General features: G+C 34.8%; 2 protein-coding genes across 2 annotated transcripts; one reads left to right on the top strand and one right to left on the bottom strand.

Annotated features, from left to right (window-relative positions):
- Positions 1-25,787: 25,787 nt before the first annotated feature.
- Positions 25,788-122,307, bottom strand: LOC129228598 (protein PRRC1-B-like). Its single transcript, XM_054863316.1, has 6 exons — positions 122,278-122,307; positions 121,900-121,985; positions 90,977-91,265; positions 39,213-39,414; positions 28,509-28,563; positions 25,788-25,792 (listed from the first exon to the last, which is right to left on the bottom strand). The coding sequence occupies exons 2-6, from the start codon at positions 121,979-121,981 to the stop codon at positions 25,788-25,790; spliced, it is 633 nt and encodes a 210-aa protein (XP_054719291.1). The 5' UTR covers positions 121,982-121,985; positions 122,278-122,307.
- A 254-nt stretch (positions 122,308-122,561) lies between these two features.
- On the top strand, positions 122,562-171,075 carry LOC129228501 (SOSS complex subunit B2-like). The gene is made up of 5 exons (XM_054863213.1): positions 122,562-122,874; positions 157,532-157,670; positions 167,630-167,701; positions 170,928-170,997; positions 171,058-171,075. Exons 1-5 carry the CDS (start codon positions 122,793-122,795, stop codon positions 171,073-171,075), a joined length of 381 nt encoding a protein of 126 aa, XP_054719188.1. The 5' UTR covers positions 122,562-122,792.
- The last annotated feature ends 35,560 nt before the right edge of the window (positions 171,076-206,635 follow it).

Below are 206,635 nucleotides of genomic sequence, written 5' to 3'. Positions count from 1 at the left end.
TCTAGCATGCTTCGCATTGAAGAATTATCAACGGTCACAGTTTCTCCGATTTCATCCAACAAATTACGATAAATGGTAAAAATATAAAGTGAGATAGTTATCGCATTATCTGTGATCTAAACGATTTCGATAAAAGCTTTTTTCCTCAGCTATCTGAAAAGAATTTGGCGATTCACAAACAAGTGATACTGCACTCATCTTCTTGTTTTAAGCTAAAATATATTATTTAAATAGTGTTTGAAGCTCGCAGCAAAGTCAAAAATTCTTACTACATTTTTGATTTCAAAAAAAAAAGAAAAAGGCTGGAGAAATTTCTCTATTGAAATTCAATCTCCCTAATTGAAGGGGGAACGCCCTCAAGGGGGATGGGAGCATGGAGCTGACTGAGCTACAAAATATTTTAATGGAGGGGGAGGAATAGTTTTAAAGGGAATTTGAACTCCTTTTTAACCGACTTCAAAAAGGAGGCGGTTATCAGTTCATACCGTATGTATGTTTTTTTTTGTTTGTTTGTCCACTCATAGCGTCTCACCTAGTGAACCGATTTTGATGATTATTTTTTTAATGGATAGAGGATGGCTCAACTTAGGTTCCATTACTTTGTTTGACCATATTTGTTCTTTAGAAAAAAATTATGGGCAAAAAACAGTAAATTTCCCTATTAAATGATTAAAATGATATTGTAGCGAAGCTCGCACTTTGCATCCGTGGATAACGGTAGCCCAGTGGTAGAATTCTCGTCTCCCACACGAGCGACCCGGGTTCAAATCCCGACTAGGACAAAGTGAATTTTACTAAAATTTCGTTTCTACTGTTTCCCGTATTTTCTTGAATGTTCTATTAATTTCTGTATCTTTTCAAGTCTGGAAAGTTCCAGCACTTTTTCAAGTTGTATATAAGGAGATGTAACGTTCATTCGTGGTTCTGAATAAAGATCTCGAGTTGAGACTAACGAGTATTCGCTTCATTTGGCTTTCACATTGTCTTCGCTATCTTCATCTACGCGACAATATGAAACTCATTGTCATAAAAGTTTGGTGCCATATAACTAAAACATTAATAGTAATTGTAATGATAATTTTGAATAAAGGCTTTTCTAAAGAAATACAGTGATATAGAGTCGCACTTCTTACTAGGTAACTTCTTACTTTTACTGAAATATCTACATTTACACTAAAAAGAATGAAATAAAAAAATTTTGAAAAAAAAATAGAACCGACTTCAAAATTGCTCTAAAGAGTGAAAAATAATTTTATTCTTTTAACACCATCGATAATACTTTTAAACATAATTTTTGAAGTTGGCGCAAAAACAAAAAGTAAAATCCATTGTAACCATGCTTCGTTCATATTTTTATCAAAAAATCATCCAAAGTTAGGAACGAAACATTTATTTCGTTACTCAAATATGCTGTCATCAATGCGTAATGCATGTGGTGGTGAAGAAACTGGACGTGGTTAAATTTATACTTGTAGTTGAGTTATGGCTGTGAATGATTCTATCGATCGTTTTTTGCGCCAACTTCAAAAATTATGTTTAAAAGTATTATCGATGGTGTTAAAAGAATAAAATTATTTTTCACTTTTTAGAGCAATTTTGAAGTCGGTTCTATTTTTTTTTTCAAAATTTTTTTATACGGAAATATCTTTCGTGATCTGTAGAAATTCAGAGATACGTCATCCTCCTTAGGGAGGATTGGCATCCCTGTTTTTTCAGAACTTTCTTCTAAACGAATGGAATGTTACTTGTTTTGATAAAAGCACCTGCTCATGACCTTGAACAACAAAAGAGTGTTTACAATGAGAAACTACAAAGGGGGCTGTGGGAAAAAAGGGGAGAATTCATTCATGCAAAATGGGTGAAGACGATTTCTACTGGGCATGACTTGCTCTGCTAATCAGAACACGTCAAGTCTCCCATTTTGGGACTTCAGTAAATAAAGTCCTCTAAAACTACTTTAAATTATTTTTCTTGGCCCCTGTTTGTTTTGATTTGAAAAAAGGTCTATTGAGCTTCATATTCCATGTTCCTAATTTTCTGCATTTGCATTTATTATTTTTAGGGAATTTTTTCCCCGTGTAATGCAAAAACAAGAAATTTTCACAAAATTTAAAAATTTTTCAAAAAAGAATTTACATTTCAAATCTTTTTGAAAAAATTACCAGTAAAGTTTGGTTCTCTATCATTCATTTTAAAAAATTTCAAAATGATATCTTAATTACTTGATGAAGAAAAAAATCTTAATTGAAGGTTCCCAAAATGGGAGACTTGGCGCTTAATGGGAAGTACTTGTATTTTATTGATTCATTTGTTTCGATCAGATATCCAATTGTTTATGCCACCAAAACTGCATTGCAAGGCTGTTGATGGTAATTGAACTAATTCACAGAACATATGAGTTTTGAAAAATGGCACAAAGCCACTTTCGAGGTCTCAGAAAAAAAGTGAAGCGTTTACAAAAATCAATAAACACTTTCGGGATTAAAAAAAAAAAAACGCAGTTTTGCTTTTAAAAAAAGTCGATTAATTTCTGCTTTAAAGATTTATCATGTAATCTACAAAAACATCATTCCTGTTTGTATTCATACCTGTCAAAAATACTTCTCATTTTTCAAAGATTCCAATCATCACTAGAATGATTATGGTATCGAAAACGTAATAATTGTCTGATTAGGTTTTCTGCTTATATGACAAGTAAAGCATTTTCTAAACATTCACTTGAAAGTATTGCTAATTATACGAAGAAAAAGAATTAAATGATTGTACCATTGCTTAACGTTAAAGAAAGTAAATCATCTCTCTGACTTCAGATGAGTAAACATTATTTTAAAATACCCTTACCTTTTGCATCCAGATTTTTGAGAAGATTTTAAAGAATAAACCTAATTTGTTCAATAAACCGCTTGCACTCCTAGTGTCTTACAAGTTTTTCATTATTTATTATAATTAGCTGTTTTAATTTTGTTCATTTTTGCTGCATTCACCTTATTGTTTTTGATCCGTTTCAAATAATCATTAGCCCCACATTCAGTTAGCCTCCAGTTTCTTCAGAAAAATATTCTGTAAAATTATTTCAAAAATTATCTGAGCACTACTCCAAAAGTGTGTTTCAAAGTGTTTTAGAAAATGGGGATTTTAAAAGACAATTTTAAACTGGTTAGAAAAGATGAAAAACTAATCTTAATTGTTTCTTTTATCTAGTTTAAAAACTCTGAAAATAATTATTTAAATAAAATCAAGCCTTGTGCAACTGCTGCTGCATATTGAAAAACTGAATTGAAGTTGAATATGTAAAAAAGTAATGAAATGAAGAAAGACAATTTCATTTGAAATTATGCATGTTTGCTTTTTTGCAAAAAGCCTTTGTATATCATATTCTTTTTTTTTTTTTTTTGTTCATGGTTGACAAAAATTCGTGAACTTTATATTTTGATGAAAGGGTTCACTTTATGATATTATTATTGTTATTATGTTTAGTACTGTTTTTTCCTTTTTTTTGCAGTTTGAATTATTAATATAGTATTTTTGTTCATTGTTATTTTACACCAAATGAGACGATTTATTTTATATTGTGATTTTTTTTGCATAAAGGTTTGTCGTCAAAAAAAAAAGGGGGGGGGGGCTAGTATATATACTAACTCATTTGCAATACAATTTACCATGTAATATATATTTATAAATATTCGAACACACTTAGTTAAAAAGAATTTTTATTATACATACATTGGTGGAAAATATTAAGTATCTATAAAGAAAGAAAGCCTAAAGTTAATTAGAAATAATGTTAGATATGCATATTTTTTAACAATACTGATGTCTTTGTCAAAGGTTCTTATAATGAAAAATGATTGTCCTTAAGTAATATTAAAATAAAAAAAAAGCTAATTTTCTGCATTTTTAGAATGCCGTTTGTGCATCACAAGGTGATAAGCACAATAATAATAACCAGTCTAGTGTGAATGGAAAAAGCGTGTGAATTTATTAGCTTATTTCATTTCATGCTTTCATTACAAACAAATGTGGATTTAGTGAAAATGCATCTCTATCCTTATGAGGCATTAAATGAAAAAGTACATGCAATCATCAATCTAACCCATTGTACTGTATTACCCCGCATTATCCGGCATGCCGCAAAATTCGGGGGTCACCAGATTTTGAATAACACTTGCCTGGTCTTTTCCGGCATGCCGGAAAAATCGAGGTTAGGAAAAAAAAATAATACTATAAAAAATATATGTACATCTGAAAAATGAATATAAGTTCTTTTCATGTCTTATTAGTATTAATAAAAAGTTTAATTTTGTAAAAATATTTACTAACATTTTCATTTGTAATTTTAACAAGAAAAATATTGTTTAATAACAAATAATTTTATAAAAGTTAAATTAAAACTAAGTAAGCAAACACTTAAACAGTAAGTTACCGTCCCTAAAGCAGTGCTAAAGAATTTACCACGGCTATTCAATTAAATAAAAATCAAACTTACCTCTCTAGAAGAAACCTAAAATAGTTTGTTAAAAAAATTAAGAACGAACGATGATTGCTTCTGAATTGATTCTTTATTGGCATATAATTAAATCGTTTAAAAATGACCTACCATAAATAACAAGCACGTATTATATGCAATACACATTTGTTTTGAAAGAAAGTTACTTTCGCGATTTATTTATTTTTTCCTTACAGCGGTTTGCTTTCTGATTGGAACTGAATGGGGAAATAAACTTTCGTTTTGTTGCAAAATAAACCTCGAATTATCCGGCATGCCGGAAAATTTGAATTTCCCGGCATGCTGGTCAACTTCGCTTTTCTGCAGCATGACGGATAATGCGGGGTAATACGGTATGCATATACAAAAGTAATCTAATTACTTATGCTTATGCATAAAATGAATGCATGTTGAATTTATTGTATGTTAGAGTTTTAATAAAATCACATCTTGAGTCTTAACCATAACATAACAGTTTATCATTGCAGACATTCGAAACATTAAACTAATCATTGAATGCCCAGCAGTTACACTACATGTAACTACACGAAATTGGTAAAATTTCAATTAAATAAATCATTGTTATTTGAACAATATTTTAAACTTTTTTGCAGTTTGCATTTACTATTTAATTACTTACATTATGATGAATAAATCACCCTTCTTTTAAAAATGTTAACCCTGTCACTGTTTTCTGAAAGAAAATGCAGTTATAATTGAATTAATATAATTTAAATAATAGCTAAGATCATTAATTCGGAGAAATATGTAATTGACATTAAGGAAGTTAATTAGATGCATGACGCGTCTCTACATAGTATAAAATGAAGTCTCCAAAGAGCGTCCGTGTGTTTGAACTCGCAAAACTCGAGAACTACCTGGCCGATTTTTCTGAAATTTTCAGTTTGTTCCTTTATGTCCTGAGAAGGTTTGCAGACCAGTTCGAAAACAATTCGAGAAACAGTTCTTTTTTTATTCCAATTTAGATCCAATTTTCACATAAATTCCCGAATATGGGGGGCGAAAAATTACTCGCAAATAGTAATATTATACATCGTTGGAAAGGGAAAAGTTTTCCGCGTTCTATGCAATTCGTTTCAATGCTCTAACTTCATTGCGGCGGGAGTTTTTTTACGTTTTTTGCTCGATTTTTTTTTTAGGCTTAGCTGAAATTTAGGCACTACTTTCTTCATTAAATCCATAAATAAAAAGTGAAGGAATTGTCCCACAGTTTTCGTTTAACAGCATTGGAAAGAGCTGCTTTTTTTACTTCAGATCTAACTCGACCTAAGGTCGCAAAATTCAACCCTCTATCTCCATTAGAAAAAAAATAATCAAGCGTAATAAATGAAGTTCATAAATCTGCTCTCTATTCAAGTTTTTAACCATTTTATTTTGCGTGAATCCATTGTTTATTTCCATCTTTCTCATTTTCAATTCTTAAACTTATTTTATTTTGTGTTTCCATGGTAACGCCTTTTAAATCCATCTTTCTCATTTTATTTTAATTTCTTAAAAGTATTTTAGTATCGGTCGTCATTGTTTGGCGAGAAAAATTTTCATGATTTTTTTTTCTTTCTTTTAATCCTGGTTATTGAAGATACTTCACTTGACGCAATGGTTTTTTTCAAGGATGACCGGGCAAAGCCGGACAACGCAGCTAGTAACTTATAAATGGTTATTAGTACCTTTTATAAACATCTACATTTCTGAAAGCTTTAAATCAAATTTTCCTAATTGGTACATTAGAAGAGTTAGGCACTTGATAAGATAGCAGTAAGAAATTCTTTACTCCTTTGAACACCAGCAATCGTAAGTAACTATTCAAACTAAGTAATGAGTTTTCATGCAATTGTCTTTCACAACTGATATATAGCGAAATAATGATGTCAGAATACAATAGCTACATGAAAATGCACTCAAATCAATTGCTCGTGATATTACGATTAGAAATGCATGTTCCGTAACTAAACACTTAGGTGCACTTGTGGTGCAATGTCTGGGACTTGATTCTGAATTGTTAAAATGTTTATTGTTATTGGATTTTTTGCAGTTTCAATAACGTATCTTGGAATTGAGCCTAGGTTTTCGGTCTCTTTTTAAAAAAAAAAAAAAAAAAAAATAAGACCACCATTGTTTTCTTAATGTATCTCGAAAATTAAAATGCATTTAGAAGAAGAAATAAATATATCATGTTTAAAAGAAAATATTTACATATTCTAAAACGCAGCCTGCGCATTATAAAGTATCTCCACAAATAAATACACTCTACGCCTATAAGTGCATATTTTGTACTTACATTTCGTTGAATATAAAGTTTCATGAATACATGTTTAGCTATGGAATACCGGGAGCCAAAGGCTACTCAAACTCTTTGTATAATAATGTTCACTATTGAATGATAAATAAAGTTAATACCATTTTTAATCTGATAGAGAAACTAACTGATGTAAAAGTTTTGTAAACAGCGATGTTTATTTTCACAATCACTCATAAACAGATTGTATCGCAAAATGCTGAATGAAAATGATGCGGATTCAATTTCTCTGCAGTTCTCGCGTACGTGCTGTACCACTTGTATTTATAAATGATAACTAAATTTGCTGTATATAGGGCTCCAGTTTTCCCGAATGCTATTTTTGAGACGCCCTGTAAGTTTCATCATGTATGGGAAAAAATCTTTTGATAGCAGTCCATTTTTGCTCTTAATGCATCTTGATTTTGATCTCATTTTTTATTTGGTATTCTCCATAATCAAACAAGAATCATCCACCAGCTATTTAAATCTTCAGTTTTCTATGTTTTGTTGTATGGAAAGCTGGTTCCGCCAATTGAGTAAACGGCACGATTGCAAAAGGTGAAAAGCCTGTTGATTCGTTTTTGGAGAAACATCAAGCGAAAAAAAAAATGTTTTTAGAATTTGAATTTTGCGAACAAAAATCTGTAGAGCATTAGAACATCTAAGCATAAAATGTCAACTTTAATACATCAAAAGTAACAGGCAGTAGTTAAATGCAAAAAAAAAAAATTCATAAGGGTTTACTGTTTTAGCGTAAACTTAATGCCCTTTTTCAGACTTATATATATATACACTCAAGAGCCAAAACATTATGACCGCCTCTAACTTTTTCAAAGAATTCGTCTGGATGACGTGGAGACTACATGATGAAGTGGGGTTAGTATATAACTGAGGCTGGAAAAGGTCATGCTTCACTCCAGCACTTTCTTTTGCGAATTATGGGAAAGGGTAACTACCTCAGCGAATTTGATAGAAGGCAGATTGTGATGCCCCAAAGACTCGAAACGAGTATCTCAGAAACTGCAAGACTGGTAGGTTGTTCATGATCTGTCGTTGTTAGTATTTATGCGAAGTGGAAAAAAGATGGTGAGACCAACAGTATTCGTAAAAGTGCTGGATGGCCACGCGTCCTCAAAGATAAGGGACGTCGGAAATTAGGCCGCTTGGTAAAGCAAAATCGGAGGCAGACTGTAGTGTCTTAATGCTATTAACTTTAACTGTGACTGTATGAGAAAAAACTGGATCGAGATCTAACTGTAACTGAGAGGAAAAAAAGTGCTTTCACCGTTTGTTAAGATGTATGTAAATTTTGTGTGCTTGTGCCAGTAAAGTATGTGTTGTTCGTAAGCGGTTTCGATGTTCGTTACTTAAGTAAACCCACGCACCACCTTCCAACTAAGATGAATAAGGAAGGATACAACATCTGGCGACGATGTTTGAGAGTATAAAGAGTGCGAAATCAAGTAAGGATTAGGTTTATTAAACTGAAGACAGCTCAAGGTAGGAATTATTAATTCTGATATATTTCTAATTGAGAAAAATCTGTCATAGAGCAACTAGTTCAGCAATTAATTGAGCAAAATAAAATGCTTATGGAAGCTTTACAAACGAAAGAACAACCAGATTCAAAATCGAAAGTAACTGGTGTTCAGTTTGATAAATATGACGAAACGTCAGAATCATTTGATTCATTTATTGAGCGCTTTAAAGCATTTTTAGATATTCAGAATGTTGCGGAAATTAAAAGAGGTAAAACCTTGATTTCTAGCCTATCGGCTAAGTTGTATAATTTGCTAAAAAATTTGCTTGCTCCAGAAAATCCTGCTGAAAAAGATTTCGATACTCTTATTGATATTCTTAAGGAACATCTAAATCCTAAACCGCTCATAATTCCAAGCAGACATATGTTCTTGAACAAAAAACAACAGGAAGGGGAAAGCATAAGTGCTTACATAGCGGAATTAAGATCGCTAGCGGTACCTTGTAATTATGATAAAAACATGTTAAATACAATGCTCCGAGACGTTTTCGTAAGTGGGTTACGGGATAGAACAACCTTAGATAGACTGTTCGAAGAAGATGATTTGGAATTATCTAAAACATTAGCTATTGCTTCGGCTATGGAAAAAGCTTCTCAAAGCTCAAATGCTATTATTGGTACGAAATTGAACGTAATACATTCAATTAAAAGTTATACGAAACAGCCCGTAAACAAAACGAAAGTTCAAAACTCGGCAGTGAAAATTGAAAAACCGTGCTATAGATGCCTTTCGAAGGATCATTCTCCGAATTTATGCAAATTTAAGACTGCAAAATGTCTTTTTTGTGGGAAAATAGGGCATATTAAAATAGCTTGTTTTGCTGCCCAGAGAACACCCAAAACCAAAAAGAATTTTGTAAAACAGAAGCAAGTGGGGGAAAACAATATAAATAGCGTACCCATGTACGAAGTGACACTAAAGTCAAACTTAAAGGAGGAACCAAAACAACCTCCAATAATGATTTCGGTTTCCATTGATGATACACCAGTGCAGATGGAACTGGACACAGGGGGAACTGTATCAGTCATGAGCATAAAAAAATTCCGGAAAATTTCTGGAAAGGAACTTTCTCCTACTAATTTAGTTTTTAAGACGTACAATGGAAATTCTCTTGTACCTCTGGGATACGTAACAGTAGATGTTAAATATCATAATCAGCAACAGGAATTAAATCTTTACCTAGTAGAACAAGATTTAGACACGATCTTTGGTCGAGAATGGTTACACAAAATTAATATTGACTGGGCAGGCATCAAACATGTCAAAACAACTGGAGCTGAAAATGATTGTTTAAAATTACTTTTTAACAAGTATGCAGATATTTTTGATAATTCGAGTGTTGGGAAAATAAAGAATTATAAATGCAAATTAGAGCTGCAGCCGGATGCAAAACCTATTTTTTGCAGACAACGCGTTGTACCTTTCGCTCTTAAGAATAAAGTTGAAGAAGAAATCGATAGACTTGAGAGGGAAGGCATTATAGAAAAAACAGAAACGAGTGACTGGGCGACCCCAATAGTACCAATTGTTAAGGCAGATGGCAGCATACGATTATGTGCTGATTATTCAGTCACGCTGAATAAAAATCTTAAAGTCCAGCAATACCCCTTGCCGCGAGTAGAGGAAATTTTTTCATCACTCAGTGGGGGTAGAGTTTTTTCTAAAATTGACTTTAGTCAAGCTTATCTGCAGATGGAAATGCACGAAGATAGTCAAAAACTCCTCACAATAAGCACTCACAAAGGCCTCTACATTTGTAAACGTTTAATGTATGGGGTGAATGCCGCACCAGCGGTATGGCAGCGCTACATTGAATCTGTATTTAAGGATTTAGATGGGGTAGAAGTATTTTTTGATGATGCTCGCATTGCTACGCCCAATATAGAAACCCATTGCCAAAAGTTAGAAAAATTCTTTGAAAGATGTCGGCTTCATGGCCTAAAGTTAAATAATAAAAAAAGCAAATTTTTTCAAAGTGAAATACAATTCCTCGGGTTCAAAATCAAGGCTCAGGGCTTGTCAAAAACAGATGACAAAATTTTAGCTATTATGAAGGCAAAAACTCCCCAAAATGTTCAAGAGATTCAGTCGTTTATGGGACTTGTAAATTTTTATGGTCGATTCTCGAAAGATATTGCAACATTGGCATATCCGTTGCATCAATTGACCCGTAAGGGGGTTCAATGGAATTGGGATGCGGAATGTTCTGAAGCATTCGATAAAATCAAGAAAGAAATATGTTCGGACAGAGTCCTTGCTCATTACGATCCTAGCTTACCAGTTATCTTGTCAACAGATGCTTCACCTGTTGGCTTAGGCGCCGTCCTTGTGCACCAATTTCCCGACGGATCTGAACATCCTATTGCATTTGCATCTCGAACATTGACCCCAACAGAGCAGCGATATTCTCAAATAGATAAGGAAGCCTTGGGAATTATTTGGGGAATAAAAAAATTTTATTTATACTTAAAAGGTAGAAGATTTACTCTGGTCACTGATCATAAACCTCTTGTTGCCATATTTAGTTGCAAAAAAGGTCTTCCTGTATTGTCAGCAACAAGATTATTGCATTATGCATTATTTTTACAAGCGTACCAATTTGACATTATATATCGGAACACTGCTGAGCATGGTAATGCAGACTTCTTATCACGACTTCCTTTAAAATCTGAAGATTTAGATCTGAGAGATGAAATATCTATGTTTCAAATGTGCCAAATTGAGACTTTGCCAATTACTTCAAAGGATCTTGCTAGAGAATCCAAGCTTGATGAAGAGCTAAAGCCCATCTATCATGCCTTAAAATCAGGGAAACATGTAAGAGGGAAGGGAGATGACACTGCCCAGTTTGCTGTAGAAGATGAATGCATCTTACGTGGATCCAGGGTGTGCATTCCAAAATGCTACCAAAGAAGAGTACTTGAAGATCTCCACACAGGCCATCTGGGCATGGTGAAAATGAAGGGTATAGCCCGCTCATACATCTATTGGAAGAATATTGATAAGGATATTGAAGAGATGGTAAGAAGCTGCACAGAATGTGCAAAGCATAAAGCTGATCCCCCAAAAGTTAAAACACACTACTAGGAATATCCAAGTGCACCCTGGGAGAGAATTCATGTACATTTTGCGGGGCCAATCTTCGAACACATGTTATTTATCGTAGTGGACGCGTACTCCAAATGGCTTGAAGTATTTCCAATGAAGAAAATTACTTCTGCAAACACCAACGAATGCCTAAGAGAGTGTTTTTCGAGATATGGGTTACCCATTACCCTTGTCAGTGATAATGGACCGCAGCTTAAATCAGAAGAGTTTGAAAAATTCCTGAAATGCAATGGTATTGTACATAAAACTTGGGCTCCTTATAAGCCATCTAGTAATGGTCAGGCAGAGAGGTATGTATATACCGTTAAACAATCGCTAAGGGCGATGTCTGACTTCCCAGGTTCCCTTCGTCAAAAAATAAACACGTTTTTAATGCAATATTGCAAAGCTCCAAACATGACTACCCAACAAAGCCCATCATTCATGTTTATGAAGAGAGAGATAAGGACATTAATTGATCTGCTCATACCCGATGTTCGACACCAGATAGATCTAAGACGAAAAAAAGATATTTGTTTCAGAGATCGATTTTTCAATACCGGTGATCAAGTCGCTGTACGGAATTATCGCCAAGGAGATAGAAGGTGGAAATTCGGTACAGTCGTCAGTAGAGATGGTCACCTGTATTACACCATAGATGTTAACGGACAGTTATGGAAGAGACACATCGACCAGATACGCAACACTGCAGTATCCGAGTCCGAGACGTCACAGAGTACAGTCCCTAGATACAGGGTACAGGAATCGTCCACGGTTCAATCCGAGCCAAATAGGGAGTCCGTTTGCGAGGCTTCCCGAGATTCTGATGAACCCGCTAGCTCCAATGTTTGTCCAAACTCACCTGTGGTGTACCCCGATCCAAAAAGTCCATCCAGAAAGACAATAATGCCTACAGCTGCTCCAGATCCCAAGCCCTTGCCAGCTGCTGAACTAACTCCAGTGCTTCGACGGTCAACTCGAATCAGAAAGCCTCCAAAGAGACTTGATCTGTAGTTATAAGGACTTTGGGGGGAGGGATGTAGTGTCTTAATGCTATTAACTTTAACTGTGACTGTATGAGAATGTAAACTGGATCGGGATCTAACTGTAACTGGGAAGGAAAAGTGCTTTCACCGTTTGTTAAGATGTATGTAATTTTGTGTGCTTGTGCCAGTAAAGCATGTGTTGTTCATAAGCGGTTTCGATGTTTGTTACTTAAGTAAACCCACGCACCACCTTCCAACTAAGATGAATAAGGAAGGATACAACAACATTCTCCTACATTTTAAGTATTTCCAAATGGTACATACTGTATGTACCCATCAGTTTGAATTAAAAAAGAAAAGTACAGCTTCAATGCTATGATTTTTAAAAAGGAATTTTCACGTAACTTTTTCAAGGAAAAATTTACTGCAATTGTTCAAGTATCAGAATGGGGTGGTTTCCTCCAGTCAAAAGTAGTACTTTTATCACTGAAATTGATAGAATAAGCAAAAAAAAAATAACTTGGACCCAAAAATACTTTCATTTTCCCAAACGTTATTTTTTAAATAATTTTTTTAAATGTCCGATTTTTCAAACAAGGCGTGGTCTTGATGACGTCACAAATACACGTGAATAAAGATGCGAATTAAATATTTTGCTCTGTGAATGTCAACACGAATGGCATTTCATCATTCGTGACGTCACACGACAGAAATGTAAACAATAAAAACGCCACGATTTAAGTAATATTTTAAAAATATTAAACAAAAACAAATTATTTAAAAAATGGTCAGATCCTATGTTTTCAACCATGCTCTTTCAGAAAAAAATACGTTTAAAATTTTGGAAACGACCCCACTGTAACATTTGTGCAAAACAATTTTCAAAAACCTAATGAAACGAAAAACATCAATATAAATTAAGAAATGCATAAAATTCGCACTGATGTTAACTAACATATAAGTAGCAATTTAAATTCAAAATCAGATGCAAAACCAAAGATTAAATGTCGCTCATCCGTTTTTTAAAGTGTAACTGAAAATTTTTGAAACATAAAATGAATAGAACAATAAAAAGGAATCCCCACATTTCTGTCGCCACAATTGTAAATGCATTTTACAGTGACGCTGCCTGACGTCACGAAATCCCAGCGCCCTGATTGGTTCCTTCGTAACTTGACCAGAATTAAAGGCAAATTTTTTCTAGTGGAGGAAAAAGTTTGCCCCTATACGAGCAACTGCGAATTTCCATAGCACACGAGAATTTTGGAGCAATCGTTTGTGGAAGTGAGTAGAAAAACCAGTTCCAGATAGCGTTACGGTTGCTATTGCGGTTGCGATGTCCTGTAATTTCTCTCGTGTGATAACCCCTTAATGCTAGCGGTGTTAAGATAGAAATAGGGGTGCTCGAGGGTTTCAACCCTGAAGAGTTTAAAAATTATTTTTCTAAAAATGAAACTTTAGAAAATTTTTGACAATGGGGAGAGCAGGCTCGGAAATTTTTTTTAAACTGGAGACTTAGAAAGGCGATTGTAAGTCATGTCTGCTCCCACTGAGGAAGAAATGGGCAATTTTGTGAAATTAAAGTTCCAGAAAGGCAATCATAGATCACTGTTAGTGATATCAAGGAAAGGAGAGTGGAATGACATTTTTATTGTTGTGGAAAAGAGTGGGGTTCATAGACCCGCCCCGAAAATTTTCTGAAAAAAGCGTATTTTAACACGATTTGCGATGATGCTCGGGGGCTGTTCCCCGTAAAATTTTAAGAGCGTTAGTCTTGAAAAAGGAGTTTTGTAGGCAACTTTGATGGATTTGGGTAGTTGCTTAGCCAGGGGAGGAGCCCCCAAATGCTTGGACAATTGAAGTCTGGTGTTTAACAGCGCATAACCTTTTTGGGGACAAAAACGAGCTTATAATTTTGTTTTTCGGCTTTCAATTTCGGAAGTATTTCGAGGGCAAGCCCATTTTGAACAGTTCAGTAATGGCAAAGAGAAGTTCATCAAGTGGGATAATGGTAAACAGATTTTCAAAATCAAATGTTTCTAAATGATCAAAATAGTTAACTCTTCACTCCAAATAAATGAGGATTTTTTTATCGAACTTTTCAAGTTTGGCATCTTTAACAATTTTTTCAAAAATGGTAATTTATGCTTTCAACAAATCAATGGTATTGCAATGGGTGCTAAATTTAATTCTACCCCTATTTTATGAAAGGAAATTTTCTATTGATAATCCTGATATTGCTTTATTTTGTTGCAGATATATTAATGATTTATTGTGTATCAACTACCCCAATTTTTATGAATGCAGCAAAAAAGTCTATCATAACTCCCTTACATTAAAAAAGACTAGTTCTAATTGTAAAATTTTAAATTTTCTAGACAGTAAAATTAATATTGAATCTGACTGTGAAACCACCATTTATAATAAAAAACGTGAGTTTCGTTTCAAAGTTAACTGTCTGCAAAGTTTTTCTACTTGCCTCAGTAAAAATTTTTTTATCGGCATCATAGTTTCACAAGCCATCAGAATTAAAAGAATTTGCAACACCATTACAGCTTTCAACCATGAAATTTTTCTACTTAAAAATAAATTACTTGAAAACAATTTCCCAAATAATCTCGTCAACAACATTTTCGCAAGTATAGCCTGATCAACACTTTGCCTTTATGTAAACTGTTTAACTGCTTCTAATGAAATGACTTTTCTTTAGCAATCTTTAGCAAACCACAACACGTGAACTTTAGTTAATGATACTTTAAGATATTAGTTTTTCGGTCGACTTTGCTCGTTTTATGGAACTGTTTTTATGGATAAATATCTTTTTATTTGAATGGATCTACATTTTATCAACTGGAATGAACACTGACTTGCGGAATACAGTACTAAACTCTCACCTGGAATATTATGTAAGACCTTTGAATTTCTGCTGGTGGTACGGTAGAGAACTATTATTGATAGCCATTGGCTATCAATAATAGTCCTCCACCGTATTCTAATAGTCGAGACGAAACCCCAGTGTTTAGTTTTAGGTCCTAGTTCCAAGAAATCTGTGCTCATTTTTCGCATACGGTGCGTTTAGCCCTATGTATTCCTGAATGCTAGCTTTTTTGAAGCTGGGCATCCTCGCTTTAGTTTTTAGTTTAAAATTTTGGGTCTGTTGGCCTTAGGATGAAGGTTCCACACATTATATATATATATATATATATATATATATATATATATATATATATATATATATATATATATATATATATATATATATATATATATATATATATATATATATATATATTAGGGTGGTCCTTATTTATATGGGAAAAACTTTTTTTCGGAATTCAACAAGTGACGCTCCCTAGTTTTGTGACACTATAATAAAAAGTAATTGGTGCAAAATTTGAACTCGATCGGTCAATAATAACACGTGCCCCTAGGATATTGAACTTTAAGACTTTTGATAATTTTCCCTCAGATCTTCGAGTTTTTACTTCAGACCCCGTACATCGTTCCTCCTATGTTTGCAAAATATTTTTACAGCCAGGTAGCACTAAAATTAATCTTTTTAATTACTTCATATCGTCTAAAGATTTTAAATTGAATAAGAATGAAATAGTGCTTTAGAAACTTTACCTTAATCGTACACTTTTCTCAATGTATCTCAATCGTGTGCATTTTTTTTCCCGATAGTCTTGAACTGTCTGTAAAATACTAAATTGCTTTTGTGACTCATATTTGGTAAATTGATTGTGAAGTTCTTCGATTAATTGTGCTCCTCCTTCAGTTGCATCATTCACAACTTTCAGCATTTTAACGATATCTCTTCCCTTTAAATAGCTTCTTTCATTTTGCCATGAATCAGGATCAAATAGGAAAACATCTTTTGGTGTTTGTAACTTATCAAACAGTTTTAATGACTTGTAATTGATTCTATAAAGGGGAAGATCATTACTAAGAAAGTATTCCAAATCATCTACTGTTACCTAAAAATTTTTATACAGTCATCAGACACGTCTTCCTATTCAGCAAGCATTTTTTTGAAGTAGACTTTTCCTATCTTCAAAGTTAATTCCTTCATCCAATACGGACAAAGCTACTAGTTCATCCCCTAAGTACCATAAGTGATTTATGAATTTTTCAATCACTGCTTCTGCTGCATGTTTGTCATCATTTTGTACGCTGCAGGTTTTTTAGACACTAGACTTTAAATTAATTTAAACGGCCTAGAATGGGTTGCTGCGAAAAACTATATTTTCATACAACATTTAACTGTAAAACAGCATTTACGGGCGTTCTCCTCAAGTAAGGTCAATTTAAATTGTTTCCTAAATATGTAAATATTCAAACAATAAATTGCTTTTGCCACCCATCTGACTCACAGATAAGCTCCAGGTTGCCGAAAACATATTCCTGAAGGAGGGAGGACTTCACCAAGAAATATTATTACACGTTATGAAAATTATCCGTAATATTTCTTAATTCCTCTTTTTACGAACAATAATGTGTCATCAAATTCTTCTTTTAGAATTTAAGTGGTATATGTACTCTTTGAATTTTGAAGCGCTTAAATAATGGAATATCAAGTCTAGAACTTAGAAAGGCAAGAACTTCTTTAAAGACACTCTGCAGTACGATTTCAAGTGCATGATGATAACAATACAAATGCAATATATCACTGTTCAGCTTTTGCTCTAAAAAACTACATGCACAATTTATACGGCCGGTATTGTAAGTTGCTGTATAAAACACTACAGATTGAACAGTTAGCAATAACGGGCAACCATTTAAGATATCATATACAACTGAAGAAATATCTCAGAAATTCTGAGTAGCTGTTTAACATTGGGATCTGACGCTATCATGATAAGTCTATTGGCGTTTTTTTCCAGTTACAACTGGATGTAGCTTTGTATCCCAGGGAATAACTAAAAAATCTAAATTTAAATTCATGAGATCTGATTTTACTTCTCAAAGATTTTCTCTTGCTCTCTTAAGGGATGTACGATTGATCTTAAGGTTATTTGGATTTAAATTTACTGCATCTACATAGGCTGTTAATAATTGAGCAGCATCTTTGTCCCTAATATGGCATTTGTCTAACATTGATGAAATGCTAGCAGATATCAATAGTTGTCAAGCTCTTTTGCGTTGTAGATAGACCAGATATAGAAAAAAGGTTCAACAGGTTAGGATAGATACCCATTTCGGTTTCTAAATCTTATGAATTGCAAGAGCAATTTGATGATAATAAAGGACTATGTACTGAAATAGAAGACAGTTAAAAGTATAGATTTTTACATTACTCTGATCTGGAATTTTTTTTAAATTTATATTTTAGATATGGAAAATAGAGTTTATTTTTATGGTAGGGTAATCGAGGATTTTTTAAAATTTAAATTATAAGAATGCATGAACATTTAAGTATATAACTAAAGAACAGCGAATTAAAATATAATTGTCATTACTTATATTTAAAGCATGGAAACCTAGTGACCCTATTCGCCACACCTATTACATACACAGAAAGTTTTCTAAATCAACACCCCCAAAGCCTGGAGGAGGCAATTCGTTGTTGTCAAAAATCATTCATTAATGGCCTAGGCCTTTAATTAATGGCCTTTAGAATCCCTTGCATCCATTTTGGTGGAAAGAAATGTTTTCATACCGCTTGGTTTGAAACGAGCGCGAATAGCAGTATGCCTGTCCCAAGGCCATTGGTGTACATGTACCCTATGTTATATGTAAAATTTTATAGAATGAAAGTGAGAGAATGGTTGGTCTGGAAGTAGCAACATCTATTGAGGTTCAAAATTACTTTAAATATGAAACCTAGGAATATTTTTGTATAAAAATAAGAAAATCAGCAATTTTTTCATCGAAACTCAAAAAAGGGTGCCCTAGGGGCAGGTGTTAATATTTATGGATTGACTTAAAATTTTGCATGGATCATTTATTTGTATAATGGAACAAATTGAGGGGGCGTTGTGTCAAATATCTACAACTTCAAAAATACGGACCACCCTAATATATATATATATATATATATATATTAGCTTACTACCCGGCATTGCCCGGGTGCTTCTCAATGCAACATGCCTTTTAGATAATTAAATGGACGAACTCTATCTAAATGACAGTAAAAAACTACATTCACACCACTCTAGACTCAAATTTTTAAAAGACTAAATAGCACAGAAAGTTGAACATTTGCAGAAAAAATAGCATCAAGTAAAAACGAAAAAGCATGAGGCATGTTATCCGGGTTTTTCAACGATATTCTTTGGTTCTGTTGTGTCCATGGTACGTTGTCTGCGGTTGAATCAGGAGGGAGGTACATCCAATATCTTAATGCAGAGACAAATGATTGTCTTGCATATCTTGTGAGACAACCTTTTACGTGGTGCTTCGAATACGAGAACCGTCGAACCTTTGAAGGTTTTGTACCTCAAGACATTAAAGCATGCTATAGTACTCTTCACATACATTTTATTCTGGAAAAAAAAAATCTTGGAGTGTTTTCCTAGAAAGAGTCGTTAATAAATTCAATGGCTTTTATCAGTTACAAACATATGCAAAATATGCAACCTTTACAATATTTTCAGATATGAAAATCATCTTCAATGGCCCAAAAACTAAACAGATAATCCACTGTACAGAAAATAAGGAATTCGGTCATTGTTATTAATAGCCGTTAACATTCAGTTTTACGGATTTTCTGGCGGTGTTTTTACTTTCAAGGTTTCACGTGTTAGGTAGACTCATTTTATAAGTTCTTGTAAGTGTTCAGGTATGCAAGCACATTCCTTAAAAAACGTTCATTTAGTATAAATAACTTTACAAAATGTGTCTGTTTGAACTTTCCGTGTCGATTTAGTAGCATACCATGGAGTAAAATTAGATAAGTGTAAGTTGCATAAAAAGACGTATGTCAACTACATTTTATTTTCTTATATTTATGTCAAATTTTTATTTTCTTAGGTAAAAATGACAGTTAGACATTTATATTGGTGTCTTGCAACGATTCAAAATTTGTCTAGATTAAAATTTTATTTCAAATTTTTAAAACCTCACACTTGCCGTAAATGTTGTACATGATAACTGAAACTGATGCAGGTAGTAAGAGCACTTATTTAAGTTTGCTGCCCTAAAGTATTCCTTTGAGAATATCGAAATTTTAATTTAAAGAGGCACAGTCGTCATGAGGGGTAGGAATGGTTTCACTGAATAGTTGTCATAGATATAGTTACAGTTATTATCTTAAGTTACATAAAGCATTAAAAATGAAGTACGGGGACGCGAACTTTTGGAACAAACTATATAAAAACCGTCAATCGAACTGCCCTATAGAAAAAGAAATAGCCGTGCACATTTTGGTCACTATCCGCGTCATTTCTTTTTATTTATTTATTTTTTTTAATTTGTAAACCATGAAATTAAAAGAAAGAAAAAAACTGTCTTGTTTCTACTTACAACTGTATAATAGACAATTCTTTTGTTTATGTTTTACAAAGCTTTTTGCACATTCTTTTCCCCATATTTGCAGCTTCAAAATGAAGGAAATGTATTTCCACGTTTAGAAATGTAATCCAAATGCTAAAAAGTTAAATTATTTAAAATTTTCTAATTCTTAAATTTAACTCAAATCTTGCTCCTAAATACAATTCTTATTCCCTCTTCCAGCAGCAAAATGAAATACATTTTTGAATGAACCCAACCTTAAGCATGCAACATAAAGCTATCTATATGGGAAATAGGTAAACTAATCGCCTGCCCTTCTGACTTATTGATCGCGATACATAACATAAGTCTCACTGGAGATTTTAATTTCTTGAAATTTAGAGAATTATGTATTGCGATTACTGGTTATACGTGAGATACAAATTGTTTCATCTTATCCCTCCACTGTAAACAGAGTTGCTTCTATTACACCTGATACGTATCCATCTTTATCTTGCAGCATTTTTTCAATGACGGTTGAATTACTTAGTGGTAGTAACAAACTTCTCATATTTTTCGATTGTTTACAATTAAAGTTATCGAACTAAGAGTCTTGTAACTGGAAATGGAGCTTTGCTCAACTAATTTCACGATGAAAACTAAAAAGAAAAAACTTTATAATGTGGCATAATATTTCATCATGACCATTTCAGAAGCAATCTCTTCGTGTCAAAAGTTGTCTCATACACACTAACTGGTTTAAAATTATTGCTAGTCAGCGAAGATGCTCCATCAGGTGTACTATGGCTTCGAGCGTTAAAGTAATGTAAAATTTAAAACGATTAAGAAATTTGTTTACATAAAAATAAAAATATTTTCTATATTTTAAAATTTTAATTTAAATTAATATTTATTTGCATTTTTTCAAACTTTAAACTTTTACCCTTCAAAAACTATGAATTCCGCCATATTAAATTTCCGTGTGGTTTCGGGTTTAAAGGTGCACAGCCTTTTACTTTACCACACATTAGCAATCCTAGTATGGTAGTTTATGCACATGTAATGAACACCATGACTATCCACCCCCCCCCCCCTGAAAGATAAATTCAATCTACTCTACTATGCACAAAAATGATGATTTTTCAATTCATTAGCCATATTAGTATTTTTACCCCTGATGTTTGATGACTTGGAGCGATTTCTGTTGAATTTAGGTGAACCGAATAAGGTAAATCATGGAATAGTATAAATATCATATACATATTCATTTGTTTACAGATAATACAAAATTAAATTAAATTTCCGTTGCAAGGATGTCATTTTGATATAAATTTAGTATTCTAATGCTAAAACTTTTGAAAATTGCACTTCGATAATGAATTCATTTTTAATACCTATCTCATTTTGGTATTTTCTGTGCTATTTATGTAGAAAATACGGATCAAAATTTCGTTTATTGTTACGGTATCATTACTTGAAAACTTATTAGCGAAATGCGCAAGCAAGTTGAAGAAGAACCAACGGTAATTGCGATTTAAAAACCACTGAAAGACAGCATTTCTTTTTTGTTCGGCTTTCTTGCCAAACATGCTCTATGGTTGTCGCTAATCGGCATTGCCGGCCATTGTTGAGGATATTTTTTGTGTTGATTGCATCTAAAATATCTCCTGGTGGTTATATGTTGCTAACCATTTTCATTTGCTTTGAACCAAGGTTCACAAATTTAACGATCACAGTTAAACTTTAAAGGAACTTCATTTCGTTCATTTTTTACAGGCTTTTCATTCAGACCAAATTCATAACTTTACGACAAATGGTTCGTGTCGAAAAGAGCAATTTTATGATTAAAAATATGAACTTGAACCTCTTTGGATCTTCCTTAAATTTCAAAACCCTGTCTATATGAATTTCTGAGCAACAATTTAACTCTGCGCCAAATTTGGAAGAAATCCGACTAAAACTGTACATTTGTATAAGGAACATACACACACACAACACACACACCCACAAACATACATCCATTTATATATATATAGATGCATGTAAGGAAAGCCTTGACCACATCCCTCCACTTTGAAAGATAAATTCCGAATGTGCTATTGTGCATTACTGTGATTATTTTGCAATTTATTTGCTTTATTAGTACCTTTACCGCTGCTCTTGGACAGCGTGGAGCGACTTCTATTAAACCGAATTGGGTTATTGGTTATAGTTGAACTGAATAACTTAAAGATTGGACGTAAATCAAAGAATAGTATAAAGAAAATTTATATATTGCAAATTGGTTTCATAAGGATCATAGAACATTAAATTAAATTTCTGTTGCAAGGATGAAATAAATGTGGCTTTAATAAAAATAGTCTAATGCTGAAACAGTCGAAGATTGTACGTTAATTTTGAATGCAATATTATTACCTTACTCATGTTTGTGATCAAAAATTACAAGCAACCTTACTGTTGTGGCTTTTATAACTAAACAATGTTTAAAAATTATAATTTACCGGTAGCATTCAAATTAAGTAGAACCATGAGTAGCATCAATGGATCCCTTGGCTTTGTAGGTCGCAGTTCAAGAAACGATGGACAACATCATTTCTTATATCTACCACTTTCTCGCCAAACATGCTTTAACGCTCACCGCTAAACAGCATTGACGGCCGTCGTTCAGGATACGTTTTGTGTTGATTGCATTTAAAATAGCTCCTGGTGGTTATATGTTGATAACCGTTTTCATTTGCTTTGAACCAAGGTCCACAAAATTAACGATTAAAGTTAATCTTTGAAGAAACTTCATCTAGGTCAGTTTTTTACGGACTTTTCATTTAGACTAAATTCATAACTATACAAAAATTCGTTTGTGCAGAAAAGAGCAATTTTATGACTCAAAATATGAAATTAGACCTCTTTGGGTCTTTTTAAAAATTCCAAAAACCCGCCTATATGAATTCCTGAGCAACAATTTACCTTTGTGCCAAATTTGGAAGAAATCCGACGAAAACTGTGGATTTGTATAAGGAACATACACACAAACATACATCCATTTATATATATATATAGATATACACACACACACAAACATATATATATATATATATATATATTAGAGTGCTCCTTATTTATATGGGAAAAAAAATTTCGGAATTCAACAAGTGACGCCCCCTAATTTTGTGACACTATAATAAAAAGTAACGTGTGCAAAATTTGAACTCAATCGGTCAATAATAACACGTGCTCCTAGGCTGTTGAACTTTAACACTTTTGATAATTTTCCCACAAATCTTCCAAGTTTTTACTTCAGACCCAGTACATCGTTTCTCCTAGGTTTCCAAAATATTTTTACAGTGAGGTAGCACTAAAATTAATCTTTTTAATTACTTTATATCATATAAAGATTATACGTTGAATAAGAATGAAATAATGCTTTAGAAACTTTCCTTAATTGTACGCTTTTCTCAATGTATCTCGATAGTGTGCATTTTTTTCTGATAGTCATGGACGGTCTGTAAAATAAAAAGCTTTGTGACTTATATTTAATAAATTAGTTGTGAAATTCTTCAATTAATTGTGCTCCTCTTTCAGTTGTATCATTCACAATTTTCAATATTTTAACAATCTCTCTTCCCTTTAAATAGCTTCCTTCATTTTGCCGCGAATCAGGATCAAATAGGAAAAAATCCTTTAGTATTTGTAACTTATCAAACAGTTTTATTGACTGATAATTGATTCTATAAAGAGGAAGATTTTTACTAAGAAAGTATTCCAAATCATCTACTGTTATCTGAAATTTGTTAAACAGTCATCAGACACGTCTTCCTTATCACAAGCATTTTTTGGACAGGTCTTTTCCTATCTTCAAAGTTAATTCCTTCATCCAATACGGACAAAGCTACTAGTTTATCCCCTAAATACCATAAGTGATTTATGAATTTTCCAATCACTGCTTCTGCTGCATGTTTGTCGTCATTTTGAACGCTGTTAGTTTTTCAGACATATTATATTATTCAAAAGAGCCTCGATTGGGTTGCTGCAAAAAACCATATCTTCATACAGCATTCAATTGTAAAACAGCATTGAAGGGCTTTCTTTTCATGTAAGGTCAATTTAAATTGTTTTCTAAAAATAAAAATTTTCAAACAAAAATTCCTTTTGCCATCCATGTGGCTCAGGGATAAGCTCCAAGTTGCCAAAAACATATCCCTGTAGAAGAAAATTCACCAGGAAATATTATTACAAGTTAGGAGAATTCTCTGTAATCTTTCTCAATTTTGCTTTTTACGAAAATAATGTCATCAACTTCGTCTTTTAGAATTTAAGTGGTATGTGTACTTGATTAAAATGTTATAAGTTCTGAACGATAGAGATCTTTCAACAAAATTTTGAAGCACTTAAATAATTGACTGTCTGATCTAGAACTAAGAAAGGCAAGAACTTCTTTAAGGACACACTCTGCAGTATGATTTCAAGTGCATGATGATGGCAATCCAAATGTAATACATCACCGTTCAGTTTTTGCTCTAAAAAATTGCATGCACAATTATACGGTTGGTATTGCAAGTTGTTGTATCAAACACTACAGCTAGAACAGTTAGTAATAAAGAGCTATCATCTAAGATATCATATACAACTGAAGAAATATCTAAGGAATTCCGAGTAGCTGTTCAATATTAGGACCTAAAGCTATCACGGTAATCCTGTCGGCGTTCTTTTTCCAGTGACATTGGGATGTATAAAGCGTTAGAATATTTTTACATAAAAATGAGAAAATCCGTAACTTTTTCTTCAAACTTTTTCTCTTTCTTGTTCAACTGCAATGACCTATGCGAGTCCAGTTGATGTAAACCACCCAATAATGCAAGATTGTATCATTTTACAAACCTCAATGTATTGCCTTGTAGTACTTTGGGATTTTGAAAGTGTGTGGTGAGCTGGCTTTGTTGTTTTCATACTTCTTTGGATTCCGAGGCAGCGAAAGGATCATCATTTTGCTAAGGTTTTTCTTTTAAACACGATTCCCAAAAGTATTCAAAACTATCACGCCTCCCATTTAATATACAGATCAAACCCTCATATATTTTTTCCAGATCAGCAACACTTAGAAGAGCACGCCACAGCGCTGCCCACCGGCAACAGACTTGACCCGTAAGTTCGCGCACTGGGACAAATTCTTAGAGTGCTTGCAGCACCGTAACACCATCATTATTCACACCACTCATTTTCAGTTAACCTGCTTACTACCATAATAATTATTTAACTCATTACTGAATGTATTTTACAAGGTAAACTACCTTCAAACAAGGAAAATAAAAGATAAATTTATGAGTTTAGAAAGCATAATATAACTAATAATTTTCTTAATTTATTGCAGGGGGGGGGGACTCTGCCCCCTCAAAAATATTTCCGAGGGGGCTTGATCTCCCTCATTCCCCATGGAGTCGGCACCACTGACATGAATTATTGCTCACTCACATGTGAATAAAGTTTAAAACTTTAACTAGTCTTTTTTTTTTTTGTGCAATGCATAATGGACAAAATAACTCTACGTAGGATAGTCACTCAAGCCTTCTGCCAAACTTCATGCAACTTGAATCTCATCAAGGCCCTAACACCAATAACAATTTTCTCCTTCAGGCGGAAAGTTCATACAGCAGGGGTCCGAACAGATCATCCTAAGCACACAACTATAGTTGATCCAAAACTTCTCTAATTTTCCCTCAAGCTCCTAGTCCCCGATTCCAGAGAAAGGTTTTAAACAGAAAAGAGACCCTGATGGTTTGACGTTTCTAATGTCACCCCTTATCGAACTATGCCTTGCGGTCTCCACGACGGCATTTCTGAGTGCTACAATTGATGGACAAATCAAGTTCTGTGGACTTGTCAAATGTCTTGCTTTAGTTCTACAATACACTTGTATGGTCGACAAATAGGCAGGAGTAGAATACTATTTTGGTTTTTTCCCATCAGCCTAGAAAAAGTGGAAATGGTGCTGAATGTGCATTCAGAAGTTCAATTTAAATTCAAACACTTATAACTACGAATAAGACTTTGGGTTGCGATAAAATCTCTTCCTCCTTATTTCAATATTTTTATCGTTTTCGGCGCTTCATGTATTTTTTCCACTTTGCTGGGTTTTTTTTTTTAATTGATGATACAATTTTATAGATGTGACAACCCCCCAAAGCTAGCATGTTTATTAAAACAGAGACTTTCCGTGGAATTGAATAGCCATTTTATAAAAATATTTGAATCGTACATCTCGGCTGCTCACAGGTAATCTTAATGTGTGATACTGATTCCCGGATATTTCTGAATATTATTTTTAAATTGCATTTTTTTTTTCAAAATTTCATAGAATAAACACTTATTATATTTCATGCTTTGCATTGTAAGTTTGTTAAAATGAGGCAAATGTAAATATGTGCACACTCCCATTTAACAATGCAAACTTTTATCAAAGATTTAGTGAATTCAGAATTAACTCTAAAGGAAAAATTACTGATTGTACCTGAAATTGCTGACTTAGTAGGGTGCCCATTGGGAGGTCTCCGTGACCTCAATAAAAACAATCTGTGTACACGTGTACTATGTTTTTTTTTTAATATCAAATATTTCCTGAATGCTGAAATTAATGAGTCAAAAATGCTGATTCTGGTGAATTTGACAATTGGGTGACACTGTGTTTATGCACAGGCATACTCTGTCGAAGCACCATGAAGATGTTCCCTAAAGGGGGGGGGGAAGTCAGTAAAAGAATCAAAGAATGCCGAAAGATTGGGAGCCGGATTCTGAACAATTATGTGTTTGCTGTACGTAGTGTGAGCAAAATAAAAATGAATGTAAACGGAGATCACATTCATTATTTTCTCTTTCGCAAAATATCAAAAAGTTAGATGTATAACTGTGTATGAATATGCTAACTTAAAACTCACCTCCCCTATGGCAATGGTTCTGGTGTCAGGCGGCAGAAATTTCTGACTAATAAATGAACTAGAGCCAGTATAAGTTAGCACTTTTAATTTCATTCAGTTATTACCAAACACATTTGTATTAATTAAAAAATTTACAAAATATCTTCTTTTGTTATATGCTATCTTTATATTAAAACATTTACCCATTGAAATTTTGTATGCTTTTGTAGAGTATCAAAGAACTCTTAATTTCTTCTTAGCATTACTAATAGCAAATATGTGATTTACTTTTTACTATGATTATACACATTTTTAAAAATGGCTTCCAAATGTGAAAAAGCGGCTATCATTTTTTAAAATTTTGGTAGCCAGTGGCTACTATTCAAAATTTCTAGTCTAGAACTTTATACACAGGGTAGTTAAAAAAAGAGGCAGGTGTAACAACATCCCCTGTTCTAGACAAGAAGTATATAATTAAAAGTTTACAATTTTATATTTCAAGTATGATAATTGGCATCCAACACTGACAAAGAAATTACTGGATGATGCCTGCGGAATGCATTCCACTTTTTTGCTTCAATGCCTGTCTTGAGGGTGTGCATGCATTTATGTATTCATCCTTACACAGAGAGAGAGAGAAAGTTCAGCCAAACAGTATGACTTCACACATGCTCTATAGCAACTCTAGTGGAAAAGCTTTGAATATGCAAGAAATTATATGCTCCACGAAGTTAGGTTGCATAACGCTAGCAACAGGATTTATAATTGGGATTTCCATAATTGCGTAATGGAGCTTTCTGCAATTGCCTACTGCGCAGATTTAAGAAAGTGCCTGCGGTCATAAGGCTAGAGACAGTCGTCTAAAGATGATGATACAATCCTGACCAAATAGCGAGATAACTTTTCATGAAATTGGAATATTTCTTGACCTCTATTCGGGAGGAAAGGAAAATTGGCTGCCCATCCTGTAAAAATATGTCATTGAGTAGAACAATAACATATTTTGTATGTTGTGAATATGATCCATTGATGTCCTAGTACTTGATTGATAACAAGTGTGAACAAGATAAGTGTGAATTCCCTTCAGAATATTCAAGGAGTATAAGCAGATTTGATTGACTGACTAGATTCAGATTATCCAAATAATCATTTAAAAACAGATGCATCAGGTTCTTTTCCCTTCTATTAAAAAAAAAAAAAGTAACACATTTCTTCAGAACAGTAGAACCTTGTTTATCCATCTCCGGTAAGATGAAATTTGTACAGCTTTAAAGTAGTTTTATGTTTACAAAGATAATTTTAAACTATGATGGCTGAACTAGAAACACGCCAAAAATTTGCTTTTTTATTTTGGCTTTAAGTACAAATTCTGAAAAGAATGTGCAATAATGAAAGACATCATGGAGCACTTGGAGCATCAATCCAACAACATTGTAGCAGAACTATAACTGATAAAGAGCTTGCACATAACAATCCTATGTAATTTTGTTACAAAGCATTGCTTTTTGCTGCAACAAAAGGTACGTCTGCTTATTTAAGAAGCTATTTTATTTATTAGCAATATTATCCAGATTTTTGTTTATCTGGATCACCTTTGGTTTCAGTTAGGGTTTTAATAAACAAGGTTTTACTGTATTTTTAATGTTTAATTCTATTAAATATTATATTTTGGTTCACATCATTTAAAATTTTTGATTGGTGGTACCAATGGTTATTTGTTTTAATTTATTGTCAAATACAAGGTAAAAAAAATAAAAGTAACATTCATCTTACTGATAATCTCTTTCATTCCTGGATCCAGTGTTGTGATAACAGAATCCACAGAGCTCTACAAGTGATGAAAACCATTTAAATATTATAACAGAAACATAAAATAAATTCAACTATTATTCATTTTCTTTCCCGAGTGCCAATCATTTGACTATAAAATCAACAAAAATTCACTGGATTTTCATTAGATAAAAAACTGAATTTTGATGACAGGTAAGATGCTGAACTTACTGAATGTCCCAGCAAACACTTTCACTGTGTTCAGAAAGAGAATACATGTAAAAAACTATGGAGCTTTTATGTGTTTGAAAATAGACTATATCTGTCAAATTTATGATTGTGTTAAAAGCATTTTTCGGAAGTTTTGAATCCGAATCGTAATTAGGATCATAGTTTCTACTGATATGATAGGTTGCATTGAAATAACCTGAAATGGAGAAATGAGGGGGGGGGGGAGGTTTCGTAATTCAGGTCTCCTGCAGGATTTATGATTTTCATGCTCTCTAGGAACTTCTTTTTCACAAAAAATGCTTTTCCATGAACTAAAGAAACCCCTGCATCTTATAGGGAGAGTTGGGAGGAATGGGATGGTGGAAGGAATAGGACAGCGTTGCATTTATGTTGAAAATTGTTCCAAGATTTTTTTCTTTGGAATAAATGCAGGGCTATCCCACTCTTCCTGCTGTCGCATCCTTAAGTAGTGAAACAACAAGAAAATGCAACAGACTGCTAAGTTCTCTCTTTTTAATTTAAGGGTTTACTTGATAAAACATTTTTGTTGGAATATGGGTGTTCAATTCTTGTTATAATAAAAGCCTGAAGTTTTATTAGCTAAGGAGCATATATATAAATTCATTTTTGGATGGTCCAAAGCCTAATACTATGAGAGCTTCGCAAAATTTAATCTTGAAAATGTTAAAATCCTCATTCACAATGTTTAGTTATAAATTTATTTTGGGGGGAGACAGCTTCTTTAGCACCCCCCATAAATACAAATACAAATACAAATACAAATGTGACGACCAGCAACAGGCTCTGGGCCCAGCTAGGCTGGTCCTAGTCAATTAATTAGTCCCCAATGAAGATCAATGGCCCTCTTAAAGCTATCCACTCCCTTGCTCATTACCGCCTCTTCCGGTAAGCTATTCCAAGTGCCCACGACCCTGCTAAAGTAGTAGTTTTTCCTGATTTCCAAGTTAGCCTGAGATTTAAATAGCTTAAAACAATGACCCCTTGTCTTGCTTTCCCCGCTAAAATTTAATCCATTTACATCTTTCATTTTGATAAATTTAAATAACTGAATCATGTCCCCTCTGACTCTCCTTTGCTCCAGGCTATACATGTTAAGCCTATTAAGTCTGGTATCATAATCTAAATCTGAGAGTCCCCTTACTAATTTAGTTACCCTTCTTTGAACCCTTTCCAATACAAAAATATCTTTCTTCAGATAAGGCGACCAAAACTGAACAGCATACTCCAAATGAGGTCTTACTAAACTCCTATATAAAGGCAGAAGAACTTTCTTAGATTTGTTTGAAATAGACCTATTGATGAACCCAAGCATTTTGTTAGCTTTGTTACTAGCAATACTGCACTGTTGACTAAACTTGAAGTCCTGATTTATAAAGACACCCAGATCCATAACATTTTCTGCCTGATTTATGACTGAACCCTGTAAACGATATCTCATACGCTTATTTCCATGACCTAAGTGTAGCACTTGACATTTCCCTACATTAACTGCCATACCCCATTTATCTGCCCACTTAGTAATATGATCTAAATCCTCTTGCAGCTGTTTTACTTGTTCTTCATTTTCGACAATCCCCATAACTTTTACATCGTCAGCAAAACAATTCATGCTTCCAGAAATATTTTCATTGATGTCATTCATAAATATAATAAACAAAAGAGGCCCTAAAACTGATCCCTGAGGAACCCCACTTAAAACATCACTCCAATTAGAATGATTTCCTCTCACAACTACTCTTTGCTTCCTACCAGTAAGCCAATTTCTAACCCAAAGTAAAGTTTTTCCTCCTATTCCAATGTCAGCTAACTTGCTGAGAAGAGCAACATGCGGTACCTTGTCAAAAGCTTTTTGAAAATCAATATAAACAACATCCACACATTTTTTGTTATCTAAAGCTGAGGTAACCTTGTCGTAGAAATGCAATAAATTAGTAGTACAGGATTTACCTTTCCTGAAACCATACTGCAAACTACGTTCTTGTTGGGGAAGGGGGAAGGCTCCCTTCAACAGGGTTGTAGGCACTTATAGTATAGTTTACGAGAAACAGCTGTTACTTGCAGTAGGGTGCACAGTAGAGCTCATCCGATGGCATTTTTTGGCCGATGAGCCAATGCCGATTGTTCAAAGATGGCTGATAGCCGATTGTTGTCCTCCAAATGGCCGATTGCCAATGACCAATGCCGATGGTAAAACAAAGAAAATCTAATGGAAATAAATCAATAAGATTGTCACGGATTTAAAGGATCATTTATTCATTTCACTTTACTTCATTTCTACGAATAAGGACTAGTAATAAAAAAAAAGAAAAAAAAAATCAAATTTTGACCTAATTTCTATTTTACTGTCGCCCAATTTAAACTTCACAAGTTTTTTTCGGCACATTTGTACACGCATATGTACCTAAGAACATATAGATGACCAAAATATCCATTTTGAACACCTCCTCAGTTAATTATCGCAAGTTCTCTTGTGATGTCTTCATACGCGTAAACTTGCATCACTCAGAAACGTTATGAAATAGTAAGTTGAAAACTCAGACGTACTGTCTGACCACGGATTGTATGGAAAGACAAACATCCCTTTTACAGCCGGAAATGGACAAATCTATTATTTTTTAGCGATGCCAGCTTTTTCAGAAGTAGAGTCTCATTCAAATGAGCGGAATACGCGCATCAAATTTTTACTTTTCCCCCTTATCCACATAGATTCGTTTTATCTGGACATTTGAAAATTCCATGCAATCTGTGGTTCGACAGTAGTATGATCTAAAAGTTCGAGGACAAGCAGTATAAAACCTTACCATGAATAGTTCACTTTACCGAAGCACATCTATCTACAAAATAATCACCTTGAACGACTATGCACTTCTGCCAACTTTTGTATAGCTTTTAGTACTCCTGGCAGCTATTTTTCGCAATCTCCTGCAAGGCCACTTGCGCTGTTGCTTTAATTTCATTGTGGGGAAGAAGTTGATTTTCATGTTGAGGATGAACGGTCTGATTGATCAATGCTCTGATATGACAAACAAATAACATAACGTTTCGTCGGACTTAGCTCTGTGTGACTCTTACCTGTTCCCAGCAAAAAAAAACACTTGCATGGACGCCGCTTTCTTCCGTCAGGAGAAGATAAAGCTGTATCATAGTAGGTTGCGAAAAAGGCTTCCAGGAGTGTTTCCAAAAGTTATATGAACAGTGGCAGGAGTACATAGTCCCTCAAGGTGACTCTTTGAAGGTGGATGTGCTTCGGTAATGTGAACTATTCTGGGAAAAGTTTTATAAAGCTTGTCCCCGAAATTTTGGATCGTACTACGTACAATCTATATAGGATGTAGTTATGCTTCTCTTTTTTGACTGTTTTATGATGGAGAAAAAGAACAACAGTCAAAAAAAAAAAAAAAAAAAAAAAAAGGAAGAAAAACAAAGACACTGTTTAATAACCAACTGATTTGTTTTTTTTTTAAATTGAATTTTTTATTTCAGCAATATTGTAATAAAGTATTGACTATGTATGCTATACATAGTTAAAACACTTTAAATTATGTTGTTTAATCATTTAAAAAAAATTTAAGAATAAAAATATGAAATGGTCAACAAATTACGCAATTGAAGTGGAAAGATTGCACACAGACATTTTTAGTCATGAAATTAAACAACAAGAAGTTCTGTCTAGAACTAGACGAGCCTACTTTCCGGTATACCCATACTACTTTCTAGTAACTGATCAATATTCTCAAAAATAGCTAAAATCTCAAATGTTTTAAGCAGCTAAGACACTTTTTTCCATTAAAAAAATCTTTAACAGCTTTCAAAACAAAAAAATAATAATTAAAATTAATAAGCTCATTAAAATAAAAACATCATATCAAAAAAAAAAAAAAAATCATTCTTTTTTCCTGTTGCCCAAAACAATTTTTTAAATGAATTAATGCACTTACCAAAATAAATAGAAACAATAAAATGTCAACTTAAAAAAATAATTTTCATTGTCAAAAAAAAAGTCTGCACATAACTTTATGTAGAAACATAAATGACTTTATTTCACAGTTAAAATAACGGTTTCGGAGTCGGACTCAATCTCATTTTGGGGTAAAGAAGTCGGAGTCGAATATCTAAGAATCGGAGTCAGTCATTTGTCCTTCGTGTATAAATTTTTGCCAAAGCTACAAAGTCAGAGTCGAAGTCGGGGAGTCGGAGTCCGATTAATTGTCGAGCACAGGAGTCGGAGTCAAGTGCCCCTAAATTCTCGGAGTCGAAGTCTGGAGTTTGGCGTCAAGAGCTATTTCCAACATAATTTGTTTAAAGTAAATCCGCCTTCAAGTACGGAATCTACATTGACTTTCAGTTTCCCCATAGGCGCTAATGTTAATCGATTTGAACTGTTCAAAATTGAACGGAAAATTGTTCAAATCAAAAAGATATTTTATAAACAAGTTTTTCATCAAAAGCTTTTTCCTACAAAGTTTGTTTGAAGCAAATTCGCCTCACAGTTCGGAATTGCATTGAATTTCCCCGTAGGCGCTAATTTTAAGTTTTTTTGAACTGCTCAAAATTGAACAAAAAATAGTTCAAATCAAAAAGTGAAATGTGGGAATGAGGTGTCCTCGCTGAGATCTTTTGAACAAAAAAAAGTTTGTTCGAAACGGACTATTCATTCAAAAGTTATTAGGGGGGGGGGGGACAGACATTTTTCCCCATCTCAATACCCTACTTTCCAATTTTTCGATATTTATTTAATTTTTTTAATTTATTTTTGCCTTTTTTTTGTTTTTTGCGATGTTTTTAAGATGCATTAAGCCTTCTTTCATGCTTTTTTCTTCTTTTTCTGACTTTTACTGGGAAAGTAGGCTAAAAAAGGTAACAGATAAATTACAATATTAAATCATAATAGGAATATTCTTATACTTATTTAAAATTCATGAATGGAAAAATTTGCATTTTTCATAAAAGCTTTAACAGTGATATAAATTTTTCTGAAAAAAAGGAATAGCCATGAAAAGAGTGAGGTTCTTAAAACGTAGCTACAATAAACAAACTTGATATTTACTCCAAGTTAATAATAACTGAATACATATGATACTTGATCTGATGTTTGGACACATAATATTGAACAATTTGATTGTTTAAAATCTTTTATGAAGCGCTACAAACAAGTTCAAATTAATTTTTTCAATTTAACAATAATTTGCTGAAATTAACAATAATTTGCTTAATAGAAAACCCTTGAAACGTTTCTATAACATATTATTAAAAATATGATGAAAACAAAAATAACTCGTTCATTGATTTCATAAAAAAAAAAGAAAATAGTTACTTACAATAGAAAAAAAATCGATTGCTATAAATGATGCAAAAAAGATGGCGCATTACGAAATAAAGATGAAACAAGAATGAGAAACATGCAAAATGACATTTCTTGAGCAAAATAAATAATCGCTAAATATTTAAGAAAGAAATGCTTGAAACGACGAGGGAGGGGCAGGGGGGGGGGGGCAGCCGCTGATTTTGGAGTAACTCACATCATTAAACTTCGTTCCCAACTTCGGCCTCATTTGTTTAGTACAGAACCGCTACCACCAACGCCTCAGAAGCGTTTCTGAGTCGACTTCAGCACTTCCAAAGAAATAATTCAAAAGTCCCTTGATTTCCGAATTATGTCACCATTCAAAACGTCTTTAATCAATTTCTTACATTAATGCTCTATATTTTACCTAAACAATAGATTAAGTTTGAACATAAAAATCTCTAATTTTATGAATGGTGTTAGTTTTAAACAACTCCGAAGTGCAACTACAGTTTAATTTCAGAAATACAGGGAGGCGGGAGGGAGCAGGGGCACACAAGTGTTCTAAAAATTACCATTGGTTCAATGGGAATCTAACAAAATTACACAAAAAGCGGTTTCACCATCCCATATTTGTTTTTATGGTCTCCAATTCGGCAATATACACTCTATAACAAAAAAAAAATCGACGCATCAAGAAGCAATCATCTAATTGCTTTGAAATTTTGTATGTATGATTGTTTTGACCAGATGTGCAAATGATTAAAATTTGGAGTCCATTGAATGAATAATTTGATCTCCAGCCCATTGAAACTGCGCATCCAGTAGATGTATATAAAGAGCAGTTCTTCAACAGTTTTTAAAATTTTCGGTTTGATTGCAATTCAGATTACCTTTCAACAACTTAAAAGTGCCTCGCCGCAGGTTCGTGCTCATATGAGCAACTGTCCGAGTTTAAATGAGGTCATATCATTAGATTGAAAGAGGCCAGTTGGTCAAATTGGAGAATCGCTAGTCATTTGAGTCGAAGCGATGCGGCGATTCGAAGATGCTGGCAAGGATGGGTGGAAAATGGCAGAGTTCAGCGTCAGGATGTTAGCCGTCGACTTAGGGTCACAACAGATCGTGATGACAGAGTGATTGTCCGATAAGCTGTCACAGCGCTTTCTTCATCTCTATGAACTGTCAGACGTTCAACCCAAACACCAGTGTCCATCATGACCATTTACAGACGGTTGGGACAACGAAATAGACGCTCGGGCCGACCGTTACGCCACCTGCCACTGATGCCGAGCCAGATTACAGTGGTGTATGGCTCTATCAGGTTGGAATGGTGCCGATTGGGGATGCATAGTCTTTAGCAACGAATCCCGCTTCCAACTATGTCATGACGATAATCAAAGACGTGCTTGGAGACGCCCAGGGCAGAGGAGGGATCCTGGTTTCACTTTTGCATGCCACACTGGGCCTCAACAAGGCCTTATTGTCTGGGGTGCCATTTCCTTTGATAACTGGACACCTTTGGTCGTAATTAGAGGTACACTTACTGCATAGTGGTACGTCGACGACATCCTAAGACCTGTTTTGTTGGCGTTCTTTTTGCAGTACCCTTGGCTCGTTTTCAGCAGGATAATGCCAGATAACATACGACATGTGTTGCTATGAACTGTCCCCATGCTTGTCAAACTCTTCCGTGGCCTGCCAGATCGTCAGATCTCTCTCCCATCGAGCATGTCTGGGATATGATGGAATGGCAATTGCATCTGGCAAGTGTGAGCATTAAGTGTAGTGAAATTAGACTGACTACACCGCTAGTAGAAGTGAACCTGCAAAACACGTCCACAGTCTGAAGTTGAAGAAAATGAAAAACACGTGGAGCATTTTTCCTCAAGGAAAATCTGTATTTATTATCTTCAAAAGATTTCTTAAGTTGTAGGACAACATCTTCATTGATATTTAAAAATGCATTTTTAAAAATAAATATATATATATCAGCCGCTATGATACAACGAAACATTCAATTTACGAACATGCTGGTTCCATAGAATATAAGGCATTTCTGTAACACACTAAATAGGCCTAAAGGCGTTTTATAACTTTAAAATTGACATCACGTTGTATAACGACCTGCCAGGAGTAAAGAGCACTGGCAGACATCATGAAATTACGGCAAATTACTACATTCAACTCATGACAGCTATGAGAGGTGAGAGAGAGAGAGAGAGAAAGATCGCTCAAAGTATTTAAAGTCTTCACATGTCTTTCAAATTAAGAATATGCAAAACACAAGATGTGTTGCCAATGCAAGAAAGTTAAAGATATGTTGCCAATCAAAAAGTAACTCAATCTAAAAAAAAACTCTCGGTTATAAGATACAATGAACTGGTGACTCGGTTCACCCAAAAGTTCATTCGACTGAGTTATCGCAACCGATCTCACGAATGACGTCACAACGTGATGCAATGTTTACATCGAAAAAGGATTGATTCTGCATGATGCAAAAACGTATTTTTAATTTTTTTTTCAAATTAAGTGATTTTTTCACTTTTTGTGAAAATTTAAATTAAAAATCTAACAGCAAGGAACCTTGTCTGACAATTGGCGCGAATTTGGCTGGAAATACTGCAGGATAACCTCCGAGAGCTTTATCGGTGTTTCCCACGTCGTGCTTTAGCTTGTATCTAGGCTAGAGGCGGTCAATACCTTATTGAACTTATTACTGTAACTCTGACATAAATTATTCCATTGTTCTAAAAATTTAATCATCCACAATTCTTTGCATTGTCTTCCTATCCACCAATTTTCATCTCAATCGGATCACTCCTTCTTGGCGAGTCGATTTTTTTTGTTATAGAGTGCATCACCAAACGATCGTCAGTCTGAGACGCTATATTAGTTGTGTATTGAAATAAGTAATTAATAGTCACAAAAAAATTACTAAATAGGCTTTTTAGAACATCCGATCAAAAACAAAAAGGGAAGTGCACAACTGGAACGTACGCACACCCCACATGCGAAATTTTAACCTTCTACAGCTTACCATTTTTGAGTTATGACTTATGAGAGATACATACGTACACCCAGCCGCAAGAAACAAAGCAATAATTAACTTGTTTGGTACCTGAATGCAGTATTAAAAATTCTTTCAGGGGTGACTAAAATAGAAATTTATACTGAAGTTTAAGTAAACAATTTTATGTAAAAACAATAACTCCCTTTACTTTTCATTAAAAAGTAAAGCAGCAAAGGTCTTTTTTTTTCGAAAACATAGGCCAATTCCATTGGCATTTCAATGTTTTTAAGGCCGATGGGCCAATGTTTCCTGCAATTTAGCATCGGGCGCCGATGCCGATGGCTAAATTGTTGCACCATCACGCGCCGATGCATCGGTGGAGTCCTAGTACACAGTTTCTCAGCTCTTGATCTTCATTCAGGATGGATAAATTCACTAATCCAGTCTAGCTAGGCCTAGAGCCTGTTGCTGGTCATCACTTTTATATTTGCATTAATATTAGTTATAGAAAAGCTATGTGAGCACATTAACATAAATGCCACGTTAGCATTGTAATATTAAAACAATATAGGTATGAATTATGAAATGAAACCAACATTTACTTATCCAGCTAATGAACAAAAACAGGCCTTACATTCAACAAAACAAAAGCAAGGAAAGAGATCAAGATCACATAGAGATGTCATTCATTTATGTTTGAAACAAAATTTCTTCCAAGATTAAACAAGAAAGTTATTGAAAATTCGTCTGATAATAGTCAACAATTTTTTCTGGCTCATAACCCATGATTTTTGATTTTATTTATTTATTTATTTATTTTTTTTTTTGTTAGAAATAAAATGTTTTAGTGATTTATTTAAATTATTTTTTTTTCCTTGTTACAAAAAAATATTAAATATTTATGCCAAATAAAAAGTTTAATACTAAAAATATTCACAAAATTGCAAAAAACATCTAACTGAATTAAGAAAACTGGATCAATTTTCAACAGACATAAGTTTAAGGATGATATTGAAGTAGCCACTCTTATTTCAAGATTTATGAAAAAAAAAAAATCTAACAAGAAGACAAAAATTACAAACTATTTTGATTTTTCTTCTGACAATTTTTTTTTTTTCATTTATTTACCTGCTTAATACATAAATGGTATTTTTATGCATGCACAAGCATACCTTTTTCAACAGTTTTCTACATTATTTAAAATTTTATTGAAGCAATCTAATTTTTTACTGTAGGAAGATAATCTTGATATTCTCGGATTTGAGTTTTGCGTGGAACATAACCCTCAAAAATGTTAAACAGTATACAGTGAAACCTCAACAAGTAGTCGACCGGTTAAGTGATCACTCCGTTTAAGTGGTCGTTTTTCTTTGGTCCCGACAAAGTCTCAATCACAGTAATGTAAAATGACCCTCCATTACTGGTCACCAAATTTAATTTTACCCGCTTAACTAGTCACTCAAAAGTTGTTTTCTAAAATTCCTTTTCCTTATCGGATCTTAGAAAATAGTGACTCAGTAGAAAGGCTGTTTGATATTCATTTTTCCTTGAAATCTCGATATTTCGGTTCTGGTCATTCAAAGCATATACTTCTTGCTGTGACTCTGCCAAGTGCCGAGAATATGAATCTAACTCCTTCCAGCAAGACAGACAAAATCTAATACCTGGAGAAAGTTAGTGTTTAACATCCGTTCACAAGGAACAACAAACACAAAATTTAAAGCTTGATGTGTTAGAAGAGATAGTTCTTTTCCGTAAGCAACAACTTCATCAGTCAACATTAAAGTATCATAACTACATTAAAATAAGTTGTTGTAATTTAGTAATGTATAAGTAAGAGAAAACGAAATAAAGTAACTATCATTAGTATTTTCCCCCTTTTTAAAATTTCTACTAATTTATAAACATTTATAACTTAAGTTATTGTTTTTCTCACAGAATTCTACTGCTATTCATGAATATTTGTAAGACTTTTTTTTTCTTATTTCTCACTCCACATAAGTAGTCACTCCGCATAAGTGGTCAAAAACATTTTGGTCCCTTGAGTGACGACTTAACGAGGTTTTACTGTATAATTTTTTAGACCAAAATATCAGTAAAAAAATCAGTATTCAAATGGTAAACAATTGCCGGTGATAATTAAAAAACTTTTCCTTACCTTGGCTTTTTCAGCAACTTTGTTAAGGAAATCTTTTCCTTTAATCCAACCCCAAACACCACTCTCTGTATTTGCTTGCTGAAATGTGTCTCTCCCTGCATCTAAAGGCAATGACAATGCTAAGGATGAATGTGATGCAGTTGACTGGCTCGAACCTTCAGTCACAGACAAAGGATTTTGAGGAAAATTAGTCGAAGGATAGCTAATTAAGAGAATGAAAATAAAAACAAAATTTACTTCAAAATAATAATGATAAGAGTAACCAATTTATTGTTTGACTGAAACAACCAAAATGAAATACAATAGGAAATCTTTGAACTGCCTATCTACAAAGGGCTTAGCTATAGGTGGCTTGTACGGAGGAAGGGGGTGGGGATCGACTACCCCCTCACTTTTTAAAATTAAAAAATAAATGAGTAATAGAAAAAAAATTATATGGTGAATTGATATATTTCTCGAAAGTAAAAACTAAAAATTCCAAATATAAATGGACTTTTCTCATCTTACTTCATAAAAATGAAACTTTGAATTGGAAGGAGATAGTCTATGGTGGTCATCCGTCCCGACTTTTGAGGCTATATTCCACATTTTTTGGAGGTTATAGAACCTGTAATGTTAACAGCCTTAATATATATATATATACCAATTTTATGAATGAAAAAAGGAAAGAAAAACATTTTCAGGGACCACTCCACCTAACCTCACTCACTTCTTTGACCTCCCATTTTTTTGGCACACCAGCCGCCTATGGGCTTAGCAAACTATGCAGAAAACAAACGCATAAGGAGGTTAAGGCTATACAGCATCAAAATTACTAATAGTAGCATTATTTTTGTGTGGAATATTTGTTTTGAAATGATAATGACAAAATTATTAAACTGTATGGTTTAAATTTTAGAGTGGTTTGTATATTAAGATTTTTAAAATGAGCAAACATTTCATGCATCTTAAACTTCATTGACCATATTTTGAAGCTATTTTGTTTTATGTGTGAAGGATTTGAAGAATGACAAAAATGTATTAAATACAAAATATCCGGTTTTTAGGCATATGACGATTGGGCTGAGGTAGCTCAATTGACAAGGCCTAGGGCTTGTAGCTAAGGGATAGTGGGTTTGAAAACTGCCGGGTGAACTGCCTTTGTGTATTCTAATGGTAAATGGTGCAAGGTTAAATCAATCTTAGTCAAAGTCCTCCAAGTTAATATTTGAAATCAATACCTATACAAGAGGTTGGTCGGCAAATAGTCTGGGTTAAAAATGATAATGGTCAGATCCCTCCTCCCTCCCCCGGAAATTTTAGGGGTAAAGACCTTTTTTTCTGAAGAGGTCTATTTCCACTTAGGAAATTTTGGAATTTCTAGCACAAAACTATGTACATTGTAAAGTAACTTGGTAAAGTAATCGGCCATTCACATGTTCATTTTTTTCTTGACACTGGTCAACTGAATGTAGATAAATGCACACATTTTAACTTTATGAGTGCAAAATCTATTTCTAGACAATCCTCTTTCTTTCTTCCTTTTCCCTTCCAATAACATCAAACCTTCCATGGTCGCCAAAACCTGACTACTTCAAAGTTTGAAGTTCAAACCTGATTCTTAGATCTACACGACAAAAGTACAAATAAAGAAGCATGTAATCAAATAAATGGACCAATCTTGATCAAAAAAAAAAAAAAAAGGGTTCTTCTCCTCATCCCCTATGCATTTTTGGTGTAACCTCACTTGATCTGTTTCAGTTAATATGTTTGCATCATTTTTTCACATATGTGTGTAATCCATTTTCAATAACGAGTGATCCTTTTTCAGCTTATACATACATTTTTCATATACCATATTTTCCTGCGTATAATACGCGGATTATCTGTGATTTTTTCCCCCCTTAACACCAATGGGAGGGGCCACTAGAGGGCGCCTGTGATGCAGGGAGTGTTATTGCTGCTAATTTGATAAGTGTTTTTTTACTATAATTTTTCATTATTACTGTCTAGTTTTAGGTTTTTTTACTTCACTTTATCATGTAATTTAGTTTTATTGTGTTTTGGGGGCTCATTTTTTGCTGTTACTGTATTCTTGAAGTGTTTTTGCATTTTTTGGAGCTAAGCCTAACATGTGGTGATCTCCTGGTTTTTTATTTTGTGTGCTGTATTGGATGTAGCAACTCTGTTTATTTACTGCTGTTTTTAGTATTTATTCTGTGTTTTTTTGCATTTTTATCTTTCTGTTTTGCCTTTTGGAACATATTCACTGAGTAGAAATGGGTGTTATATGCATTATGAAAGAGGTAAAGAGTGGGAAGGGGGACAGGTGGATCTCTTGTGATTTATGTCATATGTTCTGCCTGTATAAGGGGGAAAATGAGTCTGTTTTTGAGGAGGATTATATTTGCACTAAATGTGCTGAACTCTCAGACTTAAGACTTAAGATGCTAGTTTTGGAAGCCCAGTCAGCATTAGGGTGTAGGCCAGTTGTAGAGGGTATAAATGTTTCAGAGATTCAGGGGGAAGTTTCAAATGAGGAGTTAGATTGGGAAACTAAGGGTGTAATTTTGGGGGACTCTATGGTAAGGGAGGTGGGTAACACAGTTGGGAGAGTAAAGCGTAAGGTGGCTAGGTGTTGTTTACCAGGGGCTAGGGTAAAAGACGTTAATATGGTTGCTGAAAAGAAGGGAGTATTGAATAAGGAGGACATGGTTACTTTGTGGGTGGGAACAAATGATGTAGGCCACAGTAAAAATGAGGAGTTTTCTAGGGAATGGGAATCCCTGTTGGATAAAGCAACCAGCTTTTCGACGAATGTCCAAGTGGTTGGTTTGCTTCCCAGGTATGGAGTGCATAGGAGCTGGCTAAATCAACGTGCGAGGTGTATGAACTTGCTACTGAAGTCAATTTGCGAAAAGCGCAGTATCAGGTTCATTGATGTATGGAGTCATTGTAAACGGGATTGGATTGTTAGGGATGGCCTGCATTTGAGCTCTACAGGGGTCAAAATGGTTAGTGGATTAATTTTAAGGGCTTTGGAGTCAAAAAACTAAGTTGGAATGGGGGGCATGGTTCAAGCATCAGGTATCGAGAAAATGAAATTTTTTTGGGTATTGCTAGAAATGGAAATAAAGTGACGAACAAAAGTAGTAATGTTAACAATTGTAATTTAGGAAATTTCAGGGTGTTAAAGAAAAGCAACTTAGGCATGCTTAAAGTTTTCTATACCAATGCTCGCAGTATTAGGAACAAGATGGATGAATTGAAAAGCATAGTTATGGATGAGAAGTTGGGTGTTATTGGAATTACAGAGACATGGGCTACCGAATCTGATGCAGAGTTACTACATATTGCTGGGTATAATTTGTTCAGACAGGATAGAGTAGGTAAAAGAGGTGGTGGGGTTTTATTTTATGTTAGAGACAATTTTATTTGCAATGAATTGGTCATAAATGATAAGCCTACTGATATTGATATGGTTTGGCTGGAGTTGATGAGCAGTAAGGGCAAAAAGCTACGCTTTGGAAACATTTATAGGCCACCTAATTCAAACCAGGGACAAGATGAACAGATGTACCGTATTATTAGTGACATGTCCAGTAAGGGATCCGTTATCATAATGGGGGATTTCAATTTTCCGGGTATTGATTGGAATAATTTTTATCCTGGTAATGGCAAAGAAGAGGAATTTTTAAAAGTAATTGGTGACTGTTTCTTAGATCAAGTTGTAACTCAGGGAACTCGAGAGGAGGCCATTTTGGATCTTGTTTTTTGTGACATAGGTAGTTTTGTTCAGGGGTTGAGTGTAGGGGAGCATATTGGAGATAGTGATCATAACAGCATTAGGTTCCGGGTTAAATTTGAAGTGTGCAAAGATGATAATTTTAGGTTTGTGCCCAATTTCAGAAACACCAATTTTGTTGCACTTAGGCAGAGCTTGAAAGAGGTTTTTTCGTCAGGGTTGGAAAATAGCGACGTAGATCAGCAGTGGATGGAATTTAAGGATAAACTTGCTAAAACCGTTGGGGACTATGTTCCATTTAGGAGAAAAGGTGTTAGTACCAATATTTGGCCTATGTGGTTCTCCAGGAAGACTAAAGAAGCTCTTAATTATAAGCAAGCCACTTTTCGTAAGTTTAAAGAAACTGGTCAGAGTGCGGAGAGGCTCCAGTATGGTAAGGCAAGGCGAAATTTTAAGCATTTGGTACGGATTCAGAAAAGGGAATTGGAGCAAAGGCTGGCAGATGACATTGATGGGAACCCTAAGAGGTTTTTTGCTTACGCTAATTCTGGGAAAGCTCGAAACAGTCAAATTGGGCCTTTGGTTGATGAGTATGGAAATTTAATCCAAAACGATAGGGATATTGCAAATGTTCTAAATAACTTTTTTTCCAGTGTGTTTAACGATAGCTGTATCTCAACAGTTGACACTAACAAGACACAAGCTATTATACAGCTTGAGGATTTTGTATTTTCCAGGGAGGAGGTTTTATTTCATTTGAAAAAGATTAAAGCAACTAAAGCTCCGGGACCAGATAATATCTATCCAAAAATTTTAGTTGAATGTGCAAAGGAATTAGTGGATGTTATTTTGAATATTTTCAATGCTTCTTATAACTCGGGGACGGTGCCAGAGGACTGGAAGCTGGCTAACATAACGCCACTCTTCAAGAAGGGGTCAAAAGGTATTGCTGGGAATTATAGACCTGTAAGTTTGACTTCGGTGATTTGTAAGATTTTTGAAACTTTGATCAAAATTAAGATCATGATGTTCTTAGAGACTAAGAGTCTGTTGACTAGTTTGCAGTATGGTTTCAGGAAAGGTAAATCCTGTACTACTAATTTATTGCATTTCTACGACAAGGTTACCTCAGCTTTAGATAACAAAAAATGTGTGGATGTTGTTTATATTGATTTTCAAAAAGCTTTTGACAAGGTACCGCATGTTGCTCTTCTCAGCAAGTTAGCTGACATTGGAATAGGAGGAAAAACTTTACTTTGGGTTAGAAATTGGCTTACTGGTAGGAAGCAAAGAGTAGTTGTGAGAGGAAATCATTCTAATTGGAGTGATGTTTTAAGTGAGGTTCCTCAGGGATCAGTTTTAGGGCCTCTTTTATTTATTATATTTATGAATGACATCAATGAAAATATTTCTGGAAGCATGAATTGTTTTGCTGACGATGTAAAAGTTATGGGGATTGTCGAAAATGAAGAACAAGTAAAACAGCTGCAAGAGGATTTAGATCATATTACTAAGTGGGCAGATAAATGGGGTATGGCAGTTAATGTAGGGAAATGTCAAGTGCTACACTTAGGTCATGGAAATAAGCGTATGAGATATCGTTTACAGGGTTCAGTCATAAATCAGGCAGAAAATGTTATGGATCTGGGTGTCTTTATAAATCAGGACTTCAAGTTTAGTCAACAGTGCAGTATTGCTAGTAATAAAGCCAACAAAATGCTTGGGTTCATCAATAGATCTATTTCAAACAAATCTAAGAAAGTTCTTCTGCCTTTATATAGGAGTTTAGTAAGACCTCATTTGGAGTATGCTGTTCAGTTTTGGTCGCCTTATCTGAAGAAAGATATTTTTGTATTGGAAAGGGTTCAAAGAAGGGTAACTAAATTAGTAAGGGGACTCTCAGATTTAGATTATGATACCAGACTTAATAGGCTTAACATGTATAGCCTGGAGCAAAGGAGAGTCAGAGGGGACATGATTCAGTTATTTAAATTTATCAAAATGAAAGATGTAAATGGATTAAATTTTTGCGGGGAAAGCAGGACAAGGGGTCATTGTTTTAAGCTATTTAAATCTCAGGCTAACTTGGAAATCAGGAAAAACTACTACTTTAGCAGGGTCGTGGGCACTTGGAATAGCTTACCGGAAGAGGCGGTAATGAGCAAGGGAGTGGATAGCTTTAAGAGGGCCATTGATCTTCATTGGGGACTAATTAATTGACTAGGACCAGCCTAGCTGGGCCCAGAGCCTGTTGCTGGTCGTCACATTTGTATTTGTATTTGTATTTGTATAACGCATTGAACCTCAATATTTTTACAGCAGGATTCACACCGATCGAGACCGTACGTCGACTGAATGTTGTTTATTTTACGAAGCATGCATGTTCTTCTTCGCTGCCTGCCTGTATGTTGGTTATTTTACATTGCTTGAATGTTCCTCTTGGCGTTTCAGGTCATGTAAAATAAGCAAGATTACAGTGAAATAGGTAGCCATTTGCACAAGATTAGATCGTTTGCTCCTTTGTTTTGGCTCTTTGCTTTTCAAGTAATTAGCATTTTATAATCATGATTTCAAGAAGAAATCATTATAATTTGGATTATATTGCAAATTAATTTTGATTATGCCTTCAAAGTAATTACTTTTTCACGTTTTTAGTTTAGTTGATTAAATGGTATGTTGAAACTTCATCTTTTTACATCGTGTTATTCGCGGATTATACGCCGCCGTGGATTATACAAAGCTTTTTTTCTTCAGGCCGATTTTGGGACCTGCGGATTATAGGCCGCCCGCGGATAATACGCAGGAAAATACGGTCCTAATAGTCCCCCATATGGAAAATCGTAAAGGAGGGCTCAGATATTTTCCCCACGGTTTAGCAGGATATATTCCCCACGGAAACCAATTTCAGGACAGATTAGAGTCATTAAAATAGAGTCATTTTTAATAACTTATTCATTAATGGATAGTCCTAATGGAAGTTCTAATTTCTACGGGGGGGGGGGGGGGGGGGCTCGAGCACTACTTGGCCTTATTATATGGGCGCCCATACATACACTCCTGTTATTTTAGCAATGTTTAAATGTATGCAATTGTTATTTATCTTCCTAAAGCTATTTCATACACTAGTATCATTTTTTTGCTTACTTAGTCGATTATCTGCGAATTCCGTTATTTGCGGTTATTGAGCCATCCTTTTCTGCAGATAATAGGGAGTTGTCTTTATACAGAAATTTATATTATTTACACCTGAATGTTTTTTTTTTGTTTAAGTATTTGTTTTATGTTCAGTATCTTACAGGGGTGCCCATCCCCTCCAAGCTCAATGGCGCAAATTCCCCCCCCCCCCCAAAAAAAAAATTATCTCGCTCTCGAATCGGGTTAAACATAAGTTTTTAGAGTGTAATTTCCAGACAAATTCACGGGGTTTTGGGAGGGGGGGGGTAGCGCTAACAAATACCATTTGAACTGAAATATTGTTGGGTTGTTCCGCTTCGCCTTCCCAAAATTTACAGCATGGACTTTGAGTAAACCAGTTTTGGAGACACCTGAGTTTCACTACACCTTATTTATTTATTTTGCAAATGTATGAATAATTACAGGGAGAGTGGATTTATCTTTTCTGATTTTTGAATGGAGTCTTTACTAGATGTATACAATATGAACCTTGAAACGGGAATATTATAGTCACTTTTAGCTAGGGGATCCGGGGATTTCTTCCCCGGAAAAATTTCGAAATTGTAGTCTTAAAACCACAGTTTTAGAAGATGGCTGGTGACACTGTAAAAAATATCGGTGAAACATCGAACCAAAATCGGGAGAACATTTGCTGGCTCTTCTGTTAGGGGAAAGAATGAACCATAAAGCGGCGTCGTTTTCTTCCCGCACGAATGGTGAAAGCTGAAACCTAGAATGAGTCTCGCTCGCGCAAAAGACTAGTGCGAGGTTGAACCAAAATATTGATCGGTTGAGCGCGGGTAGATAGCATATGGTAACACAATGAAATGGTTTTATTTAATACGAAGGTTGAGAGCGTGATCGAACTGTACTTTGGCTCAACTTTAATATTAGAAGCAGTGCGTTGTTTAACGTACTATTATTTTGTTTTTGAGTATTTCTAAGAAATCGAAAATAAAATAAAAATCAATGGTATTTAAATCTAAATGAGTAAAAAAAAAATTTTGGTTCTATTGCATTCTTTCATGTAATCACCTACGCCAATTTTCGATTTCATTATTAATTTTATTACTATTGAATCTAGTAATAATTATAATGTAAAACAAGAACTTTTTTTTTTACTTTTTAGGCATAAAGATATTTTTTCAATAATTATTGAATTATTAATATGAAATATTAAAATTATACAATTCTTATTATTTTAATATTTCATTTAACTAATACAGAATTTCAGAGATTTTTTTATTTATTTATTTTTGTTGTTATTATTCTTTTTTTTTTCTTTTGAGGAAAAATATGAGCAGATTTAAAAGTAAAAGCTAAATTTGTGCTTTTGCCTTTGTGATAAAAAGTAAAATAAAACATAAATAATACAACGTTAATGTCCAAATTTGCAGGACACTGCACACGTGTTTCGGGGGTTAAAAGGAACTTCTTTTAAATGGGGAAGAATTAATCTCATGATATAAATATTATACATTGTTTCAAATGTGCTTGAACTTTTATTTCGTTTCTGTGTGATGAAAAATGTATTCCAAGTAATTAAGTATTTCACGTTTTTTTTTTTTTTTTCCGTTTATGCATCAAATCTTTCTTCAACTATTTTTGCACACAAGTAAACATTTCATTTTTTAAATAATGTATGATTGATTCAAAAATTAATGTAGGAGGGGGAGGGGTGAAAAAGGACATCCTCCCCCCCTCTAGGAGAGGCAAGGCAAACTTTTTCGTTGAATTAAAACTCCGAATTGCATAAACTAATTGATAATCAAAATTAATAAAATTGACAGGTAAGAGTATTTGTGCAAAAGGAAAAGCAAATTACAATTTTATAAAACTTGAGTAAAAAAAATAATTCAAAGATTGTTAGGAAGTAATTGTAGAATATATTACCGCTAATAGCGTTTATAACTTACATCCACCATGAAAATAACAATTTCCGTCTGTTGAGATCAGAAAACACTTATTTAAAAGCAAATCTTTTATTGAAGATATTATAACATACATGAATTTCATATCTACGATCTTTGTTGCTAACCAAATTAACGGCATAACCTTCTAAAGCAAAAAAAAAAAATCTTGTTTCCTTAACTTATAAGGACAGAACATTTGCATAATTCAGAAATTTACAGTTCATGGTTTGCAGTGATACTTTTCACTTTAAAAATATATAAGAAAATATGTAAATGTGCTTTCAAATGTACGTACGAAAAACAATCAAATTAAAAAAATTCTAACAATCGGCCCCATCGGGCGTACATTCATTCTTTCTTAGTTCAAAAATAATATTTACAATATACTGAAGTTTTTCCTTTGATAAAGGTTTTGTTAAGAAATCTGCTAAATTATTTTTACTACTGATATAACTTAAACTACATAAGTTTTCTTTGATCAGATCTCTTATGAATTGATATTTTATATCTATATGCTTAGTTTTAACATTTTCTGGTGAATTTTTAGAAAAATATATAGCAGATTGATTATCACAAAATTGTATAGGAATATTCAAGTTTTTAACGACATTAATTTCTTTTAATACTCTCGAAAACCATACAAGTTCTTTAACACTTTCTGTTAGAGATACAAATTCAGGTTCCATTGAACTAAGAGCGATTGATTTCTGTTTATTCGATTTCCAGTTAAATGGAATACCGGTAAAATAAATAATATGCCCACTTGTAGAATACCTATTCGTTAACTTATAACCCCAGTTTGCATCAGAATACGCAATTAAACTAGAATTGTTAACATTCGACAAATTAATTTTTAAACTTTTAGTATTAAACACATAATTCATGATATCTACAGTAACAGTCCAATGTTTAAATAAATAACCATTGCAAAATTGAGACATGACATTTACTGCAAAAGAAATATCTGGTCTGCTTCTCGCAGCTAGAAATGATAAACACCCAATCAAAGTTCTATACGGGTATTTTTTCATTACATCATTTTCCACAATTTCTTTCTCGTTAACCCTTTGAGGTAATTCAACAGTTTTTGAAAGGTAAATTAACATGATTTCTTGGCAAATCTTTAAATTTTTCCATTAGTTTATTTATATAAGTTTCTTGATGCAAATAAATTTTATTGCCAATCTTTTCAAAATTTACACCCAGTAAAAATTTAATTTCCCCCAAATTTACGACGTCAAACTTACTTTTTAGTAATGCTATAATTTCATCAATTTTACTTTTACTTTTTCCAAATAATATTAAATCATCTACGTAAACCAACAAAACTATTTCATCTTTAAGTTTATAAGTACAATTACACCATTTCATTTTTTCAAACCCAAGTTTGAGTAAATTAGAGTCTAACTCCAAATTCCATTGTCTTCCGCTTTGATGAAGCCCATACAGTGCTTTATTAAGCAACCAAACCTTATGTTCTTCACCTTTAACTTCATGTCCAACAGGTTGGGTCATGTATACCTTCTCATTTAGACTTCCATACAAATAGGCAGATTTTATGTCTAAATGTACATGAGACCAACATAGCACGGATACAAATAAAATGAAAAACAATCGAACAATTGAAAAACAAATGACTGGCGAGAACACCAAATTGTAATCAATGTTTGCCCGCTGTTTCCAACCAAGAGTCACTAATCTTGCACGCAATTTTTTAATTTTATCCTTATCATCCCTTTTTATGCTATATACCCAACGGTTTCCTATGATTCTAGAATTTTTGGGGGGTTCAACTAAAGTAAATACTTTTCTTTCTTTGAATATTTTTAATTCTTCATTCATCGCTCGATCCCATTCAAGTTTTTCTGGAACATTTTGACTTTCCTGGAAGGTTCTTTACTTCGTCCTGAAATAAAGCGAAATCTATTTCGTCACAAGTAAAATTATTTTCGTTCTCCGAATTAGATTCGTCACTATTTTCATTTTCTGACTCCGGTGTTTGATCATTTTTCGGCTTAAACAAAAATGCATCAGGTTTAAATTCGATTTGTTGCTCCTCACAATATTCTTTTACTTTTTTTAAAGATCTTAACTTAGGTTTTCCCTCAGGTGGATAGTAATAGACGTCAACTCTATTGCTCTTTTTTCGCGGTCGTTCTTTTCTTTCCCACTCAGAAATGTTTAAAGGTTTTAGTTTTCTATCAGCGTCAGATTTTTGTTCCTCAATAATCTCATGTTCCTCTTCAATCGGCCAATTTAGCGTACCAATTTTAAAGTTTGCGTACTCATTTTTACGACCTTCACCGAAAAGACTTTCTACCCTGTTTTTATGCTCGTCTATACTAACATGAATAGTTTCTTCTATAGTTTTTTCTTTCGGTAATCAAATTCTATACCCTTTTCTATTTGTTGCATATCCGACAAGTATGCCAATTTTATCTCTGTCGTTTAATTTATGCCTTTTAACTTTAGGAATATGTACATATGCTAGCGATCCAAATAATCTGAAATGTTGTACTGAAGGTTTATGACCACTCCAAATTTCAATTGGTGTTTTACCTTTTGTAAGTTTATGCTCACAACGATTGTAAATGTGAACGAAAGTATGCAGGGCTTCAGCCCAAAACCTTTCTTGCAATCCACTTTCATGCAATAATGCTCTAACTCCATCTAAAGCTGTACGGTTAAATCTTTCTGCTACGCCTACTTGTTGAGGTGTATAAACAGAAGATCGTTCAATTTTTATCCCACGTTCATTTAGAAATTTTTCGAATTGCTTATGGCAAAACTCTAAGCCATTATCAGTTCCAACTGATTTTAATTTACAATTTAATGTACGTTCAGATCTGGCTAGATAGGATTTAAAACAATCAAATACTTCACTTTTGTTTTTTATCGTAAATACAACTACTTTTCTAGAATAGTCGTCTATTATCGATAAAAAATACAAACTACCTCCCAGCGAACGAACTGGAGCGGGACCCCACAAATCCATATAACATTTATCCAACACATTATTAGTTAATGTTCCATAATTTCTGTTTAAAGAAACTCTAGTAGATTTAGCAATTTTACAAGTCACACAAGAATCGAAATTTCCCGTTACGTTTTCAATACCTTTGACACTATTGTTAACACTCATATTTTTTAGTAAATTAGCATTAACATGACCAAATCTTTTATGCAGATCATTTATGTTAATGGAAACATTATATGCATTCACATTAAATATTTCAGATTTCCTATAGTTAGGTATACCGTAAATAACATACAATTTCCCTACTCTATGAGCTGTTAAGAAATATTCATCATCTTTAGTAAAAATTCTCATTTTATTATTACACCAAATTATTTTGTACCCTCTTAAATCAATATTTGCCCCTCCAATTAAATTCCTACGCATATTAGGTGTATAATAAACATTTTTAAGAATTAATTTCACAAAATTTCCATTATCTTTTGCATAAAACACTATATCACCTATGCCCTTTATTTCACTAGTGCAATTTTTATCCCCAATTAAAACTTCACGTTAGATACAGGATAAATGAATTCAAACCATTCTTTGTTGTTGCAAAAATTTCCTGTTGCTGCACTGTCTATCAAAAATTCCCCGAGTTCTATCGTATCTTCATTACTTGAGACTGACGAATTCTGCACTTCCATATGTTCTGTGTAAAAAATGCGGCTGTCTGGTTGAGACGATTTACTTTTGACATCCGGTTTTCTTCTGTTCTTGAAATAACAGTTTTTAGATAAATGATTGTTCTTTCCACAAAATGTGCACGGCCCCAGAAGATTTCGTCTTTCATGCCTCAGCTTGCTTCCACTGTTAAGGCTTGAGAACTGACTTTTCTTCTATTTAGGGGTTGTATTCAAATTTGAACAGTCTTCCAATTTGGAAATGTGTGCGTTTTCTACGGGTAGATATCCCTCGTCTTTCATCTTTAACTGAATTCTTCCCGATTCGCTTATTAACTGCTTTTCCACATTGTTGTAAGTGAATTCATTATCATCCAGGCGATATAATATTTGAACAAGGTTTTCAAACTCTTTGGGTAGTCTTCTATTTAACTGAAATGTTACTAACAGTTCAAGTATTTCAAATCCAGCATCTTTGATTTGAAGTTGCTTTTCCTTTACTCTTTCGCAGAAGATTCCAACTGTTTCTTCATCTGGATAATATCTCAGTTCATAAAATTCATCGATTAAAGTTGCTATACGAGCGCGGGAACAAGGTTCGAAGTTTTCCTTTAAAATAGTCCAAGCTTCTTTTCCATCATCGGTACACTGAATCAATTTTAAATATTGCCGTTCAACACTTGTGTAAATTGTTGTGTAAGCTCTGGCTTTCCTCTGCTCGAAATTTCTTATCAGTGCTTCCGGGGATGTTTCTGCTAGTTGTTTTGGTTCCCCAACGATGAATTCCCAACATCCTCTGTCAATTAGAACAACTTTTACATCACACTTCCATGAACTATAGTTGAACGCATTCAGCTTTGGAAAGTTGATACTACTGTAATTTTCTTTTAGGCTGTTCTCCATTCTTTTCTGATATATCAAGTCCAACAATATGACGAAAAGTCTATAGTTATTTATCAGGGTTTTTAAGGCCCCATAACCAATGCAGAATATATTACCGCTAATAGCGTTTATAACTTACATCCACCATGAAAATAACAATTTCGGTCTGTTGAGATCAGAAGACACTTATTTAAAAGCAAATCTTTTATTGAAGATATTATAACATACATGAATTTCATATCTACGATCTTTGTTGCTAACCAAATTAACGGCATAACCTTCTAAAGCAAAAAAAAAAAAAATCTTGTTTCCTTAACTTATAAGGACAGAACATTTGCATAATTCAGAAATTTACAGTTCATGGTTTGCAGTGATACTTTTCACTTTAAAAATATATAAGAAAATATGCAAATGTGCTTTCAAATGTACGTACGAAAAACAATCAAATTAAAAAAATTCTAACAGTAATCAAGCTGACTTTGTAATCAATAGGTGTTCTTTTAGAAAGAAAAATAAATAAATATATGCAGGTAGTGTTTTAATATAAAGTATGTTTAAAAAACACAACAGATAGTAAGTTTTTGTTTGAATTTGTTTAGCATTTAAATTGTGTATTGTTACTATACATAAAAAAAATTGGATTTTGAGACCTTTAATAAAAATCATGTTTTTTGCAATCACAAACTGTGATAGGACTCGACACGTTGGGTTTCCTGCTTCTACTAATGGCTTTTATTGCAACCATTTTTTGAATTCAAGACGTCAAATTTCAAATGAATGCCATGGGCTGGATGTTAGATGTTATGTGTGTATACCGATTTTGCATAAAAAAGATTGTGTCAACTCAAGGTGGTGGTTTGTAAATTCAGTAGACACCACCTAATGTGATAACATTTGGGCGAAAGTGATTTGATATCAATAATTGGCTGATTATAATAAAAGAGAAAAGTTTAATATACATATGCACAACCAAACAAGGCTCAGCTGATAAACAACTGTGTTACACAAATATTAAATGTAATCACATGAAGCGGCGTCCACTGTAATTTGATTCTAAGGCACAGAACGCCACATTATAAGTATAGAAAAATAAAATCAAAAGACAAATCAACTGCTGTCAAGTGAAAACAGTAAGCAATCGTGATTGCTCAACAGAACCCTCCATTTTATAATCTATACATAGCACAGGGATGATTATACCCCCCAAAAGCAGGGGAGCACCTCTCTAAATGCCACAAACTCTCCCCCTCCAAAAAAGAGAAAAATATCCCTCAAAGCAACCCCTTCCATTATTTTTATGGTTTATCCAGTGGCCACCTCTTACATGAGCCCCCTTTGTTCTACACAGTTTTAATTCTGTAAAGTGGCTGATTCAATAAAGTGGCATTGAAGATTTGATTCAATAACGCATTTGATTGAATTTACTTCGGATTCAATTAACAAGCGTCCACTGTATTTTTAAACATCAAAATTTTTTCTAAGCAACACATTCATTTATTTTGACATAGCGACACATTAATAATAGTCAATTAAAGTAAGAAAAAGTGTTGTTTGCGTGTTAGGGCTATGTCATATAACATATAAGCAGCGGCAGCAGTTGGGAGTACGGGGCATGTCGTCTCCAAAAAATGTTTTTTTGTTGCAAAAATATTGCAAATACTGTGTAACTGGTTTCACACCATCTTTTCTTTTTTGAGTTCCCCAAAATATTTTTTCCAACTACAGCATTGCTTTTTAAAATTAACCAAACATACTTGAAAATTATGGAAAAATCAGTAAATGAACACAAAATATAAATTAAATAATATCTTTATTCACAAATGTACATAAAAAGTTTTAAAATATTCAATTTTAAACATGTTTATGTTATTTCTCATAACCAAAAGGAGATACAATATAAAAATTCTATAAATGTAAAAAATACTTACATGGGTGATTTTACGAGTATATTAACTTTTGCCTATGGTAAGTTGAAACATTCATCTCATACATTAACCCTTTGGGTTTTAACTCTTATATGAAAACCATGCAATGGTCGAAAAAATATCTAAATGTAGTAAGGTGCATAAACAAACTACTGTACACAGTAAAATTTTGAACTCAAGACAATGAAATATAAAACTGCATAAGAGAAAAATATAAAAATACGAAATACAGCCAACAAAAATACATTATTGCTTTAAATGGCCTTTCATTTATACAGCATGTACACATAAATGATTGTTCAGATTAAGCAAAGACAGGTTTAATTGGGTTTGGATTAATGAGGGTTTACTGTCCTAAATTGAATGCTTCACAAACTCAGGAAAAGATTGATTTTTTTTTCAAGTAATTAAAATTGAAAAGTTAGACAAAAGACTTTATGTTAAGTAATGTTGATTCAAATTTTAATAGTATGTTTTCAAAAAATGGCAACAATTGTGAAGAAATATTTTGAATTTTGATTATTCTCAAGAATTTTTGGTGTTGTACGTTAGCAAAACTTTTTTGTACGTTTTAATAGTAACTAGGTGAACACATTTAAGGGGATCAAATTTTGTAAGTAAACACACAATATTTTTAATTTTAAATGAAAAAGTTGCTGATTTAAATTGCGACTTCTGTTTCAAGGAGCAGCAAGGACGGGTCAGAAATTACAATAACTTTATTTTTAACATAATTTTGCTTTGTTTCAAGACTTTTTCAATGTAATATTTTTTATAAATAAGATCATTCCCTAACATTTCAGAACATATTTTGCTTATTTTATTTGTCTGTTGTACAGACAAAAAAATAAATAAGGCACGATGGCAAATTTATTATGTTGCTACACATAATCTCGCTTTCAGGTATGTTTCCTTAATTTTATGCTTTTGGCCTCACAAATACTACATTTTATTACACTGGTATTTTCCCCCATTGACTTTCTTTCATTTATGTAGCATATCTTGAGTCAAGAAACTGAAATAAGTAGTAAACTGAAACTTTGGTTCAGACTACATAAAAAATGTTTTTTTGCAGTTGGTATCCAAATTTCTATTTATTAGAAGTTAAAACAAAAAATATGTAAGTGTATACTGAAAATATTTGAAAATAAAAACTAATTAGAAAATTAGAAAACAGTTTAGTGTATTAATGTAATATGAAAGCACTACTCAGTTAAAAAACAATTTTGCAAATGCTTGATAGTATTCCAATTTTACGAAGGATAAAATGAGAATAGCAAACTTCAATTAAATTGCTAAGAGGGACCAAAAAAAAAAAAAAAAGTTTACTCTTAAAAAACATTTTTTTAACATCCGTTTTGTTCTACATATTCTAAAAATTAAAACTATTTTTATAAGACTGTGGCAACGGCCTAAACTCAGAGAAACAGCACATGCAAATCTGGCAAAGTTTATTTAAAAGTCTCCAGCTGAGTTGGCTAGCGCGCGGTATCTGGATTGATGTGTTATGTGTAAATGTTAGATTATTCCGAGATGGAACTGATTAATTTATATTTATTTCTTTTAATGGTAATGTGTTTTGTTGCAATTTACAATAAATGTTCGCTTTTAACAACTGGATTACCTGTCTCTACATTGGTGACCTGAACACGCAGTTATCAGTTGGTAGCGAAATGATTTCAAGAAAGAATGGGTCGCAGCAATTCGCCGGAAGGTAATTTATTTCGACGAAAAACTTCAATTTTTTTCAACTGTCTTCCTTTACTGTGCATGTGTCCTTTGAGGTTCTCGAGTGTAGCATTGTACCTAAGCTATTAGTTGTTTCATGTTAGTATGGAAACAAAAGAGAATTTAAATTTGACTCAAAAGGAAGTAAGTGCTGAAAACTTAAGCTGCAATAGGGTTTCTGTAAAAGTACCTAATTTTTGGCCTAATAATGCGAAGTTATTTTTTGTACAACTTGAAGCTAGTTTTAGGTTAGCTGGCGTTACGGTTGAACAAACGCAATTCGATCATTTGGTTGCGTCGCTAGATGCAGAAACTTTGTCTCATGCTACCGATATTTTATGTCAGCCGCCAGAAAAACCATACACCGCACTTAAAGAAAGATTGTTAGCGGAGTTCGAATTTTCTCAGAGTCGTAAAGACATTAATTGAAGACTTAGAATTAGGTGACAAATCTCCATCTATGTTATTACGAAAAATGAAAGAATTAAGTGAGAGGCATGTAGATGATGATTTTTTAAAAAATATTTGGCTTCGTAGGTTACCGGTACCAGTGCAAACAATTTTAGCGGTCAGTTCTGAAAATTTAGAAAAGTTAGCGGAAATGGCAGACAAGATTTGCGAATATACTGGATTGGTTGTAAACTCAATTGATAAGCAAACTTTTAAATACCAAACTGCTAGTACTGAAATTCAGTTGGAACAATTGCAACTGAAAGTAGACGAACTTACTAAAATTATAAAAACGCGCAGTCGCTCAAGGTCTCCAAATCGATCTCAGGGCCGAAAAAAATTTAATTTGAGAGCTGAAAAGCGGAATAATTTGTTATGTTGGTATCATTTTAAATTTAAAGACAAAGCTACCAAATGTGTAAAACCATGCGCTTTTGAAGCGAAATTTTCAAATTTTTCAAAATCGTCGGAAGTTTCTATGACTTTTACTAAAAAAGGATTTAGTCGCAGACTGTATATCACTGATATTTTAACTCAAACGAGCTATCTAATTGACACAGGTAGTGATGTTTCTTGTTACCCAAAATCCTTTTTGAATTTAGACAGCGGAAAAAAAGAATTCACTTTGTACGCTGCAAATGGATCTGGGATTGATACTTACGGTACTAAGTTATTAAATTTAGATTTCGGGTTAGGACGCAGATTGAGATGGTCGTTTATCATAGCTGACGTTACAAAGCCTATAATAGGGGCGGATTTTTTGCAGCATTTTGGATTGCTAGTCGATTTAAAGAAAAGGCGTATTTTAGATCCGGTGACTAAATTTAGTGCAAGCGGTCGATCGATATTTTGCGAGGTTCCGAATGTGAAAACAATTTATGGGAATTCTGAATATCAAAAATTGTTAAAGAAATATATTGAGATTACACAACTTAATGTTCTTTCACAAAAGGTAATGAAACATAATACAGTTCATTTCATTCCGACTGAGGGACCCCCTGTTTCAGCTAAAGCGCGTCGGTTACACCCAACTCAACTTCAAATAGCTAAACAGGAATTTGAATATATGCTTGACAAAGGGATTTGTAGACCGTCAAAAAGTAATTGGGCTAGTCCTTTGCATATGGTCCCAAAAGGCGACTATGACTGGAGACCAACTGGCGATTACAGAGCACTAAATCGTATAACAGTTCAGGACAAATATCCAATTCCTCACATTCAAGATTGTGTTAGCATTTTACACGGGAAGAAAATATTCTCGAAAGTTGACTTAATAAGAGCGTATCACCAGATTCCTGTGAACCCCCCTGATATTCCGAAAACGGCTATAATAACACCTTTTGGGTTATATGAATTTCCGTTTCTAAACTTCGGGTTATGTTCAGCAGCACAAACATTTCAACGCTTTTTGGATGAGGTTTTGAGAGGGTTGAATTTCTGTTTTCCATACCTGGATGACATTTTAATCGCGAGTGAAAATCACCAGCAGCATAAAAAGCATTTAGAAGAAATTTTTAAACGTTTCCTTAACTACGGGATCGTTATAAACGAATCAAAATGTGAATTTGGGAAAGAAACTATAATTTTTTTAGGACATATGATAAACAGTAAGGGGTGTATGCCAGATCCAAAAAAGGTGAAGGCAGTGGTAGAGTTCCCTAAACCCAAAACTATTTCTGAACTTAGACGTTTTTTGGGTATGGTAAACTATTATCATCGCTTTATTCCAAATATCGCCATGATTTTAGCGCCACTTCATAAGTTTTTAATTAAAGCAAAAAAACGAGATAAGAGGGAAATTCCGTGGGATACTGCTTCAGAAACAAGCTTTGAAAAAATTAAAAGTGCTTTAGCGGAAGCGACTTTGCTTTATCACCCTTCTACTAATGCAGAACTTGCTTTAACAACTGATTGCAGTGATTTTGCGATGGGTGGTGTATTGCATGAATTATCCCCCGAAGGTCCCAAGCCTTTAGGTTTTTTTTCAAAGAAACTATCGGCTACTCAATGTAAATATTCAACTTATGATAGAGAATTGTTGGCAGCATATAGTGCAATTCAGTATTTTCGATACATGTTAGAGGCAAGGAAATTTATTTTGTATGTAGACCACAAACCTCTAACTTTCGCATTTCGGCGGAAACATGAAAAATCCTCCCCCCGAACTATCCGTCAGTTGGATTTCATATCTCAATTTACTACGGATATCAGATATTTACCTGGTAAGGGAAATTTGGTTGCGGACAGCCTATCGCGAATATTGGAGATCACATTTTCATCTCTAGATGATATAGAAATGTGGGAAAAATCACAATATGAAGATGAAGAACTTCAGGACGTTTTAGAGGGACGAATTAAGTACAGTGGTAAGTTAGCTAAAGTTCCTATGCCTGGTACCGATAAATCTCTATATTGTGATACATCAGGAAATTATAATAGATTCTTTGTTCCGCAAATTCTAAGGCGTAAAATTTTTGATACAATGCACGGTTTGTCTCACCCCGGCATACGTGCTACAAAACGTCTTATCGATAGCAAATATGTCTGGCCAAATATAAACAAAGATATAACTGCTTGGTGCAGAGCTTGTGTTCCGTGTCAGCAGACTAAAGTACATTTGCATACTAAATCCCCGTTAGTTCAATTTTTAGTTCCGGATGAGAGATTTTCTCATATTCATTTAGACATAATAGGTCCACTAACACAAGTTCAAAATTTTAAGTATTGCTTGACTATAGTGGATAGATTTACGCGGTGGCCTGAAGTTGTGCCAATTACTGATATAACAGCAGAAACGGTAGCTCGTGCTTTCGTACAATCATGGGTTTCTCGATTTGGTACTCCGCAAAGGATAACATGTGACAGGGGCAGACAGTTTGAATCTGAACTTTTTACGAGTCTATCAAAGATGCTTGGCATAAAATTAGCAAGGACATCGCCGTACAGACCCCAAAGTAACGGTCTGGTGGAAAGATTGCACCGACCATTGAAGCAAGCTTTGATGTGTTACAAATCCGATTGGTTTGAAGCACTTCCATTAGTGCTGTTGGGACTCAGATCTACGTTACGTGAAGACCTTGGCGCGTCCGCGGCACAGCTGACTTATGGGTCAACTCTACGGTTACCTGGACAGTTGTATGAAGAAAAAACTTTATCTAATATGCCTGACTACGTTGCACGTCTTCAAAGACTGATTAGCTCGCTAAGTCCATCTACTCCTATTCGGCATGGTCAACAACGGATTTATATCCCTAAAGATCTGCAAAACTGTACACATGTTTTTGTGCGCTTAGATGCTGTAAAAAAGTCATTGCAGCCGCCATACGAAGGGCCTTATGAGGTCCTAAAGAGAATGGACAAGAACTTTTTGATTTCGGTGAACGACAAGGAAAAGATCGTTCACATCGATCGCTTACCAGCGTTTTTAATTGCTGGAGATACCAATCCAAGGACTCCTGGAGTTACAACAAGGTTTGGCCGCAAAGTACGTTTTCGTCTCCCAATGGTCTTGTGAGACTGGTGAGGGAGTCTGTGGCAACGGCCTAAACTCAGAGAAACAGCGCATGCAAATCTGGCAAAGTTTATTTAAAAGTCTCCAGCTGAGTTGGCTAGCGCGCGGTATCTGGATTGATGTGTTATGTGTAAATGTTAGATTATTCCGAGATGGAACTGATTAATTTATATTTATTTCTTTTAATGGTAATGTGTTTTGTTGCAATTTACAATAAATGTTCGCTTTTAACAACTGGATTACCTGTCTCTACAAGACAAAATATTCTGAACTAAGTAAACAACATTTAAACAGGACATTTAAAATTTAATTAACAATAGGAATTACCAGGGATCTCAATAGAACAAATCAACTGCTAAATGTTTATTTTTATCAAAATTTAACTATAGTTCACATTCAAAACAAAATTATGAATGGCTGACTTAAGATTAAAAAAATGGGGAGGGGGGGGGGAGTTTAAGTGGCTAACTAACACCTTAAGATGTATATTAAGATCTATTTTTCTTTTGTACTAATAGCAGTATCTATGGACACATATACAAAATGTGGAATGATTTTAGGAGTATTGATTTGACACATTTAATTAGATTTATGCTATTTTACGTATAATACTTGTACGTATACATTTCTAACACAGCATCATTATACAGTAAACTTGCTGGAAAATCCATAGAATGCATGTTGTGGACAAGGTATAGAAATGACATTTTACCTGCATTTTATTTTTTAAAACAAATTTTAAAAACAAAATGAGAGTGATAAATATTTTTGTTACTCGTTGTGAGTATTTTAAGTAAAATATATCAGTATGTATTTTTTATTGAATGCTTACGAAAACTGATCTCCAAAAAAAAAATCGATTCTATTCATTCCTTAGGTTAGTGGACAGATAGGTGATGTTTAATGTCAAAAAAAAAAAAAAAAGAATTTCAGTCTTTTTACATTATCTGCTTTGAGTGGCCCCTTTGTGTAAATATTGGAAGTCCGAACAGAATAGAAATGGTGGTACCACACTCATCATTCATGGTTTAATAGATATTTTATCTTCATTAAGCCATAAAAATAGTAACAATGATTTAGTAAATAAAGATGAATTTAAAAAAAAAACAAAGATGAATGCACAATAAATAAACAAATGAATAAAAAAATATAAAATAAATAAACATTAAATAAGGGCAATTCCATGGTGTCGGACGTAAAAAATGAAGAAAATTTTCTCAGTTTTAATTCCACTTACTAAATATAAACTGTTCCAAAATGATCAAATTTATTTACAAGATACTTACTATATCCCACAGAATAAAAATCATGTTAGTTTTTCACAATAGATCCCTAAAGTATAAATTAAAAAAATGTAAAGAGTTGGTGTCGGACGTAAACACACAATAAACTAACTAATTCGGGGAAAGTTCGAAATAATCATATTGGGCCACTGGTTGATGAGCACGGAATTTTAATTCAGGACGATAGTGATATTGCTAATGTTCTTAACTTTTTTTCGAGTGTTTTTAACGATAACTGTATCTCAACAGTTGACACCAACAAGACACAAGCTATAGTACAGCTTGAGGACTTTGTATTTTCCAGGGATGACGTTTTACTTCATTTGAAAAAAATTAAAGAGACTAAGGCTCCGGGGCCAGATAATATTTATCCGAAAATTTTAGTTGAATGTGCAGAGGAATTAGCAGATGTAATCGCAAACATTTTCAATGCTTCTTATAATTCGGGGACAGTGCCAGAGGACTGGAAGCTAGCTAACATTACACCGCTCTTCAAGAAAGGGTCTAAAGGGAGTGCGGGAAATTATAGACCTGTGAGTCTAACTTCGGTGGTTTGCAAAATTTTTGAAACATTGATGAAAATTAAGATAGTAAATTTTCTAGAGACTAATAATCTATTGACTAGTTTTCAGTACGGTTTTAGGAAAGGTAAATCTTGTGCAACTAATTTATTACATTTCTATGACAAAGTTACCATGGCTTTGGACAATAAGAAGCCTGTAGATGTTGTTTACATTGATTTTCAAAAAGCTTTTGATAAGGTACCGCATGTTGCTCTACTTAGCAAATTAGCTGATATAGGAATAGGAGGGAAAACTTTCATTTGGGTAAAAAATTGGCTGACCGGAAGGAAACAAAGAGTAGTTGTAAGGGGAAATTATTCTAATTGGAGTGAGGTCTTAAGCGGGGTTTCTCAAGGATCAGTGTTAGGGCCTGTTTTGTTCATTGTCTTTATGAACGATATTCACAAAAATATTTCTGGGAACATGAACTGTTTTGCTGATGATGTCAAAGTTATGGGGACTGTAGAAAATAAAGAACAAGCAAATCAGCTGCAAGAGGATCTAGATCATATTACGGAGTGGGCTGATAAATGGGGTATGACTGTTAATGTTGGGAAATGTCAAGTGCTACATTTAGGGCATGGAAATAAGTGTACAAGTTATTATTTGCAAGGTTCAGTCATTAGTCAGGCAGACAAAGTTACTGATCTGGGGGTCCTAATAAGTCAGGATTTAAAGTTTAGCCTACAGTGCAGCATTGCTAGCAACAAAGCCAATAAGATGCTTGGGTTTATCAATAGATCTATTTCAAATAAATCTAAAGAAGTTCTTCTGCCCTTATATAGAAGTTTGGTAAGACCCCATTTGGAGTATGCTGTTCAGTTTTGGTCTCCTTATCTTAAGAAAGACATTAATGTATTGGAAAGGGTTCAAAGGCGGGCTACAAGGCTAATAAGTGGACTTTCCCACTTAGATTATGATTCCAGGCTTAGAAGGCTAAAAATGTACAGTCTTGAGCAAAGAAGAGACCGAGGGGACATGATTCAGTTGTTTAAATTTATTAAAACGAAAGATGTTACGGGGCTAAAGTTTAGCACTGAAAACAGGACAAGGGGTCATTGTTTTAAGCTATTTAAATCTCAGGCTAACATGGATATTAGGAAAAATTATTTTAGCAGGGTAGTGGAACCTTGGAACAGCTTACCGGAAGAGGTGGTAATGAGCAAAGGAGTAGACAGTTTTAAGAGGGCCATTGATCTTCACTGGGGATTGTAAATTGACTAGGACCAGAGGCGTAGCGTGACGAAACATTTTGGGGGGGGGGGGGCACAGGCCTCTAACGTCAGGGCAGATCCCCCCCACTAACTTAGATTATAGCAGTACACTACACACACACACATTAACAATTCCTCGGAAGAAAAAATAGTATGTTGAGATGACTCAATTTTAGAAGAAACAAAGATTCTGTTCAAACCTGTTGGGTTTTATGCTAAAAATCACGAGTTTCAAAAAGTTTTCTCGCACTAATTAAAACGAAGGAATATTGTTTCTCGCTCTTGCAGTGAGTATGATTTTAAAAATAATATTTATTTATCAAAATAATACGTGTCTCTTGATTAACTACACAAAATTTTTAATTTAGCAATTTAAATAAACAATCTTATAAAGAGGTTAGAACAACATTATGATTTCACAATTTATGTTTATTATTACTGTGCTTCTTCTTAAGTGGTACGACAGCCCCGGGTGGGCCGTGGCCATTTCAGGAATTCATTGATTACTGAAAGCTTGTTTTAATCTCCCTAGAAAGGAAATATAGCGTGTTAGCATTATTTTGAAAAATATTACGTATAAAGTACGGTTATGAAAGTAAGTAATTTTATTGTCGCTGCATCATTCGATGTCTTTCTTATTTAAAGGTTGAGTCCGGTTCCGGGCCATTTCCTTGAAACTCAAAAGTAAACAAGAATGAAAACCAAAGTTATTCCCTTCTGTTCAAAATACTCATTAAATCAATTCCATATATGATTGTGTGTGTAATTAATGTCAAATTATGACTGCTTCTATTTATATTTCTAAGTAATAGAATTGGCTATTTTTAGCTTGTACACCCCCGATTGAGAAATATCTTGTTCTGCTATTACAAAAGACATATAAAGAATGAATGCACGCAGTCGACAAACGTCGCAGATTCTCAAGAAAGGACTATTTCTTAATTGAGGCGGAAATTTTTTTTTTTTAAATAAGTAAAAAATCTTAAATTCTTGAGAATAAATTTGTACTGTATTTCACGGATTCTGGCGGATATAGTCCATATGTAACAGGTATTTGTAACTTTAAGCTCAGCATCTTTTTTTTTTTTTTGCATTTTTACGAATGACCTAATTTTGATTTATTTCGCAATATATTTTTTGAAGCATTTTAAACCTGTATCGAATAGGGCTGAATTCTTTTCCTGTGCTAATGCGTAGTAACAGTTAATAAGCAAACCCATCTTAGTTACAGCTCTTATTGTAAAAAAAGTGGTGCATACACGTACGTCAGGGTTTTAAGAATAGCTTATCAAAGAATACAATTGCATTGCAGTTCTTTGTAATCATAGCTGAAATTCTACTAAAAGAAGCGAAAGAACCCTACATTTCCCTCAACTTAGTTTTAACTTTTATACATAAATAGCTTAAAGTTTGCCTAAAATGATAAAATCTAACAAAAATTGGAAGGCAATACTGGAGCTCGGCGGCTCGGCCCCTGTGAGCTCCTATGCGAATTTAACTCTGTTTTCCAAGTTACGTTTGTGCTACGCCTTTTATAGCAATATTTGTTACAAACACTATGTTGGTTTTTTCTCACTAATTTTTTTCATACAAAAATTAATGTTTTACAATACCTTGTAATGTCAGTAGAAATTGAGCCTTCTATCGGTTGAGGATGCAAATTTTTCTACCAGATCGTCAAGCTCGTTGGGCTCCATCAATTGTGCTGTAACCTCCTGTTCAACAGCCATTAACGCTAATCCGCTTAATCTGTCCTGCCCCATAGTAGTCCTCAAATATGTTTTTAGACGGCGAAGAGTGGAAAACGATCGTTCTGCGTTTGCTGTAGTGATAGGCCATGACAGTGCTACTTCAAACAGCTCCAAAATAGAAGGGATACTAGTTGATAAGTTGTGTTTCAGGAATGAATTTCCAAATTCTGATAGAGTGGGAGACAGATTGTTGAAGTTTAATTTTGCATAGTTGTGATAAAATCGGAACTGTGTGGTGACGTCAAATTTCATTTTGTAAAATTCTTTAATGCTATCTGCAGAGGACTCATTTAAGGGATCTTTTAAATTGAGAAGTATGTCTGAAATAACTTTGATTTTACTATAATCATTTTCAGAAAATCTCTGTCTTAAATTGAAGAGGATAGTGTCTAATCCTTGGTAGTAAATATTAACTTTGTATGCCTCTTCTGCAGAAGTAGGAAAAAATGCCGATTGGAAATTTCCATCGTCAAGTCTTCTTGGCACTTTTCTTTTCCGGTGGAGGTGTGGTTGTCTAATTTCGAAACCGTCAGAAGAGAGTTTGTTGCATACGTCCTCAGTCTCCCCCCAAATACGCTTAAAATACTCATCATTTCTCTCAGATGATAAACAGTGTAGCAGTGCTTCGACTTTTGAAAAAAAAGATGAAATGTCCAATGTTATGCTTTGTATTTCTTTTGACAGAATATCAGTCACACTTAAAACACGGAACAAAAATTTTAAACAGAATATAAATTCAAAGTTCGTTACTAATGTCAGCAAGCCATCTGCTTGACTAGCTATTTTTACATCTGACGAATCATCGGAAATTTTAAGTAGTGTCTGAATTATCTCTTGCAAATTTTCTATCACCACCAATAGAGCACGATGACGAACTGTCCAACGTGTTTTGGACAAACTACAAAGTCTTCTAAAAACTGAACCTTCACTTTTCTTGCAAATATTTTCAAATATTGCGAACCTTTTTGCAGATGCATTTATTAAATTATATAATGAATTGACAATGCTAAGAGCATTTCTCAGCTCCTTTATTTCTTCACAGAATCGCATTACTGCCAAATCAAGAAGATGAGCGTGGCAGTGAGTGTATAGTGCTCTTGGTTCTTCATCTTTGAATTTTGCAGCAACTCCGTTAAATTTTCCACTCATATTTGAAGCGCCATCGTATGCCTGTTCACACAGTTTGCTCAAATCTATCCCTGTTTTCTGCAAATAATTTTTTATAGTACGATGCAAATTTTCTCCCGTCGTCTCTTCAACGTCAACAAATCCCAAAAACCTTTCTTTAACTAAAAAGGAATCTGCTGTTTTCTGTGGATACCTCACGCAAATACTGACTTGCTCTTTTGTGCTACGGTCGGTTGTTTCGTCGCAAATTATTGAAAAAGCAGACGCAGAATTTACTTCATTAACAATATCGACTACAATCTTGTTTTTTATGATATTTATTATTTCGTTCTGAATCTGGCCACTCTTATATGAATGAATTTTTGAGCTCATCATTTGGATAATGTCCACTCCTTTATCTTTAGCACGAAGCTGAAGCAACTCAAGGAAGTTCCCTTTGTTCAGAGAAGACATTGTTTCATCATGACCCCTCAAAGCTAAGCATTGCTTACCCAAAAACAAAATAGTTTCAATAACAAACCTCAAATACGTTCTATTTTGTTGCACTTGCTTTGTATGAGCATAAGACAAATCGTCACATATGGTGTTACCACTAATTTTCTTCTCATTCCAAAACTGCAATGATTTCAAATGCATCTCTGATTTTTCATGCTTTCGGAATTTTTCCAAAGCTTTCTTCCAGTTCGAAACCCCTTTTCTTGTGAAATTATCTTCACCCCTACCTGATTTTTCACAACAAAATAACCTGCAGTAGTAGCAGAAAGCTGCATCTTTCATAATGCTATACTCAAGCCAAGGAAACTCAGAGTACCAAGAGTCTTTAAAACTTCTAGACTTTCTTTGACATTTCTGAATTTTATTAAAATCTTTCGGCTGAAAAGGACCAGTGTTAATATTTGCATATCTTATGCCATTAGCAGGATCACCATTGTTTATTTCGGTATCTCGTTGTTGGCTTTCAAAATCATCAGTAGGCTTTGATTTTTCTTCATCTATGGTAATCAATTCTTCATCACAAGATTCATCATTGCATAACATATTATTAAATTCTGTTGCTTTCGCAACATCTGCAAATTCCTCAGTGTTATCTTCATTACTTAGTAATTGGTTCGTTGAAGGCTTAGAGTTTTCTTTGTTCCTAGCTACGAATTCACCATCATTGTTTGTTTTAATAGAAGACAAACTCTCTGTCACAGAAACTTTTTTGAAAAAAGATAAAACAGTTTTCTGTTTCAACATCTTGCAGATGAAGAGATTTAAGTTTTAAAACTCAAGAGCAAGACGAAGTATTCATTTCAGAATTTATTCGATACTGCATGATAGCTAAATCTTTGGAGAGAAGAGATATTTTCCTTTTCAAGAATCGGAAGAGAATGAGCCTTTCTGCACAAAATGTTCAACTCGGCCAGCTTTTTCTTTCCACGAGAAACGTCTATTATCCTTTAAAAAGACTCTTTTCTGAGAACTCTTTCTGGGAGGTCAATCATGATACTCTAAGTAGTCCCACAGGGACAATTCCCTGCTGTTCTGTCACTTGATGATCTCTTATTCTGTGATGTAGTCACTAAAACTCCCTGTTGATGGTTCCCAGGCCCAGGCAGGGTCTTTAGAAGAGGAGACGTTCCCAGGTTCCCATAACGGCACTTTACCTGATACACTGTCATTGTGATACAGGTGCCGATTACAATAACTAAAAACAGGTGGTAAATGGTAGGCGGCGGCTTTGGAAGTTTGTCATACTGTTGGGAGCCTTGTGTTACCAGGCATCCGTAAATGAACATTTTTATTGCAGTCATTTATCAGAACTTTTCACATCGACTAGCGACCGCACATGTCGTAAAAGGAGCTTAAGATACTGAAGTTCTTTACGAAAATAAACTTTAGAGTTCATCTTCGGAAGAATAAAATTTTTATTAATGAGTCGCATTATGTTCACAAAAATTTTAGATTAGTATTTAGAATGCATTTTAAATTTACATTTTACGATATTTAACCCCCAATGAAATACTGTTTGGATGGGGATAGTTATCCTATATAGATAATTTGAAAAAAAAAAAAAAACAGTTACAATCAATACCGGATCAAGTCAAGGGATGCCCAGTCCTTGTAAATTTGGTGTCTCCCTCTCACAAGAAAATTATCACATTTTCAAAGTAGTAATTTCCAAAAATGGGTTGAAATTAAAAAACTTACTGTATGGCTTCCCTAAAATTCTGTTGTCCAGGTTCTCGTTCCTGCAACGTTCCTGTTCCGTGTGTTAATCAGGCCCAGGTTAAAACCTCAAAACAATTTTGTGAAATTCCTAAGACCAGTTATGTCAGCTTAACTTAACTTTTTTGAATAAAAAGAAATCTGACACATATATATATAGTTTCATTGTGAATTAATTTATCACACGCAATGCACGAAATCAGCGGTACCTTGAGCGTCAAATAAAGTGCAAAGGAAATTCAAGAGCAGTTGTACCCTCCTCCTCTCCCCTCCTCAAATAATGCCGTTTGCATAGTTAAAATAAAAACTAATCCTTTATTTACTGTTATAATTTCAAACACATATGCATAAGAAAATGGTTGTTAAAAAATGGTTATTTTAACATTTTTTCGACTTCAAAAATCTTACACTGCCTTAGAATAAGCCTCTTTTTCGATAACCAGTGAAGACATGGGGATTGCAAAATAGTCCGTTTTTAACAAATACATAATTAATTCAAAACCCCTCACGACTAAAATGGACGCATTTTTTCAGCATTTCATATATCGTGCCATTTCTAGTGTAATTTTTTGTAAAACTTATCGTTTCAGTCGATTTTTTCTTGATCTGCCTCTGCAAGCAGCGCAGAGACGATGAGCAGTGAGTGAAGTTATTTTTACTTTACTTGATTCTTATATGCCGATTTGAAAGATTTTGTAATTGTAACAATTCCTCCGAGCTCCAAGGCTGCGGCTATAGGAAATTTATACATTATTGCTACTTTACTGGGGAATGTCAGCATAAAATGAAAGTAATAAGTAGCCGCGTAGAAACTCCTGAGATGATTTTCGTTTTAATTTCGGGACAACAGAGGCAACCAATTTTAGTAATAAAAAAATCTGTTCAGCAAGTTGGGGGGGCACGTGCCCCCCCGTCCCTACGCTTCTGACTAGGACCAGTCTAGCTGGGCCCAGAGCCTGTTGCTGGTCGTCACTTTTGTATTTGTATTTGTATAAATAGTAAAATTGATGGTTCACTTAAAAATTTAATAAAAGTCTGTGAATTGGCTTACATTTTAATTTTAAAAACAGCATAATTATAAAATATACTTATTATTGAAGCATATTTCAGTTTTCAAATGATATCATAAGAAATAAAATTATTTAAAAAATATTTTTAGCTTGGTGTAGGACGTAAATTGTTCATATTGGACGTAAACTATTGCTCTTAAATGTAAATACATAACAATGATTACAGTTATAAATATATAATATAGGTTAAATATACTGAAACAAAATTTATGAAATAAATTCAAAAATAGGGTTGATTGGGGAAGTGGGACACTGGGGTAAGTGGTTCACCCCCTAAAACTGAAATATGTATATAGTTCTTATACTTTTTTACATTGATCATGTCATGTTTCATCACAGTGATTAGTTTTGAATATAATTGGGTTACGTAGAACTTTTTTTCTAGGTCAGTTGACTTAGTCAAAAAAAAAATCTGAAATTTTTTTTTGGGGATTTTAAGCAGAATTTTTCAAAGTGTTTCCCGGTTAGCATATTGTAACGGATTCGGTGCGACTTCCACTTTCTTGAAATGAAGACACAGTTCTTGATAAAAGCACAGGAAATTTATTTACACTATGTACAGGAAAGATCGTCAACAACTGCTAAATTATTCATCAGCAATTAAGCAATTATCACACAACACCGTAAACTCAACGTTTACACACGTATTTACTTCCAAATACGAAAACAACACAGCGAAATGCCTCGCTATAAACAGAGCAAATACACACTCTCAGTTCGAAATCCTCAATCGAAACTCCCCTGTTTATCCATCGCTAACGGCTTTTATAAACATCGAAGAATTTTCCACAACATTCTTTCTGCTTCGAGAAATGCGTAGACCGTTATCAAATTTTATCAATGAAAAGAAAAGGAAATAGGGGGTCGTATACTTTAGCGGAATGAAAAGGAGTTGTATATTCATTACGGGAAACTATTTACAGGTTACGTTACTACAATAATTACTATTTACAGGATTTGTAACATTGCCCCCTTCCTAAGGACTGCACGTCCCGGGCAGTACAATCCCCAGAAAGGGTGCCAAACTTCTATCACAAGTTTACAAATATGCACATTAATTAATAACTAACAGATACAGAAAACACAATAATAACAAGAAATATTACTAAACATTAAAAGCAAAAATTATTTACAACTTTTATGTTATCAACCATGGTTGCTTACGTAATACTCATGAACTATGGCCATAGTATGGGGCTAACCGATCATAATGTACAACCCTAGGTTTTTCATTAGGTGATTTTTGGATCCTCACTACGACGTCATTTAGTCGGTTAAAGACTTTGTAGGGTCCATCCCAATGCGACTGCAATTTGGGTGACAGACCTTTCCGTCGGATGGGATTCCATAACCAAACCTTGTCGCCTTCGTTGAATTCATGTCCAGTAGACCTTGTGTCGTATCGGGTCTTCATCTTCCCCGCCGCGATGTTGATTCGCTCTCGTGCGAAGTTATGAACGTCTTCCAACCGGGCCTGGAGATCCTGGATGTACTCCTCAGGCGATGCAGGCGCATCCGGAGGACGACCGAAGACGAGATCACAAGGTAGCCGAAGCTCTCGTCCGAAGAGCATCTGAGATGGGGCATATCCGGTAGTCTCGTGGACAGCACTGCGGTAGGCCAGCAGGAACAAAGGTAGCTTCTTGTCCCAATCCTGTTGACTTCTGGATACCATAAGCGAGAGATTATTTAGGATTGTGCGGTTAAATCTCTCCACCATGCCGTCCGATTGTGGGTGTAGTGGTGTTGTCCTAGTTTTCTCAATTCCGAGAATTTGACATAGGCCCTTAAACACAGCAGAGATGAAATTCCTCCCTTGATCGGAATGAATCTGCAAAGTTGTTCCATATCTCGAGATCCAATGTTGGACTAGAGTCTCTGCTACGGTGGTAGCCTCTTGATCTGGAATGGGATATGCTTCCGGCCATTTGGTGAAGTAGTCGATGGAAACAAGAATGTATTTGTTCCCATCAGCAGTTCTTGGTAGAGGACCCAGGATGTCAATCCCAATTCGTTCGAAAGGAGCTCCAACGTTGTACAGATGTAGCTTCCCTCTGCTTCTTTTCTTCGGTCCTTTACGAGCAGAACAGGCATCACAAGAATGGCACCACTTATCCACGTCATCCTTCGCCTTGCTCCAGAAGAAGCGCTCCCGAACTTTATTGAGGGTTTTCAACACACCAAAATGTCCTCCAGTTGCACTACTATGTATTTCTTTCAGAACATCTGAAATCCTTGATCGGGGAAGTAGTAACTGCCACCTAGACGTTTTGCCGTCATCAGATTCCCATTTTCGGTATAGCACGCCGTTCCGTAAATGGAGCGAGTTCCATAAAGCCCAGTATCTTTTTGTTGCAGGACTAAAGATGGAAACGTCCTGCCAGCTAGGTCGCCGACTGTCACTCTCCATGAACTCCAAAATTGGTTTTATGTCGGGGCCTTCAAGTTGATCTTTTCGAACTCGGTCGTCACTCCATGGATCAGGTTCTGATGATGTTGGGGTCACTGTCACCTGATAGGCAGTTGGGCTAGTCGTTCCATACTGTTTCTCGATTCGGGAACAATAATTGCAGTTCTCAGGACAAGGTCTCCTTGATAAAGCGTCTGCATTACCGTGAGACAGCCCTTTTCGGTGCTTGATCTCCATGTCATATTCCTGGAGCCGCTGTATCCACCTGGCTATCTGGCCTTCTGGATTCTTGAAGTTCAAAAGCCAAGTTAACGAGGCATGATCTGTCCGAAGCAGAAATTTTCGGCCGTAGAGGTAATGATGGAAGTGTTCTACAGCTTTCACTATGGCCAGTAACTCCTTTCTGGTGACGCAGTAATTTCGCTCCGACTTTGATAAGCATTTGCTCCAGTTAGCGATGACATGTTCATTTCCGTCAATTTCTTGGGATAAAACAGCTCCGATGCCCTCGTTGCTCACATCAGTGTCCAGGATGAAGGATTTTTCAGGCTGAGGATAGGCAAGGATAGGCGTTGATGTTAAAGCCTCCTTCAGTCGTAGAAATGCATCTTCGCATTCCTTGGACCATTCAAACTTTTGCTTGCTCTCTGTCAGCTTATGCAAAGGTCGTACCATGTTGGAAAAACCCTTTACAAACTTCCTGTAGTACGTGCAGAGCCCCAGGAAACTTCGCAGCTGATGGATGTTTTCGGGACGACTCCAACTCTTGACCGCAGATACCTTTTCTGGATCGGTTTGTACACCTTCAGAAGAGATGATGTGACCAAGATAGTTCACTTCCCGGCGGAACAAATTACATTTGGACGGGCTTAACTTCAGATTGGCTTCCTTAAGCTTTTGCAGCACCTTCCTAAGATTTGCCAGATGTTCTTCGAAACTGCGTCAAACGATGATGATATCGTCTAAGTAGACTAGACAGGATTCGTAGGAAAGTCCTCTTAACACTGTCTCCATAAGACGCTCGAACGTAGCTGGTGCATTGCAGAGGCCGAAGGGCATCACTTTAAACTGCCATAAGCCTTGTCCAGTTGTAAACGCTGTCTTCTCTCGGTCATCAGGGTGTATTTCAACCTGCCAGTAGCCGCTCTTCAAGTCCAAAGTCGAAAACCACTTGTGTCCGGAAAGAGTGTCCAAGGTGTCGTCTATCCGTGGAAGAGGGTAACTGTCTTTCTTGGTGATTTCATTCAGCCATCGGTAATCGACACAAAATCTAGTGGAGCCATCTTTCTTTCGGACCAAGACGATGGGAGAGGCCCAAGGACTGGACGAGGGTTCGATGACGTCATTCTCTTGCATTTCTTTCAGGAGGGTCTCAACCTCTTCCTTCTTGGCAAACGGTAGTCGTCTTGGATGCTGTTTAATAAGGGGGTGTTCTCCAGTGCAAATCCTATGCTGCGTTAAATTCGTACGGCAACATCCTCCGATGCTGATGAAAACAGATGCTTGAAGTCGTCCACCAATTGTTCCGCAGCAGTTCTTTGATCATTCGGTAACGGTGCACTCCCCATTAACTTCGATGTCAAGGACTCAGAAGACACAGTCTCGGGGGAATTGATTCTTCTAATGATGCAGTTTACTGGAGTACAAGTTGCTAACACTTCACCTTTTCGGATATTCCTTGGCCTTTCACTCACCTTGGCGACTCTCACGGGAATTACATCCTTAGAAAGGTCCACAAGCGTAGATGCTACTAGCACTCCTTTTAGGCTATTGCTTAGGTTAGGGTATTCAATGACTCCAAATCGAAAACTATTGGTTTCTTCAATGGAGCCAGGTATTAATGATTCTGACCTTGAGGGAATCGATAAATCTGTTTGGGCTATTATTTGATGAGCGAATTTTACATCACTTTCTGCAGGGAAAATGGCTATGTCTTCTCTCATCGAGTGCAGCTCATTAGTCTTGAAGTCGAGAGTGAAGTCATATTTCTTCAAAAAGTCCAATCCAAGAATGAAGGGGTCCGTGATATTAGCGACGAATGCCGTATGATGGTAGGTGGCATTCCCAAACACTATTTCCAAGTCCACTTTACCGTCAATCTCGATTTTGTCACCTGTCACAGTCTGGAGACTTACGCGTGGCGATGTCCACAGCAGTTTCAATCCAAATTCACGAGCCACATCTGTCCTAACGATTGTCACATTGGCTCCAGTGTCGACAATCAGTTTGCAAGGATTCCCATTTACATGGGCGTAAATGAAAAGTCCATCACTGCCACTACTAGAAGAGGAAATCTGCAGAGCTCTGGTGGTGGTGATTTCCTTCCCTCGCGTAGCTTGGCGAGCCGGACAACTCCTTCGCAGGTGTCCTTCACTACCGCATTTCCAGCACTTCTGCTCTTGTTTCTTTTGGGCTGTTATGCTGCTCAGATGTCTTGCCAAGTCACCGAGTTGTCTCTCGAGTTCAGCGAGGTGGGACGACCTGGAATCAGACTCATCAGCTTCCAGAGTTCGGATGGGATGGTGATCCACACGGGTTGCTTGCTGGGCGGCCTCCAACTTCATCACATACACAACAGCAGAGTTCAGGTCTTTGACATCCGCCATCCGTAGAGCTTTCTGGATTTCCGGATCTCGAACCCCGTCGATGTAGCAGTTGAGTGCCAGGTTGTCCCAAACATCCGCAGGACAGTCGCAAAAAGCAAGATGAGACAGTCTCTCGACGTCCGCCGCTAGCTCTTGCAGGGTTTCCCCGGTTTTCTGGAAACGGGACTTCAACTGGAGTCGGCTGAAATCTTTCTGGCACTTCTCACCGAAGCGAAGCTCCAACGCAGCTGTGAGGGCGGCGAAATCCAGGCGCTGGCTGTCCGGAAGGGTCTGAAGAATGTCCGCTGCGTCACCTCTCAGGGATGCTGCAAGATGGCAGGCCTTGGTAGCAGAGTCCCATCCGTTCGCTTCCGCCACTATCATGAATTGAGTTTTGTAAACCTGCCACGAAGTTTTCCCATCAAATGTGGCAAGTTTAATGGACCGTCAAGCAACCGATGTGGGAGCGCCAAACTGTACAAAACTGCTTTCCGTGGTCGCCAATCTCCTTTCCATGTTTTTAATTTTCTCATCCACATGATTTTCAACTGTTGCGATACGGTTTTCTACTGTTTCAAGTTTTTCATCAAAAGCATCAACTCGATGCTCTATCTCATTAAATTTATTTTCCATCACAATCTTTACCGAAGTAAGGTCGTTTTTAATTTCCTCTTGGTTAGAAGCTAAATCATTTTTCAGCACCATTAAATCACTTTTCCATTGTTCTTGATTAGCCGCCAATTCATTTTTCAATTGTTCTTGATTAGCCGCCATATTATTTTTTAATTGTTCTTAATTAGCCGCCATATCATTTTTTAATTGTTCTTGATTAGCCGCCAAACTTTCAGTCAAGTCGCTTTTCACAGCATTAATTGCTTCCAGAAGTTGTTTTAATTGGTCATCCATTGCGCGAGTAATCACCATAAAAACAAAGTCTATAAATTCAAACAGTCTTTATGAAAAAATGTCCAAAGTCACACTTACTCCAAGAAAGTCCAGAAGAAGCCCCACGTTGGGCGCCAAATTGTAACGGATTCGGTGCGACTTCCACTTTCTTGAAATGAAGACACAGTTCTTGATAAAAGCACAGGAAATTTATTTACACTATGTACAGGAAAGATCGTCAACAACTGCTAAATTATTCATCAGCAATTAAGCAATTATCACACAACACCGTAAACTCAACGTTTACACACGTATTTACTTCCAAATACGAAAACAACACAGCGAAATGCCTCGCTATAAACAGAGCAAATACACACTCTCAGTTCGAAATCCTCAATCGAAACTCCCCTGTTTATCCATCGCTAACGGCTTTTATAAACATCGAAGAATTTTCCACAACATTCTTTCTGCTTCGAGAAATGCGTAGACCGTTATCAAATTTTATCAATGAAAAGAAAAGGAAATAGGGGATCGTATACTTTAGCGGAATGAAAAGGGGTTGTATATTCATTACAGGAAACTATTTACAGGTTACGTTACTACAATAATTACTATTTACAGGATTTGTAACAATATATTTTTTATGATCATTAAACATTCATGTACAGTTTAACTTAGAGTGCATACTGCAATTAGAATTTTTGAATAAAATATTGTTCAAAACTGTTTTAGAGGAGGAGTCCCACTTACCCCGTAAAATTTCACTAGAAGAGGTCCCAACACTATGGGGTAAGTAGTTCCCCCATAACAGTGAGTATATGAAAATCAAAAGCAACTCTCTGATGTAACATTTGTATTAATGAAATACAGGACAACTATGATAACTTAGTAGGAATTGATAGTTCAGCTACAAAAGCTGGTGATTAGTTATTTGTGAAACTTAACTGACAGAAAACCATCAAGATTTATATGGATTGAATGTTGATAATGGTTCTTCCTTAGCCAACTACACATAGACGTAGTCATTTAGTGTTTCCAATTGCAATTTCTATTCATAGTTTTGGCAAATTTGCTAAAATTGAACTTAATCAACTGTATTACATTCATCCAACACACCTTTTCTCAAAAGGGGTCCTACTTACCCCTAGCAACCCTAAATGTTATACAGTAAATTCACTAAGTTGTTTCTTATGCATGTTTCACTTTAACTCTGAAATCAAAGGCAAAAAAAGGAGAAACACAGTTGAAAACATATGATGTTTAAAGGAATGTAACAGTGTCGGACGTAAAAAAACTTTTACGGATGTAAAAAAATTTTTACGTCCGACGCTTAGATTTTAGTAAAAAATATTCACTTGTTACAAAATAAAAATATGTTATATCAATGAGATTGAAAATCTTACTTTGTACCCAAAAATACATGTATGTAGCTTTAAAATTATTGGATCAGCATAATTAACTGCACATTTTGGTGTCGAACCTAAAACACTTAATGTACCCCACAGGAATTCTTTTACAAATCAAAATGAATTATATTTTTGCCACATTTTTGCAACATCACCAGCAACACATTGTATCTTTAAATGATGATTTATCTCAATTCATAATATTAGTAAGTATTTTTTGGGAAAAACAGAATTTCTTTGAGAGTCACTAAATACGGTTTAAAAATACTTTAACCTTCTGAAACTTATTTATAACTGAAGTGAACAAGTTTTAGACAGGCATTTCAAAATATACAACTTTTTACCTTTAAAGTGACACCTCATTTGTTTAGAAATCTTAATTTTAAAATCTGACCATCTGGTTGACCTTATCAACTGGATGACCTTGCCCATAAGCACATCTCCTGCACAGGATGCTATCTTTTTGAGACAGCAGATCACAAAGTCGAGATCCTGTCGAGGGCCACTTTGAGTAAGGTTCTGTGAAAAGCATAAAAGTGTACAACATATTTAGTGCAGCATTTGGACATAAAATGTATCTTAAAATGGAGTAGCTAATTAAATCACTTAACTCAGATAAAGAAAATGAAAAAAAAAAAAAAAAGAAATATTAATGCAAAAAAGGGCTAAGTTGGAATGCAACAGGTATGACTAAGGTGATCATATGTTCCGCTTAAACATGACTCCCATGGTCCCTGGACATGTTCAAATGCATCGTTCTCCGAGGTGACAATACGGAAATCTGAATGCTTCAACTGAAGGTCATTCGTACAGCAATTTAAGCCTTTTCAAGGCGATAATTTAATCATGAATAATAATTGAATTTATTTTAAGGTTCTTCGGCCCTCATACACCTGTGCACGCAGGTTGAAATTTTGCTTTGTGGAAAAGGGTATCTATGTGATTTTTTTTTTGAACATAACTATTATTTTAGACATCAAATTGTTTTAACCCATTTCTTAACTTCCTATTATCGAATTTAAACATACAGAACTGAACTTTTACTGTATTTAAATTAATGCTCTGTTATTGAATAAAAAAAAAGGTTAGAATGCACAAAATCAATGGGAGAGACTGGTATAAAATTAGACGGTACATATAGTATGTAGCAAGAATAAAATGCAGTACTACAATAGTACTGTACAGTAGACACAGTAATTATATTCGACGCACTTTTTAGTTGTTCAAGCATATTGACATTTTTTTAATTTCTTTAGTTGTCAGAAACTTCTTATTTTTACTTCCATTTTAAAAATTTAGATAAACAGCCGCTTATGTGGAATTATGTTTCATCAACTTCATATTTTAAATGAAAAAGATGCGGAGTGACGATTTGTAAATTAACAAAGCGATGTTTCGACTAGTACAGTGCGGGGTACTTTTGCTTTCAGTGATGGTCAAGGGAAAGTCCATTTACAAAACTGATATATAGTACCCAATAAAGAAGGTGATACCTAAGCCTTGCGATTCCCTTCCGAAAACTTTCTTGTTGCGGGATGAGGAATTCGAGTGAGTTCCGAAATTCGTTACTCGAGAAAAGTTCATTATTTATCCATTTCGCGTAAGTCGAATCACATTGGAGCGAGAGTCCACTGCAGTTTAAAATTGCACATTGAAGTAAAATAAGCATTCTTAGTTATGTTTCATATTTCGTATATTTATTAATATTTGATTATAAACACTGGTACCATTCGGGATATTTTTCCTATTTCTTTATTTTCTTTTTTACTGATGGAGTGTTGATATATCAGCTAAATAAAAGTGAATTATCAAAAAATGTCAGTTTTTGAGGTCATTCGGTAAAATTGAAAACTGCTCTTACTTCATTTCATCAGCAGCGTAAGAAAGGAGATGGTGTCCAGGTCCAGATCCCTAGCTTGAAGTTCAAAATCAATTAACTAGTTCCTGCAAAATATAAGCTCCTATAAAATTAACTCCTATAATGAAAATTAAAGTTTTTCTGTTTTAAAAGATGTTTTTCATCATCTAAATCAATTTTATGTAAATATAGTATGTATGCCTACATAACATTTTTTAATCAAATTATGACTGCATTTATTTACATTTTCTTTGCACTTCTTGAATGAAATATTCACTGTCAGGAAAGGATTAAAAACTTGAAGGTTGAATTCCTTCAACTTTTTCAATCCTATCTTGCAGCGAATATTTGTAAAAATCATAGAAAATGTTTGGAATGACAAAGGGGCTCAGTATTGGCTCAATAAAGGAATGAAAGAATAAATAATTCTTTGTTATATTCCATGTTCAAATGAGCCACTATAAAATACCTCCCGCGGTCCAAACAGGCAGAAGTTCAACCTCTTCGGAGGCAATGGCACCCCCTTTCCAATGAATAGTGCAAATAATAGTGCAATAGCTAGGCTACGTACTGGACATTTCAAGGGCATGAAGATTCTACCAAATAATATTAAATCCTATCCCATCTGCAAGCACTGTCCCTATTCACAACTAACCCCGGACCATGTCTTTAATTGCCAGGCCATTATTCGCTCCCTCCTCCAACTTGGAGCACCACCACATGAAATCCTCATCGGGCTCCAGAATTAGGGGATCTTGTTTTTAAGACTTTTGGAGCCATTTAAACCTTTTGCACTCTGCACTTCTTTGGACACGACAACAACAACAACAAATGAGCCACTTTATTAATCTAAACCACTTTTTGAATTTTTTTGTTCAATCCTCAAACGGTGTATTTGTGTATGCTTTTATTTATTTATTTTTTTAAAAGTAGCGAAGTAGCGACTACTTTTCAAAAGTAGTTTGTAGCTGCTACATTTTGAAAAAAGTAGTTGTAGTTGAAGTTAACTACATTTGTAATAAAGTAGTTGTAGTTCTCTATAAAAAAAAAGTACTTTTTCCAACCACTGTTCAAACCATGAGTCTATAAACAGGCACACACTTACTATAAGCAAAGCTCTAAATATAATACGCTAAGCCAAAGCGAACCTTTAGATGCATTACTAAAGTCAACATAATGAAGGTTATGCAAATATTTTACAGTCTAAATTATCTGCGTTTGTGATATTTAAAATATGGAAACATAAAGTAATCATAATAACATCAAGTACATCAAAATATTACAAACCTTTGGATTGCAGCTTTAAATTCTGTGCTGCGCCGCAGAAAGTAAATAAAGATGACGGCCGGTGAGTAACTTCACTTCACTTCGTTAGTTGAACTGAAATACGGTGAGATCCGTAATTTCGAGCGGTTGCACCATGATTTCGAGCCATCATCGCTTCTGAAAAATTTTAGTTGAACCTCTTTTTCGCGATATTTGTACAAGTGCACCATAAATTGGTTTAAAATAGTACGGATATTTTTTACAGTGTGATGTTAGAGGGGTAAAAGATTCGGTGTCCCCTTCCCGGTAATGTTTCAATATTGAAACTTCGAAAATGCAATTGTAGATAGTCTACCGTTGTGTTAGGGAGAGGGGACGGGTTCGGGGCTCTCCTCCGATAAGTTTTCAACATTTTAGTTCTAAGAACGCAGTTTTAGACTATCTGTGGTAATGTGGGAAAAAGAGATTCGGGGACTCGCCCCCGGAAATTTTTCGCAATTTAAGTCTTTAAAAGGCTATTTTAGGCTCTCTATGGTTAGGCAATTTTCTGAAATTGATCCTCTAAAATTGCAATTGTATTCGACCTTTGTGACGTTATGAAAAAGAGTTTTTGGAAACTCTCCCGGAATTTTCTCAAAATTGAAAACCTGAAAATCAAATTTCAGACGGTCTTTAATAATGTTGACGAGAGTGGAGAAAGGCAGAGGGGTGCTCCACTTAAATTTGTGAACTTACAGCTTAAAAAACGCAGTTTTGGTAGATCTTGATAATATTAGTAGAATGTGAGTTTCGGTGCCATTCGCCCGGCAGTTTTTCGAAATAGATACTCCAAAAACGCAATTCCAGGATTATCTTTGATTGTGTTAAGAGAGAGGGGGGAACCAGAAGCTCTCTCCTATACATTTTTCAGAATAAGGGTTCTAAAAAAGCAGTTTTAGATGACTCTTGATGATAAAGAGGGTCTTATTCAGGTGTTACAGTTGGGGCGCTCTCCTGGAAGTTTTCCAAAATTGAAGTCGCATAGCCAAAAAAGATGGATCACACACAAGTACTCTGACTGTTATTCTTCGAAAATCCTCAAAAATGGATTCAGCTATTCAGCACATATCAAAAATTAGAACTCGAGAATTTTAACCGAGGACGTATACAAGGGGTGGGCTAAGGGGGCCCGGGTCCTACATAAAATCAAGATTTTTTAAAAAATAAATATAATTCTGTTGGCGTTTGTTTGGATAAATTCCGAAAATTTAGCTCAAAAAAAAAAAAAAGAAAAAGAAAAAGAAAAAAAAAAAAAGAACAGAAACTTGCAACAGAGAGAAGCCGAGCTAGAAGTGGTCCGTAACTTTTTATTCCTTCATCAGTGGCGAAATGAAAAAAAAAAAAGATGCTCTGCCGGTTTTGTGACAGAAATTACAGGCCAGTACCTCAGTGGAAATTTTAGAGGGCAACAAATTTAAATGCGGCTCCAAGCAAGGAAGCAAAAATGGATCATATTGACCCCTTCACGTGACCAAAGAAATCCTAAAATTCGCTTTTAGATTTTTAGTTACGGAAAATTTCCATGTGAGAGCACCTGATCCCCAATGTCCTCCCCAATGTCACCTAAGATAACTAGAAAGTGCAATTTTACAACATCAATTTCCAAAAAATTTAGAGCGAGAGCTCATCTAACCGCATTTTCTTCAATAATTTAGTCAGTAGTCTAAAATGGCATTTAAGGAACTTAAAGTTCAAGCAATTTCTGGTAGAGATTACTCCCCTACCGCCACCTGTTTCCAACGCATTCAAAGATAATTTCCAAATATGTTTTTAGAAAGGAGATATATATATATATCTCGAATTTCTCCCCATTTTCCCTAGCATCATTTAAGATAATTTAAAATAGCATTTATTAGCCTCAACGCCAATAAAATTTATTTTCAGGAGAGCTCTTAAATCTTTTTCATTCCCCTAACATTATCAAACATAGACTAAAAATTAATTTTTAGGCCTTTACTTTCGAAAAAAAAAATCGGAGAGAGAGAGCACCCTACCCTTTCAACGAGTTATAACATTTGCATTTCTTAAAACTTCACTGTAATCAAATTTCTGAGAGGCAGCTCCTGATTCCGTTTCTTAACGCCATTAAAAGAGCATAAAATACATTTTTAGGACATCAATTCCAAAGCAATAGGGAAGTTTTCGATTTTTCAATTTTATTTTTATATGATAGAGTAACATGTATGAACATCATAGTTGAAACAATTTTTGCGATACGGTAAGTAGTTTTTTTTTAAATTAATTTTTAAAGGTCAAGTGCTTGTGACGTCAAATGGCATAGGAAGTGACGTTATGCGCTCTTCCGATAGGGGAGAAACCGAAGGACGTGCATTCGACTTCGAAGCCAAAACGTAAAAGGCTTATCTCCTCGCATTTAACTCCTCGCGTTTCTGAAACATTAAACTTCTCATCCTCTCGGAAATATTCGAATATCAACATTGATGTTACTTGAGGAAGATTATTTAGATTGTGCTTTAACGAATCCGGTCTCCATAGTGTGTTCAAAAGGATTGTTGAATTTCTAAAAAATAAAAATATCAGCGCGCTCAAAATGTCCCTAGCGAAAACAAGGGATCTTTGGCGGAAAGCTGCCCATTAGTGCCCTGTGACGTAAGCTCGTGACGTTTCAGAAAAGCACACTTTTGCGCGTGGATTTTTAAAAATTCATTAAAAATCAATCACGGTGTTTTAAAATTTGGCGATGGTGAATTTTTTAGTTTTGAGGGTCAATTAACAATATCCAATAGCCAAAACATGAACATTTAATAGGTTGCAACTTCTCTATTCCGGAGGAGGGTTTCCAAACCATCACCATTGCTCTAACTTTACTACCAAAGATGGTCTGAAAGCGCCTTTATGTTTCCAGTTAAGAAAATTTGAACCATAATTTACGTTTTTAAACTGAGAAATCGAAAACCTCTGAGGGGTGGGTCACCTGTCCTCGCGAACTCTTCCTTTCCTGAGATGGCAGAAAATCGACTTCAATTTTAAATTTCGGAAAGTAACTTCAATTTTGGAAAACGTTCCGGAGGGAGTTAAAACCTCTCCTTTCCTCTTTTCTTTATCACCTCGGAAGAATTGATCCGCCTCCAAAAAATTGTAGAGCTGGCACAATAGCCTTCCAATAATTTTAGATTGTAAAAAAGGGGGAAAAGGAGGGGGCTAAGTCTCTGGTCATATCGGCCCCTCCAAAATTTTAACATATATACGCCACTGATTTTAACGAACCAAATATCCTTCTGTGCATATCAGATATAGAAGAAAGTAAAAATGATTTATGAAAAATAGTTAAAACACCTTAAGAACAACAGACGGTTCTGCTTCCATCAGCGAAAACCACGTCACTGAAAGTTTTAATGAAAATCATTTAATGATAAATTGAAACAATCAGTTTAAAAATGGTAGTGACAGTAAAGTGAAATGAAAAATTCTACATAAACTTAAGCTAGTTAAAGAAGAAAATACTGTAATTGTCGATTGGACGTAGTGACTGCAATACCGGTATACCGGTATTTCGAGCAATTTGACGATTTCGTAATACTGGTATTTGCTTAGGTAAAACAACAGTATTTTCGGTATTAGCTGAAAATAATAAATAGATTCAATTGCAGAAGTTTAAATTTATTTTACTAATTGTATACTTTTATTTTAAATGTACATTTATTTTTTCATAATACAGAACCAAAGTCAATCTATTGATGTAAAAATTTGGCTTCAGAAGCACTACCTTAAAAAATATCATTCAATAAACGAAGTGAAAATTGCATAATAATATTGTCATTGCTAGATGGAGAGATGAATTGCATTTTCGTGCGCTTTTGTGCACCATGTTTTTATTTTCTCCATTCCCCTAATCACTCACTTTCCTTTTTGCGAACGCTAAACTCGAGTGTAATTTTGAATGCATTTGTGCTATGAACAATTTATTGCAAACATCAGTTGTAGTAATACTTTATGATTTCTTTTCTTGTTAGCATAAAAATTGGTAATTTGTTGTCACCAGTATTGATTTGTTTTTCTGTCTCGCTATCTGGCTTTCTACTTAGCAAGACAATATTTAGAAGTTATACAGTGCCTTGAAAATTTGTATAGATGTAAAGCATAATCAATTGAAACATATTTACATAATTATCATTGTGAAGAATTTTGAAAAAAAAAAAAGCGAAACGAATAAGAGAAATTAACAAGATAAAATTTAGTTAAATTAATTGTCAATTTCAAACCAAAGGGCTAATAAAAAGCAAACACAAGCCTCCCCAGCTCAAGAGAAAATTATGTTAATATTGGAAAGGTATCGTCTCTCGGAAAGAAATTGCTACAAGCTATAATTAAAAAAATAATTAAAATACACACAATACAAGATTACATACACACAAAAGAAATTATCCAAAAATGACACACAAAAGAGCAAATTATTTGGAGATGAAGGACTTCTAGACAATTAGAGGAGGTGTATCGCGCATTGTTAACAGTACCAACAACCTGCGTGAATTCAGAGAGATTACTTTCAACTGCAGAAAAGTTAAGCACTAAAATGAGTTCCAGACTTAGAGACAATTGATAGATGGATTATGATTTTTGCTATTATTGATATTTTATTAATTATTGATATTTTATTATAACATTTGTTCCGTCTTCATTCAAATTTGTTCAAAATACGTTTTTATAAGTATAATACAATTTTTGTACAAAATTAAGAAGTGTGGAAAAAAAACAATATGTTTTCAAGCATTTTTTGAGAAATTTCAAATACTGGTATTAATGCCGGTATTCCGGTATCACGTTTCAAAAATACCGAGTACTGGTATTGAATGTTTGGTCCGTTATTGCAATCCCTAATAGGGGGGGGGAGGGATTAAAAATGTTATTCGCAAACTTCAAAACTAGTTCTTAACGATTGTCAGGGTGCAAATGTATCAATGAAAGACTAGAGCATAGTGGTCAGAATTATTACAAACAATGAATAAAAAACAGCGAAAAACTTTTTATTTTATATTCATTTTTGATCTCTCTCCCTCTTATTACTGTCACACGTATTCATCATGCAGAATTGTGCTACTTTCAGAAAATTTAAAATTTATTAAGAAGAAAGCAAATCGTCTGATCCAACATTGAAACGGACACAACTCCATCCCGTCTCTGATGTTCCCTTCATTGAAAAAGAGACACGGTCATTAAATTTTGGAAAGAGTATTATTTATGCATCTATTTCTTGTTGAATAAGTTAAAATACTTTTTCTTTCAAAAAATCAAAATTTTCATGTTCTAACGAAAAACAAAACTTCTGGGAAAAAAATCCCCCCCAAAAATTTTGATGGAGCAACTTGCGACATAATCCCCCCCCTGTGGACACCCCTGGTATCTTATGTGAAAACATTAACTTTATTCAGTGCAACCCTCATGAAAATGGCCTATAGCATTCTATTAAAAAAATGTACAGTCGAATCCCGACTTACACGAGGAATGCGTTCCACGGCTCCTCACGTAAGTCAGAATTTTGCGCTGTGGAAAAGTGTATGCGTAGATAATTTTATAATCATGCCTATTTATTTCAGACACCTGTTAACACCACCTCAAACTGTTTTCAACTATTCTTTAAATATGCATTGCTGTTTCTTACAGAAAGAACTGAATTTTTATTTGTATTTTTTAAACAGCTGTTTTAATCAACATAAAATACTGTTACAATGCACAAAATCAGTGATCAGCAGGAAAGAGAGACATAAAATAAACTAGTGTGGTATGTAGATTACGTAGTAACAATAAAATGATGTTCTATAACAATACTGTGCAGCAGGTCTAGTAATGATATTTGTAACTTGAAAAAAAAAGATGTTGATGGATTTATGCTGCATGATCAAATCGTTATTCTAATAAAGTTTTAAATAAGTTGCTTTGCTAGTTCTTTGATTACGTTTTCATCTATGGTAACACCTCTCTTCCTGTTTTTTTTAAATTCTCAACACAAGAGCAGCTTTCATTTTCATAATTTTTGCATTTTGCTTAGACACAACTCAGCGAACTTTACAGATTTCCTTTTTTTCTTGACTTTTAATTGTACATATGGACAATTCACTCACACCTAATCATCGTGCTACGTTTGACGCATTTTCTAGTTGTAACACATAGAGAACCTTTAGCATTTGTTTAATTGTCAATAATCTAAGCCCAGTGGCAAAAAGTTTTGTAGCTGTCTGCGACAAGCTTTTAGAACTTCCTAATCTGTCTGCCAAATTTTGAGTGTGGTTGCAATAAAAAAAAATAGACTAGTCTTTTTTAAATAACTATTTTTGAAATAAAGCAGGATTTGCCCCCCACCCCCGACGACAATGGTGCATCTCCCTAAATTCTATGAAGCACTCCCTTGTCAAGAGCGAGACCCCTGCCTCCCTGTCTTTGGTGGGCACCTGACAATTTGCAAACATGTGTTAGCTATTGAACAGGGGTCTGTTCAGGATTTTTCACAGGATCCTTTTCTTTTTTGTGAAAAATCAATTCATTTTGTGCTAAAGCAAATAATTTTGCGTGGGATTGTAAAATGAAATTTCAAAATGGGTTATTTTACAAAAATTTCTTTTTTCTGTTAATAATATTAATTTCCATTAAATAATTGAAAAAAAAAAAAAATCAAGCAGTGGTTGAACATTTAACTCTTTGAAACTCTTGAAATTATCAGAATTTTGTTAAAAATATCTAAATTTCGTGATTTCAATAAAAATAAAAGGAGAATTTATTTGTTTATCTCTTAACAAAGCGTACTAAATATCAAAAATTCGAAAAATCCGATTCTCAAAGTGGATGCAAAGAGACTGCAATTCTCAAAGTGAAGGCTCCAAAAGTATAAAAACAAAAACGACTCATAAAAGAATTAATTTAAAAAAAAATTATTTTAGAATTGCATTTTAGAAGCCTATGATAAACATATCATTAATACGTATCGACACAGTTGCAGCAAAACTTAAAATTAAACCATCTATTCAACATTTAAATTTTTGAATGATACACAAAAACGGAATTTCATTTTAAAATCTTGCAATGAAGGTTTTAATAGACTTTTCATTTATTTGCCTTCATATAAAGCGAATTTATTTGAGAAAAAAAGAGTAAAAGTTTGATTCTCATATCGGATGCAATCAGATTGCATTTTTCAAAATGAAAGCATTAATTAAATTACTTGATTTTCTGCTAATGGCTCCACAATTAAAACATATGGAATTCAAATGGTTACGTTGAGTTTAAACTTGCGTCAAAAATTTCAGTGGCCATTTATTCTGGCATAATTAAGCAAGCCTATCATTGGTGCGGATTTTTTAAAGCATTACAGATTATGGATCGATTTAAAACATGGGTGCCTTACGGATCCACTCACTAATTTAATCAGCAGCCAAAAAAAAAAAAAAAAATCACTTGATAATACTACACAAATAACCTTAATAAGAAGTGACTCATATTACACGGATATTTTAAACAAATATAGCGATGTTTTTCGACCATACCCTAAGATGAAGGAAATTAAGCATAATACAGTGCCTCGCATTTTGACTCGGGGACAACCAGTGTTTGCCCGACCTCGTCGGTTGCACCTGGCAAAGCTGGCAGCAGCCAAAAAAGAATTTGAATATAGATTGAACATGGAATATGCAGACCAGTACCTCAAACTGGTTGAGCCCTTTGCATATGGTGCCTAAAGATGATGGTAAGGATTTTCGTCCTACTGGTGACTACAGAGCTCTAAACCACATTACAATACCAAATAGATATCCTTTGCCTCATTTACAAGATTTTTCAAGCCAATTGCATGGTAAAGTTATCTTTTCTAAAGTAGACTTAGTTCGGGCATACCACCAAATTCTGGTCCATCCTGACAATGTCCCAAGAACCTCAATACCCACTTCTTTCGGGTTATTCGAATTCCTCTACACCCCTTTTGGGTTATCTAATGCGACTCAAACCTTTCAAAGATTTATTGATGAAGTTTTACAAGGGTGGGACTTTACCTTTGCCTACTTAGATGACATCTTAATCGCAAGTCATTATGAAGAAGAGCACAAAACGCATCTTGAATTGGTTCTAAAATGACTCTCTGACTATGGCATTTGCATTAATTTGAACAAATGTGATTTAGGTGTTTCCGAGTTATCTTTGCTACGATATTTAGTAAATCGAAAAGGCATCAAACCACTGCCAGAACGTGTTGAGCCTATTTTAAAATATCTATTGCCTACAACTGTGAAAGAACTCCAGCATTTTTTTGGTTTGTTGAATTACTATTGCAGAAATGTTAAACATGCTGCCCATATTCAAGCGCCACTCAATAAAATGCTAAAAGGCAAAAAAGGTAAAAAGAAGTGTAATTTGGAATGGACTGAAGATCAAAAGTCAGCATTCAAAGCTTATAAAACACGGCTAGCTCAGGCCACAATCTTGCTCATCCTGACCCTGAAGCCAATTTAACGCTTTTTATAGATGCTAGTGATACAGCAGTTGAGGCTTTGCTAAATCAAGTAAAGAAACTTGACAACATACAGAGTATTGAACCTCTTGCATTTTTCTCATCAAAGTTGTTTCCACCACATCAAAAACGGTCTACTTACGATCGTGAACTATACACAATTTAAGCTGCCATTAAACAGTTCAAGCACATGCTCGAAGGTCGTTTGTTCACTGTTTTTACAGACCATCGTACTTTCCAATTCGCTTTTCAACAAAGTTGGATAAACGCTCATCGAGACAGCTACGACATTTAGATTATATTGGCCAATTTACTATCGATATTCAATTTGTAAAAGGTTCCGACAATATACCCGCAGAGGTTTCATCAAGAGTTGAGGCATTAGAGCTTCTGACTATTTTGGATTACACAGCTGTGGCTGAAGCGTAAAGCACCGATACCCAGCTGCAGGGCTTATTGAAATCAGACACAATCTTGAAATTTTAAAAAATGCTACTGCCTGGAACTGAAGTTCAACTTTTTTGTGACACTTCCACAAGAAATGTTCATCCATACCTTCCCTTGGAATTTAGTAGCTTTTGACATGCTCCATAACCTAGCTCATACTGGCGTCAAAGCTACAGTTAAACTGTTAACATCCCGTTTTGTGTGGCCCGCAATAAAAAAAGATGTCACAATTTGGACACGGACTTGTATCCCATGCCAAAGAGCCAAAGTATGCCGTCATACAAGCAGTCCAGTGCATAACATTAAAGTTCCAGACAAGCGTTTTGAACATATCAATATTGACATCGTTGGCCCTCTTCCTTCTTCTCGTCGATATACATATTGCCTAACTATGATTGATCATCATACACATTGGGTCGAAGCTTGTCCAATCACTGATATAACTGCTGAGACAGTAGCTACAGTATTCAACAAAACTTGGGTAGCCCGATTTGGTATTTCCAAAATTGTCACATTCGACCAAGGAAGGCAATTCTAATCCCATTTATTTAACTCATTACTGAAATTATTGGGAATTAATCATACTCATGCAACTGCATATCACCCAATGTCAAACGGACTGATTGAAAATTGAAACAGCACAATGAAAGCGTCTTAAAAGCTCACTTAACTGACCGTTGGACAGAGGTCTTGCCAACAGTGTAGCTGGGAATGCATTCTGCATTCCATGAGACTATAAAGGCTACAACAGCTGAGCTGATCTACAGCACTGCCCTGAAGCTACCTGGAAAATTCCTCGCACCTACTGAAAAGGACTTTAGCGGTGCAGAGTTTATCCAACAATTAAGAGATTATGCAGAAGTCTTCTCCAGTCCCCACAAGCAATCACGACACCAAGTACCGATCTTTTACCGCCTTAGATCTCAAGAAGTGCAGTCATGTTTTCGTACGGCATGATGCTGTACAACCCTCACTGAAACCTTCATATGATGGACTTTTCCAGGTTCTTGAGAGAACGAACAAAGTTTTCAAGCTGCAGATTGATGGAAAACATAAATTCATATCCATTGATCGCCTAAAGCCAGCTTTCGTTCTGAACGATTCGGAACAACATCATTACCAGAACTTGACCAAAGACTCCGACTTGACTGCTGAGACTTGCTGCAACCCCTCAGTGGGACAAACCACGGAAGATAAAGGGAAGTTAAACGCACCCGTGCTGGGAGACAAGTCCGCTTCCCAGCAGGTTTCAGAACCTGTTTCACTAGAAGGGGGGTACTGCGGTGTCAGCTTTTCTAATAAAAAGAGCTGAACTGAACTGAACTTGAACTTATTTTAACTGCAACTGTAACCACATGCATTTTTTTACTCACAAGTTCTCTTCTCCCACTGCTCACGGAGAGAATTTGACTCTTATAGTCGTTCCTTAAAATGTATAAGTAAAGTGTATATATATCTCAATTTTCGTAATAAAATGACAAAAAGAATCATCTGTATTCTTGTCATAGCTTACACTTTAAGCAGGAACTTGACTTCATCGAAACATCAGTACCTGTAGTATAAAAATGGTAAATAAAAAGTTTATTAAAGTGAAATAATTTTCGAACAATAATTTTAAAGCTGGTAACCTTATTTGAAGCGATCACATTTCAATTGGCTGATATATGCTTTTTTTTAAAGTCATTAGCGGGGAAGAAAAAGTTATTACACTGCATTTTCAGATAATTTATTAACAACACCACTGCTAATGATATGATAAAACAAACAAGCAAAATTATTCACTATGTTATTAGTTATTTCTCACTTGCATCACAGAAATGTGCTGACTTTTTTTTTTTTTTTTTGCACAGAGAGCTATGCATTATTTTGATTTCAGATTTGCTTTTTCAGTAAACAATTTAAAAAAGATCATTTTGTTTTGGTTTATACGTGCCAAGGCGGGTGGGCGAACATTCACGTGATCACGTCTGCGATCATTCTCTCCTTGCATCAGCAGTTCATGCAAATAAATGTCCGACAATTGCAGACAGCTTTTTTTTTTTTCCTCTGCAGACAATTTTTTTTGGGTGAAAAAATTTTTTTTAGCGCGGAAAGAAATGTCCGCGATAGGGTTTCGTTGTCTGTGACGATGTTGCCGTGTCACGCCGTTTCTGCCACTGGGAATCTGAGTGTCAAAGTCTTTTGTTATACTCATTTCTTAGTATTTTATTACATTTTAAGAAAGTCTGGCAATTTTAAAAAGCTTACCTTTGTTGCATTGATGCATATGCTACAGTTGCTGAAACATTGGAAGGCAAATGAGGGCTTCCAACTGGTGGCATCGCCAATGGCGGTAAAGTAGGCTGTGAACTTGCATGCTGATTTGGATCATAAAAAGTAATGTTTGCATTGTTATTCGACATATTTGTAGAAATCATAGGCGAAAATTGTGGCTGGCTGCTCAAAGGAATGTGAGGGACATGAGTGTATTGCGCTCCAGAATTTACAGGTGAGGAACATTCTTCAGTTGCAGTTGTAGATTGGATATTGTTATCACCTGCAATTAAACACAATTTAAAATGATAAAAAACCCAACACCTAAAAGTACCACATAATTAAACATGAAATCAGATTACAAGTTAAAATTTTTCAGCAAAAGATGTAAGGGGAGGTGGGGCATGTTGGTCTGCATTCTTACTTATCATTTTTTATCTCATCAAAAAATTTAATAAAAAGTTCGATTTTCTACAATAAGTTTCACTAAACACTTCTCAATACCACAGTTTTTTTTTTTGGGAAGCGTTGAATTGACAAAATTTTATTTATATTAATTTTTCAACAGAACCTCGTAAAGTGGACCAACGTGCCCCATGGGTGGGGTACGTTGGCCCGCCTGGTGGGGCACGTTGGACAGCATAACTTAAACAATTTTTTATCATTTTAGTGATAAATACTAGCAAACTTTGTAACTACCTTATTCTCCTTCTTATGTAGAGTGAAAAATATAAAGTTTAAAGATCAATGTAACATGTTAAACTCATTTTAACTGATAAATCATCTTTATTTAAAACCAGCAATAAGCATTCACCATTACTATAAAATTGTTTTTAAATTAAAAAAAAAAAAAAAATCAATTATTGATTATTCATGAGACAATTAATGCAAATTAAAGTTAACTGAAGATGCATTAAATAATATCTGGGAATATGAAAGTGCTACTTCTTGAGCTTTAAAAGTAGCACTTTTATTGGACTGGATTTTGGAAGGACAAGTCACATGTTACTTTTATGCAAAGTTACATCAATATTTTAAAACTGAAGATTAGCAGTTGCCACTCGTCACGTGATGATTAAAGTTGCAAAAGTGGCAATTAAAAAATATGTCATCGATTGCCACCCCCTCCCAGCAAGGCCGTCGCTAGCTGAAATATCTGGGGGGGGGGGGGTGTTGACAATTGGCGGCCCCTGTCGATCATTTAAAAGGGTCTATTGCCCTCCCCTTCCCGCGGGTAGTGAAAAATTAATGTTTTTACATATAAGTGGGTGTGTTTTTCGTTGTTTTCCGATTAAATTTGCATTGAGTATACATCCTTTGTCCCCTACTCTTAGAAAAATTTAAACTGATGGGCTTTGCGGCCCCAAACAGCCCTACTGTTTTCAAGTATATGCTAAAAAAATTTCAAGTGAAATGAAGAACAAGAACCGTTGCTACAAATATCATATAATGCAAGAAGTTCAAAAATTAGTTCGTTAAAGTCTTACCCTTTTGGCGTTTTGTCCTGAGTATATCCTAGAAGACTAATCAACATTGACAATCATGAGGCGGCATCTTTTTCTTTATCTTTTTTTTTGCGGTGATCTTTCATTGAGAGTACATGCCATAAAGGAGTGAAAGGCTTTAGAGGCAATGTAGATAAGAGTTCAATCGTTGAAAATGTTTTGGAAACATAGATTCTACTGTTATTGGTCCACCCCCCTGTTAATTTATAAATAGAACAAATCTGTATTAATAATAATTTAATCTTAATTATACCTAATTAAAATTAACAGAGCATTTTTTTCTCGATACAATGTCCCCCATATACATACATACTTTTTTTACTTTTTTACGATTGGATTTGGAGGGAGGGGAGTATCAGGAGAGGGTTTGAAGGACTACCTTAAATGCAGTATAAAATACTCATTTTGAGGGGGTCCGGGGGTTTCTGTCCCGGGAAAAATTTGGAAAAATAGATGTAAAATCCTGCGTTTTGAGGCCTTATCCAGCATTATTCGAACAAGAAAAACATCAGTAAACGAGCTGATATGTGCATCACATGACTTCCTTTTACTCCAATTTAATGTCATTTCCCTATTATTGGCATTTTTAATGTCATTCAATAGTTTACTTGCTAAATATCACCAACAGTGGCCAAATTAAAACCAGATTTTAAAAAAAAAATCGCAAATTTGTGGCCTAGTTGGCAACAAAACTTGGTGACCAAAATACTTGCGATCTATCGACAAGTGTCCGCCAAATTATAACACCACTTGAGTTTACATCAAAATTAACAATGATTCCCCCTCCCCAAAAGGGGCAAAAGGCCCCTTTAGAAATACCCATATGCAACCAAAAGGGGAGGTGCACAACTAGACCTCACTAGGAGTCTACGTACCAAATTTCAACTTTCTAGGACATATCGTTCTTGAGTTGTGCGACTATTACATACGCACATACAGACGTAACGAGAAAACTCGTTGTAATTAACTCGGGAATCGTCAAAATGGATATTTCGTGTGTCTATACGTTCTTAGACATTTAACCACGTGTAATCGAGTCGGAAAAAAAAAACTCAACATTCATTCAGGGTGAGTTAAATTGAAATTAAGTCGATTTTTGAATGAAAATTTTTTCGCGAATACAATACTTCCTTTTTTGTAAAAGGAAGTAAAAAATAGGCAAACCAACACTTTTTACAAGTTTCACACTTTTTCGCAAATTAAGAAAATGCAAAATATGTTTTTTTTTGGTTCGGCAAATCGTCGATACGGATTGAGAGAGACGAGAATGGACAACGTATCGTCACTTGCTCAAATCGGCCTTTGGTAGAGTTAATTTTTGATCATCCCCCAATTCAAACGTATCCATTAATTACCAACTAAATACAACTTATTTTAATGCGGAATAAACTTCTGTCAGAACAGTCACTAGTTAACAGCCAAAATGTCTACCAGGAACAGTCATTGTGTCACAAATAATCGAATTCTAATGTATAGTGTTATGGTTCCTTTTTAGGGAACCCATGCTCGCTGGAACATGTAATGGATTACTAATCATTCAGGAATTATAATACTAGACTTTACTATTCTAATTGCTACATTTACTATATACATAATACTATATACAAGACAGAGTGTGTAGCCAATGCGCACATCTCCGGAGTTCGTTCCGATCTCCTCTGTTCCTGAGAGGATGTTTTTTCCTCAGTGACGTCAGTGGCTTCTGACGTCACTGTGATTACGATAGCGGAGTTCAATTAGTTCGATACACCACATTCCTCCCTTTTTAATCTTTAGTAGCCCAGTCTATCTGGTGCTTTTCTCGCGCGGGTGGAATGTCTAAAGGAACAGGTGCAGCTGATGGCTCTCCTGGCATCTTGGTAACTGCCATAGGTATGGCGGCTGGAGATCCTGGCCGGACATCAGTCATCTCCGAAGGCATGGACCGGTTTCCCTGGAGATTGCTGTTGTCGTTGTCGGTTGGACCGCTTTCAGGACGTACGTCACTGGATCTTTTCCGGAAGGATGGTTGGCACAACCAGTCGACGTCTTCAATGTCTCCCCCGTCACGCATCTGGTCGATGTGACGTCGCCAGAGTTGACCATTCACATCTACTGTGTAATGTAGTTGGCCATCTTTGCTTTTTACAGTTCCAAATCGCCATTTTCTATCGCCTTGACGATAGTTTCTAACTGCAACCTTATCTCCTACATTGAATCCTCTATCCAAAAATTCATAAGTTCCTTTGCGAACTCTTTCCTCGACTCTGCTCTTTAGATCTGGTCTAACCAGGTCGATCCTTGTACGAATTTCTCTTTTCATCATGAGCATAGCTGGGCTTTGTAATGTCGTCATGTTGGGGGCCTTCCTATATTGCATAAGAAAGGTACTCAGCGTTTGTCTAAGAGTTCCAGGATAATTTTTCATAGTTCTCAAAGATTGCTTTACAGTAAACACATACCTTTCAGCCTGACCGTTACTTGATGGTTTGAATGGTGCTGTGGGTTTGTGTTTTTTGCCATTAACTTTCAGAAATGCCTGAAATTCTTGTGACGTAAATTGTGGACCATTGTCACTTACCAACATGATCGGCAGTCCAAAGCGAGCAAAGAAATCACGTAAACATTCAACAGTTTTGAAAGTAGTGCTAGTTTTCATGGGGTATACTTCTAGCTAAAGGTCAAGATTTACGGTCGCCACTCGCCACGTGGCGACTTAGTTTTCAAAATTGGCGACCCCCAAAAAATTTTCTACAGTCGCCAACTTTTTTGGGGAGTTATTTTTATTTTAGATCCCAAGAAAAGAATTCCACACCACTCCACAGATGCATCAGTACAATAAGGATTCATCGATAGAGACCGTACTCCGACTGAATGTTGTTTATTTTACAAAGCTTGCATGTTCTTTCTCACTGCCTGCCTGTATGTTGGTTATTTTACGTTGCTTGAATGTTCCTCTTGCGCGATTCAGGATATGTAAAGTAAACAAGAATACAGTGAATTAGGAAGCCATTTGCACAAGATCAGAGCGTTTGCTCCTTTGTCTTGACTCTTTGTTTTTCAAGTAATTAGCGTACTATAATCATGATTTCAAGAAGAAATCATTATATTTTAGATTATATTTCAGATTAATTTTGATTATGCCTTCAAAGTAATTACCTTTCACGTTTTTAGTTTAGTTGCTCAAATGTATATTAAATTCAAACTTTGTTTTTTTATTTTTTTTGCATTGTATTTTACAAAGGTTTTTCCTTCTTCAAGCTCATTTTAGAACCTGCAGATTATTGGCCGCCCGCGGATAATACGCAGGAAAATATGGTTATTAAATATACAGGGTTTGTACGCTCCGGGGAAGCCTGGAATTGTCAGGGAAAATGACATAGTTAAAAATGTTAGGGAAATTTCAAATTTTGCCCCCCCCCCCAAATTTTTTTCCCCTAATTTTTTCCCAGGGAATTTTGTACTTTGAGTTCTAATCTTCGTTTTTATCGATGTTTCCTGAAAAAAAAAGTGTAAAAGTTTTGAGGCAAAATGACGCTGGCAATAAAATAAAAAAGGCGACCCTCCCCAAAAAAAAAAAACTTCCGCAGACGCCATTTTTGCCCCTTAACAGTTCCAAAGAAAAAAAATCCTAGGGTGAACAGGAATTATGCACAAATTTAACAGGAGAAGAACATTTTCCTGCTTCTAAAGCACAAGCCTGCGGATGGTAGTTTCAATTGGGAAAATCGTTTTTTAATCGAAAAGTCTTTTCAGCTACAAATGAATCGTAATCGCCATTTTTGGTCATTCATAAGATGAAAGTAGACACGATGCTTCAATGCCTAAGTTTCCAAAAACAAACAGAATTGGATGTTTTCTTTAACTGCAAACTATTGAAAACAACGCAAAATGTGCTGCAACTTGTTTTTTTTTTTTTTTAAATATGTACGCAAATGTGCTAAAAACTTTTCAACTGAATTGTTGTTTCATGAAGATTTATTATTTTTAAATTGTTTTCATGCTACAAATTCAAAAAATTATTCCTTAATTTTTCATCGTAGCCGCCATATTTGGTCATTCCCAAGATGGCAGTACAAGACTTTGTAAGTGCCTAAGTTTCCGAAAATAGCATTGGATATTTATTGCAATGCAAAGTATTGATAACAACACAAAATGTGCCCTTTTTTCCCGTGTAATTCGTAATTATTTTCTGGAAAAATGCGAAATTTTTTATCTCCAGAACATTTTTTTTATTCTAATTTATTTAGACTTATGAGCTAAAAAATGACTTTTTTGCCTTAATTGTAGTTTTTTAAGGATAAATTATTATTTATGACTACTTTTATGCTACAAATTTAAAAATCTACTCATTATCTTAAATTTTTTACTTAGTCGCCATATTTGGTCGTTTGTGAGATGGAAGAAGACAAAAATTTACAAGAATATAATTAGATGTTTATCTCAATGCCTATTGAAAATCTATTGAAAGCAATGTCTATTGAAAGTAAATGTACAAAAAGGAAAATTTTTAATTTTAATGCAAGCATCCTTTATATGCAAAAGGGAAACAAACTGATTATTGGCATTGGCCTAATGATCGACGGATGTTGACTTTTGTTAAAATGCATTATATGGTACGCCCATCGGAGCAACAAGTTAATCATATTTATACTGAAAAATAGCTTTGTACTTTGCTCAATGTGTTTTGTGTTACATACTAATAAGAAAATTAAAAAAAAGAATCTTAAACCAAAAGTGGAGAAAGATTGCTGCCGATTAAAGCAAAACGCTAATATGCATGACATGTGGCATCAAAGAAGCGTTAAAATAAGTTGAAAGTACTTTGTTTTTAACAAGTAGTAAACAAATAAAAACAATTTTAAACAAGATGTAAAAAAAAAATAGTGATAGAAATTTATTTTTAAAAATCCAGGGGTTTTTTTTTTATTGTTATTTTACAAGTGGAAAAGTTTTAGTTCTTACGCATTGCTACTTTGAACAATTTTGACTATTTTGAAAATATTGTTACTTAAACTTAATTTTGAATGAAGCGAGTAACCTGGAATTATCTAAAAAATAATCTGGAAAACCCGGAAAAGTCAGGGAATTTTTTTTAACCAAAATGTATGAACCCTGTACTTTTTTCAAATTTTTTTTCTAAAACAGTTTTATGTTTTGCTTTAAATCTTGTTCTGAAAGTATGACAATATTATGCAACTTTTGGCTCTTTAAAAAAAAATACACCATAATGTATGTTTTTTTACATAAACCCTCGAAGGTCGTTCTGATCATATTTGATTCCCAATTAACTCAAACAACCCTTATTCTGAAAATTGTCAAAATAGGAAAACAAATTAATTTAAAACTTGAAAAGGCAACTTGTTTTTAACCGCACAAAGCCCCTCCCCCCATTTTACCATTCCTTTGTCATAATCATTGTTCCATGTTGTCTCATAAATCCCGTATTTCATTAAAAATCCTATACATCATTAAAAATAGAAAGAAAAAAACATATTTCTATAAACTATATCTTATAAGAATCACTTTCATCATATTTGTTTCAAAAAATACAAATTGAAATCCCCCCCCCCCCCCATTCTCATACTAGAGCGCTGTTTTCGAAACCCGGTAAAACTGGTAACCACCAAGTTTTTTGAGTCTAGTGGCCATTGGCCACTTGAAAATTTTCTGAATCTTGAGGTCTACTTCAAGCCATTTTGAGTGTGCATCAACTAGTGATGTAAAATACCCGGGTATTTATTTTTTGGGGTAAATACCCAGGGTATATACCTGGGTAAATACCCAAAATGGGTATTTACCCGGGTATTTATTTCAAAAATTTATATTCAACTAAAATACTTTTCTGTATGTATTCCACTATGTATATATACAGAGTGTTTTGTTTTAACCTTCAAGACCTCTATTTTTGCAACCTTTAGTCCTAGATGCATACTTACAATTGCAAAAATGTTCAAAATCAGATGAAGACTTAAGATATTGAAAATTTGAAGTAAAAATAAAAATGAGTAAAAAAATACAAATTTTAACTTTTTACACGGGCCCCAGATCCTCTGACTTATTGATATTTAGGGAAATAATCTCCACTGAAAAACAATTACAAAAAAAAGTTTAACATTAGTACGACCAATATTCACTGAGATATGAAACGCAGCGTTTTGTAACTTACACCATTGTACACTTGCCGTCAGTAACATCTTTTGGGGGAAAATATAGCAGTTAATGAGTGTTTATATAAAATTATATGTGTGCAGAGTGATTTTTCAAATTGTTCAAGGTTTTGCAGCGTGTTTTGCGTATCACGGCATAACATTTGCATGAATTTTTGAGTAGAAATGAAAAATGTAATACCTTGTGTTTTTTACTTTGCCAACCTGTCATTTTTCTGAAAGGGTAATAAGTTCTAATCTCATCTTCTGCATGGTCCCTTAAAACTTTCAAATGGAATATCTCCTTGAGTTTTCATTGCACAAACGTCAAGTTTTTTTGTGTCAGTAAGTTTTAAATTCAGATCATTTCTCTAAATATAAGTTAGGGGACCTAGAGCCGTATAAAAAGTTAAATTTTGTAGTTTTTGACTCATTTTTATTTTTGCTTCAAACTTCCAATATCTTGACTCTGCATCTGAATATTTTTGCAATTGGAAGTAAGCATCTAGGACTAACGGTTGCAAAAATAAAGGTCTTGCAGGTTAAAACGAAACACCTTGTGTAACCAACTATATACAAAACAATAAATTTTTCCCTAAAATTTGTATTTTGATCACATATTTAAAGAATTATTGTGTGAAACAACTCAGCAATCTAATATGATATTCACATTAAATGTGTTGGATATGCCTAATCAATGTTGATAGCCGAATTTCACATAGAAAAAGCAATTCCACAAAAAGTAAAAAGCTTAACTGGTTACAAAAAAAAAAAAAAAGCAAACATCTTCTTCAATTATCGCATTGAAAAGAAAGATTCTTTGGTTCGTGATATGTTTCTTTCATAATTTCATTAAGTCTTTCGATAAAAAATATTATAAACTGTGTAATACATATGTATGTATCAGTTTCACCAAATATTTCATATTTAGATTTAAAAAAAATTCTCATTCACTTTTTGCATTTTTTTGTAAAATACCCAGTTTTTGGGTATTTACCCAGGCCTTGGGTAAATACCCGGGTAAATACCCAAAAAATATTTACCTACCCACTGGGTATTTACCCGATCCACATCACTAGCATCAACTATTATTAAAAACATACGTTCAAATATAGGGCCTGCGAAATTAACATGAATTCTATCCATTGGAGCGCTAGGGTACTCCCAATGGTGTACTTTTACTTTAGGAGGATCAGTTTTGTTAACTGCACAATCTACACAGTTTTTTGCAACCCTTTCAATGTCCTTGTTGATTCCCTACCAGAATACGTATGATCTCGCGATTGTTTTCATTTTGACTACACCTAAGTGTCCGTGATGCAGTTCATTTAAAATTCTTTCTCTATATATTATTATCTATATTTCGGAATGCATACACGTTACCCATACATTATGCAACCATCTTGCAGGCTGTATTCCATCTCCCTTCCCTTCAGTTCACCTCCACTTTCCAGGATTCGTAATAACGGAGTGAGTTCTTCATCCCTTTCAGTTTCTTTGGCTAAATCTTTCACTGTCACCGGCAGCGTTTCAATTTGATGTAACTGGAAGATATCAATATCATCATGTATAGCCAATTTTTCCAAATCCGTAGGTAAACGAGAGAGAAAGTCTGCATTGCCGTGTTCCTTAGTTTGACGATAAATAATGTCAAATTGAAATGATTGCAGAGTCAACGCATAATGCAATAGACGTGTAGCAGCTAAAACTGGCAAGCCTTTCTTTGAGCCAAAAATTGCCAGTAGTGGCTTATGATCTGTAATTAGAGTAAACTTGGTATTTTTCACATAGAGAAAAAATTTCTTCACAGCCCATACTATAGCTAAGGCTTCTTTGTCAATTTGAGAATACCGTTGTTCGGTCGGAGAAAGAGTTTTAGATGCAAAAGCAAGCGGTCGTTCTGAACCATCTGGAAATTTATGTGACAATACTGCTCCCAGTCCAACTGGTGACGCATCAGTTGCCAACAAAAGTGGAAGTTCTGGGTCATAATGTGCCAAAATTCTTTCCGAACAAATTTCGTCTTTGACCCTTTGAAAAGCTTCCTTACATTTCTTATCCCATTTCCAAGGAACATCTTTCTTCATTAACTCATGCAAAGATAAGCCAGTGTAGCTAACTTTTTTGAAAAGAGCGAATAAAAATTTACCAACCCCATAAATGATTTAACTTCATGAACATTTTTTGGTTCCACGGCATTTTTGATTGCTTTAACTTTTTCAGATGTTTGGGATAGTCCTTGAGAATTTATCTTGTACCCTAAAAATTCTATTTCTTTTTGAAAGAATTTACTTTTTTCTTTGTTAATTTTTAATCCATGAGTGCGGCATCTTTCAAAAAATTCTTTTAATCTTACTAAATGAGTTTCAGCGTCTGGAGCTGCAATTCTAGCATCGTCAAAAAATACTTCAACTCCCTTTAAATCCTGAAAAACACTTTCAATATATTTCTGCCAGATCGCTGGAGCGGCATTTACCCCATACATTAATCTTTTACACAGATAGAGTGCCTTATGTGTATTTATTGTCAACAATTTTTGACTTTCAGGGTGCATTTTCATTTGCAAATATGCCTGAGAGAAATCAACCTTGGAAAACACCTTGAAATCACTCAGTGATGCAAAAATATCTTCCATTCTAGGAAGTGGGTGTTGTTGCACTTTTAAATTCTTATTTAATGTTACAGAGTAATCTGAACACAACCTAACTTTACCATTTGATTTAATCACCAGTACGATCGGTGTTGCCCAATCCAAAATATGTACCTTTTCGATAATATTTTCGCGTTCTAAGCGATCTATTTCCTCGCCAATCCTATTTTTCAGTGCAAAGGGCATGGGTCTAGGTCTGCAGAATACCGGACTAGCGTCAGGTTTTAGCTCTAATTTGCACTCGTAATTTTTAATTTCTCCCAAGTCATCACTAAATAACTCTTTGTATTCACCTAACAATTTAGAAAGTAACATTTGTTTCAACTTCGCAATTTTTTATTGAATTCCAATCTAGTTTAATTTTATACAACCATTCGCGACCAAAAATTGTATCTAAATTTTCCTTAACGATATACAAGTTTAATGCGTACGTAACCTCATTATAGGTAACATTTACCGTTACATAACCCATTGGAACAATTCTATCACCTTTGTAGGTTTTAAAAATTAATTTTGTAGGGTGAATTTTCTTATTTGAAATTTTTCGGAAATTCTTCAGCGACATTATTGAAACGGCTCCACCTGTATCGGCTTCAAAGTTTACCCAATGGCCTTCGATTTGAACTTTTACCATTATAGGTTTCCTTGGTTCCTGTTCAGGCAGTGTACACTCTTCAGACTGAATTGTGTAAATAGGCACGGAATCAGCACCTTCATCTTCAGGAAAAGCTTCTACATCCACCTGTTTTTGCTTAACAGGTTTATTAACTTTATTTGCTTTGGCAGAAAAACATGCTTTTCCTAAATGACCAATTTTGCCGCATAATTTGCATTTGTAAGTCTTGAACCTACATTCATCTGTAGAATGATTTTTTCCATTACATCGAGAGCATTTTCTATTATTTTTATCTTCAGAGCACTTTTTCTTCCGATATTGGCTCTGTTTCATTTCAGCATTATATTTATGAATTCCAGATTGCCTTCCAATTAATTCTGCCGTGGATTTCTGAGATTTTTCCATCGCTAAAGCAATCTGTAAGGTTTGATTTAATTCAAGGTCATTTTCCTCAAATAATCTATCTAGTATTGCTCGATCTCTTAATCCGCTAACAAAAACATCTCGAAGCATCATTTTTAAGACATCTGGTTTATACATACAGGGAATTGCTAATGAGCGAAGTTCTGCAATGTAGGCGTTAATCGGCTCATTCTCGTTCTGCTTGCGGTTTAAAAATATGTGACGGCTAGGAATAATTAATGGCTTCGGATTGAGATGATCTCTTAGTATGTCCTTGAGCGTTTCGAAATCTTTTTCCCCAGGGTTGTCGGGTGACAAAAGATTCTTCAGTAAATTGTATAATTTTGCTGACAAACTTGATATTAGCGTTTTCGCCCTTTTTTCTGTCGGGACATTTTGAATATCTAAGAATGCCTCGAAACGTTCTATAAAAGAATCAAAATTTTCGGACATTTCATCATATTTTTCAAAATTGACCCCTGTCACTTTTGACTCATTTGGGGTATCCACTTTAAGCTTGAGAGCTTGTACAAGGGCTTCATTTTGTTTTATGAGTTCCTGAACCAGGGCCTCCATTATTTTTCAACCCAAAATACAAAAATATATAAATTTCCTACCTTGAGCCGTCTTCGGGTAATTACCCTATCCTTTTTGAAACAAGAACTTTTATAGCACTACATTAGTGGTTTCTTAACACACACTCGTCGCCACTGTTACGGTTCCTTTTTAGGGAACCTATGCTTGCTGGAACATGTAATGGATTATTAATCATTCAGGAATTATAATATTAGACTTTACTATTCTAATTGCTACATTTACTATATACATAATACTATATACAAGACAGAGTGTGTCGCCAATGCGCACATCTCCGGAGTTTGTTCCAATCTCCTCTGATCCTGAGAGGATGTTTTTTCCTCAGTGACGTCAGTGGCTTCTGACGTCACTGCGATTACGATAGCGGAGTTCAATTAGTTCGATACAGCACAGATAGGGCAGATATTTTTCACTGAGACGAACTGAGCTCGAATTCGAGCATGGATCATGGCAATAGTTTGCTACTTCTCTTGTGATATACGACAATTCTAAGAATTCGTTCTGAAAGGTAGGTACAGTAGGGAGTCGTTGGAGAAAAAGTACTAACTCGTAAAATTGTCTCTACACGTGATTTTTTTTAATTGAAAATTAAAATCGTAAAAATTAAATTTTCCACCAGAAAAGTTTAAAAAAAGAGCTAAGCGCTCCATTATGCCCTCCCCCCCTTCCTTGGATATACTGTTGCACGACGATTTTTTAGTTTTTAACAGTACAGAAACTGCGCTAGGAAATATCTGGAGAGGTGACGCGGGCTTGCCTGCAGCAGGGAAATAGATTAAAAAGTCAGACCTTCCAGCCTTAAATACAGGACCACCGAGAGCCAATGGCCTCTTGCCAGCTCCCCCTCTGTTTAAAACCCTTCGGATTTATACTACTGTGACTCGCCCCCCCCCCCCCCTCCTCCAAGAGCCGGCTCCTTAGTTTTCGATTAGGCTGACATGGCTTCTCGTCGGCCATGCTTAAATGTCTATATTTTTAAACGCATTTAAAGCAATGATTCTTACAATCAGCTAAGTAAAATATTAATAAAATATTAGTTTAAAAAACTAAAAAACACGCTCTTGCACAAGAATGAACTAAAAAGTAAAAAATAATCTTTTAATGTAAAGTACATTCAACAGGGAGAGGATGTCATGTCCCACAGCGTCACAGCTAAATATAAATTAGCTTAAAACAATGAGAATAAAAAATTTGACCAAACAATTAACTTTCAATGTAAAAAAGCATGGGGTGCTCTCCATTTACATTTTTGTAAGGATTCGGAAAAAATGATAACGTCTAAGCTTGCAATGACAAATCTAAAACATCTGATATCAAGCACCTCAAACAATTTATATGATACGATACATTAAGAGTTTGGGTTCTAAAGGGTTTTTAAATAGTTTATTAATAGTTTCGCTTAAATATATTTTCATCAAGGTTTCTTTTCTTTGTGAGGGAGCGGGATTTTAATATTGTTCGAAATAAATTGAGCTTGTTACTTAAATTCGATTTTTTAGGGGAAGGAGAACAAAATTTTCATTTTTTTCTAATCGCTGCAATTATTTTAATCTGATTCTTCCTTAAAAGACATAAATCTTTGCGATCCAAATAAAATTGCGCAAGAATCTTTGGAGGTTGTTGAGCGTCAGCGAGCAGGGGGCGGAGCCAGTGGTAATTTAAAATTAAATTGAAGTCTCTTCAATGGAAGAACTTTTCCCTTGTAAAACCCATCTCCCCAAGAGCAAGAGCACATCCTCCCCTCCCCCAATATCACAAAGAACAAAAGAAACCCCCCAACCTCGTGTGGCTCTTAAAAAGTGTAACATACCCCATAAAACCCCCTTCTAAAAACTTCAATGATGCAGTGTGCGCCACGATAACCCCTAGGTAAGCACCACTCACTACCTAAAACAAATCTTACCTATAAAGGCATTACAATGACCTCATACACAAGATTATCATTTAGTGGTTGCAAAATCAGAGTTAAGGCAATGATAGATTATAGTTGTAGAAGTTTTTTTGTTTGTTTTTTTATAACTGAAAAAATAAAAGAAAAAGTAAGTAAAAAGTGCAGTTACACAAAAAGGTTGGGACGGTCCGAGGGAGTATAAGAGTGCTTTTATGAGGAGCAAATATCTTTACTAATAATAAAGCTGAAAGTATCTCTGTCTATCAGGATCTCTGTGACCCGCATAGCACCCAGACAGTTCGGCCGATTTTCATGAAATTTGGCACAGAATTAGTTTATAGTATGGGGGTGCGCACCTAGAAGCGATTTTTCAAAAATTCGATTATGTTCTTTTTATATTCCAATTTTAAAAACATTTTCCCAAGGAAATTATCACAACGTGGACGAATACATTACGGAATTATCATAACGTGGAAAAGCAACATGGGCAAGCAAATGAATATAGCCAATTAACGAGAAATTAATCATCCATTATTTGTTAATATACAGGTGAACCAAATGACCTTTTCATTTTCTACAGCGGGCAAAGCCGTGCGGGTACCACTAGTGAGTAATAAATGTTAAAATCATGAAATGGAAAAAGCGGAGCGCCGCTTTCAACTACATTATGCACTAAATCAGTTCGTTCAAAAAACTTATAACTACTTACTTAATGTTGCTGAATAAAGCAGCTTTTCTATGCAGCTCCTCCAGTAGTCTTTGGCTTTGAGCATGAGCTCTAATTAATAATAGGAAAAATTTCCGTCAATACTCAACTGACATCGGACAAGTAATAATAAGAAAAAAGAATCGGACGTTTTCAGGGAAACGTATCTGCAATTCCTTCTCTCTCTTTCAGCATCCTCGGGCTCTCAAGGTCACACTCAGAACAAAAACCCCTCTTGCAGACTGGACCCAACAGACAGAATTCTAGTAAAACACGTGATGAGGACAAAGTGCCCGTACCACACAGGGCTATAAACACTGCTTGAGCCGTCCGATGTACTATCAAATGACAACCGGACGTGGCGAAGACTACAGATCCGCGGGCTAGAGCAATTAGTTCCTTCGATTTTCATCACAAAGTACAAAAACAGTTGCATCCAGTTGTATCGCTTGTTTCTGTTTTCCATGGCTGTGCAGTGGTGTAGCCAAGGGGTATAATCGGGAGGTCACCCCTTCCCCTGCATATAGCAACAAAATGATTTGTATTAACACACTGCAAGTGCCTAAAATTGCACTATCTGACCTTTAATTTCGAAACATTATATATGACCCCCCCCCCCCCTTCTTCCCTTCTCTCCCAAAGAAAGTTTCTTGATGCACCATTGTGGCAGTGCACTGAAAAACTGAAAATGTTTCACTTATTTATGCAATACTTCTTTTTTCAAACACGGAATGACTGATTTGTAATATCCCATTCACGCGGCCCCACTTTGCGATTAATATTCGTATTTTCCACATCGAATGCCGCTCGAAAAAAATCTTGGCTGTTTTTCGCGGCCCCATTTATAGTTGTTTGATAGCTAAAAAGTACTGGATGTTTTAGATTTCAGGTTTACTGATATTGCTAGTTAAATGTTTTAGTTTTTTTTTTCCTTCTAAATTTCAAATAACCCTGCAGCAGTTTGAAACAGCATAGGCGGATTTAGGACTGAGTTCCTGGGGGGGGGGGGGGGCAGGATTTTTTTTTCTGAGCAACATTTTTATAGCCCCCCCCCCACTCCCATGTTTTTGTCTATGCTTTACTTTTTTGTGTTGTTTTTATTAATGCGTGTTTTCATGTTGTCCTTTTTTAATTGACCTTAAGGGAGGGGGCTGATATCAAGAAAGTGACACAGGGCTCCCTTTTAAGTGGGAAATATAATATCTCTAATTTTAGGGGTCCCGGGGGTTTCTCCCCGGAGGAAATTTTGTAAAATGGATATAAAATTCTGCATTTTGAAGCCTTATAAAGGTTAATGGGACAGACAAAGAAAGTGATAACTAGATTATACAGTTGTACAGTATTGTTCAAACTTTGTAAGAAACAGCCATTTTAAGTTTGAAAGAAAAAATAAACTATAGATTTCTCATTACAACAACCTTTTTTTAATTATAAGAAGTGCAGAAAACTAAAAGGAATAGAGGTAGTGTATGATTTTTTTTTCGGGCTAAACAGATTAACAATATGCAGTAGAAGTAAGATAAAAGCAATCAATGCTAAAGAATTTCCAAAATACTGCATTAGGGATTGAATATATAGCAAGATATGAAACATGTGAGTCACAAAAATTTATTTTGAATAATATGTTACAAACGCAAGAACCACGATTTTTACATTTTTAATGCAGGATGTGGCAAGGAGCTGAATTTGACAAATTTTGGCATTCCTCTCCCTCTACCATTTGTTAGAAATTTTAAAATTTAAGATTTGTAGCCACATGTTTTCAAATATTCAAAGTTTTCAAGCACTTGAAAATGAAATTAGTTTTTTCAACCAATTTTCATTTTTTAAGGAACGAATCATGCAATTTTTTTTTTTTTTTTTGGGGAGTTAGGGACCCACTTCAAAGCATGGGCCCTAAGCAATAGCTTGTTTATCTTATAGGCAAATTCAGTCCTGTTTGTAATTCACTCTTGCCTGCAGATTTTTTTGTAATTTTCACAAAAATTCCTCAGTTTTCACAATTAAAGGATTTTTACGATTTAACCAATCTTTGTTAGGGTTTTTTTTTATAAATTTTTATAAAATTTTACACAAATTTTCCAAAACTTTTGATGACTCAATTATTTAGATTTCAATAATGACAAGGACTGACTCACTTAGACTGAGATGATTATGACTTACCTTACTTTTTAAACAGTATTTACAAAGTAAGTAAAATTGTATTTTCCCACTAAGTAAAAAGATTCAATTCATCAGAACACTCAGATAACTGAAATTTATTCAGTTTGTGTTGGAATTAAATTTCTCTCTCTCTATCTCAAAAAAAGGGGGGTGGGACTATTTTTTAGAATCTCTCAAAAAGTCAATTAATCTACTAAGAACATAAATATTATGCACAAATCTGCTTTAAATGTGGACACAAATCATAACGAGTAGATCGTTCTGTTGACGCGAATGGGGGGGGGTCCTCCCCCATTTGTTTTAGGTTCTAATTTGTTAAAATAATCGTCAACTATTATTGAGTGTTGCAGCTTAATGTATAGCTTGTTTAGCCTATATTTTCATACACTTGCTCAAATGGTTTTCAGTCCAAAATAGTGAATTTGGACACATTTTCAGCACCCCAGTGACAGCTGCACTATTTGTATTTAACGTTCGTTTTTTTTTTGAGCAATCACGATTGCTTATTGTTCTCACTTGACAGTCCTTGATGTACCGGTTCCTTTTTCAGCTTGGATCAGGCCTGCAGCATCACCGTCCACCGGCGGCGGCGCGGCTGGTCCTGAGCACTGTCCCCCAGAATCCACTTTTGCTGGGCGGTGGCGTCCATGTCCTACACACGCATGCTCATACACAGTCGCCTACGCGCGCACGCCTTTACACACATACACACGCCTTCATGCACACACGTAAGCCTACACACACGTGCACACAACTATATACACATAAGCACCCAGGAGGAGAGACATGCTTGGGCAGGGGAGCCATTTCTAGAAACAATAACTCTAACCAGTAGAGTCTTGTCGCAACTCGTGATTGCGAAAAACATAATTAGAATTCAAAGTTTCGAAATTCAAATTAGAGTTAATTTTTTTTTGTCCTTTTCTTTTCTCCCATCAGAAAAGGACATTCGTTATTCTCTTTATTTTCACTGAACTATTCAAAAAAAGAAAAAGGTCATGATTTTTTTGTTTTAAGATTTTGGAAGATGTGTTGTTACTATATAAAGTCATCTCAAAACTGGGGTGTATTGCCCTTATGCCCCCTAAATCCACCCATGCTCTTCTAAACTATTCAAAAAAGAAAAAATAATGATTTTTTTTATTTTTGGAAAATGTGTTATTACTACATAAAGTTCTCCCAAAACTGGGGGGGCATTGCACTCCTCTGCCCCCCCCCCCATAAATCCGCCCATGTGAAACAGATTAATGTAATACTTCTACATATAGAATTGATTCATGCCTTCTCCACTAAACAGATTTTACTGAAAATGTTGGTGTAGCTTTTAAAGTTCTCGCACATGTTTACACTGTACTTTTTCTTCTAATAAGGGATGACCGATGATCGTTCACGCGGCCCCACTTGGCGATTAATATCCGTAGTTTTCTCAACGATTCTTCGATGTTTTTCGCGGCCCCATTTATTGTTTTTTTTTTTTTTTTGGCGATTAGCGCCGCGGTAGCTGAAGAGTACCGAATGTTTTAGATTTTAGGTTTACTGATGTTGCTAGTTATGTTTTAATTATTTTGTTTTTCTTCTAAGTTGCATTTAAGAACCCTCCGCATTTTTTCCTATTTGTGGTTTTATTCCTTATGTTTCAAATTAATAATGATGTAAAATCGGCGGCCCCTTTCTCCAAAAAAGTGGAAGGGTGTCACACCCCCCCCTTACCGACAGCCCTGCCTCCCAGTCGCCACACTTGCTCAGTCACTCTACTTGCATTCCCAATCAAACCACATTCCCCTCCAGTGGCGCCGACTCCATGGGGCCTGAGGGGGCAGAGCCCCCCCAATAATTTAGGAAAATTATTAAGTTTTTAATTTGTCTTAATATAGTTTATTTTCCTTGTTTGAAGATAGTTACCTTGTAAAATACATTCAGTAATGAGCTAAAACAAAAAAAATATTATGTTAAAAAACAGGTTAACTGAAAACGAGTAGTGTGAATAATGATTGTATTACAGTGGTGCGAGCACTTAGAATTTGTCCCAGTGTGCGAACCTGTGGATGAAGTCTGTCTGATCATCAATGGGGCAGAAGCGAGTGAACAACTTGGATGTTCTTCATAATTACCGAGATATTTTGGATGAATTGGACATTCGATCTGTCGTTAACGACTTCAAATTCAGTAATCTAGTCAGGCAGTCGACATTTGCACCTTTCTAAAGACAGCCCTAATAATGGTATTTAAAGCAATTTAAAAAATATTCTGTAAATTAGAGAATTAACTACTTACAGATCATTAGATTTAAAATTTCGAAATATTAGTACTATTTTAATACCGTATTACTATACTATGTTGTCGTAAATTAAAAGGTCGTTTGGTTTGCCTGTATATTTACAAATAATGAATAATGAACTTCTCGCCAATTTGCTATGTTCATTTGCTCGCCTATGTTATGGTTCCTCGTTATGATGATTTCGTAATTTTATATTGTACGTTATGATAATTTGCTGGGTAAAATGTTCTTAAAATTGGAATAGAAAAAGAACAACATAGAATTTTCGAAAAATCGCTTCGAAGTGCACACTCCCATGCTACAAACAAATTTTGTGTCATATTTCATGAAAATCGGCCCAACGGTTTAGGCGCTGTGCACATCACAGAGATCCAGACAGATCAATTTAGAGCTTTATTATTAGTAAAGATAATGATATTAAACAAATTAACTTTGGGATATTATTTTTATTTAATGAACTCTGAGTGTTATTCAAAGCAAGTTTAAATCAGCCATTTCACTTATTAATCAAAGTGCGACAGCAATACTTTATGCTTCATTTTTTTAATGATAGTTTAAGATTTATTTAAGTATAGTTTCAATCTTTTTATAGATCTATATTCACTGTTCTGAAATAGTCTAAAAACAAAATTATTATAGTATAGTAAATTAACTTTTTACGAAAATACCGTATGTGGTTTTTTTTTTTCGTTTTTCAAAGCCAAAACATGTGTCGAGTGAGCAAGAGTAGAGTTTTCAGGGTTCTAATGTTGATAATATATTACTCTAAAATGTTTATAAACCATAAAACTTACTTTTCCCATCTCCAATTTAGAAATTTTCCCAAGGTTAGACCCGTGGTATGCCTCCCTCCCAATACTGTTTGTAGGTCGGAGCCACTGAGAGTGCCCTTCCATGCAAGTCAAGTGCCGTACCTTATATCAATGCCTAGCCACGCCTCTGCACGACTTCCTCCAAAATAGAACTGTAAAAATGTCCCTCACTGAAGGCAATTGACATGATCTAATTGAACCAGAAAATTTGCATACCAATTCTTAGATTGGCTTTGAAAACGCCATTGTTTGTTTGTATAGATGATATACACCAGAAAATATGTAAATTGGCATTTTCAAGGTTCAAAAATCTGAACTTTTTTTTTTGGAAAAAGGGGCGGGGCGGGGGGGGGGGGGGGGGCTGAGGGATTACCTATTACTCCTGGACCACCGGTGATGTTCAGCCCCCCTCCCCCCCCAATAATTTTTGAAAGTCGGCGCTCCTGTTCCCCTCCCCGTTCCGAACTGCCCCAATGCATTTCTTTTCCCCACCGCTTGAGGAAGAAATTCAGCTGCACTGCTAGAGGGAGAAATTCAGCTGCAGCAGCATACCATCATTTGCACTTTGAACCCTGGCGTGCCACCTGCCTTGCGATGGCTGCTCAAAATAAACAGAAACATGTTGTGCAAGATTTTTAATGTCTTTTACTAGTCATATTTAAAAACGAAAAGCATTTTGCATACATCTTCTAGGACATGCTCATGAATAGTTGGCAAGTTACAGAAAACAATGTTTAATATATCGCTCATGCACAAAAAAAGTATCACAACTCAAATCACATATTTTGCGGTTCATTTAAAAATATATACCAGTTTGAGATGTAGCTTATGACAGGAAAAACATCATAAAGGCCCCTTTGGTTTGCAAAATGATTTATTAATGCTCTAAAACCTTTTCCTCATTTTGCACTGTACTAAAAGGTTTAATATTTTTGTTTTGCTCTTCTGTAAAATTTTATGCTTTTTGGTTTTGTCACCTTTCTTGCGTGTGAACGATGTTCTAAAGATACTTTTTTCATTATACTTTTTCATATTTTAATAAAAATTTGAAACACAGTTGCTGTTTTAAAAAGTGGCTACTAACTTTAAAAAGTGGTCACTAATAAAACTAAGTCTACCGGCCACTGGCCAGGGGTCTGACCAGAGGATATTTGGGTCCGTTAACAGACCCTTCACAAAAATCCAATCAACCAAAACGGATCTTTCACAAAATCCCGATTAACCAAAACGGACCTTTCACAAAATTCTGACCAACCAAAACGGACCCTTCACAAAATTCTGATAAACAAGATCGGATCTTTCACAAATTGTTTATTGAAAGAGCAAATCTGAAAGCAAAATAACGCATATTTCTGTGTATAAACCGATAATTTTTTGGAACCTTTTCTGAAGTCAAATTAGAGGGATCAGCTTATACAAAATCGGCTAATTTTGAAAAGAATTAAAAATCGACACTCTTGTGATGCTCCTGCAAGCGATAAATAATTACTACTGCCAAATAAATATAATGCTGGTTGTTTGTTTTATCACAGCTAATTAGCAGTGGTGTTGTTGTAAACTTTTCTGAAAAGGTGTTGGTGAGCACTTTTCTCCCCACTCATGATTTAATAAACAATAATAATATATATCTGCGAAATGAACTTAGAACTTCAAAGGGATAGTAGGGGTGGGGAAAAAATATGATCGTTTCAGATAGGGTTACCAACTTCAAAATTATCATCACTTCGAGTCTGGCGTTGAACCTTTATAATGACTTGATTAGAAAATATTCTAATCACTTTACCAGCTTGTAAATATTTGCGTTTTTAAGGTACGGTGCAGTGCGATGTTTAACTGTTATTTTAGGAGAAAATTATATGGGCTTTAATTTTTCGATGCTAACAAGGATGATTAACTTTAAATAAACTCTTTTAATTACCGTTTTTTTTCTTTAGATGTCTACATTTTGAAAAATGCAAGCTTATAACATCCGAAATGAGAATCATATTTTGTTCTTTTTTCAAGCTAACTTCGCTTTATTAGGATGCAAATAAATGAAAAGTCTCTTTATTTTTGTTAGAACTCGCATTTCAAGTTTTTAAAGCAAAATTCTATTTTCTTTTATGAGTCAAAAATTAAAATGCTGAATAGATGGTTTAATTTTTTTTTTTTTTTTGCTCCAATTGTGTCCACAGATATTAATGAAATGTTTATCATAGGACTCTAAAATGCAGTTTTAAAATAATTTTATAAAAAATATTTCTTTTACAAGCGTTTTTATACTTTTGATGCCTTCACTTTGAGAATTGCGATCTCTTTGCATCCGCTATGGGAATCCGATTTTTCGAATTTTTGATGTTTATTACACTTTGTTAAGAGGTAAACAATTAAAATATCTTTTTATTTTTGTTAAAATCATGGAATTTATAAGTTTTAAACGAAATTCTGTGCTTTTTAAGAGTGTCTTGAGTCAAAAAGTTAAATGCTGAACCCCCTTGTCTGAATTTTATTTTATTTATTTAGTTACAATTATTTTAAATACTGTACAGAAATATTTCTAGTATAATTTAACATAATGTAGAATGGTAGATAAATATTGATACTTGAGAGAGCGATGCCTCACCTCCCGCGCCAAATATCAAAAAAACACTTCAGAATGATATTCCCCGACATATAAAATTAAAACACTCAACTTTAAGTTTAATTGATGCAGTTTGTGCCATCGCTAAATTCTAAAATTTTGTTTTAACAATTAAAAAAAAAAATTGCGAATTAATTTGATTTTTCACAAAATTAATTCATTTTTCACAAAATTATTTGATTTTTCACAAAAAACGGACCTTGTGAAAAATCCTGGACAGACCCCTGCTGGCTACTAACCAAATTTCCCAGTTTTCAGCTTTACAATATTTGCTAGGGGAGGGAGCTTTTTTTCTTCATTGCATTGCATGAAATAACTCCAAAAAGAAAAAAAAACTCTAAAGAAATGCCATACATTTCAAAGAAAAAGTACAATAAAATTGACAGCTTTAAGTTAGCATATCTCTATGTTCTAAAATCAAAATTAAATAATCTTAAGTAAAAGTATATTTTTGTATTCCTTTAATCAATAATGTTTTATTTTGTTTCTATGTAGAATGCTTGTTTATCAAAAATATTTTGCTTAATACAGGAACTTAGTTATAGCACGTATTGCATATTTTATTCTCAGAAACAATTGTCAGCAAAGATTTTTAGAAAATATAAATAGTAAAAAAAAATACAGATATGAAATAAATCTTTTGAATGCATTTTTTTTTTTCCAGAAAAAAAACTCATACATGTTCCAAAAGAAATGTCTAAACTAATGTTTTGTTAAAGTTCAATTACTACTACTTAAGCGATAGTCTGCATATATAGTTTTAAAAATTGAAATTGAAGCAAAATATAACTAATAGCTGCATTACTCTTAAACCCTGGGCTGTCAGATTTAAGCCAGGCCAAAAAGCGCGGCCTGCTTTCTTTTTTTTTGTTCAAACCATTTTCAAAATTTGGTTCTTTAAAGATTTTTTTTTATTCGTTATTTTTCAATTGTAGATGAAACACATTCAGGCACTTAGAATGTAAACAAACTTTCGACATTTTAAAAGCTAAAGCTTTATTTTTCTTTCAATTTTTGGGTTTTTGCTAAAGTACACAAATACAAATGTGATGAACAGCAACAGGCTCTGGGCCGAGATAGACTGGTCCTAGTCATTTTATTAGTCCTCAATGAAGTTCAATGGTTTTCTTCAAGCTATCTACCCCCTTACTCATTACAGCCTCTTCTGATAAGCTGTTCCAAGTGCCCACAACCCTATAGGGGAGAGGGGGGCACATGTGAACAAAAACGACATTTTTCTATATTTTTCATTATTGATTTGAGATAAAAAAGAAAAATGTGCTAAATATAATAAATAAAACATTTGCTAATATTTTCATGCAGTTATCCCCCTTCTACAAGAGTAAATTCCAACCTAAAAATTAATTCTAAAATATGTTACTTTTTGTTCACATCTGCCCCGGTGGGGGGGGGGGCAGTTGTAAACACACCTGGGGCACATAAATGGTATAAAATGCACCTAAGCATATCTTTAAGTACTCTTTATTACACATTAATAAACACAATGAAAATATAAATATTGAGTACATAATAAATTGACTTGATTCAATGAACATTATAGCCTTCAAGTTTTACAGAAAAAGAAACTGAAGTAGCTTGATATGTGCTACCTAAAATGGTTGGTGGGGGTAATTTTAGCAGAATATCATCAGTGTTTACCATCGATGTTTCTGGAAATACAAAGGTTTCTTTCTTCTGCTTCCTCGCGAATTTAACATTTGCTTCATCTCTCTCCATTTTCTCGATACAGCCAAACATAGTGAATTTTTGTATTTTTTGTAGTGAATTCAACGAGGACAAAGTCATTCACAGCTAAATTTTCTGGTGCAAGGTTGACTTCAGAACAAATTTCTTAATGGCTGCTCTCTTCAAAGCTAATGTCGGGCTCGGAGTCACTGACTACAACCTTTGACTGCTCCTTTTTCAACAGTTCAGCAAGTTCTAACTTTCTTTTCTTTGCAACTCTTTCACATTTTATCTTCATTTTCTCTGCCTTTTCTTCCATAGCTTTGACAACAATATCTTTTTCGGGGGTGTCTGTGAAAATTCTTGACTTTCTTTTTTGACGCTGCTTACTTTTCCCTAGAGTGGAATCGTCAAATTCTATTCTAGGCAATGGTCTCACACATTCTGGGGTAGGACTTGAATGTGCATTGCAGCTGGTGGAGGCATCCTCAGGATTAACTGGCATTAAGCTTGTTATTTGAATTGGGATGAAATCAGCGTCAGTAAAAGCAAGTCGAGATAACGGCCAAATTCCTGGTTGAGAAAAACCCGATTTAATATTTTTGGATGTAAAGGCTGCTGTGAAAGCTGGTGAAGAACATGGACCAATTTCATATATGGTTATTCTTTTTCCTGGGTGTAATGTCAACCAGTCATTGAAAGAAGTTTTCAGTGCAGATTTAAAGGGGCCATAAACACCTACATCCAAAGGCTGTAAGCGATGTGAACAATGAGGGGGGAATGTAAGGAGAACTATTCCATTTTCACAACAAAATAATATTACATCCAAACTGATATGACTTTCATGATTATCAAGTAGAAGCAAAACAGGATTTGCTGCGATACAGCGGGAGTACTTTTGGAAGTGTTTTACAACATCTAGGAAGATATCTGCTGTCATCCATCCAGTTTTGGATACTAACCCCAAGCTTTCTGATGGTGCTCCATTTAAGAAAATATCTTTGTATCTTTTTCTTGGGAATACAAAAACAGGAGGTACAATGTTTCCCATTGCATTAACTATACCACAAAATGATACAAGTTCACATCTCTCGCCTGAAACATTTTGTCCAACTTGTTTCTCTCCACAAACCGCGATCACTTTTGGGGCCTCCAACACAGTCGCGATGCAGCTGGTACCAGAGGCGTAGGAACTTTGTAGAAGTAGGGGGAGCTGGAACACAGTATAAGAAGTGTCTGGAATCTAAGGGGCAGAAGCAGAGGCGCAACCAGAAAATAATTTTTTGGGGGGTGGCGAGGTTAGGGAGGTTTTTAAACGTTTTTAACCATAAAAAATTGGCTTTGAAGCTTCCATCTCTTATTGAACATTGTATATATACAATTGTTTATGGAGAGAATGAGGTGATTAAACTTCTGCTTTTGAAAAGGAGTCGGTTAGTACTCGGAGATGAGCACGTAGAAATAGAGGTGTTTTGGGGTCTCTCACGGAAAATTTTCAAAATTCTTGTTCTGAAATCGAACTTATAGGTGATCTTTGATAATGTTAAGGGGAGAAAAGGTTCGAATACCCTCCCTGAAAAATTTTCGAAATTAATGTCTTAAAACGCGATTATATACCATATTTGTTGCCTTTAGTGAAAATATGACTCGAAGGATTGTCCTCGATCGATTTTTCGAACGATTTGCATCTCCGTCCCAATATTTCGAATTGGAAGTCCTAAAAACGTAATTGTAGACAACCTTCAATGATGGTAGGGGAAAAGGCTGTACTAGGGCTCTACTCTGGAAATTTTTCATAATTGAAGTCCTAATAGAGAGCGTTTTTCAATGATGTAATCAGAAAAGGTTCAGAGGTTTCTTCTTCTTAATTTTTTCAAAATTGTAGTTGCTGAAAAACGCGACTGTGGATCATATTTGTAGGCGTTAGGGGGTCCAGCAATTTTTTTGAAATTGAAGTCCCAAAAACAGAATATTACATAATCTCCCATGTTGTTGGAGGGCAAGGCATTCAAAGGACTCTCTTCCGGAAATTTTCAGGGAATTGGGCCTTCAAAACAAAATTTGAGGCGCTCTGTAATAATTTTGGAGGAAAGGGGAGGCTTCGACTGCGTAGCATTTAGAAGACTTTCTTATTTTCTGAGAACTAGAAAAAGGGGAATAGATGAAACAGGAGGGAAGAAAAACAGAACGTTGGATATGTGTTAAAATGAATTGTTCACTATATATTATATTGTTCAGATAAATTTTTAGTTTAAAGTCTTTGAGTCTTTGATAGAAAGTATGAAATATTGTTGGCTTTTTTTTTTGCAATAATAGATGAAAGGTAACAATTTTGGCATAAAAATATATCTGTAAGGGATGAAAAAATTGTAATTTTGAGAAAGCAAAAAAAAAAAAAAAATTGAATTTTGACATCTGGAATTCAAATTACGTTTTTCACAATCACGAGTGTGTATGTGTGTGTAGGCATATGTGTTTCTGTTTGTGTGCAAGCATGAGTGTGTGTGTAGGTGTGTGTGTATATGTCCGTATGTATGCGTGTGTGTATGTGTTTGTGTATGTGTGTAGGTGTATGTATGTGTGTGTATGTGTTTGTACGTGCGTGTATGTATGCATGTAAATGTAGGATATTGACGCTACCTGGAGATGGTTTTCGCTAGAGGAGCAGCATTGTGAGGCCGGTCGACGGTGGTGCTGCAGAGGGTGCTGGCGGGAAAATAAAATGACAGCACATCAAAACAGTCAAATGAAAGCAATAAGCAATCGTGATTGCTCAAAAAACAATAACTGTAGCTTCGTAAAGTATAATCTGAGGGGTCAGATAACTTAAAATGAGATGTAGTGGCTCCCAAAAGTGTTCGTACACCTTGAAATTTTGTAGTAAAATCAAAATAACGCAAAACTGAATTCGAATATGAAGTCCTTTTTTTTCACACCATTCCTATGCCATTCTGAATAAAACCCAGTATTTTTTTTTTTTTTTTAAATATTGCCAGATTTATTTTTGAAATTTGTCAAAAGATGAAGGGTCAGAGAAAAAAATACACCACAAAAGTCATCTCACACTGAAATATTTTCGAATAAATTCATGATTAAAATTATCATAAGTTGTTTTTTTATTATTTTTGCATTGTGATGACACACTGTAAAGTCATTTGGCTTTAATTTTTTGTTTATTTATGCCCTAATATTCTGCTTATTATTTTAAAATGGCAGCTATGCGCATAAACCAAAAACACAATTCGAAATTTGATGTTTTTTCTTTCTCAGTAGCTGTAAATTGGTTTGAAATGTCTCTAAATTAGTTAATTTATACCATTCTATAGTGAAGTGCTTGATAAAATGCTTTAAAGACAAGAATCGGATCAAAAACAAGGTAAGAAAATGTCAAATGCAAAGTTAACAAAGCGTGATCGGAGATTTACAGTTAAAAAATGATGAAAAATACACTTTTGAGTGATGAAAAATTTTCTGCAGAATTGAATGAAACATTTTCGTTTAAGTTTCCCCTAAAATTATTCGCCAAGTTCTCTGATTACCTGGATTAAATGGGACCTCTTCCTGCAGAAATTTTCTTGTTCGTGCGAAAAACAGAAAGCTTACGTTTTCCGCCGTAAAATCAATGATAAATAAGCTCAAAACATTTTGGAACAACGTCTTACTTAAAAATAAAAATAAATTCAACGTTTTGGGTTAAATTGTTGCATAATTGTAAATAGAAAAAAAATGAGAAATTAAATCTAAAGAACTTAGTTGGGATCAGTTAATCAGGACGGTGTAGGTGTTCTTGTGTGAAGGTACAGGACTTGGAAGTTTGAAATTTTTCAATGAATCATGCTGTTTAGTGAAATATTTTTAAAAACAATTTTAAATTATAGCCCAAAGTTTGGCAATCGGAAACAACTTCGTTTTTTTTAATCAAGATAACGATAAGAAGCACACGTTTGCGTTTGGTGCCTCAAATATTGTCATTAAGCTTAGAAATATCTCCTCAATCGCCAGATTTAAACTTAATAGAACATATTTGGAGATATCTGGTGGATATATTACGAGAATACACTATTGAAATGGAAAACGAATTAGAAATAGTAAGACACGAAGTGCGGCTGAACACTTACTCAGAAATTGTTCAAAAAAAAAAGAAAAGAAAGAAAGAAAGAAAAAAAAACAATGAAATCTATTCCCAGACGTTTAAAAGCTGTTGCTGATACTGCATGATATTCTAATAAATAATAACTTAGTAAAAGTTAGATTATTTACTAGTTTTTTGACATTTTTTCAAAGTGTACGAAGACTTTTGTGAGATCAAGTTTCTAGCACTTTTTGATTATTGATTTCTTAAAAATCAAGTTTTATTATGTTATTAACAATTTTCATGTAGTTTTGTTAAAAAATAAATCATAGATCTTATAATTCAATACTCGTTCCAAAATATTAATTTTAACGAATCGATAATGGTGTATTTCATTGAAAATCGTAAGTGTACAAATACTTTTGAGAGTCACTGTAAGTTTTTGGAAAGTTGAAATTATTTGAACAAGTTCAACATTATTTGAACAAGTACAAACAACCTTAGTAACCTTTTTTCAGTCATATCTGGAGCACCTTCCATGTTATTCATATTTAAATGCCAGACTGGCTCATTATTATCTCTTTTTGTGATCATTGGACTAATGGCGAATCCAAGGAGAAGGGGGGGGGGTTGAGGCTACAGCCACCCCCATACCAGAAATAAATTCTTTCACCCTCTGTCTATGCATCTTAATGTTAAAAAATATATATATATAATTTCTTACATCTATTCTATCTTTATCAATTAATTTGTTTTCGCTCTTCTTAAGGTTGATATACAAATTTGCGATAGTAACAGGAGTGTTAGTTTTCCGAAATTTCCCTTCCAATTTCTGAACTTTTTCCCTACCTGTTCCAAATATTTATACATTTACTCACTGAAAGAAGGAAAGGAGAAAAAAGTGTAGATATGATAGCTACTTGTTTTTCTTTCTTTCTCTCTCTTTAATTTTCGTGTTTAATATCAATTCTTAAAATTGTCTTCTTTCTCGCTTTTTTTTACTATTTGTTTAACATCTTTCAGCTTTTCTTTCTTCTATTTCATTAACATCACCTTGTCAGCGTAATTGTTTTGCATCCTTAACAAGAATTGAAAAATTTGCCTTCAAATTGCATAACAAATATGTCTAAACGAATGAAAAAACTTTGAATATACATTTAAAATTTAGAATTTTAACACTGAATACCAAATTTTAGATAATTTCAAATGTAACTCAGAAAGATTCATTAGTCATTAACACCCCTAGATAGCAGATAATGATACAGAACACTTTCGTTTACATCGATAAACTTTGGTAATGACAAGGAGGCCTCAGCAAGAATTTTAACTACCTCAGCCGCCCCAGAACAAAATTCAGGATTCGCCACCGCATTGGATAAAAAAACCGCATGCAAAACTAATATGAACTGAACTGCAATGCCGCTCTCGACGAAAGCCGAAACACGAGCTCAAGGTGGGGAGCAAATTCATATTGGTACTGGTACTGATTTTCGCAGGCCGCGGGGTAGAGCCCACTTTTCCGCATTTCTGGAATCAAGAGATGTTTTAACAGTAAAAAAAAGGTGAAGGTGAATTCAAATGCACTGACCACTCCGTCTGCCCCCTGCTTTTGTTGCTTATTGGGTGGAAATTCCGAAATTCCTAGAAAAGGCAGATCACATTTTTGAAATCAGGTTTGAGTAAATCAATGTACGGCAATAAGCTGCAGTGCTAGAATTTTCCGGGGGAGCTGAGCCGGTTTGAAATATTCCAAGGGGAGCTCAAACCCCCCCAGTTCCCCCGGTTCCGACGCCTATGGCTGATACTAACTTCAATTATTAAAATTTTTAAGTATTCAATGTTTTTTAATTAGCCTAATCAAATAAAAAAAATAAACAATTTTTGAAATTGAAATAACTAAAAAAAAATCAGTATGGGGCACATGTAAACAGTTTACACCTGCCCCTACATAGTGTGTTCACATGTGCCCCATATAACAACTTAAGCCTAATCTGATAAAAAGCAATATTTCTTTCAAATGTTTTTAAAAAAATAGAGTACAAAAACTTACTTTATAAATCCCACTTCAAAATGAATAAAGTTCAAATCACAATAAAGATAGTGTTGAATGTGTTTTTACTCTGAGAACTGGAACATGAAAGTTTACTGGCGCCTTCCAAAACAGAAGTTATTATGATAACTAAAAAACAAAATGGTTGAGATCTTTGAAATTTCAGGCAGCATACAGTACTACTGCTGTCATTTACATGAATTTTTTTCAGATTTTTTTCCTCATGTTATCTGGGTAAAATATGGTTTGTTCACATGTGCCCCCCTCTCCCCTAATACTTTTTCTTAATTTCTAGATTAGCCTGAGATTTTAATAACTTAAAACAGCGACTTTATGTACTGCTCTCCATGCAAAAATTTAACTCATTAACATCATTTATATCGATTTAAATAACTGAATTATGTCCTCTCTGATTCTCATAATCAAAATCTGAAAGTCCCCTTACAAGTCTAGTAGCTCTTCTTTGAACCCTTTTCAACAAAGAAATGTCTTTAAAATAAGGGGACCAAAACTGAATAGCATACTCCAAATGAGGCCTAACCAAACTTTCATTTTAAGGCAGAAGAAACTTATAGATTTGTACTAAACTTTTCGACAGTAGTTTTGAACTCAACTTTAACCCCCGAGTACATAGATGTAAATTACAAAGTTCAAATGAAAAGACACTGCACAAAACTTAATAAACACCTTTCGAAAAGTGCTTTGTCAACATGTCAAAATAAAGTTATTCTAAATTTGTACCTTTAAAATTTTCATCCACTTTACCACCAACAAATTCGAATGTTGATTCCCCATTGGTATCATCACTAACTTCTTCCATCATGTTTCTACACGAGAACAATAGGAAACTTTTTGAAATTATATGTTTATAAGTAAAATATGAACAAACAACTATTTTAAAGAAAGTTTATTTTTAGGTCATTCGTCAGCCGACTGTTCGCTTTTTGCATTTAGTGACAGCTAAATCAAATGAATTTTAAGACAAAGCTTAAATGCATTGTAGCATAAATTTAATTTGAAAGAAGAAATTTATAAAAAATGATACAAATTGTAAATTTTATTTGAGCAAATCCAAGAAAGATTAGTTTAGTTCAACAACATAAATAATTAATTGTTTACCTTTCGGACGAACGTTTAAAGAGCCACGTTAGTCAGAAACATTGAAGCAAAGTTGAGAGGATTTCATATGCATGATAAATAAAGAACATTTGAAATTTTGACTGTTCACCATATTTGAAGAAATAAATCAAATGTTTATGTTATTAGTGAGCACTTAATCAAGGGATATTTTATTTAAAGAGGACTAAAAGGGATTTTTCTCAGGAACAAACTGTGCAAACAGCTAGCCATAACTGTACCGGATGTTGTTTGAAATTCTCAAATTTCTTCATAATATCATAATAAGCGCTAAGCAGAATTAAGATTTAATAATGAATTTTTCACTCTCCGTATTGTTTGTTACTTTGCAGTCTGTAGTTACACAGATTTATTTCGGGAATAATATGAATTAGTATTTTGTTATTGAGTTATGACTGATAAATTTAATTACTTTATACAGTCATTTCTAATTTCGTATTATTGGATTTCCTCCTGTGATAAATTAATATAAAACTCCTTCTTACTGAATAAAAACCATGGATTTTACCCCAGTCAATATTCGTGACATTAAGCCGGGAATGAAAAGCTTAAATGTTGTATTTATTGTGTTAGAAATCGGTAAGTGAAGTAAAATCACAGATAGGATACAAAAATTTTAAACATTTGCTATTTTATTTCACATGTTTTAACAATCGCACGTTTTTGTTTTGTGTATTTCAAAGCTCTTTCGTAATTTATATTTGTTTTTTCGTTCAAGAAATTAAGATTAAGCTTTCACCATATCTAACTTTAAAAACGATAACACCCTCCTCTAACAAGGGTGAAAATAGGTATAGTCGCCCTCTGGAAATTTTTGAAAGAAAGTATCCACAAATGGTAAAGCATGCACAGAGGGTAGAAATATAAGGAATGGATTATCACCTTAATTGTGTTTAAATATCTCCAAATACAGGGATGCCCTAACCCCCCTCCCCTCACTAAAATTTTTAATGCTGCAACCTGGGCCATGATACCTCCTAGGTGGGCACCCCTGCCAAATAATAAGGTTTGCCAAAGCAGTCCCAGCCCATAAAATAGTGGTTTGTTTTTTGCTTGGGCCCACTTAAAAAAAAAAAAAACACTATCTCCCTTGGGAGACAGTGGTTTTTTTTCAAGGAAAGTTTATTCATGATTTTTTGCATGTTTGAAATACGTACATCAGTTACAAACGAATTATTATACCTGTATTGATCAATACCGAGTGAGAAATTGCCATCTTCCTTTCTGATTAATTCATTAAAAATTGACAAGCCACATGGATTTCACAATTAATTTTTAAAAAATACTTAGGAGAAGGGTTTGGATTCAGAAATAAAAGGGGCCGCAGAAGTTGAAAAGCTCCCCTCCCCATGGGTGCAAGACCTTCCGTCTCAGGACGGATTTCCGTCTTGGACAAATTTCCGAGACGGAGGTTGGGACGGAAAGAAATTTGGTGCCTTTCTTTCAGTTTTTACTTAAAAAAAAAATTACGTGTTTGAAAAATATGCTTTAACTAGCAAAAATACCAGGCGTTGCCTGGGTCATTAATAATTATGAGAAAATATCGTTACTTGCTTTTGTTTTTTAAAACATCTTTTTGACGTGATTAAAAATAGAGTTTCTTCCTAATCCATAAAACTAAAATAGCAATAAGTATAAAGAACAAAATAGTATTGATTTAGAAACGAAAGCACTATATTTAAGCATATACAAATTTCCAAAACATGTAATTAATCTTCTCATGTTTAAAAAGATTAATCTTTTGATACTTTTTTTTTAACATGGAGTCTAAAACCTTCTCTGTATGGCTAATGAAGCACGAAGTGATTAAAAAAAAGTAGCTGCGCTCGTAATCCCCTTATACTTGCTTTAGTTATTTCGGGAAATTTCAATCATTGTGGGCTCTTGGTGTGATTTTACCGAATTTGCGAAAGTCGTTTTGGGGTACCTTCGATGATGCTCCCCCATTCTTTCCTTACTTCGTAAAACGATATGATATTAATTTTCGTTACAGAGATATCGTCGCCAGATGCTGAGATATTTTTGGTCACCATAAAATGGAGCTAAACAGTTTCATCCGAAATGTTACCAAAATAAGTAATAAAATTTGGTGATTGTTTTAAATTGTGAAAAAAGGAAAATTAAGGGAAGTTTTTGTGCTGTTTATGGATTTGCCTAATTTAGTTGCTGAATTATTTAACACAGTAAAAAAAGTCTTTTGAAAATTCTTTGATTGGCGATATTTTGTTTACATGGTGAAAGCTGAGAAACATTATGACGTAGTCTTCGGCTTCAAAAACAGCAACGTTGAAAAAACTGCCAAATGCATCAGCTACGGAAATCTTTCTGCAAAAATTTTGGCGATATGCTGGTTGATTGGATAATGAGTAAGTGTTCAATCAGCATAAATAATAATAAAAACCTTTAATTACATTAAAGTTCCGTTTAAATGGAAAATCATCAGCCAAATCATGTATTATTTGCCAATCTTGTACAAAAATCTTACTTCAAGATTTGACTTGAGAAAAGCCTTGAACAATCACGAAAAGCAAAGAAAGTCAACAATACAACAATTGTCGCTATCGACAGGGAGTTGAGATGATACACCAAATACTGTATTGAGTTGAGGAAAGCCTTCGAACATGGATCTAAAAAGCTCATAACTCGTTTTTATTCTACTTATAAATTTCGAACAGGTGCCATCTTCAGCAGAAAAATCAGAGCTTCCGATGGACATAAAATGTAAATATGTGCAAGTATTTTTTCATCCCAATATTAGAGAATTTATGCAAAAATTGTGTTTTATTGCCCCCCTAAGGGGGTTTTGCCCCCCATAACGGGACGAAAACTACCCTATGTGTTATTCTGATGCATAAGCTATATTATTGTAAAGTTTCATCAAAATCCGTTCAGTAGTTTTTGCGTGAAAGAGTAACAAACATCCATACATCCATACAGACAAACTTTCGCATATATAATATTAGTAAGATTACTGGACCGTTCCATAACTATGAATTTACATCGATATTCTCTCGGTTTTCCGCCATGGGCTTGTTTTGTTTGCAACATGCTTTTGGAGGAGTGTCTTTTCAACTCGCGCCGTTTGACTTTTTTTAGGTATAGCTCTGTTATTTCCAACTCACTGCATTGTAGACCGATGAGTTACTCGCTATTCTCCCTGTTTTTATCGAAATAATCGGTTCTAATTGAAAATTTAGCCTTTTCTCATGCTATTTTCGATCATTCTTTCGTTTTTTTCATTTGCGGGGGGTTTTTTTTGCAAACTTTACATGCATAAATGAAAATTATGTACACTTTTAAAATGTCTTAAAGAGCTGAATCTGAATCACCGAATGAGAGTGATTGTTGCTGACAAGATGAAATGTTTTCGCCACATAAAAGGGCGTCCACATACCAGGTAAAACGGAAATTATCAGGGATTTTGAATATTTCAATGAAAATGGGAATTTTAGAAATAATCGAGGGGAAATTTCAAGCTAGTTGGAAACACCGATGGGCAACCGTTCCTGCATTTTTGAGAAAGACTTTAGGAATCACTAAATTCCAATGTCATTGAATCTAACACTCACTAGAATGTAAATATGGGAGGTGGGGGAGAGAGAAAGAAAAGGAGGAAAATGACGGCAGCACGAATTTGGAAAAAACGCTGCTCTTGAAAAGAGGGTAATCACTTCGCAAATTAACCAACGATACTGAGGTCTTAAAACGATATCTTGGACAATCTAAGAGGGGGGGGGGGAGGATGAAGTGTTACTCAAGGGTTACAGTATAAAATATCGAAAAACTGAATTGAAAGCCATTTTTGAAGCTAGGAGTGGTTCGATATTTCTCCTCTGCAAACTCTTAAAATTTTTTAGGTTGTCTTAAATGATGTAAAAGGGGGGAGGGGGAGGTTTAAAAAAAAAATAAAAAAATTTGGAGTCTTAAAAACACTAATTTAGGCAATCTTTGGTGAATTTATGAGAGATGGTATTGGTGTTTTAACATGAAAATGTTTTGTAGCTGATGTTTTAAAAACTGTTTGAGGCTATAATTAAATGGACTTGAGTGAAATGGCATTTGGAACCCTCTCCCGAAAAGTGTTTGTAATTGAAGTCTTAAAGCTTTTAGGCTGTCTTTGGCAATGTCAAGAGGGATTGAAGGGGCTGTCTTTAGGAGAAATTCTGACACTGGAGTCTTAAAAGAGCAACTTTAGACTGTCTTGGGGTTCGGAGTTCCCCTTTCCCAAAACATATTCAAAGCTGAAGTATTCAGAACTCAGTTTTAGGTAATCTTTAAAAGACTTAAGAAGAGGGAATTCGAAGGCTTTCTCTCAATAAGTTTTAAAATTTTTAATATTTTTGTTTCTGAAATTTTAAGAGCTTTGTTTTGGGATATCTTTGGATGACTTAAGGGGGAAGGGTGTAGGAAGGTTTTTTTCAAAAAGTTTCCAAAATTAAAGTATTAAAACTTTTAGGTTGTCATAAGTCATGTTTATAGGTAAGAGGGGCACTATTCCTACAAAACAATTTAGAAACTGAAGCCTTAAAAATTGAAATTTAGGACGTTTGTGGTGAACTCAGAGGAAGGGTTTCAGGAGTTCTCTTCCGAAAATGTTTTGATGCTGAAAATTTAAAGCGCTACTTTAGGAATATTACAAAGGATACCTTGTTTAAAAAATATATCTACTTCACTGAAGCGATTTTTTATTGTTAATTTCACCACCTGCTATCTTATGAAAGAATTCTTTTTCAAATGAAGACTGTGTGGGGGAATGGTGCCAATTCATTATCATTAGTCGGCCATACCCTTCCCCCACCTTTCCTTCATTTCTGGTTTGTTGGCGCTACCTTATGTAGACATTCCGATCAGAACTGATTTATGTTGCAAAAGTGAAAACCTTATGTCCTAAGCGATTTTATTGCTACAATAAAAATGTTTACCATCGGCAAAAACGAATGGTACGAAGCTGCGAAGGCTTTTACCCCTAACATTATCCAACATCGTCTAAAATTGCATTTTTGGAACTTCAATTTCGAAATATTGCCGAAGGAGTGTTCCTGAACTCCATCCCTTCCATAGTGCATTCAAAAAGCATATAAACGTTATGAAAGATGGAGTACAATTTAATTTTTAAAAGATCGATTTCTGGGAGAGCCCAGAGCACCCCCCCCCCCTTTCTCTTTATATTTTCGAAAGCTGCCCAATATTGTCATTTTGGGACTATCAGTTTGAAGTAATTGATGTAAGAGTTCCTGAACCCCTCCTTTCCCAAAACTTTACCAAAATGGCCTACCATAGCGTTTTTTGGACTTCAATTTGAAAAATTTCTGGGGAGAGTCACTCAGACCCTCCCCCTCCACTTATTGCTGGATTTTAGATTTTTTGGAATTATGTCAAAACGCTTAAATATTACAATTTAAAGGCTTTAAATTTAAATCAGACACAGTTTCCAAAACTGGCATTGTTAAAATCTACAACATTAATACACATAAATTTTTCCTTAAGCTTGCATGCAGGCATGGGGGGGGGGGGGGGGGGAACTGAAAATATTATTCGTCTTGAACACATCACCAAACTTGCACCCATGCCCCTCCCCCACCATACACACAATGTTTCACAACAATGTTTTCATGAGTTTATTTTTAAATGTTTCTTCTGGATTCCTTCAGACTTTTTCGAAAAAATGCCAGATTTTTTCAAACCCTGTTAAATGACAACGTACAGTTGGATCTCTGTTTTGCGACGTTCTATTTAATGACAACTTTTTACGGTCCCGGATGCCCCATTGTTGTTTTAAAAGCATTCTATTTAAGGACCAATTCTACTTAAGGTCAATTTTTTTGTGGTCCCTTTAAAGTTTATTCAGATGTAATATTTAACAATATTCTGTTGTGATTAAGAGAATCATCCATCAATCAAAATTGGCTCTTATAGCAGTGTTTCCCCATGTGAGGCTCAGACTTTACAAGTGGGCATTTCGATTTATTTAGAAAACAATCCAAAAATGAGCTACAAATTTCTGGGTTTTATTTATGTACATTGCCAACATGTTTCGTTTCATTTTAATTCGTAGGCATTGTTTGAAAGCTTGTTTAACTTAAATGATCTTTTGGAGCTTTGTCACATTAAAAAGTATGTTTTGAATTACATGAATTATATAGAGGAGAGGGGACTGCATATAGACTTTTTTTTTTTTGTTTTGCATAAAAATCGAGCGTTTTTCTTTTTAGTTTATCAATTTCTTTTTCGCTAACCATAATCTTATGCCTAAAATCTTCAAATATATATGCTTAAATATTAGGAGATGTGACATTAAAAAAAAAGTTTAAAAATATAAAAATTTTGCTCATGTGCCCTATTTATGGGGTATATTTTTGCATACTAGGGAGAAACAGATTTAGACCTATAAATAAAGTACACTGGACCCTTGTTTTACGAGGTGTTAATTTTACGCTGTTTCGTTTATGTGGGGATGTAGGAATTCAAACAGATAAAAAATTTTCCCTCTTTCAAAATCTAAACTCCTAAAGATTGCAGATTACACGTAATAAACTGCATTTTGGCGTGCTAATAATCGAGCTTAGGCCACTGGAGACATTTTATGCGATTAGCTAAAAAGCTCTTTCCAGAAGTAAAGTTATTAAACACACAGTTCAGAACTCACTAGAAAAAGAGCTTTCAGTGACAAAGGAGGCCAAAACCAATGAGGATACCGACATTGGTGACACGCACCCAACAGACTTAGATAAAATGAAAAGCTTTCTGTGAACACAAATCCTAACTGGAAAATTTTCTGCAAATAATTATTTTGCCTAACTCACCCTTGAATAAAGAATTAAATTTATATTCAAAGATGAAAAAGGCCAGAAAAAAAATGCTAAAAACAATCATTTAATTTTTTTTACAGTAACATATAGTTTGTGCTTAATTTACACCAACTGAAGAAAACTGCCAAAACCATTATTTTTTTCACACGTGTGTTTTAAAAGGGTTTTGGAGAAAGGCTTCAACAGAAATAAGCTGGGATTTTTAAAAAATATTCCCTTAAAAAAAATTTATTATTATTATTTTTTTTTATTAACATTAGCAGTATGACAAAATTTCTGCAGAGCCAAAAATTTTCTGCGAACTCCGTTCGCCGCGTTCGTATGCAAGACTGGCAACCAAAAACATTCACATTGAAAATTTTTAGCCATTCCTAGACAATAGAAATGATCTTTCTGATTTGTTAGAGATGGAAGATTCTATCATGGAAATGGACGCAAGTGGTCATGGATGCATTAATGCTCTGCAAAGAATTATGGAGAAAAATTCTTAATGACTGCCAGTTCCTCTTTATAAACAGAACACGAAATTAATTTATGTTTTCTTTACATTTTCCTCCAAACAGCTGTGATTTGCACAATGATATTTTTAAAAATCTGGGTAGGAAATATGTTGGCCGCTCCTGTGAAACTATCATGATTATTTATCTGATCAACCCGGTTCCCCGCCGACTTCATTCACCACCAGCTAGGCCTAATCGATGTAGACCAGTGGTTCCCAACCTTTTTTGGCCTATTGCCCCTTTCGGAAGTTAAATTACACCTATCGCCCCACACGTTCTTCCCTTAAAAACACAAATTAGATGGCGCTGATTATAGTGAAGATTAATGTTACTGAACACCTAATTTTAGTTTAAAGCTTCAAAAAGTGCATGATAAAGCAATAATTAGCTTTAAAACTGAATTTTTTTATTCTTAACCCCTTCCCCCCCCCCCCAAAAAAAAAAAGAATAAAAAAGCAAAAACGTAATTTGAAGTGCTTTAATTAACCAACGTCATTTACATACTTAGCAAAAATAAAAATACTGCATTTTTCAGTAACATGCTTTTTTTTTAATTGAAATCTAAAAAAAATTGAAAATTTTAACTGTTAAGATTTGTTCTTTTTTACCTTTTTAACGGCTGCCTTGTGCTTGATGGAACTCCGTTAAAGCTTTGATGTCTGGCTTTATCAGGGGCGGATACAGACTACCATTTTAGGAGGGGTCATGCCAAATAATGCCCCCCCCCCCCCCCGGCAGCTCCACAACCAAACCTACGGTTTTGGGTTTAAAAAAATTCTGAAACTGCTTGAATGTCATTAAAAGTACCAAATCGGCTAGGAATAAGGCACTTAATAGAGCATAAACTATACTAATTAATTTCATAAGCAATTGAAAGAAGTAATATTTAAATTTTTTACTTTTAAAAATAATTAATAAAATGAAAAGGTTACTGAGATTGTTTACATTTTATTCATTAAGTGTTTGACCACAATGTGAACAGATACTATTGTCGGCAGTTTAGGGGGGTTCATGACTCCCATGACCCTCCCCTTGTATCCGCCACTGGGCTTTATATTAGTGAGATTTAATCTGAGGTCCCCTTTGAGGCAGATGTCCAATCTATTTCTTTGCTTCTTGAGAAGCTGCACTAGAGCTAAATCCTGTTTCAACTAAATATGTTGAGGGGAATGAGATGAGGAGCTGTTCAACTTTTTTCCAAAGTTGTGGGTAAGTACCCATAAACTTCACCCAAGCAAGTTCGTAACTGTATAATTCAAAGAAACGGAGCAAACAGTTTCCTTTGGAAAGCCATCTCACAGACAAATGTAAAAGCAAATGTCCGAATTTTTCATCATTTTCATGGCAAACCTCTCGAAACAGGCGATCATTGGTAGAGTTAGCTTTGATCTTGTTAATACCAGTAATGACTAATTGTAAGGTTTCATGTAAAACGCCACTCAATTTTTTTGCAGCCAAGTGTTGACGATGAATGACACAATGGATGGTAATCACTTCTAGCACTTCTTTTTTAAGGTGTGCAAGAAACCCAATATGACAACCCGCCATGGCAGGGGCACCATCTGCTGCGCAAGCACTTACATTTGTCAATGGAATTTCTTTTTCTTCAAAATAATCCTTCACCACTTTAAAAATTGACGATTCCTTTGTATTGGTAATCAGCGTTCTGGCGAACATTTCCTCGGTTATCTCTTTCAGCTCATTAAAAAACCTCACGTAAGCTAATAAAATAGCTCTGTTATCTGTCACAGTTGATTCATCAATCTGTAGTGCAAATTTACTTTGTTTCAAAACATGAGTTTGCACTCAACGTCAGCAGTCATTTCATCTATTCTCTTGGAAACCGTGTTGTTACTCAGGGAAAAGATTGACTTATCTTTTTACTGGAGCCCTCACCAAGCAAAATTTCAACTATTTTTTTTGGTAGCCGGTAGAATAAGAGATTCGCCAGTCGTATGAGGCTTACCACATTTTGATATCAAAAGAGACACTTCGTAAGAAGCAAGAAGATCAAGCAAGAAGATCCTTTGTCAAGATCTGTTACTTGTCTTCTAAGTAATTCACCCACCTTTGGCCGTTTATCCACTTTTGTTTTGAGGTCTGGAAAATAACTAAGAGGTTTATTTACTTTGTCACCATGTACTCTTGACAAATGCTCTTTCATTCGCGAGGGAGTCATCGCTTCATTGCTAGAAAATGTTTTATCGCACAAAAGACAATGTGGAAACTGCACATTTTGCGGTGACGTGACAAAATTAAATTTTAAATACTCTGCTGAATACTGCCGGCACTTCTTTTTCGAATTCATATCAAACTTCCACACTACAAAACATGCACAATCAAACAGAAATTCACTAAATTAAATCCAACAGTAGAAACTACATAAGGAGTTTTATGCACTGATTGCAAGATTCTGAATGACAACTGATAAGTAGATGCAAAAATCCATTCCTACACATATCCATCCATTTTTCAGGTGCTAAATATATGCTGGCGCCAACGGTCAGACAGTGCTTACAAGATTTTTTTCTTCCTCGTGAAAACGGCTATAAAATAAAAGATATTATTTTTCGTTTTGGGGATTTTTTATATCCGAACAGATTTGATTCAGCTGTAAATCGTACATGCCTTATTTTCTGGGAACAACTTTCATTGATTTGACGTGCCATATGCTTGGTTGGGTATTACACAACATAGGTATTCAGAAAGATATTTCTGAATTGTGTACCGATTTGTTTTAATAAATATAGTTTTTGAAAGGTCAAGAATTTCCCATTACCAGGTATCTGAATACCGGTCGCCCCCCAGAAATTTATCGCCCCCTAGAAGAGTTCGATCGCCCCCAGGTTGGGAATCACTGATGTAGACCTTTTATTACCATAGAAAATAATTAAAAACTAAAAATTTGCACCTTTTCTAATTTTTTTAGCACAAAACTTATTTGTTTCTGGTTTCTATTTGTTATCAAATAAAATATTTGTAATAGGTTTTAGCAAGCAAGGCTCTTCAAAAGATTTTCAATTTTTTCTCTTGATTCTGCTTTTGCACTAGCAAAACTTAATAGTTTGTGATTGTCTTCCCTTTTCCATGCTTTCCCAAGTTATCTCGGAAAAATAAAATAATGAAAGAAAATATAAATTAATTTTATACGAGTTCTGACTCGCGAGTTTCATCTTAATATAAAGCTAGGCATCAGCCTCAAGTTTCTTTTGAATTTTTTAACTTAATATTACTTTTCTGCTTATTTAAGATGTGGGTTTCTCTGTTCCCCAATGTTTTGAGCTTGTGGATGAGCACCGCTTTTCCCTTGAGCCCTGCAGTTGCTACCCCGTAAATTTGTGTGTTTGGTTTGATTACGAAAGGAGGGGGGAGGAACCCTCAGTACCTTAATTGGTCACTAACCCCATCACCTTTACGTTACCAAACCTGACCTGCAATTGCATTTTTGATACTTTAATTTTGAAACTTTTTCGGGGGTGCACCTTGACTCTCACACCCTATAAAATACCAGTACAGATCAGCTAAAATCTCGTTTATTGGACTTCAATTTCTTAAAATTCTTTAGGGATGAGCACCCAAACCCTTTTCTCCATGAAATCACCGAAGCTCATGTAAAAGTGCGTTTTCAGAGCTACAATTTCGAAAATTTTTCGTGGGAGAACCCCCGGACCACCCTAATTTCTGTAAGTGCAGCATTACACTCAAAACTAAAGTCCTGTTAAGTTTCTTTCTCTGCATAAACTCTGTAGAGCACACATTTATAATGATTTTACATCATATTTAGATTTTTCGTCAAATTCTGATTCTCAGACAGTTCTAGTTTATTGATCTCGCGATGATCCTGCTCATAAAAGCCTAGTTTCATGTTTTTCATTTTAAATTTGATATTTTTCCCTACATATTTCATTTTATCTGTTTTAAGAATTTTATTTTTTGCTTTTAATTTTTATTGAGAATTCATGTTGTTAGATGCAAGAATGATTAGTTTCTTTATCACCTAAATTGGAGGGGGGAGGGGAATCTTGCAAACTAAAATTTAACTATGCCCCCCTGTCAGGCAAGCTTGCCTTCTCATCGGGGATTTCCTAGCGCCACCACTGTTTATTATACAATTAGTCATCCCTAGAATGAAGTATTTTTTTTATCTACGGAACCCGGGCCGACGCCAAGGAGGTGTGTGGGGAGTGCTACACCCCTCCAGTTGTTCAGAAGTGGGGCCGCCAATTTCCTTTTCGCGATGCAACAAACAAAGAAAAAGGAAAACTCTTCGTTGTTTTTAAAAAATGAAATAGTAAATTTAAATGAATAATTGAAATAATAATGAAAAAAGTATTTTTTTCTGTAAAATTTGAATGGAAAATGTAATCTTAAAATACAATTTAGGAACATCCATGATTTTCTTTTATTAAGATTATCGAAGTAAGGGCCGTGTAAATGTGTGCTTCAAACACTTTTTAACGCAAAAAAAAAATATTCAGTGCGCTATTCACTGGGCCGCATAGAGGATATGTCTGTCTAGTCAGAAACTATGGGCCCAGCTCAAATTAAAGTATTGTGCATAAAGTAAAATTAGCATAATGTGAGGGAGGACCGGCGACAAAACTTGCACGCCTTGTGCCTCGGCGGCCCTGGTTATACAATGCCATGCTTCATGGTTCTTCAGTAAAAAATAGATAAATAAATAAATAGGATGGCTTCGTAGGGGCCTCCGAAACATTCCCATATGAAATTTTTTTTAATGAAAAATATTGTCCTGAAAATCGTTTCTAAGTGTAGAAAAATGCATGGGTCGCCAAAATATGTTTCAAACAGAGAGGGGGAGGGGAGAAACAGTTTAATGCTGAAAGAGATTCAAAGTATTGTGATGAATACTTACAGCAGAAGTTCTAAATGTTTGGATGTAAAAATCATAAGTAAATCAAAGCTTGATCAAGAGATGCAGGAGACACATTTAAAATAAAAGGAAGTGGAATAAATAATACCTAAGGTATCACAGAAAATAACCATATCCATTCAAAATGTTAAAAGTTCTTTTTCTGGGGCCACAGAAGCTTGTATTTCAAGAAAACAAAACTCTTAGGCTGGAAATTGAGAATTTTAGTATGGGAAATCCAAGCAAATAATCATATTTCGCGAAAGAAAATTGGAAGAAAGTAATACCTCTGCATGTTTATCAATAATTAAAATTTAAAAGGAAAATAGGGACGTAGCCAAACTGAGGTTAGAGTAGAGAACTCCAAATCTTTTTTTTTTTAAGTCCCCAAAGCTGGCCTGCAAGTGAGTTTTTAAAGCTTCGGATTTGAAAAAAAAATCCGAGAAAACTTTCTCAAACCCCATTCCTTCCCCTTACGTCATTGAAGATGGTCTACACATGAGTATTTAGGACTGCACTTTTGAAAAACCATGAGAGTGCTCCCAACGTAACACCCGAAAAACGTCCTCGCAATTAATCATTCATCATCGTTCACCGTGGAATGAATTTTGTCTTAAGACTTTAATTTTAAAAGAATTCCCTGAGCTCTCCCAAACCTGTCCTCCTCCTAATATTATCGAAGATCCGCAAAACTTTCATTGTTAAGACTTCAATTTAGAATTTTTTTCGTAGAAGCTCTCCCAAATCCTCCTCTAACAATATTGAATATAGCCTACGATTGCGTCAATTGAATTTCAATTTTGAAAATTTATTAGGGGAGGACTCTGAATCTCTCTACCCATTAACATTACCAAAAATCTTCTAAAACTGCGTTTTCTACACATCGAAAATTTTTCGAGAGATTGCCCCCCCCCCCCCCGCCCCTCCCTTCTCTCTCTCTCTCTCTCTCACCAACATCATCGTAAAACGTCTAAAATCTCGCTTTTAGTGCTTCAATTACGAAACATTTCTGTGCGCAAGGCCCTTCAAAACTCCCCCCCCCCCTTTCATTGAAGGCTGGCTTAAATTATGTTTTCGGAGCTTTAGTTTCAAGAAACTGGCGTTGCACTAAATTTTAACAAAAAAAGCTTACAACCATGTTTTTAAGGTTTCAGTTTGAAAAAGTTTCGCGAGGTTGGCCCCCGCATCTCTCTTCTCCTTAATATCCCCACACTGTAAAAACGATTCAGAAACTTTCCTGGAAAATAATAGGCAACTGATGTGCCCAATTTCAATCAGTAATATATCTTACAAAAACCAGGAACATTTTCCGATAAAAGTCAGTAACCTTTCTGAAATATTGGGAAATCTCCCCTGTTAAAGCCAGTAGTGAACCCTATAGAAAAATTAAATATATTTAATGTATTTGATTAGACCTTTCCTGATTTACTAAGAAAGCTCCAGAAGCATTGGAGCAATCATGGCCAAAGCTACACAAAAATTGCAAGCAAAAAACAAGCATATTCCCTGCCTCGCAAAACTGCAGCAATCCAGTGACATATTTGCTCTTATTGGGAGCTTAGTCAATCTGGACGGACCGTAATCAGGTTAAAGCCGATACAATTAATAAACACACTCAGTCAATCTTTAAACTGGTAGCAAAAAATACCTTTCATACCAGTGAGAAGTCTGCATTCGTGCATCTTTTAGCAATTCAGGAAACTTTTTTGCGATGATACTTGGTTTTACGGGGAAATAGGTATAAACCTCTTGAATCCCGAAATGTTCCACGGAAATAACCAGTAACATTTCGGAATTTTTTACAGTGCACAGATCGTCTAAAACTGCATTTTTCAAACTACAAGTTTCAAATTTTTCCCGGGGAAGAGCTCCCGGGCCCACCTTTATCTATCACAATCGGAAATAATTCACATTGCGAGCTTGAAGTTTGAAGTTTTAAAACTTATCGAGGGATGACCCCGATTCTCCCTTAACATCACCACAGATCGTCTAAAACCGTGTTTTTCAAATAACAATCTTGAATATTTCCCGGGGGAGAGCCCCCTGACCCACTGTCAATACGTAAACAAATAAAGCGTACGATTGTGTTTTGGGAATTTAAATTTGGAGGGAGAGGGAGTGGATTATCGGGAGAGGCTATTGGACCTCCTCTCCAACTTAAAATATCGTCTAAAACTGCGTTTTTTATATCTTCAATTTCGAAAAAAGACCAGGAGGAAGCAATCCGACACCCCTATTTCTGACTAAATATTATCCTTCGGATTAAACTTATATTGCTAGTACTAAGGTCTAGTAATATGACTATCTCTGCTAAACCAGGAGCTAAATCTTATCTCTCTCTGCATATTGAAACACGCGTTTGGAACAATTAAGGGGCCGCCAAATGCGTACACCCCCCCCCCCCCCAGTTTTTTTGACCTAGCGACGACCCTGATGGAACCAAACCCCTATTTTAACACTCTTAGATCTCAATTTTTGCGATTTCGATTTACGCAGCGTTTCCGTGAAACATAACCCCCGTGTAAAACGAGGGTCTATTGTATTATTAATTTTTAAAAGCTAAGACAAATTATAACTTTAATTCACAGAAATTGCTAACTCTTTGCTCTCCAAAAACTGATCAACTAAAACTTTTTTGCCATTCTCAGAAACTACTTTTGGACTGGGTAGCAATGAGGGCTGCGGAGTCGGAAGAGAAATGCCCAACTCCAACACCTGGATTTTGAAACATCCGACTCCGGCTTAATTACTTATTTATTTTGTTTTTCAAATTCCCACCCTCATGGGAAGGGAGAAAAACCACTGAACAGAGATTGAAATATTAATTCCTTTTTACGAAATTTTTGCGTTGTATTTTACTATAAACTTAAGATGCATACAAAACAAAGTTAGAAATTCAATTTGAAAATCAAATTATTCAACTGTGTCGATTAAAGTGAGATTACTTAAAAATCCTTTTTTTTTGAACGGGCAAGGATTAATATATGCCCCCCTTTAATTTTTAACAAATAGATGTTGATCAAATCCTGTGCTTACAATTTTTGAAAGCTGTAACTTGAGAAAAAAAAACCTTTTTTGCTAAGTCAAAAAACTTTTTTTGGATTGGGCGTCCCCCTCCCCATCCTCGGTGACACCCATCTTGTGGGTAACACCTCAACTTAATTTCAGAGATTATAAAAATTGACATACTTTAATTCTGAAAAATTTCCCGAATAATAAATCTTAAATTTAATCTTAAAAATTTCAACAAAAATATTGCACTTTACTGTGGGGAGAGGTTGGGTACATGTATACTGGAGCAAATTTCTCTTAAAATGTGGCAGTATACAGCTTTGTACGAATAGCTTTTATTATACCTACATTTCTTGGCTCAATTTTTAATTTTAGTTTTATTGGCAGCTTTAGTATTAACCTTAATAGGAAGATTTTTGGATTAACTGCAGTTATTGAGTGTTGTAACCAAGAAATCATGTACTTATGTATGTATGTTTTATTTTGAACTTTTTAGTTAAAACCATAAGCTTTCTTAGATAAGTCTTTAGATTAAAAAAAAAAAAACATTTATATTTTATTGCATCTTTTGGATTTGCGCTTTCGAGTCAAGTCATCACTTAGTTGAATTTACTAAGCACCCTCAAAAGTTTCCTGAATTGCTCAAGCGATTCATACATTCCTTTTAATATTTTATAACTGAGATCGAGGTAAAAAATATATTATTTTTATTTGAAAGTGTTTACTTAGAAAATGTTAAGCACCAAATTCTTTTGCTGACAGTTTTTATAAGTGAAAAAACAAGCAAACTAGGTGATAGCGTAGACAGAGTCTATTACAGAGGGTTCGATAAGCAAGCAAGCCGGTTGTTTGCCAATGACAATTATTTTGTTATTATTGGGCCTTAATACATGTAATCAAACCAACCGTTAGTCAGTTTTTTTTTAATGCAAGGAGAGTCTGAAAATGAAAGAAAAAAAAAGAAACCCGGAGTCGGAGTCGGCATCTTTTCGAATGACTCCGACTCCTACCCCAAAATCAGTCTGACTCTTCGACTCCACAGCCCTGGTAGCAATGTTGAAATTTCAGATTCATCCCAATTTAAAGTTTGCTTGGAATGAACTTGTATCATGTCAGAGAATCTGTACGGTTTTTGAAAAATGCATCGACATTTTTTTCTGTGTCAAAGGCCCTAGCTACTTTTTTATTCCCTGGTCTTGAAAGAGGTATGTTTGGATTGCTGCTTCATATGCAGTCAACTCTAGATAACTCAAAGTCCCAAGGGACTGGCTAAATCGTTCAAGTTATGGGAAGTTCCGAGAACAGTCTCAAGAGTTTAGGACCCAGTTAAAACTTTGAGATAGAATATTCAAGATACAATCTTCAAGTTATCAAGATCCAACTGTAACTGATTGTCTTCCCTTATTCTGTTGATACCAGCAATTCTATTGTTTCTCCAAGCTTTTGCATAATTAATGCAAGTATTCTGACTTGAACACAAGCCATATTGTACCAACTTGAGAAGATTTTATGAAGTCTGAAGATATCATTTCTTCTTAACTTGTAAAGATGCATTCACTATCTTTTTTTCAACCCTAAATAAACTATAGTAAACTCCCAATTATCCGCTGCCTTTGGCTTCCCTCTCGCCCTATTCCACTTTCCCTCTCCAAAAAAAAAAAAGGTGATGATTAACTGAATGTAGATAAATGCATACACATTTTAGCTTAGGAAGTGTAAAATTTATTTTTAGACTTACCTATTTCTTCCTTTTCTCTCCTTTCAAAAGACATTGAACATTTTCTTCCTCCCTTGCAATGACATTTAACCTCTTAAGGTCACTGAAACCTGACTTTAAAACTCGATTTTTAAATTGACACTACTTAGTGCTTTACATCTTCATTTGTTATGGATTTTTAGACATACCCTACTTACTGCTTTACATCTTCACTTCGTACTTAATTTTAGATCCACCCTCATTTCTGATTTTTAAATCTACGCTCCTTATGTGCATTAACAAGTGACCAAACCAGTATTGAAAAATTCTTCTCCCCTACCTGTTCTCCCCTGCCTGTTCGGTGTAACCTAGATTGATCTGTTGTAGTTTAATCTGCTTGCGCAGTTTACTCATATGTGTGTAATGCATTTGCAAAAATGAGTGATCCTTTTCTAGCGCTCACATACACTGTTCTTTAATTGTGTGCATGTGTTATTGATTTTTAAAGTACCTACTATTTGCATACACTATCAAGGTTTTACCTAACTTGCTTATCTGTGGTTACTACTGTGACACCCTATTCAGCAATAATAGTTTATTGTACCTACTAGGCTCATATGAACTAGCACACAATCCACCAACCAATCTTAGTTGTTTAGCACCTTGTTTCTTTAATTTTGTGCTGTAACCTTTGAATATAAAACAATAGGGGCATATTTTATATTGTTCAATACAAAACAATAAAATACAAATGTGACTACCAGCAACAGGCTCTGGGCCCAGCTAGGCTGGTCCTAGTCAGTCCCTAATGAAGATTGTTGGCCCTCTTTAAGCTATCCACCACTTGCACGTTACCACCTCTTCCGGTAAACTATTCCAGGTGCCCACGACTCTACTGAAGAAGTAATTTTTCCTAATTTCTAGGTTAGCCTGAGATTTGAATAGCTTAAAACAATGACGCCTCCAAACATAGATAAAATGCAGGGCTCCCAAATAGTCCGCTTTTCCCGCCAAAGTCCGTTTTTTATGGAAAAGTCCGCTTCAGACCGCTTTTTGACATTTTGGTCCGATTAGTCCGCTTTTATATTAATTTTACTTTAATATCAGATTTTAAAAGTTTTTCATTTCGCTAAAAGTTACTGTACACCCAAACACGCCGCCGCAGCGTGTGTTAAACAAGGTTCGTATGCTCATAAAAAAAAAACCTTGAAAAGTTCTTGGGGGGGAAAAAAGGTTATATGATTTATCGCAAAAAATTGCTTTCGTGTTTGAGGTTTCAATCCTTTTGCATCTTGTAAACATTTTGATGATTTTGACAATTGGAAGTTATTTTGCATATGCTACAATAGATTAGCTTATTTTTCGTTTAATTTCAATAGTTAACGAAGGAATTATTTTGGAAACCATGGCAACATTGAACTTACTCGAACTTCGCGGAAAATGCTTCTCGCGTTTGAAATTTCAATCTTTTTGAATCATGTAAACATTAAAATATTTTGCCCAATCGAATGTTATTTTCCCATATGCCACCTTAGATTAGCATGTTTTATGTTTAATTTAGTAGAAAAAAAAAATAATTTTTTTAAAATGGGAAACATGCCAACATTGAACTTGGTTCGTGAAAATTTGGTTCGCTGAGCTTTCAATCGTTTTGCATCTTATAAATATTTTTATATTTATGGCAATTAGAAGTTATTTTGACATGCTATGTCAGATTAACTTAATTTAATTCTTATTTAAGTAACTAAAAATTAATAATTTTTGTGTTGTTTAATTTAATTTTATTTAGTTTTCCAAACTTAATTGTAATTATTATTAGCTTATTTTCAGTTATTACTGTTTTTTTTTTTTGTGAGGGGGGGACATTAAATTTAAACGATTGAGCACATAACATTTTAAAGTATCGTTTGTATACAGGGACATAACTAGAGGGGGGCAGACGGGGCTTGTGTCCCGGGCGCCAGATTTTAGGGGCGCTAAACTGACAGAGTAAATGCTCAAATTAATTTTTGTAAAAAAAAAGAACAAATTATTAGAAGTCCAAAAAAAAAAAACTCTCAGTGCGGGCACAGACAAAAAGTTTGCGTGGTTTAATGGGATAAAGAGTGGTAAAGATTGACAGAAATAGAACAAGGATGCCGCAGTAAATAGCATGAAAGTATTTTCTTAGAGTGACTAGTACTTGTTATATCTTATTTAAAGAACCTCCTTCTCGAAGGAGGAATACAGGAGCAAAACTATGAGAAGTACAGAACAGCGGAAATGCTCAAATGTCATTTTTATGCAATTAAACGTCATAAAGCTGCCAACGTGATGTCTTCCGCTTATTTACAATGACGAGAGCTTGTCTATCCCATTGGCCTAAGGGAAAATCGTTACATTGTTCCATTGGCCTAGTTTCGTTTACAATTTTTCTCATTCTTGGGGAAAAATCTCGCACTATAATAATGGAGATTCAATTTAAAGTGCGAGAGGCTGCCCATTTTTGTTTAGAAAATACTAAGGATTTTAGAGATAAATTCAGCTAAAATGAGAAATTTTAGACTTAGTTTCGACATATTTTTGCCACCCGCACAATATTTTAAATGTGCTTAAATCATCTACTTCAATTAATGTGTTAGAAATCAACTATTTTTTACACCTCTGAAATTTTGCTTTGGTACTTTTGATGCATATTTATATTTACAGTAGAACCTCATTTATCTGGCTCTCGTTTATCCAGACGTCTGGCTTATATTAAATTTGTAGAGTTAAAAAATATATTCACTAAAATGATAATTCTAAATTAATGATAGTATGAACGAAACTATAAATGTTTCAAATATTCGCTTATTTTGATTAAATACACAACTGCTATATATAGGTCGTGCTACAAATTATAGTCATCTAATGAACTACGTGACGTATTTGGAGCGTCAGTCTGACACCACTGCCAGCTGAACTATTAATGACCAAGTATTTGCGAGTAACAATTCTATGTAATTTTGCTGCAGAAGATCGTTTTTCCCTGCTAATAAAAGATAAGTCTTCTTATTTGCGAATTAATTACTGCTTATTATCGTACTATCCGGATTTTTGTTCATTCAAATTGCCTTCGGTCCAAGTTAGTCCAAATAAGGTTGTACTGTAAATGGAAATAACCTGAAAAGAAACTCACTGAAAACATGTAATGTTAATGTGTTTAAGATTTGTGTTATTTTTTAAAAAAGGTTAATAGAAAGAGGTTTGATATAAAGCACATTAGGTATCTGTTTTTCTAAAAAATGTTTTTCAGACATATGACTAAATACTAGAGGTGGGGAACGTGCGTCCTTTATAAAAATTAGCTCTTGTAATAATTAATATTTAATTATACAGTTTGCGACAATTTAAAATGTGTTGCATATAAAATTTTCAAGGTAATGTTTAAATAAGACAATCTATTCAATTCGAGTTATTGTAAGTTGTTGGATTAAAAAATATATACTAAGTAGTAGCAATATTCAATTAATTTCACGTGTGAAACAAAAACAAAATAACCCACTAAATTTTTCATCGGAGTAAAAATTATTTCACACGTTATTGTGACATATTGTACAATTATGTTATTTTTCTTACACATTTCTTCATAGTAGTATAATATAAATACTTAAAAACAAATAATTTAAAACATTTCTGTTTTATTGCTTTCATTTAAAGTGGTAATTTTAAATTCGCATCTTGATACATTTAAAAAAAAAGTAACGTCAAAGAAATTGTGAAAAGATGCCTGTGGCGGGCCTACGTCCTGGAGACCTCGGAGCACCTAGCGTTAAAATTTTGACCAAAATCTTCGAGCCACAAGGATTTGAACCTGGGGTTGTTTACCTTAAATTTCCAATTAGTTTTTTTTTAATTAATTTTTTAAGCTAAAATTTCACATAAATTGCCTTTCAAGGGATGAAAGATTTCTCACATCCCTTTCCAAAAATATTTTCTTCTGCATCAAATAAAGCTTGTAACAATTTTATCAACAAATTAGAACAGCAGATATAAAGGTTTCTATTTTAGCAAAAAGTCCTATGTCTGGAGCTAAAGAGCAAAACATATTATTAGAGACCACGAACTTAAAAGCAGTTTTTCAAACGTACAAAACTGCCGTTTTGCAATGCTCAGGAGCCCCTTTAGCACCAACGCCTATAGCTGTGGAAGTTGGTTCGAGTTAGTTCGGAACGAGGGAAAATGCTCTTCAAAGCGATTATTTTTTTCAAATATCATCTCATTTATGCATATTTCAATCAAATTATTTTTATATTTTCGGGTAGGAGTGCAATTGTGTTCAAAAAATTAGCCCTTCATTTAAACTCTATTTTCTATGGGAGGGAGAGGGGAATTTTCACTTTGTTCGAAACGTAACTCGTAACGTGTTTTTCAATCTGATTTTTTCTGACAGACGATTTAAATCTTCGCGAATCAAATAAGGTTGCGAAGCAATCTTCGGGGGTTGGTATGTATCAGCGAGCAAGGGGCAGAGCCACCTGATAAAAAAAAAATAATGTAACAAGTTGTTAATTACTCTCTTGTGAAAATACAAAATAGTTTTCCTTGAAAAACTTCGTATGTAAAATAATAAATGAAATATTTAATGATTTTTGCCCACTATCAAAATTTTAAAAAATGGAATCCAGTGATAAAACTGTATAAAAACTTATAACTGCATAAAAGGCGCATTTATAGGCTTATCAACACATGCGGCCGCCTTATCACTGCCTAATTTAACTTTATATTTTTAAAATAATAACTTTTTGATATTTATTTTATGGGGAGGGGGGAGGGGCGCCGAAACAAGGTCTTACCCCAGCTCGAAAATGACCTAGTTACGTCCCTGTTTGTATATGAAACAAAGTTGAATTTGTGTACAACATTTCATTGTCATAATGCCTGCTAAAGGGTGGAATTTGTTTTTTCTCCTCATAAAAGTTCAAAGCAATCATGGAGTATTTTTTTTATGTAAGCTTTATGATTCTTGAAAATATACTTTGAATATGAAAATTGCTAAACTAAGCCTCATGTGATCTGCTTCTCTTTGTGATTGAGCATTTCAGACATTTTTAGGAAAACTTTCAATACAGTAGATTTGTTTGGTGTGTGATAGATCCATATCGGTTGAGTAGGGATATAATGCTATTAAGAAGCATTACAAGACAGAAAAACACAAAAATCATTTTAAAGTAAAGAAAAATGAAGCACAGCTTCATCTATCCTTCAGTGAGACTACCAGCATCCCTGGTTTAATTCAAAATGTATCATTACACCTATTTAGTTCTAAGGAGACTTCCTTAAGTGCTGAGCTAAGTGCCTCCCTCCCCTCCCATTCAAATGTTTGTGTAAATAATATTATTCAATTGATAAAAAGATCAGTTGTGCCAAAGGTGATAAAGGAATTGTATCATTAAAAATCAGCATTATGGTTCATTAACAAATTATCTTTACGGATTTAGCAGCAGGCAGCTAATTTGCCTTTTGGTGCTTCCTTGGTTTTAAATGAATGGTCCTCCCAAGGTCCTCTTTTTAATCTTAACTGGTCCTCTTTTTGATTGAAAATGGTCCTCTTTTACTCTTTTCTAAAGCTAAAATGTGTTGGGAGCCCTGTAAAATGGAAAGCTTCTGTGAACACAAATCCAAGGTGAAAAATTTTCTGCAAATAATTGTTTTGGCCTAATTCACCCTTGAATGAAGAATTGAATTCATATTCAAATATGAAAAAGACAAAAAAAAAAAAAAGATTTAAAATCATTTAATTTTTTTTGCAATAACATTTAGTTTATGCTTATTTTTCACCAACTGATGAAAACTGCCCACTATTTTTTGCCCAATATCAATCACATAACCATTATTATTTTCATTTTGTAATGAAAAAGTTCATGCAGATCTGAAACTCCTCAGGTTGTTGGACTAAGATAAAACATAAGCCACCTGCTTTTTACTTGAAAAATTTATGAAGATATTTGATTTTGTAAACAAATCAACAAAAACTACTCATTTGTCCAAAATTAAGTATTTCCGCAAAAATAAATACTGTATTTTCCCACCTATTATCTGTTAAAAAATGTAAAATTAATCAGGTGCAGACGATCAGTACTTTTAATTTTCTCAATGCCAATGCATTGAGACTCAATTTACAGCAAAATTGTCCATTAGAGACTGTTCCACAGTTTGTAAAGTTGTTTATTTAACATAGCTTGAATTTTCTTCTCACGTGATCCAGGCTGTGTAAAGTAACAACCATACAGTCATAGTAGAAGTAGTCTGCATTTGCAACCTTTTGCTCCTTCGTCCTGAGTCTTTGCTTTTAAGTAATTAGTGTACTATAATCATGATTTCAAGAAGAAATCATTATTTTTTAGATTTATTTTGCACAAGAAAAAAGGTAAAGAGGAAAATATTTGGAAGAAACAAATAAACTGTGGGACTTTTTTTTTTATTTATTTTTACGTTAGTAGCTTAAAAATATTATCTGCAAAGCCAAAAATTTTCTGCAAAAACCATTCCTCCTTTCGTCTATTTTATGCAAGATTGGCAATTGCAGGACATCCCGAGCAAATGAAATTTCTTTTTCCACTTTCAGTTGGTGACATCTTTTCTTTTTTTTGCTAATCTACCAGCTGTTATACAAATACAAATACAAATGTGACGACCAGCAACAGGCTCTGGGCCCAGCTAGGCTGGTCCTAGTCAATTAATTAGTCCCCAATGAAGATTAATGGCCCTCTTAAAGCTATCCACTCCCTTGCTCATTACCGCCTCTTCCGGTAAGCTATTCCAAGTGCCCACGACCCTGCTAAAGTAGTAGTTTTTCATGATTTCCAAGTTGGCCTGAGATTTAAATAGCTTAAAACAATGACCCCTTGTCCTGCTTTTCCCGCAAAAATTTAATCCATTTACATCTTTCATTTTGATAAATTTAAATAACTGAATCATGTCCTCTCTGACTCTCCTTTGCTCCAGGCTATACATGTTAAGCCTATTAAGTCTGGTATCATAATCTAAATCTGAGAGTCCCCTTACTAATTTAGTTACCCTTCTTTGAACCCTTTCCAATACAAAAATATCTTTCTTCAGATAAGGCGACCAAAACTGAACAGCATACTCCAAGTGAGGTCTTACTAAACTCCTATATAAAGGCAGAAGAACTTTCTTAGATTTGTTTGAAATAGATCTATTGATGAACCCAAGCATTTTGTTGGCTTTGTTACTAGCAATACTGCCCTGTTGACTAAACTTGAAGTCCTGATTTATAAAGACACCCAGATCCATAACATTTTCTGCCTGATTTATGACTGAACCCTGTAAACGATATCTCATACGCTTATTTCCATGACCTAAGTGTAGCACTTGACATTTCCCTACATTAACTGCCATACCCCATTTATCTGCCCACTTAGTAATATGATCTAAATCCTCTTGCAGCTGTTTTACTTGTTCTTCATTTTCGACAATCCCCATAACTTTTACATCGTCAGCAAAACAATTCATGCTTCCAGAAATATTTTCATTGATGTCGTTCATAAATATAATAAACAAAAGAGGCCCTAAAACTGATCCCTGAGGAACCCCACTTAAAACGTCACTCCAATTAGAATGATTTCCTCTCACAACTACTCTTTGCTTCCTACCAGTAAGCCAATTTCTAACCCAAAGCAAAGTTTTTCCTCCTATTCCAATGTCAGCTAACTTGCTGAGAAGAGCAACATGCGGTACCTTGTCAAAAGCTTTTTGAAAATCAATATGAACAACATCCACACATTTTTTGTTATCTAAAGTTGAGGTAACCTTGTCGTAGAAATGCAATAAATTAGTAGTACAGGATTTACCTTTCCTGAAACCATACTGCAAACTAGTCAACAGACTATTAGTCTCTAAGAACATCATGATCTTAATTTTGATCAAAGTTTCGAAAATCTTACAAATCACCGAAGTCAAACTTACAGGTCTTTAGACCCCTTCTTGAAGAGTGGCGTTATGTTAGCCAGCTTCCAGTCCTCTGGCACCATCCCCGAGTTATAAGAAGCATTGAAAATATTCAAAATAACATCCACTAATTCCTCTGCACATTCAACTAAAATTTTTGGATAAATATTATCTGGTCCCGGAGCTTTAGTTGCTTTAATCTTTTTCAAATGAAATAAAACCTCCACCCTGGAAAATACAAAATCCTCAAGCTTATTGACCTAACTTAAATTTTTAATTTAACTGCAATTCTAAATGAGAAGAAACATCAACATTAAAATGAGAAGTAATTTTCTTATTTGTCCCCTTATTTTCAAATGTTGCTCCACGACAATTTTCCTGCAGTGTGATCTCATTACAATTTAAATCTGACAGCGTTTGGAATTTGAATTTATCTCAAGGCAATGACATATTGAAAGGGAGGCAAAATCACCGAAACTTTTTTATGGAGGCAGTTCATTGGGTGCAGGTTCCTAGGATGAGGGAAATTGCAGGGCCACGCCGTCCCTATGTGCGAGTTCGTGCTGAGCACAATGGCGCCAGAGTCAAAAAGGCGTCGAACTCTACCTATCAAAAATGTTCCAAAAAAAAAAAAAAATGGGGGGAATCTCTGTCAAAAAAATAAATAAAAATAAAAATAAATAAATAATTAAACTAAACGTTTTTTGTTAAATCCAGAGCCTGATCAAAACAAAGTGATGCCCAGGCTCTGGCAAAATTTGGTGCCTCTCTTGCAAGAAAATCAACACATTTTTCATGTGGAAGTTTCCAAAAAAGGGAAGAAGAAATTTACCCTATTTGGGTATCCCTAAAATTGTGGTGCCCAGGTCCATGGACCTGCCGGACCGTGCGTTTACCAGGCCCTGATTATATCTAATTGTGGCAGTTAAATTACTGCTTATTGAAACAAGCAATCCTCTCACTGCCTATCCAAAAGGAAAAATTAATGCCTTGTTCTGTCTAAATATGCTATTCAAAAGTGCAATCTTGTACAGTGAAAACACATGATGCTAATTATTATATACATTAGTAATTTTCTTCCTAATGTGGAGCTGTGAATACTATTTTAGTACGTCTATGGCACACAAGGCTGAGTGTGCATAGGAGGTGCAAGAAATTTTCTTTCCGCCATTTTGGTTCTTGATGTGATTATGTTACATTTTAATTTGTGAAATATGTCCTTTTTTGATTTCAAATTATTGTTCGTGGTAATTTGAACTATGTTGTCATACATGAAAAAGTACTACGAGCCCATATGCGTATATTTTACTTGTGTGTAATATTTATCTTGTAGACACCAATTTTGGTTAATTTCAGTTCTAAAAAGTAGCGACTTGATCATAATTACTCGATTCTCTCCCCCTCCGTTTTTCTTTAATTATTTGCTTATTAAAAGAGCTATGGACAATGAATTTGTTTTAGATATCATATTCAATGCTTTTTTAATGATTCTGTATTTTAGAAATATTGGTTTTACCTGAAAGGATTTCAGTTTCAGATTTTAAGGTAGAATACCCTCTATACTTTGTTTTAAAAATATAATGAGTACCCTGCTGTCAAGTTTTAACACGTATAAAAGTGTTTAATTATTTATCAATCAGAGAATAGAGAGATATTTAAGTGGTGTTATCGTTGACATTTAAAATATTTTAATCTTCCAAAACGCATTAGCATATCAAAGGAGCTACTGAACTCGAAATAACTTCAAGAAATGAAGTAAAAACATATGCTGTAATCCAAAATGTAATATATGTTTCATAAATTAAGTGCCAAACTTTTTTTCCCACGTCATATTTGTCTAAAAAACTTCATTCCAGGCATGCATTAACTATATTTTTGTCGGACGCTATTGCATAAAGGCGCCATGGGTGCAATACCTTCCGTCTCAGGACGGATTTCCGTCTTGGATAAAATTTCCGAGACTGAGTTCGGGACGGAAAGAAATTCGATGACTTTCTTCCAGTTTTTACTTAAAAAAGAAAAATTGAGTGTTTGAAAAATATGCTTTAATATATTACTGGACCGTTCCATAACCACGAATTTACATCGACATTCTCTCGGTTTTCCGCCATGGGCTTGTTTTGTTTGCAACAAACGTGCTTTTGGAGGAGTGCCTTTTAGACTCGCGCCGTTTTATTTTTATTTCTTTTATAGGTATAGCTTTGTTATTTCCAACTCGCTGCATTGCAGACCGAGGAGTTGCTCGCTATTCTCCCTGATTTTTCAAAATAATCGACTCTAATTGAAAATTTAGGCCTTTTCTCATGCTATTTTCGATCATCCTTTCGTTTTTAATGTTTTTGCCACAGCAAAGGTCGTCAACATACCAGGTAAAACGGAAACTATCAGATTTTGAAGATTTTAATAAAAATGAGAATTTTGGAAATAATTGTGGGTGGAAGGATTTCAAGCTGGTTGGAAACACCAATGGGCTACCGTTCCTGCATTTTTGACAAATACTTGAGGAATCACTAAATTCCAATGTCATTGAATTAACTCTCTCTAGAATAGAAATATGGAGGGGGGAGAGAAAGGAAAGGGGAGAAAAATAACGGAAGCACGATTTTGCGAAAAAACGCTGCTCTTGCGAAGAAGGGTAAGTCCGCAAATCAACCCACGATACTGAGGTCTTAAAACGTTCATATATATTACTCAAGGACTCCAGTATAAAATATCGAAAAACTGAATTGAAAGTCATTTTTGAATCTGGGAGTGGTTCGATATTTCTCTTCTGCAAATTCTTAAAAATTTAAAAGTTAAAGTTTTAGGCTGTTTTTAATAATGTAAAAGTGGGAAGGTTTTAAAAAAAAATCGAAAACTGGGGTCTTAAAAACATTAGTTTAGGCAATCTTTGGTGAATTTATGAGAGATGGTTTTGGTGTTCTAACATGAAATGTTATATAGCTGATGTATTTAAAACTATTTGAGGCTGTACTTAAATGACGTAAGTGAAACGGCATTTGGGACCCTCTCCCGAAAAGTTTTTGTAATTGAAGTCTTAAAACTTTTAGGCTGTCTTTGGCAATGTCAAGAGGGAGGGAAGGGACATAAGGTGAAATTCCGGAACTTGAGTCTTGAAAGCGCAACTTTAGACCGTCTTGTGGTTCGGGGTTCCCCTTCCCCAAAAAATATTCAAAGCTGAAGTATTCAGAACTCAGCTTTAGGTAATCTTTGGAGGACTTAAGAAGAGGGAATTCAAAGGCTTTCTCTCAATGAGTTTTAGAATTTAAATTCTTAAATCTTCAGTGATGAAAAGGGGAACCGCAAATTTAAGTCAAATTTATTGAACTTAGGTGAAGGGGGGGGGGGTCTCTCCCCGAAAATTTCTGCGTTCTGAAGTATTGAAATGCTATTTTGGCTATTTTTGAGTGAGTTAACAGTTTGGGAATTCAGGGGTCTTTCTCGAAACCTTTTCAAAATTGAAGTTGTTAGAAAAAAAAATCTTAAATAAAAACTTGGACTGTTGCGGAATGGTGCCAGTTCATTAGCATTAGTCGGCCATACCCTTAACCTATACCTTTCCTTCTTTTCTGGTTTGTTGGCGCTACCTTGGGTAAACTTTCCAATCAGAACTGATTTGTGTTGCAAAAGTGAAAATCTCATGTCCTAAGCGATTTTATTGCGATAGTAAAAATGTTTACGATTGGCAAAAAACTAATGGTTTGGAGCTGCAAGCGCTTTTACTCCTAACCTTATCCAACATCGTCTAAAATTGCGTTTGGAACTTCAATTTCGAAATATTACCGAAGGAGGGTTCCTGAATTCCATCCCTTCAATAGTGCATTCAAAAAGCGTATAAACGTTATGAAAGATGGAGAACAATTTCGTTTTTAAAGCTTCAGTTTCGGGGAGAGCCCAGAGTAAGAATCCTTGAACCCCTCCTTTCCCTGAATTTTACTAAAATGGTATACCATAGTGTTTTTGGGACTTCAGTTTAAAAAAATTTCTGGTTGAGAGCCCCCGTGAACTCCCCCTCTTTATTGCCGGATTTTAGGTTTTTTAGAATTTGATGTCAAAACGCCTAAATATTACAATTAAAAGGCTTAAAATTTAAATCAAACAAAGATTCCAAAACTGGCATTGTTAAAATGTACAACATTTATACACATAAATTTTTTCTTAAGCCCGCATGCGGGGGGGGGGGGGGGGGGGCTGAAAATATTTTCCGTCTTGAACACATCACCAAACTTGCACCATGAAAGGCGCTCAAAAGACATTTGCACAACGGCGCCAATCGGGCTTGGCACAGGCCTGGGAAATTGTTTCATTTTCATTTTGTGGGGGCACAGCTAGGGGGGGGGGGAGACCAAGCCGCGGCCTTGCAACGGGTGGCAACTTCTAGGAAGCAGCAAATTCATCCAATTTCTGTGTCTGTGTGTGTGTGAGTGTGTGTCTTCTTTTTTGTCAAAACTTGTTATAAAAGCTTGAAAGATCATGTATAATAAAGGCAGCAGTTTCAAATTTTTGCCCTTTAGCTTGGAAAAGTCTTAAATCCAGCACTGTGTGGAGGCCGTAAATCCACCCTGTTATGAAGACTGTTCGTTAACCCTATTAAGAATGAGAAGGTTCAGGGTGGATACAAAATTAGGTTTTTTTGAAGAGGGGGGGGGGCATAGGCGGATTTAGGACTGAGTTCCTGGGGGGGGCAGGATTTTTTTTTTTGAGCAACATTTTTAATTGCCCTCCCCCCCTTCCCATGTTTTTGTCTGTTTTCTATGATGCGTAAGGCCATTCTTTACTTTTTTATGTGTCGTTTTCATTACTGTGTGTAATCATGCTGTCCTTTTTAAATTGACCTTAAAAGAGAGGGGGCTGGTATTAAGAGAGTAACACAGTGCTCCCTTTTAAGTGGGATATATAATATCTCCAGTTTTAGGGGGACCGGCGGTTACTCCCCCGGAGGAAATTATCTAAAATGGATATAAAATTCTGCATTTTGAAGTCTTATAAGGGTTAATTGGAAATAATAGGCAAATATTTTTTTCTTTTTTAAGTTTTACGCTTTAAAAGTGCTTTGTGATGCAAGTTAATACTTTAAAAGAAATGGTGCACAGATTTAGAGAATAGGTATCAAGAGAGTAACATACTACCCACTTGAACAATTCTTAATTTATACACTTGATAAGAAATAAAATTGAAGCACACTTTGCTTAGGAGTTTCAAAGACTTGTCTAATCTTTTTCAAGGTTTGGTTGGTTAGATTGGGGTTTTGGTTCAAGAGCCCTTGTAGGCTATACTGCGCCAATCTTTTCAGGGATTTTAGAACCTATTAATAATTTGCACTTTCCAGCCTCTGAAATTGAGTAGTAGATTATACACTTGCACAGTATTGTTCAAACTTTGTAAGAAATGGCTATTTTAAGTTTAAAAGAAAAAATAACTTTAATTTCCTTTTCAAAAAAGAAAAAATCATGATTTTTTTTTGTTATAAGATTTTGGAAGATAAGTTGTTACTATATAAACTCCTCCCAAAACTGGGGAGCAGTGTCCCCTTTGCCCCCCCCCCCCTATAAATTCACCCATGCTCTTCTAAACTGTTCAAAAACGAAAAAATAATGATTTTTTTTTTTAATTTTTGGAAGATGTGTTGCTACTACATAAAGTCCTCCCAAAACTGGGGGGCATTGCCCCCCTCTGACCCCCCATAAATCCGCCCATGGGGGGGGGGGCACCGAGGAGTAAAAGTAAAAAGCACCTCCTTATACAATTTTTGTAATGTTTTTTAGGCTCTCGTTAATTACTGATTCTATCGACGAAGAATTATTATACAAATCGCAAATTTATGTACCTTTGAATCCTAAGCTAGTGAATAAGCCAGTAAAATTAGACTGACCTTTGTCACCAATGTTACTCCTTCCGTTAACAGAACTGATTTTATTCAAATATGCTGTGAGTTTTTTTAAATAATAGTTCAAGAATTTTATTTGTGCTGTTTAGAAACCAGTTAAAGAATATTTGATGTAATAGTTCAAATAATTAAGAATCCTCCCTTCCTAAAATCCGTTACTGAGAGGGTTCATTAAAAGGAACAATGCAGCCACAGTTTGTTTGTTTTTTTAGAATACACAAAAATATAAGCAAATAAGAATAATATAGGGAAGTAAAAAAAAAAAAAACTCTCAGGTGCTTAGAAAAAGTTTATCACAATCCTGTTTAGTTGGAAAAGTCTTTTTCTCAGGTTAAAAAGACACACTAAAATTCTACATCATATTTTTAAATGTTTATTGAGAAAAATAGACAATGTTCCACTTTAAACAAATATAGCTTCATTCTTTCGTACTTGTCTTTAAGTAATAAATGCATAATCTATTAATTGAACAAATACATTTTCAATAAGCATGCATGACAAATTATAAAATTGAAAGTCTTTCAGTGAATTACATAAAAGTTTTTTCATTCATTTAACTACGGAGAATTGACGTTCATTCTCTGGCATTATAGAGAGGCATTGTCTAAGGTCATCAATAAAAAAGGTATAACATCAGCTGAAAAAGTAATGTTTTCAGAAGCCTTTCACAAAGAACAAAATTAATAAATGTGAATGGAAACAATGATTCTAAAACTTCATGAAACATCAAGTAGCACTTTGGTTTGCTGAGAATATGTAGTTTTGTTTTCTCACTGGGAGCTAATCTTTAATCCAAAATATGGTTTCGCCTCCTATTCCAATCCATGCCAATTTTGATTAAGAGTATCATGTAGTACTTTATCTAAAAACATTTAAAAACATACAGGGTGTTTCAGTTACCTGCTCAGAACTCCTAAGAGGGGCAGAGTGGATTGTGATGACTTGAAATGATATAGCAATGTGGGGTCGGAAATGCATTCCTGAAGTGGTGATGAACACAGAAGCACAATAGAGAAAAGAGACTGCAAATGAAAAATCTTTTTAATAATACATGAAAAAAAGCAAAAGGTACATGGGCCGAAGTATGTGTTCAAAGTCTTTTCAACCAGCTACAGTGCACATCTCATATCTTCAGCATATGGAACTCCTAACAGTCTGGAACTCTCCTAGCATATCTCAAATTTCTCAGGTCGAGAAGCATTTTCGACCTTACACTGCTATATGATTTCAAATGGGCACAATGCACCCTATCCCCTCTTATGAGTTCTGAAACAGTTAACTGAAAATGCTCTTTATGTAAACAACATCCACACTTAATGTTATCTAAAGTTATAATACCTTATACAAATAAAAAAAAGTGATGACCAGCAGCAGGCTCTGGGTCCAGATGGGCTTGGTCCCAGTCAATTTATCAATCCGCAATGAAGATCAAGAGCCCTCTTGAAAGTATTCATCCCATTGCAAGTAATCTTTGTTACACAAATGTAAAAAATTAGTTTCACACAGGACCAACGCTTAAAAAACTAGTATTAAACATTTTTTTCTTGAGATAAATGGTAAGTCAACAATTTTTCTCATGGAAATTCATGGTGCTAATTTTGTGCAAAGTTTCAAAAATTTTATAATCTGCTAAAGTTAAGCTCACAACTTTGTATCGAGCCATCTTTGTCTCAGACCCTTTCTTAAAGAGTAAGTATTACGTTTGTTGACATCCAGTTCAGTGGGACTAACCCCAAATGCAAGAAGCAGTGTTAGAAACGAGAATTTAAAGCAGGGAGTCATGATGATGTCTAGTGTAAGTTTCAAGATGTCAAAATGAACAACCTAACCTGACAGAGTTGTAATCATGACATTAGGATCTGCGGAGCCTTCACAATGCTTGGTTTGCTCTAAGTATAGGTGCCATTTTTGGTAAATCCAATGTGTATGTACCCGAGCATAAGAAAAATTCTGCTTAAATAGAATGATCCTTTTAATGCTATTGGCAACTGCATGTTGCCAATAGCATTAAAAGTATCAGTAAGACAAAGAAAAGAAAATAATTTTTTAAATACAAAATTGTTTACATTTTTAAAAATTGCTTTTATAAATCTATGTTTTGGTTCTTAGTCACAATGAGTCGAGGGAAAAAATGCTTCAATGTGATTCAAAACTTAAGGTGTCAAATTGCCTAGAATTGGAGCCAATTGCTCTAGAGGGGATGCTTCGATTTGGAAATGTAGGCATAAAGTGAAAACTTTTGCTCGTAAAATGCAACTAACAACCGCTTATTTCTAACACACATAGTTAGAGTTGGGGGGGGGGGATCTTAATATACTAATTTCTAGCATTTTGCAATTCAAATAAAGGAGTGACAAAGAGGAGTTAACAAAGGAGTGTTTCAGAATGCACAAAATGCAATGAATGCTCTTTCTGAGTGAAAAATAAGTCAATCAGATGCCCTCCTAAGAATGAAAGTGAACTAGTTAGATGCAGTGCCATAGAATCTGAGATCAATGTTCAATCAAATACAAATGAAGATAAAATAGCCACATAGGTTTTTATGACCAAACTTCTATTTTAAATCCATTCTTACCTTATTAAAATTCATTATTACTGAATTACTTCATCCTATTTTAGCTCAGCTTGAAGAAATTGTGACTCATATGACAACTAACACACAAGATACCACTCCTACTCATAATTTCCTTTAGGTACAAAATATTCACAGTCAAACCTGACTGGTCAAATTTGTTACCCGAAAGGAGCTAAAGGTATACATACTCCCAATGTATGTTATATTTTTAAAAAAAATGTAAAAACATTCTTTTAAGCTATTAAACAGACAGTTGCCTGCCTGTGCCACTAGATGTTACATCGCAGATATCACAAATTCGCCACAGCAACTGCGCTTGCGCGCGGACTTCGTGAATTTAAAAATTCTTGCTTAAATTAATTACAAACATTTTATATGTTAACAAATTGCAGCAAATAATGGATATCTACACTCATATTTTACACATTTTTAAAATACGCAATATTATGTTCATTTTAAATGCATAAATTTAGGAAATAAGCAAACCAATAAATATTGAAGAGTAATTTTTTTCTTTCATTTATTAAGTCGATCAACTGACTTAATAGTCTTATCAGGGATCGATGGAGGTTACTGTGACCTCCCAAAAATTTCTTTTTTTGGCAAATTTTGTCTGACAATTCTGCAAAATTTGGTGCTCCATTTGACAAAATTATCATCAATCGGAGAAATTTAGGGTTCCATTCGGCATAATGTGGAGTTCCATTCGGCAAGTTGAAAATTTCCGCTCTCCCAAAAATTTAAGTTCGGGATCCCTGATTCTTCGATTCCAAGTCACAACTGACTACAACTGTATTTATGTCGAGGACTGCATACTAAGTGCCTTGCCTCCATTATTTTTTATACCGATAGATGGCAGCACCAACACCGGATCGAACAGTTAATGAGAATTTAAAACTAGACCAGGAGCTAATTGCTACCTGGTGCTAGCACCCTCAGAGGTATCGTTTCACTTGGAGGACTTTGAGACTACAAGCATATTTAACGTTGCCCATTCCCCTTTAATGACGATGGTTGGTCTTCGACCATGGAGGTTCGAACTCAGGACCCTCCGGCCCCGAATCCGACACTCTACCGATCGGTCTACCACGGCCCTTCCCTGATTCATACCTGTAGTTACGCAGATTACGCAATCACTATGAAAATATTCTTATCACATTCATTAATTTGTTGCTCTGCATAAATATAAACAAATAACACATAATCTTTAAACAGAAAGCACAATGAACAAAGTCTGCGCGCAAGCACAGTTACTGTGGCAAATTTGTGATATCTACAATTTAATGCCTGTGCCTCCATGAGTGACAGGTTTGCCATAGGTGAAAATTTTATTCAATATAATAAATAAATAAACTTAGAAAAAGTAAAATACTGTGCTCCAACCCAGACATACTAAAAGTGAGGCTTTACTAAACACTTTATGAACTAAGATGCATGATAGGTCTTCTACCAAAATGTGTAAATTTTAATATGCATAAATTTAAATTACAAATGCAGTATAACTTCGATTTATGGATACGCGATTTAAGGATTTCCTCCATTTAATGATGCATTTCACTGGTCAGTATTTGACTGTATTAAACGTCCATGCTCCATGATTTTACGATATCCTTGATTTAATGATAAGTTTTTCCGGTCTCTTGACAATCGTTAAATCAAGGTTATACTGTAAATAGATATTTTAGTTATAAAGAAATGAAAAAAATTTATCAATGAACCAAAAAAGCACCTATGCTACTTCATCCTACTTATGACAACATGATGGCAAAGGAAAAATAGAGCATACACAGCATGTACTATCAAAAAAGACTTGCATTGCATTGAAACTTGAGATGCTATTGAACTAAACTATTTTGCATTCATTGTTTGATTATTGTAGTAATAAAAAAAACTTATTTCTTTTTAAAAACTTTAAAGGCATTTTTGTTTAGATGTTGCTTTATCTCATTATACAGGAAGGCCAAACACAACAAAGGAAAATCATGAAGTTCGAACTTGTAAAGTTGCAGACCGTACTGCATCCATCAATCTTTCAGTGTGGGACGAACCAGGATTGTATCTTCAACAGGGTGATATCTGTCGACTCACTAAAGGGTTCGTAATTGTTATTCTATGAAGACACATAATCTTTTAAAAGCATTTCCCCCAGACCGAAACAGGGGTACTGTGATTCAATTAAAAGGGACTTTTTGGTTCAGTTTTGTCACAAAAAAGGTGTGTTTTTTTACTTCTTGGTATACTATATACAATAGAGTCTCGAAAGTGCGAGGTTCCGCTTAATCCGAGGTGCTTCGTTTCCATTCAAAATTAAATTTTTTAATAGCTAAAAAAATGACTGCGACTAAAATCTGAAAATCTTTTCTACTGTAAAACTATTTAATTACATACAGTAAGCAATAAAAATACATTGGGAGATTCATTTCAACAATTGCCTAATTGGCAAGAAATATTTATCGACTTTAAGATATGTATTAAGATGCCCTGGGGAAAATAACTTCATACATAAAATTGACATTGATTTGTCACATAAAACGTGTTCACACCCCTTTTGGAAGATCCAATTGCAACCCAAAAAGGAAGTGCACAACTCCACGCCAAGTGAATTGCATGTACAAAATTTAAACTTTCTACTATTAACCGTTTTTGTGTTATGCAATATACACATACTCAAGCACTCACATATGAAGATGCAGACCTCATGACAAAACACGTCAAAACAAGTTTACAAACACAAATACAAAAGTGACGACCAGCAACAGGCTCTGGGCCCAGCTAGATTGGTCCTAGTCAATTGACCAGCCCCAGTGAAGATCAATGGCCCTCTTAAAACTATCTACTCCCTTGCTCATTACCACCTCTTACAGTAAACTGTTCCAAGGTTCCACTACCCTGCTAAAATAATAATTTTTCCTAACATCCATGTTAGCCTGAGATTTAAATAGCTTGAAACAATGACCCCTTGTCCTGTTTTCAGTGCTAAACTTCAGCCCGTAACATCTTTCATTTTAATAAATTTAAACAACTTAATCATGTCCCCTTGGTCTCTTCTTTGCTCAAGACTGTACATTTTTAGCCTTCTAAGCCTGGAATCATAGTCTAAGTGAGAAAGTCCATTTATTAGCCTTGTAGCTCGCCTTTGAACCCTTTCCAATACATTAATGTCTTTCTTAAGATAAGGAGACCAAAACTGAACAGCATACTCCAAATGAGGTCTTACCAAACTTCTATATAAGGGCAGAAGAACTTCTTTAGATTTGTTTGAAATAGATCTATTGATAAACCCAAGCGTCTTATTGGCCTTGTTACTAGCAATGCTGCACTGTTGGCTAAACTTTAAATCCTGACTTATTAAGACCCCCAGATCAGTAACTTTGTCTGCCTGACTAATGACTGAACCTTGTAAAGAATAACTTGTACACTTATTTCCATGCCCTAAATGTAGCGCTTGACATTTCCCAACATTAAGAGCCATACCCCATTTATCAGCCCACTCCGTAACATGATCTAGATCCTCTTGCAGCTGTTTTGCTTGTTCTTCATTTTCTACAGTCCCCATAACTTTGTCATCATCAGCAAAACAATTCATGTTCCCAGAAATATTTTTGTGAATATCGTTCATAAAAACAATGAACAAAACAGGCCCTAACACTGATCCTTGAGGAACCCCGCTTAAAACCTCACTCCAATTAGAATAATTTCCTCTTACAACTACCCTTTGTTTCCTTTCGGTCAGTTGTTTCCTTCCTGGGGCAGTCAAAATGCATGCTTTTGTTTCCTGCAAATATTCACACATAAATACCTACGGAAAGGGTTCCCAATAGAACGCGAGAATCATGCACTTTTAAAAGAAGTCTCACTTGAAAAATGTTTTGAAGCGGAACTTTCTCGCGATTTTGTCTCATATGTTAATTTGAATAATGAGATTTTTAAAAAGAAATATCTTTCAATTTTTTAAAATATCACTCTAATTTCAAGAGGATGGTATTTTCTCATTGACATTTTTTCCTCTAATGGGAACCTTGCCTGTCTACCATCATGTAAACCTTAAATCAAAATTTGTTTAGACAAAATCAAAGGGTAATTTATGTTGAAATTTAAGTGATAAATTTTTCGTGAAGACATTACTTCCTTTTCCTTGTACAAGAAAGTAAAAAGATGCTCCTCCTCATGTTATCAGAATAGGATCAATTTTTAGTCTGGAAGAATTTTCCGGATAATCCGAGTTTTCAGTTATCCAATGTGACATGAACCCCAATTAACATGGATTTTCGAGACTCTACTGTGCATACAAAACCCAAATATTTTTCAATAGTAGGTAATTATTATTATTATTATTTTTTTTTTTTTTTTTTGAATAATGAAAAGCTGTTTAATATTTAGTTTTAAAAACTGTGCTCAAGTCATAGAGATTTATAATCAAATCAAAGTCTAGTAGAGAAGAAAAATGGGGGAGTTATGTTTCATGGCAAGACTTAAGTGAATCTAAAACCTTTTGGAAAAAGTTTGGTTTTATAATGAAGTGTTTCATAAAACTTCTAAGAGGCAAGGAGGGCGCATCAAACGCACATTTTCCCACATCTGAAAAGCCTGCTTTCCAATTTTTAGTTTTTCAATATTTATTTAATATTTTATTTGCTTTTGACTTTTTTTGTTTTTAGCGATATTTTTAAGATGTATTAAACCTTCTTTTATGCTTTTACTTTTGCGGTAAAATAGGCTAAAAAAACTGAATGCATCAATATTTTTGCACTTAATGTACTTAGGAGGTATTAGTTACGACTGTGTCATAATGTTACGATTCCCGATGTATATAAATGCTTTGCTGAATTAATGAATCTCTTTTTATGCTGTACCAGATTAATAATGACACGTCACATCTCATCACAAAGTTGGTCGCCAAAGTGAATCGATTTGTAGTGAGTGTATTTCATCTCCAAAATGAATCATTTTGCACTTAATTTGTTTTCAATTTTTGGTAGCTTTATTTGTAGTTGCAAAATGATTATAAAAATTTCTACTGTTGAACTGCTTTTTTGATTTTGAAATGCTTTTACCAGTTATAAGTATTTCTTGACTTTTGAGTGTTCAAACATACTGATATTTTCAGAGATCTCGACATTATAACTAGCATTTTTTCTAGAGTGAAATTTCTTCCTAGCTAGTTTATTTCATGTTTTGTAACAGAAACATCACACCATGCTTTTCTGTAAATGCCATATAAGTGTTAAGTAAACACTTATATGGCAAGTAATCAGCTGTATGTAGAGAAATAAATAGATTTTTTTTTGTGCTGAAAAATAACAGGAAATATCCAAAATTGTTTAGCATAAATAAACAGATTACTGAAATCATTCTGAAAATTCATTCTCATGACTGAATTCATTCTCATCATCTGAATCTTTATTTAGTGCTTCCTTTCCTTTTTCTGGTAAAGGACTTCAAGACAACTTATCTGCAATGATAAGTTTCATGCCTGGAGTAGTGTACTTGATGGTATAAGAGTACTGTATCATTCATAATTTCATACGCTTAAATTATATCTGTTTAATCGTGTTAAACGGTGTTATATATTTCAGCTGTATATAGTCTAAATGAAATATGGCATCGGTTTTTTTCTGTTAATTTTTAATGATATGTGTGTATGTAAGGGGACACTATAGTACTCCCATTTGCTCATAGAAACAAAGGTGTATACAAAACTGGGCAAAATTTTTCATTTTTACGTTTAACAGTTTCGTACCTCATACGCTTTAAAAATGTATACTCATAATTTTTGAAAAGTTTCCATGGGCATGCAGTTGCACGCTTTTTTGAGCATTATCTAAACCTGCCAGTACAGCCGTACCCCCATTTTTGAAGCTCTGTTCTAGCTTATGTCTAGCGTTCCCGTTATGGGTTTTTCAAAGGGCGCGGCGCCCTGCCCCTTTTCTTTAAAGAGCTGATGCGCCCTGCATGGTAATCCTAAGGCGTACACTGAGAAATGGGGTGATGAGGAGAAAAGTATAATGAGTTCACGAACAACTATGATAAAAATCCAAGTGAAATTCTTTCCCTCATATTTTTACTTTTCCTGAAATATTTATACTTCTGAAATTCAAAATTCATAATTTAATTTCCTTTAAGGCTTGAAAATCCTGATTCTGTGGAAGTTTTCAAGCAAATCTTAAAGCCTGTGTTTTTTTCCCCCTATAATCATTATCATTTTTTTTTCCTATAATCATTATCTTTTTTTTTTTTTTTTTGAAGTATTGAAACAAACTCTTTAGCACAGGGCAAATGTTAATGTACACTCCTGAAAATAAAACTGAAACACTTCAATAGTTGGGGAGAACCTAACCTGGCAGCATTAAGAAAGCTACGCAGATCTTAATTATTGCATTATGAGCCTATCAGATTAGGTTTGCCCCAATTAGTTTTTATATAAAACGTTTGTCTTTAATAAGTAAATCAATCTTAATGAAGTTGAAATTGTAAAATATATTACAAACAAGTGGCACCAGTGAAAGAAGAACACTCAAAATCAACTACTTTCGCTGCAAAGGCATTTAAAATTTTTATAGTAGTTTTATAAAGTGTATTTGTAATGAATTGACAAATGGTCCTTTTCTCTGCAATGGAAATATAATTTAAAGAAGAATTAACAGTATATTCTTTTTTTCAAAAGCAATACCTTTATACCACTTTAATTGTAGCCTATTGTATTTCAAAATTTATCGTTCAACACCAAGATTGCAGCATAATTCAAAAAATTAAATAGTTGTTAAAACATATTAAACTTATCTCAAAAGGAGTGGCATTGTTGAATGAAGATACAGAGCAAAAGCACGTTCACGAGCACGATTGAATCAAAACAGCGAATGACATAGGTTCTTCGTTCTTCCTTCAAAAAAAAAAAGAAAAAATTCCCGCCTTTTTCAAATTACTTATTTAGTTAAATACGTCATAAAACTATCTTGTTACAGGTTGGTCACTGGTGGGAAAGTGGGAAACTTAGCAAAAAGTAAAGAAAGAAAACACAGCTGTGCCCGGCGTGTGAAAACGACTTCGATCTGGACCCCCCAGAGATCTGTCTCTTCTCCCTTCATCATTCTAGATAAGGAAAGGCAGGAAAGGCAATATAATTGTTCGCCAAGAAAAGTGACCATTCCAAGGTCAAGTTTTACACCCCATGTTGTAAATCCTGCTGTCTGCTCCCCTTCATTTAGAAAAACACCGACTCGGGCATAATCGCACAAATGACGACTGGTATATTTTGAGGACTGATATAATACTGACACAAAAATGACGACTGGTTATCATTTGTTTGGGGGGGGGGGGGTGCCTCACCCCTCTCGACACTTCCTAACTATATGACTACTCCAATTAAAGCAAATATCATCATGTGTATATCAATAGTGCTTTTCTAAAACAAGATGCATCTCCTTACTCAGACAAAGCCGACTGGTAACTGGTCAAAGAACTACTTGGAACGGGAAAAGTTCTTCTAGGAAGCAGGCCCGGATCTATAAATTTTGGGGCCCATTGCAAAAACTCTGTAGGGCCACCCCAGAGGCCAGCAGTGTACATTCGTACCGTTAATAAGAACTTAGTGCTAGTTTTTTAATTAATTTATTTATTTATTCTTTTTTTTTCAATTTCTCGGGACGTTGGGCCCTTTTAGGTCGTGACCCCCCCCCCCCCCTGCTCCCTGCACTGCGGGGTTTGCGGGTACGCAGATTCGGGTCTGCTAGCAAGACTAACTGTGCATTTCATCAGAATAATTTTGTTGAGCATTTACAACACAATTTTATGCTGAAATTTTGGGAAGAAAGAGGAAAATACAAACTCCAAGGAAAATCCAAACAAAGGCACCTGAAGCCAGGGGCCCCCTAAACCTCAGGGGGCCCTATTGGAAGCAATCAGTCCGCACCTAAAATTCATGATTAAATATCAATTTCCATGAGTTTTGAGCATTTTCCACACAAAATTATTGCTGTCAGCGGCAAATCCTCAAAACAAAAAATTTTGGTTTTGAGGATAGGCCACTTCGCAGCTCCGAGGCCCCCTGCTTTTCTGGAGGCCCCAGCTATTGCCTCATGCGCCTATGCGGTGATCCGCCACTGCACGTGCTGTAATAAAGTAGAAATTGAATTACAATATTTCCTCTTTAACATACCTGAAATTATCATTCTACAAAATAAAATAAAGAAAGGGAAAAAAAATTTTTCATAAATGAACTTACGATTTAAAAAGTAAAATAGAAAAAGGAACTAGTTTGCGCAAGAAGTGCGAATCTTGGTGATGCGAAAGTATTTTATTGCAATTTGTTGTGATCATCATTTTTTAAAATTTTATTTGTATCCCAAACGAGACAAATAGTATGAGTAATTTCTTTCTATTTTTTTTCTTTTCATTATAATCGTGAATGAAAGTTGATTTTTGCTTTCTTCATTTGTTGAGCACATTTGCTGCAACAATCTTTCAACATCTGCTTTTGGACAATTTTCCATATTCCAAATTAGTGAACAAAATTAAAGGTATTTATCGAGAATTCAGAGTTAAATTTAATTTTTAAAGGATGAGTTTCATTTACAAGATACTTAGTGCGCAGCAATCTTTGAACACGTGCTTTTGATTGCATGTGGCAAAAACGCGTGCAGTATTTTAGCACTCTGTATTCAGTTGCTTTTCCTTAGGCGTTGACCAATGGCGTAGCCAGGGTTTAATTTAGGAGGAGCTACAAGCGGTTCGCACATCAGGTCAACTCAATCTCACTTCTCAAAACTCCTTGCCCCTCCACTTTTTTAATTTCAAAACTACAGATCGAGCGAAAAATAATACTGTTGAGGAATTCATATGTTTAACAAAAGTAAAATTGACTTAATAAGTGTGTATTTTATATTTCTCATTAAAAGGGTACATCGCACGATTTTTTTAAAATTTATTGCTTTATAATATTGCACTGTTTCTTTCCCCTCAATCGTTTTCAGGAAAATATTTATTAAATGAAATATTTGCAACCATTCGCATTTATATCGTAATATCATTCATGTCGTGAATAAAGGGCGTGAATCAGTGATGGGAGATCGCCAAGATCTCCCCAAAAGGTCCTTATTCATCAAATCTAAATTGTAACATTTGATTTTTCTTTTCCTTTTTTGGATGATTTTCTTCTAATTAAGTATAATGTAAGTATGGTATAAGTGCATCGTTCAAGAAATTTCATTCGGTTAAATTAGAATCCCCACCCTCTCCTGAAAATGTAAGTTTCAGCCCCCCTTCTATAACCATTTGATTTATCTATTTACGCTGCTTTATTTCACTTTCATTTTTAATTACACATGCATAATTCTAGCACAGTGCTGTAAGCCACGGGGAAGCTCTTTATACTATCGCTATTTTTAAAAATTAGTCTCTTTATGTCTCTATTTGAAAATTTCGTATATTTTCGATCTTTTCCCTATTTCTTAATCACATGTGACTATCTTTTTTTTTCTCTCTCTCCTTTTTATTTTTCTGCAATCTTTACGCGCACCGCCAAAGTTCATCGGCAACGGAGTGTACGCATGACGTCATTTTCGTGGAACCTGGTGATGGGGTTTTCCCCTATCCAAGCTGAAGTCGTAATAAAACGCTATTTTTGGGCTACGGAGGCAGTCTCCCGAACAATAATCGAAATGCTAATTGCGACGATCTTTGATGAGCGTAGGAAAAGGTGTTAAGTCCAACCGTTCCCTTTTTTTTTTTTTTTTTGATTTTTTTTTTTTTTTTTAAATAAAGCTGAATACAGCATTTTATTTTTCTGATACAATTGTGCGAGTTAGTTTTCCTGAAAGGTTATTAGCCCAAAGTGGAAGAATTTGGGGGATTGTTAGTATCGAAAATGGGGCGGGGGGGGGGGGATTTTTGGGATACAAATATGCAGGGAGGAGTGGATGCGATTTTGTGATACAATTATGAGAATTAGTTTTTCTAGATGGTATTGGTCCAAAGAGAAAGAATTCGGAAGTTGCCAGTCTCAAAAGTGATCCAGGGGGGAGTGGGGGAAATTTTTGTAATACAATAATGGGAGAAGGGGGATATTTGTTTTACAATTATGGGAGTTATTTTTTTCTGAAAGATATTGGCCCAAGGAGAAAGAATTTGGACGTTACCAGTCTTAAAAATGGTGCAGGAGGGCATGGGGGGGGGGGTTGTGATGCAATTATGCAGGGAGGAGTGGGGGCGATTTTTGTGATGTAATTATGGGAGTCAAGTTTTTCTGAAAGTCATTGGCCCAAAGAGAAAGAATTGGATGTCACCAGTCTAAAAAATGGTGTTGGGGAAGGGGAGGGGGTTGTGATACAACAATACAGAGGCGGCAGGCAATTTTCGTGATACATTTATGGAAGCTAGTTTTTCTGAAAGGTATTGACCCAAAGAGTTGTTGAACTATGCACGATTTTTGCAAACAGATTATGTAGTTGTCGATGAAAGCTTTTCGCAGACAGCTACAAAATTTTTTGCCACTGGGGCTATTGGAGATACTCCCAAAATGTTTTTGAAACAGCTGTCTTAAAAAATCTCTTAGCAAAAGCATTCACTGTGAACAAAATTTATATTTCAGTTTGCAATGATATCATGATGTAAACCAAAGCATGGAGACCTCAATTATTTTCATTCATTTGTTCAAAACCATTTTCATTCATGTGTTCACATTCAGCAATAACTTTCTGAAAACACGGTAATAGTGCATAATTCCTTAATGCTGCATGTGTCGCATGTCATGCTTAACATTATCATGTTAGTGTAATCGTATAGCCATCTTTTAATCTCCGCTTTGGGTTTACGAACCTTTTTATTTTCGCACTGTAGTGTACAATACTATGCATATTGAACTAAAATACAAAAATATTTTTCGCATATTTATTTTTGTTTCTTTTATTGATTGGCTATTTGTATAAAGCACAGTAATAAAAGGTGAACTTTAGCAGGGTGCCCCCTGGGGGGGGGGGTTCATAGCGCAGATTGAGCCACGCCATTGAAATTTTTAAGTGGGGTTGTTTGAGGGCATTTTTCTTTTTTTTGGGGGGGGGGGACTTTATTTTGGAGTGGAAGGTCTTTGCGATAATTAGGGAGGGGTGAGCCCTTGCTGGGGGGGGGACGATTTGGAAAACGGGGGATGTAGTAAGTATCTTGTAAATAAATTTGTTTATTTTGGAACAGTTTATATTTGGTAAATAGAATTAAAACTGAGAAATTTTTCTTCATTTTTTACGTCCGACACCATAGAATTGCCCTGAACGTCCTTTTAAAGAAAATGTAACAATCTCTGCTTACATCTTGAGAGTTACTTAGTGTCATAAAAATAAATTATTAATGGTTGTACCATATCTATAAAACAACTTTCATAAAACTTAAGTGATGTTCCTATTGATGTGATGCATAAGGGAATCAGCTATCAATATTTTCCAAGACAATTTGATTAGACCAGATCACTAGATATATAATTTTAATCTAAATTTGAAAATTATGAGTATATTCCTGTGAGTTTCTTCCTTTTAATTTCATGACTGTAATACACATAGTTAGTACATGGTTTAATATGTCACAAAAGTGTCTTCAGGATCACTCCAAACCTGATTGTTTAGGAAGAAGAAATTCGCAATTTACTCAACTTAAATTTGACCCAATTATTAAATATGACCATGCACTCATACCTAGATCTAATAGGGGGTCATTAAGTGTTATTTAAAAAGAAAAAAAAAGTATGTTGCATTATTGTCAACAAATTTGCTGAATCGGAAATTTTTAGAAACTCACGTTCTTCTTTTTTGGCCGAGGGGGGGGTCTTCCTGATTTTGGAGGGGTATGCATCCTTGCTCTTGGGGGAGGCACCCCTTGTGTTGACTTCCTACTGGGTCATCCCCGAGTGCCTTTTACTTCCCAAAAAGTGCCCCTTTTTAAATCGAAAATGCCCTCTCTGAGAAATTTACCCTGCCCCTTTTTGAAAATAATACTGTTATATAGTGCTGCTACTTGTTTTTCTTCATTGAATTTAACTTTTTGTGCTTGTTTGTCTCTTATTAATTTAGATATGCTTCAGTATGGAAAGGTTGTCTTACCTTGTATACAGGCAAAGGTGGTGAAATTCAAAAAATTGGAGAGTAAGTTCTCTTATATTAAAATTTTTACCGACTTGCTTGTGTGTGTATGTGTGCATGTGTGTTATTATTCTATTTATTTATTTTTTAATGATGAAAAAAAAAGTTTCATTATATATTCTTCTAGAAGTACTTTTTAATGCAAATAAAACTACCTAAATGGCTTCCCCCCCCCCCCCCCCACTCCCATTGTTTTGAAATTCATAAGGTTATTCTATCGTTACAAGCGTAACATTTTAAGAGATTTTTTTTTTGAATAACAAGAGTTATAAGCTTTTAGTTGAATTTTGAGAAAGAATAAAATTTCTGCATGAAACTTCATACAAGAAAACGCACTTTTAAGTGCATCAATTGGTTTTTGAAACAAAATTACTATACTGTGACAAACATAACACAGAGTCGAGTCTCCATACAACAAAGTCGCAAGGGACATTTGAATGGGTTCGTTACTTAGAAACTTAACAAAAGAGAAAATAGTAAATTTCTATGCTTAATTTTTAACAAAGGTAATTTACGATCACGCACAGAATAAATCCATTTTAAAATGGCCTGATCAACGTCGTCATACATGCACAATAATTTTCATTTTCCATTAGAATTGTACATTTCACCACTTTACTTAAAATGGGATTATTTTTAATTACTAATTTTTTAGTATAGAGTAGATACACTATTTGCAGGTATTCTGTATTTTTGCGGCTAAATCTTTCTTCGTAATGCCGTTTCCAACATCATTGACAAGTGAAATTTTTTCCTTTATAGTCACACTTTCTCTTTGACGTTTTGAGAACAACGCACAACGTTGCAGAGCAAGGTGAAAATGAGCAAAACGTGCACATGGTCACTTCAAGAGGCTCCAGCGCAGGGTCAACACATTTCCAGGAAACTCACACCCTCTAGGAATTTTCTCATTAGATCATCAATGGTCTAAGGGAATTCTACACCCCTCCTTTCAAATCCCCCCCCCTCTCCCCTTCCATCACCACAAGTGACAAAGAGAAAGGAATGTTGAAAGACAAGATGAGGAAGCCTCTACAAAAGCACCAAAATGAAAACGTCTATTTTCCGAAACATCGACACTTTTTCCCCATAAAAAGTTTGCAGTAGAGAAATTCAGCGGTTTGATATTCATTAAAGAGAGACAGATTTGCATGCTTTTTGAAATGAAACTTTCTGTGTCACTGAACATGCTTCGTTATATAGAGAACTTTGCTAAATAGAATGTTCGCTATATGGAGACCCAACTGTATTTGCCACCTAAAATATTTACATGAATTTTAGCTCTCAATCTCTTTAAACTTTAGCGAGATATTATTGCAAAATCAATGTATTGCGTAATTTTTATTCCTAAACTTCATATCTCATGCTAAATAACACTTAATTTTGCTTATAATGCAATGGAAACAAGTATTATTCCAAATATGATGTGTGATGAACGTGGCTCTGTAGCTGAAACATTTTAGCAATAGACTTGTTTAGTTTCTTGGACAGGTACCTGTATAAGTATTAATAAATAAGTTAGCACTGATACTTTGTCTTTAACGCTATATTTTATGAATATAAATATGGTTTGCACACACGGGTCAAACATATTGCCTCAAATTTTTTTGTATAAACTAGGAGGCCCTGCTCGCTGTCGCTCACCAACCTTTTAAATCGTCTATTAAAAAGAATCAGATTAAAAAATTAATTACAGGGTCCCTTTCGACCAAAATGAAAGTTCCTTCTCCCTCCCATAGAAAATAGTATTTAAGTTAAGAGCTCATGATTAGAGCACAACCCCTCATCCACTCAAAGACAAGAACTTGATGGAAGTATGCATAACCTAGATACTAAAAAAAAAGCATTTTGAAAAGCATACCTTTCTTAGGTTGCAAACTAACTTGCACAAACTTTCACAGCTATAGGTGCTTAGGGGCTCCTGAGCATTTCAAAATGGCAGTTGTGTATATTTGAAAAGTTGCTTTCAAATTCATGATCTCTGATAATATGTTTTGCTCTTCAGCTCTGGGCTTGAATTGAGTTGAGCCTAGAACTTTTTGCTGAAGTTCAAACCCATATGTCTGCTGTTTATTCAGAAAAAAGAAGCTATTTCAAAAGACATAGAATGTTAAAAAAGTGGGAAATTTTTCATCCCTTTAAAAGGCAATTTACTTGAAATTTCAGTTAAAATTATTAATTAAAAAAAAATGAAATTGAGGAGAAAACAAATTGCCAGGTGCCAACCTTCGGGACTCAAAGTAATTTTATTAAAAATTTCTATGCTGTAGGTACTATGGTGGCTCCTGGATGCAGGTCCGCCACACACATCCTTTTACAATTTCTTTGACATTACTTTTTTTAATGCACGGAGGTTACTTGTTTCGTTGATCATTAAGAAATACATCAAATACCATATTTTGCCAAATACCAAAGACAAAAAGTTTGGTTGAAATTCTAAGGCATCCTTCACATAAACCAATTTAGTTGAGTCAACTTTCGAATGGGTTAGGCGGTTATAAAGATAAATAACCAGGTAGAAAAATGATGAAATCACCTATCATTTTTCACAGGACAGACAACTGTGCCGGCACATCTGCTAGTCATCTTTTGATAAGAATGGTAGCGACACATATGTCTGCTGTGCCAAGCACATTAGGTTCAGTTGACTGTTTTATGAAGGATGCCAGACGATTCCTTCACTTTTCTACCTGATTACTCATTCTATTTTTTTCTTTCTTTTTCTGTCTCTGATAGTTCATTCTCAAATCAGCTGGAAAAAAAAAAACAGCTGTTTTCAGGGCCACATCCAACTGGTTAAACAAAGTGTGGTGGTTGGTACAGGTTACCTTGGAGCATTATGGAATGCAGCTTCTATATTATTTTTCTCTGAATTTTAAATTCGTATTGCACTAGAAAGCACTTTAGAAGTTTGTGTTTAATATCTTTGTTTTATAATAACTGGGAATGTGTTTGTGCCAATGGCGTGAAGTTCAAATTACCTGAACGTGTATAACTTTTTGAGTTTTCATATTATTTAAGTCTAATGTTTGTATATTATATTTTAATATACAAACATTAGACTTAATGATGCCAGATGAAATTGCGAAATATTTTTATGTTATTAATAAGTTAAGTTTTGTATTTTGAAATTAGTTTTTGTATTTCATTTAGTTTTTGTATACATATAGCAGTTTTCAAGTTTTTAATTATTTTTAGAACTAATTTCTAAAGTCTATTTGTTTTTCAGGTTTTGTTTTACATTTTCTGAAACTCCAAATATGAGTGAAAATACAGAGCAAACTAATCCTCAAAAACTTGTATGTATTGTTATATTCAACAATATTTGTGATTTAAAAATTTTTGTTCTTGTATTTTAGAGATTATTGCAAGTTTAAAAGTTAGAATTTTTATTATAAGCTAGTATTTTACTCCGTAATGCCATACCTCCTCCAAAGAATTTATCTTTGTTATGCTTCCTGAACTAAAAGTTCTCTGCATGCTAACAAGGAGTTAAATCTGTTCACAGCCAATCCTTTGCAGATGGGACGGTTCAAAGTTGTTGTGCAAAGCTGAGCTGATGCTGTTATAATGGTGCTTAGGTGTTAAATGGTGCACTTAGTTATCACTGCAGTTTGTTTGCATTGAGCACACAAATGAATTTTTTGGTTCTGTGAGTTGTTTTTGCTGAACACATATCGTCACCTCAGAGCAACACTAAGACATCTAATCTACTGTTGCTTTAGGGGGACAATATATAAGCTCCTCTCCATATCGATGCCTATGCATTAAACCAGGGTTTAAGATGCGTTCAGAAGTTTTTTTTTTTTTTAAAGCAAAAATGCTAAAACTGGAAAAAAAGCTTTAGCAAAATGTTAAAGTATCAGAGGTTAATGAATACGTTCACATATCTTTCTTAAGTACTGTTGAACTTAATAGTCAATCAAGCTCTTAGTTAAGCTGTATACCGTATATACTCGCGTATAAGTCGAGAAATTTTGTCCAAAAAATGAAATGAAAGGAAGAGGCGACTTATACGCGGGTCAAATTTTCCGAAATTTTTTTCCCGATCAACGAGAGCTGGGAAGCTACGAGAAATGCCGATGTGCGGTTACAGGTAGTTGCTGATAAGTTGATCGTGTGAAAGAGTAAACTTATTCAAAAATAATAACTAAGAAAACCTAAATAATACACATACATAAAGATAAATTTATTCCTCTTTATTAAGGATCAAATCAGCAATTAACAAATATCGTGAAACGTATGAAAATATTTATTGTCAACAGTCACGCCATTCAGACTGAGAGTGCGTTCGACGAGCACGACGGGGAGCGACCGGTTAGTTAATCACGTGACAGCTAATGATCACGTGCTCAAATCAACCAATCAACTGCTTAGAATGGTAACCGCTGGGGTAACCGGTTGACCATAGAACGCCGCGGTTAGTAACTGGTTACTTACTGGTTGACCGGTGAGGTTCGTCGAACGCATCCTCTGATATCATTGACGATTCTGCAGCCGCCGATGTATACGATGACGCGGTGATGACGGAAGCGGACTTTAATGAACTTTTTTTTGCGTCCGACTCGGAATCCGAGTTTGAAGGCTTTTAGAAATGTTTTCCTATTTAATTCCTATTTTATTTGTAAATAAATGTGTTCATTATTTTGAAATTTCTTTGAAAATAATTCGCGATGTTTTTGGAAAGTATGGGGGTCGACTTATAGGCGGGTTTTAGATTTTTTCTGGATTTTTTCTCTGAAAAAGGGAGGGGTCGACTTATACGCAAGATCGACCTATACGCGAGTATATACGGTAATCATGTGAAATTGAATAGCTTCCTCTCTCATATTGTGTATTATTATTATTTGGTCAAAAAAGGGAAAATACCTTGCTTCATTTTTGTAATTTAGGTTTTATTTTTACATTTTGCAAAAAATGCGACCATAGCGGAAACCTTGCATGGGACACATATTTGAGCTTTTCGGCTCTGACAGTTGTTCTTTCCAAACACACTTATGCATATGAGCTCCTCCGTCAACTTTATCTTTTTATGTAGCGTTCATACATGTTGGGTAGTCTGCAAAGGATTATTTTCGAGAAATGAAATTAAAATTTTATTTGTTTAGGGTTATAATTTAATTCACTCAAGTTATAACATCATAAGTAAATTCTGGAATCATTGAGACCAGTGGCGGCTTGTGCCTTGAAAAAGGAGGGGGCCAGATCAAGGGTGCATTCGCACTCCCCCCTCCACGGTTTAAAAAAAAGAATTTTTTAAAAAAATATTTTTTTAATATTTAAACTTCCTTAAAATGTTGATTTGTGTTAAATAAATAAAATTAAATTCGTTTTAAGCACAGGACAAGCTACAAATTGCTTAAACTACTAAGTACATCACAAAAGATATTAATATCATGTTATGTCCATGATTGCATGCAGGGTGGTGCACTTTCACCTCCTGATTTTTAAAAAATAAGATTTAAATAAGCAGATAGGGAAAAGCTACAAAACACATCACGAAAATTATTAATCTCACTTTTATATCCAGTACGCTTTCCGGCACTGCATTACGCCTCCCTTGCAGCCCCTTAGCGATGCTGCAAGAGAGGCACTCTCACCCCCTGGCTTTTCAAAATGAATAAATAAATTTTAAAAAGCAATTTTAATCTAATATTTTAATAGTAATGTTAGTTTTAATCTTTTAATAACTAATCATTTTGAATGAGAAAAATTAATTTTTTTCAAGCAAGGTCAAATTACAAAAGAGCAAAAACATTGTGATCGGAGAAATATGCAAAAATTATAAATTAATAAATTTTAACAAAGACAAAAATGCATCTCAGTGTTCGCTTTAAAATAAATAAAACAAAAATAGATAAACTAAATGAGCAAAAATAATTAATTAATTGATTACTTAAAAAACTAGTTTAAAAAAATTAGCCACTTACATGCTGGTGTACCCTTCTGCGTATAAATTTGCCGGCGCCCATGTGCCAGATTCAGAATTTTTATGCAGACAAAGAAAAAAACATCGAAATCTTTTTATTTTCTTCAAATTATTGATAATTTGGGACACTTCCTTTAAAACTACATGAGCAGTAATTTAAAACAAGCAATAATTTCTGTGTGATAATGGGAAGACATTTTTTGAATTAAAAAAATAATCTTGTAACAATATATGCACACACCTACATACAACACAACACACAACAGTGGTGCAACTAGAAAATATTTTTTAAGGGAAGGGGCATATTAGGGAAAAAATCTCATCAACTTGATTGATTTAATTTGCTCATCAAATCTCTCAATTTTGAATTTTGAAGTTTTTGTTCTTGTTGACGTGTGCCAACTAGGCTAGCGATTTGGGGTGCGCTGCTTCACTTTTCCAATTATGCCGTAATTTGGTGTGAAGTCCGACTTTTGCAGTATGCACATGCCATAAGGACCCGTTTATAGGGTAGACAACCATTCACAGCACAACAATTTATTCACGCACAGAAAGGACAAGCACAGGGAGAAAGAAAGTACGTCCATGCCCCAGCCGGGATTCAAACCCGGGATATTCATGTCGCAGTCCGACTTCTCTGACCACTAGACAAGGCAAATGGTACTTGTAGTTATTAAAACGCAATTTTAGACGGTCTTTGGTGATGTTAGAAGAAAGAACAGTACAAGGGGACTCCGCGGAAATTTGTGGAAAGTGAAGCCTTATAACGCGGTTATAGGCCATATTTATTGAGGTTTGAGTAAGGGATGGAGCTCCAAGACTCTCAACGATCAAATCAATTCGTCCTCCCCTCCAATTTTCCGAATCGCAGTTCCAAAAAACGCAATTGTAGACAAAGTTTGAAGATTTTTATGGGAAGGGGTTCTAAAGCTCTCTCCTGGAATATATTTCAAAATTGAAGTCTTAAAATCGGCTAGAAAAAAATATCCGTACGATCTGCAGATAATATGATGCAAAAAAAAAAAAAAATTTATATACAATTTTAGCAATTAAAAACACCAAGAAGTAATAACTTTTAAAGCCTATTCAAAACTAATATTAAAAATAATCTTAAAAATAATTATTTCCTCTCTAAATTGTCATTATAGTACTCTAATTACTTGAAGACAAAGAGTCAAGAAAGGAGCAAACGGTCTAATCTTCTGCAAATGAAGGCTTCTTCCTTTACTGTATGTTGTTAAATTTTACATAGCCTTAATCGCGTAAGAATGTTCCAGCTTTGTAAAGTAAACAACATACAGATAGGAGAACGGTCTCATGTTGTAATAACGGCAAAACATACTGTAAATATTGAGGTTTAATGTGTTGATGTTGAGGGGGAAAACACACACACACAAGCACAGATAATCCGCGGCAGCGTATAATCCGCACCTCATTAATCTTACACTTTTAACAGATAATCCGCGGATATACCTAGGAAAGTTTGGTACAATTTTTTTTTTATTTCAAGCACGTACGCACAAAAATAAAAAGGAAAATAAATAAAAAGTTATAAATAAAAGGTCTGAAAAAAATAAGGGGGCCTGGGTCCTCTCTGGCCCCTCCCATGAGCCGTCACTGATTGAGACATTTAAAATTTGAAATTTTGGTGTACCAAAACTGGATAGTTATTTGATGTTGGAATGCAAAATATAATCAGACAGACACTCAGTGCATTCTGCAGTGCAGTTTATGACATTTTGTTTTATGGAATTCCAGGGATATGAAATCATCAGTTACCTTTGTTGATTGGGGATGATGTTTGATGTAATGTTTTATACCTTTTGGCACAAGTTAATTTATAGTAAATACTGGCTATCAAAGTACTTATAATAATGACAAAATGATTTTGAAATAACCATTAGGAATTTATTATGATTTTCCGAGTCTCAGAGAGCAATATTTACCTGCCCACGCTGCCATTTTATATATGGTATGTGTGTAAGTGTCTAGTTCAGAATCAACCAGGTTCAGTTAATCTTTCTCCAACTGTGCTGGGTACAATTCCCTCATTGTTTTCTGATAATTCTTACTGTTTTGGTGAGTACTAGAGTTTTTATATCCCATTTATAAAGGGAAGTCCAACTTGCTGTTAAACGCTAAAACTGTGTGGTAGGGTGGCTCTTATTTTTCGACTTTGTAAAAAGTTGGCTCCCACCTCCCTATTTTGTTCCAAGTTCCAATGGACAAAAAAATAACGTGTGCAAAGTATTAGCTCAATCGGAAATGTTTAAAAGGTTCCTCAAATAGCATGAAATTACAGAATTTTCACTGAAGACAATTTTTCATCTTTTTTTCAGTTTAAAAACAAATTTCTAGCAGATTCTAGCATGACCTTATTTCTTGTCCCAAGTGTTACTTTATTCAAATTTGCTTTTTCCTGTGACTTTGTATAGCTTTCCCACTTTTCATTTGGTTCCATTTTAGGCGCCGAAGCTTTTTTGCCATGACGACGCTTGCAACTCATGACGTTTTTGCAGTGATTTCTACAACATTCTCCCAAAAGCTTCTTCGTTAGTTTTTAGCTGAGTTATTTTTGTAAGAACACATAAATTTATGAGTGTATTCCAATTTTGATTAATTTCCATTAATTTGAACTCAAATTATGCTTTTTCCATTGTAACTATTTTTCTTCAAAAAAATTTAAACTCATGATATTTTTTCGAAATAATCTTGGCAAATTATGGCCCTTCTTTCTGTTGTACCCTTGGCAAGAGCCACTCCTGTATCACTAAAAGGTACTCATCTGTCTAAAATGTTAAAAGTATTTTTACTGAGACCGCAAACGCTTGTATTTCAAACAAATAAAATTCAGGCTAAAAATTGAAACATTCAGGGCCGGATTAACGTTTATTTACGCCCTAGGCCAAGCTTAAAGATTACGCCCTCCCACCCCTTTCACGAATCCAAACTGTATAGAGAACTCCCCCCCCCCCCCCCCCCCCCCCGTCTTTCTCAGAGGCCTAGCATCGTCCGGAGGATAAGTGAAAATTTTACACCCCTTCTGTTTGAAAATTGAGGGATGGGTTTTATTTTTACTTCCTTTTGCAAAAAAGGAAGTAATAAGATTCGCAATAAAATGTTCACTCAAAAATCGACCTTAATTTCCATTTTGCTTACCCCCGAATGAATATTGAGTTTTCTTTTCGACTCGACCACATGTGGATAAGTGCCTAAGAATGCATGGACATGCGAAATATCCATTTTGACAATTCCCGAGTTAGTTACAACGAGTTTTCTCGTGATGTCTGTATGTACGTATGTATGTTGCATAACTCAAGAACGGTATGTCCTAGAAAGTTGAAATTTCGTATGTAGACTGCTAGTGGGGTCCCCTTTTGGTTGCATTCCGGTGTTTTTAAGGGGGTCTTTTGCCCCTTTTTTTGGGGGGGGGGAATAATCATTGTTAATTTCGATGTAAACTCAAGTGGTGTTACAATTTGGCGGACACTTGGCGATACATTGCCAGTCTTTTGGTTGCCAAGTTTTGTCTCCAACATGGCGACAAATTTGGCGATTTTTTTTTTTGAGCAATCACGATTGCTTTCATTTGACTGTTTTTGGCGTGCTATGATTTTTCCCATCGCCGCGGCGCCACCCTCTGCCAGCACCACCCGTCGCGTCGGACGGCCTCACGATGCTGCTCCTCTAGCGAAAACCGTCTCCAGGTTGCATCCATATCCTACACACAAACGCATACATACATGCACCAACACACACGCAAACACATACACACACAAATACCACCATACACACACATACACAAACACATACACACACGCATGCATACAGACACCTACACATACACACAAATACACACAACTGCCCACACATTCATGCCTGTACACAAACACATATGCTTACACACACACACATACACATACCCCGCCCCCCCACACACAAACACTCATACACACAACTACCCACACACTCATGACTGCACACAGACACAAACACACATGCCTACACACATACACATACCCCCCCCCACACACACACACATACAAACACACACTCGTGATTGCGAAACACATAATTTGAATTCAAGATGACAAAATTCAAATTAATTTTTCTTTTCTTTTAACCTGGTTTCAATTTGGTCACTATTGGTGATATTTAGAGAGTAAATTATTGAATCACATTAAAATTACCAATAATGGAACATCAAATTGGAGTAAAAGGAAGTCGTGAGGCACATATCAGCTCGTTTCATTATCCCTTAGTGATGTTCAGAAGAGCGGGGATTGGCGAGTGCTCCCCGGAAATTTTTAAAATTGACACTTCAGAAATACAATTTAAGATCATTTAATTTGATTTAGCTAAAAGTAACAGTTATCTTTGATGATGTTACTGGAAGGGATGAATTAGGAAACTCTCCCCGCCCTTTTCAAAAATCGTCATGAAACCAGGGTGGCGACAGATCAGGGAAATCAGGGAAAAGTCAGGGAACTTTATTAATCAGGGAAAAGTCAGGGAAATATCAGGGAATTTTGAAAAAATAATACAGAGTCAGGGAAAATTGATTTTATGAAGAAAAAAAAATTTTTTTTTTGCTTTACAAAGTTAAGTACTTTAATTCCTTATGCATTTTCTGCCAATTATCTGCTCAAAAAAAGGTAAAATTACTGAGGTGTGATTATACACTGCCGCATATTTGTGCATCATTTTTCCTCAACGTCAAAGTATTGAATCTTACTTATTCCCCACAGGATGAACTTCCTAAGATTGCTTCTGTGTCTGTTAGGTTGTTTATTTTACCTAGCTTGAAATTTCCTTTTACGCTTTCAATGTTACGTAAAATAAACAACCATACAGGCAAAGAGGAAGCCTTCTTTAATGCCTTAGCTCCTTTGCCTTTATTCCATTGTCTCGAAGTAATTAGCATACTGTAATCACAATTTCAAGAAGAAATCTTTGGTTTTTGAATTAATACTATAAAAGCTTAAAAGTTATTACTTCTTCGCGTTTTTAATTTGATTGATAAAATTGAACTTTCAATAAAAAAAACTTTGTTTTTTGTCGTTATATTATTTGTCGTCACCACAGATTATAAAGGTTTTCTTTTCTTCGGACTTAAGTGATTCTTTTATTTTATAACCAAGTTGTTTTTCTTTTATATATTTTGAAATTAAATAATTGCTTTTTTATTTCTTTTTTTTTCCCCTTGACTTTCAAAGTTGTTTATTACAAAAGCAATGTAAGATTTTTTTTTTCATTACATACTGAAATCATTTGAAATAGAGTTAACTTGTGTACTTAAGTAAATATCTTTATTTTTTTATTGTTAAAATGCTGTTCATTCATTAAAATCTATTCTTGATTAGAGAAATGCTCCTTATGAATGGATGTCAAATGGTTTCATCTTTTGCCTAAATATGTCAATTAGTTCTATAAGAATAACTACATTACTTCTATTCTTTCACTATTACTTGTTATTCTTGCAACAATTATTATACTGTTTGAAAATTTAGTTCAAAATAATTTCAATTACTTTTTAGTTCTATCATAAATGCACATACGTTTTTAAGAGTGATTTTAATAGTTTCTTAAAATTCTTATGCTAAGTGGTTTCTGAAGTTAAGTTTTTTTTTTTTTTTAATTCTCTATAATCTTTCCATGCAGAAAAATTTAATATACTATTTTGTAGGTTTTTTCCCCCAAAAAAATTGACTTGATATGTTTTTTTTTAACCATTTAAATAAAAAAATTAGCATCTTTTTAAAATATACCTTTAGCTCACCAACTTTACACAACTTAAAACGTTTAAAATACTGCGTTTTATACAAACATACAATGGATTTCAAGTAGAGCAAAGAAAGAAAACCATTATCATTGGTAACGTAAATCAGGGAAATTTGGTGAACTAAATCAGGGAAAAGTCAGGGAACTTTTTTTCACAGTTCCTGTCGCCACCCTGTGAAACGAAATTTTTGAAAAACTTTAATGATGCTCTCAGACAACGAAAAAAATTGAGGACCTGAAACAGAATTTTAGAGGATATTTTTTTGATGATTGGGCTGATGGTGACTTTAGCAAGAAACTTAATTGAAATTAAAGACTGAAACATTTGAAGGCCTCTTTTATGATGTTAGGAAATGGATAGGGTTAAGACAAGCTCCCTCAGAAAGTTTTCGAAATTGAAAATTTAAATACTTTATTGTAAGCCATCTTTAATAACAAAAGGAGAAGAGTAGGAATTCGGTAACTTTCTTCTGTAATTTTTTCAAATTTCAAGTCCTAAAAACAAAACTTTACACAATTTTAATTATATTGGAGAAAGGCTGATGCCTGTGGCTCACAGATTTTTTTTTATTTATTTTTTTTACATTCAGGTCCTAATCTTAGGTGATTTTAAATGAGTTGGGGAAGGGGGGGGGGATATTGAAGTCAAGGTCACTTTTCTGGGAAGTTTTTGGTCTTGAGCCTTTGAAATAAAATATTAGACAATCTATTATGATATAAAAGCTTTCTCCTGAACAGTTTTTGAATTAAAAATTTTAAATATGCATTCATAGGACTTCTAAAAGATTTGATGGTGCTGTGTGAAGAGATGGGGTTTGAGGACTCTCTTTCGTAAAATTTTCGAAATTTTAGACTAAATTCAAAATACTAGAAAGTGGGAGGGGGTGGGGGCGCTCCTGCAGAGATGTTTAGAAGTGGAGGTCCCATAAAAAAAATTATTGGCAGTCTTCAATGATGTTCAGAAAATAAGAGACACTCGTAGTCACTCGGAAACTTTTTGAAATTGACGTTTCATAAAAAGTAAGCTCAAATAAACTTTGAAGATGTTAGTAGAAGTGAGTAAGGAGAATCTGGACTTTTTTCTGAAATTAAATTTATAAAATTCGCAATTTTAGGTTACCTAAGATGATGTAACATGATGGGATTAGGTTCAGAAAACGCCTCCCTCCCCACATTGCTACGTCCCAAAACTTGCATTCATTTCTTAAAATATGTTGTAAAACATCTTGCCCCAGTTTTTCTTTTCCAAAAACATTTAACAGTTTTGATTTTCCATAATGAAGTTTTCAATTTTCTGCCTCAAAACTTTTGTCTGTTTGAAAAACAAATGTGTGGCCTTAAGAAAAAGCTTTTACCGGTTTCAGCTGAGATGATGTTTAACAGTGATATCTTTAAGTTTTTTTTTTCCTTTTTATTTACATTTAAATATCATGACGCTTGAATTCCTTGATAGTTTCATTTTTTACTTTGAAAAGATTTAGAGAACTGCTGGTGTCTCTCTCTCTCTATTTATATATATATTTAAATTTTCTTTCATATTTCCGGGTATCCCATGTATTTTTATCTACTTGGTTGTGATCTTCAAGATATTTTGAAGAAAAAAAATATTTAGAAAAATAATATGTTGGAAATAAAACTCAATAGCAAAGGTAATTATAAAGGAAAAGATAGAAAATTGTGCCTAAGAAATTATTTATTAGGAACTTATATGCAATGCTTTTGTGTGTAGAGAACTAAAGCAGACTATGGTAAATATTTTGTGTACAAAATAGGGGATATTATTGGCAAAGGCCACATGAGATCACTGTGAACACCCCAAAATTTCTTTATGCACCAAACAATGTCTGAAGGTTTGGAAAAACTGGAGACAACATTACAATATTCTTTAAAAGGATGTCTATTGTCTCTTTTCGTTAGATTTTGCTACACGTGTCAGTCATTAGTCAGGCAGACAAAGTTACTGATCTGGGGATCTTAATAAGTCAGGATTTAAAGTTTAGCCAACAGTGCAGCATTGCTAGTAACAAGGTCAATAAGATGCTTGGGTTTATCAATAGATCTATTTCAAACAAATCTAAAGAAGTTCTTCTGCCCTTATATAGAAATTTGGTAAGACCTCATTTGGAGTATGCTGTTCAGTTTTGGTCTCCTTATCTTAAGAAAGACATTAACGTATTGGAAAGGGTTCATAGGCGGGCTACAAGGCTAATAAATGGACTTTCTCACTTAGACTATGATTAAAAGCTTAGAAGGCTAAAATGTACAGTCTTGAGCAAAGAAGAGACCGAGGGGACATGATTCAGTTGTTTAAATTTATTAAAATAAAAGATATTACGGGGCTGAAGTTTATCACTGAAAACAGGACAAGGGGTCATTGTTTTAAGCTGTTTAAATCTCAGGCTAACATGGATGTTAGGAAAAATGATTATTTTAGCAGGGTAGTGGAACCTTGGAACAGTTTACCGGAAGAGGTGGTGATGAGCAAGGGAGTGGTTAGTTTTAAGATGGCCATTAATCTTCACTGGGGATTGTAAATTGACAAGGGTCTAGCTGGGCCCAGAGCCTGTTGCTGGTCATCACTTTTGTATTTGTAATTGTGCATTACTCGTGTTTTGTCATTTCGTAAAATTTGAAGCTTCATTCGGTAAATTAATTTCACCCCTTCAAAAATTTTAACTTCGGGTGCCGCTATTTATTGACTGTCAAAACTAAACATGAATTAATATATTATTAATTGAAAAATATATACCTACTGATATGATTTAAAGACATCAAGAGAAACATTGTTTCATGAACAAGTTTTATACACTGAACATTTTCTATATCATAGCTTTTACAAATTTCCCTGTATGTGACTAACCTCTAATGCGTTTTTTTTTACTTTCCCAGAGCTGTATTTTCAACTAATCATTGTTCATATCAAAGATATTGAAAATTTACAGTGGCGCCGAGTTTTGAAAACCAGTGGGAGTGCTCAAACATGGAGCACAAAAGAAAGGGGGGTGGGGGCAAGCAAGGCCAAATTTTCAGTGTGTAACTTTCAAGAAAATGTGCTTCAATTTTTTAAACAGAAACACTTAGCAGAAAATATCAAATTTTACTTTGGTTTTTTACCATAAAATAATTCCGTGAGGAAAAAAAAAAAGCAGAGAAAATATTAGCGAGAGTCAAAACACAAATATGTAAGAACGAAAAACACAGCATGTTCTTTTTGTTAAGCCTAACTAAATTTTTAGAAACTCGTTCCTTTTTGTATGGTTTCATTTTTCTGCTTGCTGCCGGTGGAGGTGGACTCTTGGAGTCTGCGCCCATTGGAACATTATCTATTTTGACCAGAAATGGTACCTTGATTCAAGCATTATGCCCCCTCTCCTATAATTGTTTTTTTTTTTTTTTCTGTTCAGTGGACTGGTTGCAATCCATTCTAGCTGGATTTTTATTCTCCAAATACTAGCAAGCCGCTTTCATCTTTTTTTCTTTTTTTTTCTAAGGAGTTAATTTTTTTTCCTCCGTGATACGCGCCTCTAGGCCAGAGCCTAAGTTGGCTTATTAGGTAATCGGGCTTGGAAAGATTCATCATTTAAATCCAAAGTGCTCAAATGATTTTGGAAAAAAAAGTTTCGGGAAGAAGTTTTCGTAAAATTTTATTAGTAATTAAAACACAAAAAAGAAGATAGGGACATAGCAAAGAAAGGGAAGGGAGACACCGAAACTTATCCCTTCATTTTACGTTACCAAAGGTAGCCTGGAAGAGTGTTTTTGAAACTTTTGTTTCAAAAGAATTCCAGGAGAGAGTTTGCACAAGCCCCATCCTTTCCACTATCTTCATCAGGTATGGCTTACAATTAAATATTTAGGGCCTCATTTCTGAAAAGTTTCCTGGATAGCGCTCTTACTCAAATCCTCGAGAAACACCCAACCTAAATCTGAGAGAAGCACACCTATCATTAATAATTGTCTAAAATTACGTTTTTTGGATTTCAAATTGTAAATTTTTCCGGGGATCCTCGAACCACCCTTCTCATTAATATAGTTGGCTCTCTATTTAACGACTTTCAAGGGACTGTGAATAATCGTCCTTAAACAGAGATCGTCGTTAAACAGAATTAGGCGAAAAATAACATTAGAAAAACATTTCCCTTCACACTTTGCAGGTTTAGGACTGTCAATGCATTTTTTAAACATATTGGTGTGTTTAGAAATGTTTTGTTCATTATTTATTTTTTATTGCTATATTCTTATTGTACAAATCGAAATCATACATGTTTATTACCATAATAAATCAGCAATTCATCTAAATCAGAATTTTCTTACCTGATTCTTTTCTTTCGCCTTCTAAATCAAAAGGTCACCACTTAAAGATACCAAAACTTTAATTACACTAACGAACACTTGACAACACGGAAAACAATACAGAACGTCACATAAGCAAACAAAGGACAACTCGTTACATTTTTCCCTTTTTTTATCATCTCAACATCGGAACTCGCTTCCACCGGTTCGGCACCGGAGCGCCACCTCCCGGTTTTAAAGTTCAATCTGCAACATCCTCCGGGGCCAGAAAGTTCGTCAGTTGACTAAAAATGTCTCATTGCAAAGCAGACAGTTCTAAGAGACATAATAGTTGCACTGGTCCCCTGATGAAGGTTCCATTGGAGAGTTTCAATATGAAGGCCCGAACCTGTCCATCTCGGCCAGGATGCAGTTAATTCGGTTACAACTGCCATCTTCCAAAAAGTCTGGAGGTGTTACCGTCTCGTATCAAAACCACTGTGCCATTTTCGATGTTCACACATCCACTCACTGATTTAGATTGATGAGCAGACCTTAGTTCAAGAAGATACGAGGATTTCCATCTATTCCATAAGCAGTTTAGGAGATCTTCTTGGTACTTCCGTATTTTAAGCAGCTGGGAAAGGGAGGAGCTGATTTTTTTACCAGCCTGAGGAATTGTCAGCAATCTTCTTCCTATAAGAAAATGCGCTGGTGTGAGTAGATCTGGCTCATGGGGATCACTAAAATCGTATGTCAGGGGTCTTGAATTGATAATGGCTTCAACCTCGATCAAAATTACTTCCATTTCCTTAAACAAAACTGAAGATTTCCCTAATACTCTTTTTAGTGACATCTTGACAGATCTTACTAAGCATTCCCAAAAACCACCCCACCAGGCTGCTCGTTCGACAATAAATTTCCACCGAATAGCCAAGTTGCTAAATAAATTTTGAGTTTCCTCATTCATTATCTTCCACAGTTTAGTTCTTGTTTTGCTTTATGGAATGTCTTGGCATTGTCACTGTATATGGTTTTACAAATTCCTTGTCTTCCAATAAACTTTCGAAACGCTTGCAAGAATGTCTTCGTAGTTAAGTCTGTTGTCAATTCTAAGTGCACTGCCCTTGTTACAGCACAGGTGAATATCAGTACATAGGATTTTTTTGAAACGTTCTGATCTTTAATATACAAGGGTCCCATGTAATCCACGCCAGTAACTTGAAATGGATAGGCTTCGGATATCCTATTGGCTGGAAGAGGTGCAGGAATCTGAGTTGCTAGCTTCACCTGCAATTTATGTGCCCGCAATTTTTGACATAAATTGCATCTGTAAATAATGCTCTTTATTCTCTGTTGGCCTCTTAAGATCCAGGTCTTTCCTCTTAGCTGAGTTAAGGTTTCTGACACACCTCCGTGTTTTACTCTTTCGTGACAATCCATAATTATGAGATTAGATAGAGGACTCTTACTAGGCAACAAGATGGGATGTGCTTCTTGATAGGACATACGGAACAACGTCCGTAACGTCCGCCAATTAAAATGATTTCTTTCTCATTTAAAAATGGATTATAGGACTTGATGTGAGATGTTGTCGATAATGGTTTACCCTCTCTTAAAGCCAAATATTCTTCAGGAAAGTTTTCCATCTGAGTCAATTTTATCCGGTACTTCTCAGCTGATTGATGTTCTTCCGAAGTTAACGCTTCAGTTCTCTTACTAAGAGGATTTTTCGAGTTGAAGACGAATCTTTTAATCCATGATGTTATTCTCAGTACCCTATTGAATTTACTGAATTTGTGTAGATCAAAAAGAGCTCGAAATTCCGTACTTACATGGAGATTAGTTGCTTCCTGAAATTCAGATTCAAAATCAACTTCATGAGACTCTTCATTGATTCTTTCTAGCAATTGATCAGAGTTTTTCCTTATCCATGGTGGTCCTTGCCACCACAGTTCTTTATCCTTCAAGGTAATTATATTTTCTCCTCTTGATAGTAAGACCGCGGGGTTTTCAGTTCCAGCACAATGATGCCACCACTCAGGAAGGCAAATCCTTTTGATTTCTTCGACTCTATTTGTTATGAATATTTTAAGTTTTCTTGTGCTTCCCTTAATCCAGTGTAATGTTATCATTGAATCTGACCAGAAGTAAAATCCAACGTTTTCTGGAAGTTTCAGATCGTTTCAAATAAACTAGAACAATCTTGCTCCTATGAGCGCTGAAAGAAGCTCCAATCTTGGAAGAGTAATGTCATGTATCGGTGCGACTTTTGATTTTGAGGCTACTAACGTTGTATTATAATTCCCACTTGACTCTCTGAAACCTATGTAAATTACAGCCCCATAGGCCTTTTTACTACTATCTTGATAGCCAAAAATATCTATTTGAGAAATATTCTCACGAATTAATTTTGAAAGCTAAACTAAGTGTAAATGTTTTTACTCACTGATGATGAAATGGCAGTTAACTTGTCCCTTAAAGGACGCTTGTTTCAAATCGCGTATCGGGATAATCAACGTGTAAACATCAGAACGACTTCGAACGACGTGTTTCGTCAGGAAGAAGGATGTGACGTCAGAGCACGAGTGGAGATGATGTAATCTCCCAATAGCTCCGCGGCAAATCGAATGTTCTGGAAGCATCCAGACTGAGCTCTTACGTAGGCATATCCGGCATGACGTGCATTGAGTGCGCTGTATTATATAAGCAGGGGGAAATAGGAAGGAGATCACTTCTTCTGCTCGCGTTTCTCATTTTCGACTGACGATAGTCGTATTTTTGAGAGGATCATTCGCTGTTGAGGCGACGTCCTGCACTTAGGAGATGGCTTTTAGAATTTCACCATAAGAGTTAGGGACTTAAAATTTTTTGAAACATTTTAGAGTAATTTATGTTAGGGTGTCAAATGTTTTTTTGAAAAGATGTTCTTTTGGAACATGAAGGATGTTTTGAGTAGTATTGAAATCCCTCATACTTGTTTATATCATTTATCAATGTTAAAGATTATTTACAGTTGTTAATTATTGGATTTATTAATAAAATGATTTAGCCTTTCAACTTGAATTCTGACATTTCATTTCACTTGATAGCTACAGAAATATGAAATAGAAAGGCATCTGCGAAACTTGGTGTTTACCTTCCTTGCGGGAGTTAGACACAATTTGTTAGGTCAACAAGAGGGTTATGGGCCCAGACTGCCCTTCCCTATTCACATTCCGTCGTCTTGAGTAAAGTGAATTTGAAGAAGAAATGTTGTTGTATGAAATATCGAATAGTCAAAAAAAGGTTGTTTCAATGGAGGTCTTGTTTTCAGTATCCTTTCGTCAAGTTTCTCAAGAAGGTTGAAGGAGTCATCTTCCATGTTTGATGACACTATGTACCTGTGAAGAATATCAAGAGCAGAATTTGCATCTGAATAAGAAAGGGGTGGTGTCTCGACTTTGTCATCTTTGATATTGTCTTCGACCTCTATACATGCAATTTCATTTGCTGTGTTTTCATAGATTTCTTCTAAATTTCAGATGTCGATTATTATGACATTTCATCACAACTGAAAAAATCTTGCACTGAAATATCTTTATTGCCAACAAGACTTTTCCACTCTTAGTTGGTGATTTCCTCAGTGTCAAATTGCACATCTGCTAGAATCATGAGTTCTTTAATGACGATTCCAGCTGCCCGAAAACATTTTTTAATTGTGTCCGAAGAAATTTCTTCCCAGGCAGATGTAATCATGTGCATAGCTTCCAAAATTGTAAATTTTTTAATTTCCTTTTTTTCAGAATAATTACTGATCAATTTCCTGTTCAAGGATTTTTTATAATGTGCTTTTATGCTATGAATCATTCCTAAGTCTAATGGCTGAAACTTACTAATGCAATTTGCAGGTAAAAATTGAATTGAAACATTTGTAAGTCCAGGAATATTTGGAGGATGTGCAGGGCAACAATCAATGAAAAGTAATGTTTGTCTTCGTTCTTTCCGCATTTTTACATCAAATTTCTTTACCCATTCTATAAAAAAAAGATGTCAGCCAATGATTTGCTGTTGTTTTTGTAATCGCAAGGTTTTCTTTTAATGTTCTTAAAACAGCAAGGCTGTTTGGACTTGCCTATTACAAGTAGGGGTATTTTTTCTGAGCCAACTGAATTTGTGCATAATAAAAGAGTTAGTCGCTCATTACTAAGCTTTCCTCCAAAACATTTTTCCTTCTTATAAGTCAAGGTTCTACTTGGCATCATATTATAAAAGAGACCAGTTTCGTCTGCACTGAAGATGTTCTTTTCATCATATTCATCTAATATCGTTTCTAATTCATTTTTCCATTCCAGCACCATTTTCTCATCAACTGATCAACTTTCACCGCATATGCTTTTGAATGAAAGTTCATATCTTTCTTCGAATTTCGCCATCCAACCAGCCGAAGCTTGAAAATTCTCCTATTCAAATTTTTCGGCTAAAATTCGAGCGTTTTCTTTAAGCATAACTCCAGAAATTGGAACGTTTGAGGCTCTTGTTTCATGGAACCATTGCAAAAGTGCTTTGTCAAAATTGTCTGATCGACCTCTTTGAATTTTTTGCCGCTTGGAACTTTTTCCGGAATTACATGTTCCTTCAAGTATTTTTTCTTTATTCGCTAAAATACCTTTGAATGTAGATTCTGGGAGACAAAACTTTTTAGCAAATTGTACTTTTGATAGGCCAAAGCTTTTCTCCCACTCTACATTAATTTTCACTTTTTCCTGTAGCGTAACATGCTTTTGTTTCGAGGCCATTATTTTTCTGTTCTACTCAGAAGAATTTGCATAAGAAATGAGAACTCAATTCCGATAATCATAACAAAGAAAAACATTAGTGACTGAACGGTTGTTGGATAGAAGGATTGGAATGTACCACTTTACTAGGGAGGGAAAGAGTGGAAGGTGAAGAGTGTTTTGACAAAAAGAGGGGTCGCGTCAAGACAACAAGTCATGTGACAATACCCCTCCCCCCCACTCATTTATTTGTACTCGTTGAATGGCAAGAAAACTTGTTTTTGACTTCTGGAATTTCCTCTTGCTTAAACAGTTTGTAAGGATTGTAAAAACGGGCAGAAAAAGAAAAAATACTTGCTTAAAAACCATCGTTAAGTAGAATCAGTATCCTCTTTAAATAGAGAATTTTGCGCTCAAAGGAGCCGGGCCAAAAATAATGTCCTTAAATAGAGATTGTCGTTAAGTAGAGCGTCCTTAAACTGAGAGCAAACTGTATTATCCACAATTCCATCGTTAGAGATTCAATTTCAAAGAAATTTTGAAATTTCTGGGGGATCACACCCAAACTCCCTGATAGCATCATTCAAGATCAACTACAATTGCATTTCTGGAATTTCAATTTTGGAAAATACCGAGGGAGGGTCAGCAAACTTTTCCGCCCACTAACATTACCAAAGATCCGGTAAAAACTTTTTTGAAAGCTAACTTCGGAAGTTTTGCGGGAGAACATCCTTCTGTCGCAAACGTTGTTGAAGATCGTCTTAAACTTCCTTTTAAGTTCTTCAATCAATTTTGCAAACATTCCGAGGGAGAGCCCCCGAATCTCTCTTCCCCACATCATCAAAAACTGCATTGTTAGAACTACAATTTTGAGCAATTCTGGGGGAAGAGCTTCTTATATATAACTCCCAACTTCTCAATATAATCGGAGATAACAACCGCGTTTTTAAAAGTTTCAATTTCGAAAAATGAACGGGGGAAGCGTTCCTGAACCCCCCCCCCTTCCTTCTAACATTACCAAAGATAGTCTGAAATGTATTTTTAAGACTACAATTTTGAAAAATCTCGGGGAAGACACCCTATTTCAGAATGAATATTATGATTACGATTAGATTCATATTCCTAATATTCAGATCTAGTTTTTGACTCTCTGACTTCATTTTAAACCGGAAGCTAAATCCTCTTTCAATATTTGAGATGATTTTGAAAAAAAAAATCAAAAGACACCAACTTTATACACTCACTTAATTTTTTTTTTATCTCGCCACTTAAAAAAAAAAATTAAACATGCCATCCCTTTGTACACGTTTAACAATGGTAAATTTAGCAAATTATGGGATGACGTATGTGAAAATTGTCACCCCCCCCTGCTCACTGATGTAGTGGTACCACCATTACTGAAGCTCTGCGCACGCCTCTGTGTGGTATCATCTTCATTATTAGCTACTGAGATTGGTTACTTTCATTCCCAAAACACTATGACAACCAAAAATAACATCCTTCATGATCAAAAAATTTGATGCACAAAAAAAGTCTCCACAAAAAGCAGAAGTTTACTGAACATTTTTTCTTCTTCCCTTTTTGATGGGCTGTTTGATGTTCTGGTGCAGTCGAGGGAACTCTAATCACAATCTGATTAACGATTATTCTACATTACTGTGTAGTACCATTTATAATAAAAATGTCATGCTGTACTTAACATCTTTCTGTCCTTCTGATCATTAATTTTTTCCATAAAATATACTGTTCAGTATTTTGTTGAATAACACTGCTTTTTTAAATATTGGATTTGGTCATTACTTTATGAGGGAAACGGTAAAGTTTAGTTAGATATGGTTTTAAGCATTCTGAGGGATGTTTATAAGTGTACAAATTATTGTTTATGCACCTCAAGAAGTTGAGAATATACTAGTGATGGGCATAATCGAGATCTCGGGAATCGAGTACTTCTGATAATCGAGTGATTGATAATCGAGATCTTTTGAAATCGAGAACTCGAGCGATTGATAATCGAGATCTTCCGAATCGAGTACTCGAGCGATTGACTTCTCGAGATCTTTGGAATCAAGTTCTCGAGCGATTGACTTCTCGAGATCTTCGGAATCGAGTACTCGAGTGATTGTCTTCTCGAGATCTTTATAATCGAGTACTCTAGCGATTGACTTCTCGAGATCTTTATAATCGAGTACTCGAGCGATTGACTTCTCGAGATCTTAATAATCAAGTACTCGAGCGATTGACTTCTCGAGATGTTTTTAAGTGAGATCTCGAGATGTTTCAAATCGAGATCTCGAGACGTTTGAATCGAGTACTCAAGTAGTTCATTTTCTGAGCTTTTCCAGAACTGAGTTTACTGCTACAGGAGTGCTTACTAAAAGGGGGGAGGGGGCATGGTGCAGCTTGCACCATTGGCCGGTTTTTTCAGAGTGTTTTTTATTTCATTTTCGGAAGGGGTGGGCCACTAAAATTTTGAGGTCTAGTTTTTTGAGAGGGTCATTTAAATCTCATTTTCAGGAGGGGGGGGGGGTCCATAGCGCAGCCTCCGAAACTAAAATTTTTAGAAGTGATTTTTTGAGAGATTTTTAAATCTCATTTCGGGAGTTGGGGGGGGGGGCTCTTTATAGACAGATGCCCCGTAACATTTGATAGGGTGCGCCATATCACCCAGCGAAAGGGGGTGGGGGGATACCCTTAACTTTTGGAACAGTTGAATTCCCGAGTTGTTTTGGCAGGGGTACGCTCGAAATAGAAATGTGCCATTAAGAATATCATTTAGGGGCATAATAAGGGGCGAACCCTCCTGGCTTTTAGAAGTTATTGTATTCATTGCTTGTCAACACTACGGTTAGATTATCAAAAACTAGGAGCTCGGCATTTGGACGACCCGACTTGGAGTAGTATAAACTTTTATAAGTTTATGGGTGGCGGCTAAAAAACTGGCAACGGGCCCTTGACTCTTGGTGGCCCTCAGGGGGATTCCCCGGAGTGATTGAAATGATACGCTATCACCCCCTCTCCCTTCCATCTCAATTTGTGTAACGGGTTGATTTCTCGATTTTTAATTTTTTTACATTCATTTTGAGTGATTTATTCGAACGGCTATGCATTTAAAGTAGTGATTCTCAGATATCACCTGATTATTTCGAACGGTTTCGATCTCTCAAACATGAAGTTAATAATGTAAACTAGTAGGGCAATCGTTGCTCTGCGCAAAAGGACTCATTTATTCTTGTTTATTGCTTTTTTTTTGTGTGTGTGTGTGTTCTTGTTAGTAGAATTATATTAATCAGACTGATGCATGAGGTGGGAGGGTAAAATATTTCTGGCTGCGTTTTTAGAAGATTGGGATTCCCGGCGCATTGAAAGTTACAAGTGTGGCTTGAAGTTCATTATTTTTTTTCTTTCTTGATTCGTTCTTTTTTATTTTTATTTTTCATTCGCTGACTCAAATATGTAATTAAAAGTGCATGGAGTGAAGTTGAAATGTTTCTGAATGCATTAAAAAGAAATATTGAAGATTGTCGGGTAGGATTAGTTTTAGCTTCCACTCTTTGACCCATTTTTTTAATAAAAATAATATTTTATACAGATTGTTTTTTTTTCTAATTCCATACACAAGATATTTGACTTCTTGTGTGCGTAGCATTTACTTTTGCGTGCGTAGTTGAATTTAAATGTTTATCTTGTTTTTCTCGCTTCTGTTTATGGCATATTCCTTATATTTTCATAAATGTTGATTAGTATATTATTTACTCAACTTAAAAATTTGGAGTCAATTGATGTGCTGATTTTAGGAGTTTTTTTTTTTTTTTTAAGTGTGTTGAGGCAAAACTGCTGAAAATGCTTTGGCTCGCGATGGTCCATTTCGGAATTTAAGGTTTTGTAGCTGCGCTTCATTTTCTGTGCGCTGGTCCTCAAAAAGGACAAATTGATTACCAAGTTTCTCTGGAAAACAGATAACGTATTGGATTTTCAAATTATCCGAGACGCTCGATAACCGAACATTCGGCAACAGGCAATATATTATACAAGGGTTCATACGAGAGAGAGTGCGGGGGGGGGAGGATCCATGGCGCAGATCGCGCCATTGAAGTTTTGAAGAGGAGAGGGTAACTTTTAAGAGGGCTTCTCGTCTTATTTTAGGGGGCTCTCGTTCTGGGGGTTCTTCGTCGCATTTGAGGGATGATTGTCATCGCCAGGAGGGGGGGGATGGGCACCACTGCATTATAAACACATTGCGTTAAAACGTTTCACAAACGTTTTGACATGGTTGTCACAGCGTTAACAACACACAGCGTTAACAATCGTTTTAAAACCTTTATCTCAACGAAGTGTGCTCTCTGAGTAACCCCATCCGAAAAAAAAAAGCACTTTAGAAGCAATTATTTGGTTCTGAAACCTTATAGAATGACAGAGGTGTTCGTCTGTTCCTGTGAGCAATGGCGAGCCTCTTATGACAATTCCACCTCCCCCTCCCCCTAAGAAACAATGATCCGAAAAAGAGCTAAGACTACCTTAAATTCTCAATTACACAGTTTGTATAATACTAGTTGAATATATTTTTAAGTTTAACAACTCTCAAGTTTAAAACTGCTAGTGTCGCCCAAAGACCCGCCCATATTATCATTATCACTCACTTTTTAATAAAAAGTGTACATATTCAATTTTAATAACTGTCAAGTTCAAAACAGTATGGAAAGCTTTTCTCTACCCTTTGTTTCAAGTTTTCACCGCCGAATCACACCAGGGGCAGATACAGAAAACCATTATGGGGGGGGGGCATGTTGAAGAAAGCCCCCACCCCCACCCCCATGAACGAAATTCCCGTTTTTTATACGAAAAATGTCTGAACGTGTTTGGGAGTCAATAAAAAGCATCAAATCGATCAGGAATAAGGCACCTAATTGGAAATAAACGTTGCAAATTAATTTCATGAGCAATGAAACGAAGTAGTAGTTCAAATATTTACTTTGAAAAATAATTAATGAAATGAAAAGATACTGTCATCATTTACATTTTATGCATGAAGTGTTTGAACACAATGTATACGGATACTGTAGGTTTAGGGTGGGAGGGAGGGGGTCATGACCCACATGACCCTCCCATTGTATCCCCCACTCACACAATGCAAGCCCCTCCATAAATCCTCTCATAATTAACAATTTTCGTTCGAAAAATATCGTTCGATTATTATGAAATCTCTCAATTATCGAAAATTCGAAGCCAAACATTCAACTATAACCCCATTCGAATAAAGCAAGCGAAAAGCAATCATTTGATTTTAAAATCATTCCAAATCTATCCATCCCAAGAGCGAAGGCGCAACACTTATAAAGCTCTTCCCCAAGAGCAATACCCCCAAAAGAGACAAAATCTCTTAAAAATTACAATCCCACAGTTTGTGTCAAAACTTATTTGCATCCATAGGAAGGAATTACAGTTAGAAATTACAGAAGTAAAACTTGTTTTATTAAGAAATAAATAAATACCTTTGTGCCGAGAAGTAACATGAAATAACAAACGTTTTGTATCTCAAATTTACAGAGTACTGCAGAAACATTGTTTTGGAGTTTTAAGGTGCTCTTTTTTCAATAAAATAGTAAGCTTTTGCGTGTAAGGGGCCATTCATTAGTTACGTAAGGATGATTTTGGCAATTTTTGACCCTCCTCCCCCCATGTAAGGGTACGGAAGATTTTTCAAACCCCTTGTACGGGGTACTTAGTTGAAATAAAAAATCTTCAAGCGAGTGGACTGTATGCGTTTATTGCTATGGACAGACAAGACAGGTTTTCAATGGCGATTTTCTTATCGTAACAAAAAAAAAGGTTTGCCATATGTTGGCGTGAATAGTTCAAAGAAAATAACTTCGCCAGGGCGATAAAGTTACAAATACTGTACATCCCGCCCGGCGTTGAAATATAACATTATTTCAAATTTTCAAGAAATTACACAAAACACAAAACAATTTTAAACATAATAGATAATAGAACATTTTAGAAACATAAGAGAACAAATATGAAAATTACAATAAACTGATTTAGTTAACAGGATGAAATTTGATTATCTGCAAGTGGCAAAACACTAATTTTTGAGATTGGTCTTTTAAAAATGCCTTTGGCCGTACGTATTTCGGCAACTCTTACGTTTCCGTCTGGACCTGGAATTAATTACCTTAACAATTCGACCCATTGACCAATTACATATGGGAAGTTGAATGTCCTTTAATAAGACTAACATGCCTGGAATTAAATTTTGCCTTTTAAACAGCCATTTAGATCACTGTTGTAAATGGCTCAAATAGCTATTTTGCCAATATTTCCAAATAGTTTGGACAATTTTTTGCGTTTTCTGCCACCTACTCTTATTAATCCTTCCGATAAGTCTATAAAAGGATTGAGAAATTTTAACTTGCTTGTAGGCATAACTGAAGTTCCCTTTTCCAGTGCCGATATCTCAGGTGAAAAATACCTTACCTGTAAATTTCTTAAGAGATGGTTTTCGGCATTTACATATTCTTCATACGTGAGCGGACCTGTTTGTTTCACAGGAGACTTGCAGTTTCTACTAAACCTAAAAATAAATGCTAGAATCCTAATTAATTTTTGAAAGTTGTTAGTGATATCTAATAATCTGTCAAAGAAGTTAGAGTCACTACTAGAAGTTAATGTCACTTGGGAAACAGGTTTAAGCTCCTCGGTGTAGAGTTGATTTGACAAATCACTGGAATTTTTCAAAGTCTGCAGATCTGTTAAGTTCAGCTTGACAAGATTCGGACCATTCCACCACAGTTCACAAGTAGCAAGTTATTTGACATTCATCCCACGTGAAATCTTGTCGGCTGGATTATCCTCCGATAAAACGTGTGATCATTGGAAGTTCTTGGTCAATTGCTGGATTTGCGATACCGGTTGCTTACAAATGTTTTGAGTAGACTCGAAGAGATATTAATCCATGCTAGCGCAATAGTAGAGTCTGAATACAGTTCCACAGAGTCTATATGCAGTTTAATAGCAGCTAAGACTTTTTGCGTAAGTTTGGATAGAAGCAAACATGCAGAAAGCTCGAGACGAGGTATACTCATGAATTTGGTCGGGGAAACTCGTGATTTACTGCACAGTAGTTGCTTCTTTATTTCGTTGGTTTGAGAAACAGTTTTCACATATATAACTGCACCATAAGCCTTTGAAGATGCATCTGAAAAACCTTGAAGTATAACAGACTTGGTGTCGGATTTTAAAATACATCTAGGCACTTGGATAGAATGTAACTCAGGGAATGTTTTGACGAAGTTGTACCATTGTTCCGCAATTTCTGGAGGGAGCATTTCATTCCAATCTAATTTAAGTAGCCATAACTGTTGCATAAATATTTTTGCCTTGAAGATGACAGGGCCTAAAAGTCCAAGTGGATCGTAGATGCATGCGATTTCCGAAAGTACATCTCGTTTGGTGAAATTGCGATTTGGATTGTTGCTAACCTTGTACATAAATGAATCACTTGAGCTATTTCAAAGCATTCCTAGCGTTTTAACTACAATTTCTTCAGAATTTCTGTCCAGAGGAAATTCCTGAAGTTCGGTCTTAGAACCTTCGTTGCTGCACCACTTTTGTAAATTCATGCCGCCTTTTTGGAGAAGTTGCGTCAATTCTAACTGAAGATTCAAAAACTTCTTCAAGTTGGAACTACCAGAAAGGCAGTCATCCATGTAGAAATCTTGAAGAACGGCTCTGGACGCCACAGGAAAGTCCTTTCCCTCGTCCAATGCAAGTTGCTGTAAAACTTTCGTTGCTAAGTACGGAGCAGATGCAGTCCCATACGTGACAGTTTGTAACTGGTAAATCTTAGTTGGTGCAAATTCACTCTCTTTCCATAATATTTTTTGTAGCTTAGTTTGAGAAGAATCTACTTCAATCATCCTGAACATTTGTTTAATATCAGTGGTAAATGCGTAAATATATTTTCTAAATCTAATTAGAATTGAAAAGAGATCTTCCTGAATTACCCCTCCTTTACTCAATAAATCATTCAAAGAATGTCCATTGGTTGTTTTCGCACTTGCGTTGAAAACTACGCGCAATTTAGTAGTTTTGCTATCTGGTCGAAAAATACCGTGATGAGGGAGATAGTACCCGACATCTGTTCCCTTATCTTCTTTTATTTCTTTCATGTGATTCAAAGTTTTGTATTCATTAAGAAATTCTGTATACCGCGCTTTCATAGCCGGATCCCGTTCTAATCGTTTCCATAGTTGATCTAACCTTCTAGATGCCGTTTGTTTAGAATTTCCTAGCATGAATTCAGAACATTCTGGTTTGAATTTCCAGAGGCGTAGCTAGACCCGACTTTCGGGGGGGGGGGGGTTACTTCTTTTATTATATATATATATATATATATATATATATATATATATAGATGTAAACTTTTTTAGTTAAAAAAAAATAATAAGATGGAGGTGAATCTTACATACTTTGTAATGGGGTGCCCCAAATTCGATACTTATGTCAAACAAAACAAAAGCAAAGAATTTTTTTTAATGTTTCGGAAAATTTAACTTTTTTTTTCCTCCATTTAATTTAAAGTGAAACTTTCTAGCAACGGGTCTAGTCAAAACCAGTCTATCCAAATCAAATATCTTGGGGGAAAATCAAATATCTGATGAGCGTGTTCTGTTCATTTTAGTGTGACTGCTTAATTTAGAGACTAACACACATCTAAAAAAGCTGGCCTCCCTGAAAGCTAATAGATGCATCCATTTCCGTCTGTAAACTGGATGTTTGACTTTCAATCTCATCGGTGGTCAGACTATTTTTACTAACTTGGTTCGCACTAAAAGCATGAAATAAAATTTTAAAAAAAGACTTCTTGATTATAACCTGCAAAAAATGAAATGGCTTTCATATCGTTATATTTATACGTTGCTTTTTATATGTATTTACATTTATGCTAATTCTAAAGCAGTTAATAATAAAATTTGAATAAAAAAAGGGAAGAAATATAGGCGGGGTAGAAAGTTATTTGCACAAAGCTGCATACCATCTGTTTCTCCTCTAAAGTTTTTATTTTTAATTTTATTAGCTGCTTTAGAATTTACATAAATATCTATTTGAGAGAGCAACAGCAATTTTCGAGTGTTATAAACAGAAGTCTTGTTTATTTTCTACTTCTTAATGCCAACCAAGCTAACAGAAATAGTACAGAACAGTCTAGATTCATTTCGTTTTTAAACATTTTATTCCTGTAATGCTATGCAGTTTTTCTTTTAAATTAAAATAAAATTTCCTTCAGATGGGTTCGATGGGATTAATGCTGCTTCAGCAGACTTCTTGGCTTCCTTAAGAGGTTTTCCATCTCCAGCTCAGTCACTTTCCTGTGCCGGGCTGATGAGTGCTAATAAGCACGAAACTACAGTCCTCGGCTGGAAATGACTGAGCTGGCGGGGTATTTCATGTATTTCTGCTTTAGTCCTGGCTAATGGGCGGTAATTTACTGAAAAACCTTATGTCTCGAATTCCGGCTATGCTATCATTTTCGGATTCGAAGCCCAATGATCTTTAAAGTAGCAAGCAAAAGCATTTTCTTCAACTCGAAACAGAAAGGGCTGAGGGGGCAAAAAAGGGAGAAATGCGTTCCACAAATAGGTTTTCTCATAGGCGGATTTAGGACGGAGTTCCTGGGGGGGGGGGGGGGGGGGGGCAGGATTTTTTTTAACAACATTTTAAAATTGCCTCCCCCCCCCCATGTTTTGGGTTGTTTTTCCATGATGTATAAGGCTATGCTTTACTTTTTTTCGTGTGTCGTTTTCATTACTGTGTGTTTTCATGCTGTCCTTTTTGAATTGACCTTAAGAGAGGTGACTGGTATCAAGAGAGTGACGCAAGGCTCCCTTTTAAGTGGGATATATCATATCTCCAATTTTAGGGGGTCCGGGGGTTTCTCCCCTAAATGTGCTGAACTCTCAGACTTAAGACTTAAGATGCTAGTTTTGGAAGCCCAGTTAGCATTAGGGTGTAAGCCAGTTGTAGAGGGTATAAATGTTCCAGAGATTCAGGGGGAAGTTTCAAATGAGGAGTTAGATTGGGAAACTAAGGGTGTAATTTTGGGGGACTCTATGGTAAGGGAGGTGGGTAACACAGTTGGGAGAGTAAAGCGTAAGGTGGCTAGGCGTTGTTTACCAGGGGCTCGGGTAAAAGACGTTAATATGGTTGCTGAAAAGAAGGGAGTATTGAATAAGGAGGACATGGTTACTTTGTGGGTGGGAACAAATGATGTAGGCCACAGTAAAAATGAGGAGTTTTCTAGGGAATGGGAATCCCTGTTGGATAAAGCAACCAGCTTTTCGACGAATGTCCAAGTGGTTGGTTTGCTTCCCAGGTATGGAGTGCATAGGAGCTGGCTAAATCAACGTGCGAGGTGTATGAACTTGCTACTGAAGTCAATTTGCGAAAAGCGCAGTATCAGGTTCATTGATGTATGGAGTCACTGTAAACGGGATTGGATTGCTAAGGATGGCCTGCATCTGAGCTCTACAGGGGTCAAAATGGTTAGTGGATTAATTTTAAGGGCTTCGGAGTCAAAAAACTAAGTTGGAATGGGGGGCATGGTTCAAGCACCAGGTATCGAGAGAATGAAATGTTTTTGGGTATTGCTAGAAATGGAAATAAAGTGACAAACAAGAGTAGTAATGTTAACAATTGTAATTTAGGAAATTTCAGGGTGTTAAATAAAAGCAACTTAGGCATGCTTAAAGTTTTCTATACCAATGCTCGCAGTATTAGGAACAACATGGATGAATTGAAAAGCATAGTTATGGATGAGAAGTTGGATGTTATCGGAATTACAGAGACATGGGCTACCGAATCTGATGCAGAGTTATTACATATTGCTGGGTATAATTTATTCAGACAGGATAGAGTAGGTAAAAGAGGTGGTGGGGTTTTATTTTATGTTAGAGACAATTTTATTTGCAATGAATTGGTCATAAATGATAAGCCTACTGATATTGATATGGTTTGGCTGGAGTTGATGAGCAGTAAGGGCATAAAGCTACGCTTTGGAAACATTTATAGGCCACCTAATTCAAACCAGGGACAAGATGAACAGATGTACCGTATTATTAGTGACATGTCTAGTAAGGGATCCGTTATCATAATGGGGGATTTCAATTTTCCGGGTATTGATTGGAATAATTTTTATCCTGGTAATGGCAAAGAAGAGGAATTTTTAAAAGTAATTGGTGACTGTTTCTTAGATCAAGTTGTAACTCAGGGAACTCGAGAGGAGGCCATTTTGGATCTAGTTTTTTGTGACATAGGTAGTTTTGTTCAGGGGTTGAGTGTAGGGGAGCATATTGGAGATAGTGATCATAACAGCATTAGGTTCCGGGTTAAATTTGAAGTGTGCAAAGATGATAATTTTAGGTTTGTGCCCAATTTCAGAAACACCGATTTTGTTGCACTTAGGCAGAGCTTGAAAGAGGTTTTTTCGTCAGGGTTGGAAAATAGCGACGTAGATCAGCAGTGGACGGAATTTAAGGATAAACTTGCTAAAACCGTTGGGGACTATGTTCCATTTAGGAAAAAAGGTGTTAGTACCAAAACATAGGCGGATTTAGGACTGAGTTCCTGGGGGGGGCAAGATTTTTTTTTTTAGCAACATTTTTATTGCCCCCCACTCCCATGTTTTTGTCTGTTTCCCGTGCTGCATAAGTCCATGCTTTACTTTTTTGTGTGTCGTTTTCATTAATGTGTGTTTTCATGCTGTCCTTTTTGAATTGACCTTAAAAGAGGGAGCTGGTATCAAGAGAGTGACGCAGGGCTCCCTTTTAAGTGGGAAATAGAACATCTCCAATTTTAGGGGGCAGGGAGATTCTCCCCCGGAGGAAATTTTGTAAAATGGATATAAAATTCTGCATTATGAAACCTTATAAAGGTTAACTGGATAGACATAGAAATTTATGACTAGATTATACAGTTGTACAGTATTGTTCAAACTTTGTAAGAAACAGCCATTTTAAGTTTGAAAGAAAAAGATAGATTTCTCATTGCAACAACCTTTTTTTAATTATAAGTAGTGCAGAAAACGAAAAGGTATAGAGAAAAGGAATAGAAGTAGTGCAACATTTTTTTTCCCTGGCTAAACAGATTAACAATATGCAGTAGAAGTAATTGGAGCCCATTTTGCTTAAGATTTTCAAAGACTTATTTAATTATTTTCAAGGACTTTAGAATAAATAAAATTATTTAATGCACTTCATTTGTACTTTCCAGTCTCTGATATTTTAGTACTTGATTGTAAATTTTTACAGTCCTGTTCTAACTTTGTGAGAAATAGTTATTTTAAAATTAAAAACAATATTTAAAAATAATTATTTTAAATTTAAAAGAAAAAAGAAACCAAACATTTCTCATGACAACAACTTTTTTTCAGTTGCAAGTGGAGCAGAAAACGAATAGAAATAGAAGTAGTGAGTTTTTTTTTCCGTGCTAAACAGATAGACAATATGCAGAAGAAGTAAGATAAAAGCAATCAATACAAAATAATTTCCAAAATACTGCATTTGGGATTGAATAAATAGCAAGATATGAAATATGTGAGTCACAAAAATTTATTTGAAATAATATGTTACCAACGTGAGGACCATGATTTTTACATTTTTAATACAGGATGTGGCAAGGAGCTGAATTTGACATATTTTGGCATTCCTCCCCCTCTACCATTTGTTAGAAATTTTAAAATTTAAGGTTTGTAGCCACACGTTTCCAAATATTCAAGGTTTTCAAGCACTTAAAAATGAAATTAGTGTTTTCAAGCAATTTCCATTTTTTAAGGAACGAATCATGAATTTTTTTGGGAGTTAGGGACCCACTTCAAAGCAGGGGCCCTAAGTAATAGCTTGTTTATCTTATAGGCAAATTCGGTCACATTTGTAATTCACTCTTACCTGCAAATTTTTGCTTGATTTTTTTGTAATTTTTACGAAAATTCGTCAGTTTTTACGGTTAAAGGATTTTTACGATTTTACCAATCTTTGTTAGGCTTTTATAGACTTTTATAAAATTTCAGCAAATTTTTCCAAAACTTTTGATGACTCAATTATTTAGATTTCCATAATGAAAAGGACTGATTCACTTAGACTTAGATGATTATGACTTACCTTACTTTTTAAACAGTATTTATAAAGTAAGTAAAATTGTACTCTCCCTCCAGGCACGTAGCTAGAACTTTGTTAAGGGGGGGGTCCAAGGTTTCACGAACTTCAAAAGAGGAGGCATGCTAAAGCAAAATTAGTAGCTCATATTTACGTTAAAAAATAAATCCAATTAAAACTAATTATTAAAATATGATAATTAACTAAAATTAATTAAATAATTGAAATTGATAGAGCATTTATTAAAAAATTATTTAACAAAAATTTTACATTAAGTGGCAAAAAAATTATTGTCAGTTTATAAAATTAACATTAAGCTAAAAGTTTTCCCATACTAAGTTTTCATACATGGATAGAAAAATTCCATCACATAAGCTTCCTCTGTTCTGATGCTTTGAAAATGAGTGATATAATTCCTATTAATAAAAAGTTCACAATAAAAGAAAATCGGAAAACGAAAACTGTTCTATGGATTACTTGGAAAACGCAGGTAATAGTTTAATAAAATATTAAAGCTTTGTAATATATTTCAACAAAATATGTACAAGTCATTTTATTTGAAAAAAATAAAGAAATCTATATCTATCGAGTCGAATGTATAACTATAAATGCAATATAACGTAATTCCGCCACCCTGTCCGATTTGAACAAGATTTCTGGCAAAATTCAACCACCCTCTCGACGAAAATATTAGCAAGGTTTCATTTAAAAAGCTTGAACTAGTTCTTTATTTATCCACTTTATAACATTCTTTTGATTATACGAAATTGAATGAAGTTTCTAATTTTATCCGTTTTCTAATTATCATTTCTAACCATCATTTAAAAACTTGAACAAACTATTAACTATTTGATGGATGGAGATTTCCTTTGTTGCAATCATTTAAAAAAAAAAAAAAAATGCGTATTGCCGTTTTTTTTAAATCGTTATTATTATTTTTTGGCAAAACGAATTGGTAAAATAAGCTATCTTAGGATCCGTTATGGTATTTTTTTTTCTTTCTAATGGGGCTTCGTTAAAGGCTTTAGCCTTTTCGGACCTAGTGCGAACAACCGATATGGCATCTAGTCTTTCAAATGCTACCATTAAGGCGCGGATGTGACTGCACAGGAAATTTCGATGCCGAGTTTCCACCAGATGGAGAGACTTGAGCTCTCTTCGGTGCGAAACTGCACTAGGGGTTTAATTTTGTCAAGCCGAACGAATACCTAAGAGATCTTTTACCTGTCGAGTAATGGAATATATGGTGAATGAAATTAAGCATCTATGTATTTTTATTTTAACAACATTTTGGAAAAAATGCAAATGATTGCTTTTTATAGATGTTTTTTATAAGGTCATGAATGATTTAAACATTATTGGCGATTTTCCTCTGATGTTTTCAATTTGATGTTTCATTTAAAAGATCAAGAGGAGGCATCGCACCCACCTATCTCACCACCAAACACGAGTTCAGTTTATTCTGCCAATACAAAAAAAACTTCTGTACAAATCAGTCTTTTTCAAATTAAAAATATAATTTAAACAACTACAGGGAAAATGGCAATATACTCTATTCCGAATTATCGTGTCAATATTTGATTATAACCTGGTTACTTTACTGTCTTTATTAGCAGTAAGCAAGTGTTCGACTCGAAAATTTCATGATTTGGAGTCAGACGTCAAATTTTGATCATTAAGATAATCTTCGTCCCGTTTGCGATTGCGATAATACAGTAGCATTAAATTAGATACATTTTCAACAATATGTAATATGCATAAAGCTAGCCAATTTTTGAAATCAAAACTTATAGGTTTCTTATAGCCTCAGTTTATAAATTTTTTGCTCAACAGTCATCTGATGTTCAAAAGCCTAAAGACAATCTTTTGTCAAAAAATCTTAGAATGATTGTGGTTAAAAATCTAGTAATGATTTAAATCTACCTTCCAAAATTCATCTAACAATAATAACACTTCTGATTCTTTCATTTTCAAATTGGTATAACTTCCATTCTAGGAGCGATTTTGTAATCATCATGTATTCTCGAAAGCATATCGTATTTTATAACGTAGGTATTGACTTTTTTTTTCTTTCTTTGTGATGTTAGTAAAAGATATTCTATTGCAAGAAATAGCAAATAATTTTAACTTGAAGAAATTAAGATTTTAAAAAAAATCTAATATAGACGTGAAAAACACAAGAAAATGTACCTCGCATTGACCTTTTTTTTAATTATATGCGCAGTAAATAGCAGAAACTTTCACCTAGTAATTTTATAGTTAAATGCACATGTCCGTTTTTTGTTACGTTTAATGCTACCCTTCGCAATTTACTAATGATGGATGCATAGACGCTTATTAAATAATTCCTCAGTAAAAAGGCGGTAAATACTAATCAGAAAATTTATTCCAATGAAACAAATACAAATATGCTTTTCTCGAAAAACGGAACAACATCGAAGAAAGATTTTTTTCTTCAATTAAAAATGACTAGCTGCTCTTCTCTTGGGACCATAGACTCACAATTCAGTAAGATTTAAAAGTACGAATTTCTAATAATTACTTTTAAATTACATGTGTTAATATGGCCGAACTTGCAATTTCATAAACTGATTACAGTAAAATATTCAAGTAATTTTCAATTTCATTCTTCGCTTCATAAAATTTTGATACAGCGAAAAGAAATTTCGTTGCATCAACTTCAAATTTATTTATTCACTTATGTTCAAAAAAAAAGCGAACTTTTCAGGATTACAGTTTAAAAGTTGTAAGCTTCCGGGGAGATAAGTATTCTATTATTGTTAAAAATAAACTAAAAGTTTAAATAAGATTATTAATCAAAATATAAAATGAATCTGAAATAAATCATACCAAAAGTATAAAGTTCAAAAATAAATTAATAATTAATATTTACTTTTTCTCATCCTCAATCACACGAAATGTGTAGAATTTTTTTTTCGTTGCTGTCGGAACTTAGTTTTTAAATGGGAAAACATATTAACACATAAATTGCTCGTATTGTTAAGAAAACTTTAAAAGGAAACACTACAACTTACCTAGTTTATGTACACTTAATTTTCTTCTGATTACAATTTTGTTCAAGATATGTTTCCTATAAGCGCGTGGTAGAAAAAAACTGTGTGTTAAAACAGAAAATAATAGGAATTTCAATTACTAATTCACCAGGGATGCACCTCACTCTGGCTGTCCTTCGTGCAGCATGTGTCTAGGAAATCAAGTCCAAACGGGAAAAGAGTCAAAACGAAAAGAAGAAAGAAAGAAAACCACCCCAATGAGACTGGGGAATGTTTGTTTTCAATTACTTTGCCGATGGCAATTTGGTGGGCTGAGGGAGAGGGGCCGAATTTCAAGGTCACAACCCCAGTTGGGTTGAATTGGAAATTCGTCGTTTTCGGACGGATTCTTCGCGACACAGGAAGAGACCGGCGGCAACTGGGAACCCGCAGTTATTTCACGAGGTTCTCGAGTTCTGAATTGACTCGGACGCGGGAAAATTGTCGATAAATGGGAATATTTTATTGGAAAATACCGGGTTTCAAAAAATTTCTCTCTTTGGAAAATTTTTGTTGTCGTGAGGTGCAACAACCGAGAAAAAGCAGACAGTGGTCTTCCGGGAAGGGGGGGGGGGGTCCGGACCCCATGGACCCCCCCCCCCTTGGCTACGTCCTTGCTCCCTCTAAGTAAAAAGATTTATTTAATGAAAACACTCAGATAACTGAAATTTATTCAGTTTGCGATAGTATTTATTTTCTCTCTCTCTCTCTCTTTGAGGGAGAGGGGGGAGAAGGAAAAAAAACTTATTTAGAATTTCTCAAAAGGCCAATTAATCTACTAAGAACATAAATATTATGCAGAAATATACTTTAAATGTGGACACAAATCACAACGAGTGGATCGTTCTGTTAGCGCGAATGGGGTGGGGTGAGTTTCCCCCCCCCCCTTTGCTTTAGGTTCTAATTTGTTAAAATAATCGTCAATTATTATAAGTGTTGCAGCTTAATGTATAGCTCGGTTTAGCCTATATTTTCATTCATATACTTGCCCAAATGGTTTTCAGTCCAAAATAGTGAATTTAGACACATTTTCAGCACCCCAGTGATAGCTGTACTATTTGTATATTTAATGTTCGCTTTTTTTTTCCTTTTCTTTTCTCCCATCAGAAAAGGACATTCGCTTTTCTCTTCATTTTCATTGAACTATTCAAAAAAGAAAAGTCATGATTTTTTTGTTTTAAGATTTTGGAAGATGTGTTGATACTATATAAAGTCCTCCCATAACTGGGGGGCATTTCCCCCTATAAATCCACCCATGCCCTTCTGAACTATTCAAAAAAGAAAAAATAATATATTTTTTTAATTTTTGGAAGATGTGTTGTTACTACATAAAGTCCTCCCAAAACTGGGGGGGCATTGCCCCCCTCTGCAACCCCATAAATCCGCCCATGTACCAAAATTTGGCCCATGTGGTTCTCCAGGGAGACTAAAGAAGCTCTTAATTATAAGCAAGCCACTTTTCGTAAGTTTAAAGAAACTGGTCAGAGTGCGGAGAGGCTCCAGTATGGTAAGGCAAGGCGAAATTTTAAGTATTTGGTACGGATTCAGAAAAGGGAATTGGAGCAAAGGCTGGCAGATGACATTGATGGGAACCCTAAGAGGTTTTTTGCTTACGCTAATTCTGGGAAAGCTCGAAACAGTCAAATTGGGCCTTTGGTTGATGAGCATGGAAATTTAATCCAAAACGATAGGGATATTGCAAATGTTCTAAATAACTTTTTTTCCAGTGTGTTTAACGATAACTGTATCTCAACAGTTGACACTAACAAGACACAAGCTATTATACAGCTTGAGGATTTTGTATTTTCCAGGGAGGAGGTTTTATTTCATTTGAAAAAGATTAAAGCAACTAAAGCTCCGGGACCAGATAATATTTATCCAAAAATTTTAGTTGAATGTGCAGAGGAATTAGTGGATGTTATTTTGAATATTTTCAATGCTTCTTATAACTCGGGGACGGTGCCGGAGGACTGGAAGCTGGCTAACATAACGCCACT

This window comes from Uloborus diversus, chromosome 1, assembly GCF_026930045.1.
Source record: "Uloborus diversus isolate 005 chromosome 1, Udiv.v.3.1, whole genome shotgun sequence".
NCBI lineage: Eukaryota > Metazoa > Arthropoda > Arachnida > Araneae > Uloboridae > Uloborus > Uloborus diversus.
The sequence above is the reverse complement of the archived record's forward strand: the minus strand, read 5'-3'. Positions and strand labels throughout refer to the sequence as shown.

What these genes read in the sequence shown, in the direction of transcription:
- LOC129228598 (XM_054863316.1), bottom strand. Translation starts at nt 121,981, where the DNA reads ATGATGGAAGAAGTTAGTGATGATACCAATGGGGAATCAACATTCGAA. An exon ending in AGTGGATGAAAATTTTAAAG is followed by an intron (nt 91,266 to 121,899) that starts GTACAAATTTAG and finishes GTTTAATTGCAG; the next exon opens with GTGATAACAATATCCAATCT. An exon ending in AAGTTGCTGAAAAAGCCAAG is followed by an intron (nt 28,564 to 39,212) that starts GTAAGGAAAAGT and finishes CATCACTTGTAG; the next exon opens with AGCTCTGTGGATTCTGTTAT.
- LOC129228501 (XM_054863213.1), top strand. Translation starts at nt 122,793, where the DNA reads ATGGATTTTACCCCAGTCAATATTCGTGACATTAAGCCGGGAATGAAA. An exon ending in ATTTATTGTGTTAGAAATCG is followed by an intron (nt 122,875 to 157,531) that starts GTAAGTGAAGTA and finishes CTCATTATACAG; the next exon opens with GAAGGCCAAACACAACAAAG. An exon ending in GAAATTCAAAAAATTGGAGA is followed by an intron (nt 167,702 to 170,927) that starts GTAAGTTCTCTT and finishes TTTGTTTTTCAG; the next exon opens with GTTTTGTTTTACATTTTCTG.